Raw genomic sequence first — 287,601 nt, 5'->3', positions numbered from 1 at the left:
CCTCCCTGCCCTCAGCTGGATCTCATAGTAACAGGAGATGCTCACAACAGAGGCCCCACATCTCAACACCATCACACTGGCCATTGAGTTCAACACTTGAATTTTATTTTATTTTTTTTTCTTTTTATTCATATGTGCATACAAGGCTTGGTTCATTTCTCCCCCCTGCTCCCACCCCCTCCCTTACCACCCACTCCGCCCCTCCCTCCCCCCACCCCTTCAATCCCCAGCAGAAACTATTTTGCCCTTATTTCTAATTTTGTTGTAGAGAGAGTATAAGCAATAATAGGAAGGAACAAGGGGTTTTTTGGTTGAGATAAGGATAGCTATACAGGGAGTTGACTCACATTGATTTCCTGTGCGTGGGTGTTACCTTCTAGGTTAATTCTTTTTGATCTCACCTTTTCTCTAGTTCCTGGTCCCCTTTTCCTATTGGCCTCAGTTGCTTTTAAGGTATCTGCTTTAGTTTCTCTGTGTTGAGGGCAACAAATGCTAGCTAATTTTTTAGGTGTCTTACCTATCCTCACCCCTCCCTTGTGTGCTCTCGCTTTTATCATGTGCTCAAAGTCCAATCCCATTGTTGTGTTTGCCCTTGATCTAATGTCCACATATGAGGGAGAACATACGATTTTTGGTCTTTTGGGCCAGGCTAACCTCACTCAGAATGATGTTCTCCAATTCCATCCATTTACCAGCGAATGATAACATTTTGTTCTTCTTCATGGCTGCATAAAATTCCATTGTGTATAGATACCACATTTTCTTAATCCATTCATCAGTGCTGGGGCATCTTGGCTGTTTCCACAACTTGGCTGTTGTGAATAGTGCCGCAATAAACATGGGTGTGCAGGTGCCTCTGGAGTAACCTGTGTCACATTCTTTTGGGTATATCCCCAAGAGTGGTATTGCTGGATCAAATGGTAGATCAATGTCTAGCTTTTTAAGTAGCCTCCAAATTTTTTTCCAGAGTGGTTGTATTAGTTTACATTCCCACCAGCAGTGTAAGAGGGTTCCTTTTTCCCCACATCCTCGCCAACACCTGTTGTTGGTGGTCAACACTTGAATTTTAGAAGTGTTGACCGCAGCTGTCCCTGTGTCCCCAGGATGGTACTCAAACTCCCCCATGCACCAGTGCAGGACCTTTGCTCTCAAAGGACATCAGCATTGAGCCAAGCCCATTTCCTGCCACATCCTGTCTGCAACTCGCTCCACACTCCAGCCAGCCCAAAAAGACCCTTTGTATCCTCCACCTTGAGAAACGGCACTTTCCCCTCACAGAAGGTGATTCCCCTCCACTTGTTCAGCTGGGGGCTCTTCTTCGAAGCTTCTCCAGCCCCGGATTTAATCTCTCCCTCCCCTCCCATCTCTCAGTGCTCACAGCACAGTAAGTCGCTTCCAGGCACTGAGCACCTACTTCTCCTTAACACCCTCTGGAGAAAACAGTTCTTACCCTTTTTTTGAAAAGAGGGAAGATAAATACATAGAGGTGCTACATAGGCTACGGTCACACAGCTGCTAAAGGATCCGGGATTCAAACCCAGTTCTCTCTTCTTAGTTCCTCTCTGTAGGCCAGTGTTTCTGAAAATCTCCTAGACTTTGGCTCCCCATACCAAATACGTTTTCTATTACAACCACTTCACCTACTTACCAAAGTTCCCAAGCACAGTCTCTATTACCCTTTCTGCTTTCAGTACACTCTGGTCTTTTCTATTCTATGTTGTTTACTTAAAAGCTGGCTGTGAGCCACTCAGTTGATTTCATGACCCACCAATGGGCGGACTCCCAGTTCTAAAACGCTGCTTGCGTGGATTACTGGCTCCTGCTCTCGAGGGCCTCATGCAGACTAGCCCACAGTAGGTGTCTCATGAGTCCCCAAGTCTGACTTCTTAGTCAGGGCTCTGCCCTGACCTTGGGAATTAACTGATCTCCTGAAGCCCAAAGACAAGTACCCTAGGGCCCCAGTAGCCCCCATGGGGAATCCATTCCTCCCAGCAGAAGCTTCCAGATAAAATGTTGGGAACTGACCCCGTCCAGAGAACACCGTTGAGCAGGAGGCTCTAGTCAACACATGGTACAAGGCCCTCTGCTCCTATGGTGGTGTCAGAGACCTGCTGCGGTAGTCATGCAGCCCTGGCCTAGCGACAGTGGGAGTGCTGAGAGACAGGTGCAGACACAAGCGCCATCAGCTTCCTCATCCCCCCATGGGCGGTGGCACATGCCAGCCAGGCGGTGACAAGCAGGTACGTTTCATCAGCCCTGGATTTCACCTTCTGACTAAACAAAGCCTGAGCTCACTCAGAAGATGAATGCTAAATTTAGCTCTCAACTCTGGGAAACTGGTGCATTTGCCCCCAGCGCCCGCAGCAAAGCAGGCTGTGAGGTCGGTCGCTGCTCCATTTCTCCCACTCTTAGGTCTGTCCTGAAGCCCAGGAGTCCCGCTGACTCACCCAGACCTGCAGGCTGGCAAGAAGGTGCTGGAATGCCCCTCCTTTGCCGTGCTGCTGGGGAAGGTACCCAGGAAACCTTCAAAGATCTCAGTTCCCAAGGCCTGACCCTGACCCTGACCCCCACTGGCTCCACTGGCCTGCCTCTGCAGCTCCCTCACTTCCCCTCCACAGACCAAGCTTAGTCCTGGCCAGCTTGATGTGGGGAGCCTCCAGCCTCCATCCTACTCCATCTCATCCTCTCAGGCTGAGGGGGTGTCCCAGGCTTGGGTACCGAGATCCCTTCTCAGCCATCAGCTCTAAAAGCTTTTCTTGCAAGCATGAGCAAAACTGAATTACAGACTGGACTCCTGGGTCTTTGAATCATCCCCCTTAACCCTCACAAAAGCCCTGTGAGGCACACACTATGGTGAACCCATTTTCCACTGTGGCAAACTGAGGCTTGCCTCTGTAAGGTTCACTAACCAGCTGGGTCAGGGCAGTATCAGCTTGTTTTTAACAGATCCACTCCACACACCTTTGTGCCCAGGGACCCCTCCTAACCTGGGGCCTGGAACTTTGCCCAGCTGTTGGTATTGCTGACCTCCCACCACCTGTGAGATGGAGCCTGGGCTGGGATGAGACTCTACAGCTAAAGTCTCTTGCTATGTGGGCCTGGGAAAGTTCGATAGCTTCTCTGAGGCTCAGTTTCCCCACCTGTGGAAAAAGGATGGCTTTGCAAACCTGGCTAAGCTGATCTCCCCTCCCAGAATTCTCTTCCCTATACTTTTCTCATTGGATGGGCTACATGAAACATTCGAGGAAGAGCAGAAGTGAAGCTGGCAGCCATTCTGTGCTCACGTAAGTTGTTGCTTCCCTTCTGTCTTAGCTCTTTGGGGTAGGACCTGCCAACTATTCTACCTCACCCCTCGGTGCCCCTTCAGCTTCCTGGACTTCTGGGCCAGGTCTGTGTGTTCAGCCCCATAACAGGGTGCTAGATCCTTCTGCAGGACACCCGTGCCATCGAGGTTGACAGCAGCAGGAGTCACATAGCTTTCGGTTCATCCCTACGACTTCCAACTAAGGTGACTGTCTCATCCAAACTGGGAACTTTCCCAATTTTAAAACAGTAAGTCTTGGCCAGGCACTGGTGGCTCACACCTGTAATCCTAGCAGGCAGAGATCATGTTTCATTGCCTCCTGGGCTGGTGGAGTGGCTCAAGGTATAGGCCCTGAGTTCAAACCTCAGTACAGCAAAAAAAAAAAAATCAAATCTTTTAAAAACAATTTTATTAGTATTCGATAATTATACAGGGGGTTTAGTTGTGACATTCCCGTATGTATACATATTGTACCTGTTTGGTTCATCCCCTCCATTATTCTCCCTCTTCTCCCACTCCCCTTCATGAAATGACTTTCACAGGTTTCAATGTTCCATATTCATATGTGTATAGACAGTACCTCAACCATACTCACCCTTTTTACCCTCTTCATTTACCCTCCCCCTCCCATTAATGCCTTCCCGTTAACTGACCAGTTTTACATTCCTGTCCTTCATTACTTAAGGGTCTGTTCATTGCTTGGCAGGGTTTTTGTCTTGGCATTTTACCTGTAAAATGAGGGGGTCAGTCTAACCCCCTCTATTACTCTTCCTTCTGTTCCCAAAACACTGTAAGTCTTGAATCTCAGGAACCCCTGTGGTCCTGAGAAAACAGGATGTGGACTTGGTCACTTGGTTCCAGGTGGTGCTTGTGGAGTCTAGCTGGTTCTTGCTCTCTACCCTCCATCCAACTCCCTTCCCAACTACCTGCTCAACATCAGATGCAAAGAAACAGCTTCACAGAGGTGAGGCAGTTCAGACAGTCCCACACCATGAAGGTCAGACCCCTGCAACAAAGCTCAGGTAGGTAGGTAGATGATAGATAGATAGATACATAGGTACATAAATAGATAGGTGGGTGGGTGGATGGATGGATGGATGGATAGATAGAGAAATAGATAGAAGGTGATAGAATAGATAAGAGAGTTGATAGAAGGTAGATAGATGGATATAGACAGATGAGATAGTTACCAGGTGAATTGAGCTATACACACAAGATGGCCACACTTCACTGCTTACAACCCAACAAAACATTAAATTTGAAAGTATTGTATAGTAAAATATATAATATCTAATTCCCATCAATTCACTGTATGACCTATGTAACTCCTGTGGACTACAGTGACCACATCCACAAAATGGGTAAGTCTTACTGGAGATCAGGGAACCGATCCATATGAGCCCTTTGTCCCCAAATTCTCTGGATGTTTGTTTTGAACAAACAAGAGGATGGAAGGAGCTCCCAGAAAAGGCCTGTGCCCAAGCCCTTCTCACCCCAGGGGAGGACGGAGGAAAATGCCCAGCATGCAGCCCACTGTGCACCAGGCTCCACACCAGCTGCCTCATCTACACCATCTCAATCCCCCCCCCCACAGGATAATGCACATATATGGATCAACCACTAAGAATGACAGATACGGATCAACTTGACATTGTGTATTTTTACTCATTTGCATTTTCTAATTTTCACCCTATTTCTACAGCAAAATAAACCACTGAACTTAAAAATCGACAAATATGCATTTGTCAAAGAAGCAATTTTTCTTTGTGTTCAGAATTCAGGAATCAGTTGAGCATAATCCTAAATAGCCCCAAATCAATGCACCTGCTATATCATCAGGGACTGTAATTGTCCCAACTGCCACGTGTTTGATTTCAACTTTGATTAACTGAAAACAGGCTTGGTTGGAGGCAGGGAGAGACTGTCAGGAGGCTTCTGCAGTGGGAAGCAGTAAAAGCGCTACTGGACCCTGTTGCTATAGCAACAGCACAGCAAAGCTATTTAGTTGTTAACTCCTGAGAGAAAAGGCAAGACAAAAATGCATGTGAAGTTAGAGTACAATTTGAACTGTGGATATTTAACCTCTGTCTCCCCAGCACTCCTGGGAGTAACCGGCTACTTGTAATTATGCCCCTTAATCGCTATGCCAGATTCGAAGTAGCCAGAGTGCAGTTATTTCTGGATGATCCCTAGAGTGGGACTTTGAAGTCGCACTGTGAATTCTCTGGGGACTTCATTAAAATGCATGCTTAGGATTTGCACACAGGTCTGGAGTGGAGGCCAAGAGGTTGCATTTCTGAACCATTCCCAAGCAATGGTGGGCTACAGGCCCACAGACCACACTTGGAGTAGCAAAGCCCTAACTCACACCATTAAACCTTTACGAAGGAAGCAATCAAACTCCTTCACAAAGAAGTTCTGCTGTAGCCTGCAGACCCAGGACAGTGCCCGATACAGAGGTGTGCAGGGGGAGGGGAAGAGGCCCAATGAATGAAGAGGTGATTAGATCCATTCGAAGGCTTATATTGATCATACTAACTGAAAAGTAATAAATGCCATGATAACACCAGGAGAGAGTAATTCGTCCTTCCCCTCTGGCTTCTCGTCACCTTTAACAGGTCTTTCTTGTTTCATTTTTTTTCTTCCAGATTTCTTGTTAATATATATCCTTTTTCCTGGAAGAAATAGAGCACGCCATAGGTGTTACTCAATGTCTCTTGGTTTGTTTCCCTTAATACCTATATTCTATATCGGAGATTGCTGTGGTCTGAATGTTTGTGACTCCCAAGATTCAAATGTTGAAACCTACCCTCCACAAGTGGTGGTGTTAAGAATATAAATGGTACATCTGGGAAATGATTGAGTTATGACAGCTCTGCCCACCTGTATGGGACTCGTGCTCTTATAAAAGATGCCAGAGGGGGCCTGCTAATTCTTTTGCCCTTCTACCATCTGAGGACACATAAAAGGAACCATTTCTGGGAAACGGCCCCTCACCAGACCCTGAATCTGCTGGCCCCTTCATCATGGACTTCCCAGCCTCCAGAACTCTGAGCAATATTCCATTGTTTATTAATTACCCAGCTCAAGTCTTTTGTTACACAGTCAGAAATTGACTGAGATACTTGTTCCATATCTGCACATACACAATTTATTTTGTTCCTTTAATCAGCTATGTAGTAGTCTGATCCAAATACATATAATCATTTCCCTTTTACTAGACATTTCCAGCCTTGTAAGTCTTCCTATTTCAAGTCATGCTGTCATAAACACCCTTGTGTTTGTGCACATGAAAGTATATGCTGGATAAATTCTTAGATGTGGAATAGCTGAATCAAAGAGTGTGTTGTGTGTCTGTGCTTTGTCGTTGTTGCTTTGCAATACTAGGGATTGAACCCAAGGTCTCACACTTGCTAGGCAAAGGCTTTATCACTTGAACACTGTTTTGGGTTTTGTTTTTGGGACAGGGTCTCACTAATTTTGCCTGGGCTGGCCTTGAACTCAAGATCCTCATGCCTCTACTTCTTGATTCGCTGGGGTGTCTGTGCGAGCATGGGGCCAGGTACTGTTTAATTACCCACTGAAAAAGGTGCACCAAATTTATGTCCTCATCTATACTTCCTTCACACTATCAATTTTTAAATCTAATTGTACAAAGTAAAGGGTTTCATTGTGACATTTGCAAACACACATAAAATGTATTTGACTATATTATCCCCGCCACTATCTTTTCTTATTATCCTTTCCCCCTCCTCTTGTCCCCTTCTACTTCAGTTGTCCCTCTTTATGTTCATGTTCCCCCCTCCCGCATTCCACGAGAAAGAACATGTGATGCTTGTCTTTATGGGACCAGCTCATTTCACTTAACATAAGGTCTCCAATTCCAACCACTTTCCTGCAAATGACATCATTTCATTCTTCTTTATGGCTGAATAAAACTCCATTGTGTATCTATATCACTTTTTGGGGGAGGGAGAGGTACTGGGGCTTGAACTCAGGGCCTACACCTTGAAACATTCCACCAGCCCTACTTTCGTGATGGTTTTTTTCGAGATAGGATCTTTTGAACAATTTGTCTGGGTTGGCTTCGAACCGTGATCCTACTGATCCCTGCCTCCTGAGTAGCTAAGATTACAGGTGTCAGCCACATTTTCTTATCCATTCATCCACTGAATTCCATTACCTGTCAATTGGGAGCTTTCTTTTCTTTCCTTTCCTTTTCTTTTGTTTTTGTTTTTGTTTTTGTTGGTGGCACTGGGGTTTGAACTCAGAGTCTCATGCTCACAAAGCAGGTATTCTGCACTTGAGCCACACCTTCAGTCCTACCTGACAATTGTGAATAGTGTAGCAATAAACATGGGTTGCAGGTATCTCCATAGTAAGCTGGCTGTCGTTCTTTTGGTTCTATTCCCAGATGTGTTGTTGCTGGATCATACAGAAGTTTTATTTTGAATTTTTTGAGAAACTTTTATGCTGATTTCCATAGTGCTGGACTAATTCATATCCCCATCAGCAATGCATAAGGGTTTCCTTTTCCCCACATCCTCACCAACATTGGTTGGTTTTTGTATTCTTGATGAGAGCCATTCTGCCTGGAGTAGATGGAATCTCAGTGTAGTCCTAATTTGCATTTTCCTGTTGGCTAAGGCTGAATTTATTGGCTGTTTTTTACTTCTTCATTTGAAAAGTGTCTGTTCAGGTCCATTGCCCGTTTATTGATTGCATTATTTGCTCTTTAGTTATTTAATTTTGTTCTTTATATATTCTAGGTATGAATCCCCTGTCAGGTGAATACCTGGCAAAGATTTTTCCCGTTCTGTAGGCTGTCTCTTCACTCTATTGATTGTTTCCTGTGCCGCTGACTTTCTTAACTGAAAGTGAGATTGAGCATCTTTTCACGTGTCCCAGTGGCATCACATTAACTAAAAGTGTCATTTTATTCAGGAAACTCATTGATTTTGTGTATTGACTTGAGAATCAGTCAATATACAACTGACTGAATTCTCTTACTGTTGCTAATAGCTTTTCTGGCCAATTCGTTGGGTTTTATAGTTACACAAGCATGGCATGGGTAAATAGCAATTTTGACTTTTTCTTTACAATTTTTATTCTTTTCCTTAAATGTATGGCAGTAAAAAACATCTCTCTTATCAAAATTTAAGTAGACAGTTTAGTATTGTTAACTAAAAGTACAATGTTGTACGATGGATCTCTAGAATGTTTTCATCTTGCATGAATGACTTTTTTTTTTTTTTTTGCAGTACTGGGGTTTGAACTCAGGGCCTCCTGCTTGCTAGACAGGTGCTCTTACCACTTGAGCCACTTCACCAGTCCTTTTTTTTTTTGTTTGTATTGAGTATTTTCGTAATAGGGTCTCACGAACTATTTGCCTGGGCTGACTTTGAACCATGATTCTTGTAATCTCTGCCTCCTGAGTAGCTGGGATTACAGGTGTGAGCCACCGTGCTGCACCATGACTGAGTCTTTATGTCAATAGAACACCAGCTCCCTACTTACCCCTCCATCCAGCCTCTGGCAACCACCATCCTACTTCCTGCTTCTATGGGTCTAACTTCTTTAGACACCTCATGTAAGTGGAATCATTCGGTAGTCACCCTCTTGTGACTGGCTTGTTTCCCTCAGAATGGTGCTCTCTGGGTTCATCTGTGTTCTCACATTTGGCAAGATTTCCTTTTTAAGGCAGAATACTATTCCAGTGTGTGTATTACCATATTTTCTTTATCATTCGTTCATCAGTGGACATTTAGATTGCTTCCGCACATACGTTGGCTTATAATTTATGTACTGCTCTTCTATTATTTGTTAGTACTGTGGAAAAATGATCAGAAAACAATGAAAGTGGGCTTCCTTATCTTGTTCCTGATTTTAACAGTGTTAGGTTTTCATCATAAAGAATAATGCTGACTTTTACTTTGAAATCAATTTTTGCTTTATTAATGGAAAGTCTGCCTTATTAAGATTTTCCTTATTCCTATTCATTCAACATTTCACAAGAATGATAATAAATGAAGTCTAAGAAAACATGTCCTAGTGTTGAACCAGCTTCCACTCCTGGAACAAGCCCCACTTGGTTATGGTCCTGTCTTTCTTTTAATGTGCAATGGATTTCCATTTGCTATTATTTTTTTTAAGACTTTGTCTTGATCTTCACAAGTGAAGTTCATCCCGGTTATTTTTTTTATGCTTGACTGAATTTGAAATCCATATCACACTGGCTTAAAGCAAAATGTGTGATGTTCCTTTTGTAGTTCCCAAGTGCAATTTGAGGACTTGTGCGATTCTCTTTTCTTCAAATTCAATCGCATACAGTTTTCTGTGAAAATAAAAGGGACATAAGGTCATAAACGCCCAGCGATGGGAAAATGGTTACATTTATTTAGAATCTAGTACTACACTGCTGTTTAATAGTCTCAGCAGGCGCTTTGCAGCGAGAAACAAGGTAGCAGCTCTTTGGGATTTTCTCAATTTATTTGATGATAAATGGAATAAAGATGGTTTATCTCATCAAGTTGGGTTAAGTTTTTATATATAACAATTTTTGAAACTTACATTTTCCTAGAAAGTAATCATATTTTCTCCAATTATTTGCATAGGAATAAGTCAAGTGTTCTCTTAAAAGTCACTTAAAGTCTTCTGTATCCACGATGACTTTTCCATTCTCGTTTCAAACTCCATGTATTAGCGCTTTCTCCCTGTGCGTCTTGTGTGTGTTAGCTCGGGATTCACCTCCATCACTATGTGAGGCACATTTTTATTGTCATGTACCCAGCTTCAGATTGATGTTCCAGGCTCTGTTTTCTGAGAGTTTTGTTCTCATTTTATAAACCCTCCTGTTTTGTTTTTATTTCATTTTCATTTTGCTACTGTTCTGGATTCTTGAGTTGTAATAATTATTTTCTCCCCCTCATGTTTAGTAATTGCTAATGTTTCAATGTTTGTGTCCCCCAAAAATTTATATGTTGAAATCCTCACTCCCAAGGTGAGATAGGAGGGAGACCTTTGGGAGAAGATTGGTCATGAGGTAGCACCCCTATGAGTGGGATTAGTGATCTTATGAAAGAGGCCCCAGGGAGACTCTTAGCCCCAGAAGTGACCAGGAAACAGCTCTCACTGTTCCATGCACCAGGACTGTGAGAAATAACTTCCTGTGGTTTGAAAGCTTCCAGTCTATGGCAGTTTGTTATAGCAACCTGAATGGATTAGGACAGTAATGTAAGGGTATGAGCACAGCTTTCGCCAGGTCCTCCAGAGATGTGCTGTCCACTAGTCACATGTGGCTATTTAAATTTGAATTATAGTTAATTAAAATGAGATCAAACCAAAAATTCAGTTTCTTAGTCAAAGTAGGTGCTTCTAATGACTCAATACCCATATGTAGCTCTACATCACAGATGTAGAACCTTATCTTCTATTGGACCTCAAATTTACAGAATAAGATAGCCATACTGGGTCAAACTTCTACAAAAACCCAACTCAAACTCATGTAAGCCCTAAATGAGGGACAGCTGCCTTTAGCACAGCAGAATCTGCTTCACGTCTCTCCATATTTTAATGCTGTTTGTTTTGGCTTCCTCCAGAGTTCCTTCTCCCTTTCGCAGCCCTCTTTCTCTCTGTTTGAATTTTCTCTGCTCAGCTTAGCAATGTGTGTCACAGCAGTTAAAACCTCCACCTACAAAGTCAGACTTCCTGGATAGGAATCCTTGTTCCATCATGAGTGTAAGCAATGTTTTACTCAACCTCTCCACGTTTCATTATCCCCACTTGCAAAATATCATCCCATAGAGGTGTCACATAGATTGAGATATGACACACGCAACATTTAAACAGTGCCTGGCACAGGTACGTGTGCAACGAACTCTAATTGTTATAATAACAAGTCACTTCCTCTCCATGTGTGGGTTATATTGCCACTGGCAGCTACAGGCTCAAGTCATCCAAACCTAGTATTCCTAATAGAAAAGAGACACCTTCTCTGTGAGCTGGAAAATCTGAGCTAAGACTCTCTGATTAACCCAATTTGGGTCAATCTCTGTGGCCCAATTCATTGATTACTCTTGACTGTCCAGGCCTAGGTCACGTGAGCCACTTCTGTGGACAAAATAAGATTAGTCATTGACTAACAACCACATCAAAGCAACCAAGTTTCAGGCAGGAATGCTCTTTCAAGCAAAAACTTAGCTACTTGTAACAGAGAACGGACATAGAGAATTGGGCTGAGTCGTTAGAAACTATAGCAATCACACCTGCTCTCTTTCACCTTTTGGGTACCCACACCTGTAGGTGGGCAAGCACACACAGTCACACTTCTTCCCATGCATATAATATTTAAACACCCACCTAACAAAATGCAGCTATCCTACATACATCAAAAATACATAAACACCTGTAAAAGAAGATAATCCGATGTTGCCCATGCCAACTGGAGCCAGCTCATCTCCATGGTCCAGCATCCAGCAAGATGTCCCAAAACAACCAGTGGAGGGGAATTGGGCAGAACAGTGAGGCTGGGGCTGCTGTTTCTGGCACTGCTTCTACCTTTTCAGACTTATTCAAACCAAACAGATGCCATGGCACTTCTAAGTGTCTCCTTGATGAATACCTCTTGCTGCCCCAAATCCAGCTAATGCCAGCACCAGGGCAGGTTGCAGTGCCCTGCAGTCAACAGCTTGTCTCCTGTGGTCTTTCTCTCTCTTCTACATCTCTGCAGTTAGAGACTCAGGCCAAGAAACATCTCTACTTCCCCATCTTCTAAGCACAACACAAATGGAACTAGAAGTACAACCTAACAAGGAAGAAATGGCTCTGTATGAATCAACTAATTCCACACCTTATTTTATTGACACAGAAAACATTGAGAATTCCAAATTTGATTGGTTTGAAGGATGTGTGAAGAGTTTGACACCGGATGAATGTCAATATTGAATCAACGGGAGTTTCACATACAAAATGAAGAAAGCATCCAAAATCGAGATTCAATTTCCTCCGATGTGACTTAAGAGAGTTGGACACTTAAAACTCTACCTTGAAAACAGGAATGGAGGGCTGGCAGAGTGGCTCAAATGATAGAGCACCTGCCTAGCAAGCAGGAGGCCCTGAGTTCAAACCCCAATACTGCCCCCCCCAAAAAAGAAAGAAAACAGGAGTGGATTTTTATCTAGTGATAAGGATGGGCTATGGAATGGAGATTCCATTTTCATTTGATCCATTAAATCTACAAGGCCCCAAAACAGGTAATATGAAAAGCTTCTGTGATTCTATTTATATGTACATTAGAAAGAACTACCGGGTGTCATAAATCTTCAGTGGATTGTTTCAGCAGTACTAATTTAATGCCAAGATACTCTAGATAAAGTTTCACATTGTTAAGCTGTCTCTGTTCTCTTGGGAACTGAACTCTTATTTTTCCTCTGTGGCTTTGGATTTGACATTACATTTGACCTTTTATGTAGTAATTGACATGTATGAGGCAATGATGGATTAGAACCCACCCCCAATCTAAGTCATAAATAAATCTTATCCTTACAAAGCCAAGTGGCAGGTATTTCTCATCACCTGCTTTCATTCAACAGCAGCCTTAGGTTCGTTTAGCTAAACTCATTCCCTAGACTACAAGTGCTCTGACCTCAACTCCCTCCAAAATGCTGCCTTTTATTTCTGCTTAGGTTGTATACTCATCACAATTTAGATCATAGTCTGTTTTGAAGTAAAAATTACAAATATTGAAAGTAGAATGGAAAATCTGTGAAGGAACCAAGACTAAATCAAGCACTTAGGAAGTGAAAATTGAAGCTACCTTGCATTAAATTTGCAAAGTTTTTTATGCTCTTTCTGTAAATACGTTTTTTATTCTGTGGATCAGAATAGCCACATTTAAAACACTATCTGCTATCAGTTAATATTTTTAGATAGTTAGAACCTGGTCCTAAGCATAAAGTGGTCTTGATTCTGCACTAAATCTTATACAACAAGCTTGATACACAGAAACCTTTTAAAAAACAGACATTCCTCACAAAAATCTTCTGTTCTCATGGTCACACTCGTGCCTATGTGTTCTGGTATCTAATAAGGCCACAGCACTCTTGATAACCAGAGTTGTTGTCTTCCATCTTAAGAAACCACACAGAAGAAGCTGATCCCACAGATCTGGAGCTACTCTGTGTGTGTACATGAACATGGTCCACTTTGCTTCATACCTGAATGTTACACAGCTATTTGGATTGTATTTGCTTTGTGTATTTATGCTTTGAGTCATCATAACTTCTCATGGAATTGATTGCATTGAACACAAACTATGAAGAACAGAAATAAATGGCTGAAAGAGCAAAAAAAGACAACCCCAAAGCTATATCTAGCTCCAAGTTCAGGACCCCCAAGTGTTGTACATTCTGTCAGTCATCTGAGGTTGGCTCCTATGGTCACGTGACCTCTGACTAGCTCAGGCATTTAACCACTCCAAAAACACCCAGTAAACAATGGTGCAGAGACAGTAGTATTCACACACACACACATTGAGACAAAAGAACAAGCATGGTCTCTGATCAACAGTGTACCCAAGGAAGATAAACACTCCATCATAGAATGAATTTCCTGATCAGTGTCTATGGATGTCCCAAATTTTGCACACTGAGGAAATCTCCCTTGTCTATTTCTTTTCTTGACAATGAATCAGGGAGGCTTTAAGAGACATTCTCTTTCTGGGGGATATACTCCCTGGAAGCCTGTTTCCTGTTGTATCACTAAACTAACAGGGGTTTCCTGTTAATGATCCCCTTGGTATCACTAAGGGGGTTGCTTTGGGATTTGGGTAATCACAGACCCAGTTTTCTGGTTTGGGAGTATTAAATCACACCACTCCTTTAAAATTCTGGTCTTTTACCAGAAAATTGTTTTCTGGTGTCTCCTTTGAGCTGGACTTCTTACAACAGAAATCCTGCCAGGTTATGGTCCTTGAACCCAAATCCCTCTCTGATGTCATTAGTATTATTTCAAAATAATCCTTCCAGAAAGCTGGGGCTGAATGGATCTGGTGTAGATACACTTTGGGTGCATTTTCATATTGAATCTGAACTTCTAATTTTTTTTTTTTTAAAGAACAGCCTGATTTAAATACACTTGAAAATAATACAATGAAACCATTTTCTAAGATATCCAAACCTTAGTTCCTTCAGAATCCCATGCAGGCAGAAAAGCCCACCCACTCTGCAGAAGTTCAATGGGGAATAAAGACCTACTTTTTGTACAATATGACTGATAGGCACAATCATAATTATATTGTCAGACATTTCTGCCATTATAATTCAGAGTCGAAGTTAGCTAGCACTCTGAAAACTAAATGAGTATATCCCAGTTGGGAGTCCTGTCTCTAAACCAGAGCTGAAACTTCATTCATATCTAGAAGAGACCAGTTTCCCTATCCCTTAATCAGATAAGGGGGTGTGTACAGAATACATAAATAAGGTCGTAAGTACTTATATTTAAGCACAGTTCTGTTGGGTGGATATGTCTCATCTGACAGAGTACTTTAGCAGTTCTCTGATTCTGTTGATCAGCACAGGCCATGTAATGGTCAAGATTCCTGGCTGCAGCAACAGAGACTGAGTCGAACTGATTAAGCAGTTTAGAAATTCATTAAAGGAGAGTGTGTTGCTCTCTGAGCCACTGGGAGAGCTAAGGCTTGAGTCTGGGATTTCTAGATCAAAGTTCAAAACCACACCACACCATTGTCCAGCTGATGAAACCTCCTGGTTCTACCTCACCTCACAGACACTGTCCCTCACAGCCAGATGCTTTAACAGTGCCTACATCAGCAACAGGACTTCCACTCAGAGCCTCCTCCTGTGCTCCTTTCTTTCAAAATAAGATCTCAGATAGATGAGCCTGGTTAGGAGAAACAAGGTCGTGTACCTGCGTGCTAGACACCAAACAAGCTAGAGAAACGACTTTCCAAGCCCTCCCTCAGAAAGAAGATGGAATCTCTAAAGCTAGACTTTCTCTAAAAGTAGCTAAACGTGGCTCAGACATCCACAAAATGTGCTCAACACCCATTTCCGTTGTCTGACTTCATTTTTCAGCTCAGAAATCCACATTTATCTCTTTGAATTAGTTAACTGTCAAAATTGCCTGTCTTCAGGAATTGTAGACACCACACGGGGAAATGCAAGGGGACCAAGAAATGTCTCTCTACCTTTCCCCCCAAATTATTATCTTGATCCTAAAGATACTATTGTTGAATGAATCCATGATAAGCAAATTCTGCTTAGATGGATTCTTATAAAGTGACAATGGGACCTCCCTTCCAGGCAGAGAATTATGAGGCTTTTCTTGACATTCCCCACTACTGACTGTGTGTGTACATCTGGTATACCCAATTGGTTATTCTCAGGGTTATCAGTCACCTGATGTAGGATGTGCTGCTTCTGATTAAATGAAGTCCCTTAATAACTGCCTTTTTTGTGCCTTCTTCCCCCTCTGAATATCTAGAATGGCAGTCTAGTATCAATCTTGATGCCCTGCTTGATTCAATGAATTGAGTTTTCTTTAGCGTCTGAACTGATCTCACGCATTCACTGAGGTGGTGACAGGTGTCTTACCAAGACTTTCCTGTTGGGTGCCAGTAGCTCATGCCTGTAATCCTAGCTACTCAGGAGGCAGAGATCAGGAGGATCACAGTTCAAAGCCAAGCTGGGCAAATAGTTCAGAAGACCCTATCTCGAAAAAAACCATCACTAAAAAAAAGGGGTTTGCAGAGTGGCTCAAGGTGAAGGCCCTGAGATCAAGCCCCAGTACCACAAAAAAAAAGACTTTCCTTAGAGACCCTCCTTGGGAGTCAGGGGAACATTATCTCACATCCCATTCCACCTGACTACCAGCACCCCCACTCCGAAAGTACATTAAGTTATGGAGGATAATGGAGAACATTTGTCAATCCTCCTACAGAGATAGGATTCAATATGAAAGAACGATGTTACTTGAAAAGGAGTGGGTCTTCATTTGCATACCAGGATCCCTGGAGGCTCTTCTGGAGTGTTCTGATCCATATTTGATATGTAGGTTGAAAGAAAACAGACCAGATTCTGATTGCTAACTCCCCCTCCTCAGACCACAGACATATGACAAGGAGAAATTAAGTGATTGATCATGTATATTAGTGATCTGAACCACACAAATCTCTTTCTTCCTTGTCTTTTACATCCTTAAAATTAATTTAAAAACAAACAGTTAGTAAAAGCAGCCATCTCCTACTTTTCTCTTCCCACCTCCATATTTTTTAGCTGATATGGTATCTATCTCCCTATCACAAAATATCCCACTTCTGCCACTAGTTCTTGATTTATCAATTTATTGCAAGATTGACTTTTTGCAGTATTGAACGAGGGTGTTACCTCTAAAATTACCCCCTTCGTCCCACCCCTCCCCAATTTCCCAGTACTACTATAGCACTTATTAGCACGGTATCTCCTGTTCCATCAAACACTTTACCCTTTCCAAGGTGAGAGGCTTAGGAAACCCCACTTCCCTTTAGCTACTTCTCCTTACCCTTCAGTTTCCTGAACCTCAAGCCCTTGTTATCCTTCACTCACTCCTTTGCTTTCCTGCAATATGTTCTCAAATCACTTTCCTGAAAACATGGATGCAGGAAGAAACATTTCAGAGTCCTGGAATGCCTAAAAATATCTTATTTCTACTTCCTAATTTCAGTTTGATTGGGTATAGAAGTCTAGGTTACAAATTTTTCCCTTGACCACAGCAACAGATCACAACAAATTGAATGTGGAAGCAGAAAAATGAGACTTTATTCTTTCTGTCTTCCACAAACTGAAAAGATTTCAAAAAATGTTATTTTTCATCAAAATATTAATGTTAACATGTAATAGGTTTGTTAGTTTTTTAGACAGATTAGTAACTTTTTTTTATTTATTTATTTTGGTAGTACTGGGATTTGAACTCCAGACCTTGTGCTTTCTAGCCAGGTACTCTACCACTTGAGCCATGTTCCTCAGTTCTTTTTGTTTTAGTTATTTTTCAAATAGGTCTTGCATTTTTAATCCCAGGCTGACTGGGATCACAGTCTCCTGTTTATGTTTCCTGCATAGCTAGGATGACAGGCACACGCTCCCACACCTAGCTTTATTGGTTAAGATGGGAAGGTCTCCTGAATTTTTTTGCCTGGGCTGGCCTCCAACAGCAATCCTCCAGATCTCCACTTCCCAAGTAGGTGGGATTATAGGTATGAGCTACCACCCCTGGCCTACGATAGCATTCCTATCGTCTAAGTGCTTTTTTTCTCCCTAGCCATTGTGGGCACCCTATCCACAGCTAATGAATGTACCTTCTAGAGTCTGTATGGATACTAATTAGAGGTGTTTTATTTCTCACGTTCACTTTGTTCCCCCAAATTACCCATTTTTTCAGAGTCTTTTTTTTTTCCAGTTGATTTGCTCTCTCTTCCTTACTAGGAGACTTCTTCAACTGATTAATGATTCTTAGTTTCTCTTCATATGCCAGAGTGAAACAAGAAGCAAGTTGAGGTCTATGCTGGTAAATGGCCTCATTAGCTTAGAGCAACAAGCAGGGAAGCAGTTGGTGAGCTAAAAGGATGACGCCTAATATCCAGATGGGGTGTTCTTGGCTCAGGACCACCCAATGTCTTTAGCAAGAAGCCTCCTAGTGTATTTGGTTTTGCCCTACAGAACAAACTCCTAGGTGTGTGTGCCCCCTCCATGAGGCTGGAAAATGGAGATTCAATCACTGTAACTAAAGCTACTCACCCCTGGCAACCCAGCCACTCCCTCCTAAGCCCTCCTCCACCCTCCTCTGCACCCTGGGAGGGTGGCATTTGTACCCTCAAGCTCCAGGAGACCCATACTACCAGGAGGGGGCACTCTAGCAGATGCTGGCTCTCTACATTAAAAACAAGCTTGCTTCAAGCAGCTTCTGACAGTGTATTGACTTCTCAAAAGAAAGCAGTACTCCCTCTGGACATAATTTCTTCTCTTGATCCCATTCTCCTCCTCCTCCTCCTCCCTCCTTCTTTCTTCTCCAAGCTGTCACTGGCCAAGACCACCCAATGTCATCTGTTTTATCCTTTTCCAGGCCTTCAGAGATTATTCCAAATTACCAACTCCAACTACAGCTGACTGTGGTCCTCGTGTCCATCAGGGAGCATCATTGACCATCACAACGGCTTCCTTGTAATTACCCAAACCTAAGATTTTATTATATTCTGAGCGTGCTCCTGCCATATGGCTTTGAAAGACAAGTCATTTCTCAGAAGAAAGGGTAGTTTAAGGAATGTGGATATTTCAAATTCTCTGCAGTGCAATAGCTTTCAGAAGGTTTTTGGCTTCCTGCTGAGAGTTTCTGACAACTTACATCTGCTTGGATTTATGTTCAAAACATCTCCACTGGCCTCTCCTCGGCTTTGGGGTCTGGACCAGGCTCTGCCATTAGCCCACGAGCACTTGTATGTCTGCTGGCAAAGCTTTTGTGTGCAGAAATCTCAAATGCCTGTGATTCTGGCTAGAGTTGTTATTAAATTCAATTTGATCCTTTCACATTTACTCAAATTTAAATTCCAGCAGAATGGAGTTGGATCCCTGCTTCTGGAATCCCTCACACGCTCCTCCCTGCCTTTTGTCTGAATGCCCGAAGCTAGGGACAGCTTGGTTCTCAATATATCCTTTGGACACAAGCCTCTTTGGCTGACGTTCCTGGTCCCGTGTGTGACTGTCAGTCTGTCTAGTGCCACACATTGTCATGCTTCCCAAAGACAGAGACGAAATGCCCCCACTTGAGTAAGTAGAAAACTTGGGGAGCCTGAAACATAAGACTCTGTTGATGAAGGGTTTTGTTTAAAGATTTAAGATAATTCTGGATAGTGTTGTAATGTGAAAAGTCTCCATTTGAACCTTCAGAGGGGTGCAGAGGCCAACCAAGAAGCTGTGATTTTCAAGGTTAGAAACACAAAATTTCTTTTGAAGTTTTGAAAAGATAGTGCTAAATGCCAAACAGAGGAAAAAGGAAAAGCGTGTTAGCCTCCCTTGCTGAAGGCTCTGTGAACCAAGCAGGGTGTCCTGCTGAAGGCTCAGGAGGGAACCAGTAGCTATGCAGCTGCCACTATAATGGCTCTTGCAATCTAAGAGAAAGCAAGGAGGGAAGAAATAGAGGCAAGGAAGAGAAAGAAAAATATTAGCGGGTGATAAACTGTGCAATGAATTAAAATAGGGTGATTGCACAGCAAGCAAGTATAACCCAATCATTTGCATGGTCAGGGAAGGTGTGAGCCACAGGAGGGAACTTAGTCATACTAAGTCCATGTCTTCCTGACACGCATGGGAGGTCTCCAACAACTGGTATTGGTTGATTCTGTGATATGTGTGTTGGCACCATTTCACAGATGAAGAGATGAGGACATAGAAAGTTTAAAATAACTTACCTGTGGTCACCCAGTGCTATCATTTAGATCTGGAACTTCTCCCCAGAAGTTAAAGACTTGGTTCCCAGCATTCAGGGACCGAGAAGGTGGTGGACCAAGAAGGTGAGAACTAACAGGGTGGTGGAACCTTTAAGAGGTGAGGACAGGGGGAGGTCTCAGGTCATTTAGGGTATGTCCTCGAAGGGGATTTTAGGAATACAGCCCCTTCCTTTTGCTGGCTTTTGTATCCTGGCCATGAGGTGAGCAGCTTGGCTATACATCTACTCCCAACATCGTGTGCTGCTTTACCACAGGCCCAAAAGTAACAGGGTCAATCAGCCATGACCTAAAACCTCCAAAACTGAGACAAAATAAGGTATTCAATTTATTGAATAGCTTAGTTCAGGTGTTTTGCATGGTCTTAGAGTCCCAACATATAAACTGAGTGTGAAAACATCAACTGATTTTTTTTTCTGAAAAAAATCCTACAGTATTATTTGGTAAACAGTTCTGCACCTCCCTAGGCTGATGGGGGAGGGGACCACTTCCAGGATTTTTCTAAACCAGGCCACACCTTCTTCAGTGCATCTTCAATGGGGGCCCTTGGGCACAGTCTCCTCCTCCCTCTGTGATCCCCAGAGAACTTCTCTCCACGCTTTGCACAAAACCTCCTTACAAGAGCCTCTGGCAGGGCTGTTTTAAAACATTTGGTTTGGGTGGGTGTTGAAAAAATCCAATTAAAACAAAATCTCCTGCCAGCCCAGAAAACCTCTCTTTAAAGGTAGAGAAAGAGAAACAAAACCATCTTATTATGGAATAAACATTAAACCAGAACACGATAAGCATCTCAGGCAGTTCTCCAAGAGATCGCTAAGGCAGGAAGAAATGTCACCCTTTCACATGGGCAAAGCAGGTCCAGCGGTTCCACTCGTGCTCTCCAGATCAACGATAACCAGCCCTCAGGTAAGAGGACTTGGGCACCTCTGTCACACAAAGTTCACTTCAATTCACTAGGTAGTTAGAGTGACCACCTGTGTTTGCTAATGGCTCAGTCTGAAGGGAAAATAAACTTCTCTATCTTTATGACAGCAGGAAAGTTTTTCTCCTTTCAGGCTCCTCTCTGTGGAAACTGGGAGAGATGACATGACATTTTGTTCTTTGGTGACTACATTTCAAGCGATGGTTCCCAGGTCCTTAAGAAAGAGTCTCATATGCTCGTGGCTCACAAGCTGGTAAGGGACTATTTCCTTTTTTGAAAAACTTGCATATGTTTCTTCTGGACATGGTAGCCCATACCTGTAATCCCAGCTACTTTGGAAGGAAAGATCTGGAAGGTCTTGGTTCTAGGCCAGCCTGGGCAAAAAGTCAGTGAGAGACCCCCATCTTAACCAAGAACCCAAGTGTAGTAACTCACACCTGAAATCCCAGCTATATGGGAAGCATAGGTAGGAGGATCGTGGTCTGAGGCCAGTCCCTGGCAAAAATATAAGACCCTACCTGAAAAATAACTAAAGCAAAAATGAGCAGGGGCATGGATTGAGTGGTAGAGCTCCTGCCTAGCAAGCTCAAGGCCCTGAGTTCTAAACCCCAGTACTGCCAAATAAATAAATGATTTTAAATAAGATGTATATACATTTCAAAGAAATGGGAACAGAACTTAAAATTACAAGTTTTTTTCTCTCGTTTTTATGTTTGCTCTTCCACAAGCATAAGGAAACTATTGGCAAATTTTATTTTTAAATGATCTTTTAAAAAAAAATAAATTGTGAAGTGCTTCTACGTGGGGCGAGGGGAGGTAAAATTTCTTAAAGACAAGACTTGAAGAGAAAGAAAGTCTCAAATCTTGGTGATTAAAGTCACTTTATGCAAAATGGTTTGCACATTTTTAAGTCGCTTCAAAAGTCAGCAATTGCGCAACCAACAGCAGTTGCCATGGTAGCAAAAGTTAGTGTTATTCTAATCCACTTGGTGATGGATTGGCTGGAGGTGCTGCGGAACCCAGGAAGCCATGTTCTTTGTGTGGAGTTCTTAGTTTTTGCTCCATGTTACAGGCAAGGAACAGGATGAGCATATCATGCAGAAATGAGAGTGTAAACATGGGGCATAAACACCACGTGAGGACTGAGCAGCCAGAGTCAGAGATCAGAGAAACTTAGAAAATTAGAAATACTTGTGTTCTTCCCTACCAGCCAGTCCTTACTGAGAATTGAGGTAGGGCTGGGATGGAGTGGCCATTGTGTGCTGTGCAGAAATCCAGCGATGTAAATTTACCACCCCCAGTCCCCCAGTGACTCACATTGTCCCCAAGATATGGACAAGGAAGGGAGCCATAGGGAAGCAAAAGCATAGGATAGGGTCCAAGGTCATGGAATTGGTGGCAGAGTCAGGAATGGATCTAGGGTCACAGTTTCAAAGCGGGAGGAATTGGCTGTATAGCTCTGAAAAGGAAAACAGAGAGGGAATATTTTTGCAGGAAGGGGTTGTCATAAAATAAGTGTCCTCAGTGAATTTCGGCTCCAGTTATCCAAAAAGAGACAACAAGGAGAGAACGCAGCTGGCTAGGCAGGTGTTTCTCTAGACTGTGGGTCCTAGGATGGGGAGGTGGTATGCCTGCTTGTGGGAACTCCACTCAGTAGAACAGCGCTGGACACATCAGAAGTCCTCAGGCAAAAAATGGCTGCATGAGCATTGAGTTCTCAAGCCAAGGCTGAGGTTACTTTAGCCACAGGCATTTAGCCAAAGGGACCATGACATGACTGGCTGTTCTAGCAGCCATAGGAGCCTCCGGCCAGCCAGGTATCAAGGCAGGGCCCAGAAACCATCGCCAGCTTTGGCAAAGTCCCTTCTTTTCCAAAGCTGGAGAGCCAGATCTTCTGAAGATCAGGGTCAAATGCAGAGCCCATGCAGATCACAAAAGCACTGGCTGTGGTGGTGTGCTGGGCAGGTCCTTGCTGTGACTGCTGGCCATTGCTCGCTCTCTGGGGCTTCCTTCAGCCTTCAGGGCATAAGCAGGACAGAACAGGGTACTGTGGTGTCAACACACCTGGAAACAGCAGGAATTGGGGTACAAAACCTCCAACTTCTCTTCTGCTCTAGTGAGACGACTCTAAGGCAGACCGCACATCCCTCGAGAGTCCCCAGCAGGGTTGTGCACCAGTTTTCCACTGAGCCCCTGCTGCTTAAGACTCCATGACGGCTTCCATCCTCATTCTCTCTCCCTTCTCCATTCCCCCTTGTGGCTCCTAAAACCATCTTCCAATAAGCCACTTGCCCATAAATTCTAGTGCCAGAGCCTCTACTGGGAGAAGCCTTTCCGAGACATCAATATAATGACAGTCTTTGCCTGCTAGACCACAGAGGACAAGAGGAGCCAAACCTAGCAGGTGAGCAGAGCTTCGAGCTCACAGAACACTTCTGGTGTCTGCTGATGGAAGCCTTCCTCACCTGGGAACCAGGACTTCAGAGTCAACAGAAACAGTGTCCCAGACAAGCAAGCCCAACTGTCTTAAGTGTGTCACAGGGAGCACAGTAAGAGGGACCAAGTGTACTTCCCCATTTCTTTACTACACAGACCTGTGTGTTCTAGCTACTGGCAACACAGGTGACTCACCAGTTTAGTGTAACTTACTAGGTGCAGCCTAGAGCTGGCACCCCAATGTGCAGGATGTGGTTCCAGAGCTAAGCCTTCAGCAGCTCTTCACCATGGAGCTAGGCTGCCTCCTTCCGGTGGATGAGGGGTATGGGACAATCTGTGCCATTGTGACCTCTCCCTTTTCCATGACATGGGTCCCTCCACTGAGGTTGTGTTTACTCAGAATACCACACAGTCACTTTGTGTCCACGGATGGGAGGGTTGGCAGAGACACCATGACCAGAGAAAGCAAAGCCATAGATTCAAGAATTTAAAAACTAAGAATGAAGTGGCACCCTTTAAGAGAGGAAGGGTCAGATGCAATCAACCTGCCACTATACCTATATTGTTGAGGGTTTTTATTGTTAAGAGTTTTTATTATGAACAGATGTTGAATTTTGTCAATGGTTTTTTTTCTCCATTTATTGAGATGATAATATGATTTTTGTCCTTCATTTTGTTCAGATGGCATGCCACATTTATTAATTCATGTACGTTGAGCCCTCCTTACATCCCTGGGATAAATCTCATTTGATCATGATGAAGAATCTTCTTAAAAGCTGTTGAAGCCAGTTTGCTAGTGATTTTTACATCTGTGCTCATCAAGGATATTGACCTGTAGCTTTCTTGTCTGTGCTATCCTTGTCTGGCTCTGATAATTCTGGCCTCATAAAATGAATTTAGGAGTGTTTCTTCAATTCTTTGGAAGAGCTGAGAAGGACTGGTACTATTCTTTAAGTGTTTAGTAGACTTCAGCAGGGAAGCTGAAGGGTCCTTGGTTTTTCTTTTTATTACTGATTCAACCTCCTTCTTTGTTATTGGTCTGTTCAGATTTTCTGTTTCCTCCTGATTTAGTCTTGGAGGGATGTTCCTAGGTTCCGTTTCTTCTAGGTTATTCAATTTGTTGGTGACTGATTGCTCATGATTCTTTGTATTTCTGTGGTATCTGTTGTAATGCCTCCTCTTTCTGGCTTTGAGTCTTCTCTCTTTTTTTCTTTATTACTTAAAGATTTATCTATCTTATCTTTTTAAAGATTAACTTTAGTTTGTTGATTTTTCTATTGTTTTTCTAGTCTCTTTTGTTTCTTTCTGTGCTGGTCTTTTGTTATTTCCTCCCTTGTGTGAAGTTTGTGATTATTTTGTTCTCCTTTGAGTTCCTTGAGGTGTTAGGTTGTTTATTTGAGCTCTTCTGTTTTGCTGTAGGCATTCATTGCTCTAAGCTTCCCTGTTACCCTGCTTTTGCTGTATTCCATAAATTTTGGTATTCTGTGTTTCCATTTTGTTTGTCCAATATGTAAGATATTTTTAATTTCCCTTATAATTTCTTATTTGATCCATTGTTTCCTCAAGAGTGCGTTTTTAATTTTTCACATATTTGTGAGTTCTCCCAAACTATTGATTTCTACTTCCGTGCCATTTTGGTCAGAAAATATATTTGATATTTCAATTTCCTTAAATTTACTAACATTGGTTTTATGGCCCAACATATGATCTCTACTGTCAGTGTTCTGTGTGCACTTGAGAAGAATGTGTATTCTGTTGCTGTTGGATGGAATGTTCTATAAATATCTATCTGGTCCATTTAGTTTAAAGTGTAGTTCATTTTTCCTTATTAATTTTATATCTAGTTGGTCTATCCAATGTTGAAAGTGAGGTATTAACTGTATGCTAATTGTACAAACCTTAGAAGATTTTACTGTGAGTTTGTTTTTAACATTTTTCCCTCACAGGGAATGTACTGAGTCCTCAGGAAACAATTTATTTCTAAAATGATTTGGTCTGTTTTCAAAGTCACAGTATTAGCAGTTGGAGTTTTTAGACATTTTCATTATGAAAATGAAGAGAAAATATAACAAATCTAAATTCAGCTTTATAAATCAGTGTGCATACTGAATTTTTTCACCCAATGAAGGCATGAGAACATGCACATATTTGTGAATAAAAAGAAGAACATTTGTTTTTATCAGGTCTGCAGGGAACAGGAACAGGAATGTTTGGTACATGTTATTTAACATAGCCAGGGTTGGAGGCCATCTGGGCATCCCTCCCTGCAGAATTAAGAGATGAAATATGGAGAGCAGGCTTCCTGGAGTACAGTACAGAGTCATGGTCAATAGACTTGATGCTCATTTAGCAGTGTGGGTAAAGCTTAGAAACACGGTGTGAGCAAAGAGAAGCAAAGAACAATGGGATTTACACCATAGTACCAACAAAAGTTAAAAATGCATACGTTCGAAACAGCACATTTAGAAGAAGACATACAAACAAAACAATACACAATAAATATAAAAGAATGGCCTCCAATGGGGAAGAGGGTAATGAGAAGAAGAAATGGGGATAAAGGGGGAATTTTTAAAAGACTGTTTTATACTTTTCCATTTCTTTTTCTGTTATGTCTACTTCATATTTAAATTGTAATTTTCCCCTTCTAAATCAGGAAAAAGCCTCCCACCCACAATATTCTAAGGAGAAAAAAATGAATATTCACCATCTAACTTTTGAAATTGACATTTATTTTGTGATTCAATAAGAAAAGGTGGTGGGAATAAATAACCTAACTAGGGAATTTCATCATAAAATTGGGAAAACAAATTAGGTTTATTAATAAAATTTGAACTAGGTATTTTCATTAGCTTGATGAGTTTATTTGCTTGGTAATCTTAATTTGGATGGAGAGAAATTTTAATTAGTGCCTTTGCTTATTTTTATGGGAATTGAATTCTTTTTCTCTGTAGTTTAGGGTGTGCTCACACCACTGGATACAAATCCATCGTTCAGATATGACATTTTCATTTGGTGATGATTTTTGCACACAAAGAATAATGCAGCTTATTAAGAAGTCCTGTAGGATGACTAATGTCTAACACTGTTTCCTGCCTCTGCTGTTGAATGGTCTTGGGATTTCAGCTGCATCTGAGGCAGGACCCTAGTTCAACTGACCACCCTGACTAAATAGGTCTTGCAGCTCAGAGCTTGGGGGAGGGCTCTTGACCTGGTCTACTACTTGGGGCTCCTTATAGCCTTCCTGGGCCATCCCCAGAGAGTTAAGCATTCCATTGTTTCTTTTGGATTAGAAATCAGAAACTCCACAGTCAGGAAGGGGACTATGCCACACCCCTCAATGAAGCTCACAGTGGCACTGGTGGACAGCTGTGCTGGGCAACACCATCAAGTGTGCTGGTAGAGAGCTCAGGGGGAATTCCCTTCCAAAGGGGAGGTACATACCTCTCTGCACCTCGACCTGGAACCAGAGAGGCAGCACCCATTGCTGTAACTCCTCCAACTATTGGGTGTCTCGGGGACACAGCTCCTCTCCTTACAGAGGAAAGAGGGGTAATATCAGCACACTCGAAGCAGTAGCTATAAAGGGCTCCTGACATGTCAGTGTGCTAGGCAAGGAATGCTATTTCAGTTATCCATTGTTATAAAATTTATTAGCTTAAATAAGAACCTGAGATTCTGATGGTTGAGAATGCAGACAGGGCCCAGTGGGGTGGTTCTTCTGTTCATGTTCTGTCCCTCTACTGCATTCAGCTGGTGACTGAGCCAAGTTGGAAGGTCTAAGAAAGCTTCATTCACATGTCTGATGGCTAAGTACACCATATAGCTAATCTGACCACATGTTCTCTTCATGTGATCTCTCTCCAGTGGGAGGGCAAGACTTCCTGACAGTGTGGCAGCTGGAATGCAAGAAGAGGAAGCCCGACGTGCAAGCACTTGTCTACTCTGTACATTCTGACTGTGCAGTATTTGTTAGTGTCCCCTGGGCAAAAGAAAATTAATTACACAGCCAAGTTTTAGTCAGTGCAGAAAGAGCCTACGCAAGGTGTGAAGACTGTAAGCATGGTTCTGCAGCATCCACCAAATAGTCTACCAAGTCTTTTTTGATTTGTTTCATTTTGCTTTTGTGTGGCACTGAGGATTGAACTTGGGGCCTTGGACTAGACTAGCAAGCCACTTGAACCATGCCTCCACCCTTTTCAGCTTTAGTGCTTTTTTTTCAGATAGGGTCTCACACTTTTTGCCTGAATGGGCCTTGAACCACAATTCTATGCCTACCACATAGCTAGGATTATAGGTGTGTACCACTGTGCCAAGCTAAGTTTTTTGTTGTTTTTGAAACAGGGTCTCACTATATAGCCCATGCTGGCCTCAAAATCACAATCTTCCTGCCTCTGCCTCCCAAGTACTGGAATTATTACCCAAAGTTTTCATTACAGTTCTTGCAGCCAGAAGAAACACTGCTGGTTGGAAGAGGCAAAGACAACCCAGGAATGTAAGCAAAGTGAATCACTTGTTGCCCTGGAAAATGTGGGGTTTTGTCACCTGTTAAAGAGCCAAATGAGGCCAGGGGCTCCGTGACAGTCGGCATCAGGGCCTCTCCAGCCTGGGCCATCACAGTAGGAAGATTCTAGAACTGAGAGCCAGGGAATGAAGAGGTCCCAACAATTCTAAAAAGGAATGTCAATCAGGCAGGAGTCCTGTGAGCTTAGGGTGGAATCCAAGTCACAGAGTAGGACGTGAGAGCATGAACATCCCAGGTCCTACGCCGGGCACGGTTCATACCAACTGCCAGGATCCCTGACAGACCTGGGCTCCTTTCATGGCTTCCCTTCACACTTCCCAATTCCCCCATCAGGGACAGTTGGGACCACCTCCCAAACAAGCCGCTTATATTCAAATCAGGCCTGGAGGTCTGCTTCTGAGGAGGCCCAGGGTAAGATATGCAAGGGCTTGAACCACTCATGACCTCAGGGTTGAGTCTCAGCCTGGCAGTCCAATCTGAGCAGTGACACCATGGTGTGAACCTGACATTGCAGGCATGGCCTTGAGCCCCAGCTCTGCAGCTCACTGATTCTGTGGAGCTCTTGTTTCCAAAGAAGGCCACCAACACCCCAGCCACCCCCGTGCCGGTGCCACACTTCTCTTCAAGAAGGGATCTGTTTCCTGTCTCCAGGACAGGAGTCACCCTTGGATATATCTGACCATGTGCCCTGGAAAACAAAAGTGCTATTTGAGAACTTCTGAGCTTAGACCCTAAAAAGCCAGTAGTGTCCACTCTTGGAAGCCCACCTGCTGAAGAGACCAGGGCCATAGAGAGAGGGGCCCAGTTGGCACTGGCCCTGCCCCCCTCCCTGGTGGAGGGGGTGGGCAAGGAGGGCTTTCAAGAGGTCCAGGTACAGATGCAAGGACAGAGGGCAACTCATAGAGACAACTCCCTGTACATCTGGGAATAGGAGCCAGGCATTTCACTGCTTGGGCACAAAGTCACACAGCCATCCAAAAGCACACGTTGTGCACTGCAGCACTAAGCATTTGCCTGGGCATGTGGCACTCTGTGGGCTGCATTGGAAACAGGCTGCGCAGTGTCAAGTCTGTCCCAGAGGCCCTCCCTGAGTCACCGTGCCCTGGCCTCTCTTCTGCCACAGCATCCAGTGCCCCCAACTCCCTCCACCTACCGCCCCACCCAGTCTGGCACAGCAGGACCCGAAAAACCCCCTCCTCCTGAGTGTGGCTCTCCTGAGGGTGCTTGTACCCCATACCCTCTGGGAGTCACTGCTTATCCTCACACACCCCATCACAGGGTTGAGAAGTGGACTCATGGTCTACTCTCCACCATGTGACCCAGGACCAGGATGGACCCTCATTATGCCCAGCATCTAGCCTAATGACTGGGGCACCCCAGACATGGGATGAACCTCTGCCTCTCCGCAGCCCCCTCATCCCTACAGCCAGGTTTTCCAAAGGGCTGAGCAGTCCCTGATAGTAAGAAGCCCTTCTGTCAGACAGGCCTTAAAGAGAGGGGTCCAATCACCAAGACAAGTAGTAGGATAGGCCCTAGCTTAGAGACCTTTCCACTCAGATCCACCATGTACAGTGGTTCAGGTTGTTTACTGCACAAAGACATCTACCAGGACAAGAGGGGCCTGAAATTCAGCCAGCTCTCCACTTCCCAAACCCTTTGGCCTTGCACAATGTTGCATTTACCCATAGGAGCACCTATTTCTTACTTACACGCAAGTACCTTACAGGATAACTGTGGCCCCTGTCCACGGTCACCTATCACAGGGCTTCCTAGGCAGACCAAAGCCCCAGGGGAACCAGAGCCCAACCCCAGAGTCCCTGCGGAAAGGGCAGACTCAGTGCAGAGAAAGCGCCATTTGTCACAGCTCTGCTGCCTGTTTACCTGGTTCTGTCTTCTGGAAAGTACACAAAGATAACTCACCTCACCTGCAGTGTACACATGCACGTGTTCACATTGAGTCAGGAGGGAAAATGATAAATTGTGAACATTATTGATTCCATGGGCCAGTATAAAAAAGGCCTCTGAGCAAGATGAAGTCATATAAAAAGTCGGTGCACAGAAGCACCCATCTCAGGACCACCATGGTCGGTAAAGGCTGTCACGCAAACACAGCCATGAGCGTAAGAAAATCTTGTATATATGTCCCTTCATTCAGTTGATCAAACGCTCTTCCAATATTGGTGACTGTTGACCATGATGACCCATACCTGACCCCTGTCATCACAGAGCTCACATTCCAGTGGGAGAGAGAATTTTAAAACTACCAGTAAACTATCAAAGAACAAGATGTCTTCAGATTGTAACGCATGTGATGAGAGCAGCAAACATGGCACTGGGGAGAGCTATTAACAGGGTGGCCAGAGGAGGCACAGGCCACAGAACAAAAAAGAGCTGGTCATATAAAGGAAGGCCAAGGAGGCCGAGGTGGGAATAGCAGAAGTCCTGTGCAAAGATCCTGGGGCAAGAAAAAGAAGGTGAAAACATACCATTTATTCCAAGCTATACTTCAGAGCACTGCTCCACCTCGTTTCCCTCCTTGTCACCAATAGAGTTTGCTTCTCCTGCTGCCCACACCCTAAGGAACCCCGCCTCAACAAGGGCTATGCAGGAAGCCTCAGGTTAGATTGTTCACCCAAGTGCTGGGTGCAAATTCAGCCAAGTCCTGGCCCAGGCACTGGACCCATTCAGGTCTGAAAGAGTAGTTTCAATCAGCCCCAATTCCTGAAGGTGAGGCTAGGTAACCATCATTTCCATCTTAATAAGCAAATGGCTGACTTTTGACCTCTGGGATTCCAATGACCCACTACCTAGGCCAGAGCCCTAAGGTCTCCCCCTCTGGGTGATGGAGCATATGATGCCTGGTGGGCTCTGTCATTTTCTTGCATCCCCACCCCATGAAGCATGACTGTTTGAGTCAATAACCCCCAAGCCAGGAAGCCAAAGAAATGGATGGGAACACATAGCTCTGGACGATGTGCTGTGACTTTCATTCCTCCTTCCTTTCTTCATTCAATAGTCATTATTGACACCTGCTATGTGTCAAGCCCTGTGCACTCCATACTGAGAGGCTGTGGAAGAGTCAGAGTTCAGCTGTGGTTTCCCTTCACCCTGGGCTGCCTCTCACCTGCAGAGGCCAGGCCCACCTCCTCCAGCCCAGACTGCACCCTCCTCCAGGGGCAGCTACACCACTGCTTGGCAGGGTGCCAGGCATCATTCTAAGCCCAACTCTAAACCAGAGGGACATGGTTTTCAGGGAACTTCACGTCTATGGCAAATCAGCCCACAGAGAATTAAGGGATCCCTCCATGAGGATGTGGGCTTCCCGGGAGAAGTGCAAGGGATTCTGGGCGGGTCGTGCACAGTGTCCAACAGGCATGAGCACATACGGACTTCACGTTCCCACATGGCATTAATAAATGGAAAAATGTAACGAGCAGAAACAAAAAAGGGGGACCCAGGTCTGCACGGTTAGCTTCACTCCCCACCCCCAACACACACACAAACCTCAGCTTCCTGCTTGGCAAGACAGAGTGTGGCTGTGGGGAAATGACTCTATCTTGAGATTTGGCACCTGGCTTCTGAGTCTGGTGTCAGCTTCCCTCACTGCATCACCCCATCTCCTCTAGCATCCTCTCTCGGCCTCAGTTTCTCTAGCTATGAAATGGGGTGATAGCTCCTCAACAGGATTTTAAGAGAATCAAACAAGAAACACTTACTAAACGGCATAGCATGCAGAACTGTTGTTCATCCTCCCACCAGCTCCCATCACCACGACAGTCATGTTCCTCTCTTGTCATTATCAGTTCTCTCTGAAACTCCTGGAGCTTGTCGCCCCATTATCCCATGGACAGCTGATGCACCCAGCCCCCCCCCTTTTTATTAATGTGCCCCTCACAAAGGATGCAATTTCCGCCTGAGCTCCAATCTCCTGTCCTTTTGTTCAATTCCAGTTTGACAGCATGTTGCAAGTGTCTGTGTGACACTGTCGACAACCAAAATAGCAATCCATCTTCAGCTACCCTGGATACAGCTTGTCACTGTCTTCAGGAGACAGACTTGGTGATGGGCTCGCTCAGAATTCTTTCTAGTAAAGGAAGAAGTTGCAGAAGCAAGACGCCAAGTCCCTTCATCCAGATGTGTGACAGAAGGTGGCATTTTAATCAGCTGAGGGACAAGTGGCTCGTCCTCTCCCCCAGGCTGGAGAGCTGTGCCCTGTGTATGTTGATATCACACCCGAGCTTCTTTGGCTTAGAGTACTACGCTAAGCTACTGTCATTTTATTTTATTTTATTTACTTTATTTTGTGAGACTTTATTTTTCACCATGTACCCCAGGCTGGCCTAGAACCTGCAACTCTCCTGCCTCCGCTTCCCAAGTGCTGGGATTACAGGTGTGCACCACCACACCCAGCTTCTGCTATTGATTAAAGTCTGCACAGCTAGGCCCTGATCTGGACTGCACATCCTACACCATTACTTCTTACAACCACTCTGCAAATTAGAGGCTTTGTGTCCATTTTAGGGATGAGAACACTGAGGCTGCAGGGAGAGTTAGGTATCTGTCTTGCAGCCAGAGGACTAGGGACTGCACACAGGTGTGTGGCTGCCACAGTTCAAGCTCTGCCCATGGCACCACATTGTCTCTGCCTCAGTCAGGAACATTTTCCTTTCCTGCCTTGTGTTAATGGCCTCTGCTATCCTTGGTTCCTCTGTGCTGGTGGCTTCCCAGAATCCCCATCTGTGGGCTACTGAGCAGGGGCCTGGGGTCCTGGTGGGCACAGAAGTGCCTGACCACTTTCTCCCATAAACGCACCCAAGTATCTCGGAGCCCTTGTGTCCCACCCCTGTGCCTATGTTTGACTCCCACTTCTCAGTCAGACCTTAGCCCTGTGGATCAAAAAGAGCCCCAAGCTGGAGTCTGCCCTTGACCTCCTGCTGACTGCAGGCCACTCACCATCCAATCGGCCTACAGTTCTGATTGCCCCACCCTCAGAATGGTACTACCGCCTACCAAGTGCTCTGCCAGAAGCGAGCACCCCAGGACCAGTGGTGTGTGAAAGACCTGTCCCCTATCTTGCCAGCCCAGGATGCAGAGAGAAGACTGCAGCCCAGAGGAGGGCTGGGTCCCACTCCAGAGCCCACATCACACGGCTTCTGTATCTGGAACTCCATTTACAGAAGATAAAAAAGTGCTGGGGTCCTGTGACCAGTCAAATGTACAGGTTTTCACACCAGGAAAAAGCGACCCCCTTCTCAGGCACACCTAGCTCCACACCAGGGCAAGGCAGATTTCAGATCCCACCTCCTCTTCAGCTCAGCACTCTTGTGCAATGAAGCCCATGAACAACTGTACGTGAGGACCCTGCATGACCACTGAAATTATTCACTCAACTGTCTGCTTCTTCCACCAGACTTGGGTTTTCTGAGGGCCAGAGTCCTGGTTCATCAGTCTGTATAACTTCCCCATCCTCGCGAAGAGTCTGGCACAGAAGGACTCTTTGAAACCTGTTGAATGAACCTCTGTCTGCAACCTCATGACTTCCTCTTGTGTGTTTGCACTTAAGCGACTTGCCTGTATACTGCTCGGTTTCCTTTGGGTTGTCACAAGTCTCCTGCACCTCAGTGTACCCCTCTGCAGCATGGGAGTACTAGCCTGCATGCCATCCTCCTCCAGGGAGTCATCTCCTTGGAGAAGGATCTGAGCTGTTGCTGGGGTTTTACCGATGTGGTCCCCACTGTTTTCCACAAACTCATGTGTCTGAGCTGCTGTCTCCTGGGCTGTGCGTCGCTGGCTGGCTGGAGTTATTCTGGGCATTTCTTCAAGTGTCACGGGTAACTGAACTCCCCAGTGACAAGGTGGCAGACGCACTTACACCGTGCAGCTCCTGAAAACTACTAATGATGCTGTGTGAGGAGGAAGACAAGAACATGCAGCATTTGGTCTTCTCTTTAAGGCATAAATGTCTGAAAATGAGAAATTTTTAGGAGCCAGCCCACCCCCCACCCCCATGAAACATTTAGTGCTGTTACATAAGATGCATGGAAGCCATCAGGTCAGGGCAGAGCTGCCACAGGGTCAGGAGGTGGGACCTGGACCCCAGACTCAGGGCAGTTCCTGAGAGCCCCTCTCCCCATGGGTGTATGTACTGGGGGTCACTGACAGCACGGCCAGTTCACCATGAAGTGGTGAGTGTCAAGTGTGCTTTGCCCATTTGTCCATCACTCTACTAAACTAAGAACACAGTGCAAAGCCTGGCGTGATGGTGCATGTCTATAATCCCAGCTACTCGAGAAGGAGAGGTAGGAAGATTGCAGTTCAAGGACTAGCCTGGCAAAAAAAGCGAGAGACCTTATCTAAAAAATAAACAAAAAGCAAAAGGACTAGAGGTATGACTCAGTGGTAGAGCAAGTTCAAGGCCCTATGTTCAATTTCCAGTACAGGAGGAAGAGGAGGAGGAGGAAGAGGAGGAGGAGAGTGGGCCAGAATTGCAGGGATGAATTTGAATGTGGCTTTATGATGGTATGGACTCCTCTGAAAGAGACACTGCAGGCAACAAAATGGAAAGAACTGTGCCTTTCTCTCCTGAGAAGCACCAGGAGCTGTCCCAAAGGAGAGATGACAGGCTTTTCTTTGCTGAAGCCAAGGCCCTGGCCTGTCTCGGAGGGGCAGGAGTTCTGCGGTAGGCAGGAGGGGGCTCAAGCAATGGGGAGACACAGGTTTCCCAGAGACAGAGACGGGGGAGGTGGGCTGTGCTGGCACAAGCCAATAACCTGTTCCCAGGGCCTAATTCACAGTGGGTGATGATTCTGTATGTGGATAATTTCACCACAGTCAAGTTCAAACTACCAAGTATACATCCCTGAGCAGGAAGTCAGGAAGAGATACTCACAGCAGACTCTGGGGAGCCAGCAAAGGAGGTTGTAGAGCACTGACCTGGGAGCAGACACTTACTCCACTCATGGTATCAGAGACACAGGACCTTGGATGGGGTCGTCCTCCCACGCCAGGAACTGAAACCCAAGTTCCCATGCCTGGTGAGCTGCCACAGAAGATTTGAGAGCCTGGCATGGCCTCAAGACAGAGACACCGTCTTGGAAATCCTTGGAATGAATCACTTGGATGTGAGTGGGAGGCACCAACAGTGACCATGTGGGGCTGAAGGGCACAGACTCTGCTGAAGGTTGGGGACCACAGAAACCTTGCCCGCCCTCAGGAGGAGGTGCTCCAGCAGTGACTCAGCCATGGTGTTTGGAAGCTTACAGCCACATTTAATATGATTTACAGAAATAAAATTCTGGGGCTGGTAGAGTGGCTCAAGTGGTAGAGCACCTGCCTAGCAGGTGCGAGGCCCTGAGTTCAAACCCCAGTGCCACCAAAAAATAAAATGCTGGACTGGATGTTGCACATGACCATTAGGGTGAAAACTCCTCACTCTGCCAAGCAATGGCTGGGTCCTTCTGGTTTCTAGGAGGAAAAATGAAACAAGGATTTCCATGACTGTTGTGCCCAACTGAGTGTGGCATAAGCCACAAGAAGGAATGACAGCACAGGAAAGAAGACAGCCATGCACTTCTATGGTATCAGATTTGCAAAAAGCTTTCATGGACAAGGTTCCCTGTCATCCTCTTCGTGACCCTGTCATGTGGCTCATGGACCCATTTCACAGGTATGGATAGCAAGGGTCACAAAGGTGTAAGACTGTTACCTTGGGCGGAATATCCCTGTGTTCTTTGGGTACAACATCTAAGATTAAGACACTGTCCCAGCTGATGTTGTAGAGCACCTGCCTAGCAAGTGTGAAGCCCTGAGTTCAAATCCAGTACCACCGAAACTGAAGGAGGAAGAAGGAGGGAGGAGGAGGAGGAGGTGGAGGAGAAGGAGAAGGAGAAGAGAAGAAGAAGGAGGAAGAAGAGGAGGAGGAAAAAGAGGAGAAGAAGAAGAGCAGGAGGAAGAAGAGGAGGAGGAAAAGAAAGAGGAGGAGGAGGAGGAAAAAGAAGAGGACAAGAAGAAGAGGAGGAGGAGACACTGCCCCAGGCACAGCAGAAGAACCAGGAAGAGCAGGAAGACAGCAGGAATGATTTAGTAGTGAAGTGAACTGCACCTCAGACGGGAGGCAGACAGTTTGGAAAGGACCCACTGCCCTGAAGTTGTCAGGACTTGGGGGCGGTGGGTTTACTAAGTGGTACAAAACTGAGGTGGTCCCTTCTCAGATTATTTGGTGACTGTGCAGGAGGAAGGAGGGAAGAGGAGGAGGGGGAGGAGGAGAAGGAAATCATACATGCTTTGGTGAAGTTGACGGCAGGCACCTGCGCACTTGGCCTTTCCCAGCTTAGGGCTGCCAGTAGATCACATCGCAGTCATTACTCCCTTCGTGTGCAGCTTTCATACGGAAAGTGTGCTAGGCACTAGACAAAGACATAGGGGGTTATCTTGTTGGCCCAGAGGGTGGGCCTTCTGGGGTTTTAGGATTCCACTTCTGAGAAGGAGGAATAGAATCTTGTGTGGGGCATTTCTTCATTCCTGCTCACACCTGGCTGCCTGTGCTCACAAGACCTTGTGGTCCCTCAGTGTAAGAGCCAGGACTCTCCCTCCTGTCTTGTCTGCCATGCACAGTGTCCTGTCCCCTGTGCAGTGCCCAACTCCTCCTGTTGAGGCTCCTGCAGTCTCTGATCAGAAGATTCCCAAGTTATCTGCATCCGACATGGAAGGATCCAAGCAAGACATGTGAATGTAGTAAGGGAGCTAATAGAGTTTATTAAAGGTTAGGGGGAAAGTTACAAATAGCCCCAATGGGGCAGGGGTGAGGCAGAAGCAGGGAGAGAGCTCTTCCTATTTCCAGCTGCTTTTAAAACCTGTACTAACCTATGGGAGGGGAAAACTGGGGCGATTCTTGATCACCAATAGTTGAGTGGGGAGGGGTCTGGGTGGTCCCTGGGTTAAGATGGTGGTTGGAGTTGTCCCCAGGCTAGGGTGTGAATAATGGGCACATATTTGCAACTGAAAAGAAAGCTCAGAGAAAGAAAAATTTTCAGTCCGAAATACAATAGTTAGGCATATGTGTTATCCTACCTCGTTCCCAGGTTTCCCAGAACTGTCCCAATTTTTTAGCACTGATAGTCTTGCAGCCTGGGAAAACCCTTAGTCCAGGCATGAAAATAGAAAGCGCATGCTTGGATGAGCAGGAACAGGGGGCCACCCTATCGCTCTGAACCGCACTGTGGAGCTCCGAAGAGGGAGAGATCATTAGGCCAGGACAGTTGAAGTCAAGGAAGGGGGTGTGGAGGCAGCCACTAAGGCTGAGGATCTAGAGACATGGGGGAGAGGGAAAAGAGGGCCAAGAGTGGGGCACAAAAAGTGATGTGAACTCAGAGCGGGGTCCACGGCTGGGGCTCTACCTGGGTGCAGGAACTGCAGTGTACCTCACCTGAGCGTTCAGGAAGCAACAAGGGCTCAGCATTATAGGGTAGTTTAAGAGACCAGGATACGGTCAGAGATATCTGATTCCCTCCCCAGTATTCATTTTCCACATTTTCCTTGGTGATGAAATCCCATTTTGGACAGCAATGTCTGCAGCTAAGGAATTACTGCCAGCATCTCTCTCTCTCTCTCCCAATGGCCAATAAGGTCACTGGAGCTTTCTAGATAGATTTCTAAGAAATCTCCTTATTTAAAAAAAAAAAAAAAAAAAAAAAGCAGAAAGTCAAGTAATGCCTCTTTGCTCCTGAACTTGACTGTGATGGGTAGAATGCCAGCAGCCATCTTGTGACCTGAAGCTGGAAAAGAAAATAACCATCCCCTTATTTTGCTGGTGGGTACTCACCAAACTGTCCTTTAGGTTCCCAGACCCAACACTTATTTAGATATTTAGGTCACTGGCATAAATTCTCTGGTGCTGGCAGCCAAATATAATTCCAACCAGGGAACAGTTAGAGCAAAGGTACTGAGGCAGTGTGTGAGAAGCACACAGCTTTGGAGAATATTTGCTTTCTCCCCCAGGGCTGAGCTTTGTTCCTTGGGATGTTAACTTTCTTTTAAGATTTCTTCCCCTGCTGTCACTCCTAAGCCTCTTCCTGGAGGCTCACAATGGTGTAGCCTTCTTTCCCTAGGAATCTTCCATCTGTCTCCAGCCCTTCACTCAGTCAGTCAATGACACCAATGACCTCAGAGAATATATGTGCAGAAAAGGAAAACAAAAGAGTCAATCTTGGCTTTTGAGTTACAAGATAGAGTTTTGGAACTCATGGTGAAGACCTTATTTTGGAAGAAAAAGAAAAAAGCTTTCTGAATTTCCAAAGCTTGAGTACCCTACATCACTGTGAAATTTAAGAACACCAGCAACAAAAGACAGCCCGAAGCTTCCAAGGAGCCAAAAGAGAAGACAAACACAAGAGAGAGAACCTGGCTCTGAGCCCTCCTCAGTAAATTACCAGAAACAGCAGAACAATGGGAAAATCCCTCTGAACCTAATCAACTGAGAGGAAAGAAGACGGAAGGCATTTTCAGACCCCAAAAGTCTCTAACATTCTGTCTCCCACGCACCCTTTCTTGGGAGCAAGTGTAAAACAAGAGAAGGCACAGGATCCAGAAAGCAAGGCCCCAGAGCTGGGGCGCCATGAAGGGAAGATTCAGAAGAACAGACACGGTGGGCCCGAAGAGCAACCAGGAGGAGATGGGCAAAAGCAAACCCGCCGCCACAGGTGCATAGAAAGCAGGCAAATGTCAAGAAGGCCAGCAGTAACTCCAGGACCAAAGGTGGGAGAGGATGGAGGAGGGGCAGGGGACTCTGCTCACCAGGAAACAATATCTGCGTACCTAAAAATGACTTAGAACAAACTAATAACTAATACAACTAATAAATTGACCAAAATGGTGAGAAACTGAGGCACACTAAAAATAAGGAAAGATGCCACGAGCACTTCAGACCTCAGCCCAATGCTACAAAAAGCCTTGGGGTGATTCCACCTTCTGTTATCCCTCAGATACAAACATGAATATTGATAACATCCTCACCCACCCAGGACCACCCAAACTCGTCCCCACTCATCGATTTTTGGTGCTCAGGAACCACCCAGGTTTTTCCTCTCCCACAAGTCATCTGTAGTTTAAAAGAGCTTTGAACAGAGAGCGCTCTCTCTCTCTTCTCCCTGCTTCTCTGATCCACCTGGCCAGGTGGATACACCATTACTCTTTGCAATACCTTTTCCTAACCTTTAATAAGTTCTGCTACCTCCCTTACTACATCGCTTGTTCTGCCTGGATTCCTCCACGTGAAACCCAAAGAATTTGGAAATCTCACCTGAGACCACACGAGCCTACAACAAAACTATGGTGGGCGAGGGTTAGAAGTGGAGGATTGTAGGACAGTTAAGTTCACATCTAGGAGGACAAACATAGCCCGATAGTGTCTGTCACTAATAAAGAAGACAGCATCTTATATATAACCATCCTGTTTAGAGACATGGCAAATACAAGACAGAGAATCCAGAGGGCTTGAGGAGTTGGTTCTGGGGGAATGGGATTTTGGATATGGGGAAAAGAGGAGAGTAACATTTTTAACTACACACATGTATTAAGTCATGAAGTATAAATGCTAGCTTTGAAAACCATAATTTAAAAGTAACATCGAGGCAGGCTAGCAACAGGGAAAAGAACCCACCACGGGACACCCTTCTCGTAAGCAAACAGATATCCCCGTGCTAGATTTTTTTTCACGACTGCCCCAGCACCACCCTGAGCCTCACGACTTAGAAATTGGGCTTAAAAAGAGATCAAGACTCTGTGCCACCTGGCAGAGTCCACTGCTTCCCTTACCGTGCTTTCCTCTTACTCTTTCTTCCTTTTCTTTCAATAAAGTTTTACTAGCGTTTTGCTATCTGTGTCTCTGTTCAGGTGACAAAAGAACTTGGGATCTTCTGAACTAGTGTTTTAGACAACTCAGCCCATTAAAAACGTGAACACTTAAACGTGTCCCACAATGAATTTTAACACACTGGAAAGCAGCAATAAACTTTCCCTGTATTTGTTTTTAATAATTAAAAAGTTTTAAATTTATAAAATAAAATTTTGATCAATTGTTCACAGCCAAGGCCCTAAAAGTACAAACAATAGATTTCGAAAACATTTATGATAAGTCAGTTGTCTCTAGGACACTTAGGTTCTAACTTTTCATTTTAAAATAATTACCCTTCACTAGTCACCCCGAGGTTACATCTTGCTATCACTCTTGTGCAACGGCAAAACCAGGAGACTGACATTGGTGTGGCATGTGTGCGGATCTTTGGAGACTTGTCATATGTAGTTTAGTGTGGTCACCACAGTGCTGACGTAGAGATAGGTTCCATCACTCAGGATCTCCCCTACGACCCCACCTCCTAAGCCCTGGCCACCACTGGTGTGTCCTTCACACCAAATCTTTTGACGTTTTTTCAGCATGGTACAAATGGGATCACCTAGCACTCTGAGCACCAGCCTTCTGAGGCTGGCTCATTTTGCTCAGCAGAGTGGCCTTGGGCATATCCAGGTTTCCCCCACATATCAATAGTTCGCTCATTTTTATGGTGTGGACGTATCACAGAGAGCTTAAAGGACATTCTGGTTGCTTCCAGGTTTATGACAACTGTACTAAAGCTATCTTTTGGTATTTGTGTGGTCGTAAGTTTTCATTTCTCTGCAATAAATGTCCAGGACTATGATTGCTAGGACTTATCGTAAGCAAGTTTGGTTTTAGTAAGCAAGTCTTACAGTAAGTAAGCTTAATTTTGCAAGAAACTGACCCATTTTTCTCCCAGAGCGGTTTTACAATTTTTCATTTCCATCTGCAATAAATGAAATATCCACTTTCTCCACACCCTTGCCCGAGTTTGACATTGTCAACTTTTCTTTATTTACTCATTCATTCATCCATTCATTTATTTATTTCCATTCTAATAGGTATGAAGAGACACCTCGTGTGTTTATTGCTACTATCTAGAGGTACAATTAATTTTTATGTCTTTAGCTCGTGTCTGGCAACCTCGCTGAACTCGTCGTCCTAGGATTTTTTCCTTTGTAGACTACTTGGGATTTTTCTACATAGATTATCACGCCACCTGAAGATGCTGCAGTTTAATTGTTCCTTCCCATCCAGATGTCTTTATTTCCATTTCTTTCCTTATGAGCTAATAGGACTTCCAATACCATGTTGAATTATTTGAAGAATTAATTAGTTCTACATAACCTCTTTTAGAAAACAAAGAAACGTTTCTCAATTCATTTTATGAAACCAATATTACCCTGACAGCAAAATCAGATAAATAAGTTTAAAAATAAAAACTACAGACAGTATCATTCATGAGTACAGATTTTTTAAATCCTTAATAAAACAGTGACAAACAGAATTCAGTAATCCATAAGAAGGACAAGACCTTTTTACACACCATGACCAAGCAGGGTTTCTCCAATGGCACAAGGTTGGTTCAATATTCAGTTAATCAGCCATACTAACAATTCAACACATTAGCAGTCCATCATATTACAGGGTAAGAGGAAAAAATAACTTTTTAATATCTAATATTAAATTTTTAATAGCTGATGCAGAGAAAGCAGTTGACAAAATGCAACACTTTTTCATCTCATAACAAAATCTCTCAGAAAACTAAGAATTCAAAGGGCCTTCTTCTACTTGATAAAGAAAATCTATTTTAGAAAATATCACTGACATCATACTAAAAAGTGAAACCTGAATTCTTTTCTCCCAAGACTGAGAACAAGGCAAGAACAAGCACCCTCCCCACTATCACTCAACATAGTACATGTTTTGCATATTTTTTCTATTGCACAATCCCTGTGCTTGAAGATGGAAAAAAATTAGATGGCGATCAGGTGATTAGCAGATGAACTAAGTCCCCAAGAAGGAGCCCAGTTCTACCACTGCTGGGTGTGGCCCTGTGGAAACGGAAGTGGCAGAAACCCTCTGTCCAGCATGGCAATTTAGAGGGAGATCACACAGCAGAAGAGGCCTGAGCCTCATTCCTCACGAGGAGCTCAGAAAGGCACCCCCTCTCCTGGAGCTAGGGCAGCAGAGTGCAGCTGACCTCTTCGGGTGTCTAGACAATGGTTCAAGGAAGATTCCAAATTCTCCAGCTCCCCAGTAAGTGGGATGAAGAGGGACATGGAAAGCCAAATGTTCCCCACACTTAACAGCTGAGAGAAAGCAGTATCTGAAAAGCTCTGCAAGTCAGGGCACAGCAATGACCTCGTGTACAGGTGACTAAGGACCAAAAAGGGCAAGAGCACCTCAGTCTATCCAAAAGGCCATCCCCAATGGCCGCATCAAATGCCCCCACTCTTGGGTGCTTGGTCTTCTGCAGTTTACCACCATCCAGAATCTAGACACAACATTAAAGAAAGGGAAAGTGAAGCCCTGAATAAATTGAAAACATCAACTCATTAGATTTACTGTCTGCCTCCCATCAGAATGGGGCTCAAAAACAGAAAGGAAGCTCAATTATGGGGAAATACATTATTGCTGTACATAAGTTTAAGACCTGATTGATTGTAGGATCATTGCGCTCATTTGAATGTAAATTCGCCACTGTTGCTTGGTAATCTGATATGACTGATAAAGAAACCTAGACAAGCCAAGCATGGTGGCTCACACCTGTAATCCCAGCTACTTGGAAGATAAATATTGGGAGGATCACAGCTCAAGCTCAGTTTAGGAAAAAAGTTCATGAAACCCTATCTCAACCAATAAGCCAGGCATGGTAGTGTACTCCTATGATCCCAGACACATGGAAGGCTGTAGGTAGGAAGATTGAGGCCCAGGCCAGGCTGGCAAAAATGTGAGACCCCACCTGGAAAATAACTAAAGAAAAAAACGGCTGGGGACATGGCTCAAGTAGTAGAGCGCCTGCCTAGCAAGCATGAGGCCCTGAGTTCAATATTGTAGCACAAAGAGGGGGAGAAGGAGAGAGCGAGAGAGAGAGAAAAGAAACCTAGAGAGAGAGCTCAGTTGTGAAACATGGACATCCTATGACCACTTATGGGGTGAGTGGAAGGAGGATGACAGGTAGACCGTGGCACAAGGATGGACCCCTTAAATTCCCAATATACCAAGACACTTAGGAATTGAATCCCTGGGGTCCATAAAGCTTGGAGGAAAGTGTCCCTAGAGGGAGCACAAAGCTCCCATCTGCCACCCTTTCCTAACCCAGCTCTCAGAAGCATTCAGTCTCAGGCCCCGAAAGAGAAAGGCCACATGCAGAATTCTTACCAGAATTTGAAGGGTTTGATGCAAAGCCTTTTCATGTCCTGCCGTTGTGACTGGTTAAAGATCAAGATGTCCTGAGGTTCAGGCAAACATCAGCACACCACAGCCAACAAAAACTCCCTGACAGACTCAGCCTTCTTCCCTGACAGACAGCAGATGGCGGCCAGTGACCTGGAAAAAAAAAATACAGTGTCCCCAAAGCTCACATCTTGATACAGCTCTGGGTTCTGCACTCAGGTTCTTCCAAACTATGGTCGCTCATATGCTTCTGCAATATCTGTCAACAAAGAACAGGACAAAGCACCCCAGGGCAAGACTCTGCTCCCTCCCCAGGAATCATCCCACCAGATGTCATGTCCACCAGATGTGGGGAAGGGACTCAATAGGGCAGCCAGCAGCACTTGGCAATGACCTTCTGCGGACAACTTCAAGGTGCCACACATGGGTAAGCTGTTCCCATGAGTCACTTTCTCTCCCTGAGCTTAGATTTCTTCATCTGTCAAAGGGGGCTCGCAGAGACAGGGACCTCTTCCAAAGGAGCACTCAACCTCACTCAATACACAGCAAGCCCAGAAGGCAAAGGCATTCAGGCCACTTCCTTCTGGGCACTCACAGGGGTCTTTCAAGTGCAAGAAACACCAGCTGGCTTAGGCAGAAAGGGGGAATTCCCTGGCTGGCTAATTTGCATGAAAGGTGGATTTCAGGAACAGCTGGATCCAGGTACTTGAGCAATCCCATCAAGACCTTGGCTCTGATTGGTCTGGCTTGGGTCACATGACCATTCTGATCCATTCACTAAGGCAGAGAGGTGTAGTGCTCTGGTTGGTCAGGCCTGGAGCTGGGTGGAGATGTTTTTCATCTGACCCATATGAAAAGAGAAGCCTAGGAGAAAGCTAAGCGCTTTTACCAAAATAAGCAAGAAAAAGAAAAACAAGCTTACCTTTGCTCTCCCAGAAGATGGATTCCCCAGTCTATAGCTCTGCCATCTTTGACTTTCGGAGTCCTGTGGCCACTGTGGCGCCTGCATCCCCCGGAGAGAGGTCCCAGGTAGAGTAGATGATTTGGTGAGCCCTGTTGTCCCTTCACGCAAAGAGGACACTTACTCAGCTGCCTCTCTGCCCACAACACCAGCCCTACAGCAGGCCCAGGAAGGTGAGGGGCCACAGAGCAGACGTGAAGCAGCATCAGAGAGATCAGACACTCAGCTTCACTATGAGCCCCTCCTCCCCCACACCAAGGTGCCTACACCTGGCAATTTTATCCCTGAGGCCTGGCACCTTCAGCTCTGGCCACAGTGCCACCACCCTGTGCACCTCCAAGTCCGTTCCACAGTGCATATGGCTTTCCTAGGCTCCTAGACCAAAACCACTGGGAGCCTGGCCCCTGGGCAGTGGGGTTCTCCCCAGCAGGACCTGTGTTCAGTGGGTCTATTTGTGGGTGATGCTGATCCACTCATCACCTGCTCCTGGTTCCAGGAAGCTGATCTTTAAAAAAAGTTTTTATCAGTGTGTGATAGTTGTGCAGGGACTTCCGTTGTGACATGTGCATATATATACCCCAGTTTAGTTCACCCCTCCATTGTTCTAACTCTTCCTCCTCCCTCTTCTCAAAATGACTTCAACCGTCTCAACGTTCCATACTCATACATGTGTAGAAAATACATCCACCCTAGTCACCCTCCTTTGCCCTCTTCATTTACCTCCCCGTCCCACTGCGACCCTCCTCTCAACATCACCTGTTTCACATTCCTGTCCTCCATTGTTTAAGCGTCTGCTCAATGCTCAGTGTGGTTTTTGCCTTGGTATTTTACAGGTAAATGTATTGTACTTTAATAGTCTATCTGCCTCTGTTACTCTTCCTTATCCTTTTCCCCATCCCATATTCACCAGCTTTCAGTGTTTTATTCCTGCACAGATGTGACATATTTCAATTTTATTCACCCTATCATTCTTTGCTTCTTTTTCTCCTCCCTCGGTCTCCTCTAACAGTCCCACTTTTGGAAGCATGCTCTGCATTTGTCTGTCTATCATCTAATCTATCGTCTATCTCTCTATCATCTAGCTATCTGTGATAATGCTTGCATTTGTATTTGGATCTGTCTTCACATGTGAGAGAAAACACGCAACCTTTGTCTTTCTGAACCTGGCTAACTTTCCTTAACAGGATGCTCTTCAGTTCCTTCCATTTACCTGCAAATGTCAAAATAAGAAGCAAATCTTCATGGGCTTCACAGCAGGCCCCCTGGCCTGCCACCTTCGCATCAGGTCTGCCCAGCGGGAGGCGCCTGCAGGAGATCCAGACAGGGAGAAGTTGGAATATTGATTCCTCCCGTTCTCACCTGCCAGGCCCCCCGTAGTGAAGGTTATAGCTCCTGTCAGATGCCCCTCTCCACAGCTCTCTCTCTTTGGGATGAGTAACCTTCAAGCTTAGTGTGGTGGCAGCCCCCACTGTCACTAGCTCTTGGATACTGCAACTGTCCTGTGGCTTTCCTCACTCTGACATGCCTCCGTAAGAAATCCTGTCATTAACCATTCCCCTCCATCTAAGATGCCTACAGAGCCCTTCCTAATCCAGGGCGCACATATGTGACCCTCCCGCTTCCCCAAGCCAGAATGCAGAGTTTTTCCTGAACATCAGGACTGAGGGGGACCTGCTCTTGGGACTTTAAAGCTTGGTGCATTGGAGGAGCACTCATCTGATATGTCAGCACTTAACAATGAGACTTTGCCATCAGGAGGCAGAATGGGAGCTGTCCAGATGAGAAAGCAGAAACACAGAGTTACTAAGTGAGCTGCAGGAAAAAGGCTACCGTGATGACTGAGAGGGAAGGGTGTGGCAGGCACAAGGAACAGCATGTGCAAACACTAGAGGCATCCGTGGACTGCAAGAGCCAGGGATTCTCAGGAAGCTCGGCAGGCACCCAGCAGAGCGTGCAGGGCAGGAAGGATGAGCTGGTGAGTTTACACTTCATCATCTTAAGTGAAGTTAGGTTCAGAAGGCCAAAAGGTGCATGTTTTCTCTCATATGTGGAATACAGACCTAATGCAAATACAGCAATATTATGAAAAACAGGTCACATATGAGAAAGGGAGGATAAAAGAAGGAAGTTAAGAAGGTGAATATGTTTAGTGTACTTTCTATACAAGATGAATAGAGAATTTCTAACCCTGTTGAAATTACCATAAGAGGGTAACTAAGGTAGAAAGGAGAAAAATAGAGGAGATGAACCAATTCGAGTTATAATACATATATACATGAAAATGTCACAAGGAATCTCCCTGTGTAGCTATCTTAAACAAACATAAATGTCATTTTTAATTTTACAAAATCAGAGAACAGGAGGGCAGAACAGGTCCTGTCTGGGTGGTGGGGGTTGGTACCAGTGGGGCGGGGGAGGCGGGGAAAGGGTGGGAGGGGGATATGGTGCAAATGCTGTGTACCCATGTATGTAAATGGAAAAATGAGACCTGTTGAAACTGCTCCAGGAATAGGGGGAGGACGGATAAAGGGGAATGATGGAGGGGTGAATTCAACTAATACATTTGATATAATATAAGCACGTTTGTAAATGCCACAAAATACCCTAAGCACAACAAATAAATAATAAATAATCCTAATTAAAAAAAAAAAACAGAGTGAGTGGAAGTCCCCAGGGGCTGTAAGCAGGAGTTAGTGTCCTTAGGTCCAGAGAGAAGCCAGAGCACAGGGAGGAGGCCAGCAAAGAGGCTGTTGGAATAAAGAAATCAAGAGACACTCAAGGGATGGGATGCCTGAAACTTGGGGCCCCTTGGCAGTGGGTGAGCGGGGCCTTTTTCTGAGACCCAAAGAGGCCATGTGGTCATGTGATTTGCAGAAGAAGGTCTTCTGACCCCAGTCAGGACCAGGAAGTACATTTTCCTGCTGCACCTAAATTACAGGTGATCTGAGCCTGCAGGTAATCTGCGTTCCAATCAATTCCTGCCCAAGAACTGCCTACCTAAGGATGGCAAAATCCAGCACCACCCAGCCCTTCTCTATATGAGACAATTTGCACAGTCTTGCTTACCTCCAGGGAGTATGGACATCCTTCCCAGCAAAGGAGGTTAGATTTTGTCTGACACTCAGGTGAGATTTGAGCACTCAGTCTGCTGCCTTTCTGTTCCTGGTATCCATGGTAAGGCAATGCCTTTGGCGCACACAGCGTGGGATTTTCTTGACTTCTGAAGCATAGTGAGCTTTTTAGAGAGTTCTGCCATGAGACAAGACTCTGGTCTCAAGAGAATAAGTGGGATGAGTTTCAGGTTTCAGAGCCTTAAAATGAACCCACAATCGGTTCCTGGAGAAGAGGAACTCCTCAGAGCTGGCACTGAGACTGCCGAACCTGAGCCGGGATTTCCCAGGGGAGGCAACCTCAGAAAAAGGCTGGAAAGCCCTGATCTAGGGTCTGGAACCATGAGGGGGAAAACGAGCAGCCACTTGAAGAACTGTGAGGCGGGGGCAGATTTGACCCAGTGCGTCAGAGGCAGACCCAACGTGTTTGAGGATCACTCGGGAATGGGACTAGGGCAATATTCAAGCGTGACACATCTGTGTGCCCAGCTATGGAGAGTACAAAAAAATACAGAGACCAGGAAAGTGAGGCAGAGTTGGGGACCGCAGTACGAACTTTAAAACCTCTGCAGATGGAAAGTGATGCTCTCACTCTTGGTTCTGTAGGTTCATGAAAACTGTGTGGTATACAAAGCCACAAAAATTCAACCCCAACCAACACATATAAGTGTGTGACTTAGTTTCCAAATTTCCCCAAGGCACATGACTAGGGTACACTTCCCACCACCCTCTGTAATTTTAAGTGGCCAACTGGCTAATTCTCACCAACAGAATGCGTGCCACTCTGAGATGGGAGCTCCCATAGGGAGGATGCAAGGGTCACCTCCATGCTCTTCCCCTCCCAAGGTTAGAATCTGCCTGGGTAATATGCAGATCTGAACAGGGCCAGACAGGAGAACAGAACCACAGTAGGCAGAGCCTAGATCCCTGAAATCACGGTGTAGAGAGCCTTTCATTAATACCCTGAACTGCTCATAAACAAATGTACTTTCACTGACCTTTAGTTCTAAACTTTTGGATTCTTTTGTTACGGAGGTCAGTCTATGCCAGCTGACTTGGGGGGTTGTCTCCAGTGCATTTAGGTTCTGACAAAAGACCCTGTTTGTGCCCCTATGGTCAAGGAGTTGGCCAAATATAAGAGGATCAAAAGGATGGGACATTCTGAGAAGTTATTAATCAACTGACTTTCCACATTGGGTAGCTCAATTCAAGTAAGAAACCCCTCATGGATTATTTTTTCTTTAACTTAAAATATTGAAATCAGCCTAATGATAACAGATTGCTTTTTTAAAGAATTTTTTTTTTTTTTTTGGTGGCAGCACTGGAGTTTGAACTCAGGATGTTCAAACACTTGAACCCAGATGTTCAAACATTTGAACGATACCTCTGGACCTTTTGCTCTGAATATTTTGAAGATGGGGTTTCACGATAGATCTGCAATCGTCCTATGGCTTCCTGTCATAGCTGGGATGATAGGCACACACCACCATATCCACCTTTTTTCTATTGAGATGGGGTCTCTCTCACCAACTTTTTTTTCCCCCTAGGCTGTCCTGGAACCAGAATCCTCCCAAGTTCATCTTCCCAAGTACCTAGGATTACAGGTGTGAGCCACAGGCATGCAACTTGGATTCTATTTCTTGAAAGTCTCTTTCATTTTGCACTCTGCCACAAACATAGACCCACAGATTCAGTCTACAGTAAGATTCTTGAAAAATAGCTGGTCTCAGACCAGATTTCTTTCAGAACAATCTCTTTTCTAAGACACCCTAGAACTCTCCAGAGCTATGGCACTGTGAGCATTAATTCAGTGCAGATTTGCCTAATTCTTTTAAGCATTTCTCGAAAGTCTTTAAAAGTCTCAAAAACTCCTTGCATGCCCCTGTCTTATTTCTTTACTATAGCAACTTTTTATTTTAAAAAGTAGAAAATGCAGACAAGAAAAAGGAAGAATATTGAATGTAAATTAGAAGCACATATGCCTACCTCTCCTTCCACTCCCCCAACATGACTCAAAAGATCAGATTAGCCGGGCCTGATTCCAATGAAGGGGGTGGCAAATCTTGACTTATTTTCCATATTATTTCATGCTTATAAGTCAACTGTAGCTCTCTATATGTAGCAAAATTTGATCCAAAGAGAAAAGATTGGAGAGGCCAGAATGGCAGACTAAGTTCTCGGGGTCCTGGATTCTAGTGCTAGTCAGCCATGAACTTTCTTGAGTATGTCACTCATCGATCAAAAGATGAGAAGTTTGGGCTGAATTATTCCTGAGTTTCCTACCAACTCTGAATGCATTAGGGTCCAGGAGGAAGCAGACAGAACCCTCACACTGGTAATTTGAGAGGAGGTTGGCCTGGGAGCGGGGACGACATGACCATAATCTCCCTGGAACTGGCACCCCCCTAGACCTGGGCAGCAAGGGCAGGAAGCAGTTACTGAAACCTAGGGACAGTGCTGTGGGGAGAGGGTCCCAGGCAGGAAAAATGTGGCCCCAACCTCACTCCCCTCCTTCCCTCCAGGAAAACACTGCACTTGGATGAAACCAGAAGCCCTTAATCCAGTTAAGACAGGGACTGTGACATCCCAACCACAAGGCAGGATAGGGAAGAGCACTGGGCAGGCCTAGAGTGGCAAGTAGGATCTGCCCAGCTGGTGAATGCCCCGTTACTGCCCTCTATCCATTGTGCCCACGGAGGACACACTGGGAGCCAAATGTATGCATGGCTCACTCATCTGTGATATTGTGCTCCCCACCCTGGATGGGCTGGGAAGCCTCCTCCCCCGGTTCACTAGAAGGCACAGCATAATGTGAATGCAGAGGCGAAATCATAGTCCAGGATCTGCTGCTATGACAGAAGACCCGAGGCTGGGGAATTTAGAAACCATGGAGATTTCTTTGGCTCACGGTTTTGGAGACTGGGAAGACCGAAAGCATGGAGGCAAAGTCGGGTGAGATCTTTGTGCCAGTGATAACATGACAGGAGGGCAAGCAAAGGCATGAGGCAGAGAGAAAAAGTGATGTGGAACTTGTCTTTTGTATCAGGAGCCCACGTAGGATAGCTGCATTAACCATTCAATAAGACAGGACCCTCCTGATCCAGGTGTCCCACAAAAGGACCCACCTCTCAAGACTGTTATAACAACAACTCAGTTTCAGCCAAAGATTTGGAGAGGGCATTGAAGTCCTAGCTGGAGTGAGCTGGAGACAAGGCGGCCTGACTCTGGTGAACTGGAGGTTGGGGCACATGGGCCCCAGGTGTCCTTTTGGCTTCCCACAGGCCCTTTAGGTTTGCTTCCTGGTCTGCTACTGAGCTCCAGGTTTTAGCAAGTCTCTGGGCTGTACTGGGTTGGAAGCGCATCAGGCTTCCCCCAGTCAAATGCATCTCTGCTGCCAGAAGTCCTGAACTACACCACCAGATCGCTGTTAAGATTTGCCCCTCAAGAACTGCAATTTATTAAACTGAGCCATGGGATAAATGTCAAATTCTAGACCCTGTGAACAGAGTGCATCTTCTTTCCCACACTCCCAGGCACAGTCACCAAGATGATCAGATATAAAATGCAGCCAAAACAACAATGCAGAATTAACATACACCACATTCACTGTGCTCAGTGCAACGGAACTAGAACGAAATCCATAAAGCTCTCAGTGGAACTTTGATAACTAGTCACCTGAAGAATAACTTAGACTGGGTGTGGTGGATCACACCCGTGGTCCTAGCTACTTGGAAGAGGTAGGTAGGAGGATCCAAGTCCAAGGTCAGCCTTGGCAAAAATCCAAGGCACTATCTGAAAATAGCCTATAGGAAAAAGGACAGTGGGTGTGGCTCAAGTGGAAAAAAGCCATGAGTCAAACCCTAGTACCACCAAAAAAATGAGTAAATCAATATCAGAACATCTTACTATCATGGTAATCAGAAATTTATACAACAGTCCCACTGGATCTGGACACAAATCTGTACTTATAAGAAAAGATGTAGTCTTTTAGAAACAAGAAAAAGTCAAGAAATAGTGACTTAAAAATAAATATACAAACAGCAATAGCTTCTTTTTATGCGAATAGTGTCCTTTTTCTTTTTTTCTTTTTTGGCAGTATTGGGGCCTTACACTTGCTAGGCAGGCGCTCTACCACTTGAGCCATGCCCAAGCCCCTTTTGTTTTAATTATTTTTTGAATAGGGCTTCATGCTTTTACCCAGCAGGGCTAGACTTCGATCTTTTTTATGCCTCCAGCATAGTTGGAATTATAGGTGTGCCACCATATCCATCTTATTGGTTTAGATGGAGTTCCATGAACTTTTTGCCAGGCTGGCTTCAAACCTCAGTCCTCCTGATATCTGCCTCCCAAGTAGCTAGGAGTACAGGAATGAGATGCCACACCTGGCTAATGTCCGTTAAAAAACAAAAAAAAAGTAACCCCAGCTACTCAGGAAGCTGAAGCAGGAGGATTTTGAGCCCACCTCAAAATACTAATTTAATTTAAAAGATTAAAAAATAAGAAAAAGATAATGCTTCATATAGTAACCATTAAACATAAAATATCCAAAAAGAAATGCAGAAGACACCTGTAAAGGAAATATAATATTTTAGTAAAAGATTAATGACAAAGAATTGGAGAGACATTGAATTTTCTTGACTAAGAAGACAAAACGTCAGTAAAGCATTAACTTTTCTAATAAATATTTTCAGTGTAATTCCAGCTAAAATCTCAACGAAACTTTTCTGGAACTTGACAAAATAAGAATAGGAACACTGGAAAATACAAATTTATGGAGATGTTTTTGCATGAGCAGATTTCAACATGAATAGTAAACAAGAGAAATTATACCATATGTCACACATATAAGAACACACGGACAGGACAATTAAACAAAAAGTAAAGTCTGGAGATAGTCCCAGGTGAGGACAAAAATTTTTTGCTTGATAAAGATTCTATTTCATATCGGTGGTAGAATATGAATTATTCAAACAAGTGATGTTGGGACAGCTTGCTAGCCATTGAGAAAAAGTAATGATAAAGTCTCACCCTACCTCACTCCTTTCTCAAAAGCAAATTCTCAATGAATTGAACTTATGAATGGAAAAAAAAGAAACTTTACAAACAGAAGAAGAAAATATGGGCAAATATGTTTTTGATCTTGAAGGAGCTGGCACTAGGAAAGGGATGTCTAAAATCAGAAACCTCGTAACGAGAAAGACTTGTCTGCATTCAAATTTTAAATTTGTTATAATCCATATAAAGACATGTACAGTATGTAGATATGGCAAGATGGGCTGAATGACAAGCAACGAAGTCACAGAAGCCAACCACAAAAAGACAAAAACTGTATGATTGCACTTCCCTGAGATGCTGAAAGAAGTCAAAATCATGGTGACAGAAAGTAGAATGGTGGCTGCCAAGGGCCGGGAGTTTCTGTTGAATGGGTGCACAGTTTCAATTTTGCAAGATAAAAATAGTTCGTGAGATTATGGCAATGGTTGTACAATTTAAGAATGTATTTAATAATACTGAACTGGATGGTTAAAATGTAAATTTTATGTTATGGGTATTGTGTGTGTGTGTGTGTGTGTGTGTGTGTATGTGTGTGTGGTACTGGGGTTTGAACTCAGGGCCTACACCTTGAGCCACTCCACCAGCCCTATTTTTGTGATAGGATTTTTTGAGATACAGTCTTGTGAACTATTTGCCCCGGCTGGCTTCAAACCACGATCCTCCTGATCTCTGCCTCCTGAGTAGCTAGGATTACAGGTGTCAGCCACCAGCACCCAGTGTTATGGGTATTTTATTAAAATGATAACAAAAAAGACAAGCAATAAAATGTGGAGAGTACTTGCACCATGCGTGATGGTCAGTCGGTGGTTATGTATCTAAGATATGAAATACTGATAAATCTATAATAAAAATATAAACATATCTGCATATTCAACAATAAACCAAAAATTCAAACAAGAAGGAACGCAATGGCTGTAAACATTCAGAAATTAATCAAATAAATTCATAAAACAAATGAAAATTAATACAAGAAAGAATACTTTTTCTCCCTTCAAAATGGACAAGTATTTAAGAGGTTGACAGAATCAATATCCAGGCTTGACAAGTGAATAGAGAAATTGACTTTTTCATCCACTGTTGGTGGCCACATTAAAAATAAGATCTCTCTGCTGGGTGCCAGTGGCTAAAGCCTGTAATTCCAGTTACTCAGGAGGCAGAAATCAGGAAAATCATGATTCAAAGCCAGCCAAGGCAAATAGTTCAAAAGACCCTATCTTGAAAAAAATCAATACAAAAACAGGGCTGGCAGAGTGGCTCAAGTGGTAGAGTCTGCCTAGCAAGAATGAGGCCCTGAGTTCAAGGCCCAGTACTGCCAAAAAATAATATAAAAGCTTTCTGGAAATTAAGTAAGGTATACCAGTGTTTAAAATGCACATTCCTTTAACCCAGAAATGACCCTTTGGGAAATTCGGCCCAAGACAGAGAAGTATACATACAAGTCAGTTAATTAAATTTGTAGTAATATGAAAAAATATCCTTGTATACTATTAAGGGAGAAAGATTGTGATTATAAAATAGCAGGCACTATAGAAACCCATTTGGTAAACATGCTTACATACAAAAACGGCAAAAAGATTATATTGCAGAAAGAAAATTCATGCAGGTGTTGTCTGTTTGCTTCCTATATTTTTTAACTATTTTTTTAACAAAGAATCTGCATCACATTTAAAATCAGATGCAATAATATTGCTATTTCTATTGGCTAGAAAGAAAAGGCGCAAACTCCTGGTGTCCATATTTGGGTGCCCAGGCAAAGCTGACTGATGGAGCCCAAAGATAAGGAGGAAACCCGAGGGCCAAAGCTTCCACAAAGCAAACATGATTTTTATGCCATATACTGAAAAACCTCATTTTTTAAAGCTATGTGGAAGCTACATTTTTCTGTTGGAACATGGTGCCAAAAGAATAAAGGGTCTCTAAACGTTATACACACACACACACACACACACACACACACACGTGTGTACACACACCACCACAGAAGTTCTCCCTAGCCAGGCGTAAAGTACAGTCAGAGCCAGGATGTTCAGCTCCAGAACACCTGAGCTGAGCTCCAACCCAAGCCTAATAGAAACTGCCATAAAGACATGGCCAGATCTTGGGTGACGTCAGAGATCTAACCCACCACAAATTCCTTAATTCTTCTTATTATTATTATTGTTGTTGTTGTAAATAAGCATTATTTACAGAGACCTCAGCCCATTGGGTCGGAAAGGGGAAAGGCAGCAAGTCAGCTCCTCTGGCAGGAGCCCTGGATGAGTAGTCAGAACACTTAGTCTCAGCTGCTTTCTGCAAAACTCTAAGGGACTCAGTTTCCCCATCTGTGAAATGGGGTCATTAACTCTCACCCAAAAGCCTTATTGGGAGGATGGAATGAAATAAGGCAAAGCCTAGATGCACTTATAATGGTCCTGTGCACATTCGTCTTCCATCCTTCCCTGAAAGGGGACTTGATCCTCAGGCCCAAAGAACAGTGCCCACTTCTGCTGCTGTGGTAAGGCATGCTTATCCCCTCTATGCCACCCCCCACCCAGCCCAAGCAGAGGGCAGCCTGGTAAACGCTGTCTTCTTACCCAGGGCCCCAAAATGCCTTCTAAGAACCTTCAACCCTGACTTGAATTGAAGCAAATGACTACAAAGAGACCAATCGCAGACCTTCTGCTAGTTTCTGCCTGTGGACACTGGAGAGAAAGTGGTACCCATGTACTTCAGACAGGAGTGATCAAAGTGCCAGGGCTGCCACCACCCTCTTCTCTGAACACAGAAAGCTTGCAACCAAAGCCAGCCACCCAGCATGGTCTGATCCACCAGGAATTCCCAAAACTCCAAGACTAGCAAAAATGGGTCCCTTAGCCCCTCCACTGCTGGAGGAGGGGAAGAAGGAGTCCATGGAAGGATTTTCTTCCTCAACCCAAGCAGTTCTTAAAAGTAGAGTGCCCAGATCCAACCTCAGTGGTTCTGACTTCCCTGACCTGGGGCCACATAAACAAAGATTTCTCCAGGTAATTCTAAAGTGTGCCAGGGTTGAGAGCCTCTGGTGCAGGCTCTACTCCTCTGCTGGCTGAAACTCCTGATCAATCTTATCCCTAGGCCCAGGGGAAGGTAGTTTTCCTCCAGCTACACTGAGGGACAGATGGAGAAGGAATTCTTGGACTGGCCTAAACTCCATAAGGCAGGGACTCTGTCTGCAGTGGCCCAGTCAGTAGAACGTGTGAGTGAGTGAAGGAAGGAAGGAATGAATGAATGAGCGCCATCTTTCTCCCTCTAAACCTTCCAAGTGTGATCTGCAGACCAACAGCGCAACTCCAGAAAGCTTATAGAAACGTAGATTCACAGAGCTTGCCCAGATCCACTGAATCAGTGTGTGCACTTAAACAAAATCCCTGGGAGATCTGTATGCAGTGACAGCGTCATTGATCCTCCAACTTTGCTGCACATATAAATTGCTCGTGAAAGTGTATTTGCATGAACCTACAGCCCAGGTTCAGAACCTGTCACATCCATCTCCATGCAGGCCCAACCTTGGCTCTGGCCCACCTGGGAGACCCTCTCTCTGACCATGCCGGTGCTTCTTAGAACAAACACCGATCTCCCTACCACTCAGGGACCACTGGATCAGCCTCAGCCTAGTTCACACTCACTTCCTAGCTGAGTGACCCTGAGGGAGTCACTCAGCCCCTCAATGCCATGTTTTCTCCATCTGTACAGTGGAGCTGATTGCAGAAAGAGCAACCTCCTGCAAAGTCTTGCATGCAGATGAAACTGATCAAAGGCACTTAGCAAGATGCTTCTTCCCTGACATTGTGGTGGCCTCTGTAAACGGGGTCCTAACAAGAGTTTAGGTAAAAGAAACCGAGATTCAGAACGTCAATCCTGGAAATTCTGCTTCCAGAAAAGACAAATGAAGCCAGGAGTGATGGCACGCTATAATCCCAGCACTCTGGAGACTGAGGTGAAAGGATGGGGAGCCACTCTGGGCTAAAACAGCAAGTTCACGGCCAGTCTGAATTACATAATACCCTGCCTCGAGGGGAAAAAGGCAAGAGAGAGTAAAGGTCGTCACGGAATAGGGTCCCTCTTGGGAAAATCAAGACTGCGGAAAAGACTTAACCATCTGCTCTCTTTCTTTTCATTATTTGTAAAGGAAAAAAGATCAATATCACAGGGGAAGCCAGGGTCATTGCGCCCAAGACAGGGATCATTTCAATTCCTCCGCAGCACGGCGTGTGTGTGTGTGTGTGTGTGTGTGTGTGTGTGTGTGTATGTGTGTGTTTCAGGGACCGGCACACGCAGGTTCTGCGCGGAAAGATGGTGTCCTTCCTTTCCCCCCCAGGACTGCGCGGGCGCCCGTCCCCGCTGCAAACTGGCCGGGCCAGCGAGGCTCCCGATCCAAGGGAGGCCGCTGCCCTCTGCGGCAGACGGTGGTGCGCGCTCCCCGCTCCAGCACCCGGCTCGCCCGGCAGCCCGCGCGCCCTCCCGGTGCAGCTTGCGGGCGCTGTGACGTTCTCCGATAAATGCCGTGTAACTGTGTAGGCGAATGGGAGCTAAAAATAAGAACGGAAAATCTATCATTAAGGTATCATTGCGCCAGCGCAGCTATTTGAAGGCTCCCATGGTCCCCGGCGCCTGCGTTTGAAGCCCGCCTTCAGGCTTTGGGGGGTATTTGCAGAAAACTCCCAGCAGCGGCTCTCCAGGCAGACCTTAGGGCGCAGAGGGTGGTGCCGGTAATTATGGTAACGCTCAAAATAAGCGTTCACCTCCCCCTTCCACATCTCACTCCCTGCATTGTCCTCAGGTCGCTGGAGAAGCCGCCAGGAATGGGGCTGGACACCGAAATGAATGTGACCGGCAGAATATGCAGACACTAGGACAGGAGGTTCTATCAGATCTGTTCTTCCTCCACCTTCCTCCATCCACCTTATATTAGAAAAATAAAGTACCGGGAGGAGCCTTGAGAGGGGAAATGACAACTGGGACTTAACCCTAGGTCTACAGTGCGCCGCGGTAGGGCGCAAAGTCGCAAACTCCCGGGATGGAGAGCCGCCGGGGTTCCACTGGGTTAAACGAAAATTGATCTGATGTGCTTTTGTAACACCCGAGGGGAGAAGGGGATGCCAGGGGGTAGCGCAGGGCTTGTGTGCGTGCGTGCGTGTGTGTGTCCGAGGAGGGGGAGGAGACGCCAAGGTGCAGCCTGCGCGCGGCTCTGCGCCTCGGCGGGGCTGGCTGCGTGCGTGTGTCCCTGTCCGCGCTGCTGAAACGGGCTCTTCGAGGGATCGGCGTCACATGACTCCGCCTGCCCCTCGCCAGCGCACAGATCACCAGTCCCTCAGTTTGCCCCGCGCCTGGGGAGGGTCGGGCGGCATCTCCCCAGCCCCGGGACTCTGCAGAGCAAAGAAGAGGTTCCAGAGGGGAATGGTCCATCTACATTCAAGAGACCTCCGCTCAGCATCAGACCCCAGAGTGTAGATATTGGGGGGGGAGGGGAGAACGAGAGAGCGAGCGCCAGAGAGAGGCGGCGCGCGCGGACTGGGGGCTGCTGGGTGCCGCGCGGAGAAGATGTAAGCGCGTGGGGTCTCGCTGGCCTCCGAGCACCATGCAGAAGGGGATCCGGCTGAACGATGGCCACGTCGCGTCCCTGGGACTGCTGGCGCGAAAGGACGGCACGCGCAAAGGCTACCTGAGCAAGCGGAGTTCGGACAACACAAAATGGCAAACCAAGTGGTTCGCGCTGCTGCAGAACCTGCTCTTCTACTTCGAGAGCGACTCGAGCTCTCGGCCCTCGGGGCTCTACCTGCTGGAGGGCTGCGTCTGCGACCGCGCGCCCTCCCCGAAGCCGGCGCTGTCCGCCAAGGAGCCGCTGGAGAAACAGGTGAGGCGAGCGCCGCATCCTGACCTACCCGCGCCCCGGTGCGGCCCTCCGGGTTCAGGGCCTTCCACCCTCCATGGTGACTGAACTTTGGTCCTTCTACTCTAAGCACCCTGGGCGCTCTGGGCGCTGACAGTGGGAGGGAAGGGTTGAACCAAGGCGGAAGGGTGACCCTGCGGCGGGCAGCGGGGGCAGGGACTGCGGGCAGAGAGTACAAGTGGGCCGCGGCTGCCCTTGCTGGATGAGACGCGTGAGAAGCGGGGACAGAGGAACTGAGACTTGGAAATGCAGAGGGAGTTGGGGGATCAAAGGGCCGGGCTGAGATGATGAATCTGGACCCACGTCCAGCCAAAAATGCTGCTCCCATCCATCCCAGCCCCCAGCCCTGATAGCCCCAATCGCCTGCCCCAGGCGGGGGACGTGTGATTCCCCGGGTTTAGGCATGGGAAGGGCGAGACAGAGGCGTCCGAGCTTCGCCTGCCCGGGCCTCCCGAAGCAAAGACCGAGCTGTGCTAGCTCCGTCGAGTTGGGTTTCTGCGGGGCCTCGGGGGTCGTTCGGTGCGATTGAGCGGTGGTGCGCTCCCTGGCCAGAGCAACAAACCCCGGGGTTTCAAAGACCTCTGGATGCGCTGGGGCCAGGGCCAGGGCCAGGGCTGCTGCGGAGGCAGCGGGACAAGTGGGCGCTTCTGTCCTCCCCCGCCCCCGGCGCGGCTACCGCCGCAGTCGCGCTATAGCGCTGCGCTCGCGTTGCCTGAGCTGCCAAGGCTAAAAGGGGCCAGGCCTGGATCTGCTGGGGTCTGGGAGGATGGGAGTGCGCCTTTGGCGGGGAGGGAGGAGAGACCCTGCAGCCACCGAATGGGAACACTTGAGCCAGCTAGAAAGAGCAATCTTCAAGCTTAAGGCACTCTCCAAAGGCATCTGGTCCCCCTGTCCCTAAGAAGAGAAAGTAAAAGGGGATCCTAAAATGTCACCACTGGGAGGGACCTGACATCCATGAGTCCCCCACCAATTGGTTATTGCCTAGATGGGGACACTGAGGCCCAGAGGGAAATATTCTTTTGCCTAGGGTCATAGCAGTAGTGAAGGCCACCCCAAGGCTCTAAGGCAACCAACCCAGATCTCAAAAGCCATTGCTGCCTGCAGAGTGGTGGCTGAAATAAAAGCATCGCTGGAAGTCCCCTCTTAACCACCAGGACAGAGATCTGAGCTCACTCTTCACAACACATCTTTTCTTTTCTTGCCCTCAGCCCATGGGTGTTAAGAGGACCATTTCTGGGGTCTGGAGTGTGGGTACAGTTTTTGAAGATGAGTCTCTGGGGATGATCAACCAGACTGAGCTCCCCACAAGGCAGGTGGGGCTTCCAGATGGCAAAGCACTGGCAAAGAGCAGGTGGCTCATAGCCCAAAAGGAGCCTCCTTGCACACACCTGGGGAAGCTAGACTGAGGCTCTCAGCTCTAGGTAGCCACAGCACACCTGTATCTAGCAGTGGCTTGCAGTCCCAGTCCTAGCCCCAGCCAGGGCCTACCTCCTCTCAGCTCCCTACAGCAGAGCCCAGAGCTGAGCTCCAGGGCTGGAGAGGAGTAGTGAAACTAAGGTGGCATAGTTTCACAGGCTCTGTTCTCAGCCCCCTGGCGATGAAGATCAGCAGGCCTGAGACTGAAGCTATGCTGTATGATTTCAGTTAGCATGCAAAAGTTCTCCAAACCTACATTTGAGATAATAATAAAATACAAAATAGAGATAATAATACTGAGCTTTCTAGGGTTTTGAGAATGCTAAATTAAATAATGTGGATGAAAGGATGCTCACAATACAATTTAGTGGAATCGAGGTAAGTCTTAACTGAATTTGGATCATACCCATTTGGACAGGGTTATTTAGGTCACCAGATGTTAAAGCTGGAAGACTCTTAGAGATTATTCAGCCTGTTTTACAGATGACAAAACTGAGGACAAGAGAAGGGAAGCAAGTTACCCAATGTCACATGAGTGTGGCAGAATCAGAAATAGAATTCACCCAGTATCTAAGAATTCCTGAAAATAAGATCCCACATTGGTTCCAAATCATCCAACCCTTCACTCAGTATTGAATCAGGCTAGCAGTGGATCATGGGAGAAATAGGAGTACAAGCCAGTCGACAACAAGCACAAATGTTCTGAGCCATTTCAGAACACAACCTGTCAGGGGTGCTCAGGTGTGTTCCTGTGGCTCAGGTATAGCCCTCTTGGCAGGACAGAAGAGAGTGGGATTGGAGCAGCAGAAGATGGGTGTTGCCCAACTACAGTGAATTTTTGTTAAAGACGCCTGCTGTGTGCCATTCAACTGTACAGCAAGTTTGGAATATGTAGGAAACTACATCCCACATGTATAAAAAAAACCATAATTTTCCTCAAAACCTTTGAGTGAAAGTGATGGCCACAGTAGCGGTTCCATGTTTCTCTTTGACTTGAGTGTCCCGTGGTGTACATAGAGTTCAGTGTGAGAGGCTCTAGGCCTCTCTGTGACCAGGATTGGGCCCCAAGAAGCCTTGACCTCAAACCTGCTGGGCGTGTGGAGGAGCACTAAGTTCATAGACTCAAAGAAGCTGTCAGCGTCACAGCATTAGCTGGTAACTGGTGAACACTTAGTTTTAATAGGGTGTCTTTTTATCCAGGTCCAAACAGGCAGCTCTGTCCTTGAAGGACCAAGGTTTCTGAGGCACAGAGACCACCTCTTGGCTGAGAGCCCCACAAAGGTAGTGACAAGATCAAGGCCAGACACACGATAGTTGCACAGGAATTGTTTATGGAGCTGGACCTGATATATCACGTGTTAATTCCATGCTTCATGCCCTGAGGACTAACTGGGTACTGAGCCCTGTTCTGGGCCCCAGGCCTAAGCAGTTGATGGTCACAGGTGCTGGACCCCCTGGGAGGATGAGCACAGATAAGGGAGAACTCCTCACACTGGGAAGATGCTTTGATCCCCATTACACAGGGTACTCTGAGGACCCAGACACAGAGCACCAGATCCACACTAGCAGGTGCAGTCACACCTGGCTGCATGCCACTGGTCTGATGCAGCCCCACAGTCTGGGACTCTGGCTTAGGATTCCAGGGTCTCATGAAGCCAGAGAGGCACAGCTGTGCCTTCATTCCCCTTGGCAACTAACTGCAAGGCACCCTCCTGACTGGGGCCGGCTTGCTCTGCCCTAACCTCCTCTCCTCCCGATCCTGCAGCCCACACACCACAGCCCAAGTGGGTGGACTTAGAGTCTGGGCTCAGCTTTCCTAAAAGTTGACCTGGTGCTCCATTACCTGTTCTGCAATGAAGTTGTCCACACTGGCTTTTCCAAGAGCCCTGAAATAAAGCAGCTAGTCCCAGCTTCTCAGTAAGGGTCCCTGCCAGACCAACCCTAGCACTTCTCCTACTTTTCCCCAAAAGTGACAGGTCAAAGTGTAGATGTCAGACTCCTCCTGGGTCACTTAGGACAGAGGGACACAGGCAGATGTCTTCAGCCAGTGCCTCAGAGCCTGAAGTGAGCAGAGGTTCCAGTAGCTGGGGCATCTCAGACCCCCTTGTCCACCAGGTTGGTTCCCTTTCCTGGAGACACAACAAAGCCCTACTCCAGGTCCTCATTTAGAAAATGTATTACTGGTTGGCCCAGCAGATTCAGATCCACAAGGTTGTGAGTGCACCCATTTTACAGATGAGGGGACTGTCTCTTTAGTGGCCATCCAGCATGGCAGAGGCAGAAATGAGCTTCATCTGACTTTCTTCCTCTGCAGCTATGCTGGTGTCACCAAAGCACGTGCTCCCAGAGCTGGAGCACATTCAATCCCTCTGCCAGTCAGGAAAATGCAAACCCAAATCTGGGCAAGTGAGGTTGCAGCACCCCTCACACTCAGAACCCTGGGACGCAGGCAAACTGAGGATGCCAATAGCTCATATTGGAGGGCTTGCACTTATGGGAAACTGGCAGGGCGATGCCATGGTTCCAACAGGAATGGGGCCCAGGACTCTCTGTGGTGGGGTGGGGAGCTCAGGACTCACTGTGGCGGGGTGGGGATTGCTTCTTTCCCCATTCCATCCCCCAACTCCCTGATTATGCCTTGAATGGGACAAAAGGACTCACTCCCTGCCCCATGCGTGGTGACTGTGGGGTGAGGGTTGGGAACAGATAAAACATAGCTCAAGCTAAAATCTCACTGTCGTTGACTCATGCAGTGCACAGTTTGGCTCCCAATGGGCCAGGTACAGAGAAGAGAACTTCATGGTCCTCTCAAAGCACTCACTGCTGAGTGGGGCACTCTCCCTAGAGGGTCACCCCATAGTAACCTAGTGCAGAAAATGCTCCCTCCCACACCCCCACTCTACCCCTCTTTAGTTAGGAACTTGGGAGTCCTGCTCAATTTATTGAATATCATCAGCCTTATCCCACCATCCCAGGTGCACTCCAGGAAGCATGCTGCCAGAGTGCTCTTTTATTATTGTTATCATATAATTTTTTTAGATTTTTTTTATTGACACACAACAACACATAATATTTGTGCATATTTACAAGGTACAATGTGATGCTTTGATTCATATATACATTGGATAGTGCTCAAGGCAGTGTAATCGGCCTATCCATTGCCTTAAACTTTTATCTTTTCTTTCTGATGAGTGCGTTCAAATTCCTCTCTTCTCCCACCACTGCCTAGATGACCACTTAAGATACAGCCAGCTGACCTGTCTGGCCCAGCCCAACCCCACCACCTTCTTCTTCTTCCCCTCCCTGCTCAGGCCACAGCTAAGGCCTCCTCTTAAGACCTCCTCTGACTGGGGTGATCGCTTAAGACCTCTTCTGACTGGGTGATCTCCAGTGACCTTGGGATGGCTAGCCCCTTTTTCTCTTTTAGGTGTTAGTCTAAAAGTCACCTCCCCAAAGGGAAACCTTCCCTCCCCCTGTCCCAAGAGCCAGCATAGCCCCAGCTCCTGCATCATAGAGGTAATCACAGTCCATGATCACTCCCTGTTCTCAGTTGCTCATTTCAAGATGGTCCTCTCCCTCCCTACCCCCCTGCCAAGAACCAAGCACCAGGAGAGCAGGAGGCATCTGTAGAAGAAATGCATCAGGAGCTGATATAACCAAGAGTCCAAGTGACAAGTCTGGAGTCAAAGAAGGAAGGAAGGGAGCGAGGGAGAGAAAGAGAGAGGAAGAAAGAAGGGAAGGAAGGAGGAAGGGGCAGAATTGTAACAGACTATATCAAGACATCCTCACAGAGAGAATTGGTGGGACCCATGGTTCCACCTGATATGGCAGAGGAGATGTTGGAATGAGCCCCACCCTAAGGTCACCAGGCAGGTGCACAATACCAGCATAGGAAAAAGTCAGAGGTGGAGCACGCTTGGGGCCATGAAAGATGACAAGTTCCATCTCAGAGGTCAAGTTTGAGATGCTGAGGGAGAAAGGAGCTTATGACTCCAGGTGTGATGAAGATGCATATTGCAAAAGATGAAGTCCATGAGGAGAGGAGAGTGGACATATGTGGCGGCGGGCGGCGGGGGGAACCCAATAAAAGGCCACATTCAGATTCTTCTTTCTTTTTTTTTTTTTTTTTGTTGGCACTGGGGTTTGAACACCGGGCCTCACACTTGCTAGGCAGGCATCTTACCACTTGAGCCATTCCTCCAGTCCTTTTTTGTGAGGGTTTTTTTCAAGATAGGGTCTTGTGAACTATTTGCCAGGATCTGGCTTTAAACTGTGATCCTCCTGATCTTTGCCTCCTGAGTAGCTAGGATTACAGGCGTGAGCCACCGGGCACCAGGCACAATCAGATTCTTGACAGATAGCTGCCCTGTTGCCCAGGTCCCTGGGAATGAGGTGATGTGACAGCCAGGTGCACAGCAGGGGACATGCAGGCTGCAGAGGACAGTGCCAGCTGGGCAGAGACTCTTGTGGTCCCTTGGGGTCCTGCGTTACTCTTCCACAACCTGGTCTGCCTTGTCTGCCTTTGTTTCTCCAAGAGCAGCTAGCAGTGGAAAGAGGAACTTCTGCCTCATCCATGCACAAGTTTCACGTTCTAAACACTGCCAGGCAGGTCCTGCCATGCCGGCCTCACTGGGTGGGACAGGAAGCACAGAAGACTGGCTGTCACTGCAGACAGGTGGTTTAAGTCCCAAATCTATGATTTTCCTGCCTCATTCTGAGAAGCCCTGGGTACTGCACTTGCACATCCATCAGAGTGGGTCCATTTTTTAACTAGACTTCCACAGAAGAGTTCAATTTTATTAACACCTTTAAAAGTTTTGCTCTTTAACACAAGTCATTGCTAAATGCCTTTCAGCTCAGACATGCCATGAATGGAGACTAAAATGTATGTAATTTTGTAGCAGGATCCTTTAAAACATTAGACCCAAAACACTGAATACTAATGATGAATCGCATTTATCAAACACCTACTGTGTGCCAGGCACCAGAGTACATGTTTTCCATATGGCACTTCCCTTAATTATCCCAACAACCCTGTGAGGTTACCACTGTGAACCCATTTTCAAGATGACAAAATCGAAGTTCAAAGACTTTAAGTAACGTGTTCAGCGTTGCAGAGCAGGTATGTGAAGAAGCTGACTCTCCAACTCAAGCTCTTCAGTGACAAACACAGCTGGTGGACGAGTGCTTTCTATCCTCTGCCAAGATGGATGGAGGAGAAAAAAGAATTTAAGAGCAATGGAAGCATGTCACCACTGTTTCCGTGACTTTTGTGAAGGTGGCTTTTGTTTCTGCTTGAGTGGGAACCTTGCAACTCCAAAATCCCATGACCAAGGGAGGCATCCACACCCCACAGTCCAGTTTCTCTGGAATCTGTGGGAGCCTGGAGCTGGTGCCCAAACACACAGCCAAGAACAGACTCAGCCCCCTGATGTTTATGCAGGAGCATCGGTGACGCGTGGACTTGACAGGGGCCCAGAGCACTGCCAACGCCCAAATGTTTCCGTGAGGGCGACTGTCGTGCAGGGAGCAGCTGGGCGCCTTGGACACCCCCACACTCCATCCCCACTCAGAGAAGAACGCACAGCCTTGATTTCCAGCCTCCACCCTCCTTCCTGAGGGGTTCCTCAGCCTCTGAGGGGGAGGCAGCATGAGGGATTTCCAGACCTGGGTTCTCAGACCCTAGTTTAGGAAAGGCTTTGAGTTCCCTGTGCCTCAGTTTCCCCATTGCTGTGTTAAACTGGGTGCTGTGTGGAAATCCCTGGCAATGCATAGTAGGTGTCACCAGCACATTGTAGCTTCAGCTTTCACCTTTGGGACCACAAAACTGCTCCTAGGTGAAGCAGTGGCCCAAGTCGCCTGCCAGGTCACTCTGGCAGGTGAAATGAGTCAACACCAGGCCCTGACCCTGCAAAGGAAGATAGGTTGGAACTAGCTCAACAAACCTGTGAACCCCTGAAAAAGTCCAAGCAAATGTGCCCCTGAGAAATGAATGTGATGGTTTCAGGAGACACTTTTGTCCTTAGCAACCACCACATCATCAGACACCACCAATCAGCTCTCTCATCCAGGCCCTCCGCCCCTCTCTTCCTGCACCACTCAGGTCCAGGCTGCCATCATCGTCTCTCATAGGGACTCATAGCTAGCGGCATCCTCACTGGTCAAGGCCAGCTGGGTTATGCTGCAGTGACAACCAGCTCCAGATCACCGCTGACACAACTAAGGCTTGTTTCTTGCTCATGTTTGTGTCCCAGGCAGGCTGGCAGGAGGGTGCCACTCATGGTAATGGATCAGGGACACAGGCTGCAGGAGGCTCTGTCCTGACACCAGCCTCCACAGTCACCTCAGCCAAGGTGGCGGATCAGTCTTTACCTATCAAAGCTTCCAGCCAGAAGGGGTTTACTCTGGACAGAGTTCACTGGACAAGGCTTCGATCCTATCAGAGGAGGCAGGAAAGAGCAGACCTGCCATGTACCTGAATGCAGAGTGCTGGAAATCCTCATGATATCTGCTCTGTCCCTATACGCACTGGCCTCCATTCCACTCTTCTTTCCGGCCCTAACTACCCTTCTGAAGGGCAGAGCTGATCATCGAAGACACAGAGCAGCCGAAAAAAATGGCAGAGGACACTTGTGTTGGGTTTCATGAGGAGGCAGGGTACATAAGGCTAGCTGTGCTCACGTTTCAAGAAGCAGCATCCTCGCCCAGCCTCCCCTCCTTTCATTAAGCTCAGTGACAGTCATCCTTCACTAAGTGCCCCAGAAACATTGTGGCCACTGAGTTTCCCAGAGATTAACAAGGAAGGAGATTTTTTTAAAGGCTGAATTGTCCACCCTGTGACTGTCAGCATTCCATTGCTGGCATTGATAGCTTTCACTCAACAGAGACTTATCAGTACCTCCTCAGAGCCACACCCACACCCGCCTGGATGGGCAAAAGTTAGGCCTTGCCCTGGAAAAGTTCACCATCCAGGGAGGGGACAGGTGAAAACAGACAGTGACAAACAGAGCAATCACAGTGGGCACAAAGGAGAGCCCGGTGGATGACTGTGGGAATCCAGCACCCAGAGTGGGGGCCAAGAAGGCTCCACAAAGAAAGGGACAGGTCAGGCAGGGAGTAGAGGCTGCAGGGAGGCCAAGGCCACCCAGAAGCCTATGTGCGCACTGCAGAGGTTGGACTGGACCTCCCCCGGCACAGTTGGTATCATAGCAGGACTCAAAATGGGATGGAGTGGCTCCACCTGTGTATCAGGAAGATCCCTGCAGGGTGGGAGGGAAAACCCATCAGAAGTGGGAGGCTTCTGGATTTGGGGAGCACTAAAGGGCCTCCTCACTCCTACTCCAGCCCTGTGACACGCTTCTGAAGCTTGTGCTTTAGTTCTGTGACACCAAAACTTCTCCTAGCTCCAGTGTCCTCAGTTCTGTGTCCCGCACATTCAAGGGCTGCCCACAGCCTGGGCTGGGGGCAATGGTGGGGAGTGTTGGGTACACCTCTTGGGGAAATGCCAAGTGTTGCCTGTACACCTCTTTACCCAGCAAAGCCCATGGTTAGCATTCCAGGTGACCACCATGGTAACCCTGAGGTGACATAGGGGAGACATAATTCTCACTGGGCAGACAAAGCTCTGATCGATGGAGGTGGCCCTCCCAACAATACCCACCCAGAGTGTGTCCTGTGCCAAGCACTGAGCCACTGCTGCTGAGCCCCAAAGCCAGAACTCGAACCAGGCCTCCCTGTTGCAGGTCACTGAACATTCCAGCCCATTGTTAAATTGGACAATTTGTGTTTTAAAGACTAGATCTGACCAGCCCTTCAGGAATAAGGCAACTTCTTTTTCCTGAAAAATGAGGTAATTATTTTTTAAAAGGTACCACCTAATTAAACTTTGATTTTCTTAAAATTGGAAAATCTAACTCAGTCGTAACAAAAGCCTTTCAGGACTAGTGTTAGAAAAACAGACAGGGTGTGGTGATACTTGCCTGCAATCCCAGCAAGTCAGGAGGTAGAGGTAGGAGGATCATAGCCTGAGGCCAGCTGGGGTGACTTTAGTGAAACCTTACCTAAAAACATACTAAAGAAAAAAGGGCTTTGGCATGGCTCAATGGTAGAGCACCTGCCTAGCAAGTGCAAGCCCTGAGTACAAACCTCAACACCACCAAATTTAAAAAAAAAAACAGCTTTAGAAGAGGGAATGAGTGACTGCTCAGCAACCTTAGCTGGTATCCCAAAAATCTGTCTAGAAATTCGGGAAAACCTAACTGAGATGGACTTCTCCTCTGCCTGACTACAAGGGTCAGATATAATCAACTTTGCCTCTTGGACTCTTATGCAGACTCAAGACATTAATGAAATGGTTTGGAAGAACTGGTTGTAGGCAGTATTCTCTGTTTTAGCCCCAGCGTCCCCTTGTCCTGGCCTGCTGCCCTTCCACCCCTCTTCTCCCTCAATGGACCTTCCCTGTCCTCTGGCCACACCAGCTGCCACCCAGGATCACTTCACCTCTGGTCAGATCTGCAGGGTGTGGGGAACTGAGAGGGGGAGGGGGTAGATTTCAGGAAGAAAGCCAGTACTGTGTGGACAAGGGTGAGGAGAGGTGAATGATTACATAAGAGCTTCCTGGTAGCCTGGGCAAGCAAGGAAACAGGGTTGTCATGGACACACACTGCCTCCTGAATGGAACAAGAGCAAGTGTACTTGTGTCCTAGCGGCTTGTTTAACAGGGACCAGCAGGGAGAGGATGCTGATCTGAGGGCAGACTCACTGCCTGTCGTCTCTGTTGGCTCTCAGTGAAGACCACACTCAGAAGGCTGAGTGATAGGGTCTGCAGGAAGAGTGTCTTGGTGACCAGACAGATGAGCTCGAAGCCTGGATAATGCATGGCCAGCCAGACACTCACAAATAGCCACTAAGTTCTAAGTTTTAGAATGAGTACCTCCTTCCCATTGCTCAATTTTCCACACATATGAGAGCATGCAAGGTGCTTCCTCCCACCCTAATTCCAAGCCCCTTCCCCAAAGGGGCCCATGGGTACCGGCTTCTTATGTATTCATATGCAAATGCGTGCCCATTTGTACGCATGTGTACAGGACTGTCATCCCAATTGCAATACCTTACCAATGCTCTTCTGCACCTTGGTTTCCTCACTACACAGTGCTAGTATTAGTGTACTCTATTAATTGACCTCAGTCTTTTTCATAGCTGCGTAGTAGACCATTGTGTGGGTATGCTGTGGTTTTTATAGACAGTCTCCTCTTGAAGGATATTTGGGTAATTTTAAAGTCTTTTACTATTAAAAAACAGAGCTGCAGTTAATAAATACCCATGTGCATAGGTCATTGCTGACAGGGTTATTGACAGAAGTTAAAGGTTAGGCACAGTCAGAGTCGGGTTTATGCCTTCATGCAGCAAGTATCAGTAGGAAGGTGAAGAGCAGGCTGGCTGAGGTCCAGTGAGAAGTGGAAAGGTGTCCACACAGGATCAGCCAAGTGTGACAGCCACCAGGACCCATCCCATCTGTGGCCCTTGCTCTTACACTGTGGAGTCTTGCACTGGATCATTCGACATACAACAGAACATTCAGCAGGCTAAGGCTTGGCTACTGCACTGACGGTCCAGGCCTTGGGTGCTGCACAGCCTGGTTCAAGGCTGGTTCTGAGAGGACCGGGCTGTCACAGGACTCTGGAGCTCTGGCATGGCAGTTACTCCCCTTAGTTCCCTCCTTACTCTCAGTGGACCAGGCAGAGCGGGCAGGAGAGCAGCCAGGATGGTATATAGGAGGTCAGTCCCATGCTGGTTGCAGACCAAAGACACACCTGACTCGGGCCTCATAGGAGACCAGGAATCCAGACAAGGACTTGGGACAGCTTGAGGACAAAACAGGTGTCGGGGCAGGGGAGGGCTAAACAAGACCCTAGGAGACTCAGACTTGAGAACTCAGGAGCAGAGGCTGGGCAGAAAGAAGCTGCTAGGAGCTAAGAGGTCATGGGTGGCTCCTGACCCAGTGTGAAGCCACATCAGGTGAGGGTGGCATGGGTGGGCGGGGCAGATCTGTTTCCTGGACTGGTGTGGGAGCACCAGGGGACTCAGAGGGACCATTATTTCCATCCATCGGGCTCTTTGGGAATTGTCATGCCTGATAAAATCACCACCCCCTCTGTGCTCTAAGTGTGAGGTCAGTGCAGCCACAGCTGGAAGGAACTAGGGCCAGGCCAATGAGCAAGCTCTGCAGAGCCAGAGGACAGGGTGGCTCCTGGGGTGGGAAGTAGGAAAGGCACTGGAGGACATGGGGAATGGGAGCCTGGGGGATGTCCCTGCATTGAGGAAAGGAAGATGAGGGATGGACTCTGGGTGAGAGCACATGGTGGAACCTAGTAAGGAGTGTCTAGAAGTGAAGGTGTCCATCCCCTCCCAGGCCCGGCCTCAGCCCCTCCCCTTGGAGGAGGCAATGAGCAGAGGCCAGATTGGGAATGGATGGACTGGGCTGCTTACCCAGCCAGATCGGAGGCGTGAGTGACGGTGAGGATGGGAGAAGCCACAAAGTCCAGAGATTTTAAAGGGGAAGAACAGGTGGAACATGGTGACCAGTTGGATAGAGACAACAAGAAACAAATAGAAGCTGAAAATGATGCAAAGAAGACCCAAAAATGCAAATTCATAATAACCTGCCAATCTTGGCACAGCCCATCAGGCTGGACCGTGTGCTACATGTGTACATGTGTATACGTACACACGTGCTTGAATGCACACGTTTGCTGTTTCCCAGTAACTCCCCTTGGTAGATCCATTAGCTCCGTGACCTTGTGAGTGATTCAGGTGCCTTAGGAAGCATTATTGATCCAGCCTGCAATGAGCCAGGTGTCTCCACAACCTTGTCTGTTTCAACCACCCTGACAGGTGGGTTTTGTGAGAGGAAGCTGTCCATAGAAGTGAAGAGCTGAGTTGGACACTCCAAGGCTAAATAATAAATTTGAATCCAGGTCTGAGAAGGCTAAGACCTGCACATGCCACACAGGGCCCCAGAATGGACTCTCCAGAACACTGGCGTTACAGAATTTTGATACATCTTTCCAAAAATGGAAACAAAAGGGCTCCTTGTTTGCAGGACTGCTCGGTGTCAGCCTGCTCACCCTGAAGAGGCAATCTCTCTCCATGAAAAGCTCATCCCTTCACCCAATCCAACCAGCTCTCCTCACAATGCCTGAGGGGCAAATTCAATGCCACCTGCTTTGTGGCTTTGGCTATTAGCCAACAAATTAATAAGATGCGTTTGGTCATTGTTCAGCAAACAAGAGCTGTTACGTACCAAGGCGTGGTGCCAACTTGACTTCATAGTCAAGAATCAATTCTCTGAAAGGAATGAGAGCCCACTCAAAGCCACCTAAGCAAAAGGGAGGACTCTGCTAATAATGGCAGCAGTAATTAATGGAACCCATGCAGAACATCTGGGTCTCCACAACGTGGACCAGGACCCACCTCTGCCTTTGCTCCACCACTACAGTGATATCGTCTCCTCTACACATTCTGACACCTGTTTCCTTCCTTGTCCCTGCACTTGCACTTGGAGTTCAGTACACACAAGTCATCACTGTCATCTTCTGTGTCACGATTCCAGATTCCAGGTGTGTTCCCACGGTGGCTCCAAGGTGGCTGCCTCCAAGACTGTGCGTGTCCAAGAGGGCTGAGAGGCAGGTGCCTAAGCCATGCTTCTTCCTTAGGGGTCTCAGCACTGGGTGACTGTGGGGCCTTCAAAGGTGCCCAGTACCAGTGTCCACAGCCCTCCCCCACCACTGGGTGGGTCCTGGTGTCTGTGTTTCTTTAAGTCCCCAGATGTCACTAATATGCAGTCTGGATGGAAATGTCCTTCATAGTACAAAGATAACCAGAAGGTCATTAGGTCTCAGGTAAAGGGTAGTTTGATGAGAAGGGCAGAGCTATGGCAGCATGCCTGAGCCATGGTGAAGGACATAGCTAAGAGCAGATCGGGAGGGATGCCTTTTTGGGAAGGCTCACATTGTGACGTGTTTGTTGTCACTGACGAATGAGCTTCGGCTGGGGGCTGAGTACATAGTGGTCAACTGAATGAATCCTCATTCATTAATGAATCATTATGAATCATTGGGTAGAGCGGGAAAGGTGGGAGAGCCTGACTTTTCATTACTTGTATCACGGTGTATGGTTGTGAGGAACCCAGGGCTCAGAGAGAAGAGACTATCTAGTCCCTCAGCCCCAGCTCTACTCACTGCTACCCACTCCACGTGTCCCTGTTTGCTCAGGACTGTTTTAGCAATAAGAATGCCATGACCCCAGGAAACTCCTCTGCCCTGAGCATCCCAGGGACAACCTGCCATTCCTTACCTGCCAGTGGTTGTCCAGAGTGCTGTGTTCTATGGCAGTGCCACAGGGCCTGCCAGTCCGCTGGGAGAGGGGGCAGACCAGGTGAGGCTAAGCACATGGAGCCCAAGCCTGGTCCTAAGAGGATTTCCATAGTGGAAGTTTCTTTTGATACTAGAGCCAGGGAGCAAAGGAATAAGACTTTTCCTGAGACAGGAGGGAAACAGATCCAGCCCCACTGATTCTGGGTGTCACCTGCAATGTGGAGGGAAGTGGGGAGCAGAGAGCTGAGGAATGGGTGGAGAGGAAGGGAGATAGGCACAGAGAGAAACAGAAAGAACAGAGAAGGGGACATGATGCTTTTTCAGGCTCAAAGAACCAAGAGCTGGGTTCTTTCCAGAACTTTAGCTCATCCAAACCATAGGGCCCCGCTCCCATAAAAGGTGCAGTGACGGAGGACAGCCTTGTCCTAGAACGGTGAAAGCCCGGCTGAGAGCCAAGCGTCAATATGAAGCACATCCAGGCCACTGCCCGATGCCCTCAACTTTTCTCCCTGTGGGGACAGTGTGAGCCTGACCTGAGGGGAGGCTGCCCTCTTGGGGTTGGGTATTCCAGAGGATGGGAGGGGTTTGGGGCCATCCCTCGGGAAGGGCACACCCTGGTCTGTGACACACTCCTGTGCACATGTAACCCATGAGTTAGGCACATTGCACATGTTTCTTTGATGTTGCCCCAAACTTTACCCAAATTTCTAGAATGAATCAGGGCCTGGAAGATTATCATGTTTTTACCCAAGCCCACAGCAGAACATAGCAGCCAAGAGACCGCCTGTTTTGAATTAGGCTCAGCTGTGCTGTTCAATTAAAGCTGCCAGGGAGAACAATTATAAAGATATTAACAAAATAAAAAGTATTTCAATTGGCCCTCAGCTGTCACGAAAAGAAGGGACTCTTCTAATGCCCTGTGTTCAGCAGAAAGTGTCATGGAACCTTATGCCCAGATTCCCAGCTAGCTCATCGTGTCAATGACGGCATTCATCTGATAATACAAGACCCCACGTTTTTGCTGTCATCCAAAACACAGGAATATCAACTGTCACCACGTCCCTCCTCCCCTTTTTTTTTCCAGCTCCACACAAAAATGAAGGCATTTTGTCCTTGTTAGTTCTGCCCCAGCTAACGCCACTCCCCAGTTGGTCCAAACTGGGCCACAAAACTGGATTATTCCGACCCTAAGACTGATGTGTTCTCCATCTCAAAAGTGCCAGAAAATTAATAGGGCACCTAAGACTATCACAGACACAGACCCAAATGTGACCTCAGCAGTGTGATCACCAGGCATTTCCCACCAGAAGCGCAGCCATTGTCCCCAGCCAGGAACCACATGGATCTGTTCTGCAAAGTGGGGAGGTGGCTTCCACTGTGCTCAGGATGCCAGTGACAACTCATGGTGGGGACTCTTCTATCTGGAGTAGTCATGGCCCAAGAGCCTCACATGAATGCCACGGGTTACAATGGAGGAATCTAGGTGGTATCTTATGTGGACTTTTATTTAAAAGTCTTATAGCATTTGTGAATGCTTGAACTTCCCACGATAAAACGGTGGCAGGAAAGGAGGAGGTAGTAAAGGTCAAGGCTCTCTCAGCCTGGGCATCTCCAGGGCTCAGTAAGAGGCAGTAGACATCCCTTCACTATCCCTTTTCCCCAAAAATCTTTGTCCTCCCTTACTTTTAGTCTCAGAGCATTCATAATTTTTGTTGTTCTCACACATTCATGCACACAAAAAAATTCCCAGGCTGGCAGAGTGGCTCAAGCATGAAGCCCTGAGTTCAAACCCCAGTACCACCAAAAAAAACAAAAAAATCCCCTTCCAGTCTAATAGCAGAATCTGCTTCACCAAAACTTTGCCTGATCCCCACATCCTGGCTGAGGAAGGAAAGAGGTTGGTACAGAGAAAATCCTGTCACCCACAGTGCCACCCCCAGGCTCTGGGTTACTTGGGGTGAGTCTGCCTTGGTGCTAGGAAAAAAAAAAAAAAAAACATGTCTACTTGGCTGACCCCAGGACACAGGGCCACACCTGGGCCCTCAGGCCACATTGTTGCTGCCTTGACAAAAGAGAAGGCTGAACCAGAAACCTGCCTTAGCCTCTGAGGGCTGTGGGAAGGATCGGAAATGACCTAAGCTCTGTCCAGAATTGCAGGGAAAGACCGAGGATACATTGTACTCTCTTACTCATCTCTCGTACATGGTCTCCAGATGGACGGACAGATGGAAGGATGCATAGATACACACATACATACGTACAACATACAGGTTTCTGCGTACTTGTGTGAGTGTATGCTAGCTACATAAAGATTGTAGGGTTCAGGAAGAGCTTAGAACACAACTCATCCATTTCACAGATGAGTAAACTGAGGGTGACAAGGAAAGACTTGCCTAAAGCCACACTCTAGGCCAACTGCTGAACTGAAACTAGTCCAGACTCCATTTCCAGGGCTCTTTGTCTACCCAGGAAGCCATTTTCCCCCAGTCATCTTGGGAGCGCTTGCCCATGACTGAAGAGAGCAATGGATGTGATGGGAGTTCCCTGGCCTAGGAGCCAAGAAGCTGTGGTCCCTGGACTCCAATCCTGGACTTGCCCACACCTCCCTCCAGGGCTCAGCCCCCTCTGGGAAATGGGGTCCCTTGGGACGCACAGAGCACACCGTCATTCTGCCAGGCAGATGGTGGTCCCCACCAGACCACAGTGGCCTCCCCTTTCCAGGCACTCATTTTCCATGAGGACCTTCTGCACGTGGGCCTGGGGATCTGACATTTTCATTCAGCCTCTTCCAATTCAACCTTCTTGCTCCTTAGCATCTTCGGCAGCCTGGAAGCCACCCTTGGCCCCTGTCTGTGTAAACTTCGCTCCTTCCCAGAAGTGCTTTGTCTCCATGTCTTTGTACCCATGTTGAGCTCTTGCTCTCTCTCCCTCCTTCTTTCCCTCCCTCCTTCTTTCCCTCCTCTCTCCCATCTCTCTCTCTCTTTCCACTAGTCCCACAACTCCTATGAATCCCACGCAGAGCAAAATCTCCTTTATTGGGCTGCCCAAAGTCAGAGTTGCTGGGTTTAAGTTTCTTTTCCCTTAGCAAAAACTTTCTACTAGTCAGTCAAGCAACGTAGTTGTATAACCCAGATGTCAGGGAAGCAAACTGTTCTTGGGTCATTTAAGGACCCAAGACAACCACGGCTACCTTGGGAAGCCACATCACCACTAGGCAAGAGGTGTTCCAGGTCTCAGCTCCATTTACGCTGTTTTTGGCTGGCAACATTGGAAAAACCACCATGTCCTATCCTCCCACTTCCCCAGTAAATGGGGAGGATGCTCTTAACCCCTAGGAAAGGGTGCCTCTGGCGACTGGCACCTGAGGACCCAGCATGTACTTGGGCACAGTGCGTCCTCTGATCTCCTCTCCCTTAAGACCAAGGTCCCCAACGCCCAGGACTGCACAGCCTTTGGCCCCAGCCCTGAAGACTTTCTGGACGTCCCCCAGAGTCCAACCTAGCACCCTGAGCCTTCTTGCTTCGAGATGCAGGGAGACTTCCAGGTCATAGTCACACCTGCTCCCAAGTCCCCATGCACCAGCCAGCCATTTTTCACCTGAACTTTCAACATGCCAGTCACCCAGGGTCTAGAAACTGTCTCCAGGAGGACAGCAGAGACAGAACATTTGCTTGGAGCTTGTGGCCTACCTACAGCAGTGGTGGCAGGGATAGAGCAAGGCCACACAGAGGACAAATATGGCCAGATGGATGGACGAACTGGCAAAGAAGGCTCTGGAAGCCAGCAGCCAGCTTTCTACAGCCGCCCCCAAAGCCCCATTGCTGGTTTGAGGGGAGACAGCCGAGCATCATCACCCAGCTGGCTGGGTTCAGGCCTGGGGTCTTCCTGGCTGGTTTCTTCATGGTTAGATTTCCAACAGGGGTGAGGATGCAGGGGCCATGGCACTCAAGGGTGACAGGAGCCATTTGCTTCTCCACTAGGCAGGACTCCAGCTTCCAGGAGTCAGGGGCCCATCACTCCCTTTTGTGATGGACTAGGCTCGGGGCTGCCAACAGCCCAGGCCTCCCCAGGGAAGACCAGTTGGAAGCAGAGTAAGTCTATTGGGGGCCACAATGGCCCCATCCAGCTCTGGGACAGCCCCTTGGGACACTGAGGGGACCCAGCAAGCACCGTGTCTGTGTGTAGCTGAAGAGCTTTGTTTCTGAGTTAGGACCCAGTCTCACCTCCTACCAGCTCCTTAAGGTAGGGTCCCTACATTTTTCATCCCAGTGCCAAGCCCAGGGTCAGGGTAGGCTCCCAGGAAGGTGAGCCATTCTGTTTCCTTTGCTCTCTACCCGGGTGACCTTAAGCAAGTGGTTCAAGTTCTCTGAGCATCCAGCTCATCAGCTGTAAAGCAGATCATTCCTGCACCACTTGGTGGATATGGGACAAAATCAGGATCCAGGGAGATGATGTTTGTGTGATCCTCAGAGATGGGGAAGGTGTGTGGCAGTCACCTGCATCTCTGGTTTTAACAAGGGCAGTGCCCACCGGCGCTTTCCGAATTCAGTTATTTGAGGCTGTGGCTGACATTTCATTCTTTAGCCCCAGTTACCTGTTTCCTAGGAAACAAGGAACAACATTGACTCTGCAACAAGTCTCTCTCTCTCTCTCTCTCTCTCTCTCTCTCTCTCTCTCTCTCTCACATACACACACACACAACTCTCTCTCTCTCTCTCACACACACACATACACACACACACTAGCAGCACCTAGAATGGCAATTAACAAAAGCACAGTAAATGCAGCAGAAGTTAAATCGGTTTATAGACCCTACCTTGTGCTACTGCCTTCCCACTGCCTGGACACAGGGGTGGAGGGACAAGCACCTTCTCTGGCACAGCACCACACTGTGCCCGGCCCTTGGCGCACTCTCCAAATGGAAGGTCCGAGGCCCTCTCTGCACCCCATCTCTGCCTTTTCCCTCCTGGGAGGCACCCACAGGTGGCCCAGCACTTGACTGTCTACCCTCCCTCTGACTAACCTTCTCCAGCTTCCCTCTCCACCTGCGGCTGTCCTACACAGCCCCACACTCCCACATTGTCCCCGAAAATCTTCCCATTGTCCCACCAATGGACCCAAGGCTATGGTACCTCACCCACTCATGTGCTCAAACCAGAAACCTGGGAGCTATCTTCACCATTCTTCTCCCACCCCCTCCCTGAACTCAGCAGATCCTGATCCTTCTATCTGTCTGTACTGTATGGCTCTCCTCCTCCCCACCAGGCCCTGGGCTGTACAGATGCCACCCACAGTCTTCCAGTCACCTGAAATAGAACTAGCTATGTCCCAACTTCCGGGAAGCCCTCCACGATTTCTCTGAGCTAAATCAGTGGGTGGCTTTCTCTGTGCCCCACGGCTCTTTTTTTATTACCTCCAGTACAATAGTGATCTCGCTGCATTAATTATAGCAAACGCTTACACGGTGCTTTCTAAGTGCCAAGCGTTGTTCAGAGAGCTTTTATGGGTATTTAACTCAAATAACAATGCTGCAGATGTGTGGCCGTTGTCTGGCTCTTCCACTTCCCTGTGACCTCAGGGGGACTAGCCTCACGGCTGACTCAGCTCTAAGTCAGTCACCTGCACCCCAATCCAGAGGTGGACTTGCCTAGAGACTGGGTTCTGGGGACCCACTGCTCTAACTCCAGGATCTAGAAGAGCACCCAGGAAGCTTGCAGGGAGTGAATTAAAGACATGCTGCATTGAATTGGTGTCTAATTCCCAGAGGGGGTGTTTCTTGGTGCACTTTCCCGTCCTTCCCTCCAGCCTGCCTGATGTTTTAAACCAGCTTTTTTTTTTTTTTCTTTTGTAATTTGTTAGCAAGTAGGACTTTATGGGTTTGGCTTCATCTTAAGCATAGTTTTGTTACATTGTACAAAAGCCTTTTTATTCAACAATTTTATACTGCTAAATAGAGTGGCATTCCCGTGATCACAAATGGTGCACTTGTACCTGGCTGAGGCGGCAAGCACTTATCAAAACAGCCAGACTGACAGCAGTTAAGTGCTGCTGGTTCCATGGACACACTGGTAACTGGAGACGTCTTCTTCTTGGTACAGCATTACTTCACCGTGAACTTCACCCATGAGAACCAGAAGGCTTTGGAGCTGAGGACAGAGGATGCGAAGGACTGTGACGAGTGGGTAGCAGCGATAGCTCATGCCAGGTATGTCTCACCCCATCCAACAGTCCAGGCGAGAGGCCAAACTAAGTTCTCGGTTCTTCTGCAAACCCAAGCCCCATGAAGAGGAGGGTGGGAAAGGGAGACAGGAGGGAGCATGGATGGATGCTGGAAGAGGCATCTCTTGGCAGGGTTCAGCCTTAGGGCGTGGGCCTAAAGGATGTATCTACCTTCTGGGATATGCTTCCTGGATGCTCAGGGAATGAGAGGCATTGCAGCCTCCTGCTATGCCCCGTACTAATCCCTTTTTCAATGTCAGGGGAACCAAGTGTAATCTGGTTTGATCAGAGGGTTTTATGGCTGGCAAAGTCTAAGACTTCAGGGTTCTAACCCGGATGCAGCCACTAATTCACTGTGTGACCATGAATTAGTTCTGTCTTCTCTCCAGACCTTGGTTTTCTCAGCTAGGTGCTGAAATTCCCTTCACCTCCCTGAACGTTTGCACTCAGGGCTCCTAGACCTGCTCCTCTCTCCACCTCAGCAGTCTGTGTCCCTCTCTGAGGGAGATGCACTGGGCCAGGAGGAGAGAAAAGCCAGGTGACAACATGGGAAAGAGAAAATAGGAGATCCAAGCAGAATCGAGTCCTTTTTTGGACGCTGGGAAATTGATGGATCTGTGGGTTGGAATGTGACCCCAGAACTCACAATGCCCTGGCAGATGGGGCAGCAGCACCCAGACTCAACCCCTGGGCAGTTGATCTTTCTGGCTCAGCAGATAATGGGAAGTTACTGTGTCTGCCTGCCTATAAAATGTGAGCCCCTGTGGGCAAGGATCGGTTGCAATTCTTTGCATTTCCAGTGACAGATGAAAGCAGAGAAAAAGTGCTCAGTACACATGAGTTGAAAGAAGGCAAAGATGAACGGGTGGATGGAGGTTGGCTGCTAGGCTGAGTGTTAAGTTTATATATGGAAGATGAATAAACAATGAATGGACGAGTGTTGCAAGTACATATGGGATGAATGGATGGAGGAAGGGAGAGATGGATGGATGGATGAGTTGGCTGATTGATCGATCGATCCCAGGGCCTTTTCTTGAGCTTTGAACTACTTAGTTGACCAGAAGCCTTTATCACGACCCTTTGACTGTGACCCTGAGACCTGGCCATTTCTGTTTCTGTCCTCAAGAAGCCTCCAGTCTTAGCTGTGGACACCAGGTTGTCACAGATGAGCCAGTAGAGCAGGCCCTGCCCATGTCAGACAGAGACATCACAACCTGGTTGGAAAGACATTAGACAGATATGCAGGTAGCTCTGGAGCATCAGGGCTGTGTGGAGTACAAAGCACTGTGAATGAGAGACATTGGTTCCATTTGCAGGGAGTGGGGGATTCTGGGGAAGGTGGAAATAGGGTAACATTTGGCCTGAATAGAGGATTAGAGAGTAGATTGAATGTATTTCCATGACACCGCCCAAAAATCCTTTTATTTAAAGTACTGATATAGGAAAGATAATTCCAAGAATAATAAAGAGACAATGTTTTAGAGTCAGAAAGTATATGAGAAAGGATAGCCAGCTGGTATCAGGCCATAACTGTTCTCAAATAACCTGCTGAGATGCTTGACCTTCTATGAACAGTGGGTTCACACCAAGGGTTTTACACCAGGGGAGTAACATAACAGAGCTATGACTTGAGTGAGGAAGAACCCAGATTCAGGGAGAGCAATTGGACCTCAGTCAACCCCGTATCAAAGTAGAACCAAAACCAGGGTTGTGGTAAAGGTCAAAACATTCCATTTGAAGATCAAATTAAATTATTTACATGAGGGGACCCTGTAAGTATTGAAGCATTATAGAATTCTAATTTATTATGCAATCTCGTAATGAAGACTACATCGATTTAGAATTAATACAAAAATGATCTAGAGATGATGAAATACCAATGTCTATATTGCAGAATATCTAAAATGATTAAGACCAGTGGTGTAAAATGTTGGCGAGGGGATGAAGCTATCACAACACTTCACAGTGCTGGAGGGTGTGCGAAACAGCACAACCAATTTGGAAATTGTCAGGCAGGTTTTTTTAAGTTAAATATACATCTAGACTATTACCCAGAAATTCCACTTCTTGGTATTTACCCAAGAGAAATTAGAAATGGCCACAAAAACTCTCATATGCAAATATCTTTAACAGCTTTGTGCACAGTCGTCCAAAAACTAGAAATAGCCACAGTGACTATCAACCGGCAAATGTATAAACAAGCTTATTACATCTGTGCAATGGAATATTGCTGAGGAATAAAAAAGAATCAACTATAATTATACACGATGAGATGGGTAAGTTTTAAAATGAATATGCTGAGTGAACATAGCAAAAAATACACACTATAGATTCCAGTTGTGTGAAATTCTGGACCAAGAAAAACTAGCCAGGGGTGACAGAAATCAGCTGCTTCTGGGGCAGGAACTGAGTGGAAAAGGAGCACAAGAGGGGGATGGAAATTTTCTTTATCTTGATTAGGGCTTATGCATTTATCAAAGTTGATCAAACTGTGCCATTTAGATCTGTGCTTTCCATGGTATGTATATTAAACCCCCAATTTTAAAAATGAATGATGTATTAGAGAGAAATGTTTTAATTTTCTATTGCTGCCTAACAAATTACCAAAGCCTCAGCAGCTTGAAACAACATCCTTTTATTGCCTCACAGTTGCTCGGGTCAGAAGTCCAGACTCAGCTGGGGTCTCTGCCCAGGAGGGGCCATATAAATTATGAGCTGTATTCAACCTCAGCCTCACTGTGTGTGTGTGTGTGTGTGTGTGTGTAACAGCTGGCCCTCTGCCACAGCCATATTGAGTATCAAGTATTTTTACATATTCCCAATTTAGTTTTTATTTTCATATATTCAATAGATACAGTCTATCTACAAAAATAAGCACTGTAGTGTACTAACACCATGGAGAAACACAATATTTTCTCCTACTGTATCACATGCTAGTATTGTGGGATGCCTCTGTGGTATGTGCGTACAGCAGTCAATGAAATGGAACAGCCACCGTGCTTCAAGGTCTACATCTCAGTGAGGCGGTCTAGGTGCCCAGCCAGACCACAGTGGGGTCCATCTCCAGCTTTGACACTGACCAGCTGTTGCGTGGGACAGTTGTTCTTTCATGATCCCTGAGTTCCCTTCTAGCTCTGAGAGTCTGGAACTCAGGGACCATGAAAGCCCTCTGAGTCTCAAGGCAACTATTATTTGTGAGCCCGTTTCATACTTCCAAAATACAACGGTGGGACAGGGTTCGTGTTCCCATGCCAAAAGGGAGAAATGAGGGAATAGAAAAGAGAGAGGGACTCAAACACTGGTGGGTCACGCCTGTACTCCTAGCTACTCAGGAGGCAGAGATCAGGGGATCGAGGTTCAAAACCAGCCTAGGCAAATAGTTTGCAAGACCCTATCTCAAAAAACCCTTCACAAAAATAGGGCTGGTGGAATGACTCATGGTGAAGGCCCTGAGTTCAAGCCCCAGCACTGCACAAAAAAAGAAAAGAGAGATGGGACCAAAGCAAGACCAAAAGACAGCAGGTCAAACATTAAGTCCTATAGTTCCAGGTCTGGTACCTGGGACACAGGGTGGCATGATATGAAGTCTAAAGGGCTTGGGCAGCCCCACCCCTCTAGCCTTGCTGGCTGCAGCTCACACGTCCTCTTTTCTGGGCTGATGCTGCTCACTGTCTACAGTTTTCCTCAGCAGATCGTGTTCCACATTCTTGACATCTCCAACATCCTCATGTCTCCATCACAGCTTTAGCTTCACTCTCACAGTTTCACGCATCTCCTCTCAGGAGCTGCCTACAGGGATTTTGACCTTGCCACACATTGCTGGGCCTCCCAGGCCTTCCTTTGAAATCTGGGTGGAAACCTCCCATACCCTGCAACTCTTGCATTCTGCACGCCTGTAAAACCAGCATCATGTGGATGACACCAAGGTCTTTCCACACCTTGAGCGGTAACTAGATTTCCTTGGACCACAGCTGCAGTGGTCTCTGAGTGTCTGGATGACTCAATGTGAAGAAGCACTTCCCCTAGGCTTCCGTGTGCCAGCAGGACACCCTGGAGTTCTAGTCTCAAAGCAGAATCTTTCAAATTAATTTACATCTCTACAGCTTTGAGCCTTAGATGGATAGAATCTAGCCAAATTCCTGAGATGCCCTCAAAACATCTTTCATATTGTTCCAATGCAAAACTCTTGACTTCTTTCTAATGACATTAAATCTCTTTAGTAACCACACTTTCCTTGGCCCCAACTTTACACAACTTTATTTTCTGGTGCAACTACAAGTTTTGACAATCTTTCTGCTGTTTTTTGTTCATGATTCTCACTATAAGCCTGTGTAAAGGCAGCCAGTAATACCCAGGCCACTGCCAGGCTGCCTTCAAATTTCCTCCACTAGATTAATTAGCCCATTACCTCTAAATTCAACCTCGTGCAAAGTCTCAGGGCATAGACAGGTTCTCTGCCAGACGTAACATGAATAGCCCCTCATCCCGTTCCCAACAGGGTCCTCCTAAGCACAGCTTTTACTGTCCACAGTCCTATCAGCATTCTGGCCTTCTGAGTTCTCACCACAGCGCTCTACTCACAGCAGCTTTTCTAGAATCTCTAAACCTTCCCAAGCTCCTCCCACAAACCAGCTGCAAAGGTCTCTGAACCACATGGTCAGGTACTTGTGACAGTTTTCTGTATTAGCTTTTCCTACTGTGACAAAATACCTAAGACAAACAACTTAAGGGAGGCAAGATTTATTTTGGCTCAGTTTTAGAGATTTCTGTCCACACACCCATGGTAAGGCAGAACGTCACAGCAGCAGGAGTGTGTAGCTACTTGGTTAATGGCAGCCAGGAAGCAGAGAGGAAACAGGAAGTGTCTGGGAACAAGGTGTACCCTTCAAAGGCACGCCCCAGTGACCTACTTCCTCCAACCAGGCCCTATCTCCTAGTTACTGCCACCTCCCAATAATGCCACCAAATTATACACCATTTGTGGAACCAATTGATTTGATCAGAGCCCTCATGAGCCAATCACTTCCCCAAAACCCATCAACTGGGGACCAAATCATTAGCACATGAGCCTTCTGAGGAACATTTCAGATTCAAACCATAATGGGGAAGAAGAAAGAAGGAGGGGAAGGAAAGGAAGAGGGGAAGGGGAAAGGGAAGTGCAGGAAAAGGATGAAGGGGAAGGAAGCATGCAGACCATCTGCACATAGGACTGCTCTTTGAAGCACTAGGGTGTGTGCCATTAGTAAGACCAGACTGTGAAAACAGACTCCTTGCTCTCAGCAGAATTTGATTTGCAAGTAAAGATGGTTACATCTCTTGGGAAGATGGAAAAATTTTAAAACCCGGTATTCATTTTCATAAGAGAAGCACCAAAACCATCGTTTTAATCAGATAGTATGTGGTTTGAAGAATTATCTTATAACCTGTTACTTATCAGTAAAGGGTGGTGGTGAACAAGAACAGAGATCGGCTTTCTGGAACAGAGTGTTTCTCCAGGTTCCTTCTCAGGCCCATGGCTTTGCCTTTGCTCCAGCTGTTCTGAACCTGGACAGCCACCAGCCCTGCTTTGCCACACCCTCTCAATCCCAGGTTACAGCTGCAGCCAGCCCCCTCCTCTTGAAGGCTCCTCTGGCATCATAGGGTCAGGATTGGCTGAAGTTGCCCTGTCCCTAGCCACCACCTTGGTACAACCCTTCCACCACAGCCTCCTGGAGCCCTTGCCCCCAACCAGGTTTGTAGGGAAGTTGTCATTGTCCCTTTTTTGCCTTGAGAGTCACAGGGGCTTAGTGAGCTTATGTGACAGCTGCCTGAGTCTGTGGCAAAGACCCACCTCCCTGACCTGGCCCTTGGACACTGACTAGCCATATTCAGAGCTGGCAGTCACGTGGGAAAGTGCCATGCTGAAGTACCTTGGCAAGTAGGAGGTCATGGGTGTTCCCCAGAGAGGGAGCAGCAGCTCCTGCGTGGGTGCTGCGTGGGTGCCAGGCTACCAGGGGAAGGAAGAGCACAAGTAGGGTCACTGCGTGAGGCTACTCATTGGACACACCGCACTGCAAAGGTGGGAGAGACCTTTGTCACTGTGACAAATTCCTGAGAGAACAACTTGAAAGGAGGAAGGGCTTACTTTGGCTCACAGTTCCAGAGGTTTCAGTCCATAGTCCTTTGGCTCCATTACTTCTGCCTGTGGTAAGGCAGAATGTCACAGCAGGAAGCATGGTGGAACACAGTAGACAGGAAGTGGAGAGGATGCCTGAACTCACTGGTTTCCTGCTTCTATCCCTTTTGTTCCATCTGGACCCTAGCCTATGGGATGGTGCTGGCCACATTCAGGGCAGGACTTCTGCCCCTTAGTTAATGCTCTCTGGAAACCCCTATGAGACCACCCTGAGACGTGCTTTACTAATCTCCTGGGTGCTTCTCAATCCAGTCAAGCAGACAGATGAACCATCACAGCAGGCTTAGTTAGGGTAATGTAGGGGCAGCCTCTGCTTATCCTCTGGGGTGCTCTCTGATCTGGCACCACCTAGCTACCCAGCCCCATTACCAATTACCCCCAACACAAACTTTCCACCCAAGGCTGCCCTCCATGGGTTTGTGCTCAAAGACTAGGGTTGGAGTCAGAAGCCTGGGTTCCAACTTGGGTGTGGGCCTCCTCCTCCAGGAAGTGTTCCCTAGTTAAAAGTCTTTGTCACTGGCCCCACCTCAGTCCTACAGCACTAACAACCTGTGACTCACCATTTGGCACTCAGATATCCCCAAACAGTGAACCAAATGTGCCTGCCTCTCCTCTGTGTATCCCTCGGGGGCCAACACATCCACCCCCAGTCACCTTTCTATACAACAAATGTTCACTGAGCTCCTCGAGTGCCAGACACTTAGTTAGGTATAGACATGGCCCCTGTCCTCCATCCATGTGGCCACTGCTAGGGCAATAGAAGGCTGTGCTGAAGAAACACCCCATGCAGGCTGGAGCCACCAGGAAAGGCTTCCTGGAGGTCGTACTTCACTTGGGATCCAAAGCTAGCATAGGAAAGGGCATGGAGCTAACCCAGGGAAGAAGGAGGGAGGAAGCAGATTTTGTTTTTTTCCTTTGGCGGTACTGGGATTTGAACTCAGGGCCTTGAGCCACTCCACCAGCCCTTTTCTGTGAGGGGTTTTTTCAAGATAGGTTCTCACAGACTGTTTGCCCAGGCTGGCTTTGAACTGCAATCCTGATCTCTGCCTCCTGAGTAACTAGGATTAGGATTTCAGGTGTGAGCCACTGGCACCGTAGCTTGGGGAAGCGGATTTTAAGCTAAAGATCTACCTGTGGAAAGCCCAAGAGTGTGCGTGTGTGTGTGTGTGTGTGTGTGTGTGTGTGTGTGTGCGTGTGTAAGAAAGAAAAAGAGAGAGCACTAGACGGGTATAATGGCCAAGGTCAGAGTGAGAGATGGGTGTGCAAGAGGTTAGAGCAACTGCCTGGAGACAATGGAGGTGGCATCTTCCCAGCCTTTTCCCTCCATCCACAGCTACAGGACCCTGGCCACTGAGCATGAAGCACTGATGCAGAAGTACCTGCACCTGCTACAGATCGTGGAGACAGAGAAGACAGTGGCTAAGCAGCTTCGGCAGCAGATCGAGGACGGGGACATCGAGATCGAGCGGCTAAAGGCAGAGGTGACTGCAGGCTGGGGGCTCCGGGGGATGGCCAGGGTCCCTGCTCCAGACCAATGCCCCAAACCCCAAGCTCCTGTGGGATGGGAGCACATGATGGATGGGGTTGGTGGTATTTGGCTTCCTGCCTCTGAGCTGAAAGTGTGGTGACAGAGTAGGGGGACCCTGCAGTCAGACCAGGTTCGATCCCGCCTCTGTCACTGACCTAGGGCCACCTGAGCACGTTCTCGACTTCCCAGTGTCTCAGTGACTTCACTGTAAAACACTTTGCTAGACTGTAAGGATCCCACTGGTCCAGCATCCCCATTGTCAGTCCCGCACTCTACAGGCACAGGTCGCTAGTAGATTATGAGTGTGATCCCTTCCCTGTGCCTACCTCAGAGGTCACCAGGCAATGGACTTCCTGGAGCCTGGCCACTCACAGAGTGGTCCACAAAGTAGCAGCAGCCCCCTTACCACAGCTCACTAGACTGCAGAGGTTCAGCCTACCGAGATCGCCCCAGCCAGAATCGGGTCACCATATCCCAGGTGATCTGTTTACATCACACTTGGGAAATGCCCTCACCAGTGCTCCACCCACTGCAGAGTGACACGATTGCCTCTCGCCCCTCACCTCACAGCCTGCTGAGAACCATCCAGACACATCACACAAAGACTGTAGACTGCAGCTGAGTTGGAGGGGGTGGAATAAAAACACAGATCCTGTAATCACTCAGCTACACAATGTACAGGTCCTCATGGTCAGGATCAAGGAAGTCAGTCTCCTCTTCCCACACAGCCTGCCACCCTAAACCCTAGTCAGGTTTAGGGTTGGCAGGCTTCACCCTCCACTCTCCAGGCTTCCTAAACTTCCCTGTCAGTACCTAGATTGGGGTTTGCAAGAGGTCCCTGCCAAGTCATCCACCTTATACACCAGGTGCTGCCAGCCAAGGGCAGTGATGGCTGTCACCTTACCCTAAGATGCCATTGGGTGTTCAATAGACCCCACCCTGCCTCTAAAACAAGGCTCCTCAATGAGTAGAATGAGTTTCTCCCAGCTGTCTTACCAGTGGTCATCCAGGCAGAGAGTAGCAGAGATCTTGAAACCCAGGATGCCGGGGTGTGGGAAGTAGGCAGCCAGGATCCTACCCAGGGAGGGAAGAGAGCAGTGAGAGATGGAAAAACATGTCCCCAAGGCACCAAGTGTTCCACCCAGAAAACACAGTTCAAAGAGGAAATTGTTAAGAACTTCCAGGTGACCTCCACAGAGCTGGAAACTCCCAGCACAGGGCTTGCCTCCCACACTGGTGGAATTAACTCTATCTAGAATGTTCCAGAACCCAGAGTCACTAGTCCACCTTGTCCTACAACAACTCAGGAGTCACATCAGTCTGAAACTTCATGCTCAACAAAAATGGCAGATTCCACCTACCTCTGGCCCTGCACCAGGTACCTTCAGACACACTTCCTTTCTCAAGCCCCACAACTATCCCGCCTGATAAGATCAGTCACCACATTTCACACAAGGAACCCAGGCTCAAAGAGCTCAAGTCACCTGCCCAAGCTCACACCAGTGGGAAGTGACAGAGCTGGGACTGGAATCCACTGTCCTGTCTGTTTGCCAGTCTTTCCAATGTGCTCAGAGCCTCTTTCCCCAGGACTCCCAGAGCCCAGCTCAGGGCAGTCCCCTCTCCAACCTACCTGGCTCATTCTGGAATCCATCCCACTCTGGAAAGGACCTGGGATCCATGGAAGCCCCGTAAGGGATCAGGGGAGAAGCATAGCCTCCATTACTAGCTTTGTGACCGAGAGTGTCCAATATCATTCATTCATTCACTCACAGACCTCACCCTCTTCCCCAGGCCCCTCCTCTGCAGTCACCCTGACACCAGCCAGCACTCCAAGGTTGGGCACCACCCCAACTCCTGACCTTTGCACCTGCTGAAACTTCTGATTAGCGTGCCCTGAACACTCCTGCATTTCTCACTTGACCAAATCCCACCGATGTTAAAAACCTCCTCATTGGGGTTCCTAGCCCCAAGTGTGTTTTCTGACATCTGCTTCCACGACCTTCCTATACCGCTTGCCACACTAGACAGGCAACCTGTGTTCCTGTTCCTCCACTGGCCTGGCAGGCACCCTGTGAGGACACCACAGTGTCTTTGTCACTCTTCCTTCTGTGGGGCCTGTTGTAGGTACCCCACAGAGGCTCGATGGGTGAGAGGCACCAAGAACATGGAGGTTGTGGCCTTTCCAGTCTGAATATGACAGAATGTGGTGAGGGTCATGACCTAGTCATGGTGTGAGCCTGAGTCAGGAATCAGACGTTTAACATGGCCATGAAAGGTTTCAGGGGCTTGCAGGCCAGAGAAGGCACAAATGCTGAGGGCAGAGCCTCCCCCATGGGACCGGGGAGCAGGAAGCAGGTTGGTCAGAAGTGAGCAAGTGTGAGTGTGTGCATGTGTGCACATGTGTCAAAGTGACAGCAAAGGTCCATTCGGTGGGAATTTGGAGCGATGCTTCTGATTGACTGCACTGCCCACCAGGGAAAAGATGCTTTTAAAGAGGACTGAAAGAAAGACTAGCCTCGTAAAGCTTTCGAGCTGAAGTGCTCTCTCTCTCTTACACACACACACACACACTTACACGCACCTTACCAGCCAAAGGACACCAGTGGCTCTACATAGGCTCCAGGAAGGTAGAATCAGAGCTCTTCCTAGGAAACAGGTATCAGGGAGGCAGGAGGCTGAGAAGCCAGGTAAGTGATCAGTGACCGCAGTGATGAAGATCAAGGGTGTTAGAATGTCAGAGCCCCAAGGAGGAAGGCAGTGAGGTCCGCAGACAGGAAGAGACTTACCAAATTACTCACCTCCATTGCTGGTTCTCTAGGCTCAGATCTCAGTCTTTTCCTGCCCACCACAACTTTCTCTTTTCCCCTGAGGAGACAGGTTTGATGACCAGGTGCATGTTAGCAGTGACAGTGTCCACACGAGGGCCCCAAGCTCTCGGGTCTACCAGTCATCTGAGGCCAAATGGAATTGGTCAAGTCCTGTCCAATATATCAGTGAGGATTTCCAGGGGGCTGCAAAGCCCTGGTCACCTCTTGCCTTCCAACTCTCCTCTCCTGATTTGTGACATCATTTCCTACAGCAGCTGTATTCACTGTCTTTACGCCTCCTTACACCTAGGGTGGCCACAACCTGCATCTGTCAGGATGGACTAGGTTGCCACAATAACAAACAACCTCCGCCCCCAGGTTCAAACTGCAGAGGTGAGCTAGAGGTGTGGCTCAAATGGTAGAGTGTCTGCCCAGCAAGTACGAAGCCCTGAGTTCGAACCCCAGTACTGCCAAGCAGTAAAGGTGGGTGTCTCACGCACACTGTGCATCCATTGTGGGTCCTTCTGCAGACCCTGTCCTACAGAATCCTTACTTAGAGTGAGGGACACAGGACACAGGGGCTTCCACCATCAGGAAATTCACCCATCTCCAGTCCTTTCACTCAGGGGAAAGGAGCAGAACAAATAGCACATCTGCTCACATTTCATCAGACAAAGCCAGTCACACGACCGACCGTGCCCACCTTTAAGGGACCTCAGAAATGTGATCCTGCTGTGTGCAAGCCTTCACGGTGGCTCCTTCCAGCCGAGTCCAGTGACCCAGTCTGTTGTGTGTAACAGACTTTCTGAGTCATATAAGAAAATTTCACTGCAAGATAGATCCTCGTGTGACCAGCCTTACCTGCCAAGCTGATTTCTCCCAACATCCTCCTTTCACGCTGACCACACTCCCACACACCATTTTTGTTATCACCATTCATAGACTTTCACCCTGCCACCAGGAATGTGCGAGAGCTGGCTTCTAGCAGCTTGCAAGAGCCAGATGTTACACTTTCGAGAATTTTGCAAGCTGGTTATTAGACCAGGCAGGAGCACTTACACCATGGGAACTGGCCCATGCTGCTAGTCAAGAGTTTTCCTTCCAGGACACTGGGCATTAGGCATTTCCCATTAAAATTACCTGCCATTGTTTTTGTGATCAGACACGAGATCTGCAGGGCCTAAATGAAAGTGAATTTCAAGACAGCAAAGCATTGGTCCCTTTTCAAGGCTAGGGTTCTGTGAGACTACGCAAGCCACTCTTCCATGAAGCCATCTGTCTCTTCTCCCTCTGTCCCTCCTGTCCTTTTGAACTCACCCTACCCACTCTTCACAGGTCACAGAAGACTTGCCCAAACAGCCATAACTTTATTAGGCAAAACAGTCCTGGATCGCCTCTTCCCTCCCATCTAAGCAGGCCTAACAGGCCTGGTCAAGGCTCCCCCGAGCACCCAGCTAAAACAAAGGGAACACGGACTTCTGGGAAGAGTTCTCTCTGCCCCAGAATGCTGTTTGCCACTGTTACATTTTTTCCTAACTATTTTCTCCTATTTATGATTGAAGTAAATTTGAGAGCTGAGACAGGCCCCAAGGACAGGATAACATTTTATTGGCATGAAAGTACTCAGACTCCTACAAGGTTGATTCTAGAGGGAACTGCGGAGTTCTTGTCTTTAAGGTTTAAAATAAAAGCATCCTTGGAATCGGCTTTGCAAACAAACTTCGATACGGAACCCAATATACAAGTAAGTAAAGGAACAACTGCTCTGGGGAAAGGTGGTCTTGACCCCTTCCCAGCCTGCATTGCCCTCACTAGGGCCCACTCTCCTTACTAGGCCCTGCCTCCTGTCTCCCTTCCTACCATCCTCCCAACCCCAAGGACTTGCTGCCTGATACAAGATACTCTGTGTCTTTATTCCCATTATTTCTTCCATAGACCAGCCTCCCATAGACCACCTTTTCTACTCCTATTCATCCTTCAAAACCTGTTCTAGAAAGCCCTTGCTACTTCCAAGGTGAGGCCCTCCTGCAGTAGTGTGTAGATGTCTGAGTCTCTTCTTAGGCAGGGAACACCTCCAGGGAAGGGATCTGACTTATTCACCTCCAGCCCTGTGTCCCCAGTGCCCGTTATAGGGCCCAACCTAAACGCTCCACCGGGATGGTTTTGATAGGGTTGGCGTGAAGGAGACAGAATCAGGCTCCTATTGGACTTGGAAGAGACCAGAAGGAAGCAAGAAGAAAGCTGTTGGGAAACCCAGAAATGCAGGGGCCTTTAATAAAGCCTTGGTTGCTAACAGAAAGAAACAAAACCGGATTAATTCCATCACGAGTGCTGCTCTGACTGCACTCACTCTGGATTAAAGTTTCTACCTCTAGAGAGGCAGCTGGGGTGGGGTCGTGGTGGGGGGAGAACTGAGGCATGCACAGTGCCCAAAGGCCTGGAGGGTTTGCCCAGTGGGGAAAAGGAGTGGCGCATGAAGGCGGATGGACAGCTGGGACCCAGGCTCTGTGCCAAGTGAGGAGTCCTGCAGCCAGGCTGGGAATAGGCCAAAGCCAAAGGTCCAGTTCCCCAGGGATGTCATTGACAAGGGTTACCCGAGCAGGACCTGCATGTCAACTAAACTAAATCCATCTTCAGAAGGGGCTTCTAGGGTCAGAGCAAGGCGGCCACCATGAGCCCAGTAAGCTGGGACCCCCACTATGGTACCCACACTGCTCCTGGCAGGGACAGACCACGGCCTGACACTTTGGCAGGGTTGCCAGGCCAGGCCCCAACTCTCTGAAGCTGTGATCCCCCTCCCCCAGGGCCACCAGCACAGCCCAAACTGTGGCACAGTGCCTGACCTAACAGTGTCTGTTTTCTGCCCTGGTCCTTGCTAAGTAGATGTCCTGGAAGGTCATTGTCTGAGAAGAACACCATCGGTTTTAAATACAGACTTCACCCAGCCCCCAACACACACACACACACACATCAGCATCCTAAAGAGAAAAGGGGTGTGATGTGCAGATCCCAAAGCTGGCAAAGAAAGAAAGCTGGAGGTGATGACATCAGTCCAAGGTGAAGGTGTTGACCTGGCATGTGCTTATCTCTGAGCTCACCAATGGCGCACGCACGCGTGTGTGTGCGTGTGTGCGTGTGTGCATGTGTGTGTGTCTTCATTTCAATGTGCAAATGTTCTCATAGGATTGAAGGAAGAGTGGGAGAGGCGAGGAGGAAGAAGAGGAAGAACAGAACAGCCCATCTTCATGTGGAACAACTCCGATAGATATTTTCAGCCACTCTCCAAGCACAGGCTGGGGTAATTTTAGCAACCAGGGAGTGGAGAGAGGGCCACGGCTCCGTTTTGCTTTCAAAGTGCTCAACTGGCTCAGTTTTGAGAGCCCATTCATCCTGCAGTCCAGCAAGTGGCCTTGAGGGGACACAGCCACGTGTTCTGAAGAGGGAGCGCATGGCCTTGCAGCCACATCTGTGGAATCCCATGAGAGTCTGTCTTTAGACCTGTGGGGCCCCAGTGGCTGCCGTGTGTTTCTTTGATTAAGGATTTTGTAGCTGCTGCCACTTATTTGTGCTGTCAATGAGACCATGTCTTGTGGCCCACTCTGTGCTAGGCACCAGGAGCACAGTAATGAATGACACAGCTCCACCTGCTCTCCCATGAATCTCCCATGGCAAAGCTTGTTATTCCAGCATCCTAACGGGAAAGTCCACAGTACCGTGGGAGCCCAAGCACATGTCACTCACCAGAGACTCAGGGAATCCAGAGGGACTGGAATGAGCTCCACCCGGGTGGACACACTGCTGGCCTGGGAACCTGGGAAGTCCGAGAGCCCTGGTTACAGTGCAGCTTGAGGTGCTCTGCCCTTGGGCACCAGCCCTTGGTTCTGTTCTCCAGCTACATTGACTTCTGTGATCCCAAAATTAGATTTGGGGACAACTCGAATATCCATTCCAAGGGCTACCCCAGTTTTGTAGGGCCAGCAGTTTGTTCTGAAAAGGGCTTTCATTTGGGGAAACCCCAGGGTGTCTGCCCAGGGAGGGGATAGTTACACCAAAAGGGCCACACCCCCAGTCACCCACCACTCCAATCTGATTTATACCCAGGCATCATTTTGCTTGAAATGTGAAGAGATGACCCAAATATCCAACAGATAAATGATAAATAAAATGTCATCTGTACATACAATGGAATATGATACAGCCTTAAAAAAGGAAGAAAATCCTGACACAGGCAACAGTGTGGATGAACTCAGAAGATGTTACACCAAGTGAAATAAGCCAGACCAAAAAAGACAAATACCTATGCTTCCACAGATGTGAGGTCTTCATATAAAATTCACAGACGCACAAAGTGGAATGGGTGTTGCCAGGGTCTGGGGGAGGGGACTTATAGCTTAGTACACACAGAGTTTCAATTTGTAAAGATGAAAAAGTTCTGGAGGTGGACAACAGTGATCTGAACCTTATGAATGTACTGAACAACACCAAACTAGATTTAAGTGATTGACAAAGGCTGGGTATGGTGATACATACCTGTAATCCCAGCACTCTGGAGGCTGAAGCAGGAGAATCAGGAGTTCAAAAACCAGCTTGGACTATAGAGCAAAACCCTGTCTCAATAAATAAATAATTAATAGATAAAGGGACCAATGGTTTGGGGAATACCTGAATCATAGATTCAGGCCAAATCCTACAACCCCAAGAGCAGAGGGTCTTATCAAGGTCACCCTGATGACCTCAAGCCAAGGGGGCCTGGACCCCAATGCAGGGCTCTCTATCTTACTTACAGATGACTGTGGCCTGTGTAGTTCCATGACCCAGATGCACGGCACAAGGGTCACACACTGCAGCACCACTGGCTTGTGTGGCAGACTCGACTGCCACCATCAGCTGGTGCCCCTCTCGGCCAGCTGCTGACCTGTGTTTCTGTTACAGATCGCATCCCTGCTCAAGGACAATGAGCGCATCCAGTCCACCCAGACTGTCACCCCCAATGACGAAGACAGTGACATCAAGAAAATTAAAAAGGTCTGTACCATCTTTCTAGCTGGCCTCTTCAGAAAGCCAGCCCAGGGTTGTGAGCGCCTCTAGGGTGGGTCACCCACCCACTCACTTCAGTTTCAAAGATAGACTGATAGCCCCTTAGCCCTGAGTGATACCTTTCCTCCTGGGTCTCTCTGTGATCTAGGGTCGAACAGCTCCATTTCGTAGATAAGAAAACTGAGGCTCGATTAGAGGAAGGAGAAGGTGGGAGAGGACCGAAACCAAGGCCTCAGAGTCTCTGTTGAGATCTTGCATCCTTTCCAAGACCCTCATGGCACCTCTTCCTGGTCACTTCCTTGCTGACCCCACTGTCATACACACACCACCTTGCATAACCGCCAAGTCCCTAGGGGAGCTCAGCCTGGAGCCTGGCCTTCAGAAGACCTCACAGTCTGCCCCTCTACTTCGACCCTGTTAGAGTCCGCAAGGGGCAGACATCTCAGGAGTGCCAGGGATCTGTCCAGTGACCAGGGCAGTGACAACACCATCAGCCACCCTGTGGCAGCATTGCACGGGTCAGAGGGCTGCTGTGTTTGCCACTTGCCCGACTCAAGGCAGGAGAGCTCGCCTTACCCTAAAGATACAAATGAAAGCAAAGCACCCTATTTGTTGAAAACGCAGAAGGACCCAATGCCACCCAAACCAAAAAGCACTAAAGTGTCTCACAGGCCAAGTGCAGCCTTCCAGTGTCTGTCTGTCTGTCTGTCTGTGTGTCTATGTGACTCTCAGCCCACAGAGTGTGGGGTTTTTTCTTCTTTGTATTTGTCACGAGTACTTTAAAAGCTAAACACTTCAACAAAAATCTGGATTTCTGCTTTTTTCAAAAATAGAAATTGTTAACATTCATTAAGCACTCTCTACGTGCCAGACACTATTCTGGGAGTGTGTGCAGATTAGGTGGTTCCTCACTAAAACCCTCTGAGATTTATTCTTATCTGCATTTCACATTTGGGGAAGCTGAGACACAGATCGGCCAAGTAATGTTCCTGAGCTGACACAGCTAAGTATTTGCAAAGCGACACTCAGACCCTAGCCACCAGCTCCAGAGAACACCAGGACATGACACCTTGTGGAAAAGCAGATCTAGCAGCCCTGGGCTACAAACACACACAGACAGCAGGCAGGGACATCTCAGCAGCCTTCTCTGCTGTGGACCCAAGCACCTCAGCCCGCCTCTCCTTTGAGCAGTTTTTCTGGTTAGGGCACACACTCAGGACAACTGAAATCCACCTCCCATCATTCTTACTCTCTCTTCTCCCTCCTGGAGCCTCAGAGACCTAAAGTCCCTCCCTCTTCAGCAAACGCTTTCTGTCTTCAGAGATAGTTCCAGACTCAGTAAAGACTGTCTCCACAGTACATGGCCCCAACAGGCAAGTCTGCTGTCCCTGGCCACTGAGAACACCCAGCCCACTGCCCTGTGTCCCCTCCCTGTGAGGACCGCGAGCTTGCACACAGCCTAGCAGCAGCTATGGTAGGGGATTAGGTGACCTTTAGTTGGAAGCCTGTGCCGTTTAAAACAACTGTGTGTGTGTCCATGTGAGCCACAGGACACTCACACAGCCCAGCTCCAAAGCCACCACGTCAAGCATCCACGCTCCTGTCCCCTGAGGCAGGAGCAAGGCTCCAGGCAGTGCTGGGGCTCAAAAGCCACTGACGAGGCCCCCAGCATGAGATGAAGGCATTCACCATGTTCTGTTCAATTTGATAATCACCCTCTCTCCAGATGAGCCGTAATTAAAACCTCTGAGCTTTCAGGCAAGACATTAGACAAGACAAGACACAACTGTGCCGAGCACAGCCTGGCAGCCCTCAGGCCACCTCCCATATGGAGGCTTGGGGCCACAAGTTTTCCCTCCTTCAGCAAGTACTTCTAAAGCAACACCCCCCCCCTTCCCCCCCTCCCGCCCCGATCTCGTAGAAATGCAGAGGTCTGGGGCAGGACCCAAGCATCTGCCTTTGCAAGAAGCTCTCCAGAGATGCTGGCCCTGTGTGTGGTGCAGCCATCGTCTGTTTAGCCCAATTTTACACGTGGGCAATTGGCTCAGAGAGGCCAACCGACTTGCTCAGCCAGGCCTGGTCAGTGTCTGAGCTCTTCTCCCTCCACGCCCCACACAGGACATGGCAAAGCCTTGGTCCCTGCCCTGGTGGCACTCAAGGCCTGGAAGCACAAGAGTGACTGAGACTAACGGGAGCCTCTCCCGCTGGTGTCCACGTGCAGGTGCAGAGCTTCCTGCGGGGCTGGCTGTGCCGGAGAAAGTGGAAGACCATCATCCAGGACTACATCCGCTCACCCCATGCGGACAGCATGCGCAAGAGGAACCAGGTGGTGTTCAGCATGCTGGAGGCTGAGGCTGAGTACGTGCAGCAGCTGCACATCCTCGTCAACAACTTCCTGCGTCCACTACGTATGGCCGCCAGCTCCAAGAAGCCTCCCATCACACACGACGATGTTAGCAGCATCTTCCTGAACAGGTGAGCAGCCCTGAGGCTCAGTCAGGGCAGGGAGAAGACGACTAACAAGCACAGTGGCTGCAGGTGCTAACCTAAACTTTGACACAAGCTCTCATCTAGTTCCCACCAGGTGCAGATGGGGAAAGTGAGGCCCAGGGAGGAAAGACATGGCCCAAGATCACTGGGATGGAAGACACCAGACCCAAGAATCTGGGGCTTGGGCAGGAGTACAGAGGCCTACATAGTCTGTGTTTAAACTAGTAGCTCTCAATCAGGGCAGTTTTGTCCCCCAGGGGACACTTTGCAGTGACATTTTTGATTGTCACACCTTGGGGAGGTAGCTACAGACACCTAATGAATAAAGGCCAGGGAGACTACTAATCATCCTATAATGCACAAGACAGGACCGAACGACAAAGAATTATCCCACCCAAAATGGCAATAGCCTCAAGTTGAGAAATTCTACTTTCAGTATTTAAGAGTTATAAATTGTCTTGGTCCATTTTGTGTTGCTATAACAAAATGTCCGAGTACCTTATTTAAAAAAAAAAAAAAAAGATAGATGGAGATGTAGCTCAGTGGTTGAATGCTTACCTAACATGTACAAGGCCCTTAGTTCATTACTCAACATTGCCAAAAAGAAAAAAATCAAACTTAAATAAAAGTTTATTTTATGATTTTAGAGGCCTAAGGGCATACCACCAGCATTGACTTCTTGTGGCCATGGCCTCACCTAGCAGGAGCATGTGCCAGACATGTCACATGGTGACCAAGAAAGCAAGAGACCTTTTATTTCAACCTACTCTTGTGGGCATAACCCACTCCTGAGAGACCTAACTCACTCTGTGACACCAGCATTAATCCCTTCCCCAGGGCATTCATGGCTCAATTTACTTTCCCCTAGGTCCCTCCCCTTAGAGGTCCCACCACCTTTCAATACTGCCACACTGTGGACCAGACTTTAACCTATGTGTTGGCAGGGACAAGCCACATCAAACCCTAGCCTGAATCAACTTTCAGCAAGTTAGATAAAATATATCTTATTGTAGCCAGGCACTGTTGGCTCACACTCATAATCCTAGCTACTCAGGAGGCAGAGATCAGGAGGATCAAGGTTTGAAGCCAGCCCAGGAAAATAGTGCTCGAGACCTGATCTTGAAAAACTCATGATTGAAAGGGCTCAAGGTATAGGCCCTGAGTTCAAACTGCAGTCCCGCAAAAAAAAAAAAAAAAAAAGTCCTATTCTGTCTTGATTCTGTCGCAGCGACCTGGAGGCCAGGTTCATGGTTGGAATTCCTAGCCTCTTTGGAGGCCTACTCTGGGTCACGAGCCCCCTACTCACAAAAGCAGTCCATTTTCTGATGGTGGCTGTGCACATCCTCATGGGGTTTGTAGCACTTCAGCAGACTGAACTGACCACTGCCTTGGTTTTAGGAAATGGTGTAAATGAGCTTGTCAGTGGCTGATAAAATTGTGTAAGCAAGATAAAAGCAAGGGAAATTAACACATGTAAACAGGGCTATTTACAAATGCTTCTCATCCAGGAATTAAAATAAATCAGTTTATTCCCCTACATGTTCATTCAGCTTCATTTCTTTTAAATTTTTCATCACTTGGTCATTTCACTATTCCTAACTGGTCCTATATCCAGGCCCTCTGCATGGGTACTTGGGACCTGGGTCACCTTCCCTGTGCTCATCTCTTTCACCCACCCTGCAAGGGTGGCACAGCAAGTTTGAGGAGCCTGGGGTACACGCTTGGGAGATGGATCCAAAGCTGGTTAAGGCCCAGGTGAGAGTGGGCTGAAGAGGCTAGAAGTCATAAGAGTAAACAGATCTGATGGCTCTGGATGTGGATGACATGTCAGGATCAGGGGACAGAAAGACAGAGACAGAGAAAAGTAGACAGAAGGAGGGAAACAGCTTTTGGTCTCTTGAGCCCTCCTAGAAACTGAATCATTGGGCCTCATACGGTTGCTTTGTAATATACATGTTGAGCACAATTTTTAAATATGAAATACTTTAATGCATTTGCTAAACAAAGAAAATGAACATCATCTTTTTATGAAATCAGGTAACACATTCCTCACAGAAAGTCCATTTGCATTGGCTCTTTTAGATTTAGTGACCTGGAATTTGACTGAAAAATGTAAAAAATGTGTCCCTTCTTAAGGAAACCCTGGGCAGCTCATCTGGGTTTACAAATTCTCTAACGTGAGCCCTTCTGTAGATCTGGCTGGACATCTGGCTCCGTGGTGGAGCATGTGCCTGACACGCACAGGGACCTGGGTTCCATCCCCAGAAAAAGAGTGTCCATGTCAGCTCACAAAAGTTGTTTGAAAGTTGTTTAGAAAAGAAAAAAGAAACACAACAGGATCTTACACTTTTATCTTTTAAGAACTGAATGGATCAGGTTGGATGCCTCTGTCTGAGAACAAGCGGGAGAAAAGAAAGGGGACTTTTGCCTTCTCATGAAGCTATTTTCAACAGTGACCCTAAAAGAAAACAGAAAAATAGGGCTCACTAATCCATCATCAAGGCAGTGGTTAGATTTCCTCCAGTCTGTTTTACCCTTCCTGTTGTCAGTATGCACCAGTCTGTAGATGGAGACCAGAGATGATTAAAAATGGAAGGAAAACTTCCAACCAGCAGCCTCACCCATGCCAGGGGCACTCAACCCATTCAGCAAACAAGGCGAGGGACCCACAATGCCCAGCTGTATGTCCACAAATGAGATGAGATGAGCCATGTGGACCCTGTCCCCCGGGTCAGATCACTGAGCAACGTGGGACCCAGTTGAGACAAGTGCCCCAAGGAGGCTCTCTGGAGGAGGTGGTGTCTGAGCTCGATCTTAAAGGACACGAGGGAGGAAAGAACTTTCCTGGTAGAAAGAATAGCATGTGCAAAGGCCCAAAGACAAGAACGGAACTCAATCATGGAGGCAGGAAGGAGCCATCAGACATTTCAGGCTAAGAATGTCCTAATTGGGTCTGTTTCAGGAAGCTCTGCCTTGCTGCCTTGTGGAGGGGAGCTAAAGGGAGAGATGGAGGCTAAAAGGCCCACAAGGAGGCTAGTGGGAATGGAGAGTCCCAGATCCTAGCAAGCACGTCCTATGCCCACTGTCCTATCCTGCCATCCAGAAGCAATCTGAGTCTGTGCACACTTCCGGGAGCCTTGGAGGGTACCAGCTAGCTAAAGGCTCAGAGAACTGAGGAGGAAGTGTCAAAGAGCAGGGTACTCCAAGTGTAAGACCTTGTCAGAGCATTGAAAAGGGCCCTTTAGTTACAGTTCACTAAGACATTTAGCTCCCGCTGGGTGACTCTGTGGATGTGACTCTCCTTGAGGCCCCCCAAGCAGTGCCCACACCTCCTAGAACAGGACTCGGCTGAATCTTCCCAGCCTTGAGCTGGGAAGCTCATTATAAACCCCCATCTCCCAGGCAGCCTCTCCTTTCAGGCCTGGAGCACTGCTGTCTTGCTAAGCAGCCTCTCCAAGCTGCCCGGGCTGGGCTTGAGTTTTAGGGGCAGATAGACTTAGGACAGGGGCCTTGTCTGCAGAGAAGCTCTGCATAGAGGTGTCCAGGCTTCCCTTCCCTACAATCGGTCCAGAGCTATTGCCCATCTTAGCAATCCATTTACTCCAGTAAAAACAGAGAGGTCTGATAAAGTCTCAAGACCTCCAACACATGGCCTCTTGGAGGCACCAGAAAAGAAGTCAGGAATGCCACTTCCAGGTATCACCTGCCTAATTCCAGTATTCAAGGACAAATGAGAGTTTGTGTAACGCATTAAGCTCATTGTATTACACCCTTCAGGAATGAAGTTCTTGAGGGGACATTATCAACTCAGTTTAGAAAACAGCATTACTCTCCTGTGACAACCAGGCACATGTATCATGAGAAAAGAAAGCAACAGATGTGCCTCTCATGAGCACAGATGTAAAATCTTATCAGGTTGAATCCAGCAATGTATAAAATCCAAGTAGGATTCATTTCAGGAATGCAAGGCTGGTTCAACATTGAAAATTAATCAATGCAATTTTCTGTATTGTCTTACTAGAGTTATCCCCCACCCCAGTGTTCACAGAGGAGTGGTTCCAGGACCCCTGTGGATACAGAATCCACAGATGCTGTAGAATACATAATACCATATAAATGTTTTTTAGGAAATAACGATACAAAACTGTTTGTATGTCTTCAGTACGTGCAGTGCCACCCGTTGGCCTGGGTCCTCTGGCTCTCTCTTCCAAGCCCATCTCTGCCCCTTTTGTAGCCTTCATCACACTTAAACAATGACTTCCTCTGTGTCATCCCTCACTAGACCATAAGCCTAAATGTGGGTGGGGACAGAACCATAGCTGCACACTGCTCAATTCATGGGGCACCATTCATGTAAGTCAGCAATTTGTTTCTGCAAAGGGCCAGATGGTAAATATTTTAGATTTTGTTGTCCATGTGGTCCCTGTGGCGACTAAGGAATCATAGGTAATCCATAAACAAATGGGTATGACTGTGTTCTGATAAAATTTTACTTATGCACACAAAAATGTGAGTTTCATATCATTTTCACAATTCGCAAAATATTCTTTTGCATTTTTTCCAACCATTTATAAGGATAAAAATCTTTCTAAGCTCTCAGGTCATCCAGAACCAAGGGAATGCTGGATTTGGCCCATGGGCCAACATTGATCACGGACTAGGCTGTGAATGGTGCCAATTAGAGCTGGGCACTTGTCAGCCTCGATGGAGTCCTGTTTCTGTCACTGCTGCCATCAGACATAGGGAGACCAGAGTCTGACAGAGAGTAGGTGTTTGAGAGACAAATGAAGCACTCATTCTATAAGACTTACTACATGTTCCACCATCAAAGGTCACAGGGATTTAGGAAGGCTGCGTGTCGTGTTCCCCTTAGAGAGTGATAATGCACTTCGCATGTTAAAAGAATAGATCATTTCTGCTTAAACTGATATGGAACCAAAGAAAAATGGAAAGATTCCAATTCTTACTCCTTACTCAATTTTTTTAAAAAAGTACATTTGCAGGTATACAAGCTCTTTCTCTCTTATGAAGGACCCATGCCAATGAGGCAGGAAAAACCTGACAAGTACAAAGGGCAGAAATAAAAGCAGGGTGGTAGAAGGGGCGTGGGGAAGAGGGGTGATGCATAAGACAGACTGAGACAGTCACTGTAGGGCATTGAAGGCCAACTTAAGGCCACTCTACAGGACTGACTTAGGTTTTCAAAAGATGAGTCTGCTGTGTGGAGAACGGACACACCAGAGGCTGCAGTGGAAGAAAGCCAACAAGACATCCATTGTGAGGTCCAGGCAGAGATGGTAAGGGCGGTCAATAGAGTGCAGAGAGCAGAATCCACAGTGAATGGAGGGCTGGAGGGAGAGGGGCCAGTGACCCCCCAGGCTGTGCTCAAAGGACAGCCAGGTGGGGCTGCCAGTGGAGATGAGAAGCCAGGAAAGGAGGAGCAGCCCTACAGGGTAGGTCAGAGGTCAGAATTACTGCTGTGAGTCTAGATTGTTTTAAAAAAAAAAAAAAAACACCCAAGTCAGTAGCTTTTGCCTTAACATAGTACAGAAAAAAAAAAAAGAAAAGAAAAAAGAAAGAAAGAAAGAAAATATAACACAACAAAGAGAAACAAGAACACAGATTGTAGGAATAAACACAAGACCCGAGTGACGTCAAACAGCAGAGACATACCAGTATAGAAAGATCTGTATCAAAAGATGTCCTCTCACCCAAAATATTCTGCACATTCAATATAATTCTAATCAGAGTATAGCCTAGCAAAGTGATTGAAAGTTCAAGGGATGGGATAATAGATACAAGCAGCTAATGGAGTCTTGACAAAGGAACAGCAATGAAAGAAACATTCCCTGCCTGTAATTAAAATGTATTACATGGGAGGAGGGGGAATAAAGGAGACTGGTGGAAGGGGTGAATTCAAGTATGATATATTTGATATATCGTAAGAACTTTTGTAAATGTCACAATGTACCCCCAGCACCACAATAAAAAATAAATATATTGCAAGCATACAGGGATGAAAACAGCCTGAGACTAGTACCAGAAGAGACCAGGAGATGACCAAGGTCAAATACAAAGTCCAGACTCAGATCTAAAAATGGTGATAATTTAGGAAATCCCTGACATATATGAGTGAGGCAATTGGCTACCCAAAGGGGCAGGTGACTTGTATATTCCTTATTCTCATCAGACAGACACCAAAGTCAATGCTAACTGATGCTAACATCTAAAAATGAAGCAGTAAAATAAAATACCAGTGACTATGGATGTGGTATAGGAGTGGGGAAAGGCTTGGCACCGAAACAGAGGCAAAAATAAAATTGTGTACCTTACAGGCAAAACAAAAAATCTTCACACTGCCAGACACAAAACCTGTGCGCAGACACACAAGCAAAAGTGTCTACTGGGCAACTGTGCTTGATACAGAGAAATGTTTAAAATACTGAAAGAAGATTCTTTCTTTTGGTGGTACTTGGGTTTGAACTCAGGGCCTCACACTTGCTAGGCAGGTGCCCTAACAATTGAGTCACTCCACCAGCCCTTTTTTGTGTTGGGTGTTTTTCAAGGTAAGGTCTCCTGAACTATTTGCTGACTTTGAACCTCGATCCTCCTGATCTCTGCCTCCTGAGTAGCTAGGATTACAGGTGTGAGCCACTGACGCCCACTTTGAGAAAAAATATTAAATGGACATGATCAAGCAATTCCTAAAAAAGAAATTGAGTGATAAATACATAGAAAAAAATGTTCAGCCAACTCAGTAATGATTTTTTAAAGCAAACTGAGTCTAGATGAGATTTTTTTTTCAGTACTGGGGATTGAACCCAGGGTCTTGTCCCAAGGTAATCTATTTTCTTGCTGCATGCTACCCATCCAGTAAGAAACAGTCTTTCTGAATAGTAAGATTACAGGTGAGGTTCTCAAAGTTTACACTTTAAAAACGGAAGGTTCACCCACTATAGGTATATTTTTGAGTTTTTTGTTTTGTTTTGTTTTTTGTTTTGCAGTACTGGGGCTTGAACTCAGGGCCTACACCTTGAGCCACTCCACCAGCCCTTTTTTTACAGTGGGTTTCTTCGAGATAGGGTCCCTCAAACTATTTGCCTGGGCTGATTTGAACCTTGATCCTCCTGATCTCTGCCTCCTGAGTAATTAGGATTACAGGCATGAGCCACCCACGCCCAGCTTTTTGGGGTTTTTTTTGTGCTTTGATGTTACTGCATTTTCCTAGATGGAAAGTTTGTGGCAAGCCTGGGTGGAGCAAGTCTACCAGAGCCATTTTTCCAACACTGTGGGCTTACCTTGTATGTCTGTGTCACATTTTGGTCATTCTTGCAATGTTTCGTATCTTTTATGCTGATCGTAATCAGTGATCTTTGATGTCACTATTTTAAAGTATTTGAATCATGCTTACACAAACCCCTAAGTTCAAACCCCAGTCCCATCAAAAAAACAAAAAAGATGGTGAACTTAACTGATAAATATTCTGAGTATTCTGACCACACCACCAAGTGACCATTGCCCTGCTTCTCACCTTCTCCTTGGGCCTTCCTGTGTCCTAACACACAATACTGAAATCCCATCCATTAAAAACCCTACAGAGGTCCCTAAGTGTGCAAGGAAAGGCAAAAGTCGTACATCTCCCATTTTGAATCAAAAGCTAGAAATGATTACTTAAGTGAGGAAGGCAGGTCAGAAGTTGAGGTAGCCCAAAAATAAGCCTCTTTTGCCAAACAGCAAAGTTTTGGATGCAAAGGGAAAGTTCCAGTAGGAGGTTAAAGTGCTGTTATCACAAACACACAGAAAACAAGAAAGCCATCAGCCTTACTTGCAGGGAGGTCGTCCAACTGGTCTGGAGGGGAGATCGAAGCAGCCACCTTCTTCCCTTAGGCCCAAGCCCCTTCCAGAGCAAGGCCTTAGCTCTGTTCAATCTATGACATCAGAGGGAGGTAAGGAGCTAGAGGAGGTTGGGTGGGCAGGTTTAAGGAAGGAGGCTCCTCTGTTACATGACAGTGCAGAGAAGCAGCAGACGCTGATGGAGAAGCTGCAGCCAGAAGACCTGGCTCGGATAACTGAGAACGCCACACTCAACAACAGATCTCCAGTGGAGGTGATACAGCCTCCTACTGGCAGGAGATGCCAGCTAAGAGAAGTCAATGCCTGGCTGACCGGGGCTACCGTCGATGCTCCAAGAGGAAGCTCTTTACCATTCTGCAAATGCCAGGGCTTTAGGAATTATACTCAATCTACTGTGCACGTGCTCTGAAAGTGGAGCCTCAGAACCCTGGATGGTGACATGGCTGTTTACAACAGAGATTGCTAAATATGTAAGTCCACTGCCCAGAAGAAAAGAAAGACTCCTTTCAAAATATGACTGCTGGACTGGGCATGATGACGCATGCCTGTAATCCCAGCTATGTGGAGACATAGGTAGCAGAATCACAGTCCAAGGATGGCCAAGGCAAAAAGCAGAAGACCCTGTCTGAAAAACAGCTGAGGGAAGAGTGCCTGCCCAGCAAGCGCAAGGCCCTGAGCTCAAACTCCAGTATACATAACTGCTGATTGACGATGTACCAGGGGCCCTGATGGACAGGTACAATGTGATTGATGTTGTCATGCCTGCCAACACAGCAGCCCATGCATCAGGAGTAATTCTGACTTTCAAATCTTACTATTTAAGAAATCTATTTGGCAAGGCTCTAGCTACCTTAGGAAGTGATTTCTCTGATGGAGCTGAACAAAGTCAACTGAAGGCTCAGCCTTCTGGATGCCAGAGAAAAACATCCATGATTCATGGGAGGAGGTCAGCTACCAACAATCACAGGAGATAGTGAAAAGTTGGATCCACCTCTCGTGGAGGACTTTGAGGGGTTCAGGTTTGCACAGAAGACATCGCTGCAGAATTGGTAGACACAGCCGGTGAACTAGAAGTGGAACCTGAACTTGGCTGACTTCCTACAATTCCAAGAGAAAGATGAGCGGTTGGTTCTCAAGGATTGGCAAGGAACATGACTCTTTCAGATGGAATCCACTCCCAGAGACGGTGCTGGAAACAGCGCTGAAATGACAAGCAAAGATTTTAGCAAACTTGGTTGCTAAAGCAGCTGCAGGCTTGAGGCGACAGACTCCAATTTTGAAAGGAGTTCCACTGCGGCTAAAATGACCTGAAACCGGTATTGCCACATGCTACAGAGAACGCTTCCATGAAAGGAAGTGTCAATTGAGTGCCCAACTTCATTGTTATCTTATTTTCAGTTGCCACGACCGTCCCAGCCCAATGCAACCACCACCTGATCTGTCAGCAGCCGTCAAAGTCAAGGCCAGACCCTCCCCCGCAAGACTGGTTCATTGAAGGCTCAGGTGATGGTGATGGTTAGCATCTTTTAGCAATAAAGTACTTTTCAATTAGGATGTGCACATTTTTAAGACACCAACAGACCACAGTCTAACAGAAACATAACTTTTTTTTTTTTTGGCAGTGCTGGGGCTTGAACTCAGGGCCTGCACCTTGAGCACTCCCCTAGCCCTTTTTGTGTGATGGGTTTTTTCAAGATAGGGTATCGTAAACTGTTTGCCCAGGGCTGGCTTCGAACTGTGATCCCCCTGATCTCTGCCTCCTGAGTAGCTAGGATGACAGGCGTGAGCCACCAGTGCCCAGCAAAACATAACTTTTATACGCACTGAGAAACTAAAAATATTCACGTTGGGTGCAGAGTGGCTCAAGTGGTAGTGTGCCTTCCCAGAAAACATGAGACCCTGAATTCAAATCCTAATACCAAAAGAAATTTTCATGGGACTCAATTTATTGGCATATTTGCGTTTTTGTGGCCTGGAGCCGAACCTGCAATGTCTCCAGGGAATGCTGGTGTGTTTTCATAGCTGAGGTTTATGACGTTCCTACTTTGCCGCTGTCCAAGCCTGTGCAATGTTGAGGCTTCAGAAGGTTCATTTTCTCCCTGGCGTAGCCCGAACAGTTGTCTGCAAAGCTGCCTGGGAATGGCTCCCCTGCGTCTGGTTGCAGTGGTGCTCAGGATTTTTTTCTAGAAGGATCTAGATCTTATATATGGTTCATCAAGAAGCCGTGAAAGTCTCCTGGGCCCCTGCCACCTGCCTCAGGCCAAGTTTCTTGCTTCGGTGCGTTCTCATGTGTCCTGGGTCTGTCTCTGCATACATGTCTCACATGTGCACACGCAGTTCTTTTGTTGTTGTTGTTACTGTTTTGCTGGGTGGGAGCACACTGTGGCATTTACAGACGTTCTTACAACGTATCACACTTGAATTCACTCCTCCACCATCCTCCTTTATCCCCCTCCCCCATTCCTGGAGCAGTTTCAACAGGTCTCATTTTTCCGTTTTCACACCTGTATGCACAGCATTTGCACCATATCCCCCTCCCACCCTTTCCCCACCTCCTCCCCCTCCCACTGGTACCAACCCCCACCACCCACAGGACCTGTTCTGCCCTCCTGTTCTCTGATTTTGCTTGTTTAAGATAGCTACACAGGGAGTTTCCTTGTGACATTTCCATGTGTGTATGTATTTTAACCCGAAATGGCTCACCCCTCAGTCCCCTTCTTGTGGTAATTCAATAGGTTTAAAAATTCTATATTCATTCTTGTTTAGAAAGGACATCAACCTTATTCACCTTCTTAACTTCTTTCATTTACCCTCCATCTCTTGTATGTGACCTTCCTCTCTGCGTGATCTGTTTTTCACAGTATTGCTGTATTTATATTAGGTCTGTAGTCCACACATGAGAGAAAACGTGCAGCCTTTGGCCTTCTGAGCCTGGCTAACTCCAGTTAAGATGATGTTCTCCAGTTCCATCCATTTACTTGCAAATGATAAGATTTCATTCTTCTTCATAACCGAGTAAAATTCCATTGTGTATAAATGCCACATTTTCTTAATCCACTCGTCAGTAGTGGGACATCTTGGCTGTTTCCATAGCTTGGCTATTGTGAATAGCACTGCAATAAACATGGGTGTGCAGGTGCCTTTGATGTAAGCTGAGTCACATTCCTTCAGGTATATTCCTAGGAGTGGGATTGCTGGATCATATGGCAAATCTATGTTTAGTTTTTTAAGAAGACTCCATATTGTTTTCCAGAGTGGTTGCACTAGCTTACATTCCCACCAGCAGTGTTTGAGGGTTCTTCCCCCCGACTCCACTGCATCCGCACCAACATTGGTGATGGTGCTGTTCTTGATGGCAGCCATTCTAACAGGAGTGAGGTGGAATCTTAATGTGGTTTTGATTTGCATTCCTTTATCAGCCACAGTTATTGAAATCAGTACTTGTTTATCCATTGTGCAAACTGGCACAAGGGCCACTCAGAACACTGGACAGAAACCTGCCTCACCAGGGGGCATCCATGTGTTGCCCTGCCTGCAGGATGCTTTCTCTTGAGGCTTTAGGGAGATGACAGACAAGTCACAATAACGACAGGACCCCCACTCAGAAGTGAGAATGCAGGAAGTTTTTCAGTTCCACCTGTTTTCCATTTTAACACAATTGAGTTGCTGGCTTTGTCCCGTAGCCTGGAGGTGTGCTCTCCCTCCCCCTCCTCCTCTGCCCCTTCCTTCTTCCCCTCCCCCTCCTCTCTCTCTTGTCCCCCTCCCCCCCTCCCCAACCTATACCTCAACCTCTTCTAAGCTCACCAGTGTCTTACCTCTCAGGGTCCCTGGGTCTCCCACAGCCTCCTACCCCTGTGTGCAGCTCAAGGATGCCTCTGTGATGGAAAAGGGGGATTGCCCTCAGACTAGAAACTGCCGGGAAGGGGAGGCATCAGGACTGCTCCCCAGTGTGGAAAATAGCAGCGCTGGAGAGCACAGAGAAGGGAGACAGCAGAGTGTAGACCCCAGAAATTGTGTCAAAGAAAGAGAGGGAGCAGGAAGAGGGACAGACCGCCCAAGGCCGTCCCTCACTCCCTGTCTGAGCCCAATCCATAAGTGCAGTGCACTACAAGTTTCCCAGATATGTTGGGGAAATCCCAGGTCTGCAGGTGGTAGGAGTTGCAGCTGGCCCAGCTGGGAGCCATGAGCAGAAGGAGGAGGGAGACTAGTGGGAAGGAAGGCTGTGCTCACAGGCAGTCCTGGGAGAGGAAGTGTCTGGCCTGTGCTCTGGGGCCAGCTGCTTGAGGAGCAGTGTGCAGGGAAGGGGGCAGGGAGGGGGCCAAGGGCAACAGAATGCCTGGACAGGCCCAGGGTCCATTCCCAGCCAGCGCTAAGTCACCAATGCCATGTTCCCAAGGTGTGTTGAGTGATGACAGAGCTCAGCAAACAGAGAAACTGTGGCTCTTTTTGCTTCTCTGATTTTGATTCCCAAAAGGGGACAGTTATGTGACAGAGGGAAGCCAGCATCTGTCAAGTGTTGATGACGCACCTGAGCAGCCCCATTGCTTGGAAGAGTTTCCTTGGTTCACCTTCCTGTCTTACACAGGGGACCTGGGGTTTAGGGACATTAAACACCTTGCTCAAGGTGACACAGTTGGGAAGGGGCAAAAAGCAGATTTGAGCCCCATTCTCCGTGGGTCCCCACCCTGCCTCTTTCACTCCAGCCACAGCTATTACTCCAGAGCCCCAGGTCCCTCCACACATCTCAGGGGCCCCCCAGCAGGTGGGGCGTGAGGTGGCCACAGCAGCTGCCCACCTCTGTTGTCCACATGGACATGTGACTCTGTGCACAGAAAAGCCCCTGCTTGGTGTCCCCATCTTGAAATGCTGGGTAACTTTTTACCAAGGGTCCCTCATTCTCCATCATCTCCTGATGTGTTTACAGAATCTATCACAGGGAAGGTTGGCTGCTGTGAGTCTCAAGGAGGGGCAGCCGCTGCCTCTCCCCCAGGCCCCTCAGCACGACTGGGGGTGGGGAGAAGGGTGCCCTCTGGAAGCACCTCGGTGGGAGCTTACCCTGTGCTTTCTCTTCCAGCGAAACCATCATGTTTTTGCATCAGATCTTTTACCAAGGCCTCAAGGCTCGTATCTCCAGCTGGCCCACGCTGGTCCTGGGTGAGTGACCAGCCCTGGAAGACACTCCAGCACAGTCCCTCCCCAGGTGCCCCCTCGAGGCCGGGGACAATTCTGTCCCTCCATATCCTCACACCCTGGCACCTTCTAAACCCACAGAATCCCTTGGAGGGGGCACGAGAGAAAGACAAGCTGTCAAAAGCTGTATTTCTAGGAGGAAGAGATATATTTTTAGTTCCTTATCCATATTTCCCTCTTTAAAAAGAATGTACACATTCTTTTCAAATGTACACATTTGAAAGCCCAAAAAAGTAGAAAACAGTTAAAAATATCACTGCTTCCCAAAGATAACCACTACAAACACTGGTATGTTCCCTTCCAGTTTTCCTCTATGCATAGATTTTGAGGGGTTTTTATCCCATTTTACATAATTGCACACATACCAAATTATAGTTTGAGTCTTGCTGTATGTGTTGTTTTGATTTTCTTAAATTATAGCAGAAGCGTTTTCCCATGCCAGAAGTTTTTTGATGGCCATATAATGCTCCAGTGCCCCCAGAATGTTACCATCATCCAAACATCTGACTCTCACTGAAATAATCATCCCTTGTCAGATGTGGTGGCTCACGCCTATAATCCCAGCTTCTCAGGAAATGAAGAGCAGCAGGACCGTGGTTCAAGGCCACCCTCGGGCAAAAAAGTTAGCAAAACCCACATCTCAACAACCACCAGGCATGGTGGTGCGTGCCTGTCACCCCAGCTACACAGGAGGCATGTGTATGCTGGGGCTGAGGCCAGCCCCCAGCATAAAAGCAAGACCATATCTAAAAGATAACTAAAGCAAAAAAGGGCTTGGGGTGTGGTTCAGAGAATAGAGCCCCTGCCTTGCAAGTACAAGGCCCTGAATTCAAACTCTGTACTGCCAAAAAAGGAAGGAAAGGGAAGGGAAGGAAAAAGGGGAGGGGAGGAGAGGGGAGGAGAGGGGAGGGGAGGGAATCAGAGGCCCTTTCCTTGGATGGAATTCCAAATGTAGAATTCCTAGAACAAAAGCATGTTTAAAGGCTCTGGTGTCACCCCTACTGTCCCCTTGCTGTCCGAGGCCCAGGTGCCAGGCAGGAGGCACAGCCGTTCTCCTGCACCATGCCCAAGGCTTTCATTTTGTTTTGTTTTCACTTTCTCAATTTGGTGGGTAAAGGCAAGTGTTGGTGTAACCTCCACTATGGGAACAAGGAACCCAGCTCAGGGCCCGGGAAGGGCTAGCTGAGGCTGCAAGTTCTCAGCCCCTGAGCCCGGCCAGACACACACAGCTCTCAGAGCTCCTCCACCCTCCTGCACAGGCTTCCCAGGGAAGTGGCGTCTTCTTGTGTTTCTCCAGTTGAAGACTCTGCTCTTCTCCAGGGTTAAAATAAGAATTATCCCTAGTTGCACGGGGTCACTGTCCCCCGGGGACAGAGTGCCAATGGCAGGGAACGCGGGTTTTTCCTTCTAAATAGGGTTTGTAGGAAGGAAGGGATTTCCCACTGCTCCATCCCATCCCATCATATGTTCTACGGCAGGTTTGGGGAGACTGGTTGGAGTTTGGGGGGCTTGAAGGGCAGAATCTATTACCAGGAGGTGACAGAGTAAGCCAGAAGGCAACCCACCTGATGAACTGAAAGGTCAGAACTGGGAGGTCCAGGATAAGAACAGATGGACAGACATAGTAGAGAGACCATGGGAGAGGTCCTGGAATGAGGGAGTCAGGGTACCCAGTTCCTGTCCAGCTGAAAGAGAAGGGCCGTGGAAGCGGGGGGCTCTTGGTGAGCACCATCAGCAGTGACAGTGAAGATGGGTGAGGACGCTGGACAGGTGGAGCAAGGAGCTGGACTGCCATGCAGAAGTGTCCTGAATTAGGACAGGGGCCAGCCACACCCCACCCAAACCCATTCTAGGATGGGCTGTGACCTGCACAAAAGGAAAGGCAGCTTCCTTCAGGCGAGGTGGTCCCAGCTGAGAATCAGGCCATCAGCAGTTCCAGCCAGTGGGAGAATGAGCACCTGCAGTGTGTATACTCCATGTCCCCTCTGTGACCATCCAGTCACAGAGTCCACATACATGGGCCCCATCTGTGACTCTAATGTCCCAATGTAGAGCCCACCTCTTTGGTCCTGGGGAGGCAGAGGTAGCACAGGGATATCTCTGGGGTGTGGATTTGAACCCAGGCCCCACCTCTCTGGATGGGGCTGGTGTGCCCCACTGACCCGGCCCTCCTTGCAGCCGACCTGTTTGACATCCTGCTACCCATGCTAAACATCTACCAGGAGTTCGTCCGCAACCACCAGTACAGCCTGCAGATCCTGGCCCACTGCAAGCAGAACCGAGACTTTGACAAGCTGCTGAAGCAGTACGAAGCCAAGCCTGACTGCGAGGAGAGGACGCTAGAGACCTTCCTCACCTACCCCATGTTTCAGGTGCCACCCAGACACCTGCAGGAGGGCTGCAATGTGTGGCATGGGAGGCCCAGTTGGGAGGGCACGGTCTTTAGCACATACCCTAGATCTGGCTGCTTGGGGGCCAGTGCAGGACAAGCGGACCACCAAGGGACCTGGCCACTTGGACAGTAGGGGAGACCATGGGGCAGCTCCTGCAGGGAGTCCTTTCCCTCCTGGCTTCTAACCAGAGCAGGGCTCAGACCAAGAATGAGCATCACAGCCTGCTGCCCTCTCCACCAGCGGGGAAGTGCACTGGGCTCAGGAACCCTTTTTGCCTCTTTGTCTCTCTCCATCCTTCTCCATTGCCTCTTGGCACCTCTCTCACTTGTCACCATCTTGCTCCTACCCCATCCCTCCTCTGCTCCCTTTCTCCACTATCTTTCCATCCCCTGCTATCTCTCTGTCTCTGTACCTCCCTGTCCCCTTGCCTCTCTCCTGCTGCTCACAGATCCCCAGGTACATCCTGACACTCCACGAGCTCCTGGCCCACACGCCCCATGAGCACGTGGAGCGCAACAGCCTGGACTATGCCAAGTCCAAACTGGAGGAGCTGTCCAGGTGAGCCCCTGCCTTCATTGGACCCCCACAGTGAGTGGGTGGGGGGGGGCTGAAGATGCAGGTGGGGACATGAGGGAAGGCACAGCTTACCCCACCTCAAAGTCTCCTGGTGTGTCCTAAGGGTTTATAGCTAAGCCTGGAGAGGAGCAGCAAGAGTGGGGATGGAAAGGGTTGGGTGCACTTCCTAGAACAGATGGGGGTCTGAGGAAGGGCCCTGGGCACTCTTGTGGGCCCATCTCCCAGGAGAAGGAGGTCCCCAGGGGCTCCTGTGGACTCATCTCCTTTCTTCCAGTATCAATGTACAAAACCTGTGGTGATGGAGCCCCAGACAGGACCCAGGTGACAGGCCCTCTTGTGTCCAAGGCTCCCTTCCACAGCAGGTGGTGACAGTGAGTGGAGAAGCCCTGGCCTGTTTGGTTTCAGAGGCTGGAATGCTCTAGTCCAGGCCCCTCACTGGCCCTCTCAGCCCCTGGAGTCCAGTGGGGATGTTGCTCTGCCGGGCAGAAGCAGAGGGGCCAGGGCAAGGGGAGGGGGACTTCAACACCCCAGCCAGCAGGTAACAGCACTCAGCACAGGGTGGTGACTGGGGAGGCTGGGAAGAGGTCCAGGTTCTGGATGTAGCTTGATGGTGGAATCAATTGAGTAAATGTGGGGGTGGGGAGGAAGCTTGGAGTTTAAGGCAAATCCAGAACCATTAGCTGACTCAGAGGATGTCAGGTTTCCCTGGGGAACTTGAGATGTGGATTACACGTCCAAGTGAAGATGAAGAGGCATGGGGCATCTGAGTCTACAGTTGAGGATGAGAGGCATTCTGCTGTCAGCAGTTTAGAGATGGCATTTAAAGTCCCACAGCCAGTGAGGTCACCACGAGAGGGAGTTTAACAGAAAAACTCAAAAACCAAGGGCTGAGGCTGGGGGCTCCACAATGTAGGTGCCAAGAGGTAAAAGGGGCCTGGTGATCAAGAATGGGGTGCCAGTGAGACCACGGGCCTGGTGATCAAGAACGGGGTGCCAGTGAGACCATGGCAGTGGATCAGTAGTGCTTGGGGGCCTACACAGCCTGCTGAGGTCACCAAAGGGCAGCCAAGCAGGCCATGGCTCCCAGCTGGGCAGAGGGAGGGCCAGCCTGCATCAGGCAGTGGTGTCTGGGCATGACTGCAGCCTGTCCTGGGCCCTGCTCTCCAGGGGAGACTGTCTGGGACTCCCATGGCAAGGGAGGCTCCATCTGTGCAAACAACTGTGCAGGAGCCACAAGAAGCCAAGGTATTTGCTGTAAAAGCCTGACAGCCTTCCCCCCAGAACCCTGGGTGTGCCCCCTGCCTTTTCTTTCACCCAACCACCTGTACCTAGGCCCAATATCTCTAGACCCTGAGCCCAGGGCTTCTGGCACACAGGAGTGTTTTCTATTGCTATGACAACAGCCCTTCTCCCCCTCACTCTCCCACAAGGGAAACACCTGACAGGGTAGAAAGCCTTCCTCCTGTGCTCACTGATAACTCATCACTTCCAGGGCCCCAGAATCCTTCCCAGAGCGCCCCAGCTATGTGGGTCCCCAACACAAATCCCAGCTTGGGGCAGACCTTATCTGCCAACTACAGTTTACACATAGCAACCAGTGTTGCCACTTGGGGTCATCCTTACTGTTTACTGAATCCAGCCTCGCTAGCAAAGCCCACCTTCCTTAGAGAAGGGGTGCTCATTTCCACCCCTGCTTCCAAACAGGAATCTGTCTCTAGGGAACTGGTCTGGATCAGACTGGTTTGGGCTTCCAGGAAGAGAATTGCTGGGGATAAAAGGGGGAAACTGAGGTTCCTAAAGAAGAGACCTGGCCAGATGCCCCAGCCCTAAACCAAAAAAAAAAAAAAAAAAACTTATAACATGCCTGTAAACCAAGGATAACAGTGTTCACAACCCTTTATTTAGCACCCATGTGCAAGCACCAAGCTGGCTCAATTTTCACCCCTAACATTCCACAGAGCTCTCTCCTCCCCAAAATTACTCACTGCTTTCCTAAGAATCCTGGAAGCCCACCAAGGCAAACTCCCACCCTTTCCCCACCAAAGCTATTTTTAAAAAGCAGTTCAATGGCACCATCTCCTGGACAACAGAGGTGTTGCAGAAGTCAGAAAGAAAAAAATCAGTAATATTCAGATTCCCCTCCCAGAAGGGCCAGAGCCTAGAAAAGGCTTTTCCCTGAGCCAGTTAGATTGCCAGGTGCTCCAAAAAATAAGCCATTCCAGTGCCCAACCAACATTAAAGAGACAGCCATGTAAAGATCTGGGAGAAAGCAAGTGCAAAGGCCCTGAGATAGGAACAAACTTTGTTCTGTGCTTGGGAATAAATCCAGTAGTGGGGTGAAGGGCAACCTAATGAACAAAGGATGTCCCCTGTACGGCCACCTTTGTATGGATGCTGAGGCTGGACCTACTCTCCCTGCTGTACTTGGTTCAGACTTCGAAATGGGACAGACCTGCTTCCTGGCTGCTGTACTTCCATATCCCTTGTTCTAGCTCCTTGGAAGGATAAAACTAAATGATATCTATGCACTTGGCATCTATGATTTGCTACCAGATATCATCTGATATCTGTGCACACAGCAGGCTCTCAGTAGATGCACACCCCCTCCCCCTTCATGACTACCTGAGCATTCTGGGGGCCAGCATTTCTTCTTAGGGCTGGCCAGAGAGCCAGTGTTCTCCCCTCCTGGGGAAGTGACTGAGTTACTTCCTGTTCCCACAGGATAATGCACGATGAAGTGAGTGAGACGGAAAACATCCGGAAAAACCTGGCCATTGAGCGGATGATCATTGAAGGCTGTGAGATCCTCCTGGACACCAGCCAGACCTTCGTGAGACAAGGTACGCGGTGTCCGCACCCCACGGGGCCTGCGGCGACGGTGGCTGTGCTCAGGACTTTACCACTTGGCTTGGTTCTGCCTGCCAGACCTGCCACTGTGGTTGCAGAGTGTTCCGGACTGTTAGCGGATGCCACAGCTACATGTGGCTTTTGGGATTTATATTACTGCTTTTCATAGCTTCCCTCTGTCCAGAGGGAAGCAAAGTTCCACCCAGATGGCCTTGACTTTCCTCTTGTAAACACTAACACGGCCTTTTTGGGGAGAGAGGAGGAGGAGGAGAGATAACAACTGGTCCAGTGATGGCAGGCGTTTTCAATATCCCACAGGAGGGACTCTGGCCCCTCCCTCTGTCCTTTGCCCAACATGGGTAGACCAAGTTCACGCAGTTCTCAGAAGTCTAAACACCTCTAGCCCCAGCTTACCTGGGAGTGGGGTATAGGAGATTTGGCCCATCAGCTCCAGCTCGGGGACATCAGAGCTGCACTGTGCTTGAAGGTCCCCTCATCTGGCTTCCATGTTCTGGGAAAAATTCAGCTTTAGCTTGTCTGCTCCAGAGGTGACATCTGCCTCCAAATGGCCCTCCAATGCCCCATCTACCCAGCACTGGGGCTCTGTGACTGGGAAAACCTTGCCCGAGGCCCCCACTGGTCCAGATAGCTGCCTGTGGCCCCTCCTGCCCTTGGAAAAGGACTGGTGTCCTTGGATATGTAAGCCCAGTCCCCATATGTGATCCATAGGCCCTGCCCCAGGCCCACCTGTGATACCCTGAGCCCAGAGCCAGCCTTGCCTGTTTCCTTGTCCCCCTGAGCTACACAAGGGCCAGAAGACCCTCACTTTAGCCCTCACTGAAGGAAAGTCCAAGCAGCTGTGGCTTAGAAGTGGCCTGGTGCGACCCCTCCTGTGGTGGGCGGTGTCATCACAGACCAGGAACCTGCCCCATCTTGACAGCCAGAACATTTCCATCTCTGCAGGCCAGACAGGGGACCTGGCCAGGCCTGTCTTGTTTGTCAGTCATGCAGCCACCATAACCCCAGCCCTGTCTGATGGTGCCAGGCCTCCATGGGACTCCAGACTCACCCAGAGAATGGAGCTGGACCTGCCTTCCAGAAGCCCACCATGCAGGCAGAGGGGAGAGAAAGGAAGGGAAGGGTTCCAGGTGGACATCCCAGATGCAGGAGGCCTAGCACAGTGTGGAGAGAGGCAGCGAGGGTTTTCCCATGGGGTCTGAATGCACCAAGGGGACTTCACAGTGTAGGGAAGTGAAGCGAGGGCTTTCCAGGCTGAGGAATGGAACTGGCCTAATGTGACCTGGAACAAGGTTTGTTGCAGAGGGAGAAAGACTGCTGAGAGAGGAGCCAGGAGGTACCTGAATCCTGAGGACAGCGAGGCCAGTGGGGAAGAAAGCCCAGTGGCCTGTCAGGGGTGGAAGGATCAGAGTAGGGACAGGCCACCTTGCTGAGATCAAGCTCTTTCTGGTTCTGCAACCAGGATTGATTGGTGATGTCTGCCTTGGCTGCAAGTGGCAGTAGGTGTGTATTTCCCTGCTTGTCCAGCTCCTGCCACTCCCAGGCCCTGCCCTTAAGGTCCCTTTGCTTACCAAGGCTCTGGCACCAGGCTGTGAGGCCAAGGACCCTGCTCAAACTCCTCTTAGTCTCCCCACTCCCCCAACCCCACACCTGCTCTGAGGCAGGGCCTGCAGGAGCATCCAAGGCCAGGTGTTGTCAGGACCTGGGACTGCCTGTCCCACTACCTCTGCCACCACCCTCAACCTTCCAGCCAGATCAGAGGCAGCCCTCTTCCTGGGAGCCAGGCTCAGGATCTCCTCCATCCTCAGGCTCCCTCATCCAGGTACCCATGTCAGAAAAGGGCAAGATCACCAGGGGGCGCCTGGGGTCCCTGTCCCTCAAGAAAGAGGGTGAGCGACAGTGCTTCCTGTTCTCCAAGCACCTCATCATCTGTACCAGAGGCTCTGGAGGGAAACTTCACCTGACCAAGGTAAGGGTGCTGGACAGACTTGGGGACAAGGGCCACTAGCCACCAACCTGACCACAGCGCTTGTGATTGACCCTGATGGTGGGAGGAGGAGAGGGAGGAGGAGAGCAAGGGAATCAGAGACATGAGATGTACACACACCGCACGCATGCACGCGCACGCCCTGAGTCACCTGAGTGTGGACATGAGCAGGTCAGCGGCTGATCCTCCACTGAAGAATCATGGGAAATAGGAGGGGGATCAAGGCTCCAAGATTTCCACAGATAGACCAGCACGGTGGGGCCACCCGGCCACTAAAAGGCACAAGTGAGTGTAGATGAGCGTGTGTGGTGTGTGTATGTGGTATGGAGGTGTATTGTGTGTTTTGAGTGTAACTGTGTTGTAGAGGCATTGTAGATGTGTGGTGTGTGTGTGTCTATACGTGTGTATTGTGTGTGCATGTGTGTATGTCTGTACATATGTGTGTTGTATGTGTATGTGTGTGTAAGTGCGTTATATGTGTATACGTATGCTGTGTGTGTTGTGTGTGTATATGTGTTATATATGTGTGTGTTGTGTGTGTGTATGTGTTATATATGTGTGTGTTGTATGTGTGTTGTGTGTGCACATCTGTGTGAGTGTGTGTGGGGTGTGTTGGGGACAGGGTGCAGGTATACATGTGTGTCTGTTTATATGTGTTGTGTATGTGTGTGTGTTGGGCTCTGGATGTTGTGTACATGTTGTGTGTATATGTGTGTGTACACGTGTGTATGTGTGCATGTATGCATGCTGGAGACAGGGATCACTGCGGGATCACACCCAGTGAGGGCCAGAGCAGCCCCCAGAACTTTTCATCTCCAACCAAAAATTGCTCAGTCAGACCATGCCAGTGCCTTTTCAGACCCCACTCCTCCTCACAGCAGTGCTGCCCTGGGTCAGATGACCTTAGGCTACTGAGGGCTCACCAGGGCCTGCCCTCAGGACCCCAAAGCACACCCTCAACTGCATGGCTCATCCCAGAGGGCAGGTAGAGAGATGAAGAAGCTTTTCAGAGCCCTCATGGACCCCAGGGCCTTTGCTCCTGCTGCCCCTTCAGTTGCACAGCCTCTCTCCCCCAGCAGACCTTCACACCCTTCTGGGGATGCTCAGAGGCCACCTCTGCCAACAGCCCATGGCTCACGCAGGATCTACTGCTCCCCAACATTGCACACAGCTCTTGGCTCATCCTGTTTTTTAGAAGTCAGGATCTGGCCCTGGAGAAATTCTTGCCCTGTCTACACTTCATCTGTCAAACAGGACAACCGTCCTCATGGAGGCTCTGCAGAGGGAGACTGCACTGCGCTAGCAGTGGCCATGAACTTGCTCTGCTACGTGTGAAGACCTTGTCCCTCTGCGCCTCGGTCTCCCCTGACACCATATCCATCCTGTGACGATCAGGCTTTCAGTCTCAAACATGCTGCAGCCAGGAACGAACAGAAGGTGCCTGTAATTAAGTCAAAGCATCAGAGAACCCAGTCTTCAGGCTCCTGGATGGCCAGCCCGAAGCCTCCTGTCGCGACTGGATGAGCCACGGCTTCAGGGAGTTAACATGTCAACAGATTAGCTGGTTGGCTGCACAGTGGGAAATTAATTTACAAATATCGAATACTCCAGATCCAGCCAGATCGCATACCAAGGAACACTTATTATTTGTCAGCTCTGGAACTCCTCTCTGCAGGTGTTGGTCCAGGCGGGATCTGTCCCCAGCAGGCAGGGCCAGCAGGACAGGTTGACCAGACCCCTGCAGGCAACTTCCTGCTCTGCAAGTCTGAAAGCCCATGTCTGTATACCATTTAGTTTTATTTTATTTGCGGGTGTTTTTGTCTTTTGTGTTTGTTTGTTTGTTTTTTAGTTTTAAAAGATCAACATGCTAGTAAAAACCACAGCCGGCCATGTACCAGGGGACCTCAGACAAGTCATGTGACCTCACCACATCTTAGTGCACACATTTTATCTTGCAGAATGTGTAGGAAAATACCTACTTCCCAGAATGCCATGAGGATTAAATGAGGGAGTCCTGATGTCTGGCACATTATAGGCGCTCAATACGTAGCAGTCATTGTCACTCTTAATTCTGTGATAATGAAGTTGTAATAGCGAGCCCTTGTGTGATCATTTCTGTGGGCCAGGCACTGTCCCAAACACTTTATGTATATTCAACTCCTAGAACTAAGGCAGATACTATTGCTTTCCACAGCCACAGTTTAGAAGTGAGACAGAGCCAACACGTGTCACACCTGGGATTTGAACCCAGGCAGTCTGGCTCTAGTCTCTGTTCTTAATGACTGTACTCAGTTGCCTCCAACAGCCATAAGCTAAAATTGAAATCACTTCTCTTTAAACATGGCAAGTGGAAAAGGATGCCCCGAGTCCATTCTGAAGGGAGCAGACTGAAAGGACCCCAGGCATTGCTTGGGCACCAAGGGAGAGAATGTCAAGGTTGTTCAATGGCTCCCAAGATCACCAAGCCCACTGAAGTGATGTCACAGAGCAAGGTTAAGGCCCAGCAAGTCCTGCGAGCCGACCACGAAAGAGCTAAGCAAGAAGCAGGCACCGGGGTTAGGGAATCCAGTTTGGTGTTCTGTTCTCTCCACCTGCCTGCTCTTATAAGCATTTTCACATTGGCCACGTGGCCAGCTCTGTTTTCTTGCCAGGTATTGCTTACCTGTTGCTATGTAACAAATTACCCCCAAATGGAGTGGCCTAAAACCAACCTTTGCTCCCTCAAGTTGCAGTGGTGAGGTCCAGAGTGACTTACCCAGTGGTCTTGGCTTGCATCTCCCATATTTGTAGTCACCATGTCAGCTGGGTTACACTGCTCTGAAGGCTTGACCAGGCCAGCAATCCTTTTCCAAGATGACAGACTCATCTGGCTGTGAGCTGGAGGCTTTCCCCCACAACACAGTAGTAGCTCCCCCAGAAGAGCTGACCCAAGAGACAGCGAGAGAGCAAAGTTCTACGCCATCAATTTTGTCTTATTATTTAACTGGGCATGAGTCTCTAAGCCCATTGCACACCTAAGGGCAAGGCAATTGGGCCTCAGCCATGGAAGGAGTGTCAGAGAATCCGTGAACACGGCTTACACCACCACAAGCTCTCTTATCCCTCACCATGATATAAAGGGTCGTCCCGAGCAAGAGGTGCTCACACACAGTCAAGGATAGAAGCCACTTTTCTGGATATTCCTGTTAATTGGAAATGAGTTGCTGGCCTCGGGTTGGGACAGTCCTTAAAAGGCTGTCTCTGGATGCCATAAGCTGGCCAGGTGACTTGGGCAAGACACTCAACCTCCTGAATTCATTTCTTCATGTGTAAAATGAAAATAGCAACACCTACGATGGGTTCACAAAACTGGCCTCTCATTCCTTGTTGATGACGTAAAGGGGTTGGCCTAGAACATAGGGTTTTCAAGCTCCTATAGATTTCGGGCCATGAGGTGATGTTCGGAGATGCTGTGGGGACAGGAGAGGAGGGCAAGCAGGACAGACGGTGCCCCCTCTTCCCACAGCCTGACCTCATCCTTCATAGGGACGGTCTCCCTGGGACAGTCTCATTTCTCATAGCATGGGGCCAAAGTCCTTCAACTGACCAAGCAAAATGTCCACTGGGGTGTTCTACACACACGCACACGCACACGCACACGCACACACATATGTGTGGATGCTCACAGTGAAGCCTGCCAGCCCTGACATTCTAGGACTCCTAGCTAGCACATCGACCCCTAGTTCAAGGTGGTGACTGCTGCTCTTTTTCAGAATGGAGTCATATCCCTTATTGACTGCACCTTGTTGGAGGACTCAGAAAGCACAGAGGAGGAAGGTGAGTGTGCAGGTGGCTTGCACATGCACTCACACAGATGCAGATGCTCATCCAGGACAGTCAGGGATCAACACTGGCTTTCTTTGGGGGGAGGAGTGGATACTGAAGTGTGGTAGCCCCTCGCCCAGATGCAGACATAGGAGAAAGCCTGCATCCACCTTCTTGGTTTCTTCCAGGCTCCCTGGCCAGTTGATGCTGTTAGGTTTAGGATCACAGGGCACAGCCCCGTGTGTTACACACACAAGTTCTCACCGGGCTGTATGCGTGGGCTTCAGAGAGGCACCTGCTCCTCTTTCTGTCCCCTAGTGGAAAAGTCTGTTTCTGCTGCTATAACAGAATAGCACAGGCTAGGAAATCTACAAACACTGGAAGTTTATTTGTCTCATGGTTTTGGACACTGGGTGGTGGGGGGCAGTTCGAGCTCAAGGAGCCCCATTTGGTGAGGTCTCTTTGGTGTTGCATGAAGAAGGTATCATACTGTGTGGGGACAAGAGAAGGGAACAGACCCATCCTTTATCAGGACCCTACTTCCACAATAATCAACCCACTCCCAAAATAATGGCATTAATCCATTCATAATGGCAGATCCCACATTACCTAGTCAACTCTCGACACTGTTGCATTAGTGATTATGTTCCCAGCACAAATAAGTGTCACTCACAGAAGGGATACAGGGCTGAGGGTCCTGAGAGAGAAGAACTGTCTCTCTCAGTGGGGTGCAGTGGCCTGAAAGGGACATGTGAATGAGACCTGGGCCAAGCAGGTGGGTGGGCTGAGTTTCTATGGGATTTCTCTCCCCAAGCATCAGAATTGGGGATAGGGTCATTTGGGGTTAGAAGGTAGGTCACTACTATCGTATCTCTCGATTAGGCCAAAGTTGGTCCTCATCTCCTTTTTTTGGTTGCGGGGGGAGCTATACTGGGATTTGAACTCAGCACCAGAAAGCCTAGGCTCAAGTGGAATTGTCAACTCCAAAGCTGCTTTCCTTCCTGGGCCCACGGAGGTGGGGACACAGCCCCAAGCACCCCCACCTGAAACATCCACCCAGACACCCCACGTTTCTGAAAAGCCAGCACGATCCCCAGTCACCACACAGAATGAGCCTCCTGTGCCCAGCAAGGAGTCCTAAAACTTCAGAACGAGCAGAGACGGAGACCTCAGCGACATGGATCCCTCTCTTCTTGTATAGGAAGATGTCTGAAGCCCAGAGGGGGAGGGTAATGCTCCAAGGTCACACAGCAGCGAGTGGCAGAGCAGCCAGAGCTGAAACAGACCATCCACAACTTTCCACCCCATTCAGTACATCCCAACTAATGTAGAAGCATTGAAAGAATCTTTAAACTCTGACCTTAGATTTTCCAATAAACAGTTCAAGGGTCTTATACACTTGAGGCCCTGGGTTTGATCCCTAGCACTGCAAAAAAAAAAGGAGGAGGAGAAAATAAATCTCAAGGAATTTTCGGGTTAAGAGCAGTAATAAAAACTACCTAGAATTTACTTTTGCTTTGGGGACTGTAACTAATCCAGTCAGCCCATAAAAGTTTAAGGCATCATCTGGGCACCCATGGCTCATGCCTGTAATCCCAGCTACTCAGGAGGCAGAGATCAGGAGGATCATGGTTCGAAGCCAGCACAGGCAAATAGTTGGTGAGACCCTATCTCAAAAAAATCCCTTCACAAAAAAGGGCTGGTGGAGTGGCTCAAGGTGTAGGCCATGAGTTCAAGCCCTAGTACTGCCAAAAAAAATTTTTTAAAGTCTAAGACATCAAATCTCTTCGCTGCTGCTGGCACTGCCTTGAGCATGCAGGTGTGCAGGCTGTAAGGTCAACAGGTCCTTGCCCTGGCTTACAGGCTGCCCTGCTGGGCGTCTTAGCTAGGTCCCCACTCAGGATCTCAGTTCCTCGTCAGCGCCATAGGGACAGAGCGTTGACTCCATGATCCTGGCTCTGAATTCTGGGTGGTCCCCGTGTGCTGTAAGCTGCTTCTACAAGCCAGACCTTCATTTTTGCATGTTTAAAATGGAAGCTCCCACCCTAGCTGACAACTAAGTGGTATGAGAATTCCAGAGGAAGGAAGTCTTCTGAAACAAGGAATAATTTAAACATAAAAATAATATCACACTGTCAAAGCTGAAGGGTTTTTAAGTAATTCTCAGCCAATATAATACAAAGTTTAGCATTACCAAAAAAATAAAAAATTTAAAAAAAAAATAAAATGGAAGCTCCCCACTTAGGAAATATGTATTCTGAAAGTAGCCACCAATGGTCTGGTTCCCTACCAAAGCAGAGCCTCCTCTGGTGGCTACGACAGGAACCAGTAAAATATCCTCCAATGCCACGGACGCCCTCACTCACTCTGCTAACTTCATGTTTTGCACTGGAAGCCAAAGGATCCAGCCAAGACATTGACCATTTGGATTTTAAGATTGGGGTGGAGCCCAAGGATTCCCCGCCCTTCACAGTCATCCTGGTGGCCTCATCCAGACAAGAGAAGGCAGCATGGACCAGTGACATCAGCCAGGTGAGCAGCTTCATCTGTTCCTGAAAGCAAGTGGTCCGTTAATGCCTAACTTGGTGGGGGACCTGGAGAGAAGAGTACAGCTGCATTTCTCTGCTAGAAAATACCAGAGATCTTAAGGTCCACCGCCCCAGCCCAAGCTGCTCAGCCAGCACACCCTGTTTGCAAAGTCCCCACCTTCAAAGTGTGGTCTGAGAGCCCCTCAAATTTGAGTCACCTGGAAAGATGATTTTAAACACTTCAGATTCCAGGCTCTTCTTCCTCCTCCTGAGACCTAGTGAGTCTTTTAGAATGTGTCCCAGGTCACTGGTGTGCACAAAAAAATGTCTGAGTACAACCAGCCAAGGATGTTGGACGCAGCAGAGGTGGGAAAGAGAGTCACAGCACTGAGATGATAGAGCACCTGTTCCAGGGAGCCAGAGCGGCCTCCTGAGGTCAAATCCAGGGTCAAAATGCAGGGGGGAAAGCTTCAGTTTGGGTCTTTGCCTGCTGCAGATTTTAGGGTCGTTCTCCATGTTTGCATCACTAACTGGGAATCACAGACTTCCCTGGCTATTGTCAGCAGACCCTAAGGGACTATGGCACCAGAAGTGCAAGGAGATGAGGCTGGAAAGAGGCTGTCGCCTGGGTTCAGGCCCCAGGAGGCCCAGGGCAACCCCATCCCTGCCAGCTCTCCTATAGAACCATCCTCTGCAGAGCAGAGTAGAATGTTGAGAGCAGCTGACAGTGGGAGAAGCGGCCCTACTGGTCAAGGGCTTGGGTGGCTCTGTGCCCATGGAACACTGGAAGAACAGAGCCTCCTCTGAACCAAAAGTGTCCCCCATCACTTGCTCCTTACCTCTGCCTATTTTCAGGCTTCCCTGACTGCCTGCTCTCCACCTGCCTTCCGGCCTACCTGCCCCTCTCACGCTCCCAGAAGAGCAAGGCAGGGTGCGATTATGCACAGAATGGGTCTGGTCTTTCTAGTCTTCCCCAAAAGTCCAGCATGCTCTGGAGAAAACTAGGGATCAGCCATTTCCCATCCCTACTAAGTTGTAGCCTCAAAAGCCTAGGCTGCTCTCCTGGAGAGGCCACAGGGCCTCTGCCTTCCTGACAATGTTGCTGATGCTACTGGGTGTGGGTTCCAAGCCCCCTCCCCTCAGGAGCAGCACTGGTTGCTTCCCCAGGCCCTCTGCTGCCTCCATAACACTCTGACCCCATGGTTAAGCAATCCTTATTCTGGAGTTACTAGTAGAACCAGTGCTAAAGACAATATCAAAGTGGTGAGTAGAGAAGTTAGGCTGAGAAGCACAAGCAACAGAAAGAAATGGCCCTCTGTGAGCCAGCTCCTTTGGGAGTCTGGCCTTGACCTGGAGGCTGGACCTGGGGGCAACCACCACCCACTGTGCCAGCCTCTCAGCTGCCCCTTCCCAGTCACCTTCGTACCAGATGCCCCAAACACCACAATCTAAAAGCCAGAAGATTCTGGGAGCACCTCAGAGATTCCCAAACCCTGAGCCAAGAGGGAACCTTTCATGGCAGAAATGTGAAGTTTGCAGGAGGGGCGATGAGGAGAAAAAGAGGTAGCACCTCCCGGATTGATGTATCTCTGTTTGGTGGGAGGGTGGGTGGGTGGCTGGGTGGATAGGTGGGTTGAGACTTTTTTTCAAAGAAATATTTGGATTTTGAGGGTGTTTTTTGGAGGCAGAGTAAATATTTTATCATCAGATCCCCCACTGGCAGGCACTTTGCCTTCCCAGACATCCCACCCCGTGAACTTGTAAGAAGCAAACCTCTCCACCATCATGGCGCTTACAGTACGCATGCTTGTGCAGGTGGCCAGGGATCTTGCAGCCCTGCTGGGCCAGCTTTCTAAAATGAGGCCAGGTCACCATGAAGCTGGCTTTGTCTTTAATGCCAGGCCTCAGAATGTCAACTCAGTCCTCCAGGATCACTCAGCTGGGACTTGAATTCTAGCCAAAGTCCAAAGGATGCTCTAAGTTGACCTTGCCCTTGCCCAGCCAGTGCCCTTGAAGCCTGAGGACCCTGTATCTGTGAAGCTAGGGCAGGTGACCCTCTCGGTTGACAGAGCTCCTGGTGGGTCTGGGTCCCAGAGCCAAGACCTCTGACCCTGGGTTCCCTCTGTTTGCAGTGTGTGGATAATATCCGGTGCAATGGGCTCATGATGAATGCATTTGAAGAAAATTCCAAAGTCACTGTGCCACAGATGATCAAGTAAGTGCCCTTAACCAGTCCTCACCAGGCTGCCTTCCAGAAACTGAGCCCACACAGGGATAGCAAGGACCCTGGGCCGGGCCAGCCCCCTAGGGCTTTGAAAGATTCAGGTGTCATCTTTTGGTGTTCTGGATGTTTGCTTTCTTGCTTGAATGATTGTTGAATGATTAGGTGATTGTTTGCCTTAGTTTTTGTGGTGGATTTTTTTGTATGTGTGGATTCTTTTTGTATTAGACTATTTAGGATATAATATTAGGAATGAAACTTCCTATACTTTTTCTTAAGTAACTATTTTCTTTCTCCTAATTACAAAGTGGATACTTTAAAACACAGAAAAACCAAATCACAGCCACAGGGTTACTGGGTGTATTTGCTCGATCCCCTGGGGAAGAAGGAGCTGGCGTCCCAATGGACACAGGGCCCCCTGGAACACACAACCTAATGTCCTCCCCTGGCCCTCCTTCCTGGCCCCACACTGCATCCTACTGACTCTCTGCCTCCATTCCAACCTCTGAACCCCAAGCCTGCTGGTGTCACCAAGTACACACCAGGACCCAACTCCTTGGCTGGTCTGTGTGACCACAGTTTCTCTGCTACTTCAAGTGCATGCCCTGGGGGGATGCACACAGCAGTCTTAGTGTCTGGAAGATTCTAGACCTCCTTTATTCACAACTGCCTCCAAGATGAGGGCAGGTCTGAGTGAGGAAGCATGTGGTGAACCTACTGTGCGTCAGAGGCCAGCCTAAACAGCTCACTTCCACCAAGTCTTTTAAGCCTCTGCAGGGTGGACAAAGCATGGTCACAGCCACATGGTTGAACAGCCAAAGGGAGTAGGGCTAGACTTGAAGGCAACAGCCCCGCTCCCCAGCCCAGCTCTGCTCATGCCACAGACATATCGCTTACTTTTTCTGAGCTTGGCTTTCTCATTTTGTAAGTGGTCATGATCTTACCTTCCTGCCTGCCTCCTGGCTTTGTGTGACACAAATAAAAATGAAAATAAATGCCATAAATAAATAAAATAAAAATCACATGAATTAAATGTATTAATTACCATTAAGTGTACCTTGCATACCTATATGCTTTATACATTTAATTGCATTTGAGACAGTACAAGTGAGTATATGAAACAAAGATAAAGTGAAAGAAAATGTCAAATTTTAAACTATGATGGTGATAAAGTGACTAGAATAAGATGACACCTATGAGGACCTGTCTACAAGGGTACCTGGCCTCCCTCTCAGGAGTAGCCATGGGCAATGACTTCCGCTTGGGAGGACATCAAGGAAGCAGATGAGCAAGTGTGACCTCTGCCCTTGCTAAGGTTACAAGTCAGTGATCAAAAGAAATGCATGCAAAGGTCATTATGAAACACTGAGCACAAGATAGATTCTGTGCCGTGCTCCCCCAGCCCTGAGGGTCCAGGGGACAAGTGTCTGACTCACTTGGCACAATTGAAGAAGGCTTTTTTGTGTGTGGTACTGGGATTTGAACTCAGAGCCTCCCACTTGCTAGGCTTGTTCTACCACTTGAGCCACTCAGCCAGCCCTTAAAGGGACCCAGAGTTGGCCTTAAAGGTCAGTTGGAATTTGTTAAATGATGGAGGAGGAAGGACATTCTGGGAAGAGGAACAGTGTGGATGTAGGCTCAGAGGCAGGAATGTGCATGGAGTGTTTGGGAAATGATAGATAGTCCCATGGAATGCAGGGTCCAGGGGAGTGCAGTGTGTCACCCAGGCAATAACCTTGAATTGCAGTCTCTTGGGATGCTACCAGACCAGCTATCCCAGAGACCTTGGAACAGAAAGTCTCAATACCAAATTAAGAGGCTTAACCACAGAGTCTAGTGAGTCCATTTTAAGCACACAGCAAGGAGCCAGGGGAAAGAGATGGAGTGGTGGTTTCAGATAGAGTGGACGCAGGTGGGAGGCATACCTGAATCCTGGCTACACAGGGGTCTCTTTTCCTGCTGTGTCAGCCTTCCCTGCTGATGGAGTGAAGGTGCAGGAACCAGAGTGGAAATTTGATCTGGTTTGAGTCTAACAGATGCAATCCCAGGTATGGGGGTTCTTATGCCTGGCCACAATTGCAGCTGTTTTTCAGTCTGACCAACAGCAATGCTTTTATCTGCATGTCTTGGGTAGAGGATACAAAGGAACAAAAAGGCTGTCACCAGTGGATGGATGGCTTAAGACCTCATGAATATTGACTATCCCATGTGCCTCATGAATATTAAGTGTAGCATAAATATTTGGTTCCCATTTGGATCTTCTGTCCTTTCCTCTGTTTGGTACATAGATGCTGTAGTTTATGTCTGTGACAACCATGTCTCATGAGCTGTTCATGCCTCATTTAAATTCATCTCTCCTCCTTGTTCCCCTTGTTTCTCTTATTTGTTTTTTTTTTAACAGCACAATTGAACATTCTCAAATATCACATCAATCCATGCTGAAAAATTGGGCTGGTGAGATGGCCAAGAGTCAAACTGTGGCAATATGGTGGGCAAGGAGCTGGTTTCATTCCTTAGGCCGCAGGGTTATAACCAGGGGAATTTGGGGCTCCAAATTTGGTGGAGCATAAGAAGAAAGATCTGACAGGAGAAAGGCCTTGGTACTGTAGCCTGAAACTTCCCTAGCTGTGCACCCCGATAGCCTCTGAGTTTCTGGCACAGTCCCCATGTTGGACATCCTGCTCTGTTCTCAGACTGTGAGACAAAAGCATCCAGATTTGGGGGTTTCAGCACAAAGAGACATTATGTTCCCCAGTGTATTTAAGTCCTCTCTCTGCTTCCTGGTGGACAGATGCTAGCAGGCAGGGTCTCAGGAAGGTTAGCCACCAGCATCCCAAGGGGCTGAGAAGACTCATTCCTCCTGCCAGGCTTGTGGGTGCTGACACCCGGCCCTAACATGTGGCCTCGAGGACAGAGACTAGGTGAGAGCGTCTTTGTAGACAAGCAGAAAGTGGCTCCTTTCCTACCAAGCCAAGGCTTCTTGTTGCTTCCGAGAGGCACACACTGAGAAGTGCTAGAGAGAACAGAGCTGAATTTATAGTGAGAAAATGTTCACATCAAAAGACACTTTCTAGCAGGGATGATAACTGTCTCCAACCTAGAGCCCTGGCAGGCATTACTAACGGATCACAGCCCTCTTTTCAGCTGAGCCTGGAAAGAATCGTGGGTACAACCATCTATTACCAGCCCCCCGATGTTAGCACGAACTGCCACTTTACAGACAGGGAAGCTGAAGTCCAGAGCGGGTTTATAGACTATTGGGATGGCCAGAGGTGCTACAACCAACAGTAAGCTCAGGGTTGGAACAGAGAAGAGGGAAGGGAGAGGGGTTTTCTCACTTCCTCTGCCCCCTCTGTTGGCAGGAATCCTTAGAACAGGTGCTGGAAGTAAACCTTCACCAGAGGGGTCCACTGATCACCACTGGGATGCCAGGCCTGTCCAGATGCTCAGAGATCCTTGATGTGTGAAATTGTATGCTTCCTCCAGATACGCATGCTATAGGACGCTTGGGGCAGCGTGAGGGATGGTTACTGAGTCCCTGCAGGTACCAGGGCAGGCGCAGCTCCTGAGCAGTGCAGCCTGGTGAGCCCTTTCCCTGTGCAGGCACTTCCTTCTGCCTGTCTGACCTTTCATGACTGCTTCTCCATAGCATCTCCCCTTGGAGACTTGTAGCAAACCAGCAGACACTGCTGCTTCCATTGTCTCTCACCTTGACCTCTTCTCCTTCTCCGAGTTCTGGGAGATTTTCTTAACTTCGTTCACTCTGACACTCACTTGGTTTTCTGGGTGTCCAATCTGCAGTTTTCTGCATGCAGTCGGGCCCTCCATTCATCAATCTTGTCTTTCAGGCCCCCAGACTATTCCCTCTTTGTGGGCATTTCTCACGATTCTCAAAATACCTTTTCCTGGATCTTGATGGAAGCATAAGCAGAAGTTTTCTAAAATGTTCTGTGTCTTGCAGCAAAGCTGACTTAGAAGGAAGCATCCATTTCTCCATATCGGACTTTTTGAACTGCAGTATCTTTATAGGCTCCATGTTTTCCCATATTTTTCTCATCCTAAAGAGAAATTCCCATCCCTGCTCACTGAAAGCACTTGATAAAGGTTGTTTATTGATGTACTACTAATATTTCAAATCCCAGGGACGTTGGCAAGAAAATTTCTTGGGGGTCGGGGGAGGCTGCGAGTTTCATGCATGCTAGGCTGGTGTTTTACACTGTTATATCCCCAGCCCCAAAGAAAGCTCTTTAGGGACCTGTGAAAAAGACAAGTCCATTCACTCAGTTCCTCTGAGCTCTGCGTGCACCTGTGGGTGGGGGATACCCTCTGCAGAGCCAGTGAACTTGGAGCTAATGTTTGTTTATCACCTGTGTGCCAGGAACTGTGCTCAGCCCCTTAAATCAGTTTGTTTCACTCTTGAGAAAGCCTTGTGAGGTAGGTCTTGTTATTCCCATTTCACAGATAAGGAGACTGAGCCCTGGAGAATAACACAGAAGAAACAAGGGTAGAGCTGGCATTGAATTTGTACATTCTGATTCCAATCCCTGTGTTCTTCCTGCTGCACCACATATGCTAAACTTGTTCTTGCCATGGCAACCTTCACGGGTTTCTTTAGATATTTTTTCCTTGTTACCCTATTAGGATAAGATTTTCAAGCTTACCTTTTCAGTAGCCATATATTTATTTATTTATTTATTTATTTATTCTTTTAGGGGGTATGTACTGGGGTTTGAACTCAGGGCCTTGCACTTGCTAGGCAGGAGCTCTGCCACTCCACCATCCTTGTTTTTGTGATTTTTTTTTTTTTTTTCAAGATCGTGTCTCATGAGCTATTTGTCCAGGCTGGCTTCAAACCGCAATCCTCCTGATCTCTGCCTCCTGATCAGCTAGGATTACAGGTGTAAGCCACCAGCGCCTGGCTCATTTATTTATTCTTTTAATGACATCCCACCGTAACACAAAGGCTCTACAGTAGCTACTAAATGCATGTAGAAACAACTAGATAAGACATAGCCATCAGTGTGTAAGGAATACAGGCCAAAAAAAAAGAAAAGAAAATTTAAGTGAGCATTGGATTTCATTCCAAGACTCTCAATTGTCAAAGCAAAAAGCAAAACCTGATTGCAAAGATTTGTGATATCCAGAAAGTAGAAAACCATGATTTCTCTCCAGTCATTACTTGAACTTAGGTAGATCCCACCCTACAGCCATTAAAATGCATCTAATGACTTAACCACCAGAGGGCGTCACATGATGCCACTGTGCCCAGAAGAAACTGCTAACCTTGAACCCACACACAGTGAAGACCTGAAGATGGTTAGACCGAGTTCCGCCCTCAGTTCCTCAGCCCCTTATGGTCTGGTTGACTACTCAAGACTCCTGTCCTCACATTCTGGCAGCCAGAAAGGATTGGGACTTACTGATTCCAGATCTGATTTGCAAAGTCCCAGAGAAGGACTTGGGTTGGACTTGGGTCGGCCCAACTGCAGGCAGTGATTACTGTGGCAGGGGGGAAAGACTTTGATAAGTGCACCCAGGACACTTGCCCACCCATGAGGGCGGCACCTTTGATCAAACACTAAAGTCCAGCTCACCCACTGCTGGCTAAAGACTGACCCTAATGTTCAATAAGCAGACAGGGTGGGGGCAAAGACAGGACTTCCTCCCTCTACACAGTCTAACGTGGTGGAAGTGTCATAAATTGCTGAGCAGTCCACCCACCTTGGCACATAGGCTAGAATTTCATAATGAACAGCCATTGCAAAACCAGTTTCATCCTTAGTGGTTCTTCAGAATTAAGGGGGAGGTGTCAGCAGGGCTGACCATGAGATCATGAGGCCATGAAATTTTAAAATGATTGCTAGTTGCGATAGCAAAACAAAGCAGCTTTCACACTTAAAAGAGAAAAAATTAGAGGCCAAGCATGGTGTCATGTACCCGTACTCCCAGCACTCAGGAGGCTGAGGCAGAAGAATTGAAACCAGCCTGGGCTATATGAAACAAGACTCAGGAAGGAAGGGAGGGAGGGAAGGAGGGAGGGAGAGAGAGTGAGAGAGAGAGAAAGAAGAAAGAAAGGAAGAAGGAAGGAAGGAAGAAAGGAAGGAAGGAAGGAAAGGGGAGATAAGGGAGGGGAGGGGAGAGGAGGGAGTAAGTAGACTCTTCGGGATCTAATTCAGTTATTAGTTGTTTCTGCTGACTCTAACTCATGGTGGCTTGATTCCTTGTGTGGTTCTTGATTTTGGATTATGAACTCATACCCAGCATGGATTTATCTATGAATGTCACCTAGCATGCATGGTTGAAAGGTGCCCTTCCAGAAAGGTTTTGTAATTATTTCCACAGGTGCCCCAGAGGCATTACTACCTGTGACCCTTTTTACGTACTCTTTGTCTGAGGCACCTAGATCACAAAAGCAGTGCATATTGTATTTTAAAACAATTGTAAAGACAAATTATCCTTATGGCAGCACATTGTGTTCCCAGAATCCAGGCTGAATCTGAAAGACTTGCCACCTCCTTTTGCTGGTGGGTGGGTTTCCTTAGGCCACCTTTCTCTAAGGGTGAAGCCTTTCACAGGTCCCAGCTTTACATGGCAGCCTCGTCCATGGGCCAGGCCTTGTCTTCCTTTCCACTCCTGTGAAAACCCTCAGCAGATGCCCTCAAGGCAGAAAAGGTGGCAACAGATTCAAATTGCTGTTGAAATTCTGGAAATTTCCTTCCTACCCTTGTTTTGCCCCTACTTAGTTTTTAGTTAAGTTAAATTTGAAGAAATTTTTCTATGAAATGAAATTTATCATTTTAAAGAGTACAATTCAATAGATTTCATTATATTTACTGTATTGTACAACCATCACTCACCATCATTATCTGATTCCAGATATTTCCATCACCCTGAAAAGAAACACCATACATATGAGCAGTCAGTTACAATACTGTTCCCCTGGAGTCTCCTGGCAACCAACAGTCTAACTTCTTTTTTTTTTTTTTATTCATATGTGCATACAAGGCTTGGGTCATTTCTCCCCCCTGCTCCTACCCCCTCCCTTACCACCCACCCCGCCCTCTCTCTCTCCCCCCCAACCCCCTCAATACCCGGCAGAAACTATTTTGCCCTTATCTCTAATTTTGTTGTAGAGAGAGTATAAGCAATAATAGGAAGGAACAAGGGGTTTTGCTGGTTGAGATAAGGATAGCTATACAGGGAGTTGACTCAGTCTAACTTCTGTATCTATAGATTTGTCAATTCTGGACATTTCCTATAAATACAATCCTAGCGTGCGTAGTCCTTTGCTCTTCCATCTTTCATATAGCATAACGTCTTCAAGGCTCATCCTCGTCTTAGCAGGTGTCAGCACCTCATTCCTTTCCATGGCTGTATGGTCGCAGCACATTTTACGAGTTCATTCATCAGCTGATGGACATTTGTGTGTTTCCACTACTGGACTATTGATAACACTGCTGTTACCATACATGTGCACGTTCTTTTTTGATGGGATTGGAGTTTGAATTTGCAAAGCAGACGCTCTACCAAGGTGAGCCACACCTCCAGTCCATTTTGCTCTGGTCATTTTGGAGATGGGAATCTCGTGAACTATCTGCCTGGGCTGGCCTCAAACCTCGATCTTTCTGATCTCAGTCTCCCAAGTAGCTAGTGTTATAGACGTGAGCCACCATCCCCCAACCATGTACATATTCTTAGGTGGACAGATTTCCTAGATGCCTCAAGAATTCAGCAACACATTGTTTTTAAGTCTGTTGAATTTTCCCAGTACTGCTAAGTGTTTTTACTGAAGGGATTTTTTGGGGGGAGTACTGGGGTTTGAAGTCAGGGCCTCGCACCTGCTAGGTGCGTCACCAGCACCATACTGAAGGCTTTTAGGATTCTGGGAGACGGATTGGCAACCCCTCCTCGGTGCCATCCTCTAAAGCTTCCCTCGCTCTCTTAGTAAACTCATCCTTGCCTATGGGTGAGACAGAGATGAGTCTTTGGTGACCCCAGCCCTCAGGGAGCTCACCCCCTGGTGGGGGAGACATCGTGGGCCCAGACAGCCTTAAACCACCCACATCAATTCTTCCTCCTTTCTCCCTCCCCAGGTCTGATGCCTCCTTGTATTGCGATGATGTGGACATTCGTTTCAGCAAAACCATGAACTCTTGCAAAGTGCTGCAGATCCGGTACGCCAGCGTGGAGCGGCTGCTGGAGCGACTGACCGACCTGCGTTTCCTGAGCATCGACTTCCTCAACACCTTCCTGCATTCCTACCGCGTCTTCACCACCGCCATTGTGGTCCTGGACAAACTCATCACCATCTACAAGAAACCCATCAGCGCCATCCCTGCCAGGTGGGTGAAGCTCACCCTCCTGGACCACAGACCTTCCAGGCCTGGGAGGGCTCTGGCAGAGGCGCTGTCCCAGGAGCCGGGGCAGGGGGGCTGTGGCCCGTACAGCTCACAGACCACAAAAGGAGTGCGTATTTGTATTTCAAAAACTGCTGTGAGGATGAAGAAAACATCCTCAAGGAGCTTCCTGCTCCCCTGTCCCTTCCCGTGAGGCTATAGCTCTGTATCAGCTTGCTTCGTCTCCATGGGGGGGAGAATCTGGGGGACACAGGTGGTTCTCTCCTCTTTGCTTTCACTGTCAGACTGGAAGAAATCACGTTACACTGAAAATGCATGGAGAGGCAAATGAGGAGCCAGAGGAGTTAGACTGAAGGAGGTGAAGAATGGCTAGGCGGGGAGACGGCTCAAAGGCCAGCTCAGGGTTTATTGTAGAGAAGTGGTCCTGCAGAGGGGGTGTCCAGCAAGAGAGCTGGGGCCCCCCAGCCACTTATAGACTGAGGGTAGATAAAGAAGGTGGGTGGAAAAGTCCCAGGAAAGTCATCAATGACCGTCTGGCCCTCCCAAGATAATAACTTATCAAGGGCTGGTCATTTCTTCTAGTTCAGGTGGAGAGTTTCTAGCAAATGGCTAAAGGTGGATGTTTATTTTTAGGGCCAGGTGGAGAGTTTCCAGTAAGCCACCTTCAAGGGGCAGGGGGTCCAGTTCTAATATAGCTTCCCTTTTGTTCACCCTAACACTCACCTTTTAGCTCCACTCTGGGAAGCACAGAGAAGGCAGAAAGGAAGCAGGAAAAGAAAAAAGGGAGGAAGCTTATTTCTGCTCTGCTTAGACCCATCCTACTTTAAGAAGAAAAGGGGGGCCCTTTTGGCATACTTGAGGGGTGCAACATAAGAAGGGCAGGCTGCCTTAGCCTTGGCTTCAAGGCCATCTACCGTCATTGCAGCTCAGGGCTGCCATGGGGGCAGCTGGGGCCCAGAAAAGCCAAGAGACTTTCTAAAAGTCCCCTGGAAGTCTAAAGCTGAGGAAGGACTTGACCCTAGGGCCCTGGTCTCAGGATTGCTGGTGGACCCCACTGAGTTTCCCACTCTCCCCAATGCAGGATTATATGTCAGGTCCCTCAAGTGCCATGGTGAGGACACTGGGATTAGAGTTGGAGGCATTAGATGAGTCTCTTCCATTTTCTCATTCACAAAGCCTCCCTCAGGACCGCTGTAAGGAGGAGGCAGAGCACAGCCCTCGTGTGGGGTGGGGGTTGCTTTTGCAGGTAGGGACCCTTAGCACCTCAGGTCAGATGCTGCTGCTGACCTGTGGGAGGCAGAGGACAGCACATCAGGTAGACCCACCCCTGCCACAAAAGCCCACGCCCCACCCAGACCAATGGGATCAAGACACTTGCGTGTTCAGACACTTGGTTCCAAGTTCTTTCATCCTGTGGCCCCAGGTTTGGGTGATCAGAAAATGAGGGAAGCCAGGCCCAGCTGGGCAGCCCTACACTGACCACTGTTTCATCCCTGTCCTCCCCAAAGGTCTCTGGAACTCCTATTCGCCAGCGGGCAAAACAACAAGCTTCTCTACGGTGAACCCCCCAAGTCCCCCCGTGCCACCCGCAAGTTCTCCTCGCCGCCACCCCTGTCCATCAGCACATCGTCACCCAGCCGCCGGCGGAAGCTTTCCCTGAATATCCCCATCATCACAGGCGGCAAGGCCCTGGACCTGGCCGCTCTGAGCTGCAGCTCCAACGGCTACACCAGCATGTACTCAGCCATGTCACCCTTCAGCAAGGCCACGCTGGACACCAGCAAGCTCTATGTGTCCAGCAGCTTCGCCAACAAGATTCCAGATGAGGGTGACATGACCCCAGAGAAGCCTGAGGAGCCCTTGGCTCTCAGCAAGCAGAGTGAGTGGATGAGACTTGGTGCCCCCATAGGCAGCAGGGTCCCGGGCACATCCTGGTGGGATGCCCAGATGCCAGGGTGTGGCAGGCAGAAGTCTCCAGAGCATCACCATATTTTAGTTGACTGTCAGCACCCGTCCTCAGCATCCTGTGCTCATCGAGGTCTACAGTGGACATACCTGGGCCAGGCCCCGATCAGGGTCCAGGAGACAAAAGGCCATCAGCTCCTGCTCTCACAGATTCACAGTCTGGCTGAGGGGCTAACAAGGCACAGAAACACGGACACCTGACATGTGTTATGCTCAAGGGGCATGTGGATTGGGCTGGGGGCACCTTCAGGAGAGTCAGAGAGTTGGAGGCTTCCCAGAGAACCCATTAGATCTAGATGTTTACAGGAAGGAAGGAGAACATTCTAGACAAAAGGAAGGGACAGAGGAGCATCGTGTGCTCAGGGAGCACACCTGGAACGCTGGGTGTAGGAGCAGCGGCTGGGGAGGCTGCTGGGGCAGACAAGTGTCTCCCTCTTAAAGAGCTTCTCCTGACCATTCTAGAAGGGTCCAGTTTCGTTCTGCCTTGGGTCAGAGCAGGCCATATCGTGGGGACCACCAGCATAGTCTTGGTTAGCGAGCATGAGCACATGGGTGTGTGCACGCACACACGCATCTACCTGCTTTGGTCAGATGTCCCAGACTTTGAAGATGATCTCTGAGTTGAGAAGAGGGAAGGCAGAGGGCAGCCTCAGCAAAGGCACAGGTGGGAAGGGGTAGAGATCCCATGTGGCTCTATCACCAAGTGACATTCCCTGTGGCACATACAACAAATGGGTGATATGCCTGATTTGCACAACTGAAAATGGATTACCAAGGTAATAGGCAACCAGAAAGCCCCAAATGCCATCCTACAGAGGCAATGTATAGGTCTCTTAGCAAGGGAGCAGGGAACACAGAATTCCATGTAGCAGAAACCTGCAGTGAGTCCACAGGACAGTCCTAAGAAGTCATCAGGTATCAGGCTTCTTAACTAGTGATCCAGAGCCCCAATCCTGTTTAACTGTGTGCTTCTGTGTGCATAAGTGTGTGTGAGAGTGTGTGTGTGTGTGTGTGTGTGTGTTTCTAAAGAGAAGAACTGTGACTTTCATCGGGTTTTCACAAAAGGCCAAGTGTAAGTGTACTCACTTTCTGGTTGGGGAAGCTAAGGCCCAGAGCTGTTAAGAATTCATGAACTCACCATGCAAGATGTGGACTTTTAAATAATTCGTCTATTTTCTCAAAGTGTGTAGACTACGAGTCTCTCCAAATCAGGGAGACTTTGAATTTATTTTTCAAACCAGAGGCATGGGACAAGAGATACAGAGCAGTACTGTTGTGAGCAAGTCAGTGAAGATAGTCACCCTGAGACAGTTCACTAGAAAGAGATAAAGAGAGGGGGGGAGGTGGACTGTTCGCCTAGCATGTGCAAGGCCTTGGGCTTGATCCCTGGCAGAGAGGGGAGACGGGGATGTAGCTCTGTCACTAGGAGGCTGTTCAGAGAAGAGGGGACTTCCCTTCTTCTCTTGAGTAGAGGAAAACTCTATTCAATCATCCAACCACCCACGGAGACTCCAGGAACTTGGATTAACAACAAAAAGAATTTTGAAGCAATCCAGGAAGGAGGCACACAAGGTCACAGGCCAGCAGAGATTTACTTCGTGTAGGAGGACAAAGCAGGGAGAAAGGAAAAGCCTACTCCTTCTGACAAGCTAAGGAGGGAGCTAGGGCTCAGAGGGTGGTCTTCACCCAGGGTTTTTATGTCCCCTAACTGGGCTGGGGGGTTCCAGTGTAAACCTGATCACCTGGGTGTATGACCTGACAACTTTCTGATTACCCTGCTGTGATGCTATGGAGACAACCGTCCGAGTTGGCTTTACAATCAAAGGCTCTTGTGACATGGGTGTGTGTTCTTTATTGTCCTTTTCTGGTATTCTTCCTGGTCACAGAGATACAAAAAAATAAAACCAGCACTTTCTATTCCCAGACCTAATTACTCACCTGGGGCATTGTATCTCATTTGACACCAAAAAGAGGAGAGTGATGGAAATTTCGGATGCAAGTCTTTTCATTCTTGAACAATTGATTCAATTCCTTGCTGTTCTAGTGATTTTTCAGTCCTATTCCTGGTTCTGTCTCAGCTCCTGGACTGGATTAATATTATCTTTATTTTGATACGTTTTCTAATTTCCCTGTCACGTTATCCTAACTATCCTACTTGAGATCAGTGGTAGAGTATTCACCTAGCATGTGCAAGGCCTTGGATTCTATCCCTGGTAGAGGGAGAGAGAGAGAGAAAGAGAGCGAGAAAGAGATCTTATACTCAAAGTGTGGTTCATGGACCCACCATTACCTGGAGCTTGTTAGGATGGCAGACTTTCCCTCTGCAGGCCCAGGGGTCCCTGAATCACATCGTGCATTCTAACCAGATCCTGGGATGTGTCCATTAAGGTTTGAGAAGCCCTGATCGAACAAAAGCCATCATGAAGATTCCCAATGGTCATTAGCCTGTGAAAGGTTCTGATAAGGCCTGTGACAAAGAAAGCGGTTAAACCCTCTTCATCTGGGATACCCCGACTACTCTGCTTTGCTTCCATAAATTATAGGTGTGAGTTCTCAAATCAGTGAACAGTTATTTCTTTTTCTCTTCTCCCAGGCTCGGAGGTCTCTGTGAGAGAAGAGTCAGATGTTGATCAAAACCAGAGTGATGATGGGGACACTGAGACATCACCAACTAAATCCCCAACAACACCAAAATCTGTCAAAAGCAAAAACTCTTCAGGTAAGTTCAGCAGTGTGCAACTGCAGGTGGATTCCTTGGCGGGAATTTCTCAGGCTGAGTGGGTGTTATCCCTTGTGCTTTACGAGTGGCTCCTCAGGACAGTGACTATCCTATTTCACAATCCCAGAGACAGTGGGTACCGAACATCGTCTGGATGGGTCCCACTCTTCAACTCAACGAAGCCACTGATGACCTCAAGCAGGACTGTGTTTAACCAGCCAACATGGGGGCAGGGCAGCCCAGCACCTAGGGCTTGCTCATGGGAGAGCTTGTTCACTCCTAGGACTCAGTGTTGTGGTCCAGTCATGGGTCTTTTCATCAACTCAACAGGCTCATAGAGGCCATTTTTTCAAATAAGGAAAATGGGGCTAGGGACTTGGCTCAGTGGTAGAGCTTGTGCAAGGCCCTGAGTTCGATCACCAGCACCACAAAAAGAAAAAAGTATTCTGAACACTGATGGCCCTGCCCTCTTAACATCTCAGACTCAGGATCTCCAGGGTCCCAGAGGAGCTGACCTGGTCTCTGTCCCCCATAAAGCACCACTCCACTGCCAGGAGAGCTCTGACACACTCCAAGGCAGGAGAGCCTCCAAGGACAGCTCCTTATGACTCATGCTGCCTCTCTAAACCCCCACTCCACATGCAGAGGGTAACCTGAATTTCAACTCCCCAGTCTTGCAGGCCTTGGAAAGAAAGCCAGGAAGTACAAGTCATGTGGCTTTAGAGAGAAACTGCCTTACCTGGGCACCCTGCAACTTCTCAGTTATATAGCCCCAGCCCCTGGAAAAGCCACCTTTCAGAAATAAGCTTTCAGTGTTTAAAGTAAATCTCTTGCAGGCTGGGGATATAGCTCAGTTAGTAGACCACTTGCCTAGTATGCACAAGGCCCTGGGTTCGAGTCCCAGCACCCATTCATTCCTCACCACTTAAAAACTGTGACTTTGTCCTGATAAATATAGACTTTTTCCAGAGACTTTTAAGATGAAGTTTAAGGGTTTCTGGAGTCACTTCCTGCTACTTTTACTAATAAAAAATTGTCATCCATAAGAAAAGAAATAATTGTACTCAGTTGTTCACTGAGACTCACACCTATAATTTATGGACGCAAAGCAGAGTAAGTTAGGGATATCTCGGATGAAGAGGGTTTAACAGCCTTCTTTGTCATAGGCCTTCTGTAGCTTTTCACCCAATACAAACTACTATCATCTATGTTTTCTCTTTTAATATTGATTGTCCACCTTTGGAAGTAGGTATTAGCCCTGCTACACAGAGGAGATTCCTGAGATTCAGAGAGGTTAAGTAGCTTACCCAAAGTTACACAGCCAGTGATAGGGGAGAACTTCAGCCCAAGAGCAGTGCTCTCTCCAACCCACCAAGCCCATGCCCAATTTGGTGTGAGTTGTGGGTGTCAGACTTTGGACAGTCTGTGTCAGTTCTGAGTATACCAAAAGGACAAGCGAACTCACAATTCTGTCCTCAAACCGGCCTGGGCCTAGCAGGGCCTGACAAATGATGGGGTTGAGAGCCACAGAGATGGAAGTGGGGGTTGGAGGCCTTCTTCAGAAACCGAGGGTGGCAGGGCCTTCCCTGCCCGGGGATGGGGATGTCACCACAAGATCCTTCCCAGACACTTTAGGGGGGCCCAGACCCACACACAACCCCCTGCACCCCTTGTCCTGCTGGTCTAGGTGATGCATGCCTGGTTTTGTACCAGCCTGAAGGGCCAGGCCCAGGGTCGGCTAAGGGTTGGTTCCTTCCTCTCCACAGAGTTCCCGCTCTTTTCCTACAACAACGGAGTCGTGATGACCTCTTGTCGTGAACTGGACAATAACCGCAGCGCCCTCTCAGCTGCCTCTGCCTTTGCCATAGCCACAGCTGGAGCCAACGAGGGCACCTCAAACAAGGAGAAATACCGCAGGATGTCCCTGGCTAGTGCAGGTATATGGTAGTTCTGCACACAGGTCCTCGGGCTCAGCCCCTCTGCGGGCCTGGCAAGGGTGACAGTCATGGATCAGGGACCTGCCCCATGATAGCTGGAACTCAGATCCTGCTAACAGCACCCCCTCGCACAGCTCCCTGCTCCAAATAGCTACACTCACTCAGGGACCCCAAGCTTCCCACGTCATTATTTGTACTTTTACCACCCCCCACACATATTTCCTCTTACGGAGGTGCTGGGACAGAGGCCCCATCTCTCTGCACCACCTGGTGCTCTGCGCACCCAGGTCCAAGCCCCATGCCTGGAGCCAGGGCCACCTTGTCAAGGGCACAACCTGCCCCGCACCCTTCCCCCCAGCTCCAGTCACCAGTGGAATAAAATCTGTGCCATGATGTCTGGCATACCTCAAGGACAGCCTTGTCTCCACCACAGCGCACCCACCCAGATACACCCTCCACTCCCCTCCATCCACTTTGAGCCTTGGCTACCCACCCTGCCCCCACACTCTTCCATTGCTCTTGTCCTGCCTGGAAGCCTTTCCGGCCAACCAGCCCCCTTTGCTATTTGACCAGCTTCCACTCGTCACAAGGTCCATTGCGTCTGAGCGCCTCTGGATGGCCACCCTCCCACCACCCCCTCCAAAAGTGCTATGATCCCAAAGCACTGTCTGGAGTAGGGCCAAAGAGCTTTGGCTTCAGGTGGCCTGTGTCATCCTGAAGATAGAGAGGTCTGGGTATTTCTGAACTGTCCACTGACAAGTCATGGCATCCATCTTATGGGTCAGAAATTAGTTATTAAATGTTTTATTCTAAGACTGGGCATGGTGGTTCACATCTATAATCCTAGCTCCTCAGGAGGTAACATAGGAGGATCAAGGTCCAAGGCTGGCCCCAACAAAAACACAAGCAAGACTATCTGAAAAAATTTAAAAATACTAAAAGCAAAAGGACTAGGAGCATGGCTCAAGTGGTAGAGCACTTGCCTAGCAAATGTACAGTCCTGAGTTCAAGTCCCAGTTCCACAAAAAAAAATTATTCTCCCCCTGCCTGGCAGCCTCAAGTTGCAGCCCTAGATAACTGATCTGGGAGTCAAATCCAAACTAGAGCAATCTCTGCTTTTTGTCCTCACGTGTCCTTTTTCCCTTCCGCCACTGGTGTCACCAGGGTTTCCTCCTGACCAGAGAAATGGGGACAAAGAGTTTGTGATCCGCAGAGCGGCCACCAACCGTGTGCTGAACGTGTTACGACACTGGGTCTCCAAGCACTCTCAGGTAGAGGGGAGCTCTCCCCTCTCCTCGCACCCCCAAACAGGCTCCCGGGCGGTGGGGGCGGGGGGGGGCAGGGGGAGGGGGGAGGCGGAGGGGGAGGGGAGAGTTCCTGTACAGGAACCAGTGGCTTGGAGTAAGGGATTGCTGACAGGGTGACAAGGGGGAGGGAGCCCAAAAGCCACCCCAGTGTCCCCAGAAGGACCTGCTCAGATCCCCTAGGAGAAAATTAGTAACAGTCAAGAGGCACAGTCCTCAGTCCCCCTCTCTTGGCAGGAGGGTTATGGGTAGGCTGTGCCTCCTGGGCCTGCACACAGAGGCTGAGGGATAGTCCTTGGTCTCTCCCCAAGTGCCTGGTCCCTCAGAGTCTCAAGGCCTTCCTGGTGCCCTGCCTCAGTCAGTGAGAAGGCCAGGAGGTAGGACAGCCACCATGGGCAGGAACACCAGCTCCTCCTCTGGCCAGGCCCAGCACTGCAGGGCAACTTGGAAACAGTAGCCAGACCCCCCCCATGCCATCTTCCCACAGGACTTTGAGACCAACGATGAGCTCAAATGCAAGGTGATCAGCTTCCTGGAGGAGGTCATGCACGACCCAGAGCTCCTGACCCAGGAGCGGAAGGCAGCAGCCAACATCATCAGGTAGGGACTCAGGGTGGCACATGCTGGTACAGGGAGGGCCCCTGTGTCACTAGTGCTGGCCAGAGGCCAGGCAGGAGAGCAGCCCCAGGCAGGATGTGTGTCAGGGTAGAGGTAAGCCTCTAGACGCCTGGGAACTGAGCACCCGACTTCCACAGCCAGGCTCGGAGTGGGTGGTCCATCTGTCCATCCTCCCTTCCTCCCCATCAGACCTTGAGCAACTTGAGGCAATGAGTGTGCAGCCTCTCCCCATGTATCCACAGGTGCTGACACCTGTCCAGCCCGTGCCATCCAGTGTGGTAGGCACAAGCAACATGAAGCTATTTAAATCTTAGTGAGCAAAAAATGAATAAAATTAAAATTGAGTTCCTCGGTCCTCTGTGCCACATGTGCCTAGTGGCTCCTGTGCTTTCCCATTTCCTTACTGTCATGATTTCTCCTGGACAGTGCTGGCTCAGGGAATGTCAGTTGGATTGAGCTCAGTTAAACTGTTTATCCCCAAACTTGCACCTGTTCCTGCTCCCCAGTCTGCCTTTCCAGGCAGAGGTCAGGACCCAGGCTGCCCCACGTCTGAGCCAGTGACTCACTGTTGAGCTATCCAGGACCTTTCTCTGAGCCTCCTTTTTCTCCCCTGTAAAATGGGTGAACAGTACTCACTTTGAGGGTGGAGTGAGCCTGGGTGAGATGGTGCGTGTGACTTCTGCAGGTTGCTCAGGTGTTAGGCATAGGCTCACCAGTCACCTCACCTACAGCTCTTGTCCGTTGGACTCAGACTGTCCTCCTCTCACAGCCAGCCTCTCCTCCTCACTTCCATCCACAACCCAACCCCCAGTCATTGTCTGTGTTACACCAGGTCCTGCTCAGGCAGGACCATGACCTGCCCACAACCCAAGTCTCCAGCCTCCTTCCCCCAACCAACCACTTTCCTACCCCAAGGCCTCAGGTATGGGGCCCATTGCTCCCCCAAGTTCACACTCCAAGAATCTCCTCAGGCCTCCCCCCAACCTTCATAACCTCCTCCCTGTTTGCACGCGCACACCCACACACGCTTGTGCACATGGGTATACAGGGGCACACAGCCAGGTCCTCCCTAGGAAGCCCAGGGGAGTGTGCTGAGCGCCTGATCACATTAACCCAAGGCACCCAGGATCTAGGAGCTGTTCTGAGCAAAAGAGCAGGCTTGGAGTGGAGTGGCCCTGCTTTGAGCTCCAGGACTGCTGCTGTCAGCTGTGGGCCTCAGATGAACCAGTTCTCAAAGCATCTGTTTCCTGTTTTGTCCCCTAATGAAGACAAATTGAAATCCCAGTTCCTGGTACCTTATTTGGAAATAGACTGTTGATACAAAGAAGCCATCAGGTTGGGCTCTAACCCAATATGACTAGTATGCCTGTAAGAAGGGGAGGTGTAAACACAAATACGCAGACACAGACAGACAGACAGACAGACAGACACACACACACACACACACACACACACACACACACAGAAGAAAGTTGATGCAGTCACAGGGAGAAAAATGGCCCCATGCCATTATGCATGGAGTGTAACTGTACACGCTGATGCCCGCTGCCAGGGCCAATCTGTAGGCAGAGTGCCACCCTCCAGCCCCAGAGCCCGCAGACCCCTGCCTGCTCCCCACACCATGCCCCCAGGCCTGGCTTTCAGCCCACGCCCAGCCTCTACCCCTCTGCCACCAGGATTCACAGACTGTGCCGCTATGTTCCATCACAGCAGGTGGAAGGCCCTTTGGCCTGACTTTGAGGATCCACCCTCACTTCCCCATGTCCAATTTTCCCCTCAACATAGTCCTGCCTCAGGCTCTTGGGCCACCAGTCTGCTGCCTCTGCTCCTCTGTGCCCCTCTAGTCAAGCCACGCCTGAGGGACATCCTGTCTAAGACCCTAGCACCTCCTGCCGGCTTTGGTCCTCCAGGCACCTGTCATTCCATGTGCACGTAGGATTGTCGGTTGTATGCCTAACCAAAGCCACAGAGACAAATCAGACACAGTCCTGAGTTCAAGGGTCCCCTGCCCAGGGTCTCTATGGGGCCAGGCCCATAGGCCGAAGTACATAGGAAGCCCAGAGGCTGAGGGAGTCCCAGGAGGGGACCTTACCCAGCCAGGAGGGCCGAGACCCTCAGGAATACATAGGTAAGGAAGAGAGGGGAAAGAGGCTCTGTGCAGAGGCCATGAATAAGGATCTTGAGGCATGGGGGGACTGCAGAGTGTCATGGCTGCCTGGGCTGCCCAAGAGGTTAATCTGACCTCACCTTCCCCCTTCTCCCTAGGACTCTGACCCAGGAGGACCCAGGAGACAACCAGATCACGCTGGAGGAGGTCACACAGATGGTGAGCAGGACCATCCTTCCCCTGCCTCACCCAGGTGGTCCTTCCTACCCTTCCCACCCCATGACCCACTAATTGTACACAGTACCACCTGCATCCATTTCCTGTGACTGCATGACAAAGAGCCACAAACTTGGTGGCTTCGAATGACAGAAATGGATTCGCTCACAGTTCTGGAGGCCAGAAATCTGAAATGAAGGTGTTAGCAGAGCCACGCACTCTCCAAAGGCTCTAGGGGAGTACCCCTCCTTGCCTCACCCAGTTTCTGGTAGCCCCAGGCACCCCTTGGCTGCATCACTCCGATCTCTGCCTCCATGGTCATGGGGCCATTTTTCTCCCTGTGACTGCATCAACTTCTTTCTGTGCGTGTGTGCATGTGTGTGTGTCTCTGTCTGTGCCTGCATATTTGTGTTTACACCTCCCCTTCTTACAGGCATACTAGTCATATTGGGTTAGAGCCCACCTGATGTCTTCTTTATATCAGCAGTCTATTTCCAGATAAGGTACCAGGACCTGGGATTTCAATATGTCTTCATTAGGTGACAAAACTTAACCCATAACACTACATCTCTTTTCTTCATCCATTGGCCCCATTACTGCCTTGTCCTATTCTTTCTCCCCGTCACATACCCGTGGAAGGAGGAGGGTACAATGATGGGGTGCCCTGTGTGCAGGCACTGTGTCTGACTCTTAAGGACTCCAGACACTCTCACCAATGATGCTGCAAGTTTGCATCACTACCGCATCTTACAGATGAGGGCCACCCACCCAAGAGAGGCTGTGCATGAGGAAGTGGCAGTGATGAGTGAGTGTCACACTCAGGTCTAGCTAACCCCAGCAAAACTCACTCCCTACCACACCGCCTCATCCGGAGGAGTCAGGATGGGTGCACTGGCTACCCAGAAACTTCAGGAGCCCAGAGGAAAGCTGTGCCCACCACAAGGAAGTTTGAGCTAACAGTGGCGTTGCACACAGTGGAAGGGAATGACAGTCATGTGTGCTTCCAGCACCTGACTAAGACCAGCTCTTCTTTCAGGTTAGCCACATGCATCCCCCAAGTACCATCGTGAGCTACACACGGTAGCCAGGGGAGCTCAAGATAGACTCACTCTCACCTCCCTAGTGCTGGAGTCTGTGCCATGCTGCTGAGCCCAGGCTGGGTGGGTGACCTCTGGTCTGTTACAGGTGGCCAGTGTGAGGACACAGGGCTCTGGGTCCTGAGCCCCAGATCCTCTTTCTCATTGACACCTCCCTCCTGACATATAAGTGGTGTCACCCACGGAGAGGCCCAGTGCCCTGCCCACACTCTGTCCCAGGTTGGCCCAGGGAGTTGCAGGGCTGATGGCCCCTGGATCCCACACATGCTTCTCAGGCAGGGAAGTTGGTGGTGTCTAGACAGGACACTGTTCATCCAGACTGACCCTCCGGCTGGAAGGCTGGATAAAGTATCCCCAGTGACTTCCCAAAGGGATAGACTGCCCTGTGTTTTTATTTCCCAGTAGGGACCCCACTAGAGTGTTTACCCCTCAAGAGTATGAGGGCCCCTTGTTCCTTCATGAACAGCCTAAGGCTCCTCCAGGAGCAAAGGCACTGAGCCTCCACCAGGCCCTGACATGGTCCCCAGAGCCTGTGAAGGGCAGACTCGGCAGGGAGGAACCATGACTTCAGCAAGGAGGAGAGAGCTGATTGCCAGGAGGTTTCTGACAAGCCTGGCAGAAGCTGCTGGCTCTGAGCTGGGCTTCCTGGGTCACTTTCTTTTCCAGACCACACCAAAAGGAAGCAAGAAGGTCTCCGTCCCTCCTCACCATCCCCACCTCACCTTCTCCTGGCCCCAAACCTCATGCAGGCCTCTGGGCCACTCAGCATCCAAGGCTACTGAGCCACACCCCAGCTTGACTCCCTGAACTCCCCCCTTGGTCCAGCCATCCTGGGCCCACCACTGGTCCTTGCCTGGTGACAGTATCTCAGAGCCTCTCTGCCCTCATCCCTGTATGCCCTCTGCCTTCCTAAGAACATATCATCCTTCCAGGCTCCTACATGTGGGCTTCTATTCCCTGCCTGGCGACTCTGCCTGCGACACACAGTAGAGCTGTTGTCCCACCCTGTCCCTGTCTATTCAGATGACAGCAGCCTGTGCCTGAGGTCCCTGAAGTCCAGTTGTGTTTTCAGGTCCATGAATTTCCACGGTGTAAGCAAGGCCTGGCAATGCAGACAGACTTCACTGTTTGCCTAGATCAGAGGGAAGGGAACACAGCTGGAGGAATGGCTGTCCCCTGGACGTGGGTGGGGTCCACTTGTCTTGTGGTTACTGCAGATGGGCCACTTGGGCTCTCAGCCAGCTGCAGGAACTTCTTGGCTGAGAGAAGTGAACATGAAAATGCGGAAGTCCCTAGTGGTGGGATGGGCCTCTCTCTGACTCCACACTGCCATCTGAGCTGCTCCCTTACCCCCGTGTGCCCCAGGGTGCAAGGGGTCCTTATTCCTGACTCATCCCTCAATGGACCCAGGCTCCTCCCAAGGCCAGCACAGCTGTTCCTTTCCCCTTCACCTCCCTCTTCCCCATCCCCTCCCCATCCAGCAGACCTTCTGTGAGACCCTCATGCCGGAGCACACTGGCTCCCCAAGCCCACCCCATCTCACCATATGTGTTTCCTGCCTAATGTTTGCTTGAGTACCAGGCGATGGACACCCTTAAGGTAGCAGCCACAGGTGATTCCCGGGGTCCAAGGTCATGGTAGCCGAGAACTGAGCCAGATGCCTGCTTCTGGGCACAGGACAGGAAGAATGTTGTCTCAAAAGCTTAGCACACCTAGGAGTCCACACCTGCTAGTGACTTTGAAAAGGAAATTGGTTTGGGGCCCAGACAGAACCTGAAGCAAGTGACCAGTCACAGCCTGGAGTCGTATGACCTGTGCTCCAGTCCCAGTTGGTCTGTTTCCGGCTGAGTGACTTGGATCCAGCATCCATACACTGGGGTAGAGGTGGCTTCCTACAGAGTGACTGCCAAAAGGGACAATCCTCTTCAAACATAGGCCACAAGCACACAGAGCACGGCACGCAGTGGGGTCCAGCTCCCTGATCACGCCCCACCCATCCACCCACCCACCTGAATCCAGCAGGCATTCCCTCAGCCATGTGACAGAAAGCCCCAAGGTGCCTGACACACCACTTTGCTCCCTCAGGCAGAAGGTGTGAAGGCAGAGCCCTTTGAAAACCACTCAGCCTTAGAGATCGCAGAACAGCTGACCCTGCTGGACCACCTGGTCTTCAAGAAGATTCCTTATGAGTAAGTGGGTGCAGACACCAGCCCCTTCATCTCCATCCAAGGCGCTTCAGTGTGACCCTGACATGTGGCAGTAGACTCCAGAGCTGCATGGACTCGCCTCGGTTCAGAACAAAAACTCCCAGGGTCCCCTTCCCACCCCAAGTTCTCTCTGGCCCATCAGCTGTACACACACTCTTCCAGAAGCATCTGTAACTCAGAGCTCTGCAGGTCTGAAAGAGTAGGTGTGCATGGATGTATGTGAAGGAGTGTGTACATGTCATGTGTGCACAAAACCCTTAGAGACAGACTTTGGGATCAGGTCTGGACTTTGATGAAGCCCCAAGGCCTGGTGCTGCCCGCCTGGCTGTAATCAGTCACCAGTATGCTACTTGGGTAATTCCATGCCCTCTTCCTTCGTCTGACAGTGTTCCAGCTTGGCACTTGGGAACACTGTTTAATGAGTGCACAGTGTTCCCTAAGTCATGGAGTGGCTTGCAGCTTATGGCCAATGCTGCACTAACATCCGTGTGTCCAAATATTTCTCTGAATTTCTAACTGATCCCAAGTCGTTCTAACTGATCCCAAGTAGTTTCCCTAAATTGGTGTCCCCAGATCTGAGGCTACCCGTCATCGTAGGGCTTTTGAGCTCTGCCTTCCAGAAGGGGAGACCAACACCTCACAGCCTTCATGCACAGCTGTGCCCTCACCTAAATGGTGAGTGTTGTGTTCTGGAAGCTGCCATGTCCCCAGGATGTAGAAGCAGCCATTATTCCTGGCACACCCCCTCAGGGAGGACAAAGCAGGATGTTTTCACGTGAAGTTGGCCTCCCCTGGCCATTTCTAACTGTGGAACTCCACCCAGGTGCTGCTCCAGATCACGTTCTAGCCAGGACCTCCCATGAGGTCCCTGGTGCTGGTATGGCTTGGCAGGCTCCTTTTACCTTTCATGCAGCCATTTTTTTTTTTTTTTTTTTGGTGACCTTAGGTCACCCCTGTTCTACAGACCAACCACTGAAAAATGACTAAAATATGAATTCTCTTTGCCAAAAAAACAAGCTCCATAACAAAACCTGAGGTGCCCACCCCACTTGGTGGTGGTTGGTGAGATGCCTTCCCAGACTTTCTTTCTACGAGGAAAGTTCTGTCATTATTTCCATTTTACAGATGAGGAGAGTGAGGCCCCAAAGCACAAAGGGCCTGCCTGAAAACACAGAAGATGCAAAGCAGAGCTGGGCTCGGGCCCGGGTTCCTTGCTCTGTAGGGCTCCCCACAGAAGTGACAACCTCACCAAGCAAGGTAATCAGGAAGTGGCGAAAGGACTGAGGCACCCTAACATCACCCACCTTTCCTTCCTGCAGGGAGTTCTTCGGACAGGGCTGGATGAAGCTGGAGAAGAATGAAAGGACTCCTTACATCATGAAAACCACCAAGCATTTCAATGACGTGAGTGCAAGCAGGCAGTGCCCTCTGCCCAGCTTGTCTCTGGCAGGACCCTCAAGGGGCTGAGTGGAAGTCAGGAACCAGCCCACACAGGTCCCCTCCAATGCCCTCACCCTCAGCCACATGACCCAGGGCAGGTGGTGTCACCGCAGTCTCAGTTTCTTCATCTGTGAAATGGGCTAACCATAGACCGGTCACATGCAGATGAACTGAGACCATCATTTAAAGATACTCAGCTGGTGGCTTATGGGGAGCCTCCCTCCCAACCAGGAGGGAAGTGAGGACCACAAGGAGTCATCCTAGGGCAGGTGTCATGGGGAGCCCACAGCAGAGGCTATAGAAAGGAAGGAAGGCCTATTTATTATGGGTCTTATTTTTAACCTCATCTCAGTGTTAGAAACAAGTGATATTAGGTTGTAAAACAGCAGACAATCCCTGTAGAATACGTACATTACCTAGAACCCTCTGGTCCTCCTGAAATGTTAGCTACAAGTTTCAACTACCCTGGAAATGATGTCCTAACTACCTCCTTGCCTTTCATGACGGGTGAGATGGCCCTCAGGAAGGCATTAAAGAGATAGGAGGGCTGGGCACTGGTGGGCCACGCCTATAATCCTAGCTACTCAGGAAACAGAGATCAGGAGGATCATGGTTCGAAACCAGCCCAGGAAAATAGACCCTATATTGAAAATACCCAACACAAAAACAGGGCTGGTAGAGTGTAGGCCTCAAGGTGTAGTCCGTGAGTTCAAACCTCAGTACCAAAAAATAAAATTAAAAACAGAGACAGGAGGCCCAGAGCTTCTGAGAGGATGGCTGGGTTTGAGCCAAGGGCTTGTGAGTGGCCCAGGCATCTGGCCATTCCAGCCCCTTCCTTCCAGAACCCCCTTCCACCACCGTTTTTCCTGGAGATGAACTGTTGAGATGGGACTGGACACCAAACCCGCAAAGTAGCCCCATGTGTGCACCATGAAAGGCCTGAGCTGACTCTGTTTAGGGCACTAAGTTCAGACAGGTGTATCACATATACTCAAATGCACACACATGCACACACACAGGAACACACAGCTCCCAGCAGCTCTTCTCAGGGAAACATGAGAGCAGCAGAGAATTGGGGGCCAGACAGGTCTCAGAATCTTCTGAGGCAAGACTCACACCTGCAGGGAGCTCGATGGTCTTTTAGGAAAGTAACCTCAGCCTGGTGCCGGTGGCTCACACCTGTAATTCTAGCTACTGGGAGGCTGAGATCGGGAGGACCACAGTAGGAGACCAGCCCAGACAAAATAACCAGGGAAAAATGGACTGGAGGTATGGCTCAAGAGGTAGACAGCCTGCTTTGCAAGCATGAAGTCCTGAGTTCAAAGCCCAGTTCCACCAAAAAAAGAAGAAGAAGAAAGAAGTAAAGTAGCTTCTAATGTTTTCCACAACTGCCTCTAACAGAGTTCCCACCTTGTGCCTAACACTGATAATCCCATTTAAAGCTCACACCAGCCCTAAGAGATGGAGGCTATTTTCACAGTTGAGTTCCTGAGAAGCCAACCCTTTAGAAGGGTCTCCTGACTAGTGTGTGACAGCGTGTGCCTTCCATGGCTGCACAGTGTGGTGATGCATGCCTGTAATCCTAGCACTGGGAGACAGAAGCAGGATGTGAGCTCCTGTTTCAGGCCAGCCTGGACTACATAGAGAAACCCTGTCTCAAAAAAACAAGAGCTGGGCATGTAGCTCAATGGCAGAGCACTTGCCTAGTATGGGCAAAGCCCTGGGTTCCATCCCCAGCACCAAAAAAATAAAATTCAATTGAAAATGAATAGATAAAGCCTCTTAGGGCTGGGGATGTGGCTTGGTGGTAGATTGCTTTCTAAGCATGTCTAAGGCCCCGGGATCAACTCCCAGCCTGGGAAGTAATTGCTCCAGCTCCAACCCTGGGACCCAGCCACTTGCAGCCTTGTGACACCCTGCAAACATGTGCGCTCGGCACCTTCATTCCTCTGAGTTGAATCACCAGCACCAGTGAAGAGCCTTTGATAGTGGGGGTATTAACACATGACTCCACTTGTCCTGACTGCCTGGCCAGGACCCCACATATCAACCTCAGCAAAGGATGGGCAAACACGCCCCATGTTGCAAAGCAGAGGAGAGAGGGGCCTCTGTGTTTCTGTAGTGAACACAGCACGGAATGGAGACCCCCATGTCCTCCCAGGATTACAGAAAACAACAGAGACCAGGCAAGGCCCCAGGAAACAGACCTGCCAGAGGCCTGAGTGTGACCACTCCTCAGCCACACTGTCCTCCCCCTCCCCAGTCCCAGGATGGAGTCAGTGCAGAATAAGGAACAGGAAGCAGTGGGCAGGCACATGGTAAGGGCTTCCTAGGAATCTCATTAGCCCCGTGATTCTCACTTTACAGAAAAAGAAACTGACGTTCAAGGAGGTTACGTGGCACTGCCCACATTATGGCAGAGAAGTTCCTGTTGAACCCACGCAGTCGGCCTCTGGAGGCTGCCCTCACACTTGGCATTTGGCCATCTCTGTTCAGATCCATGGTTTTTATTCAGAGACACACAATGTGTGCCCATGACAGTGACTGTCTTAGTTGCTTCCTGACACAGTTCGTTTGCTATTCCCTAGTCCTAGTCCTTTTGCCTCTAATGTCCTTATCCTACTGACAGGTACTGGCTAGGATCTCTGGTACTGGGGCCAGACGTAGGTGAGACAGGCGAGGTACCCGACATAAGGATCCCGGTCTCTACTGCACTTGCGTCCCAGTGTCCTGCTTGCCTTGTCCTTGTCCCAACCCTCTCCAGGGATAGAAATGGTGACAGTGTGTTCTTGCTTTTATTTTTTTATTTTATTTTATTTTCCAGTACTGGGATTTGAACTCAGGGCCTACACCTTGAGCTACTCCACCAGACCATTATTTTTTTTTTGTGATGGGTTTTTTCAAGATAGGGTCTCATGAACTATTTGCCTGGGCTGGCTTTGAACCGTGATCCTCCTGATCTCTGAGCAGCTAGCATTACAGGCGTGAACCACTGGTGCCTGGCTGTTCTTGCTTTTAAAGGGAATGCTTCTATGTAGGGTGGTGGGGGGTTTGTTAAAGCTTTAAAAATTCCTTTCTAAGCTGGGTGCCAGTGGCTCACGCCTGTAATCCTGGCTACTCGGGAGAGTAGCCTGGGCAAATAGTTCATGAGACCCTGTCTTGAAAATATACAACACATAAAAGGGCTGGTGGCATGGCTCAAGTGGTAGAGTGCCTGCCCTGAGTTCAAACCCCAATGCTGCCACACACACACACACATACACACAAAAATTTGTTTCTATTCTTACATCCTAATAGTTTTTACGTGAATGATTACTGACTTTTATCAATAATATATTTATGCAGCTGATAAGATGGTTACATAGTTTTTCTCCTTTAATCTATGGATGTAATAAATGACAGCTACACATCTTCTTTTCATCTTCAAAGATCCGTGAATCTCAGGGACAGACCCAGTGTGGTCACGGTGTGTAAGTGGATGGGAGTGTGAATTTTCTTTCTTATCTTGTCCATCTCTGGTGTTGGTATCAAGGTGATGCCAGCTCCATGGACTAAATCAGCAAGTATTTGATTTTTCTTTCTTCTCTGGAAAATTTGACCTCTTCCTTTCAATTAATATAACTTATGTAAAATTGTTTTGTTTTGCTTTGTTTTATGGCAGCACTGCAGATTGCACTCAAGGCCTTGCACTTGCTAGGTAGGTGCTCTACACTTGAGCCACACACACATCCCAGCCCTTTTTTGCTTTAGTTCTTTTTCAGATGGGGGTCTCACATTTTTGCCTAGAGCCAGCATCAGACAATGATCCTCCTACCTATGCCTCCTGCATAGTGGGGATTACAGGCATGTACCACAACATCCAACTTATTTGCCCAGGCTGGACTCAAACCAAGATCCTCCCAACTTCCACTTCCAGAGTAGTTGAGATTATAGGCATGCACCACCACACTCGGCTGTTAAAAGTATTTTTAAAACTATTTTTGCATTCAATAGAAAGATAGTGTAACTATTACTTCAATTTAACTAGAAGATACAATACATGCACTTTTTTTTGCATCAACATTCCCCTCCTGACTCTCTTAAATACTTGTCCATGCATAAGCAGGTTCATCAGTCCCTTATTCCTAAGGTCTATCCCTAAGAAATTGCTTTTGAGCAGGTTTCTTGATGGTAAAGTTTTATTGTTTTTATTCACTTGTAAACGTTCCTCTAACACCTTTACTTTTAAAATAACAAGTAATTTTTTTCACTTTTCATTTTAAAATAATTACAGATTTACAGGAAGTTGCAAGGAAATGAGCAGGGTGGTTGGTACTTCCTGTTGCCCCAGCTCCTAGCGATTCTATTCCCGGATGTCCAGCCCCAGTTTCCACCCCCCTGGCTACTCCAGAGCCAGCCTACGTTTGATTTGTCTGAGTGGATGTGACTGCTGGTCAGGTCACAAACTGCACATGGGAGACCAGCAATGCTGCTAAGTGTGTGTCCTGTCCAAGCAGGTTGCATGACGGGAGATTCCCTCAGAAATTGGGTCATCGTAACAACTCTTCCAGGAAAACTTCAGAATACCTTGTCAAGTTCCGGAGAGAATTCGCATCAGATGTCCAGTTAGATGACATTAGCCAGGTGCTGATGGCTCACGCTGTAATCCTAGCTACTGAGGAGGCAGAGATCAGGAGGATTGTGGTTTGAAGCCAGCCCTGGCAAAATAGTAAATGAGACCCTATCTTGAAAATACCCAACACAAACCAGGGCTGGAGGAGTGGCTCAAGTGGTAGAGTGCCTGCTTAGCAAGTGTGAGGCCCTGAGTTCAAACACCAGTTTTGAAAAAATTACATATTGACATTCCCATTTAGCAATTTGATCTCTTCCTCCATTACTCAAGCCTTTTACGTGCTTTGGTAACTTTTTCTTTCCATGCAACATCCTACATGGGTCTCCTTATTTAAATTCCAAGGTACTTTACAAATCTCCACTGTTACTTTGAAGATAAAATCTTTTTTTCATTGTATTTTTTTTGTTTGTTTTTCATTTTGCTTTGGTGTGTGTGTGTGGGTGTGTGTGTGTGTGTGTGCGTGATACTGTGGCTTGAACTCAGGCTCTACACCTTGAGCCACTCCACCAGCCCTTTTTTGTGGTGGGTTTTTTCAAGATAGGGTCTCACGAACTGTTTGCCCTGGCTGGCTTTTAACCACAATCCTCCTGATCTCTGCCTCCTGAGTAGCTAGGATTACAGGTACAGTACAGTGCCCAGCTCCAGTGTACTTTTTAATTGGTTTTGCTAATTTATAGGCAAACTTTTCAATTTTTGTACACTGAGTATTTGTTCCAATACTTTTTCCAGTTCATTCTTCTAGGATTCTTCAAACAAGCAACTGTATCTACAAATGATGCAGAACTGTCTTCTCTGCTTTACTTATTGCTCCTTTTTTTTGTCCTGTCTTATTGCATCGGCTTAAAGATCAGTAACTTGATTGCATCAGAAATCATCCGTAATGAGGACGTCAACGCTAGGGTGAGCGCCATCGAGAAGTGGGTGGCCGTGGCCGACATTTGCCGCTGCTTACACAACTACAACGCCGTGCTGGAGATCACCTCGTCCATGAACCGGAGCGCCATCTTCCGGCTCAAAAAAACGTGGCTCAAAGTCTCTAAGCAGGTGCGGGCAGGAGGCTGGCACTGCTGTTCTTGGGACTGGGCTAGGGTTGGGACAGGGAGACTAGAGGGCTGTCCACTGGGCATCTGTAGGTGGGCCCATACTACCAGGTAAACCATATCCAGATATCAGACCCATAGATGTGGCAGTGGGACCCATGGGAGTTTACTTCCCACTTAAGCAGTTAATACTCCCAGGCGGGTAGTGTGCGTGACTCTTGGTCTCCACACTCTTCTTCTTGGGTTGGGACAGCAGTGGTGGCTTCATGAGGCTCCTATCCCAGATCTGCAGGGTGGCCAAGGTGATGGTCAGGTGATCCCTCCCACAATTCTACCTTCACCAGCACTCTGGACACCAGTTACCTGGTCCCTGTCAACCATTGACTCATTAGTCATCTTAAATGTGAACTTGATCTTTGTTCATTCAGAACATGATTCTGAAAAACCATGAGGTGGATTCTTCTTCAGGAATAAAGTTCCCTGCACTAGGGTCAGAGGTGCCACTCCCCTTAAAGGAGGCCAAAAGGAGAGGCTTGGGCCACTTCCCTGGGGCACTTGGTGGGTGCCCCAAACTCCAGCCTGTATGTCTGCAGCAGGCTGGACAAGCACCACTATGGACAGACAAGCCTCCAGAGGCACCAATAACGTGACAGCAATGTCAATGACAGGACCTGGTGTCTCCAAGAACCCTGTCTCACCTGCACCACTCTGGATTTGCATACTCAGCCCCTCATTGTTCTGTTTGTCACCTGCTCCTCACTACCTTCCTCCTGCCCATGGTGACTCTACTCACCAAGCAGGCAGCAAGCCCACATGTCTTATTTAGACAAACTGCCCAACTCAGAAGAACCCTGGGACATCTCGACTGCCCAAACTCTGCCTTCTGGTCACTCCAGCCCCTGATTACACCAGGGCTGCAGGATGTTCAGCGACAGCCCTTGGCATCCCAATGAGGTTGGGCCTCTTGCTTCTTGGCACACAGAGGTGCCTGGGTCAGGGTGAGGACCACCGAAGGTACACTGTTGTTAGTGACTCCAGGAAAGAGCAAAGGCTGGGCGTATGGGATCTCAGGAAACATCTGGCCACACAAGGCACATGCTGTCACATGCTCCTGAAGTCAGGCTGAGTAAGGCTCTGCAGAACCTCCAAGAATCAGGCAGGGTTATTGGTGGCGGGGGAGGGGAGTGGGGGGGACCATCCCAGATCACTCTTTTTCCTCCCATCCTGTGCTGTGGGGTCTTCCAGACAGCCTCCACTTTCCTGCTGCACTAGAGGAGGGCTGGGATCCACACTGTGCGTTCCTTGGCCCACATCCTCCAGCATCGCCCTCCCCATGGAGTTGGGGGCAGCCACCTTGACTGCTCTGAAATCTTCCATTCTCTTCCAAAAGTCCAAATCTAGGGCAGTGAGTGGTCGGTCTCTGCCACCTGGTCTGTGCACTAAGCTCTCATTCAGAACCTGGGGCAGCTGGCCCAGTCCAAAAGTCAAAGATACCTCTGCCAGCCTCCGCCCTCTACAACACACTGGACCCAGCTGGCTTCTCCAGTCTTCTGTTTATGCAGTAGTTGTGCATCTGCACAGTGCCTGGCTACAAAGGCTTCTGGGAGTCCCTGGCCATGGCCCAGACAGCACCAGCCAGGGACAGTAGCCCATTAGCTCTCTACCAATATCCTGTGGCCACTTGTGACCCACCAAAACGGCCACATTGCCTCTGTAGTTCATTTTTATCAATTCCTCAACCGTGCCCAAAGCAGAAAAGGCATGACATGAAGCTAGTCCAGCCCTGCACGACAGTCAAGCAGTCAAGTTTGGTTGGGAACGTCTCATTCCTTCGTTCTGTTTCAGTGCCTCTCCCCATCCTCGTGGCAAACAATTACTATCTCTCAGGAAAGGATCTGAGGCTCCCCCATAAGATGACAGCCATGAGTGGCATGGCTTTGTGCGTGTCCTCTCCTGGGATGGTTGTATTTGTAGGAACAAATGCCTCTCTTTGACTAACAAATGTTTTGACCTCTTTGGAATGACACATTCTTGGCTACTAGACATCTTCCATTTGGTGAGCAGGGAGAGAAAGCATTTAGGAGGCTGTGTAAAACATTTTTCTTCCTGACACTGTCTTTGAAGAGTCTCTTTGCTTGCTCTCTGGTTTCAGTGACATATTTCAAGGCCCCACTTTCTCTTCTTGCTGATGTCCACCATCCAGAAAAAATGCCCAAGATCCTGGGGCCTGGTACCCCCAAAAGCATCAAAGGATAGAAGCTCCTGCCTGGCCAAAATGAGCTGCTTCAAGGTGGAACACACTTAAGCAGCAGCTGTTGCCTCCTAGGCACCTTCGACATAGTGTCCCAGCCAACTTCTAGATTCTTAAAGACCAGCAGTGGAAAGGAAGTCATTAACCCTTTTATAAATGAGGTAGCTGAGGACCCTGGAGGTACCTGAACTTCCCTCAGGTCTTGCAGAGAAAGGAGCACAGAGTCAGACCCAATGCAGCATTCTTCCCTGGAGCTCCAGCAGAGTGTGGCCGGTCATCTGGCAAACCCTTTGCCATGGGGTTCCTCTTCTCCATCCAGGTCTTTCCTTCTTTCCTGATCAGTTCATCTGCCATCCTTTTTCTTGATTCTTAAATCTGGGTGGTGTTCCCGGCACAACCAGGCAAAGGTGTAAGTTGGTCACGTCCATTGCCTGTAGCTCATGAAAAAGATCATGATAACGAGAACCGTCATTCCCGGCTCTGAACCAAGTAGGCTCCTTGGAGTCGCCCACCAAGTCCTTCTAATCCACTCGGGTCTCGGGATCTACAGTGTTTCAAGGGCCATAACACACTTAGGTTTCCCACACCACGCCAGTGTTCTGAGAGCTGTGTGTGAAGACCCAGGCCTGTCTTCTAAGGAGGTCAGGGGTGAGGCTGCCAGGCCCAAGAAGTCCCCAGCTTCGAAGCCAGAGGGCTGCATGTGGAAGTGTGGGCCGGAGCCGGGGCCTGGCTGTGTGCTGTGTGTTAGTAAGTGCTTCTCATTCCTTCTAGACTAAAGCTTTGATTGACAAGCTCCAAAAGCTTGTGTCATCAGAGGGCAGATTTAAGAATCTCAGAGAAGCTCTGAAAAAGTAAGTTGTACGTCACTCATCGCTGTTACGCTTTAAATTGTAGACCCCCCTTGCAGAGGCATCCGCATGCCGTGCTGGCCAGAGCCGTAGGTCTGTCTGTCTGTCTGTCCCTCTGTCTACCCACAAGACCCCTAGTCTTCCCAGCAGCAGGTCAGCTTTGCTCTCCCCTGTCCACCAGAGAAATCCCAGGGCTTGGTGGCATTTCCCATGAGAAGCACAGGAGTCCCCAGAAGCAGCACAGCTGTGGCAATGACAGTGGTGGTGATTGAATGCTTAATTCTCAAAAGCACCCTTTTTTTAAATTTCAATAATTCCACCACCAGGTTATGTCTTCAAGCCAATGTGTTGGTTTAAGGTGGTTGTCTTTCCTTTTTCTCTTGAGAATTAGTCATCAAAACAAGTGCATATTACAAATGGTAGCACCTTAGAATTAAAGAAATACAGTTTGGGGTTAGGCATAGTAATGCATGCCTATAGTCCCAGCTACTCAGGGGATGGAGGTAGGAGGATAATGGTCTGAGGCCAGCCCAGGCAATAACTCGAGACCCTATCTGAAAAACAAACTTAAAAGCAGAAGGACTAGGGCACAGCTGCCTAGCAAGTGTGACGCTCTGAATACAATCTTCAGTACCAAGAAAAGAAAATGAAATACAGTTTTACCCTTAACTGCGCTTACAGTTTGCAAAGTGCTTCCCTGGCTGTCGTGCATTTAACCCTGTCGATGCCGCCTAGGGGGTGAGTTTTTCAACGCAGCACTCTTGTCACTTTGGCCAGGATGGTTCTTTGCTGGGGAGGGATATCATGTGCCCTGTGGACCTCTTAGCAGCAGCACCCCTGGCCTGTTCACATGACATACTAATGGCACAGCTCCATGTGTGACAACCAGAGCAGACATTGTGAAACTGTCCTCTGAGATGCCCACCCTAAGGGAGCTCCTCCCAGGCTGTTCTTCCAGACAAAAGTAGTGGCTGTGCCAAGGACCTGTGGCCACAGCACTAGAGCTGGGACTTGGCTAGGGTAGCCTCCAAGGCCGAAGCTCTGCAGTCTGCCTTGGACAGCATCCCAGGGAATCCACAGGTTAGCCTGTTTGGACACCCTGTGACCACACTCATGAAATGTGGCCAGTCTGCTCCTCTCAGGCTTCTGCTCTCCCTTTTCTCCTTGCCTGGCTGGCTCCTCCCCTGACCTTGGAGATGCCCTAGGAGACCACTACGTGGGGCACTGGCTCCTTATGAAGCCCAGGGGTCCTCTCCTCCCTTTGCACAAGGGAATCTTGTGACCACTGCTGACAAGGGACCCACTGGAGATCACCAGCCCTGGGGCTGGGACAGGCAAAGTTTCCAGCCCTTGACAGTGGGTGTGACCCCTGCTCACCACCACCCCCCTCCCCTGCAAACCTTGTCTAACCCTCTTCTTGTTTCCTCCCCACCTACTTGGTCCGTCCTCCGCCAGCTCTGTGCACCATCGCCTTGACCATTTCCACTTTGTTTGTGTCCTCAGACAGCTGTTGCATCCACCTGTGCTGTCTGGCCAGCTCTCCTCCGCCCGGGCTCCCTGGAGCCTCTGTGGACTGTGCTTTTGGGGAGCTACCCCATCGTGCATTCTCCAACTGTCCGTCTGTCCCTGGCGCCACTCCATCTGCTCCTTCACATGGCTTCGTCTGCCACAGCCACCACAGCCACCTCACTGGCTCCATGACCCCATTCTGTCTGAATCCCCCTCCTGACTGTCTTCCCTCCTTCAGGCCACCCGTGGGTCTGTGTAAGTGTCTTCACCAGACCCCTCTGCTGCCTGTGGCACAGGGCAGGGTGACCTTCGGGTTTTCTGGGAGCTGAGACCTTTATGCAGGCCAGGTCTGGCCTTGAGGAGATGTAGGGTGTGACATGCAGAGGAAGTGGCCATGAGGACACCTGGGCAAGGCCGTCCTGCGCCCTGTCTCCTAAGGCTGTAAGGTTTTCTTGTATAGTGACGCATGAACCCTGGGGGCTATTTCACCAGGAAGGGGACAATAGACAGAAGAAATGAGGGAGCTGTCTGTGGCCACAGCTGGTGATCTTCCAGACACAGAGCCCTGTGACAGGGCTCACTGTGTGAGTCCTCAGCCCCAGTCACATGTCCTGGCATCTTTTTCAGCCGATCATGATGCACTCCAACCTTGTACCAGCACCTGGCTGCAGAATGGCCTCATTGCTTTTATAAGCCATGCCTTCATGCCAAATTCTATATCCCAGCCCCTACCCATGCTCTTAAATATCCCTTTGTCCACCTACAACACTTGCCATGTGTACCCACTCACCTCCCCACCCAAGCACTCCAAGAATGATCTCTCCCTTCTCGTCCTTAAACCTTCACCTTGCAAAACCCACAAGACTGTTGCCTCCTGTCAACCTCTCAGTGATCAGAACCTTCTCATAGCTCCAGGCAACACAAGTTTGGCCAGGAGCTGAATTTAATGGTAAAACTTGGCCCCTCGTTCTTTAGGTTAGATTCCAGCTTTGACTGCCCTGTTTGATCTCAGCCAAGCACACATTTGCATATCTGTATCTTTTATTTGAATAGGAAACCCTTGCTGTAGAGGAACACAGGGGACATGCTTTTATTGCCAGCTGTCCTCCTAAATTGAGGAAGGGAACAGCTCTGGAGGAGCGGGACAGCCAACTAACTGCCAGGCCAACCCTTTAACTGGGGTGCAAATCCCTTTATCCCTGTGGAGACCATGAGTCCAAAGTCTGAGTTCTGGATTTCCGAGAGTTGCAGAGGCTCCAAGAAGGCCCATTTTCCTGTTGCTATCTTGATTTTCTGCCTGTGACCCCATGGCAAAGCTTGGCCACCAGGACACGACAAGGTGTCCAAGTGGCAAAAAGCAAGATGGGCTTCTCCACCCCGTGCCACTTCATTTTCCTCTCCAAGTCTGAAAACTTAATTGTCCTGGCCCACATTCCAGAGCCTCGGAGCCTGATCCACAGGATCCAGCTCACAAGCCCAGGTACCAGTGCCCTCCATCTGCTACAGGCATCCAAGGGCCCTGAGGCCACCCCCTCAAATCAGCTCTGTTGGATAAGCCTGGTCAAGGGCACGGCTGGATCCCACCTGGGAGAGGCCTCAGTGCCAGCCTAGAAGGTTCAGGGCTAGCCAGTCTCTGGGAAGCTTGCCCTTGTGAGCCCCTGGCAGGCTTCCCTTCTCTGTCATATGCTCAGTGAGGTTCAGTCCCCAGGTAGGGGCTTTGGGGACCCATCACCAGTCCTCTGTCCCACTCTGGCAACCTCAGACATTTACCTACAGGCTGTGTGTGTGTGTGTGTGTGTGTGTGTGTGTCGGAGATTAAGAGTTGTAGCCACTCCAAGTCCCCTCACTATGAAGTGGTAAACAGAGACAGAGTTTCTTGCAAGTAATTAAATTGCAATCAATCCCTTTTCCACAAATGAATTATGAACCCCTATAAATACCTCAAAGAAATCTCCTGTGATCTTCATTTGTCTCTGGTCTGGGTAGTCAGAAAGAGATCCCGTAGGCTTCAAAGCCTGCTGAATCCTTCTTGTCACCCTTCAGTCAGCCAGGATTACCTGACTGCTGTCCTGCAGAGAAGAGGTAGTAGGTAAAGGGGAGCACACCCGCAGAACCTGCTGATCAACAGACTGTCACAGTCTCCCAACCCGAGTCACTTCTCAGATCTTTGGCTCACTCCCTGTCAGATGTATGAACCTGACCTCAAACTTGAGTATAATGGAAAGGAAATGAAAAAGCCACGTGTTGTGATGCATGCCTATAATCCCAGCATTCTGGAGGCTGAGACAGGAGAATTGAGAGTTCCAGGCCAGCCCAGACAAAAAATTAGCGAGACCCCCATCTCAAAGATGCACCTGCCATCCCAGCTAGAGATTGTGGTCCAGGCCATTCTGAGCAAAAAGTGAAACCCTATCTCCAAAAAACAGAGAAAAAGGGCTGGAGATGTGGCTTAAGTGGGAAAGCACCTGCCTAGCAAGCATGAATCCCTGAGTTCAAACTCTAGTACTGCCAAAAAAAAAAAGGAAACATGTAAACAACCATTGACTATTAACTATATAAAGTTCAGAAAGACCAGTGGCCACAATAAGCCTGACTTTTACTCTATCACAGCCCACAGTTAAGAATATATGGGGTTGGGGGTGAGTTCAGTGGGAAAGCACTAGCTTAGCTTTCACAAGGCCCGAATTTGAGCCCTAATACCACCCAAAATATGTATGTAGCCCAGGCTGGCCTTGAACTTGCAATCCTCCTGCCTCAGTCTATCAAGTGCTAGGATTACAGGTGTGCACCACACCTGGCCAACATCTACCTTTATTCCATGCAATGAACTCAGATATTTTCTGTTCTATTACACTATTTTTTTTAATCCAGTCTACACTCTCTAAGTTGATTTCAACACTCATGAACAGTCAAAACACTGTTAGAAAATCCTTCTGGCCTAGCATCATATCTGTGATCCCAGCACTCAGGACACTGAGGCAGGAGGATGAGAGTTTGAGGCCAACCTGGGCTACAAACTATCTCAAAAACTAAATTAAGCTGGGTGCTCACGCCTGTAATCCTAAATACTCAGGAGTCAGAGATCAGGAGGATTGCAGTTCAAAACCAGCATGGGCAAATAGTTCCTGAGACCCTATCTTGAAAAAATACCCAACACAAAAAAGAGCTGGTGGAGTGGCTCAAGTGGTAGAGAGCCTGCCTAGCAAGTATGAGGCCCTGAGTTCAAACCCCAGTACCACCCCCTCAAAAAAGAAAGCCCTCTGTCCACTGTTTCCCTGACCCCTAGTGTCCACCTCCTTCAGGACTTTGCCGTGCCATGTGCCAACTGTAGCTGGCACTTAATAGTCTCCTTTCATTCAGTTCCCTTATTCTTCAATGGAAAAACCAGCATGTAAGTGGTAAATACAAGGTTAGCATAAAAATATGGTAAAAGCAAAGCAATGTTATTCAATTCTGCCTTCTTGCAAGTAATTAAATTGCAAATCAATCCCTTTCTCACAGATGAATTATGAACCCCTATAAATACCTCAAAGAAATCTCCCCTGGTCTATTGTTGGCAAGATATTGGTGCTTGCCAACAATCCAGTTCTGAGAACAACTGCTATTTGTTTAAAAGACAAAAAAATGGGAAGAGGAGAAAGGACAGTGTTCAAGAAGCCTTGCTACCATCAGACAAGGCTCTTTTCTCTGGCATCGGTGCTATGGTAGATCCTGAGGATCAAAGAGAATCAGAGACCCTGGCCCAGGGTCACACCGCAGGCAAGTGAGGGGCAGATCCAGGTTTCCATTCTTGCTCTGCCATCTTCCCTGCCTCAGCTTCCTGGAGCATGGCAGGATTGTCAGGTGGCCACAGGGGACAAGTGAAATGGGCTGGAAATGAGAGTTGCCTGCATCTGCGTGCTGAGCTGAGAGGAGGCTGTGGAGCCCTGTCTGAGGAGTTACCTGAAGGATCTAAAAGGAGCCCTGCTGGCCCCTGTCAGCCCTTACCCAGCACCCTTCCAGGGCTCCTTAAAAGATGTCTTGGCGAAGGGACAGGAGGAGCCCCAGGTCAAAGCCACATATCACAGAGGCGTGGTCCATGCCTGAAAATGCAGACTCCAAGAGCTAGCCATCATGGGAACATCACCCCAACCCCTGCCCAGGAAAGCAATCTCACAGAGCTGCCAGGGTTTTCTGCTATGGCCTCTGTGCCCGGGGACACAGAGGACAGGTCTCAGGGAACAGAGGCAAGGGTGCTGCACGAGGTGACAGGTGGACTTGTTTGGGGCAGAGGTAGGATTTGTAGAGACCAAGGTGAGCAGGGGAGGGTGGGGGGTGGGTGGGGGGCTGGAGAGAGAGCCCAAGGGGGTAGAGAGGGTCTCCTGGCTCACCGAGGGACAAGACAGTTGATTGCCTATGAGAGAATCTCAGGCAGCACCATGTCACCCCACCACCCCAGCAGATGGTCCCTCAGGCCCAGCAGGTCATCCTAAGCCCAAATAAGCCCTGTCATTCTTGTAATGGCCTCTAGCCAAGTCTGCATGTGGGTGTTCTGTTCTTAGCAAAAGTTCTTTTTTTTAAATGAAAAACAAAAATTGTGAATACCATTTGTTTCCAAGTTGTGACCCGCCCTGTGTCCCTTACCTGGGGATGTACCTCACCGACCTGGCCTTCATCGAAGAAGGGACGCCTAATTACACGGAGGACGGCCTGGTCAATTTCTCCAAGATGAGGATGGTGCGTTCCCAGGGCAGGGGTGGGGGTGGGGGGCCATGGAAACCCTGACTCAACCTCCCACCATCCAGGCTCCATCCCTGGCACAGCCTGCTCCACACGGTGCCCCCCCCCACGCCCCGGGAGCCCAAGCCCAGCTTCTCCAGTGAGAACCATGGCTGTCATTAACTGCAATTAGCATCGGACAGACCCTGGGCCATGTGTCACCTGCCATGCTCCCTTAGTCCCTGTGTGAGAGGCAGGTACTCTTGAGGCTCAGTGAGGTCAGTGACTGGCTCAAGTCCACCCCACAAGTAAAGGGCAGACCACCTGGTCTAAGCCCTCACCTTATTCGTACTCATTCTTTCTTGTCCATACAAACACTCACTTTATGAGGTTATGCACCTCCTAAGAGAATTACTTTCAGATTTTCCCTTGAAGAATCCAGGACCTGGCAGGGGGCAGAGGAGACCTTTCCAGGCAAGAGAGGGACTTCTAGCCTTCTGCTTCCCCCAACACTCACACTTCAACCTGAGAGCCTCTTCATGCACCAGCTTTGTAAAATGGGCTTCCATATTTAGTAAAAAGTGTGTCTCTGAGCTGGGCATGGTGGTTTATGCCTGTAATCCTAACTACTCAGGAGGCAGAGGTAGAGAAGATCTCGGGGAAACAGCAAGACCCCATCACAACCAATGAAAAGCTGGGTGTGGTGGTACACACTTGTCATTCCAGCTACTGGGGAAGCAGAAATAGGAAAATGGGGTCCAGACAAGCCCAGGCATGAACTTGAGACTCTATGCAAAAAAATAACTAAAGCAAAATGGGCTGGGGGCGTGGCTCAAGTGGTAGAGCACCTGCCTGGCAAGCACAAGGCTCTGAGTTCAAACCCCAGCAACAAAAAGAAAAAAAAATGCATCCTCTGTCAAACCTAAACTGGACGCTGTCCTGGTGCCATCTGCGTGGGAGCCCTTGTGCATCGGGGCATATGCACAGCTGTGGGAGTCTTTTGTGTCACTGACTGAAGAGGTGTCCCTGTCAGTCACCACCTAATTACTTGTGGAGTCTTGACAGTGTCACCTTGAAGCAGGTTGCTAATGTATGGAAAACCAATAGACCTTCAGGAGGCAGCGGGACCTCGGACCTGCCATCAATGTCTTGCAAGGTGGGGGTGTCACTGGGAGAGCAGACTGTCCCCTAAAACTCTCCTGCCTCCCACAGATATCCCACATCATCCGAGAGATTCGCCAGTTTCAACAGACCGCCTACAAAATAGAGCACCAAGCAAAGGTAAGCGGATGGCACTTTTCTCCCTCCACTCCTGGACAGCACAGGTCCTTTTCCCTCCACAGCTGCCCGCTTTCCCCTTCTGAATCCTGTGGGCCCAATTCAAATGCCATCCTTGTCCCTGGTCAGAAATGAGCTGTCCCTTCTTCGAGTCAGGCCTGTGCTTATCTTGTGATCACGTGTGTGTGTGGGGGTGGGTGGGTGGGTTTTAATCCTGTCTGAAGCAAGGGACATAGAGTGCTCACATCTCATTAGGAAAGTATTATGCTCAGAAGTCACAAAAGTCACCAATTTTCCCCCGTTTCTTGAGCCTATGACAAGGGGCAAACAGGAGCAAACTTTTTATATTACACTGTAGCCTACCATTCATAGCTCAGCATCAGTCTTTTTTCCTTAAGAATGTATCTCGGGCCAGGCATAGTGGCACATACCTGCAATCCCAGCTACTCAGGAGGTAGAAGATCGCAGTTTGAGGCCAGCTCAGGCAAATGTGTGAGACCCCTGCCTTGTCTCTCACTCAGGTTCCATCACAGAAACAACAAATTTTGCAAAAAGAGTTCACTCCTAAGGCCACCAGGGATGTGGAGGCAGGAGAACAAGTCCCAAATCGGCTGCTCAAGGATTGGGCTTGGAGCTTTTTGTGGGCGGAGATGTGAGGAAAGGCCATTGGTTCAAACTTACCTACTGCCACTGCTGTGACCCACACATCAGAGGTGCCATCCATCCTGAGTCGTTGGCTTACACCTGTAATCCCAGCTACTCAGGAGGCAGCGATCAGGAAGACAGAGGTGCAAAGCCAGCCCAGGCAAAATAGTTCATGACACCCTACCTTGAGAAAAACCTGTCACAAAAAAGGGCTGGTCGAATGGCTCAAGATGTAGGCCCAAGTTCAAGCCCCAGTAACGCAAAAAAAAAAAAAAGCAAGTGGCGTCTAGAGGGTTGGTTCAGGCATTAGTTCACATCTTCCCTTGGTTTCACCTTTGTACCTGGACACAGGGAGGCTAGGAGTATGGGTCTTGTGACCTGTGGCACTGTGGTCTAGAGGAGTTTAGCTGGGGGTGGGGCCGGGCTCCTGGCAGGGCAGCTGGTGTGAGAGGGAAGAGCCACCTGAGAAGTGCTGGGGTCCCATGGCTGCAGAGGACAGGATCACGCCCTCCTATGCCAGGTGAGCTAAGGGACCCCTAGAAGGGTCAGGAACCCTGGGAAGCCTGGAAGGAAGTTATGCAATTGGATTAATTTGCATTTTAAAAGGTGGCAGGGCTGTGTGAAAAAATGGCTGGTACCTTACTCTCATGGCCATTCCAATCTTGTGTTGGTGGCTCCATTTTACAGTTTGAATCACTGAGATTTGCTAATCCAGGATCTCAGTCCTCAAACTGTTCTTGCTCAGCTCCATTCTCATTTGCCATCCAGTATCTTTGATTTTTCCCCCCAGTACTGGAGATTGAAAGCAGGGTGAGCACTCTACCAGTTGAGACATGCCCCCCCCAGCCATTTTGTTTGTAGTTCGGTTTTGAGACGTGTCTAACTTGGCCCAGGCTGGCCTTGACCTCTCAGGTCTCCTGCCTCTGCCTCCCAAGAAGCTGGGATTATAGACGTGAACCACCATGGCCAACTCCAATCAGCTTCTTAACCTTCTTGTTTGCAGTTCACAAAAACCTACCTTCAGACCCCACCCTAAAGCACACCAGAAAAGCAAGCTTTTACAATTTTTCCTTCTTCTGTCCTTTGCAATAAATTTGTCCCTTAAGAATTTGTCACTGGGCTGGGCACCGGTTGCTCATGCCTGTAATCCTAGCTACTCAAGAGGCAGAGATCAGGAGGCTCGAAGTTCAAAGCCACCCAGGGCAAATAGTTCAAGAGTTCCTATCTCAAAAAAAAGGAAAAAATAAAATAAAAATAAAAATTTATCTCCCAAAAAAAAAAAAAAGAGTTCCTATCTCAAAAAGAGCCTTCAAAAAAGAAAGGATTGGTGGAGTGACTCAGGTGTAGGCCCCGAGTTCAAACCCCAGTACTACCAAAAAAAAAAAAAAGTTGATAAGAAAAAGCATTTAACCTAGAGAAAGAGATATAAATGCCAGGGAAAGATCTAAAACAAGACCACTCACTAAGCAAAGCTATATGTGGAATTTTAAATGTCCTAGCCCTCCACATTTTTTTTTTAAAAGCAAAAGGTCAAGAGCAGTGCTTTGCTTATTTGTTTTGCAAGAAATGGTTTCCATTTCCTGTGCGTTCCATTTCCCTCTGAAATACTTGACTGATTTTATCCATTTTTTAAGGCTCCCTTGTCTCTTTTCTTAAGGCACTGTTGCTATGGCACTTTTCTATAACTTTTTCATTCCTGTGTACGGCAGCTTAAAATTGCAGTGATTGAGCATAATCCACACGTCCATATAAATTATTGAAATCCATTTGCACCCTGTAAGAATGGACTTAAAAGCACTGCTGGGCATGTGTTCTGAAAGTACATTGATTGCTCAAATATAAGGAAATGACCCAATGAACACGGTGTGGGAGGGGAAAGATGAAACAAAGCTAGTCAGATGTGAATAGTATCTGTTGTAATAAACATGTTAAAACAAAACAAAAACAAAAAAAAAGCAAAAGAGCTGGGGACATAGCAGTGTTAGAGCGCCTGCTTAGTGTGCACAAGGCCCTGGGTTTGATCACCAGCACCACAAAAAGAAAGAAAGAAAAAGATGAAATTAACTATTATGTAACATGATATATCCAAAAGACTGTCAATTCAACATATTAAAAAGTGACTGGGATAATTTTACACTCTTTTGTTCACATTAAATTTTCCAAAAATCCAGGGTGTATTTTGCACTTGGCATCTCAGTTCAGACAAGTCCTGTCTCCAGTGCCACCTGGGGCCAGTGGCTTTGGTATTGATAATATTTCTGTAAGGAAATAATATCTCCTGAGCCTTCGGGGCTGGGAAGGAGGGGAATCACTGTTTTGCATTATGAAGCGTTTAATACTAATTGACTTTTATCATTATGTAAAACATTACTTGAAAACAAGATATAGAATAATTTTAAAATAAGAAGAAATGAAAGTATGATGAGAGAGAATAGTCCTGGTGGTCTGGTGTGAGTTTGGGGGCTTGGCTGGGGAAGGATAAATGCAGTGATTTGAATAACAAGATTAAACTTGAATCCAGCAGCTTAAAACAGCCAGGGAGCTGGGCACAGCAGGTCAGTGAAGGGCCAGAATTCAGGACAGCTCTCTCAACCAGTTATAGCAGCAACCCAGACTGCTCAGCACCTCCAGACTTCCCCCCCACCCCAACCTCACCCTCTGTCACCCACACCCAGCCTGTCCCAAAGCCCATGAGCTCTCGCAGGAAAACCTGGGTTCAAATCCTGCCAGAGCATCTTACCAACTGTACTACCTTCTACAGATCACTTACCTGCCTCATCTGTAGAAAGATACAGTCTGGGACAGATCATTTTTGGTGATTAAATGTGGCAATCTTATAAAAGTACTCTATGAAAACACAGAGCTGTCTGATTGGAGGCACTGGGGCCTTGGGGCACACTTGACTGTCAATTCAGCAGGGTGCTTGATTCTGTGAATGGGTCACAGCTGAGTGGGGTGATTTGGAAGGTGTGGGTGAGGGGTCCATTGTGGCTGAAGCTATTTTATGTTTCCCACTGTAGCTAGGATGGCAGGTACACACCATCCCGCCAAGTTCCTGTTAAGATGGGGTCTCACTGGCCTGAAAATATAATCTTCCTGATCTCAGCCTTCTTCGTAGCTTGCGGTGACAGGTGTGGGCCACTGAACTCAGCCAATGGGTCTCATGAACTATCTGCCCCGGCTGGCCTCAAACCTCTATCCTCCTGATCTCAGCCTCCCAAGTAGGGAAGTGGTTTAAAGCAATGCGATTATGGATTATTTTTCTCCAAAAACTTATTTGATGTTGTCACTCCCTTCCTTCTATAATAAGAAATAATATTAAGACAAACTATTTACATGACTCAGCAGCTGTGTTCGTTTGTGTGTTCATCCAGCCTGGGAGCCACAGAGTTGCCACACAGACCACACAGGGGTAGTTCCAGAAAGCACTGTGGTCACATGACACCTGGAAAGTCTCAGAAATTACCAACAAGGTTTCAGGGTTTTCTCCTGTCTCCTGCCACCTTCAAAACTTCCCCCAGTCTCTCCCGTCCAGTGCAAATGATCACTGCTCTTCCAAATCCCTTGTTGTCAGCTTTCCAGGACTGGTGTTTGCGGCCAGGCTCCCGCTAAAGGAAAACTTCTTATGAAAATTGATCTTGACTGTGCTCATTACAGACAACACTAATCAGTGCTCTGGTGCCTCAATGGTCCGAGCTAAAACATTGTGTATTCTAGAAATGACTATTCACACCGAGCTACTAAAGGGCTATATTTCAGGGTTGGAAGTAGCTCAAGAGGTAGAGCAAGCACAAAGCCCTGAATTCAAACTCCAGTACCGCTAAAACTAAAAAGAAAAGAAAAAAGCTAAAAGACGACTTCACGTGGTCATAAATCATCCTGTCTCACCAGTAGGAATGGGTTAAGCCAGACTGTGACATCTGAAGTCATCTTCCTAAGGTGGCTTAGGTGAGCATGAGCTCTCAGTCACACATAATAATCATTTTAGAGACAGGCACGTAGTTCACACCTGTAATCCCAGCTACTCAGCTACTCAGGAAGCAGAGATCAGGGGATTGCAGTTTGAAGCCAGTCTGGGCAAATAATTCATGAGACCCTATTTTGAAAAAACCCATCACAGAAAAGGGCTGGTGGAGTGGCTCAAGGTGCAGGCCCCAAGTTCAAACCCAGGTACCACAAAAAAAAATAAATACAAATAAATAAAATAATTATTTCATCTTTGACAATCAATTAGTTGATCCTGACCTTAACAGTGGCAGAGAGAGTTAATGAATCAACACAGAAGCAACAGACTTGATTTTTCTCAAGCATCTATCAGAAGACTCAAACACATAAAAGAAGAAAAATATTTGTTCTCTCTGCTCTGGGCTTCTGCGGGTGGGGAGGCACATTTGGCTCCAAATAACATGACAAATAAATGAGCCTTGGATGCCTGCAAAGTTTCAGCTCTGCTCTCTGGTTACACAAATGGGCAAGAATTCAGCAAAGGGCTGGAAAGCAGGAGTGGGGAGGGGAAGGAGGAGAAGAAAGAAGAACTTGGTTCACAGGGTGATTCTTCCTGATGCGCCACTCTCACGTTCTGCCCAAAGTAAGAGGAGGCCCTTTCCTCAAGCAGCCTCAGCTCCTATTTGCCTCTCAGTTTCACTTTTTTTTTTTTCTTTTTTGGCAACACTGGGATTTGAACCCAGGGCCTCATGCTTGCTAGGCAGGTGCTCTTAATTCTCAAGCCACTGCACCAACTCTTTACTTTCTTCTCTTGGGACAAATATCTCACATATTACATAATCCTAATGTTTACAAACATATTCTTCCCAATATTTTTTTTGACAGTACTGGACATTGAAGTCAAGGCCTTCAGCTACCAGACAAGACCATTTAAGCTGTGTCCTCTCCAACATTTCATTAGGAAACTATTCACACAGACAGAAACATTGAAAGACTGGTGAACCACCCACCATTCAGATTCAATAATTGATCTTTTCTTCCATTTTCTTTTAATACACACCCAAAATCCAAAGAAACAGCAGCCAAGGGTAATTCCGACTCTATGTGGCTTAATATTACTCTTAAGACAATATAGGAAGTGGGCTGGTGGAATGGCTCAAGTGGTAGAGTGCCTGCCTAGCAAGCATGAGGCTCTGAGTTCAAATCCCAGTATCATTTAAAAAAAAAGACTCTATAAGGGCTGAGGATATAGTTCAGTACTTGAGTGGTAGAGCACTTACCTAGCATGTGCAAGGCCCTGGGTTCAAATCCCCAGTACTACAAAAAGTAATAAGAAGAAAAATTGCATTAAGACAAAACAGTACTGAATACATCTCTCATCTCATTGGATGCAAATCCTCCCTCCCCCCCCCACCCCGCACCACCCCGCATAAAAGTGTTTCAGTCCCAGGAGACCCAGGGTCCACAATCAGAGTGTTAGAGAGGTTTCCATGTCCTTGTCCCTTTTTCTCTTTTGTCAGGTAACCCAATACTTACTGGACCAATCTTTTGTGATGGATGAAGAAAGTCTTTATGAATCTTCTCTCCGGATAGAACCAAAACTCCCCACCTGAAGCTGTCCCCAGCCAGACCAGCTGCTCCCTGGACACATGCTATATGATAGTGTACATATTCGTTTGGTTTCTCTGGATTTTCTTCTTCAGTATGTGCTTCTCCAAGAATACAAATCCGTTCTTGTTCTTAGATTCCTGTAGAACCGGAATACCAATTTCTGCACCGTTTCCGACTCTGTCTCCTGGCCCCAGCCCTCCTGCGGTGTCCTCAGTCCCCTCCCAGACCCTCACTCCACTCGGAAAGGGAGACAGATCCCAGAAACCACCCAGACACGAGTCTTGGACTCCAGTCCTGTTTCATCCATCCCTCCCCAGCCCAGGTCCCTGGGTCAGCTCAGCCACCAGGGCCTCCTCCCAGCATGATCCATGTTCTTGTTATAACTGGGTAGGGGTAGGGTGGGGTGGGGTGGGGTGGGGTGGGGAAGGGGGGAAGCGGGAGGGGGAAGCCATACCTGCAAATCCGGTCATTGACAACTCTTCCCGCTGATGGTGATGCCAATTTCCAAAGCAGCTTTTCAGCCAAAATCGCAGGTCTCCACACACCCGGTCTGTCCCCCGGTAACCCAGCAGGAGGGGAGTCCTCGCCTGAGATCCACAACCCTAGCATCAACGCTGCCCTTCAGCCACACATCGCTCCTTGCTCTAGGATTATTACCAGACAGCATGAAAAAGCAGTCTCAATGCAAGCGGACAAGGTCCTAGAACGGCCCGAGGAAAACAGAGTCACACACTAGGTAGAGGCGACTTTGCAGACTGCTGCCCAGCATGCACTGGAAGTCGGGAACACACAAAAAAATGGCACTTTTCCTCTTCAAGCCGCCTGATGGTCACTACAAGCTTACGTTGAGATGCTCTAAGTCTGTATACCTTGTGATAACTCGTACCACACTATAGAATTAGGAAATCAATAACCAAGTGTTTTTATTGCATATACTGTAGTCCTGTCTAAATGCCTTCTAGCAGGAATATAGTACCGTAGTGCTTATTCTGTGAATATTACCATGTATTTTTTACATTGTACAGTGTAGAGAACACAGGTTCACTCAGAAGTGGCAGGCATGCACCACTACCACAGACAGACAACTTTTGCTGTAAGCAATACCTAGCGGTATGAGAATTCTATTTCATAGTCCTAAAATATTTCAACTTACAGCTTGTTTGGAAAAAAGAAAAAGAAATTTCCATTTTTGTAAAAATATATGTTTCCTGATTACCTCTTGCTAATAAATCTATTCTATCTCAGGGTGAACAGTGAGTTTTGATGGGTTTTCATTCATTTATTCAAGGACTAGCGATGACCACCTGCAGATCCAGGGTGACCAGTTAGCATCACTAATTTGGAGGACCAACAGGCTGTGTGTTACTATTGCACCAGAAACAAACCACTCCAAAACTTGATGGCTTAAAACCATTCTGATTACTTTTCACAGTCCTGTGCATGGACTGGACCCAATTGGCAGCTCTTGCTTGGGATCTCTCAAAAGGCTACAGGGGGCACAACAGCTGGGGCTGGAATTATCTGAAGGCTCCACTGGACCTGTCCAAGATGGTGGCCTGGGGCTGCTCTGAGGTCATTAGCAGAAGCACCAGCACATGACCTATTCATGACTTCTCACAGTGTGGTCACAGGTCCCAAGAAGGACCACTCCAAAGACTCAGGCAGAAGCACAAAGCTTCCTGGCTGGATCTTACTAGCCTCAGGTCTGAGTCCCATAATGTCAGACTCATTGTGTTGGCCAAGCACAAGGGGAAGGGAATTAAGTGCTTCTTAATGGGAAGAGGGACAAAATATGTGTGGCTACCTTTAAGTGGCTAGAGAAACAGACTACTTGACCCACACAGTCACAGGCTGGTGCCTTGGGACACCAAAGAAGAAGGGGGTTAGAAAAAGTCTCATTGAGATGTGAAGAGGTTGTGAGATGGGTAAGGAAGATTTTCTAGGCAGAAAAGTTGGGAAGGGTACACCAGGCAAAGGGATCTATGCTGAAGTGTACAAGAAGGTACATATTTGGGGACTGAGGACATGAGCATACAGGGTGTATAAGTTTTGGGGCTAAGAGATGAATAAGGTAGAAGAAACCAAGTCACAGGAGGTCTGGAGGGTAGGATTCCCAAATAGGGGGGGCCACCCCAGGAACAGGACTAGCCAAGGCCAGGTGTTACAGGAATCTCAGCTGAGATACAGGACACTGAGGCAGTTCAGCAGGAAGCAACATTTTATTGTGCTGACACAGACTCAGCAGACTCGTGTCCAAAGGCTGAGCACGAGAACAAAGGGGTCTCACCTTATAAACCCTGCAAAAAGTTTACAGAAGCAAACAGCAAAGCTCAACCCACATATGGCTGCATGTGACTTCATTGGCTATTTCATTTCCCCAGTGCTATATGACCTTCATGTTTCAATTCTTTACATTTTCTCTCTCTGCTTTGCCATCCCTTCCCCCGATCTCATCAGAACACACCCTGTCTGTTTCTTTTCTGGCCCTCCTCCCTGCTACACAGGGAGATGCTGTGTGGCTACAGAGAGGGCCACCAAGGATGGCAGAGGAAGATGAGCAGAGGAAGGGTCTGAGCACTGTTCCTCAACTCCATCCCCCCACAACAGGCAGCCCATGAGCCCTTCAGTGAGAGTCCTGGCCACCGTCTACCCAGATGTCTTCTCTCTGTCACCATGTGGGGTAGGCCAGACAACCATCCTCAGTCACAGGCATGAGGCCCTTTGCAAGACGTGACCCACTTCTGGAGCTTCCTAAAGTCACCGTCGCTGGGGCCCCACAGCCAGCTGACTCCATAGCTGCTCTCCCATTTCCTTCAGGCACTTTTTCATCCTCACCCCCTTGCTACTGGGGCCTGAGGGGAGAACAGACTGGAGAGAGAAGGATCTGGGGTCGGGGGAGGCCTGGTTTTAGATAGGTGGCAGTTAGACATAAGCAGTGGCCACAAGAAGAAAAAATCATTGTAATTCAACTTCCCAACTCCACTAACCTCTATTTAAGATCAGCAGAGCCAGGGGCTATCACAGGATTCTTTGAAGTCAGCCACGACCCTAAAGCTTACTTCACTCTTTACCCACAACTAATGCACACCCTAAACAACAACGAGGTCTGGAGCAGGGAAGTTTTTGTTTTTTTTTTAACAAGTAAATTAAAAAAAAAAAAAAACCAAACCTTCAAGTTAAATACAGCAAAGTTTACAAATTTCAAACAGAAATCTTTTATCAATTAGAGCAGGAACTAGCAGATTACATAACATCTCTCTTAACAAGACAATGACCCAAACCCAGGAAATCACTCCAGAGGCCAATATTTATTGAGTTTCTCAATAAATATTCCAACCTTAAATCCTGACCCCATTGAGGTGATCCACTTTCAGTGTGTTGAAAGGGTGTTCCTTTCCTAAGAAATTTTACTGTTACTTTTAGTATAATTCTTGTGTCTTGCTTGAATTCTCCTGTCGGGCATAAGAACCAAGAGAATTATCAAGCCTATTTTTCCGGTAACCCTCCCCCAAGTCCCCTTCTTCTTGGGTCCCAGGAAAGGAGGCAGAAACCATGCCCACATAAACCTGGGACGGAGATCTTGTGCCCCATGCCTAGGCAGTGAGCTGACCCCAAGGCTGCCAAGTGGGCACCACATCTGTATTTCTTCACTGGATCTGTCAAAAGGTGAAATCACAACAATTCAGTTTAAAGATCTTGACTGGCTTGATTTTCAGTCCTAAAGCCAGGCATATTTCATCTCATAAAACAGAATGAGTGTTCCAAATAGCTCAACAGAGGTTGGTTTTATCGACAGAAAAGGGCTGAGCAAGAAAAACCAAAGAACAAAAGGCAGATTGGTCATCTCAAAGTTCCTTTGTTTGTGAAGTGTGGATAGGAAGACAGAATAGAAAATAACTGCTTGTTAACTTCGGGTTACCTTTTATTGTGTGAGGCTTGGGGCACAGGGGGCCTGTGTTTATTGGGCCAACTGACACTGGCCTATTTGAGAAATTCAGTGGTTCTCTCTCATTTCTCCTGGTTTCTTGGAAGGTGAGATAAACAGCTCACTTTGGGTTTGGTGATATAAAACTTTACATGAGTGACTCAGATTTGCATTTTAGTCTGTGCTGTTGAGGCCCAGCTCAGGAGCCTACTCCAAAACAATGGCCTCTGTAATTGTTATTTAATGATTCATTATAGAAGGCAGCATCGTGTAGCTATTAAAAACTCTAGATCAGTGCCTGGACAAGGTGGCTCACACTTGTAATCCCAGCTACTCGGGAAGTGAAGGTAGGAAGATTGAGGTCCATGCCTGACAAGCAAAAAATGCAAGGGCCTATCTCAAAAACACTATAAGCAAAAGGACTAGGGTCAAGTGGCAAGTGGGAGGCCCTGAGTTCTAATCCCAGTACTGAGAAAAGAAAAATAAACCATCTAGGTTGGTGATTATCAATAGGGGTGGTTTTGCCTCACAGAGGAGCCACCTCACACAGAGTCAACTTCACTGCTTAGCCATATGACCTTAGACAAGTTGTGAAGCTGAAACCAGAGTTTTGGACCCAAGGCCCAGACTCCTAAGATTCCATATGCCAGGCCTGGCCACCCGCCCATAAACGCCAAATAAAGAGACATGGTGAAGGCAGAGAAAGGAGGTTGATTATATGGCTTGGGCCATGCCATAGGAAGAGGCATAGTAAGCACTCAGCTCATCCTCAGCCATCTTTGGGGTATAGACAGGAGCTATAGGTTTAAGCAGACAAAAGAGCTGGGGACAGGGGACAAAGGTACACATAAACAGTGCCAGACACAGGTGTGGTCTGGTTGACCATTATCTCAGTCTGGGGAGTTCCGGATTCCAGGGAGAAGTTCTGGAGTTGTTATCTGGACTGATTGTCAACTGGCAGATGGTCCATCCTGAGGAAGGTCTACTGTTAGGTGTGCCATGAAGATGTTATCATCTGTTTTTCCTGTTCTTTCTTGATTCCAAGGTGGTTGTAAAGTGACTGCAAAGAGAATGGCTCAGAGCAAAGATAAAAATGGAGGACAGATGCCATGCTTTTCCCTTGCTATTGGTTAATTCATGGGTACAAGAGGAAGGCAGTGCTTTTGACAAAAAGCAGGTTAAGTACCTCTTACGGAACCACCCTGTGCTTTCATTTCCCCGTCTGTAAGGGGGAACAAGGACAGTAGCTGCCTTGCAAGGTTACTGTGTGGGCTAACTGAGCTACAACAGATAAGGTGATTGGCACGTGCCTAGGGTTTGATAGTCATCAGCTGCTGTTCTTTCATAAACTACTTCAAGAACACTTTGTAGCAGACCCACTCTAGGCCCAGCTGTCTTCAGAATGAGCAAAGCAAACAAGGTCCCTGCCTCATGAGGCCTACATTCTAAAGGGGGGGTGGCAAGTACTTAGATGCAGCTTTCCTAAGACTCCTCACCTGGGCCCACCAGGTAACTAAAAGCAGGAGAAAAGCCGGGCATCCCTGCCTCCATTTGGGCATCTGTCTCTTTGGCTCTGAGTTTCAGGAAAGACAGGTCTGATCAATAGCATCTTTATGAGGAGGACCGAAACTACTCCCAAGGACACAAACAGTAGAGCTCACGGGACAGATCACACTCAGCCCCCAAGTGAGGACAGTTACCTGTTAGGATGAGGCTGTACCCTGGAGCAGGAGTAAAATCATGCCTTGGGAACCAGATTGCTCCCCTCAAGTGATGATGGCTTCCCCAGAACCCATGCAGAACCAGAACCAGAACACTTTGCCTGGGACTGCCCTGCCTCTGTTAACAGTGCTGATGCAGTCTGTGATCAGAAGATTTCCAAATTCTTTGTATCCCACCTGAAAGAATCCATGGCAGGACACGTGGGTATAAGTGGAGTTTATTAAAAGTTAGGGAAGGGAGATACAAAGGGTGCATGGTGGGTGCAGGTGGAATCTGCAGGCAGAGAGAGCTGCTGCTCTTCTCCAGGTGCTTTTAAAACTTACACTAACCTATGGGCAGGGAGGAACCAGGTGATCCCCATCCAGTAATCAATGAGTGGGGAGGGGCGTGGGTGGTTCCCTTCCAGGTGAGGGCAGTTCCTGAACCAAAGCACGGTTAATCTGAGATGCAATGTTTGTTTTTTTTTTTCTAAGAGTCCCTAATTTAGCCTGCCTCACCTCTGGCCCCCTACCTCAATTCTTCCTCTATTTAAACCTAAAGTCCATGTCTGTACTCCCTTCCCACACACCAGCATATTAATAAATCTTTCTCTGACCTTCACCTCTACTATCTTTTAATTGGCATTTTGGGGCAAGTGGCTGAAACCCCTAGAGTTGAGCCTCTGGCCTAGGACTCTGGTTACAGAGAAAGGGGACTGTGCAGAATCATAAGTACAGGGAGAACTACCAACAGGGGGATACTGAGGCTGGGACATCCTGGATTGCTACAGTTTGGGTTTTAAATGTCCCCCCAAAGGCCCATTTGTTAGCCTGGTTCCCCAGGGTGACAATGTTGGGAAGTGATGGAACATGAAGAGGTGGGGCCTAGTGGGAGGTCTTCAGGCAGCTGGGGGTGCACTCTTAAAGAGGATAGTGGGTCCCCAGCCCCTTCCCCTTCCTCTTTTTCACTTCCCCATTCATGACATGAGCGGTTTTGCTCCACCACAGGCTCCTGCCACAATGTACTGTACCACACGGATGTCAGTCATGCACTGAAGCCTCCAAAACTGTGAACCAAAATAAGCCTTCTCTTTAGAGTTGATTGTCTCAGGCGTTTGTTACAGTGACAGAAAGCTGACTAACACACAGTTGGTGCAAGACGCCCATTATTAAAGATCACCACTTACCCACATGCAGATAGCCAGTGCTCTGTTGGGGAAGGGAGCAGGAAATGCTCTGAGGCAAGGTATGAGATGTAAGAGACTTCCAAAATTCAGAAATAGAGATAAATGACATCTCCATACATTTTTTTTGTAATGTTTTTTTCCGGTATGGGGTTTGAACTTACGGCCTATACCTTGAAACACCCCTCCAACCCTATTTTTGTGATGGGTGTTTTCAGCATAGGGTCTCAAGAACTATTTCCCCAGGCTGGCTTCCGACCTTGATCCTCCTGATCTCTGACCCTTGAGTAGCAAGGATTACAGGCGTGAGCCACCAGTGCCCAGCCCATGCAATATTTCTAAAGGCCAAAATTCATATAAAAATCTCTGGTGAACAAAATGTCAAACTCGATGAAGACAGGATGAGTATTACTGGTGGTTTCCAGGGTCTCGGGCTCAGATATTGTTGACTTTGGGCTTGTTGAGACTTACCAGTGAGGTATGAAAAGCCTCCAGCTCAAGAAAGGAAACAGCACAGCTATAGATTGATGGACTGGTTCCTGGGGAGACAAGCAATGGTTTGGTTAGATTCTTTGTTTATTTGTGTCTGTATTTGGCTGGTTGGCTTGTTAATCCTGGCCCCAACTCTGTGAAGGACATTTTGAAGGTCAGGGCACAGGGAAAACTTTGCCTCTGATCCACTAGTGTCCTTTGGTGAAAATGAATTTCATGATGGCAAATGACGACACCCGTCAGCATCTGGCTGGCCCCTCCCCAAGCTCCTGGTTCCCACCCTATGTTTAATGATCCAGTGTCTGTGCCAATTGTGGCCCCAGGCTTTGCTGGCTGCCTGAAGAGGTAGGTCGTTATTGTCCTGGTAGTATGAAGGCACCACCCAGCATTTATTGAGTTCCTGTGCCCATATACCTAGGTAACAAGCAGCCAACCTGGTTCCTGACCTCAAACTCACAACCCAGCTGCCAGCTGATTTGAATAGCTCCCATATTTCCAGATCCTGGCCATACCTCCCTCCAAGCTCCAGTCCCTTAGCCTACTACCTAGACACTGTCTCAATTTTTTGTGTGTGTGGTGCTGGGGCTTGAACTCAGGGCCTTTACCTTGAGCCACTCCACCAGCCTTTTTTCTGTGATTGATATTTTCAAGATAGGGTCTCTCGAACTATTTCTCTGGGCTGGCTTTGAACCACTGATCCTCCTGATCTCTGCCTTCTGAGTAGCTAGGATTACAAGGGTGAGCCTCCAGCACCCGGCCGTTGTTTATTTGTTGTGTATTTGTTCATTTGTTTATTTATTATTACTTTTTAGTGGGACTGGGGTTTGAACTCAAGGCTTTGCATTTGCAAAGCAGGTGCCCTACCCCTTGACCCACACCTCCAGGCACTGTCTCAATTTGACAAATCACCCTACAGCCATCTCCAATTCACCTGATAGAACCACAACTGGGCCTCCGCAGCACTGCCACACAGTTGTGAAAGCCAAAAATCTGGAGGTCATCCAGACACTATCTTTCTCTACCTTCCTCCTTCCAAAAGGCCACCAGTCCAGAGAATGTTAACTCCTAATTATCTTTCCAGCTAAGTGGCAGCTGTTCACCGTCTCTGCTACCACCCTGGACCAGCAGATCACAAACGTTTTTTATCTACAAGAGCCCTCTATACTATGAAAAAAAAAAATGGAGGGGGTCAGTACTGGGATTTGAACTCAGGGCCTCCCACTTGCTAGACAGGCATTCTACCACTTGAGCCACTCTACCAGCTCATCTGAAAAATTATTGAGGCCCCCCTCCCAAAACCTTTTATTTGTGTGGCTTATACCTGAAATTGTATTACTGGTTGTTGTATTCAAAACAAACACTTAGGAAAAGTTTAAATAATTATTTATTAATGCATTTAAAAATAATTGTATTGGCAATTTCATTTTGGGTATATACCAAAAAGAATTGAAATCAGATACTGAAGAGATATTTGCACACCTACATTCATAGCAGCATTATTCACAATAGCCAAACGGTAGATGAATAAATAAACATGTGGTATAACCGTACAATGAAATATTATTCAGCCTTCAAAAGGAATAAAGTACTGATACATTAGAATTTGAGTGAACCTAGAAAACACCATGCTAAATGAAAAAAGCTGGACATAAAAGGTAAAATATTGTAATATTCCCTTTGTATGAAATGTCCAGAAGAGGCAAATCCATCAAGACAGAGATTAGTGGTTGCCAGTGAGGAGGAGCTGGGACCGAGCAGTGATGGGGTGTTCTTTTAGAGTGATGAAATGTTTTGAAACTACAGAGGAGTTGATGGTTGAACAGCATCAAGAATGCACTAAAACGGCTAATATCAAGTTATGTGATTTTTGCCTCAATAAAAAAATGAAAGTCCAGCATTGTGGTACATGCCTGTAGCCTCAGCTTCTTGGGGGACTAAGGTAGAAGATCACTTGAGCCCAGGAGTTGGGGACTGTCCTGCACCATGCTGGTCGGCATGTCAGTTCGTGACCTCCAGGATCACGGGACCACCAGATTGCCCAAGGAGAGGGTGAAATGGCCCAGGTTGGAAACCAAGCAGGTCAAAACTCCTGTGCTGAGAAAGAGAGAGAAAGACTGAATGGAACTGTCTGATTAATAGAATATACTTAGAAATAATTTAGGTCAGTTAATGGGATAACTCTGACCTATATGTTTTAAAATGGTTAGCTGAATGTTCTATGAATGTCACTAGATTTTTGAAAAAGAAGGGAAATAAAAAGAGAGACGGATCAGAGGAGGTGACTCAAACAGGTCCTTGGGGTGAGGATGTAACTCATGACCTAGAAACAGACAAGGCCCTGTCTCACTGCCAGGAAGGGGAATTGGTAATAGAATGTTTGCCTAGCAGTCACAAGACCATGGGTTCTATCCCCTGCACCACAAAAAAATAAAACAAAAACAGATCCTCAAAGAACAGAAACCAGAGTTTCTGGTGGGAAGGTGGGAGGCAGAGGGGACCAGGGGCCCAGATAAGTCAGGGCAAGAATGTTGGGCTGAGTGGGAACGCAGGGAGGAGGCAGGGAGAGGAGCTAGGCAGGTACGCAGGTGGAAGGGTCTGCAGCTGAGTGGTGGGGCCTGGCACAGGGTGTGACTGGCTGGCCCAGGAAGATGTCACAGGTACCACCCCATGGAGCAGGCTCCCTTCAGGCCCAGCTTGATTCCATTTTCCTGCAGTCAAACCCTTATCAGGCCTTATCATAGCATCTGCAATGATGTTTATTTATTGCACAATTATTACCCACACTCATACCAAGTGACTCATGACCTAGAAACAGACAAGGCCCTTTCTCACTGCCAGGAAGGGGAGTTGGTAATATTTGGCTCATTTGGGCAGGTCCTTTCCAGTCACTCCTCAGCTGGGCTAGGGCTTCCCCATGCCACCAGCAGCCTCTTTTTCTTTGTTCCTGCGGAGCCTTGCACCCACCCAGGACCCCATGCACCTGGAGAGACTTCATGGGAAGTGAGTGCTGCGTCTCTAAACCTCAATCATCCAGGACTCAAAGCCCATCAGATGTTATGTTCAGTGTCACAAGCCTTTGCCCTCTGATACAGAAGACACAGGGACAGTGACTGCTGCTTCTGGTGGTAGGTCGCCAGTGTGCCAGGCTCAGTGTTTGAGCCTGCACTGGTGTCCATTCCATGGGGATGACATGGACAGTGCCATTCTGCCAAGCACTGCAAACTAGCTAAAAATCCATCCGCCCTCCAGGAAAGCCTGCAAAGTTGACAGAGTTAAATATGAGTGGGTGGTGTACATTATTAACTGAGGAGGACGAAGGTCAACCGTGTGGAATTTGAATTAGGGTGAGGAGGGTGTGGCTGAGGGGGACAAGGAGTACCAGGGATGTTGGACCTGGGGCTGTGCCCAGGACAGGAAGCAATGGTACTGGACATTCCAGGCAGAATAGAGATATATTGTAGAGGGTTTTAAATGCCAGACAAAGGAGTGTAGGTGACAAGAATTTGTGAGTAACAAGAGATTGGAGTTCCTGAAAAGGAAACCAGGGGCAGATGTGCTCTGGGCTCCAGAACTGCCTCCCCCAGATGCAGGAGTGAGGTCAACACAGCCAGGACAGCGCTTCCCCTGCATGGGCGGAGCGGGGCTTGCAGAAAACCTCAGAACATGGTGCTTTGTCATAGGCTAGGACTAGGGGAGAGTAACCAAAATAAATCATGTTTTAATTTTTTTTTTAATTTTATGCTCCAGACCCACTTTGAACAAAGTGTCACATTTTAAAATAAAGATAATATCTCGCATAGCATAGCTTCTCTGCTTCCACCCAATCCTGGTTGCAATGGGGGACCAGGCTCTGGGCTTCTCCACAGGTCTCCACACGACTGGGCTGTGTGTACAAGCTCTTCAGAGTGTGGCCAAGAGGTGGGACCCTCCATGTCCCTTGGCTCCCCAGGGGACACACAGTGCCTTCTTGTACAATCAGAGAACATTTTTTTGGTGGAGTTTCTCTGACCCACAACAAGGGAAGTAACCAAAGTGGCTAAACAGGACAACCCGGTCAACAATGAACTAACAAGAGGACCAAGATGACATCACAATCCAACCAAGGCTGCCTCGATGGTTGAACTTTGTCAAACAGACTCACACCTGTTGAATAAAAACTACAGGAAGCCATTGCTTTGGACTAAGCTCCTGCACACCAGGCTACAAAGCAAAATGGAGTCACTCACACTAAAGTTCACCAAGCTCAAACTAAGCTGTTCATCTGGCCTTCTGAGAAATAGGGTTAGAGAGAGAACAGTCAAATTTCCCAAACAGGCCAGTTTCATTTTACAAAGTCCCCTCTGTCTTAATCCCCACCCCCCTACACCCACACACACACAAAAAAAAGGAAGCTGAAAGTAAGGTGATGCTGACCAATCAATGATTTTTCTATTGTTCTGTTCCCCTATCCCCCTCCTTGCAAGGAAAGTAACTTTGAAATAACTGCTCCAAATAAAGGAAATGCAAATTAAAACCACGCTAAGATTCCACCTCACCCCTGTTAGAATAGCCATCATCAGCAACACCACCAACAACAGGTGTTGGCGAGGATGCGGGGGAAAAAGGAACCCTCAACCCTCTTACACTGTTGGTAGGAATGTAGACTAGTACAACCACTCTGGAAAAAAATTTGGAGGCTACTTAAAAAGCTAGACATCGATCTACCATTTGATCCAGTAATACCACTCTTGGGGATATACCCAAAAGACTGTGACACAGGTTACTCCAGAGGCACCTGCACACCCATGTTTATTGCGGCACTATTCACAATAGCCAAGTTATGGAAACAGCCAAGATGCCCCACTACTGATGAATTGATTAAGAAAATGTGGTATCTATACACAATGGAATTTTATGCAGCCATGAAGAAGAACGAAATGTTATCATTCGCTGGTAAATGGATGGAACTGGAGAACATCATTCTGAGTGAGGTTAGCCTGACCCAAAAGACCAAAAATCGTATGTTCTCCCTCATATGTGGACATTAGATCAAGGGCAAACACAACAATGGGATTGGACTTTGAGCACATGATAAAAGTGAGAGCACACAAGGGAGGGGTGAGGATAGGTAAGACACCTAAAAAACTAGCTAGCATTTGTTGCCCTTAACGCAGAGAAACTAAAGCAGATACCTTAAAGCAACTGAGGCCAATAGGAAAAGGGGACCAGGAACTAGAGAAAAGGTTAAATCAAAAAGAATTAACCTAGAAGGTAACACCCACGCACAGGAAATCAATGTGAGTCAATGCCCTGTATAGCTATCCTTATCTCAACCAAAAAACCCTTGTTCCTTCCTATTATTGCTTATACTCTCTCTTCAACAAAATTAGAGATAAGGGCAAAATAGTTTCTGCTGGGTATGGAGGGGGGGAGAGGGAGGGGGCGGAGTGGGTGGTAAGGGAGGGGGTGGGGGCAGGGGGGAGAAATGAACCAAGCCTTGTATGCACATATGAATAATAAAAGAAAAATGAAAAAAAATAAAATAAAATAAAACCACTTTTGCTTCCATGAAAAAAAAAAAAAAAAGAAAGAACTGCTCCACTTTTTGGTTTTTTGGTTCTGCTCTTATAGCCCTTCAGCCAGTCACAGCATTTTTTTTTAATGGAATGGAGGGCTGCCTAACTCTAGAATTAAAAATACAGCCAGTTAAAATCTTTAAGTTGTTGTAATTTTGTCATTTAAAACCTATCTCTCCCTCAATCCAGTCATCCCTCCTTCTGTCCATTCACCCATATGTGAGTCATATTGCAATCACTCAACCAGTTAACCAACTCTCTAGCTACCTAGGATGTAAACTCAGCACATGGGTGCGGTAAGAACGCAGAGGGGCCCACATTTGGATGAGTCCCCATTTGGGCGCCATGTTCAAGATCGTGCTATATGCATTTTATATGTCAATATAACCATCTTGGAAGGCAAAGACACTTGCTCCTTTTACAGACAAGGAAACTGAGACCAACTGAGGGCAGACCACTGCCCACTGAGGGCTTAGGTCACATCTGCGCTAAACAGTGATCCCCAACTCACCAGGCCAGTGCCTTCCACACCTTACCTCCCCAGGGCCTTGACCTTCTGGAATGATCTACAAACATAGGTCACCATGGAACCAGCACAGGGGCAGTTCTGGGGCATGAGGTCCAATATGCAGGGCCCTGAGTCCTGCCAGAAGGCATAAGGGTGAGGCACTCCCAGCCCACCTGGCGGGTTGGACATCTGCAGTGGGGGGAACACCTTCATCCCGAGGCCAGGGACTTACTTTCCAAATAGTAACCATGCAGGGTCACTTGTAAGACATTTGCCTCAAAGCACAGGTAGGATGGTCACATCCAGGTGCTGGTTCATATATCAAAAAGGATCTGCTTTATCAGAAAGTACAGATGGTCCTCTACTTTCATAGGTTGAAAATATCCTAAGTCAAGACTGAATTTAATGCACCTAACCTACTGAACATCATAGCTCAGCCTAGCCTGCCCTAAATGTGCTGAGAACCACTTATATTTGCCTGTGGTTGGGCAATATCACCAACCACAAAGCCTATTTCATAACACAGCATTCAATAACTTGTGCCGCGCATGGACTACAGTGCCCTATAGAGGGCCAGCTGTTTCCCCTCATGAGTCAGTGGCTGACTGGGAGCTTCAGTCTTCCCACCTCCACCATCAACACAACAGCACTGAAGACTGCCAACCCAGGAAAGGATGAAAATTCAAAATCAGGGCCCAAAGCAGCAGCTCAGGCCTGTAGTCCTCACTACTTGGAAGGCAGAGATTCAGAGGAATGCAACCACAACAACAACAAAAAAGTTCTTGACACTCCATCTCAACCAATGGCTGGCCACAGAGGTGCATACCTCTCATCCCAGCTACTCTGGAAAGCACAAATAGATCACTGTCCATGCAGCCTTGGACATAAACGGAGACCCTATCTCAAAAATAACCAACACAGGCTGGTGGAGTGTCTGAAGTGGTAGCACACTTGCCTAGCAAACATAGGCCCTGAGTTCAAACTCTAGTACTGTCAAAAAAAATAAAAGTAAGTGGGTGCCAGTGACTCACGCCTGTAATCCTAACTACTGGGGAAGCTGAGATCAGGAGGATCTTGGTCAAGGCCTGACGTGAGCTTTTTCTTGCTCCCTTGTTGGAGCGAGCTTTCTCTCGCTTCTGGTTATTACTGAACCTAACTGGGGGCAACTGGAGATGCAGAAAAGACACAGGATAGACAGACAGACAGAAAGTTGGGGCCAGGTGTGTTGGGCACTCGGGTGCAGATGCACAACTGCCTCACTGCTTTTTTTAATCTCTATTAATCTCTTCTCTTTACTCTCCTTTTCTCTATCTTTATTCTTTAAGGTCTTACTCCTTTACAATTCCTTAAAACCTTGCTTCTAAAGTCTTTCCTTAAAGCCTTGCTTTTAAAGTCTTCTTTTCTGCTCTTTAAAGTCTCTTTCCCTACACTCACCTCTGTCCCATGTTTTCTTTAGCATAATCTCTCTTAAAGTCTTTGCCCCCAGACTTGTACTGTCCCATGTTCTCTTTAGCTTTTCTAAAGCCTATGTATAAAGTTCTCGGTATAGACTTTCTATCAACTCCTCTTTAGCAATTCCCCTTTAGCAATTTCCCTTCAGCAATTCTTTTCCCTTCCTAAAGCCTCCCACATAAAAAGCCAAAAGCACAAAAGCCTCAAGCAAAAGCCAGAAGCAAAAAACCCCAAAGCAAAAAGCCTGTGTACTCCTTCAGTGAGTCTTTTATATCCAGTGGTAAACAGGGTGGAGCAGCGGTTCTGGTGGAGGGCATGACATTGTAACAGGAGAAACCTGCATTCCTGCTTCTCTGAACATAAGCAACTTAGGAGAAGCAGCTGTTCTGCATTTTCCTCTTCTGTGGCCAGGGCTGTGCCAATCTCAGCCTACAGAAACATCTTAGGAAAAACAGTTGAGCTGCATCTCACCTTGCTTATGTCCAGTTCTCATAATCCAGTCTCCACAAAGGCCAGTCAGGGCAAATAGTTTATAAGATTCCCATCTTCAAAGCACAATGGGCTGGAGGTGTGGCTCAAGCAGTAGAGTGCCTGCTTTGTAAGAGCTAAAGCCCCAAGTTCAAACCCCATTCCCACCAAAAAATAATAAACAGTAAATAAATAAGTAATAACCAACACAAAATGGGCTGGTGGCATGGCTCAAGTGGTAGCACATCTAGTAAGCATACACCCTAAGTTCAACCCCCAGAAATGCCAATTTTTTTTAAATTCAAAATTCCTACTGATTGCTCATAGCCTTCCCACCACCATAAAGTTGAAAAATTTTAAATCCAGCCAGTGTAAGTGGGGACCATCTAGGCTGTGAAGCTTCTGTGGAGCTGACCACTGATGCCTGCACACTCAGTGTGATAGTGCTGCACTGACCCCATGAGCGATGGGAAGTTGTCCTGAGGCTCTTGATGCACATTTCTGAGCCTGATGCAGCTCCTCTATTCAGACACAAGGGTCAAATCTTACATGACTTCAGGAATCTGCAACCCCAGGTGCCTGAGAGGCAGGATCTGGGCTGAGAACTTTTGAGAAGGGAGAGCATGAAAGAGGCCAAGACAGGAGGAACTCCAGTTTGACATGGCAAGACCCTGCCTCAAACAAATAAAAACAAGCTTTGGGCTGCAGTAGAAGCTATAGCAGCACAGCAGTAGGTCCAAGCTGGGTTCAGCCTCCCTCCACACCACCTGGGAACGTTTCCTTTCCCGTTTCCCCATACGTCCTCCGTTTCCCCATATTCTGTAAAATGCAGTCAAGACCGTGCCATTTTGCAAGGGTAGTGATGCAAGTGAGGGACCTGGCCCTGCGGTGCGCGACCTGGGTCAGGGCCATCCAAGGCAATCGCAGCAGCAGAGTTCCTTACTTTGAAGTGTGTGTTGTCCTGTTTCGGTCACATGCAGACCCTTATGTATCAGCTTCCTCCTTCAGATTTGCGACATACAGAAAGTGTCCCTGTAGGTACCGGTGTGACGTGCCCGACAGACCAATGCGTGTCGGAGACGAGTGGTCGGTACAGCCCGCACAGACTGTCTACTTCCCCTAGCTGTTAGTTCACTCCTAGCCGAGGGACAGCCAGGGAGATGTGGTTTATAAGGACGGAGGACGGGGGCTCTGGAGGTGGGGACTGGCAGGGGGCTGGAGAAGTCAGGCTGAGGGCCATCCTGTCATCGGTGCCAGGCGGTCCCCGCCAGAAGGGTCCAAGAAGTCCTTCCTTCCAGAGAAAAGAAGGGGAGCGCTGTGGCCAGGGTTGGGGGAGAGGCGGGCGTAAGCAGGGGTGGGAAAGCGGCGGCAGGGACGTCCGGCGAGTCGGCTCCTGGACTTTGTAAGAGGTGCAGAGCCGCCCCGCCCCCGCCTAGCCACGCCCTCCCTCTTAGCCACGCCCCTAGCCTCGCGTCCGCCCCTAGCCACACCTCCCTCGTGGCCACACCCCCTAGTGGCCACACCTTCCTCGTGGCCACACCTCCCTCGTGGCCGCGCCCCTCCCGCACCCGGACCGCGGCTCCCGCCGCTACCTCCGCCCGTCCCGAGCCAGTGCCGCGCCGCCGCCGCCGCCGCCGCGATGTGGGCTGTGCTGCCGCTGCTCTGCGCCGGAGCTTGGCTTCTGGGCGCCCCGGCCCGCGCCACCGTCGAGCTGTCCGTGAACTCTCTAGGTATGTCCGGGGTCGGGAGAGCTTGGGGGTGCTGGCACTGTGGGGTTGGGAGGAACCGGGTAAGGGTTCCCCAGGGCCCGGGCCCGGGGGCGATGCGTGCTGAGATGGAGGTCTGGGGCGGTCGACTTCATGATGGACTGGGTGTCCAGGGTCCCACTTGTCCACATGGCGCCAGAGCGTAGAGTACCAAAAAGTTCCCAGCCCCTTCTGCCCTACGCCCTCCAATTAAGACAACTGGGACACAGAGGACAGACTCTGGTCAGCTCCTGCTATGGGCGAGCAGGGTGCCTTGGGGGTTTTCCGTAGAATATTGGGACAGTGACTCCTTGTGCAACAGCCCTAAGGAGCACACTGGAACCGCAGGAGTTTCAACAGACCTGCAGTAGGTTCGCGTCCCGTGATGCGAACTCCAGAGCTCCGCTGCGGGTCAGGTGATGGGCCGGTCCTGCACGCCATGGTCCCAGCCTCAGCCCGCAGGCTCTGAGCACGCAGGACCATCTGCCCCCTTCACTCTGGGCACAGAGAGGAGTAGCCACGATCAGCCTGGGGACGGGCAGAGCTGACTGAGGCTGAGTCTTGCCTGGTCAGACTCTTGCCTCTTTCCTTCCCTGGGCTCCAGGTTAGTCCGGATTAAAACCCAGCTGCCCCCAGGCCTGGGCTTTGCTTTACTTTGGCACCCAGCCTGCGTGGAGGAGGCTGGCGCAGAAAAGCTGCCTTAACTCAAAGCAGGGCTTAGCAGACTTCTCTGAAAAACCAGCTAGTAAATATTTTGGCTTTGTGGGCCACTTGATCTTTGTAGCAACTATTTAACTCTGTCTTTGTAGGAGGAAAGCAGCCACAGACGGTATGCAAATGAACAAACGGATTTTTTTTTCTAATAGATGTTTATTTATGGACACTGAAATTTGAATTTCAAGTGATTTTCAGGTGCTACAAGATATTTCTATTTTCCCCCACCCCCAGTTGTTTAAAAGTATAAAATGCCTCTGGAAGTCCCTGGGTATAAAAACAAGTGGCAGGCTGTGGTTTCCTGATCTCTTGCTGTAAATCCTGTCCAGGAAGGTACATAACCATAATTCTTTAAAAAGTCATAATTGGGCTGGAACAGATCTGTTTGAGGTTGAGGCATGGATCAAGCAGACCTGCTGCCTTTTCTTCACTGACCTCCTAAGAAGTAGTAGTCCTGGGGTTTTCACACCTTCTTGTTGCTCTGGAAACCCCCCAGAGACACACAGGTCAGTTCTGAACTCCATCCTGCTGCAAACCCTGGTCCTAAATTGAGGTCTGGCTTCTCTGAAGGTGTCAGCTGCAGCAAGCCCTTAACCAAAATTTGGAATCCCCTGAAATGCTACTCCATAAGTATGTTGACGAAGGAGGCATTTTTCCCCCAGCTTGGTTTCTGGAACAGATCTGGGACCCACAGGGAGACCCTAAGTGCTGAACAGCAGTAGTGATCTTCACACTGTGGTGTGGGTCTCTGAAGAACAGGCACACATTACCATGATACCAGCACAGATGGTATTAGGAAATCTAATTCCAGACCCTTAAAACTGAAAGTGTCTGAAGTCAGGAGGGACCCTTGCCTCTCATTCATCCCGAGCCTGACCCCTTGGATGTAAAAACATCCCTGGCAAGCTAACATAAAAGTAAATGTTGACAAATCCTTCCATCTGGTGTTCTCCCTTCCTCAAGGAAACTGAAATTGATGGAGGAAGACGCCCCTCACCCCCAGCTATCAGTGGATGAATCTTAGAAACACTATTGAGTGATAGAGTACTTTGTGATTTGGAACATAGGAAGGAGTGAAAAGAATTGAGCAAAGCCCAGCATAGTGGTGGACATCTACAATCCCAGCATTCAGGAGATGGAGGCAGAAGGATCCTGAGTTCAAGGCCAGACTGAGCTACATAGTGAGATGTTGTCCCAAAAAAAAGGAGTTGAATGACGAATGACATTTCTCTAAAAAACTGTCTTCTAGACTAGGTACAGTGTATCTGTGTTCCATCTACTCGGAAGACAGAGATCTGGAAGATGAAGTCCGAGCCCAGCTCAGGCAAAAAGTTCAAGAGAACCCATCTCAACCTACAAAAAGCTGAGTGTGGAGGCACAAACCTGTCATCCTAGCTAGGTGGAAAGCATAAAAAGGAGGCTGGCAGTCTAGTCAAACCAGGCAGGAATTGAGACTGTGTTCAAAGAGTAAGTAAAGCCAAAAGGGCTGGAGACATGGCTCAGATGGCAGAGCACCTTCCTAGCAGGCTCAGGGCCCTGAGTTCAAACCCCAGCACTGCCAGAAAGGAAAAAAGCCTTCTATTTTCAGCTGTCTGTTTAAGCAAGATTTCTCAGCCCCTTGACCTTAAAAAAAAAAAAACAAAACCATAATTAATGTTGCCCTTTGCCTCAACTAAACAATAGGTAATGTTCTTTCATGAATATATAAATCCATGAGGGTGGGAGCCAGTGAAGTCCTGTTTATCACATTGGGAGGCATTTCCAATGAAATTTTATATTTTAGATTGAACAATTACTTTTCATGGCTGGGGGTGTAGCTGCATAGTAGAGTGCTTGCCTACCCAACCCCCCAAAAAAGAAAGACAGTTTCCTTTCATAATGTATAATATATTTGAAACGTTTTAATCAGTTGGGGGTGCTCATAATAATTATAATGGTATTCAATCCAGAATAAAGTTTTTATGATCTTCAAGAAGTAAAAATAATTTAAATCGATATGTTTTGTTGTTGCAAAAAGGAGTATAAACTGATCGATTATAAAAAAAAAATGCTCCCATAGATTAAAATTCTGTAGAGTGGAGAGATAGATGTTTAAGGAGAAAAAGAAACTGTAAAATACTCAACTCTCGTTGTTGATTTTTTTTTGGCAGCTCTGGTATTTGAACTTAGGGTCTCATGCTTGCTAGGCAGGCGCTCTGCCACTTGAGCCACTCTGCCAGCCATAAAACATTCAACTCGTACAGAAGAGTTTACTCGTGCCACTGTGGTAGATATGAAATTATGATAGCATTTAGACTACATTGGCTAGCTTTAAGAATAATATGAAAAGCTGGGTGCCGGTGGCGCACACCTATAATCCTAGCTACTCAGGGGACAGAGATCAGGAGGATCTCAGTTCAGCATTTTTTTTTTTTTTTGGCAGGACTGGGGCTTGAACTCAGGGCCTCACACTTGCTAGGCAGGCACACTATCACTTGAGCCACTCCACCAGCCCAGGATCGCAATTCAAAGCCAGCCAGGGTAAATAGTTCATGAGACCCTGTCTTGAAAAAAAACCCTCACAAAAATAGAGCTGGTGAAGTAATTCAAGGTGAAGGCCCTGAGTTCAAGTCCCAGTACAACCAAAAAAAAAAAAAAAGAATGACAGTCTTATTTTAAATGTCAGTGTTTACAATAAGTTGGAATACATCCTTTGCAATTATTTAAAATGAAATGAAATTTTTATTTTAAAATGAAAATTTTATTTAAAATGAAAATTTTAGCTAGTGTGCAAGGGCGTATAGTAGGAATTCACAAACAACAGGCCTGCTAGAACACAATTATACCCATTTACTTCCTACCGACTGTGGCCTCTTTTAAGATACAAAGATGAAAGCAGTGTGGCAGAAGCCCTAGAGATTACAAAGGTCAAGATATTTACTATTGCTGGGCATGGTTGTATATGCCTATAATCTCAGCACTCAGGAGACTGAAGCAGGATGATCATGACTTCCAGGCCAGCCTGCACTATTAGGTGAGATCCTGCTTCAAAAAACAAAAGCAAAATATACTTACTTTGTGTCCCCTTTTGAGAAAATATTTGCTGACCCTGGGGGTATATGGGTTTTTAGTTCACTTCTTATTGAAATATAACACCATTTAAAGAAAAGCACAGATCATTCAATATGAGTTTCACAGTTGAAGCATACTCATGCTGGGCTCAGTGGCTCACGCCTGTAATCCCAGCTAGTCAGGAGGCAGAGATCAGGAGGATGGAAGTTTGAAGCCAGCAGGGGCAAACAGTTTGCAAGCCCCTATCTCAAAAATACCCAACACATAGGCTGGTGGAATGACTCAAGTGGTGGGTATGGCGCCTGCCTAGCAAGCACGAGGCCCTGAGTTCAAACCCCAGTACAACAACAACAAAAAAAAAAAAAAAAATATATATATATATATATATATATATCTCCACCACAAAACAGGGCTGGCAGAGTGGCTCAAGCGGCAGAGTGCCCGCCTAGCAGGTGTGAGACTCAGTTCAAAAACCCCAGTACCACCAAAAAAAAAAAAAAAAAAGAAACATACTCATGTAATCTGCACCCCAATAAAACAATAGAACATTTCCAGCATTGCAAAAGTTCTCTCCAAGCACTGCTGGAAATAACCACTATCCTGACTTCTAACACTGGAGATTTTATCCTTTGGGTGGGGCTGAGAAAGGTAGAGCGTGTGTTTATTAATACTCACAAGGTCTTGGGTTCAACACCCAGCACCAAAAAAAAAAAAAGTATAGTTTTGGGGTACAAGGCAGAAAGAGTTTGGGTTCCTCTTTGCACTCAGTGTTAGGTAACATCATCTCTGGTATTTTAAATTAAGCCTGATTTTCTAAAATGCCATCGCTAATGAGTCCTACCTGACTTTAGACTCAACACTCAGACCTAATTTTTCTTTCTTTTTTTTTTTTTCACAGAGAAGTTTCACTTTAAGTCATGGATGGCACAGGTCAGTGCCCAACTTCTTCTTTTTCAGTTTTCTCATTTCACAAAGTTTCCTGTTACTGAGTAGGAAGCCTTAAGTTCAAACCCCAGGACTGCCAAAAAAAAAAAATTTCCAGTTATTAAATCAAACTGTACCAGATTTGAGATAATGAAGAGGTATTGGCCAAACTCGACCCACCCCAGATTCAAATTGGCCAAACACTAGGAAAGACTCAGTTAAGTAAAAACCTTCCAAATTGTGACTGGAGGCCTTGCTAGCCTTAGAGTTTATTTCCATATTTTGTATTCAAAGCACCTGGTACAGTAGCTGCAAAGACAACTGGGGAAGCCCAGGGTATGCACTTTTGAAAAATGGTGGTCATGAACTTGGCTGAGTTATCATGATGAACCCAGGGCCCTCGGATTCTTAGCTGACTCTCAGGCAGCTGTGTGATCTTCATTCTGGCTACAGGTCCCTGCAGGCAGGGATTCACTTTCTAATTTCCCAAAATTACAAAGAGACCCAGAACAGTGTCCCACCCATCAACCCAGACTTGTCCTGCAAATCATGGCAAAAAGAAAACCTCCATCCCTCCTCTCTAAAAACAAAACAAAAAAAGCCTCCCCTCAGGTGAGCTGCATCCTGTTTGCATGACTTACTGCAGATGTGTTTTGTTTCAGCACCGAAAGACTTACAGCTCGGAGGAGTACCCCCACAGGCTACAGATGTTTGTCAGCAACTGGAGGAAGATTAATGCCCACAATGAAAGGAACCACACATTCAAAAGTACCATGGGGACAGGGACGCCTTCCTGCAGGCTTCTCAGAAGGAATGGGAGGGCACGCCTTCAATCTAGAAAGAGATCAATTAGCAACAAAGGCCGATGGAAGGGCCCAGGCAGGGTCCAGGGGTGTGGAGAGCAGAGACACAGACTCTGAGGCTGTTCCTGGCTGGCCTCTGATGGTGGCTTTGCTGTGGGATGCAGGATTGTAAATTTAGGACAGTGCTAGGTGGTTGTGAAGTATATAAAGAGACCATAGAAGCCCCTCTCCTGTTCCTGCCATCCAAGGAGCCACGCTACCTGCTGGGCTCTGTCTTTTGATCACTGTGGGCCCAGTGCCTCTCAGAGACTGCTCTGTACTCTGGGAACATCCACCATCATTTCTGGTTTGTGTCAGTACACACACACACACACACAAAACATGTTATTGAGGACTCAGAAGTGATGGCCATTCAGCTAAGTCAACACTCTGAGCAACAAGCAGAAGCTGGAAGGAAAGTTAGGTTTGAGGCTCATTTCTGCCTAGTGCTAACATGTGACCTTGGGGTCACAGGTTAACATGGGCTGTAAGTGGAGCTAACACTGTCCTCCTCACTGGGCCACTGTGGTACAGGTGGGAAGGCGCTTGCACAGGTGTAGTGGTTCTTTACCTGGGTGGCCATCAGACTCACCAGTGTGGAATGTAAAACAATAGCTCCCAGGCCCCACCCCAGACCAGCTGCATCCATCAGCATCTTGGGGCACAGCCCAGACATTTGTACTGCTGAAAAGACTCCCAGGCATTTCCAAAGCACAGCAAGGGTTGACATTGGTATATTGAATCATATTAAATTAAAATATTTAAAGGAGCCAAGTTACAGCAGCTATAGATAGAGCACAGGTGGATAAGAGGTTTTATTATTTTTTCTCTTTCTTTCTTAGTGATTCACTAAGTTCCTCTATTTCCTTTTTTTTTTTTTCTCCTTTTCTTTTGCAGTGGCACTGAACCAGTTTTCAGACATGAGCTTTGCTGAGATAAAGCGCAAATATCTCTGGTCAGAGCCTCAGGTAGATATAATTCATTGCACCCAAGTCTGTATCCTTTCACTTAAATCTTTGGAATAAGTTTTGAGCTTCATTGCATCCAGCCAGATTCAGTCCTATCCCACTCATGCTAGGGGTGTCCCCAGATTCTTTGGAGGAAGCAGCAGGGGTTCCCTCAATCCAGGATGCTGGCTTTAGCAGTGTGAACCCCTGATTTAAGATTAACCAGATAAAATACAGGTGCCCAGTCAAAACTGAATTTCAAATAAACAGCATAATGTTTTAGTGTAAGTATATTCTCAATATTATACAGGATGCCCTTATACTACATTTCACTAACTTCGATAAATAAAATACATTCATTTATCTGAAACTCAAATTCAACAACATGAACCATATTTTTACTGCTAAATGTGGCTACCCTTTCCTGTCTCCCCCAGCCTGGCTCCCAAGGGAATGTGTCATTTAGCATTTGGGACCTATAGACAGGGGAGTGACAGTTCTGACACTCATTCTCATTTCCCCCTGGTGGTTTTTTCCTTTTTTTTTTTTTTCCTTGGCCAAGAGATGTCTTTGTTCTTTTTTCCTGAAAATAATTTATTTGGTTGTTCCAGAATTGCTCAGCCACCAAAAGTAACTACCTTCGAGGTAGTGGTCCCTACCCAACCTCTGTGGACTGGCGGAAAAAAGGAAAATTTGTCTCACCTGTGAAAAATCAGGTATGCATGGGCTCCCCAAACTTTCTTCTCATAACAGCCATGTTCTCAGATAAGATACCAGGATGGAAAACCCAAAAAGCTCCACAGAACCCCCGCCAGTATGCCCCCAACTCTACTTCTGCTTACTGTCTCTCTAGCTCTCTTCCTTGGCAAGGCCAAGGAGCGCATTACGTCCTCAAGGTCCAGCTGCTCTGCGGATGGACAAGTTCCTCTTATTGGGTTAAAGTTTACTTCCAGCCCCTCCACCACCACTACCATACGCCCAGTTTCCCCATGGGCCCCACATCTCTCCTGTGGAATCACTCAAACATGTTCCCAGTCCCCAGCAGAGACTGGACACTGGGACCCCATTCCTGCCTCCCTCAAATCTCCAATCCCTCATCCACTCCTCAGGGTACCAGGCTACTGCCCTGTCCCCGGCTGGCAGCCTTTCTTGGGTGGTTGCAGGTGGTCAGTGGGTGGAATGTAGCCCACCATTTCCCACATGTGCACTATGTCCTCTCCCTGGGGCACAGCACCCCTGTAGGGCACAGTGAACTTGGCCAGGTTGAGGACCCTGCCTTCCCCACACTTGCTAGGAGATCTTGGCACATTCTCTCTTCCAGAACCTGGACCCCAAGCCCTGACGTTCCCTCTTCCTGTGGTGGTCCCTCCCTCTCATGGCAGTGCAGTGGCCCTCTTCAGAAAGATGCTGACTCTCAGGCCAGGCACCAGGGGCTCACGCCTATAATCCTAGTTACTCAGGAGGCAGAGATCAGGAGGATCGCAGTTCAAAGCCAGCTCGGACAAATAGGTCACAAGACCCTATCTTGAAAATACCCAACACATAAAAGGACTCAAGGTCAAGTTATAGGCCCTAAATTCAAACCCTAGCACTGCACAAAAAAAAAGAAGAAAGAAAGACGATGCTGACTCTTCATTCTAGAAAAAAACAAGGTCAAGGTTTCCTTCCTGAAAACGCTTGACTTTCCACTGAAACTCTCCATAAGAAAATTTTTTTCCCTTTCCCAAAAAAAAATCACATGACACAGCTCATGTCCTCCCAGGCTTGTCACGTTCTACATGTCTAAACCAGCCCAGAAGCCTAAACAAATCTCCACTCCCAGCAGAGGTGCTGTGGGCACAGACAAAAAAAAAAGAAGTGCTGTAGACAGATGCCTTCGCCCCAACGCCAAGGCGTTCTGTAGACCCTCTGAGAATCTCATGACAGTTCAAAGTCACAAGTATTCATCGTGGAAACCCAAGCCTACTCACCACTTGGACAGGTGGGCAGGGAAGCTCCTCCTAGAATGTTTCAGTTCTCCTATTAAGGAATCCCAGGCCACCAAGCATAACTGAGCAGCCAGGGTGAGAACAAGGTTGTTCCTCCCAAGGTGTGTGTGTCATCTTATGGGGGCCACTATGTGGTTACAGACAGCAGCCATGGTATCCAGGGTTAGCTCTGCAGCTCCCTTGAGGGTATGTCACTTTACGGAGGGGAAAACTGAGAGGGAAGGTGGCTTACTCAAGGTTCAAGATAAGCAAGTGACAGAGAGGACTGAAAACCAGGTCTCTGCCATGTGTGATGGTGCACACCTGTAATCCCAGCACCAAGAGGCTAACACAGGAAGATTGTGAGTTCAAGGCCAGCCTGGGCTATATAGTGAGATCCTGACTCAAAAAACCAAAAAAGCTGGTCTCTGCTTCAAGTCCAAGCCTAGCTCTGCCTCCTTCTGCAGTGAGCATGGGCACCCCAATATGACCTCTTTGATGGTCTTGAGGTCCCTCCCACCAGGTCTTCCCTTCCTGCTGAGGGAAGAATTTAAGAGGAAGAGACTAGAGGAGGAAGTCATGTGAAGGCTGTTTCTAGGCAGACAAGCCATCAGGGCCAAACGGGAGTATGATGTGGACAGGAGGAGTTTAAAAGACATTTCTGAAGTAGAATTTCTGGAAGACAGAACCAGCAAGGAGAGGGAAAGAGACAAGGATGAGCCCGAAAGAAAAATTTAAACAGCAGGAACATTGATGAGCTCACTGGATAACTGCTTGATAGCCATGAAGAAAGGTTTCGCTGGCAGGGTGGCTCAAATGGTAGAGGGCCTGCCTAGCAAGCATGAGGCCCTAAGTTCAAACTCCCATGCAGCCAAAAAAAAAAAAACGAAATAAATAGGTTTCCAGGAGGAACCCAACTGTCCAGGTGACACATGCCAGTGTCAGAACCACTGCTGCGGCTATGCACCAGTGGTTCATGCCTATAATCCTAGCTACTTGGGAGGCTGAGATTGGGAGCATCTCAGTTCAAGGCCAGCCAAGGCAAATAGTTCACGAGACCCCATCACCAAAATAACTAGAGCAAAATGGACTGGAGGTGTGGCTCGAGTGGTAGAGCGCCTGCTTTGCAAGCACAAAGACCTGAGTTCAAACTCCAGTCCCACCAAAAAAACAAGCAACCGCTCCTCCACAGCCTCAGTTGCCTTGTGTGTAACACAGGGAGGAGCCTCCAGAGACTTGTGAAGCTCGAAATGCACAAACCTGCAAAAGGCAAAGGCACTCAGGGAGCAGGGGTTCCCACAGTGGGTGGAGGAGGGCAGGAATCAAGGGCTATCTCTTGGTGATCCAGTTTCTGACATCCTCCGCCCTGCATGACTTCTTTAGGGTACCTGTGGCAGCTGTTGGACTTTTTCCACCACGGGGGCCCTGGAGTCTGCGGTGGCCATTGCCACTGGGAAGTTGCTGTCTTTGGTAAGAAGTCAGCCCTGGGCCACCTCCTACCAGGGATGCCCCAGGCCTGGGCCTTCAGCAGGAATCTAAACAGAAGCTTTTCCCAGAAATGACCCAGGGGCTCCTTCCTGGACAGATCTGGGGGTCCTCTCATTCCTGGGGGCTCAGGAAAGCAGAGCCCGCCCGGGAGACACCCCCTATGGAATATGCCCCTTCCCAAGCTGCCTTGATTGTTTTTATGGAGGGAAAAGCCAGGACCTATGTATCCATCCCCTGATTCCCAAGAGTGAAGGGTGATGGGCTGTGAAAGAAACTGTGCCAAGCCTTCTCTCTCTGTGTGGGGAAGAGAGAGAGCGAGGGCCCGGGTTGAGGAAGTGGGGGGGGGTGGTCTCTGGGTAGTCCTGTGCCTCCCTTCAGCATACACCACCTGAGACCCCATGATCTGCACTGTGTGTCTGCCTACAGGGAAGCTTCTGCCCAAGCAGTGCCCACTGGCACCTTCTGACCTGCCTGCTAGGCTTTGGGGTAGCTCCTTAGTCCCTCTCAACCTGTGCAGGTCACTAGGCTGGACTTCAGGACACACAGACAGCCCTGCGCCTGGGGAGCTGGGGAGCTGGTCATCTTGACACAGTGTCCTTCAGGCCGCTGATATGCCAGGACCTTGATAGTCCCTTGCCTTTAGCTCACTGCATTTGTGTCCCTCCCTTAGGCCGAGCAGCAGCTGGTGGACTGCGCTCAGAACTTCAACAATCATGGCTGTGAAGGGTATGTCCCCGATGGGGAGGCGGGGAGCAGAACTCCTTCTCATCCCTCCTGATTGCTCTGTCTCGTCTATCAGGTCTAACCACAGACACAGACATAACCCTGTCCACACAAGCAAATCATGCCCATCAGCTGGAAGGGAAAGTCGCCACACGTGGCCAGAACGGGGCAGAGCTGGGATCTTTGCCCAGGCCTGTGTCCTTCTGAAATCCATCCTCCTTCCACAACGTCACCCGGCTCTCTGCCCTCAGTGTGGTTGGTCTCACAGCCTCCAAAGCCTCTGAGCGAGTGCTCAAAGGACTTCAGAGTGAGAAATACAATATGGCCTCACCCTCCAAACCGAGGTGCACACAGACAGTTCTTCAAAGGCCCCCAGCTCACTGGCCCCGACAGGATCCTTTGTGAGCTCCTCCGTGGCAGTCGGTCTTCGCACAGTGCTGTAACTCAGCTGGGCCCGCTTCCTGGCCCATTCTTGAAACAGGCTTTTAAGCCAGGACCCTGTGGTCCTCTAGGGCCTCTCTCAGCCCTGACTTCTGTACCTGTGATGCACCCCTCTCCAGGCCACCCACCGCCCTCATTCTCCTCCTCTGTGGGAATACCTCGTGCACCGCCTGCTCAGCCAACAGCAAGACCTACAGACTTAGGGAAGTCCCATCCTGCCCTCAGGACCCACCGTCATGCTCACTCTCCCTCAGTTTGGCCTCTTTCCTCTAGCCAAGCTCACACCATCCAAAGCTAGACTCTGCCCACTGGGCACACTGGAGTCCCACCATTTTTCCAGAGTCTGTTTGCTTTGGTTTCCATGTTTCATTCACTCACCAGGTCCCCTGAGACCTGCTGTGTGTCTAGGCACAGGGAATCCAGCACCCAGCAAAACTCCCGGAGCTGCTGTTCAGCCAAGTCAGATAGGCCATGAGCAAGCATGTCATAGGTCAGGTGGGTGACGCAGTCTGTGGAGAGGACAAAGCAGGGATTGGGGTGGGGACTGCTGAGCACTGGTGAGGCTTTGTTTACTCTGTCTGGGAGGTGGCACCTTTGGAACCAAAGCCTGACTCCAGCCATCTGGCTGGGACATGGTGTTCGGCCCCGTTGATTCTCAGGAAATAACAGCATCCACCACCTGGGGCTGATTTGAGGGGTGTGTGTCTGTGGAGTACCTGCCCATGGGGCTGCCCACTCCTCCTGACAGGGGCCTGGCTTCTGGGGGCCTTTGTCCCACGGAGCACATGTGACTCATCCTCAGACTCCAGTGGCCTGAGTTTGCTGACATATATCCTGAGAGCTGGCCTCTCAGAGACCTCCTCTGCCCCAGGCAGGACCCCCATGAGCCAGGCCAGGGCAAGATCCGGCCCTGAGACCTTTCCGCTGTCTACGGGGCCAGCTCCAGGCAGGCTCACCTGTGTGTGCTTCTTGCAGGGGTCTTCCCAGCCAGGCCTTCGAGTACATCCTGTACAATAAGGGGATCATGGGAGAGGACACCTACCCCTACAAGGCCAAGGTAATTCTGCCCAGCCTCAGCTCTGTCTCCTACACCACCTCCCTGCTCCCCTTCTCCTGGCATTCAGAATTACCTGAGCCCTCTGCCTTCATGGGGAACCTCTCATTGCCCCCATTCCCCTGGCACCATCTCTCCTTCCTGAGCATCCTTATCCTCAGGACCTCCCACCTCACCCCAGTCTCCCCTCTTTCTTCCTGGCTCCCTCATGTCCTCTCTACTGACCATGATGCTCTCTCAGGCCCACTTTCATACTGCCCAAGGCCTGCTGAGTGTGCCAGAAACTTCCTGTCCAGCAGTGTGGCCCAGCTTGGCCACAGCCAAGCCCTCATCTCTATCCAGGCCTGTAGCATTTTCCCACTCTGAACAGCTGCACTGACCTCAGAACCTGTGGTCACTGAGGGTCCTATCAGGAGGCAACGCCCTTACCCAGGCTCTCACCCCAGGCAGCCTGCGGGCTATCACAAACTTTGTATAGGCTCCCTTGGTCTCCTCGGACCCTGGCCTCACTTCATCACAGGACACTGAGTTGGCCTCTTGTGGGCCTCTCAGACCCAGCTGTGGCTGCACACCTGCCTTGCTCAGAGCTCCCTGAAGACTCCTGGGGCCTGCCCCATGCTGCCCATGCCGGTCTTTCCCATCTTATCTCCTGTGCACTACCCTCACAAACCTTGTGCTCAGGCCCTTTGCTTGCTGGATCCCAGACACCAGGTCCTTCCCCCCCGCCCCGGTCCAGTCCTGTGACCTATCTTTGTGCCTGCCTCTGGGTCAGCACTGCTTCCTACACCAACCATCCCATCCTCTCCCTGCCATGCAGGCTCTGACTCAGCCCCCATTTCTGAGTTGGCTTTGCCTGGCTCGGGCCCCTCCCTAGGCACCCACCAAGCACTGTGTGTGCCCACCTCTGCCAGAGCCAGCACGGGACCATCTCCAGACTCTGAGCTCCCCAAGGACAAGGATGCCTCTAATACTCTCCAAAGTGACCCTGTCTCCAAGGTCCTGCTGCATGTAGTTTCTGCTTAGAAAATGCTGTCAAACTGCATGGGGAGGCTGAGGTCTCAGCCTTGGGCCAAGTGTCCCTCACCTGTGTTCCATGCCCTTTGTGGCCCTGAACAGGAAGGTAACTGCAAGTTCCAGCCCCAGAAGGCCATTGCATTTGTCAAGGACGTCGTCAACATCACACTCGTGAGTACTGGATCCTTCTCTTGGCTGGGGAGTGTGTTCTGTTGGGGAGGTCTGTATTCGTGGTGGTCAGGTGGCCAGGGGGCCCAGGAGGCCAGGGGGCCCAGGAGGCCAGCCTTTCCTGCAACACATCACTGTGACCGAGGAGTATGGGTTATCATTAATTCTCATGCACCCACAGCGTGGTGGGAGATGGGAGGGAAATCACAGACTAGCAAGGGATGCTCTGGTTCTGAACTCCACATCTGCACAAGGCTTCATGCTTGAGGTTCTGTTCCTTGTCTGCAAAGTGCAGATGATAATCACCATCCTGCAGAAGAGGGAGTCAGCATGTGGGTGAGGCCAAGGAGGAGCGTGGATGTGCATTAGTCAGGATAAGCTAGGTTCTGCTGCAGCAACAACCATCCCCAAATCTGAAGGGCACACGACAAAGTGTGTCTCATCCCTGCAACCTGTCCATGGCTTGGGCAAGGCTAATTGTATTCTGTGTCATTGGCCTCTCTTAGGACCCAGGCTGAGGGAAAAAGAGTGGTAAATTAGGCCAAAAAACGAGTTATAGTCACAACTCACCTCAAGTGGATGGGGAAGAGTGCACGAGAATGTGAGTGACGTCCTCGTGGCTCTGGTGTGCGTTGTGCAGTCTGGCAGAATTGTATAGGCAGTGCACTCCACAGGTGTGGGCAGGTGAGAGCACGAGGCGAGAGGGGGAGTGCCCATGAAGGTGCAGGTCACAGACATGCCGTCCTAATGACAGCAACTGCTGTGTAATTGAAGTCAGGCCAAGCTCTGTGCTGTAATAATAGTTTGAGTTTATGGAGTGTTTACAGGTGTTGTACCACTTGACTCGAATTATCTCCTTTGGACTCAAAATAGCCCTAGGAGACAAGTGCCATTGTTGCCTTCATTTTATAGATGAGGAAACAGGCTCAGTGTGGGTAAGTGATGTGCCCAAGGCCACAGAGCTAGGAGGTGGAGGCTGGATCTGAACTGAGATCATTGCCTCCACCTGCAGCCCACACCCTGTAGTAGCTGTGTTACACCTTCAGAAAAGAGCCAATTTCTTTGACACCCCCTCCAAGGCTGACATCCTGGGCCGCTGTATTCCACTGAGAGAAGTGAATAAGAGCTCGGAAGTATCCCTTTTGCCTGGTCCCCAAGAGACCCTTATCAGGGACACCTGCAGGACCTAAAGAGCAGGCCAGACCAGGCATTCAGTCCTCTCTGGCAGGGCAAGATGGCTGGAAATGGTGCTGGCCCTCCCGTTCTCAGATCCACCTGACTCATCTGGGCTCACAAGTCCTCTACCAGTAACAGAATGGAACTGTTTGCCTTGCAAGTGGCTGGCTGTTCACTTGTTGCAGCTGTGTCTCTGCCCACCCCTCCTGAAGAGAGACTGAGGGAGGCTGGGTGCCTCATCCCCTCCTACACAAAGCCACCCTGACCCCACACACTCACACACACACACACACACACACTCAGAAGGCCCACAGCCCTCAGCTGGGTCTTATCTGTTTGTGGATTTATAAGCCCTGTGTTCTGCAATATAAATTAGCCTCATGGGTGTGGAGAGTCCTGGGGGCAGGGATGGGTGTCACATCCATTGGCCTCAGTGAACAATCGTGAGTGACTGAGTGAGTCCATGCTATGCCCTGTATGAGAATATGGGGGAAGCGGAGGGGAGAGCCAGACAGACCCCGCCAGCAAAGGAAGCAGCGAGAGGCCCTAAGGAAGCCTAATGGTTTGATAGGAAGGATTGTTCGCCAGATGAAAGACCCCAAGGATCCTGGCGACCCACACAGGCAGCAGGGCCTGCATACCAGTGCTCAAAGCCCAACCCCAGGTTCTGCTGGGCAGAGAGGTCCGCACCACCCCCTGCCCCACCCGGTGGCTGCCTTTTGGTCTGTTCCTCCCTCCTGACTTCTGCATGTCTCTGGACCTCTAGCCCTTTGTTGGGGCAAAGGACTACATTTTCAACGTGAGGCAGGGAGGTGATGGCCATGCGTGTCTATCAACCCATCTGTCCACAGAATGAGGAGGAGGCAATGGTAGAGGCTGTGGCCCTGTACAACCCTGTGAGCTTTGCCTTTGAGGTGACTGACGACTTTATGATGTATAAAAGCGGGGTCTACTCCAGGTAAGTTAGGGTCCCTGGAGCCGGTGGGCAGGGGAGGTAAGTGGGCCTCTTCACACCCAGCACATAGCCCTCAGGCTCAGCCCAGATTTCTTCTGTGCACTGGGCATTTTACACATCCCCTCAGTCCTCCAGCACACTGAGGGTGAGGACCATGTCTGTCTCAGAGAAGAAGAGAGAAGGCCAAAAGGGATGCAGCAGGCCCTGATCAAGTGGCTATTCAGAGCTAGGACCAAACTCTGAGCCCAGATCTCTGACCTCCTCTATGGAGGGGCTGCCTTCAGCCGGCCACCAGTGGCTCACACCTATAATCCTAGCTACTCAGGATTTGCCAAGCCAAATAATTCAAGAAACCCTATCTCGAAAAAAAGCCATCATAAAAAATAGGACTGGTGGAGTGGCTCAAGGTGTAAGCCCTGAGTTCAAACCCCCAGTACCACAAAAAAAAAAAAAACTGTCCTGTAACAGAAAAAGTAACACTCAGGCAGCAGAATCCTTCACTGGAGGGTTCACTACAGGCTTCTTCAGGGAAACAGAGCTCCTTAGCAACTTTGGTTTTGGTTTTGGTTTGTTTTGTGTGTGTGTGCGTGTGTGTTTTCAGTGCTGGGGATCAAACCAAGGGTCCCATGCATGCTAGGCAAGTGCTCATAGCCACCTGATCTCTGTCACATGAAGCCCTATCCTCCCTCTCCCAGGTCCACTTGTCCCTGTAAATAGTCACCATCCCTACTGAGGCATGAGGGGGAGGCCAGAGCCATGGGAGGACTTTCTTCGTGACATGCCTCCCACCCCAGCCCACCATTGCCCTCTCCTCCAGCTGCCTCCTCACTGGCCTGTCCTTGGGCCACTCTCCCTCCTCGTACAAACTGACCCATCCACTTAGAGCCAGAGTCTCCCTCCTGAGACACACCAGTGCCTCTCCATTGCCTAGTGTCTCAGCTTGGCTGGGGGACCCTGGTGAAGTATCCCTGCTTCTCCATGCTCATCTGCCATCAAACCTCCCTCCCTGTCTCCTATTCCATCCTGCAGCCAACATGGCTGCATGTCCCCTGCCTCCTCAAGTAAGCCTTTGTCTCCCACCTTGTTGGATTGTGGCCCCCTCTTGGGGCTCCTGTCATACGTTCACAGTCCTCAGCCCACAGCATAGAGGCAGCCTCTTTTTTGTTGGGGAGGGAGGTGTGGATTGGGAAGGTTGGCAATACTGGGGTTTGAACTCAGGATCTTGTGATTGCTAAGCAGGTACTCATCACTTGAGCCACTCCACCAGCCTTTTTTTCTAATGGGCTTTTCAAGATAGGATCTCAATAACTATTTGCCCAGGCTGGCTTCGAACCTCAATCCTAGGATTTACAGGCATGAGCCACTGGCACCAGGCAAGGCAGCCTCTTTGCCCATCTGCCCACTTCCTAAGGACAGGAGCAGAGGTGCCCACTGCTCATATCCTGGCACATACCTGGAATTGAGTTCTATGTCAGCCATATTCACACATGGGCTTTTTGACTTCATGGAATTTCCTCATGGAAGCTAGTTCACTATCCTAAATGGAAAACGTACATAGTTGCCATAAAAATGAGGTAATCTAAAATCAGTGCATCGTGACAAAAGAATGTGGTGTTGAATTCAAGCCAGACACTGCTGTGTGCAGAAGGAACAATAGGAGGGCTGCTCTCCTGGTTGGAAAGGAAGGTCAGAACATATCCACTGTGGAGAAGGGCCAGTACCACATGGAGACTGCACGAACAGAAGGACCTTGTCCTCTCACACTGTGACTGACAGACAGCAAACTCCCAGCCGCCCCAAGTGTGGGGCTTTCCCATCCCAGCAGCCCTAAAGTACTGGAAGACCCTTTGTTGGGTGTGACTGGCTCCTTGCCTCTGTCCTTCCCACATTATCAACCTTTCTATTTTGTTTCCAGTACTTCCTGTCATAAAACTCCAGACAAAGTAAACCATGCAGTCCTGGCTGTTGGCTATGGAGAAGACAAGGGGATTCCCTACTGGATCGTGAAAAACTCCTGGGGTCCCCAGTGGGGAAAGGACGGGTAAGCAGCTTCCAGGCCCCATGGCATGGGTGCATGTTGCTTGGGTCTGGAAGCCCCAGGGGCATCCAGCAAGAGCCCACTGCCACGTTCAGGCAGTGTGGTACCATGGGAAGTTACGGGGGAGCTGGTGGGAAAGTACCAGGAAGGTCACTGGGTGGGAAAATGTTCCCTGTGGGCCACCAAGGAAGATAAATCGTGGTTAAGTCACTCATCGGCTCAACTGTCCTTGGCGCCCACCCAGAGGTAAAGATTAACAAATATCCCTTTGTCGGCCTTTGGGGTTGGGCTAGCAGTTTCCAGTGAACCGCCTGTGCGGGGTGGGGGTCTGACCCTAACATGGCTGTCCTTACTGTTCACCCCAATACTCAGCACCTTGCTGGGATGAAACCAACCTTGGGGAGGGCCCAACTTTGCGAAATCAAGGTGACAAATTTACCCCTCATCATGGCAGCCTCTCTCTCCTGTGAGGAAAAAAGGCTGGAATCAGGAGACCTGGTTATTTATGTGTGTGTGTGTGTGTGTGTGTGTGTGTGTGTGTGTGTGTGTGTGTGTGTGTTGGTGACTTTAGCTCTCTCCTAAAAAGGACAATTTCTATTGTCACCTCGGGGGGTCCTAGTGGTAATTAGGTAGCTATGTGAGGTCAGGGTTAGAAGGGAGACTCAGTCAATTATGCTGAGAAGTGGGACATGGATAGATAAGAAAGTTTACTTGGTGGCCAAGGAGAGGAAGGGAGAAATTATTCACAATCAGGTCAGTAATTTCCTGATAGACAAATAATCTGTTCTGTGAATAAATTCAGAGACCCTAATCCCTGGAGTCAGGTCTTGTGAGAAGCAGACTATCTCCATATTCTCTCTCTCTTTTGTGGTACTGGGGTTTGAACTCAGAGCCCCAGACTTGCTAGGTAGACACTCCAGCAGCCCTAGAACGTTCCAGAAAGGTCTGTGGTGAGGATGCTGCCAGCCGGGCCTCCCCCTCGTCTCTCTGCCCAGGTACTTCCTCATAGAGCGTGGGAAGAACATGTGTGGCCTGGCCGCCTGCGCCTCCTACCCCATCCCTCTGGTGTGAGCCACGACGCAGGGACAGCTGGTTGTTGGAAGAGAGGGACTGGTGGCCTAGGCAGCGCGGTAGAAATCCTGTCATGGAGGGAATTGTGGGGAGATCGACCCAGGGGTCCCTCACCTTCTACCCTCACTGCTGTTCTAAGCCTGGAAACCAAAGACAAGGAGGACAAAGAGTTCCACCAGCACTGAGCCCACCCACATCTTCTGATGTGACCACTGTCACCAGCCATGTGCCTTATGTGTGGTTTTTAACTGACTCCAACCCACATGGACCAAAAGTACTCTTTCTTTCAGAGGGACCACTTTCACAGAGAGAGTGATCTGGACTATGTTTTCTGTGGCCTTTATTCAATAAACATTCAGTGACCCCTGCCTGGGCCAGGCCTGGTTCAGGGGCAGCACCAGACATGACTGGGACTGAGATTCCTTCTCCCAGGAGGGAGCTGTCAAGGGCTGTCCCCATCTCTGACCAGGAAGATGGTGTGGGTGCTCATGCCAGTGTCCACCAGGTGGGGGACCCAGAGGAAGAGCTGCCTTAGAGATTCTGACTGTCCCAAAGGTTGGGGGGAGGGTAGAATAAACCATCCAGGGCTACCCTGAAAGCCTGTGCCCTCCTCAGGCTCAGTTTCCCACTTTCCTCAGACTCTGACCCTCCACCTAGGGTGCCATCGCTTCCTCCCCAAGCCCTACCTTGAACGTGCCTGGTGCTCCTGCTCTCACCACACCATCCCTCTCCCCTTCCCTTCCACCAAGCTGATCTGCAGGCCTCTGGCCCTAGCGACACATCCGTACAGCAGTGGTAGCCCTGCCCTTCTCCTGCAGTTCACAGACTCGCCTAAGAGAAATAGAAGAGAAGACACGGAAGCTCTCATGTTATTTGGGTCTCCTGAAGAGCTAAAGGCTTGAGCTTATTTGGGGAAAAAAAAATGTTCACGTCAAAACTTAGCAAATGCAAGTGTGGTCAAGAAGATTCTAGTAACACCAGGTACCACAACTATGCGTCAAGACAAAAAAGCGATCATCTTAATCGAATTAGTAGTAACTGGGTAAAATTCTGTTACAGTTTTTTATAAAAGCCAATATGACGTGAAAGCACAATTTCTTTATATGATAAAGACTCCCAAATGAATGGTAGTGGGATAAAAGGAGTCTCTTTAAAGGCAGATCCATGACGAGCAAGCCTGATGGTGCCACTGTTGCTTAGTGTAAATCCAGAAAGTCTGGCCACAGCTTGCCTAGCATGCAGGAGGTCCTAGGTTCAATCCCCAGCAACACATACACACACAACTTAGAACTAATGACGGAGTTCAAAAAGTGGCTGATTACCAAATATAGATAGAAAAAACTCTAAAACACTTTTTTTGTGGGACTGGGGTTTGAACTCAGGACAAAGCAGGCACTCTACCACTTGAGCCACACCTCCAATCCATTTTGCTCTACTTATTCTGGAGATAGGGTCTCTCAAACTATTTGCCGTGGCTGGCCTCAAACCACAATCCTTCTGCTCTCAGACTCCCAGGTAGCTAGGATTTCAGGAGTGAGTCACTGGTGCCCAGCAAAAAATATAAAACTCTTAATACTTGAAAGAAAAATATTTTAAACTGTACAGCAACAAAACTAGTAGCTAGGATTAACTATAAAAAAAACCTACCAAAAAATGAATTCTAAATTATTAAAAAGTATAAGGAAAGACAAATTCAGAGGCATACCATGTTCTTGAATGGGAAGATCAACATTAATAACTTCGTTCTTGCCAGAAATATAGAGCTGAGCGTGGTGATTCACACCTGTAATCCCAGCTATTTGGAAGGAGGAGATCAGGGTGATCATGGTTTGAGGCCAGACCAGGCAAAAAGTGGGATCCCATCTCAACACAAAAAAGCTGGGTGTGGTGGTACAGATTTATAATCCCAGCTAGGCAGTAGGCATAGGCAGTCCAAGGCCTGCAGGACAAAGACCCTATCCAAAAATAACCTAAACCTAAAGGGCCTGGATACATGGCTCAAGTGGTAGAGTGCTTGCCTAACTTAAGCATGACGCCCTAAATTCAAACCCCCGTGCCACTAAAAGTAAAAAAGAAAGAAAAGAAAAATGCAAGTTTGGTATATTTCCAACTAAAATCTCAAAAATTCAGGTGTGCTGGCACAGACATGGAACCCCAGCTACTCAGGAATTGAAGGCAAAAGGATCATGAATTTGAGGACAGCCCAGCAGAGTTAATGAGACCCTGTCTCAAAAACAAAATAAACCAGGCACCAGTGGCTCTTGCCTAATCCTAATCCCAGCTCCTCAGGAGGCAGAGATCAGGAGGATCTCGGTTCAAAGCTAGCCTGGACAAATAGTCTGTGAGACCCTATCTCAAAAAAACCCCTCACAAAAATAGGGCTGGTGGAGTGGCTCAAGGTGTAGCCCCTGAGTTCAAGCCCCAGTACCATTTAAAAAGAGCTGGAGGTGTAGCTCAAGTGGTAGTCCTTGGGTTCAATCTGCAGCACCACAAAAAAATTTTTAAATGTAATAAAAACATAAAGATTTTTCATTCTACCTGGGGAAAAGACCAAGGCGTTAAGGTTTCAATAAATGAGTAATGAGAATGGATTTTTTTTTACATTAAACTACAAAAAAAAAAGTCAACCCTTAAAAGCAGTGTACCAATTAAATATAGATTAATCACCCAGAGTCTAGAAAATGATAGTTCAATGCATCAGTAGAGGAAACATTGATTTTTACTATTTGGTAAGTAAATACAAATTTGCTAGGGAAGTGAGCCGCTATTTAGAGAAAGTTTAACCCAGTCCTTCACCCAAACCTGTCTTTAACTCTTGCTTTAGAACAGTTTCAGATTTAAGCCGGGTACTGTGGCTCACTGTTGTAATCCGAGCTACTAAGGAGGCAGAGATCAGGAGGATCACGGTTCAAAGCCAGCCCTGGGCAAATAGTTCGAGAGACCTTATCTCAAAAAAAACCCATCACAAAAAAATGGCTGGTGGGGTGGCTCAAGGTGAAGGCCCTGAGTTCAAACCCCAATACCACAAAAAAAAACCTTCCCCAGAGGGCTTTAGAGGCCCAGCAGAGATCGTGGGCTGGGACAGGACACAGACCTGGACTTCATAGCAACTGCTGTCCTCCCTACAAGCCCAAGCACGTCCACTGCCCTCAGCCCGGACAGTGATGACCTCTTACATGGAGGGTGTGAGAGCCCATTCCCTCCCTTCTGTCCAGTTCCCCAAGCCCTGCAGAAGCTGTGTGTGAGTCCCCTCCAGGGCCAGGAGCAGGCTGGGGTGTTGTTGACACTGAGTTCTTGGCATTACTGCCATTTCACGGGCAAAATGGCGTGTGCTTTGGGAGCATCTAAAGAGAACAGCAGACAGAGTGACATCCATCTGGGATGAATAAATTCCAAATGTGCTTGGACGCCAAGGATCCAGTGGAGAGCCTGGTAGAGAGCAGGTGCGATTCACTCTCAGTCACCATCTCTTGATGCTGCTCATGACAGGCTATGCCAGCCTCCAAGGATATGAGGTTCAGAGGCACACATCTTTGGCACCACTGCGGGGGAAAAATAATAAAGTTTAAAAAGAAAGCAGTTGAAGTCCAAAGGTTAAATATCAAAGACATCACAAGAAAACTAGAGCAATATCTCTTATCAAGACAGATGTGGAAATCCTCTGTAAAACAGCAGCAAGGCACACCCAGCAAGGTATGAAATGACTTTCCATACACCATGACAAGTGGGGGTTATTCCTGGAATGAAATCTGGTTCAACATACGTAAATCAGCCAGTAATATGTCATGTTTAATAAAAAGAATAAAAACTGATCGTCTCAACAGGTGCAAAGAAAGCACTGGAAAAAAATCAAACACGTGGGTTGGGGACGTGACTCAGTGGCAGAGTCACTAGCATGCACAAGTCTCAGTGCTGAAAAAAAAAATCCAACCCCTTCATGATAAAATCACTCAACAAATTAGGAATAGAGGGGAACTCTATCAACCCGATAAAGGGCACATGAAGAACCAGATAGCCAGGCACCAGTGACTCACGCCTGTCATCCTAGCTACTTGGGAGGCTGAGATCAGGGAGATGGCTGTTTGAGGTCAGCCTGGGCAAATAGTTTGCGCGATCCCCATCTCCAAAAGAAATAGAGCAAAGTGGACTGGAAGTGTGGCTCAGGCAGTAGAGCACCTGCTTTGCAATGTGGGGAGCCCTGAGTTCAAATCCCAATTCCACCCAAAAAAAAAAAAAACCTCACAGCTAATATCATATCCAATTTTGAAAACTGAATGCTCTCCCCTTAAATCCACTCTGTGCTTCTGTTCAACACTGTCCAGCAGGTTCCAGCCTGGGCGATTAAGCAGGAAAAAGGCATATGAAGAAGCATCCAGGTTGAAAGAAGTAAAACTATTTCTGTGTGCAGATGGCTTCTTGTACATAGAAACTGTAAGGAATACACTCTTTCCACCTCCTCTCTCTCTCTCTCTCTCTCTCTCTCTCTCTCTCTCTCTCTCTCTCTCTCGTATACAGACACACCCACTCACACACAGAGTTATTAGAGCTGATAACAAAAGAAAGAAAGGACTTCATTAAAATTAAGATTTTTGTGCATCAAAGAGCACTGTAATAAAGTGCAAAAACCACCCACAGAATGGGAGAAAGTGTAGAATCCAGAATATATAAAGAACTCCTACATCTCAACAATCTCAACAATTAACAAAATACTGGACTGGGAATGTAGCTCAGGGGTAAGAGTACTTACCTAAATCCCAGCACCCAGCACCAAAAAGGTGCTAGGAGTAGGGGAATGGACAGGTTGGTGTTTTTGTGTTTGTTTGGTTGGTTTGTATTGCTTTGTTTGTGGAACAGGGCTTCATGCTGTAAAACAGCCACTTTACCACTTGAGCTACACCGCCAGTCCATTTTACTCGGGTCATTTTGGAGATGAGGTCTCATGAACTACCTGGAAACCACGATCTTCTGTATCTCAGTTTCTCAAGTAGCTAGGATTACAGGCGTGAGCAACTAGCACCCAGCTGAATCAGCCTTTTAAAATCCCTCCCTAGTCTGGTTTTGTTCCTAGAGCAGGCAGTGTCACATTTATAGAAGCTGGTTGTGTGTTACTAGGCTTATCATACAAACAAAATGTCAAAAATATTCAGAAAAGCCATGCAATAAAAGCCAGCCAAGAAACTAAAGGCCAAGATCACTCTGCACTTGCAAGGGACTGAATTTGAAAGCTAGAAAGCTAGCTTCCCTCCCACCATTTTTGTTCATTTGTTTGTTTTTGGGTTTTTTGGTGATACTAGGGTTTGAACTCAGGGCACTGTGTTTGCTAGGCAGGTTCTCTCTACCACTTGAGCCACACCCCCAGCTCTCCTTTCCATGGTCTTTAAAAGTTATTCTGCTTTTATTTTGTATTTCAGGGAGTTCGCCTTTAAGAACTGTTTACAAATATTCGAGGGCCAGCATTGTGGCACAAGCCTGTAATTAATCCCAGCTAGGGAGGTAGAGATCTGAAATACTGTGCTTCAAAGGTAGGCAGGGCAAAAAGGTAGTGAGAACCCATCTCAACAAATGAGTCAGGCATGGTTGTACACACTTGTGATCCCAGCTACATGGGAAGCATAGGTAAGAGGACTTGGTCTGAGGCTGGCCCCTGGCAAAAATACAAGACTGTATTTTGAAAAATCACTTAAAAAGCAAAAAAGGGCTGGGGCCATGGCTCAATTGGTAAAGCATCTGCCTACCAGTTACAAGGCCCTGAGTTCAAACCCCAGTACCACAACTAAAACAAAACAAAAAAAAAAGAATGTATCTGACTGGCCAATACAAGAAGTACCCTACTGTTCTTTCTCCTGATTTTAGGCACTAACAGGTCATTTTAGTCACAAAATGGTCCACTTTGTCCTGGAATATTTTATTAACAGTCTTATCATTCCTGTGGTAGATTTAAGTTAGCCTCAAGTCATTTGACATTCTTCTCACCGAATAGTTTGTCCTCTAGCTTGCATTTCAACAAGCTTTGTGACTTCTTTGACGAGTTTTTTAAAAAATAGCACTTTTGTTTGATGCAGAGGCCCACATCTGTTGCCTGGCTACTCAGCAGGCTGAGGCAGGAAGATCATTTGAGCCATGAGTTCAAGGCCAGCCTGGGCTACATAGCAAGACTCCCTCCCCCAACTCAAAAATAAATTAAAGAGCACTTTCAAGCCTAACCTTTCCTGTCACTGGAACCCTATGTATGAAACTCAACTACCCTAAGGCTGCATGTCACTGAATAAGAGGCTCTGGAGGGTGGGATAAGGTGCTGTGTGGGCGAAGGGCACAGAGGAGCTCAGAAGAACCAGAGGAAGGAGCACAGAAGCAGCCCTGGAAGCTGACCTCCAGCTCCAGCCATGACTCCAAATGCATCAACCAAGCCTGTCCTGACTTCATGACTCAAAGATGTGAACAAAATAAAATAGTTGTTTTAAGCTACAAAGTTGTGTTAGTGCTGAAGATAACCAGGGTACTGTGCACCGATGTTCATCGCAGCCCTATTCACAACAGCCAAGCTCTGCAACAACCCAGGTGCCCTACAACTGGTGAATGGATCAAGAAATTGTGGTGTGCTGTTGGTGGGAATGTAAACTAGTACAACCACTCTGCAAAAAAATTTGGAGGCTACTTAAAAAGCTAGACATTGATCTACCATATGATACCCCAGCAATACCACTCTTGGGGATATACCCAAAAGACTGACACAGGTTACTCCAGAGGCACCTGCACACCCATGTTTATTGCGGCACTATTCACAATAGCCAAGTTATGGAAACAGCCAAGATGCCCCACCACTGACGAATGGATTAAGAAAATGTGGTATTTATACACAATGGAATTCTATGCAGCCATGAAGAAGAACGAAATGTTATCATTCGCTGGTAAATGGATGGAATTGGAGAACATCATTCTGAGTGAGGTTAGCCTGGCCCAAAAGACCAAAAATCGTATGTTCTCCCTCATATGTGGACATTAGATCAAGGGCAAACACAACAATGGGATTGGACTTTGAGCACATGATAAAAGCGAGAGCACACAAGGGAGGGGTGAGGATAGGTAAGACACCTAAAAAACTAGCTAGCATTTGTTGCCCTTAACGCAGAGAAACTAAAGCAGATACCTTAAAGCAACTGAGGCCAATAGGAAAAGGGGACCAGGAACTAGAGAAAAGGTTAGATCAAAAAGAATTAACCTAGAAGGTAACACACACGCACAGGAAATCAATGTGAGTCAACTCCCTGTATAGCTATCCTTATCTCAACCAAAAAACCCTTGTTCCTTCCTGTTATTGCTTATACTCTCTCTACAACAAAATTAGAAATAAGGGCAAAATAGTTTCTGCTGGGTATTGAGGGGGTGGGGGAAAAGGGAGGGGGCGGAGTGGGTGGTAAGGGAGGGGGTGGGGGCAAGGGGGAGAAATGACCCAAGCCTTGTATGCACATATGAATAATAAAACAATAAAAAAAAGGCAGGACTTCTGCCTGGTCCTGTGCAATATCCTCAGGACAAGACTGTGCAATAGCCTCAGCAGACAAGACAGCCATTTGCTTTATTGTAGTCATTCCTCCATCTGCACAAAATAGATTTGCTAACTATGAATAGGAGACACTGCTGCTTCTCAACTTGGGTGATTCAACTCCCAAGAGGTAATTTATGAGTTATAAGAAGGAAGCCTAACACAAGCAAAAGCGATCTTTCTGACGGGCAATGGTACCTCTGAGAATGTCCCTGTCCCCCCAAAATGCAGACTGGAACCAACAGCAGATGCAGGCAGCCGATAGAAGAGCAAGCCACCAGCAAGTCTTGCCTCCAGGCTCCCTCAATGACTCTACTGACCCCTAGCGGCAGAACCTCACAAGAACCCTTGCTAGGAGAAATAGAATCCCAATCACAGTATGGCAGAGCAGGACGGCTGCGGTCCATCTGCTTCATGAGCAATCCAGTCCTCCCCTTCCCCCCACAGGATGTTCATCCATAACACCCTTCCAGATAACAGCAACTTATGCTGCAGTCCAGCAAGATGCAATTAGCCTTCATACAAATGAACATTCATCCTCCCCACCAAAAGAAAAGGCAGAAAGTGCCAACAGTCATTGCATTCTTCACTGTGCTGTATTAATCACTCCCAATTAAATAGTTACGTATTTGTTATTCTCTCATAAAGTAGAAAATACAAGCCAGGTACCTGTGGCTCATGCCTGTAATCCTAGCTTCTTGAGAGACTGAACTTAAGATTGAAGTTCGAAGCCAGTCCAGGCAAATAGTTTATGAGACCCCCATCTCCAAGATAACCAGAGCAAAATGGACTGGAGATGTGGCTTGAGTGGTAGAACTGTGAGGCACCTGTAATACCAGCACTTGAGAGGCTAAGTCAGGAGGATCAAGAGTTCCAGGCTTGCTTGGGATGCATAGCAGACCCTATCCACATAATTCCACCCCCCCAAAAAAAACAGAAAAATTTAAAATACCCCAAGTTGCTATAATTCTCATTTCCATACTTGGTCACAAAGGCATAGCTGACATTTATTTCTTCTGCCTATTCATGTTTGCTTTGTGTGTGCCCAGCACCTCAGCTGTTTTTGTTTTTGCTTTTTCACCAATGACCTCAGAAATCATTCCTGAAGGATCTAAATCCTCACTGGCCTTGTGGTCTCAGTCTCTGTAGTTTGTTAAATGTTACCTAGGACAAGATTCCTCTGGGTTCCAGGCACAGCCATCCCGGTCCCCACTGTGTGGCAGCACAGGTTTCTTTAGTAATCAGAGCCAATCTTCTGAGCCAGTACAACTCTCTTCTTTAGCCATGGGCTCAGAGGAATGGCAATCTCACTCCAATTCAGTGGAATTACTATATTCTCTGCAGGGATTACTTCTGCTTAGGAACCAAGCCCTCCATATGAGGGTGAAACCAGAATTTTGGACCCAAGGCCCAAACTCTTGAGATTCCATATATCAGGCCTGGCCACCTGCCCCTATACCCCAAATAAAGAGCCGTGGTGAAGGCAGAGAAAGGTTTATTACACAGCTCGGGACGTGCTGTGGGAAGAGGCAGAGTAAGGACTCAGCTCATCTTCAGCCATCTTCGGGGTACAGACGTGAACTAAAGGTTTAAGTAGAAAAAAGAGAGTCCACGGGCTCGGAAGTAGTTGGGGTTGGCCAGGAGCATTACAGACAGGAAAGGCAGCTTCACGTCCAGACATCTAGAATACAGATCTATTCCAGTAAGGATGAACTAGTGGAAGAGTCCAAAGTCCCCTGTCGCCAGGTGGCTGGCTTGTAACCTCAGGAAATAGTGCCATTCCAGGAGTTGGTAAACCCTGTAATCAGTAATGGCAAGCCGTCAAGTGTGCAGGTTACCATTAGCACTCCACAACTTAGGAGTCAGAAACAATGACATTAACATGGCTCCCAAACCTGCAGTTTGGGGACAGGACATCTATCCATTGGCACCAGCTGGAAGGGCTCAAAGGCTGGGAGTTACAATCACGGGAAGGCTCACCCACAAGTCTGTAGTGATGAGACCTCAGCTGGAGTCCTGGTGACCTGAGATAACACATGGCCTCATCTATCATGGATGCCCTTTGGGGAACTTTAATATGAGGAACAAGTATCTTTAATCTGAATCTAATGAGGCCCATCTTAACTCTTCCCCAGAAACCATGAGATCTGGAAAGTTTGCCCAGCCATGAAATACTTCCCAAGTGAGCAGCAAACATTGTGACAAAACCACACAAGAGCAAAATACCAAAGGATTTTAATGCAACGATAAAAAATGTGATATAGTTTCAGTCTAACCCTGCAGCTAACCTTTAAGGAACAGAATATGCCTGTATAGTTTGGTTCTAAGAACATCTGTAATTATCTGAAATGGCATTTTCTCCCTTTGGTGTGAGGCTAGATTTCTTCGTGTACTTTCACTGGAAATGTACTGCAAGAGATTGAATACAAGGCAGATGTAAGAATGAGTTGGCTTTTTGCAAAATGTAGAACAATGCCATTTTTTTGAAGTTTTCTTTGAAGTATAACTTTTAACTAGAAATATACCATTTATGGTAAAAACATCCAATGCTTTTTGGGGTGTGGTTTTTTTCCTGGCTGTCTTTATAGGTCTAGTATCTCCCCATCCAGCCTTACATCCCCTCTGTACAAAGCATCTTCATTTTGCTTTTCCTTCCTCCCATGAAGTCCTGTCTGCATGCTACCACAGCACTGAATGCTGTACTGGGGTCACGCTGCAGGCCTCTCCCTCCCTGCTCACTCCTCTCATTCTGAGCACTCCCTTGGCAAGTCTTTTTAGAGGGTTATTTATTTGTGGTACTAGAATGTGAATTCAGGACCTCACGCTTGCTAGGCAGGCGCTCTACCATTTGAGCCACTTCACCAGCCTTTTTGTGATGGGTTTTTTTGAGCTAAGGTCTCTCAAACTATTTGCCCGGAGCTGGCTTTGAACCTCGATCCTCCTGATCTCTGCCTCCTGAGTAGCTAGGATTACAGACATGAGCCACCGGCGCCCAGCTAGTGGGTTTTCTTAGAGTTTATTTTACTTCTAAGTCTAGGAAAAAATATACTGTGGAGATGTAAAAAGCTCTGGGCATCTCAGTGAGAAAATATTAGGGAAAACTGTCTTATAATTTGATGCATTTAACGTTGTACTAAAAAAAAAACACACAAGTACGAATTCCAGGGTCAGAGCATACTTTTTAAACAGTTTTAACTTTCTCGACTTCATTTCCAGTGAGCCTAGTATCAGTATATATAATCCATGCAAAGAAAAGCTTTTGGAAGTCCTCAAGGATTTCAAAAGTATACAGCGTATTCTCAGAACAAAATAAGAACTTCAGGCTTACTCAAAAGTGGCAGCCGTAGGCCAGGCAACACTATATTTCCTTAGGCTAGACTATCTCATCTTATTATTTATTCTTCTTGTTCTGTGTCCCTTTATTTAAAAAAAAAATGTTTTCTTGGATTAATTTGTGCAAATCCAAGCAAATTAATGAGCATTTGCTTGATAGTTAAACTTGTTTTCTTAATATCTATTTTTGGTTCTAGGGATCAAATCCAGCACCTTACTCATGCAAAGCACACATCTACCTACCACTGAGCTCCCTCCCAGCCCAAGCCTGTTCTTCTTTGAGTGGTCACCCTGCGCTCCAGTGCGTGCTTTCTTGATTACTTTCCTCCTGGACAATGAAAGACGTTCATGTCACAAACATCATGGAAATTAACTCAACACAACAGTATTACAGGCTTGTCCGGTCCACACTAACTTAGCCACATACTTCTCACGATTCCCTTCTTTATGCATCTCTCACCCTCTGTACAAAATAGCAAATTTTGCAACACATTTTTCCAGCTTTATCTGAAAGTGTTGTATTTCTTCAAGGATTTTACAGAGCTTTTGAAAATTGAAGTTCTTTTCTTTCAACTCTTGTCTCCAGCCTAGGCTATTTGCACTGTGAGTTTTAAATCTTTTGAATTGGGGTGCTTTTAAAATTGTCTTTAGGTTTTCATAACTGCAGTGGGTTTTGTCATGCTTGAGGACTTCAGTTTTTATGCCTGAGATTCTCGCCCCAGCCATGCAAGGTAGCAATGTCAATTCCTGCACCATTCTCTTCAGCTTCTCTTCTACAGTATCTTAAAGACATTAGTCCTTAGCTTTTTTTTATTTTCCACCTGCATGTCTCCCCCTCATGGTGCACATTTTGCCCCAACCTATCTTCCAAAAGCTCTTTAGCTTGGCTTGATCTGTTACACCTGTTGAGTTACTATTTCAGCTGTGCCAATTGCTTCAGTTAGTTTTGAGACTTAAATTACCAATCATCTTTAAATATAGATAGCAAAGTCTTATGTCTTTGTAACAGCAATGTCTGAATGACTTTCCTTCAAGAATAACTTAGGACTTTGTGGTTGATTAAAGTTAATTGGATCCAATAGCCTATATCCTGAGTTCATTTCTCAAATCAGCTTCTCTCATGCCTTTTCTACATCATGTAGATTTTTCTCACCTACCTAGTTAGTTGCTGGATATTTTATTTGTGAAATTTGAGGAAATAACTAAACCTGGTTTATCCCTAGGATAAACTTTTTGTGGTTCCAATTTCTTAGCAGGCCTCAGACTCTAATCCACGTCCTTTGGCCCAAGATTGTCAAAAGCACCACTCAGGCCAGGCACCAGTGACTCACACTTGTAATCCCAGCTACTCAAGAGGCAGACATTAGGATCATGGTTCGAAGTCAGCCTGGGCAAATAGTTCGAGAGAGCCTATCTTGAAAAAATCCTTCACAAAAAATGGCTTGTAGAGTGGTTCAAGGTGTTCAAACTAGTACCCTGAGTTCAAACTAGTACCGAAAAAAAAAAAAAAACACACCACTCAGCCTCAGTTCCCCCTTGACCTTGGCAAACACTTGGCAAGTTAAAAGCAGCACTGAAGTAGGCTGTAGGCTACATCCCTGGATTTGGTCTGTTCAAACTTCGTCTTCGCAGCTTTCCAGTGCTTTCATGCTTAACGTTTAAGTCCATCTTCTTGCCTCACGTTTTCCTATTTTCTCTTTAAAGGATCCTTTGGGTGTAATATTCCTACATTACTAGGTAAAACTGGAGTTTTCAGCTTTTTTGATCTCTTTTCTGCTTATATGCGCACGCACACTCAATAGGTTAGACTTCATCTTACATTTCCAGGTACTGTGTTAATCTACGTGGTCTGTTAATGTGTCCATGTTAATATCCAGACTTTTATTTTTTTGGGTGGTACAGGAGTTCCAACTCTGGGCCTCACACTTGCTAGGCAGCCACTCTGCCACTTCAACTACTCTGCCAGGCCATACTTGCCAGTCCAGACTTTTAAAGACGCATGTGTAACCCTGGAAAATATGGTGATTTATTTCATGTAGTACTACTGTTCTCCATCTTGCTTTTTCAACACACAAAAGCAAACTTGATGCCAAAAAAAAAAAAAAAAAACCAAAAAACCACAGCTGGCTGAACAAGCAGAGTGATGTGAAGACAGGAGATGCTATCTTAAGCTTTAGAATTTGGACTTCAACCTCACGTGACCCAAACACTACTAAATGGGAGTTAGAGCTTTAAAGGAGCTGCATCATTTTAATCTAGGTAACAATTAAAACACATACTCCACATAGAGATGAGAGGTGCAGATGGAAAAGCAATGCTTTGGATAACCCACAGCACTGAGAACGGAAATGGATGCGTGTGGCTGAGCAGCAGCGGGTGGCCTTTAAACTTAGCTTTGCTACTTAGCTAAATGACCACAGGCCAGTTATTTAACCTATGTCCTTAGATTTCTATTTAAAATATACACAGCAAAAACTACAGCAGCTATTACTAACAAACACCCTGAGACAGTCACGGCAGTTTTTCAGGCTGTACAAGGTCATTCTCAGCAAAGGCCAAAAATCAGAGTACCTATTATGTAAACAAGGTACCAGTACATGAATATGTAATGTTAGATGCCAGGGATAGGTCAAGAAAGCTAAGTAACTACTTCACAGCTTCACATCATACCCCTAACAAAACTAAAACCTGCAACTCTTTCTCCACAAATATGTATAGCAAGTTTTATTTTGAGACAGGTATGTATAGCAAGATTTTTTTTGTTGAGATGGGGTCTCACTGCTGCCCATGCTGGCCTCAAAACTCAAGCGATCCTCCTGCCTCAGCCTTCCAAGTAGGCAGGACTAATAGCTCTACGAACTAAGATTATAAATGGTAATGAACTTTTTAAAACTATTTATAAATAGACCAGAACTTTAAACTGTAGTTCTAACAATGAGAGAGGAAAAGGCAGAATATTCATTTAAATTTACCCTCACCACCAGCAACGATTCTGCCTATCATTCCAGAAACCCTTCAAATAAATTGAGGAATGAAAGTCCCAGATGGTAGACTGAGATAGCTAATCTAAGAAAGTCTCACAGAGGCTCAAATTGAATTGGCTAAGATTAATAAACACTGTAAATGCAAACATCTGGAAATGAAAACCTAAGGTCCATTATTATTGATCTGATTTAATTTTTGGTAACTATCAAACATATTATATTGGTCTGTAACAATTCCAGTTACTCTTTACTACCACACAAGATATTCTGGAAACACATTAAAATTACTGGTAAGCCAGGAGCCAGTGGCTCACATCTGTAATCCTGCCTACTCAGGAGACAGAGATCAGGAGGATCGCAGCCCAGGCAAATAGTTCCAAAGACCCCATCTCGAAAATACCAGCTGAAAAAGAGCTGGCGGAGTGGCTCAAATGGCAGAGTGCCTGTCTAGCAAGACTGAGGCCCTGAGTTCAAACCAAAGTACTGCCAAAAAAAAAAACCCAAAACACTGCAGGACTGGCGGGCCTGGCTCAAGTGGTAGAGCACCTGCCTGGCAAGCACAAGGCCCTGAGTTCAAAGCCCAGTAAGACACTGCAGATTTATTATCAGGCAGCCCCATCAATGGTCTATTCTAAAGTTATATTTAAACAGTAGGGGAGAAGTACTTAATGAACAAAGAATTTGGGTTTTGTGAGTAATAACTGGCTAAGTTTCTATAAAGTACTATTTATAGCAACATTTCTCAAGGAGTCCAGAGATCCCCAGAGCACGAGATATTCCGTCATCAAGTTAAAGCCAATTCAAGTCATTACATGGACTTTTCCAAAGGTTGCATGTGTGACACTATCCCTCTGATGGCTCTGGACTCGTGTTCTTTAGTTTCAAATGCTTTACTTAGTTCAGATATTTAGTAAGTATCTAAGAAGTAACACATAAACCAAAGGTCTTTGGAGTCCTCAGTGATTGGTTTTGTTCTGGCATTACTGGAGCTTGAATGTAGGACTTTGTTACTTGCTAGGCAGGAGCTCCACCACTTTGTAGTTATTTTTCAGGTAGGGTTTTTCATTTTTGCCCAGGGTAGGCCTCAAACCACAGTTCTCCTACCTAATACCTCTGATTACTGATTGAGATATGATTGGGGCTGGCCTGGAACCATAGTCCTGAGTAGCTGGGCTCACCCTCCCCTCCTGTACTGCTAACTGCTCTTGCCATCTGAATGTTACTCCAGTGCTTGGCATTTTGACTGTTAATGAGTTATTTCTACTATTTGCATACCACTTTGGTATCTGTATTGGGGGTGGGGGGAAAACACTGCTCTTTACAAGTGTCGTATTACATATTGTTGGTTTCAGGTCAATGTTTCTAAAGCAAACACCTTAAATACAAACAATCACTGGTAGAAAAGAAGTTGCCACACAGGTAAAATGACCTTAAATGCTCAAAATTACTGAGAGTGGAAAAAACAGGGGCACCATATGAACTTCAAACTTTTTTAGCCAGGGATCAGCAAATTTCCAAAAATTGCTATGGATTAGAGATGGGTACTTCTCATTCCATAAAGACCAAACCAGGAAATTAAATATTTACCCGAAACTCAGTGGCTAATCCCAAGGAATACAGGACATACAAAGCCTTTCGTTAACACACCCACACAAGCACGCTGCTTTGAAATTTAAAGAAAAATTTTATTGAAGATCTGAAAAACAATTCCTAAAAGATTGACTTTTTCAGAAAACCGTAGCTACACAATGCATTGCATCTATCATGTTAAGACGTGCATTAGACACAAATACAAAAACCATGAAACAAGCCACCATTCTTCAACAATTTGAGCAAGATAAAATGCCTAAGGAACAACATGGATGACTTGCAAGGGATGGGGCTCTTTACTTTTAAGCACCATAAAAAAAAGAAAAAAAAAGAGCACAAATGGATGAGTGTGTTCAGTTATATACACTGAATTGAACCTTTGGCACTAGGAATCAGCGTTTTGTCATATAGCATTAACACGTATTATAAAAGTGCGTAGTGTCAAAGGAATAGAACCACCAGCATTCAAAAGCAGCTTTGTCAACTAGGCAATAAAACCCTCTACAGCATGTCTCGCTCTATTGTCCATCACTGAATACACTGGCAGCAACTCTGAAATGAAAAGTAAGAAAAAAAGGAGCAGTGAACCCCTTTTATTTTGTTTAAAATCAAACAAAACAAACATCAATTCTGTTACACACTAACATCTTCAAAGTACATCATTTGTACAAGAGAAGGACTAAGAACAAAACTGTGTTCACAGAGATCCAAACGCAAGTGACAGCGCGTTCACACAGCTTTCCGATGGTACTCGGGAGGGGCCACTTCGTAATCGCTGGCACTGAACAAAGTTGCAGAATTCTTTGCCAGGTACCTAAAAAGAAAGTATTATTCATTGTAAGTACTTTAAAAATCCTTATCTTGACACAAATTTCCTCCGAATTTTTGTATTTTTATATATATATAATATATAGACATGTGTATGGATACACACACTTTTCCTGAAACACGCCTCCTAGTAAAACCATGTAATCACAACCCATCAAGTAAAGTTATGGAGCAGACAGCCGTGCAGAAAAGGGGGAGCTCTAGTGCTGCCCTCCTAATCTACAAACACCAAACAGGTGTCTTGCTGGTGCCTGTGGCTCATGCCTGTAATCCTAGCAACATGGAAGACAGAGATCAGAAGGATTGTGAGTATAAGCCAGTCTGGGCAAATAGTTCTCGAGACCCTATCTTCAAAAACCCCAACACAAAAAAAAGGGCTGAAGGACTGACAAGAGCGAATCAAGTGGTAGAGTGCCTGCCTAGCAAGCATGAGGCCCTGAGTTCAAGCCCAGTATCACAAATACAAAAAATAAAAAATGCTCGAGTATGAACAATCCTTAAGAAGTAACTACTGTCCTATCATATACAACACTATTGTCCTAAAAGAATATTATGCTTTTTAAGCAATTGAGGCCAATAGGAAAAGGGGAACAGGTACTAGAGAAAAGTTTAGATCAAGAAGAATTAACCTAGAAGGTAACACCCACGCACAGGAAATCAATGTGAGTCAATGCCTTATATAGCTATCCTTATCTCAACCAGCAAAACCCCTTGTTCCTTCCTATTATTGCTTATACTCTCTCTACAACAAAATTAGAAATAAGGGCAAAATAGTTTCTGCCGGGTATTGAGGGGGAGGGAGAGGGAGGGAGCGGAATGAGTGGTAAGGTAGGGAGTGGGGGCAAGGGGGGGGAGAAATGACCCAAGCATTGTATGCACATATGAATTAAAAAAAAAAAAGAATATTATGCTTTTTAAACACTAGGGGCATGGCTCAACTCAAAATGTCTGCCTAGCAAGTGTGAGACCTTCAGTTCAAACCCTAGGACTGCCCACAAAAAGTTTTTAAATCCTTTGAAAACTGTTAAGCCTGTATACAGATTAAGTATATTTACAAGAAAACCTCAAATTTAAACTGGAAATTCACATGGCAAAATAAAGGGATCTGAAATATCAAATAGTAGGAGTGTACATGTGTCTATAGCAAGTGGAATGACAAGTGGTAGAGCACAACTGCCTGAGGCCTGCATAAGGCCTTGAGTTCAAACCCCAGGTTTTTTTTTGTTTTGGGGGGCAGGGTAGAGAAGAAATTGAGGTAGAGCAAAGGCCATAAGCCTGCTTAGATTCCCCAAGCTCATGCTGCACAGCTACAAAGTTTATTATATAATATATAATTATATAATATGTATATTATATAATTCCAGACTTTGGAAATCCCTATCTTTTCAAAAGACTGAAATGGTTTCGTTCTAAATGAATATTACAACATATTCTTCTAGTACAACTTGTTTTTCCTTCACTGACAGAACCAGAGCCATCACTCCTTGACAGTGTATTAAGATCTCATTCCCAGTGGCTGCTTGGTTGTTTAAAATTCTTCACTGTATAAAAATGCCCTCCAACAAGATGTAGACACCAGGATTTCCTTTTTCCAATTTCTTCAATCTTAAACTTAGCTAGCCTGAACAGATATTTTACTATTGTCAATCTCCTATGACCCATTCTTCAATGGTTTATCTTTTCCTTACATTTTTTTGGGGGGGGTCGGGGGGCACTCATGTAGCCTAGGCTGCCTCAGAAAGTTGCCATACTCCTGACTGAGCCTTCACAGGCACCCACTGCCATGTGCATATTAAAGATGTCAGCCCTCTAAGACACGCAGTAATAGTAAACCATAAATCATCCCGCTTTAAATTAATAATCTGGGATTTAAACACTCCATCATGTTCCCCATTACATGTGTAAGACTATCATTTGTGAGCTTCCCACTTATTCACACTTGTATCAATAACCATCTACTGACATCTGTACAAAGTATTACGATGTTCTAGTAATCATAGTGTCTGTCTCTCCTATACACTAGTTTTCAGCAGCCATATTAATTCATGTTTCAAATTTCAATCCTAATTAGACTTACTTGAGGAAATCGTGAAGATAATTCAGTAACAAAGCAAGGCTCTTCTCATCCAGTGGTGTATAGGCCAGCATGGCTCCAATTCGTACTATTTAATACAAAACAATTTCGAGAAGTTACATCGCAGGTAACACTCCAGCCATACACTTTAATAATGTGAGTACATGCAACCATTAGCCAATCCCCCTTCTAATTACATGATGTGAAGTAAAGCACCGGTGGCTCACTCCTGTAATCCCAGCAACTCAGGAGATAGAGATCAGGAGGATCTCGAAAAGTCCCATCACAAAAAAAAGGGCTGGTTTATGGAGAGGAAAACAGTGTATTGTTTTAAATGCCTAACTATTTGGATGCAATAAATCTGTGTAAAACTTAAAAAAAAAGGGGGGGGGCGGAGGTGGGAGCTGGTAGAGTGGCTCAAGGTGTAGACCCTGAGTTCAACCCCCCATACCACAAAAAAAAAAAAAAAAAAAAAATTACAGGATTTGAAAAACTCACTCCACCTCAAGTGGGAAAAAGCTTGCTTAACAAGCGTGAGTCCCTGAATTCAAACCACAGTACAACAGGGAGGAAAAAAAATTTAAAACTCGGTTCTTAAAGAGATTTTTGCATTTTAACCTTCCAGATAAAAGTTCAAATTGGAATGGAATTATACTTTAGAAAATAAATTTATTTTACCTCTTGCTCATTTAGGGAGGAGAAAAAACTCAATTATTAAAGACCAAAGAAAAAAGTAAAATCATGTTTTCTAAGTGTTGTATTACTGCTGAGCACCAGTGGCTCACCCCTGTAATTCCATCTACTCAGGAGCTATCAGGACGATCACAATTTGAAGCCAGCCCAGGCAAACAGTTCATGAGACCCCATCTCGAAATAAACCCTCACAAAAAAGGGCAGGCAGAGTGGCTCAAGGTGTAGGCCCTGAGTTCAAATCCCAGTACTAAAAAAAAAAATTTGTCTTACCAAATAATCTCAGTAGATGCGGCGCTCCATACACCTGGGACATGGGTGCATCGGGGTGATCAGCGAGAATTTCAGCGTACTGTGGTCTCTCAAATTTGTAGAGCAGCTGAGTGCCAAGCATTACATTGAAGTACTCTTTGATCCCAGCCACAACTTCATTAACAGCATACTCCCTGGTGAAGAAACAAAAATATGTATTTTCAAAATACTTCCTTTCTCACCAAGAAGATCTAAGGACATGAAGGTAAGCAATCAAAGGTTGAGTTAGTGACAATGCACGATTACCGTGACTTTTTTGTAAAGGAATTTAACAAGGGTCATGAGACCAATTTCAAAATTATGCTAAAGCAGGGCTTAGAAAACGATAGCCCTCTCAAAACAAGATTTCTATAATTGAAAAACAATAAATTTTCAAAAACGTTTTTCTTCACACCATTAGTTGTACAGGCAGGTCTCGCTGTGACGGTGCCATATTTGCCTACACCAAGCCTTGATTAGATTCACCCTCAAAAGGCAGAATTTAAATGACTGTGTTAAGTGCCTATATTAACAGTTTCAATTTTGCCAAAAATACTTGTACTTGGCCCTTTAGGAAAAAGCTTGCCAGCCAATCTCTGTCAGGTCAATAAAATCCTATTATGATAATTTCCAGGTACTAGTTGTTTCAGAGTAAGAGCATTTAAAGAAAGTATCTTCAGGTATATTTTAAAAGGGTGTATTCTTAGTGCCCGGCAGCGTCAAGAACGTGACAGTATGGGGATCTGAAGGCCGAGGCGGCTGGGTACCAGTGGCTCTGGGCTGATAAAAAACTGAGGCACAGAAAGTTTAAGTGACTTGTCCAAGGTACCATAGCATTTTTTCTTATAAGGTTCAGGAAACTATTAAGAACATGTCAGCAAATCAGCAAGATTTAGATCCAGATAGCACTACAGATATGGAAGTTGTTATTGATACTGAAGAACTTATTAAAGAATGTGAAGAAATACGGAAGGACTTGGAAAAATGCCAGAATAAATTGTCACTTATTGGAACTGAGACACTCACTAATTCAAATGCTCAGCTCTCATTAATTATGCAAATGAAATGTTTGACCGCTGAACTCAGTCAATGGCAGAAAGAAACACCTGAAATAACTCCTCTGACTGAAGATGTTCTGATAACATCAGGACAAGAAGAGTTTCAAAAATTGAGACATGATCTTGAAATGGTACTATCTACTATTCAGTCAAAGAATGAAAAGTCAAAGAAAGACTTATCAAGAGAGCAACAGTGGTTGGATGAACAGCAATACTGGAATCTCTTAATGTACTACATAGTGAATTGAAAAACCAGGTTGTTACATTTTCTGAATCAAGAATCTTTAATGAGCTGAAAGCTAAAATACTTAGTGTACAAGAATTTAAGAAGAAACTCTTGGTTTCTTTGGGTGAGTTTCTAGAAGACCATTTTCCTCTGCCTGATGGCAATGTTAAAAAGAAACAGAAAACCATTCAACAGTCAACTGTACAGCTGATAACCCTACATGAAATGATAATGATTCTTATAAATAGAATGTTTGATGTTCCACATGATCCTTTTGTCAAAATTAGTGATTCCTTTTGGCCACCTTATATTGAGCTGCTGCTGCGTAATGGAACTGCCTTGAGACATCCAGAAGATCCAACCCAAATAAGGTTAGAAGCCTTTCATTAGTAAAAGGACAGTCTCTCTTCACAAAGTGAAAAATCTTATCATCCAAGGATAAACTTGAGACTCTTTAATAAAGAATATTATTTCCAACCAAAAAAAAAAAAGGGTGTATTCTTACTTATTATCAGTGTTTCCTCTCGATTTCTTATAATTTGCATAATCCTCTAGAATGGAATCCACATTCTTCTTGGCAGGAAGATAAAACAGCTATGAAAACAAAAACAGGCTTGAATACAATCCTTTTTTTTTTTCCCCTTTTGGTGGGATTGGGGTTTGAACTCAGGGCTTCACACTTGCAAATCAGGCGCTCTACTGCTTGAGCCATACTTCCAGTCCAGGATTGTTTTGGAGATGGGGTCTCACGAATGCCCAAGCTGGCCTGGAACTGCAATCTCCAGATCTCAGCCTCCCAAGTAGCTGGATTACAGGCATGAGCCACCAGCACCCAGCCAAAAAATTCTCTTTAAAGAGAGAAACTAAAACTTACTTCAGTGGATAGAGGCTACTACAATGGACAGCACAGCTCTGAAACCAGCTGTTAGACACACCGTCTCTCTATAGAACATTCCACACTTGAAGGTGCCTTCATATTATCAAGTAATTATTCACTGTAAGCATTTGTGCCAACCCAGTCTGAAGCACTGCCAGGATTACCTCTTCTCCTTCAATAATGAGGCAGGTATTTTTTAAATTTTACTTTTAATTAGCATACAAATTAATTATAATTCCACACAAGCACACAGTACCCTTTGACCAAGTTCACCTGTCTTTTCCATTCCTCCCTCCCTCTTTTTTGAAGTATTTGGAGGGTCTCATGCTGTCTTCACGTGTGTACACGTAGCATGCTGCGATCCTCTTCATCCCTCAGTACCCTTTCCTTTCCCCTCCACATCGCCTCCATTTACGTTCATGTCCCATTCTCATCGCCATCCTTTCAGGTGTAGGTTTCATAAACGAGCTACAACATGTTTGGCCTTTTCAGCTTGGCTTATCTTAGTCAGCATGATCTTGAGGTAGGGGCTTTTCTCCCTTAAAGTGTAAATTAAAGCACAAAAGGGCTGAGAAACTTGTCCTAGCTCACAAACATTAAGTGAGCCACGGCTTAACTCCTACCAGCATGGCTCCGAAACTGACTGCATAAGCCTACAACCAAAGAAGTCCAGTCAGGATCCAAACTACAGACTAATGTGTCTCAAGTCTCCTGAGTGCCAGGCAGTCACTACTGTTATCTCTATTACCCCAGGCCTCACCTACACCACTTCTCTATCGGAATAAATTATTTCATTTGTCCTACAGTGCCTCATCCTGGATTTTGATAACTAACTCCTATGATGTTCATCTCCCTCTGCTACATATACCTACTTCTGTAAACAAGTTATTAGACCTAGGACCTTAATTAGACTTAGCTTCTTTAGCAAGTGGCATTTTGTGTTTTCTATTGTGGTCCACTTGCACAGACACATGTGGACATTTCACTTTCAGTGACAGGAAGGAAACACATGCTTCTCAAGTTAATTTTCTGGTCGAGTTCCTGACTCAGCATGCTGCCAAAGTGAGTTATCACCAATAGTTTAAATCATTATAAACAACAAAATTCATGTTATTCACTGTTCTATTCCTTTCCAGGTTATTCTTTCTTATCACTCATACCTTAAAAGTTCAGGGTGTCTTTGTGCTGAAAGCCTATCACCACAGCTTATCATCTGTCTATAGTGTTTTCAAGTTACCTGTTTTTGTCGGGTAATTAAGTCCCAGTCATCAACAAGCCATGGTTTTAGCTCTTCAGGAATCTTTACTTTAACTTCAACTCTGTTCATAAATGTTTCTTCCTAAATAGAAAAGGGAAAGGAATTAAAAATCTATCTTTTCTGCTTAATAAGGACCCTAAAACAGGCTTTTTTGACCTCTACAGACACTAAGTATAAATAAACTCTACTTAAGGTAGCCACTCATGCAGCTGGAACTGTCACTTAAAAAAATAATATCAAAAGATCATACAGGGAAGGAAGATAAAGGAGAAGGTAGAGGGGGTAAATTCAAGTATGATATATTTTACGAACTTTTGTAAAGGCCACAATGTACCCCCACCCAGTACAACAAAAAAATGAATAAAATTCAATGTGAAAAAGAAGAAAAAAAAAACATATGGCTAGGAAAAAAGAAAAAAAATTTTTTTTTTGGGTGGGACTGGATTTTGAATAAGGCTTCAAAATGGCAAAGCAGGCTATTGTTTGAACCATGCCTCCAGTCCATTTTGCTCTGGTTATTTTGTAGATGGGGATCTCCCCAAACTATTTTCCCAGGCTGGCTTTGAACCAGTATCCTGACCTCGGCCTCCCAAGTAACTGGAATTACAGGGGTGGGCCACCAGTGTGCAGCTAAGTCATGTTGGAATTTAATAATCCATTTATTAAAGAAAAGAATTTAGTCCTGTATGTGAGCAGAGAGCTTACATAACACCTGATAAATTGGAGATGAGGAAAATTTAAGCTATAGTTGAATTAAGGATCACGGACATGGTTGTACATTGTATGTAACTGAACTACTGGGAGGCAGATTACAGAGTTGAGGTTCAAGGGTAGCCCAAGCAAACAGATGCAAGACCCCATCTCTCTCAACAAAGAAGCCAAGTGTGGTGGTATAAGCCTGTAATCCCAGCAATTAGGGAGGCAATTGCAGTCTACCCCCAGCCCGATGCAAAAATGTGAGACCCTACTCAAAAATAAATTAAAGCAAAAAGGGCTGGGGAATGTCTCAAGTGGCAGAGTACCTGCCTAGCAAGCTTGAGGTCCTTGGTTCAAAGTACAGGGCCCCCTCACAAAAAGCACCCAAATATATCCTTTTACCTAAAAAAGTGAGAAATTTCAGTAGTTAACTACCAGAAATGCTTATGAGAAGCAAAGGTCTACGATTAGTCCTTGCTAGTATCTTACTAAAAATTTTAAAACGCTATTTAAAAACTTAAGAAAAAAACTACACATTCAGCCAGGAATGGTGGTGCTTGCCTATAATATCAGTGGGGGAAGGAGGCGGGGAACTGAAGCAGGAGGATGCTGTGTTTGAGGCCAGCCTGAACCCACACTGTAGAACTATCTCAAGAAAAAGAAAGAAAGAAAAGAAATACTCACATTTTCAACAGTCGGATCTACCCGGGCCCTTTTCTTTCGAGGAGGCTGAGGTGTCTCGCTGGTACTGCCACCATCGCCATTTCCAGGTGCTTTTATAAAAAAAGGGGTGGGGACAAGGTTGTGGAGTTTGACACAGTCTGTATCATTTGCCCATTATACAGATGTTACTTAAAGAACCATCTTCCTACCAAAAGTAAAAAATAAAGCTTTTGTGAGCAGCTCTGCCGCACATCTAGCACAGGCGACATTTACTAATACTGCCATCTTCCCTTTATTAAAAATGCTCTTTCCAGGGAAAGTCTAAGATTAAAGCAGATGAATTCTGGAAGAGGAAGGGGTCTAGTGGAAGGGCAGTCGAGAGAGGGTAATGGGGATGTTGTGTGTGAATATGACTCAAAGTACAGTATATGTGTATAAATACAATGAAAGCCATTATTATTTTGTACAAATAATGTATGCTTTAGAAAGAATGTAAACTAAGAACAAAGGAAAAAAGAAAAAGTATTTTTCTAAAAGAAAACTAAAGCAGATGGAAATTTCCCAAGTGGTTAAAAAAGATCCTCATAGCTAGGTACCCTCCACTATGTACACATCTACCAACAGGTATGAGCTGAAACTCAAAGCTGAGACTGTCAAAAACATGAACTTACTTCACTTCATGTGAGTGTGTAGAAGAGTGAATTTAAAATGTAAATGGTATAAAGGCAAATAAGTTAATTTGAAGAAAGTTAATAGTCTTACTTTTCTGTTTGTTCTTTTTTGTTTTCCTGAAAAAGGGAGAAGAGGAGAAAGAATTATTTTTTAGTAAAGCTGCCTATTTAATTCCCTTCTAGCTGGATTAAGTTCCCCAAGAACATTGCCTTTGTAAAATATAAAAGGACTGTAAGTTTTTTGGGTTTTTTTTTTTTTTTTTTTTTTTGCCATACTGGGGCTTGAACACAGGACCCTTTATTACCATTTGAGCCATGCCACCAGCCAGATTATAAACTTATGTGTTCCATCAAAAAGTTCAAGGTTTTTTCAATTATTTTAGCTTTGCACCCCAAAAACATTAATTTTGATTTTAGATTTGTCTATTTGGTAAGTATCAGTTATTCTACTCTGACACCATACACTACTTCTGTGTAGCTAAAAAGCCAATGTCTCCATCTAACTTATCTCTAAGAGCAGCTGAAGTCTAGTTGCATAGTACCAAATGAGAAATTACTAAGTTTTCTTTTTTATATAATCATTTCTAAAAAGCAAAATCGGAACAAAGAGAGCTTCTTACACTTCAACACTTTTCTGTTGCAGGCCAGACGTCTTCTTTCCTGGAGCAGCCCCTCTCATCTTCCCCTCCGCATATTGCTCTCTTCAAAATAATTTCAGGAAAGTTATCATAAAATATGCACTTATGTATGTGGAGAACAGATTGTGCCAACTTGACTCCACTTTGACTTTGCATTCAAACTGAGGTTCCCAGACCTATATGACCTATATACACATTCTGGTACCATGTTTTTAACAAGTGTGAGAAAACAGATTTACTACAAAATCAAGAAAATTCATGGAAGAAAACATAAGGCCTAAGATTTGGCTCTTATATAGCTATCAAAATTAAGGTCAACATGGATTTTGTCTCATATAATAAACTCTATTTCCATTTGTTTTGCAATTCATTTAATCCCATGATTTTCTTTTAATCTGATCCTATTTTATTATTTCATTTTTTTAAGTACACATTTCAGCTTTGAAATGGACCAGTCTTTCTAGGTCCTTTTTTCTTCAATGTGCTTTGAGAAATTAATAATAATTTGGGCACCTCTTTTTGTTTCCCTATTAACCGTGCCTTCCACAGAACCCAAGAAGTAAGACAGAATACATTTAGCAATGGCTCAGGGCCAACAGCAATTTCCAACACTCCGCTGTTTTCTTCCAAGCTCTAAGTAAGAGCAGACACAGTAACAGAACGCCATTTCCTTTCCCTATGACAGGCTTGCCTGTTTGATGCCAAAGCCATTTACACGGCAGCTGGTAAGTACCACAAAATATATGATCCCACTGTTCATTCCATGCCCAAGACACTCTCACTGTTCACGTCTCAAGACAAACTTACTGATTGGCCTTTTGAAGTTCTCGCTGCTTCTGCAGATTTGTGTCCACGTATTTGAGTACTCTGCTCTCCGGAACCCATTCATCCCAACTGAAAAAGAGAAGAGTTTAAATAGCATTCAAAAATACCTTCATTATAATTTAGACTCTCCTCTAATTAATTTTTAGAGATCCAAGAGGCAAGACTTTGGATTTCTCTGAAATAATTTCAACTGGCACTACAAATCCATTCTCAACTACAATGCAAGTCTGTTGTATAAAGAAGGAAAACTTAATTTTCAGAAGGAGCATTACAAATATACACGGCCAGAGTCCAAAAGCATTATTCAAATCATTTTTACAAATGGCCTAAGAATGACACTTAAAGTAAGAGTCCCTAAGCTAACTAGCCTTACAAATGAAAATAGTATCTTAAAATTTAATTGCCAATGATGAACCCCAATAAACTGACTTTTAAAAAATCTAACTGGCTAGTTAGATGTGTAATAGCCAAGGTACACAGCTCTGCCTTACTTTCATCACCTTGTAAAACAGGGATAACAAAAGCACTATTTCATAGGGTTGTAATGAGAACTAACTATGTAACACACTTGAGAATCCCCAACACATAAAGCAAACACTCAAGGTATGTCAGCAATATCCAGTCGGTGTGACAAAGTTTCTACATTAATGAATTATGGTGATTTACCAGACTACACCATTCTTTACCTTCATTTACTCACAAAGAAATACACTTAACTTCCAAGGCGGATTAGAAGGTTTTCTAAGCACTAATAAAAGAAGTTAGAATCATTCTATTAAAATATTGATAAGGTATCAAGGCGCTTTATAAAGCTCCTTCAAAGAAAGCTTTGTGCAGCTGTGTGTGGGTTTTCCCCTCCAAGAAGAAAACAAGACATTTCTTAGAGGCTACTGAATGCTTGAGCAAAGGGAGTCTTTTCTCCTGCTGATGGAGCTCCTCTAGTCACACAATTAGGTGTATTCTCAAAACAGTGTCTTTCGCTTACTGATTTCCCACCTCTGACCTCTTATAGAATATAGCCAAAAGGAAAACTAAAGAAATAAAAGCATTCCTCAACATGATCTCCTAGAGAAAACTTTAAAACATGCATTTACCTAGAGGTCAGGAGGGGGTGGTGTACTGAGGGAGCTCCTTCAGGAACAGGAAAAAGGGCTACAATATCCTCACGTGTCTTCAAAGTTTTTTCAGAGCGCCTGGGCCTCACAGCACTTCTGATACAGACAGCATAGTACAAAGTAATCTCAGTAACTAGAGTTGTGCAGAATTTAGCTTAAGCTTTAAGATTCATTTACAATGGAATATTTTAATGTTCGTGTCAACAAATTCCAATAAGGTTTTTGAAAATTTAGAAGTATCTCAGTATCTATTATGCTTTTGAAAAAAGGATATTAGCTAAAAGTATAAAATTCCAACTTGGGGACTGGGAATTTAATGTATGAGTTGTTAAAAAAATATATTGCTATATCTGTTTCAATTCTAAGTTAAAGAGAGCTAATTTTGAACTGCCAGTAGGTTCACTTCAGAACCTTACAAATCCCTTCCCCTTATGACACAAAACACATCTAACTAAAAGCACCTTCATGTAAAAAATCGAGTCATTCTAAGGTTTTTTTTTTTTGCATGTGTAAAGAGCTGAAAATTCTTGCTGAATCAAAAGGAAATGAAACAGACAGCATCCTTTGCTCTGAGGAATATCTACTCGGGAACAAACAGATGGCCACTCAAATTGTTTTATGTAAGTCAAGCACTTAAAAAATTTCAGAATTTCCAAAGGTTGCTTGTGACTAATTCTCAAAGTCACAATTGACGGGCAGAATATAAACAGCATTAAACAGAAGCACAACATACTTGCTAGGCGTTTGCAGAACCTCCCCCCTTTTCAAAATGGGTTTATCTAAAGGTTTCTCTAATATTTATCCTGAAGGTTGAGATGAGTGTTTTCAAAATTACATGTTTATAGACCAAGTCAACCACAAAAGACGTCTATGCTCTGTTAATTTTCTACATGACATCTGCAAAGGCAGTGATAAAAGCCTCTAATGGCTGTTGCCATTTGGCCTAATTTTCCCAAGGAGAAAACAAAATCCACACGAAACTACCACTTCCTTTTGATCTGAACTACAATACACCAAAGGAAAAAATACTTTTCCAAGTAACAAAGTCATAATATTTGGTATTTGCACATTCTGACAAGTTACAAAAGCCCTTAAAATCCAGTCTTTAAGCTATACATAGCGACATGTAATTTTATACAAAATATCTATTATATATGCGTTAATTGAGCACAAAAGCTGTATTCATATAACAACGTGAAATTCTGAAGCAACACGTTAAGTGTGCAAGAAGTGGGGGAGAGTAGGCCTATTCCACAAATTTGCCTTGTGTTTTTGACTTTCTATATATTGATTTATAAACTTTACCAATTATGCATAAATAAAATATTCTATTTCCTATAGAAAAGTTGAGATTTTTATTATAACACTCAATTTATCTGGATGTCAACAGTGTCAACATGTAAAATACAAGCCTAGTAATTATTCAAGATTGAAATCCTGTTTTATCTTTCCAATTTTTAATATTGAGACAAGGCTGAGATCTCTGGGAGCCACAAGATAAATTTTCCTGTTTCCTAGATATTAGAATCAACTATAATTCACAGCTTACTTCTAAAACATCAAAAGATATTCTAAAATATTCCCTATTTCTCAATATTTAAAATATAAGACTATGGAGTCGACTTTAAGTAATCGTAATTACTTATCATTATTAAAAATAGTTTATCATCAACAAAAAAAGAACATTCCCAAGTTATCAGAATATGCTTTTATGCATTTTAGATTTCCACCTTTCTACAACTGTACTAATGGAAGAAAGGTAGGATATTCCTTCTTAGCTAAAAACATTTTACCTGTAAAAAAAACCAATTTCCTAACAAGAAAATAAAATTAACCGTTTGGTCACCTGGATAAGGAACTCTTTGTAAAACAAGAACAAAGTCACAAGACCAATAAAAACATAACGGGGGGGAGGGGGAATCTTCCGTCCATTTGTAGCAACAGAGCACTCATCAAATCAGATAGCACCGCCCCAGAGCCTATCAGGTGACCCAGAGCTTTCTAAGTTATTGGAAAGCAACTCCTAAAATATTAGTTACTGGCAATGCTATCTTTGAAGGACTAAACATCAACATAACTAAAACTTCTCATAGTAAAAATCATAAGCCAATTACAGGCACCAAAAAGAAGGCCTGGGTACATTATTAAGTGAGTTATTTGTGGGTCACAGGGAGAAAGACCCACCAAAAAGACACTCCACTAGGCAATGGAAAATTGAATTCTGTAACTGAATTCTGCATCTGGCTAAACCATAGGCTGACAACCACATGAAATCACTTTCTGTGAACATGTTTCCAAACTATGGAAAATGAGTTTATAAATTCTTTTATTTCTGAGTCAATTTTTATCCTTTTCCTTTATGTACAAAAACCCAACTAGTTTTGGGCATAACTGATTCAAATAACACAATCACAGAGTTTGCTAGGGCAAAAAATTCAAGCTATCCTAAAACGTACCAAAATTATAATAAAGTATGGCTACCTGCCACTTATTATTCAACCAGGACAGCTGGTCGATTAAGTAACTATTCCAACACTATACTGGAACACAGAAATACTCCCAAGAATCAAGTGCATTTAAAAGAAAATGGCTGAGCACTCTTATTTCTAATACAGCTTCATCAAACTACAAATGGCTCACCCTTGCTTCACTATGTATATTTCTTTAAAAGTAAACAAAAACTGCTTTTAAACTGAATACTCACTTTTTATTCCAACCACTGTAATGTATGAAGTATTTCACTTGTTTGTCCTTTATGGCAACCTTTACGCACTGAAATAAAGACAAAAAAATTCACTTACAATTTTTTTTTTTTTTAAAGGGACACACAACCTGGATGATTTTAAGGGATCCAGTATTTCAAAGACTGTCTCCACACAAATTCTTCGGTGGCTGAAATGAACGAAACAAAATGTGACCCTACAAGGACACTAAGCTTTCACAGAACTTTTCTTTTCATGAGATTGGATTTGAACTCAGAGCTCCATGCTCACAAAGCAAGCACTCTACCACTTGAGTCACACCTCCAAGCCCATTTTGTGGCGGTCGTTTTGGAGATGGGGTCTCAAGAACTGTTTACCCCGGCTGGCCTCAAAAGGTTATGTTCTCGATCTCAGCCTGTTCTAAGATTACACCCAAGCCACTGCTGCCCTGATTCTTTTTGCTTTCAGCGTATTTTTCAATTTTTCATGCAGGATCTCACTTTTCCCCAGGCAGATATCAAGACGACAATTACACCTGTACTACCTGCATAGCGATGGACCCCCCACACCTGGCATGTTTGCTGACGTAGGGTCTCACTTTTTGCACAGGCTGGCCTGCTGATCTCTGCCGCCCAAACAGATGGGATACAGGCATGAGGGCTAGTCATTTTAACAGAACTTAAATCACAAACTGCAATTCAGACATAAAGGTCCAATAAAGCTGAAAACCATAGCATAAAAAGGTCACTCTAGCTGAGCACTGGTGGCTCACGCCTGTATACCACCTACTGAAGAGGCAGAGATCAGGAGGACCACAGTTTGAAGCCAGCTCCAGGCATATAGTTCATGAGGCCCTATCTCAAAAAAAAAAAAAAAAAAAAAACCATCAAAGAAAAAGGCTGGTGGAATGGCTCAGAGTGTAGGCCCTGAGTTCACACCCCAGTACCACAGAACAGGCAACCAAGTTACCGTACACTTTACTCAGGACAGTTAGTGAGTGCTGTGCTTTTTCTTTTTCACAGTACTGGGATTTTGAACTCAGAGTCTCACATATGCTAAGCAGGTACTCTACCACATAAGCCCGGGTACTTTTAAGATAGGGTCTACATGCTCCAGAATGGCCTTGAAATCATGACCCTGCTGCCTCAGCCTCTGCCTCAGCCTCCTGAGTTTAGGATTTTAAGTGTGGGTCACCATGCCGAGCCTATACCTGTGCTTTTACAAACTCTAAACAGGAGCTACATTGATTTCAAAAATAATTTCAGAGCTAGGGGAGTGGCTTAAGCGGTAGAGTGCCTGCCTGGGAAGCATAAGACCCTGAGTTCAAACCCTAGCACCACAAAAAAGGAATGTGCTGCTGGCATTTTCAGGGGGGCGGGGGGGAGGGGGAGAGTAGAAATATAATGGAGGAAATGAACTTGTTCATGGCATGCTAATGCTGGTATGGAATTATCACAAGGAAATACCCTCTTCCTTAATATATAACTCAAAAATTAAACAAAACTGATGGAGCAATCTAATCAGTGTACAACATAAGCCTAATCAGAACTGTTACTATGAATCCCCCCATAAGGAATATAACCTAATAAAAAAATCTTGTAATACAAATTTCAAGAAGTTCATCAGCTTATGAAAGGGAATATACACTTATTTGTTTCAGGAAATCAGTTCAAAAAGCTTTTCAAAGCAGTCAGACAAACCAAAACAAATCATTGGAGTAAAGTCATTATGACAAGTAAGGATTATCTGATTTTGGACTTAAAGGTGTTCATTGGAGGCAAACCAGAAGAATCACATAGGTTATTTCATAGCCAGTGTTTTGCTAAAAACACAGGCAGTTCAGAAGTCTGTCTAAAGTTTATACAACAAAAAACACTGGAGAACATAAATGATCAACAAGTCTCATAATTTAACAACTATAAACACCCACCTATGTATTCAAAATGAATGGTAAGAAAGGTTAGTCAGAACTGCCTGACACTTTATAATTATGCTAAGATTATTTTCACAGACACATAAACTATTCACCAGAAATGTGCACAAATTGTTTTCTGCTTGTGTGGTTTTTTTTTTTCTGACAGTGCTCGATCACTGAACTAGAGGTAGTGACTTGTCTAGCTTACTTAAAGCCCTAGTTTCAGGACACACACACACACACACACACTCTCACACTCACACTTGCCAGGTGGGAGGCAGAGGCAGGATGTTGTCAAGCTGGCAACCAGCCCAGACAAACACCCCTAAAGATCCTATCTTAAAAAAAAAAAAGGGGGGGAACAAAAGAGCAAGGGGCATGGACCAGTGGCAAAGCCCCTGCCCAGCATTTGGGAGGCCCTGGGTTCAACCCTCAGTACCACCCAAAAAAAGTACAGCCACGTCTTAAAATTATCTGATCTGAGCTGGGAATGCAGCTGAGTGGCAGCAAGCATGCTCAGCACAGCACACAGGCCCAGAGTTCAAGGCGCAGAACCTCCCCCCCATCACCCCCAAGCATCTGTGCTTTAAGTCATCAGAAGCAAATTACTAAAAACATTTTTTGACTTTTAAAATGCATTATCCAGGGCTGAGAGGATGACTCAAGTAGGACATAAGTTCAAAACCCCGTACTGTTTAAAAAAAAAAAAGAAATCCAACATAAACTATATTATCCAGGAGACCTGGGGTAACAGCTCTTGCTCAGCATACTTGAGGCCCTGGGGGTTTGATCGCAAATACTGCTTACCCCCACCCCCCAAGAAATCAAAGCATTATCTTTGGTTAACTTTAAAATCAGTTTTTGTAACTGAGCACACAAAATGTAACAGAGCAAAGAGAACCTGATCCTCAGGATGCAAAGTTGCCATTTAAATTAATTAAACAGAAAGTAAATGACAATGCATACTGATCTTATTTTATTTGCATATAAAGGTTATTTGGGAATGTTTTCTTCACAAATTACAAAATGCTATTTGTTCCCAACACAATCAACCTTCATCTTCATCATGTATCAAATGCTACTTCCAACTAACAGGCTCAGTTAAGAAACTTCAAAGGAGGGCTGGAGGCATGGCTCAAGCTGTAGAGTCTCTGTCTAGCAACTGTGAAGCCCTAAATTCAAACCCAAGTACCACAAAAAAGGAAGAAAAAAGAAATGTCAGGCTGGGCACCAGTGGCTCAGGCTTATAATCCTGGCTACTCAGGAGGCAGAGATTAGGAGGATCAAGTCAGCCCTAGGAAAACAGTTCATGAGACCCTATCTCAAAAAAAAAAAAAAAAAAAAAAAAAAAAAACCTACTGAAATTTGACATTAAAAAGTCATATTTAACTTGTAGTTCTGAACAATTTCTCAAAAGAAAGCAGATTTCATACCTTTGCTTCGTAAAGAAGAGGTCCATGAAAGCACAGCACTCGTTCACCTGTGAGTAAAAAAAATACTGCATTAAGATTAATTACAATTTATACAAAGATTCACATCTAAGAGCGATCACACTTGTATTACAGTATTTCTCACAAAAGTAGGAAAAATAAAGGCTACACATGGAGCAACACTTTAAAACAAACTTCACCATATTCTACAAGCACTGTAATCTACTGTTAGGTACCTACGGGTAAGATTGGCTGGTTTGTTCTAACCAGACTATCAGGAATATATATATATTTTTTGGCAGTACTGAGGACTGAACCCAAAACCTTGTTGTACATACTAGGCAAACACTTACCCACTGAGCTACATCCTCAGACCCTGGATATACAACTTTTTTAATGTTCTCTTTATGTTTTTTTTCCCCCACCCCTCTCTAAATTTAGCCACTTGTATCTCTGCTTCCAAGGTTTTACTGAGTAAAATATTCAGCACATTACAATTTCAACATGTGCCAGGCACCTGTGACTCATGCCTATAATCCTAGCTTCTCAGGAGGCACAAAACAGGAGGATCGCAGCTTGAAGCCAACTGGGGCATAATAGTTCAGGAGACCCTATCTTGAAAAAAACTGTCCCAAAAAAAGGGCTAGTGGAGTGGAGGAAGGTGTAGGCCTAAGTTCAAACCCCAGTACCACCAAAAAAAACCCAACATGCATCAGAGACGGGTGGATTTTTTTGTTATCCTATCTGTGTTCATTCCTCAACATTCTTCTTAGGTGCTAGGTTGCTTTAACGCACAACAGACAAAAAAAAAATACCCTAACCTTTGGAACTTATACCCTAAGAAACCATTAGGACTTGCAAAACCAAGTAAAATCTCATGGCCTAGAATAAACACGGAAGCCATCTTTGCTCACCAAACAAATCAGAGAGGCAATTCTTGGCAACACTCAAAGTGCACTTGATTGTGTAGAAATAGATCTCACATTATTTTTGTTGAACACACCCTAAGGCAACCAAAGAATTCAACAAGGTCAGCTCTTTCAGCTAGAAAACAACCTACTAACCCAATTCTGAAGAAACAACAGGGCAACATGTATTTCAGCTTTCAAAAAATTTTTAGCATAATTTTCAAGACTGACCACAACTTATAGATGTGCCTCAACTTGAAAGTTTTCACAGCAAATCTGAATATACATTTCTCAACATATTTACCTGGTTTGTGTGCCCAACTGTGCCAAGCGCTGTCAAATTAATAAGGGACACTGATTGTAAGGAAATAGGTTTGTACAATTTCTTGTATTTCACATTGTAACTTTCTTCCATATGCAAAAAGGAAGGCTACTTGGGAGAGTCACAGGGAAAGCAGGGTCCAGACAGTGGAAATAACTTGTACAAAATCACAGAAGTGTGAGATAGATGTTGTAACAGAAAATATTTCAGCAGTTCACTACAACTGCAACACAGGAAAATAGTGTGAAAACAATACAGTAAAAGTCACAAATCACGGAATATCATCTATGTGCTGTTATAATGTCTGGTCTTTGTCCAGGACGGGATTCTCAAATCTTTTGAGTTTTTAAAACTACTTATTTCCAGAGCTCACCAGGGATCTGTATTAACTAGAATCCCCAAACGAGCCAGTAACTTTTAAATTGAAGTTCTTTATAAAAGGCTTGTGCAGTTCCACTTTAAAAGGTCACTGGGCCTATGGAACACTTGAATAAAGGTGGAGGTTGAAAACTGACCCAAGACTTTTTTTGATAGTGCAGGGGTTAATAGCCAAGTGTGTGAACTAGTCTATTCTGCTGATGGACAGTAGCACAATTTATCAGTTCTGTCTCCTAATTTCAATGTCCAGGAGCACATCCCAGGTACAGCAGACCCTTGGTATCCAAGGGATATGGTTCCAAGGAGACCACTATTAAGGAAAAACCGAGCCTGCTCGGGACACATAGCTCAGTACTGTACTGTGGATGTTTTATTCATTTTCTTCCCATGATGCTGGCCAACTTCCACTGAAGCCTTTCAAACAGAACTAAAATTTTCACTCAATCACTTAAATTAAGCACATTAACTTTGGGCACCGCTTACTTTTTGGGAGGCATATCTTCACAAAATAAAGGGCAGAGAAACACTCAGTAGATAAAGATAACATCATTTAAACACAACTGATAACTCAGAACTAAGAGCTCCTCCACATCAACTGAGTTGAGTAATATGTATGGGGATCTTAAATTTTTGTTTCTGAAATTTATTTATTGACTGCTCTTGGTCAACACTGCATGCAATAAATTCCCAAATAAGGTGGACTTACTGCAATCTGAAAATGGCCTACTCTTGCTACCCAGCCTAGTTTTGTGTTGGATTACAGACAAGTGCCACCACTCCAAGCACCTGGACTGAAATTCTCCCCCCGCCCCACAATCAAGTCTCAAAGCAGTGGTCTGAGAATTCTTAATTCAACCATTACAGCTATTCTACAGTGTTTCAAGAGTTGTAGCTAGCATGAGATGTTCTCTGAACATCTCATAAATATTAGAAGATATTAGAAGATGGTCATACACTTTAGTTTTGAAAGTGGAGTAGTAAACACATCTGGAAAACAACGGTAAGTGCAAGACACCTTTGTTTTGCACTTACAAAAGAGGCACCTTTGTTTCTACTCTTCTCCAATTATGCAACTAAACTTGTACACCAGAATCCACGTTACCATTATCCCTCACCCTCCTCTACCAGCCTCCTAGCTCAGAACTAACATGCTTCCTCCAAAAGTCATTCTCGACTGTTCCTGTCAAGCAAGGACTGCGTTTTTTGTGCCTTGGCAAACTGGTGAAGCCTATGGGCCTCTCAGTTGGGAGTTATGTAATCTTTTCAATGCCACCTTTTAGTTCTGGTGGTGCTGGAGAACCCGCGTGTGCTAGGCACGGGGTTCTAACACTTAAGCCGAGTCTGCTTTACTTATCTTCTGTAAGCTTTTGCTTTGAGCTTCCCACAGAGCTCAATGAGCTCAAATAAGGGTGGCAAATGAGGGCCAATAGGACCAGCTATTGGTTGAGATGGGGTCACGCTAAATTTTGCTAACTTTCTGCGCGAGGTTGGCTAGGATTAAGAAGTGAGCCGCGGTGCGCAGCTTAAATACCACTTTTTACAATTTTTTAAATTTTTTTCGTGGGACTGGGGTTTAAGACTCAGCTTCACGCTTGCAAAGCAGGCGCGCTACCGCTTGAGCCACACCTTCAGTCCATTTTGCTACGGTTATTTTGGTAATGGGGTCTGGCAAACTATTTGCCCAGGCTGGCCCCCAACCGCGAACCTCCCGATCACAGTCCCCAAGTAAACAGGATTACAGGCCTCGGGCTCTCTTCCTACTTGACGCAATAAACAAGATTTCACCGCTGATGTAATAACTACTGGAATTTTTGAATGGCCATAAATAGCTTCGTGTATCTTCGCTAGGATATGAAAAGACACTAATACGTCTCTAAGATTTTTGTTGGGAAGAGTGTTTACACTGAAAAATTGAAAAACAGTTCAGTAACTTAATTAAAAACACTTCCCTCCTTTAAGTTCACAGACCCTCCAAGCTCTATCGACTGGCTGTCGATTAAGAACACTAAAACACCTTGTAAAATAACGAATCGTATAGGAAGCAGAGCCGTAGCTGCTTCAAAAAACACCGCTAAAAGCCGCTTAAATATACCAAAGTTACAATATACATAGGTTTCGGGTTTATGACGCTAAAGCAATTCTCCCACGCATTAAATTTTAAACATCCTGGACCTGGAGCTTATGATAACTAACATGTACATCTGTAGCAATTAAAGGGAGTTTTACTACCTCTCTTAGTGTACAATGAAACCTCCGCCTAAGAAGATGCGTCGTGTTCCATCATTAGCGATCAAGAGCCAATGATAACTTTAAAATCACTGTTGATCAAATACTAGACCTGCCGTACTTAAAATCTGAGGTCAGGGCCTTGGGCTCGTAAGCGGAAGCGCCCTAACGTTTCACGAAGGTCGTTTTAATTTACATTTCAGGAGCAACCGCTCGGCGCGGGCGCGCGCTCGTTATCCCAACATCTTGGCAAAACGACGCCTTCGGGCATCACCAGGCGGATGAAAACGCGAAACGCTCCTCCAGCTCATGCTTTTTTTTTTTTTTTTTTTTTTTTTTCCCCGTCGGTCCCCACCCATCCCTCCGAGGTTAGCGTAGGCAAGGCCACCCGCGGCCGCGGTGCGAGGGGGCGCTGCATCTGCCCCGAAGCCGCGGCTGCACACGGAGCTCCGGCACCGGCGGCCATCTTGCCGCGGCCATTTTACAACGCAGTTCTCCCGCCCCGGGGCGCAAAGCCCATCCCCCACCCCCACCCCCACCCCCTCGGCAGCTCGGCGTCTCCACCTAACGTGGCGACAGCCGGTGGGAGAATCTAGGAACCCCCCGACTGCCTGGCCGCAGCCCACCATGCCGGGAGCCGCAGGCCAGCGCCCCAAACGGCCCCCGCAGCTCCCCTCCCCCATGCCACATCACTTCCCCTCGCCGCCATCGCACCCCCGCCGCCTCCCTACTTGCTCTGCTCCCTCAGAACAATAACAAACATGCACCGAGGCGCTGCCACGCGCCGGCCGCTCCCTCTCCCACTCCAACCCCGAGTGCGGCTTTCGTTTCACCGAGCGCCGTCTCCACACGACGCACTGAAATGGCCCTGGGCAAGGCGCTTCCCCTGCACAAAGCAATGTCCGCCGCCCTCTCGGGGCGCAGCCCGCGCCGCCCCCGGCCCCCAAACCTCAACCATTCCCAGCCCACCTCCCTCCCCTGCGCCGTTAGGTGCCTTCTCCCGAGGGCGCACACTCACCCTCCTGGAATTTAGGCTTCGGGTCCTGCTTGGGCGCCATTTATAAGTGATTCGCCGCCTCCTCCTTCTCCCACCACCCCCGACTACCGCCCCCTACTCTCTACCCCACCCAACTCCGCGTCAGACGCGCCGTCAAGCACAGCCCGCTCTACATCCTGGGCCCGATTTGCCAGCGCCCGCCGACCTCACAGCAGCGCAACCCGCGCAGCCGCCGCGCCAGCCAACGGCCGCCCGCCGCGCCCGCGCGCCTGCGCCCGCCCTGCCCCGGAGCATGCCGGGATTGGTAGTTCCGCTGAGGCGCAGCCCCCCCCCCCGGCCCTTTAAAGCCTAGATTTGATTTTCTGGGGTGTCAAGGAGGGGTTGGACAGGGATGGGAGGATGGGAAAGGCCCTTGCAAAACTAAGATCGAGCTAAAAAAAGAAAGAAAGAAGGAAAGAAGGCCGTCAAGGTGTGGATGCTGGAGTGGCCTGAAGGCGCTGCCTCTGCAGCCTAGGTTCAAGGGCATCCCAGGACGGCCTGAGGCGGTGGGAAAGGGGTCCATCTGGAAGTTCCCTAGGTTAGAAAGCCGTCGCCGAGTTCGTGGGCCTCCACTCTCCCACCCCCGGTCCACACGTGGGTGGTGAGAATAATGGCGGAGTGGACTTCGCTGCCCGCCTTTTCGCGCCCTTCCGCCATCTCTTCTGAATGCACACAGACGGAGCAAGCTCGTCTTCGCATCCTCAGCTCGGGCTGCTGCACGTCAAGGGCCCTTTCCTCTCCCTGCTTCGTGAGAGCTGCAGGTGTCCCTGCGGCGGTGCATGACCGTGAACTTGAGATGGGCCCTCAGAGCCTCTGCCCGGTGGTCAGGCCCTCCCACCGCAGCTCCCGGCCCAAACTCCCTGCACAAACTTAGTCTCGATGGCTTTCCTAAGCTTCCCTTGAGCTGGCTTTGCCCGCACTTACTCCCCAGGCCCATCTCCATTGGCCTGACGCAATTTCTCCTTAGATAACACAAGCCCTTCCCTGGCCAAATAACCCCACAAAGAGCCTTCCTCCCTGCAGTTGAATGTAAGCCAGCTAGCTACTCCTTAGGGTAGCAGTTCAGAAAGGGACAAGGGCTGTCACCAAAACTATGCTTTTTTTTTTTCCTTTTTTTGGTATTGGAGTTTGAACTCAGGGCCTACCCTTTGAGCCACTCCACCAGCTCTTTAATGTGTTGGGTGTTTTTGAGATAGGGTCTCACAAACTGTGCCCTGACTGGCTTTGTGTTATGATCCTCCAGATTTCTGAGGAGCTAGGATTACAGGCATGGGCCACTGGCACCTGGCTATGCTGTTTTAAAACAAGATTTCCTATAAAATACTTAGGTGCGTTTTAATTCAAAACTAAAAAAATGAAGACACCTCCATGCCTCATCTGTGCAGTTCTTCCCACAAAGATGACTACTATGGTTGGTATCCTTAGAGTGTTTTTATCCTAGAGCCCTCTATGTGTGATTTCTGCATCATACACACACGTGTGTGTGTGTGTGTGTGTGTGTGTATGCATATATATATTGTCTCAATGTTTTCTTTACACAGGTAATATTTGAATATTTAGATTGTTTATGATACAATTCAGATATCATTTCATTTCACTCCTTTTACCTCACCACTAGTTGGCATTTCATTTTTCTCTACCCTCTTTCTATGCTTTCTTTTACCATAAGTGGACTGGGTATATTGTTCTGTGTCTTCTTTTTTAACTTAATGACATGGCTTAGAGAGCACTCAAAGTATAGGTCTATCTCACTTTTTTTTTTAACTAGGGTTTGAATTCAGGGCCTTTCACTTGCTAGGCAGGTGCTCTACCACTTGATACACGGCTCCAACCCTTATGTCATATTTTTAATAAGACTTGACTGCTATCATATAAATCACTTATTCAACCTTACTTCTATTGCTATACATTTAGGTTCCTTTCAGTTTTTCACTATTAGAACCCATGACCAGCTGGAGGCATGGCTCAAGTGGTACAGTGCCTGCTTTGCAAGCACCAAGCCCTGAGTTCAAACCCCAGTCTCACCCAAAAAAGAAACCTATGTCTTTGAACATAAATCTGTGTGCATATAGCTGATACTTTTTAGGACCCAAGATGTAGAATTACTAGGAAGATTTCATCATTTTACATTAAACCAGCAATTTAAGAGAAGCCCTAGTCAGGCACCAGTGGCTCACATCTGTAATTCTACAGGTTTGGGAGGTTGAGATCAGGAGGATTGGAATTAGAAGCCAGCCCAGGCAAATGGTTTACAAGACCCCATCTCCAAAATAACCATAGCAAAATTGACTGGAGGTGTGGTCCAAGTAGTAGAGTGCCTGCTTTGAAAGCATCGAGCCCTGAGTTCAAATCCCAGTCCCACCAAAAAGAGAGAGAGAAGGCCTGTTTCCCCATATTCTTACCACACATGGTATTAGTTTCTCAGAACTGGTTGTACAATAAAAGGAAGTCATCTTATACAAGAGAAGCCAGGCATGAGAGCGTATCCTTTATCAACAGGTCAGAAACCAGGATAGTACTTAGCTGGGACAAGGGCATTGGCAGGGAAGGGGCACTAAGGAACTTCAAGGTGCTAGAAACATTCTGTGTCAGCCAGGCATTGGTGGCTCATGTCTGTAATCCCAGCTACTCAGGCCGCAGAGGTCAGAAGGATAGCATTCGAAGCCACCCTGGGCGAAATAGTTCATGAGACCTTATCTTTAAAAAAACCCATCACAAAAAAGTGCTGGTAGAGTGGCTCAAGTGATACAAATGCCTGCCTAGAAGGGTAAGGCCCTGAATTCAAACCCCCTACCACCAAAAAAAAAAAAAAAAAAGCAAGAAAGAAACAGTCTCTGTTTTGATCTACATCTTTTTCTTATGTGGTAACATGTCAAAATTCATCAAGCTATATACTTATGAATAATGTACTTCCCCATAGCTATATTATATATATGTATGAAGAAAAATATTTTAAAGTCACTTTTTGAATATTTTACTGCGAAAAATTTCAAACATGCAAAAAAGTAAAGAGAATAATAACGTATCACCTCCGTTAAATAACTATGAACATTTGTTCGTGTTTGCATAATGATCGTGTGTCCTGTGCATGCGTGTGTGTGCAAATAAACCATGACCCTTCATGCCTGCTTTCTTTAATATGTGCTCCCAAACTGATGATTCTACATACCAGTACCACAATCATATACAGCACAGTAACACTGATTCCCTAAAATCATACAGTATATCCATGCCAAATTTTCTCACTTGTTCCTCAAAATAGTTTTATCCTTGTGTGATTGTTTTTACAAAACAAGATCCATTAAAAGACAATGGGATTTTGGATGGTAAATCTCTTAAGTCTTTTTAAATTAGATCAGAAGTTCTTAACCTAGAAGTCTGTGAATGCAATTCACAGGATCCAAGAACTTGGACAGGGGAAACATAGCATCTTTATTTTCTCCTAACTGTTGTGCTGAGGTTTGAACCCAGGATCTACACCTTGAGCCACTTCGGCCAGCTCTTTTTTTTGTGTTGAGTGTTTTTGAGATAGGGTCTCTGGAACTATTTGCCTGGGCTGGCTTCAAACCTTGATCCTCCTGAACTCTTCCTCCTGAGTAGCTAGGATTATAGACATGAGCAACAGGCTCCCTGCTCTCCTAACTCTTAACTGATATTTAGCATTTCCTTCTACTGAAGGTAGGAAATGACAATAGTTATCAGCACCTATGGATTCGATGCCAGGCAAAATTAAAGTTCATGCAGATACCATGAAAGTATCATTTACATTCATCACTACTCTGAAATGACTGTAGTTAGTAGACTGCCTGCTAGATCCTGTTACTTAATGCATCAATAGCAAGGCAAGTGCCTATTTTTAAATATTTTAATAGCTGTATTTCAATATAATTGTTTTCTTTTATAATCTTACATATTTTATGTTATGCACTTAAAAACATTCTGAGGAAAGAGTCAATTGACTTCTTTGCCACTAGAACTGGAAAGTGGCCTGTGACAAACACAGTCCACCCATGCATATACCCTTTCTTAGTAGTGGTGTTAATACGTGATCATGGCATTCACTTCCGGAATAGCCTGAGCCTTTTGAATGCCTACCACTCTGAATTTGATTGCTTATATATGATGTTACTTAACTGGTTTCCCTTTCCCTTGTATTTTCTATAAATGTAAAGTTAGGTCTAAAGTATCCATTGATCTAAGTTGACTGTCTTTGGCAAGAACATAGATAGATGATAGATAGATAGATAGATAGATATAGATTTTTTGGATGGGGCTGGAGTTTGCACTCAGGGCTTCATGCTTGCAAAGCAGGCATTCACAAAACAGGCGTTGCGGGGAGGAGGATAAAGGAGAATGATAGAGGGGGTTGAATTTAACTATGACATAAGAACTTTTGTAAATGTCACAATGTACCTACAATACAACAATAATATGATTTAAAAAAAAAAAAAAAGCAAGCTCTCTACCACTTGAGCCACACCTCCAGTCCTGGCATACCCACCATTCAATTTCTACAGTTATTATATGCAGGCCACCTTGTTTCGTTGGTACCCTTCATTCTTCCTCCACAAGAAACAGATAACATACATTCCACCTATCATGTCTATTTAATTCATTTACAATTAGATATGTACCTCTAAAAGTTAAGTCATTTTTACACAGTCCCGTTATTACATGAAAAGAAAATATTTCCTTTATATCTAATTTAAGTATCCAATCAGTGTTTAGATTCCCTCATGGTCTCAGACATGTTCTTTTGTGATTGGTTGAAATCAGCATCCAAACAATGTTCACACATTTGAATCAACCAAGATGTGTCTGTCTGTCTCTTTTTTTCTTGCCATTTACTTGTTGCCATTTATTGAACCAGAAAGAATTAGCACATTTTCTTAAAATGTTTGATTTATAGATTAATTAAACATAATGTTTTCAAATATGAGTTCCATGGAAGAATAAAATGTGTTCGATTTGGCATTTCTTGGCATTTTTAGTACAAATGGAAATAAATCGTTAATCCACAAATCATCAACCAACAGTAAGAAGAAAATGTGCTTTGAGTTAAGTTTTTAAAAGATACTACTTCAGAGCTGTGCATGATGGTTCACTCTTGTAGTCCCAGCACTTGGGAGGTTGAGACAGAAGGATCTTGAGGTGGAGGCCAGGCTGACCCTATCTAAAGAAAAGAAAAGAAAAATGAGATTTGATACTAACTTCCCCACTTGGGGCCACTTAGAGCCACATCAAAACAAACTATTCCTTTTCACAAAGCTTCTTGGAGAATAAAGACAATGACTACTTTACATAAGGTAGAACAGAATAAATTTGAAATCACAATCACTCCCAACCAGAATGCTGATTTGTTCCTCTCTGGCACTTGCATCACAAAGTACCACAAGCTGGGCGGCTTACCTAGCAGAACTGTACGGTGTTAGTTCTGGGCTAGAAATCCCAGGTAAAGGTGTTGAGAGCCATGAAGAAGAAACGGGTCCCCGCCTCTCCCCTAGCTTCTGATGGTTTGCTGACAGTCCTCTGTGGTTCCTTTATTTGCAGAAACATCACCTCAGCCTCTGCCTTGATGTTCCCTGTGGGTGTGTAGCTGTTTGTCTTTGACCCGATTTCCCTCCTTTCAGGAGGACCCCAGTCACACTGGATGAGACACCTACATCAGTATGGCTTCATCTGCAGCAACAGAATTTCCTGTTGAAATTCTTCCTAGAATTTCTAGGTGACTAGAAAGGTCACCTTCTAGTACTGAACTTGGGGGGCGGGAAGGGGATGTAATTCAACCTATGGCACTGACCTGTATTAAACAGATGTAGGAGCCAGGCACAGGTGGCTCACGCCTGTAATCCTAGCTACTCAGGAGGCAGAGATCAGGAGGATTGAGGTTTGACGCCAACCCAGGCAAACAGTGTGTGAGACCCTATCTCAAAAAACCCTCCCCAGAAGTCGGACTGGTGGAGTGGCTCAAAGTGTAAACTCTGAGTTAAAATCCCAGTACTGCAAAAAATATATAAATGTACAATGTTTCATTGACTGCTTATCAATGTGCTGGTTCTCTCTTCTTTGACCTGGTTTGCTTCTCTGAAAAAATTCCACATTACTTCTCATAACTGCTCATCTGAAATAATGAGAGTAGTTGGGAAGTCTTCATTTTGTTGTTGTTTGTTTATTTTTTGAGACAGGGTCTCCAGGCTGGCCTCGAGCTCCTGATGCTCCTGCCTTGCCTCCCCGGGATTACAGGCATGGGCCACCAGCCCTGGCCTCATCTTCACTTGTGATGCTGAAATTTTCTTCCAAGGTCTGAAATCATTATTTCAAATTGATAAGATACTAACATATGGTAATTGCGAAGAATGTTTGAGAATCGTTGGGAATGACTGAAAAGATTTAAGGACAAGGAAAGCCCACAAAAGCAAAGTTTTGCTCAAAGAAAGTGAACTCTTTTAGGAAAACATGAAGGAGAGGAGAATTATTTGTTTGAGATACTAAAAGGACTGAATCAAAAACTTGCCATTTGAATCACTGACTTAAAAAAAGCAAAATAAAAGTCTATTCACAGAAACTCCCTCAATAGCTCATCACTAACACAATCTCACAGAATTTAAAATGTAACAGTAGGACTGGAGGTGTGGCTCAAGTGGTAGGACGCCTGCTTGACTCCCTAAGTTCAAACCCCAGTCCAACCAAGAAAATAAAATAAAGCCGAGCATGAAGTAAAAAATAAGTATTTCACATTTTGACAGAGATCACTCTGGCAATGCTTATGAATTTTACGATGTCGTTAATTGTGGTGTCTTAGCTCCATTGGCATCCCTCTGCCCTTCAAATAGACCACAGAGTAGCAAATATTTTCTACCCTTGATAGAATTTTCCTGTATTTATGGGAGGAAACTTTCTAGTTTCATTGTTCCTTTTTTTTCAAACTCTGCATTAACGAGTTTTGTTTTGTTTTGTTTTTTTTGTACTGTGTAGTTTGAAAATAAGGAACTCTGAGCTAAATTCAGTTGTAGCTGAACTGAAAGTGAGCAATGATTGAGAGCTGGCAAAGCAAAACCATAGCCGCCCAACGTGGGGCTCGAACCCACGACCCTGGGATTAAGAGTCCCATGCTCTACCGACTGAGCTAGCCGGGCCGTCAAGACTTTCTCCTTTTCCAGTTCTTCTCAAAGGAGAAGGATGGCTGTAATTGGTTCGAAGGATGACATTATGCAGTAAGGGAGGAATCCGTCCTTAACCTTTTTTGGTAAAGTTTTGCACGATTCTCAACATTGCATTTTGTTTGTTTCCGAGCGCGAACCTCCGCGGTTTAATAAAATGTGCACGCCGCCCTCTAGCGACCCGCGCCCTCCGATAGGTGCGGCTGGCGGGACCTCGGCCAGCTCCGAGGACGCAGCTCCCTGCGGACGATCGGAACCCGGGGACCCGCCCGGACCCCCTTACAAATGACCGGAACCGGGGGACCCGGCCTAACCCCTGCAAACGATCCGAACCGGAGAACCCGCCCGGACCCCTTACAAAGGATCGGAACCGGGGGACCCGCCCTGACCTCCTGCAAATGATTGGAACCGCAGGCCCAGCTCTCTCGCCCCACCGTGCGACTTTGAGAGTTGGGGGATTTTTCCTTGGCGGGACGGTGGTCCACCTAAACCATGCTGCCTTGGTCCCAGAAGATGAAAAAGCTAAAGGAGTCTCAGAAATTAATTGCAAATAACATATATAGAATTTGCGCGCGCAGAAAACTGAAAAGTGAAAACATGTATCCTATGATCTGATGCAGAAGCTCAGTGTGAGAAAGCACCATTATTCCAAGCCCTTCCCCAGGAAAGCTGGAAAAAGAAAAGGTGTGTTCGGCTTTTCCAGTACCAACTGTTTTTCTCAGTAATCAGTAGTCTCAGAGGGAGAGGGAGAGCTCGACTTTGTAAGAAAAAAAAATGCCATGTACGTTTGAAAAAAAGCAACTTTTTAAACTCTCTAAACAAGGACCATGGGTTGTGATTAGGCCTTGATATTTACACTTGATATTAACACTTGGCAGAAACTGGGTATTGACACAGAACACAGGTAAAAGGGACACAAACAGGTTACTGGTGGCAAGGAGCAGGTCTGACTTTACAATGGATCAGGCTGGTACCACCTGAATCCAGAGTTAATGTGAGTCTTGCTAGGAGTTTACGAATCCCTAACAAGGTGATGTGTCTTCTTGCATTTTTATTAATTACACATTAAGCTCTTAGTTACCAAAATCAATGGTGGTATTTATCCTAGCCAAAAATGTTTTATTTGGATCCATTAGCCTTTAAAATCTCAATTCCAGTTTATAGGAAATGACAGAGAGATAGAAAATTGTGATGAGGAAACAGTAACAAAATCAGAAAGTGGTTGAATGACCTGCTGCTATCAATAAGAGAGTTTTGTTTGTTTGTGGATGGTTATTTTATTTGTTTTTTGTTTTGTTTAGGAATCAAACCCAGAACCCCTTGCATGGTAGACAAGTGCTCTATCACTGAGTTGCAGCCAAGAGCCAGTATTTTACTTTTATTTACTTCATTTTAAAGTAGGACTGGAGTGTGAACTCACTCAGGGCTTCATGCAGGCTGTCTACTGCTTGAGTCACACCTCCAGCCCCCAATATTGTATTTTTAAAAATGATTTCTGCTGTATTAAAAAGAAACACAAGAACCGTAATACTCAAGTACACTAGGTGATCCTGAATTGGATATTATTCTGGAGAATCTGAATATCTTTTGAGTAGATGAAATGAAGATTTACTGTAATGGGAAATCGGAAATGTGTGATTAAAAAAAAACAGGTTGCAAACTAGAAGTGGGTGGTGCACACCTATAACCCAGCACTGGCCTCCAAAGGCTGAAGCAGGAAGATCATAAATTCATGGACTGCCTGGGCAATATAGTGAGCTCCTGTCTCAAAAAAGAAAAAAAATAGCTGATTGTAGAATAAAATGTCTCTCACTTTTGTAAAAAGAAGGTCATGCATGTTTCAAGGAATTGGTGATTGGCACATGGATGATGGGATGTAAAAATTTTACTATTTCCAATTTTCTAAAATACATCTAATAATGTAATGTAATAATAAAAGGATTTTTTTTAGTAGTAGAAAAAGAAAAAATAAAGTAAAATGACAATAGGACTTTGAAATGAGGCCAACAATTTAGGCTTATACAAACAAGACCCAGAAGTACAGGCACATCTTATGTATAAATGGACTCCAAATCTGATCCTAGCAATCCAGGCAAAAAAAAAAGGAAAGCTGACCATTTATACAGTTCATAATGTCCTTAGAACTGAAACTAAACTAACTCCTTGGGTACCAAGGCCAAAAAGAGGCATCTATACAGATCCTGTCATTCAGAACAAGTCTTATTGTAATACTCAGATTCCTGTCCTTTGGAATCCTCCGTGTATGTGTGCCCATGGGGGCTCCAGTGGATCCCTCTGCCTCTCACCACCTCACCTCACCCCTGCATTTCCTTTCCCACTCAGTTCACCTCTGTGTATCAGAAAAGAGAGCGAAGCCGGGGTCTAGACCCGTCTGAAACACAAAAACACTTGAAATGGCAGGAAGGTAATTTCCTCCAAAGGAAATGTGCTATCTTGGGCTGTCACCATGGAGATGTCTGAGATGCAATTCATGAAGACCTTGGGCTCCTGCCTCCTTCCCTCCTCCCCCTTGAAGTAATAGCCACAGCTAAAACAGACTCCTTAGTGATCTGGCGGGGCCTTCTCTAGCCTGCCCAGTCTGATATTTCCCTCAAAACTCTCCAAGGCTGTCCACTGCCTCAGGGTGAAGTGCCAAGATCAAACTCCTTTTTGAGGCCTAGCGGGTCTTGCCTAGTCTGGTTTCAGTCTAGCTCTCCTGGCCTCACCATTGCCAACTCCTGCCCACACTGGATGTTTCAGCCACACTGAGCTGCTGAGAAGAGCAAAACCATGTATTTTGATACTGGAGTTTTGAACTCAGGGCTTCACACTCACAAAGCAAGCACCCTACCACTTGAGCCACATCTCCAGTTCATTTTGCTTTTAGTCTCTTGAACTGTTTGCCTGGGCTGGTCTCGAACCTCAGTCCTCAGATCTCAGCCTCCTAAGTAGCTAGGATGACAGGTGTGAGTCACCAGCATCCAGCTAAAGCCATGCATATTTAAGCTTCCAGTAAGTCAAATGCCTTTCTGCCTTAGTTTGGGATGCTTGCCTCTCCACCAGGAGGCACGCCCTACAGGGAACTTTACTTCCTACCTGGATGGTGAATGTGTGCTCCTGTGCGCCCATGGTCCACTGTACTCCCTTCTGACTCAGCCCTATTCTCCCCTGCCATGATACAGAGAAAACACACCCCAAGATACTGGCCTAAGACCACCTACACTCTGATCCCACCAGGTCACTCATTAAGTCATCCAACATTGAAAACTGCTGCTTCCTTGCAGCAGAGTAGTGGGGACTGGGTGTATGGATACAAGTGGTGGGCGCTGCCTGGCACTCCAAGCATGGCTTGCCCACAATCTAGGAGTGTGGCTAGACAAGGATCTTGCTTTCCACCCATGGTGGGTGCCCATTAAATGAGGGGCCATGGGCCCTTCTCCAAGTATCTCATTGTCAACAGTACTGGTTCAGTCTGTGATCAGAAAACTTCCAAATTCTTTGACCAGCATGGAAGAATTCGTGGCAGGACACGTGGGTATAAATGGAATTTATTAAAAGAATCTACGCTAACCTAAGGGAAGGGGAGAACCAGGTGATTCCCATGCAGTAATCAATGAGTGGGGAGGGGCGTGGGTGGTTCCCCTCCAGGTGAGGGTGGTTCCTGAGCCAAGGCATGGTTAATCTAAGATATAATATTTTTCCATGAGTGCTGAACTTTCCCTAATTTAGCCTACCTCATCATCACAGCAAGGAGGTAGATTCTTGGTCTCATAAGCTCTGATTGCAAGGGAGGGGGCAGCAAAGTGGAATCCATGGGGTGGGGACAAGATAGCAGCAAGGAGAGGCCACACGGCTGCCATGCTGGCTTGGATAGCTGTAATCAAAAGGACAGTGTTTCTCAGGATGCAGAGAAATTGGGACCCTATATACCCTTGTAAGGATGTCAATGGTGTAACTGGAGAGTGGTCATGCAGTTCCTCAAAAGGTTATATGTACACGGAGTTACCATGACACCCAGCACTTCCGTTCCTAGATACACACCCAAATGAAGTGAAAATGTGTATCCACACAAAAACTTGCACACAGATGTTCACAGGAGCACTATTCATAATGGCCAAAGGAACAAATAAACCAAATGTCCACCGACTGATAATAGGTAATAAAATGTTCTATAATCTTATAATCTGTATAGCCATAAAAGGATTGAAATGCTACCACATGTTAGGGAATGGATGACCCTTAAAAATATTATGTTCAGTGAAAAAAAAGCCAGTCACCAAGACCATAACTTACATGAGTCCATTGATATGAAATGTATAGAATAGGTGGATCCACAGAGACAGAAGGTAGTGTAATGGTTGCCAGGGGTTTTTTGGGAATGGTGAAAATACTCTAAAATTAGTGGTGATGATTGTATACGTATATTTTTATATGTGTATACTAAAACCCACTGAGATTTGCAGTTTAAAGGGACTTCTTTTGTGGTGTTGTAAAGGTGCGTAAACTGCTTTTGCTGAAAAGCACCAACTCCTTACTCCTTACTCAGGAGAAAAGCACGGCCCCTGTCCATTTTGTATCTGTCTTTGCTTGAGCCATTCTCTTTGCAGTCTCTTTGCAATCACCTTGGATTCCAGGAAGGACAGAACTGATAACATCTTCCTGACAAGGAACTGAAACTGCCCCTAAGGAACAGCGGAGACTTGCAACACAGACCACCCCTCCAAATGAGGACAATTACCTATAATGATGAGGGTGCACCCTGGAGCAGGAGCAATCATGTCTTGGGAACCAGATTGCTCCCCTCAAGTGATGGCAGTGATAACATCTTCTTTGGAACCCCTCTGGGAATGCTTGCACTGAGATAATGGTCAACTGGAACACACCTGGGACTGGGACTGTTTAACTATGCATCTTTGTCCCCTGCCCCTAGTTCTTTTGTCTACTTAAAGTTCATGTCTGTACCCTGAAGGTGGCTGGGATGTGCTGAGTGCTTCCTCTGCCTCATGTCCCTAAGCAGTGTGATAAACCTCCTTTCTCTCCCTTCACCATGCCTTTTTATTTGGGGTTTAGGGGTGGGTGGCCGAACCTCACATATGGAATCTCAGAAGCTTGGGCCTCAGGCCCCAAAACTCTGGTTTCAGTGTGTAAATTATATTGTGAAGGTTTTGTTTTGTTTTGTTGGCTTTTTGTTCTGCTTTGTTTTGAGACAGGGTCTCAGTGTGTTGCCCAGACTGGTAAAGTCCTCAGCTTCCCCTGTAACTGGGACTGTAGACAGGTACCACTACATCTAGCTATGTCTGGTGTTTATTTGTTTGTTTTGTGTTCTTGGGGATTGAACCTAGGGCCTGGTGCTTGCTAGACAAACACTCTACCACTTGAGCCCTATATCTGTTATTTTAAAAGGAAGGGGAAAAGTCAAAACAAGTTTAGAGGAGATTAGATATATCCTAAATATTTAAGTTGCAAGATAAATGTGTGCTTTTTGCAATTTGTCCCTGTGTTTAACAATAGAATATACAACTTCATTTGAAGAAAAGGTCAAATGTCCACAGTCTAAATGTATAAAATGTCCTGTGGGGTGTAAGCCCTGGAGTAGCTGGGTCTCCTGGCAGAGCCTGTGCAAGCTGGGTTCCAGTCCCCACTCTGCCCTCCATCTGCTCTGTGGGTCCAGGCATATGGAGCCCCGATAATTCATTTCCATGAGCAAAAGACCAATACGCCAGGACCCTACAGGACTGTCCCTCCTCTGTCCATCCTGTACCTCCTTGACCCTCCCTGAGATAGCTGACAGAGCCCAGGCTGGGCTCCCACGCCTTCCCACAGGCTCCAAACAGCATTCCTTCAGGTTAAAAGGACAGAAAGGAAATGGTGAGTCTGTAGCTCACAATACTGCCATTGTGCCTGGCACAAAATTGTCATTCAGCTCGGTCTCCACTCCCCAGCTCTGAAAGGGCTGGGAAGCAGGCTCCAGAATGCTGTGGAAGCCAGCCAAACACATTGAGCTAGCATTTAACAATCCTAGCAGCTTTTTGTGGGAGCCTCCCCTCTGTAAAGGCCCCAAAAGAGCCTCAGCTGGTTAGATAACCTGTCCAGTCCCACACAGCTACCAGGTAGCAGAGCTGGGCTTCACACACAGTCCTGGGTTCCTTCAAAGCCTCCAATTGCTCATTCCACACTTGGTACACATGTATGTAGTTTTGTCCCTCTTGTCACTTTCCATTTCCTAGAAAGTTCTTGAGCAATCCTGGGAAGAAGGCAGTGTTGTCATCATCAGAAGGATGAGGACATGGAGGCACAGAGTGGTTAAGTTACTTGCTCAAGGCTACACAGCTAAAGATCAGCAGAACTGACACTTGAGCACAACAGTCTACATCCATGCTCTACCTATGTTCCGCCATTATGTCCTAGGCAAGTGACAAGATCTTTTTTTTTTTTTTTTATAAACTTAGGTTTGACTCAGGGCTTGAGCCACTTCACCTGTGATGGGTTTTCTGTGATGGGTTTTTCGAGATAGGGTCTTGCAAACTATTTGCCCAGGCTGGCTTTGAACTTTGATCCTCCTGATCTTTGCCTCTTGAGTAGCTAGTAGGCGGGAGCCATAGGCACCTGGCCAAGTGACAAGATCTTGAAGTGACCTTTTGTATTGTGAGTATTAGGAAGCATTTTCTGACCTGAGTAGAGTTGTGGGGGCTCTGGTGTGCAGGTCTGCTGTTGATTGAGCTAGAAGGATGGATGGACAAGTGAAGGGCCAGACAGGCCTGGGAGGCTGGCCAACGTCTGACCTAAAGGGAAGCCTGCTGGGCAGAGGATGGACCTCTGACTTTATTTAGAAAGGAACCAGAAATCTGGATGTTAAGTAAAAGATCGCGACTTTAATCTTGCTATCTAATTGTTTTTCTTTTTTTCACTGAGGCATTTTACTTGTACAAATGTTTCACATCCCTAGAAAAAGAAACCCAGAATTTTCCCTCCTGTGTGTTTTTGTCTTGCATCTTCATGGTCTGTGGTGCCAGCTGTGGTTGTCACTACAATGAAGACACACTGATGGGCCGGCAGCCGATTATTCCACCATTTTTCCAGATCTCTGAGCTGCATGTCAAACCTGGGGCTGATGGCTCCTCACTTGCTTAACCTGCCTGTGAGATCACAATGGTTTTCCCAGCTCTGTGACCCTCAATGACTTCAAATTCGCCAATGTAGCCATGCTTCATTGTCACAGTTAGAAGCCAGACTATAGCTTTTATGCCCAGCCTCACAGGGACCTGGCGTTTGCCTCTCTCTGCAGCACTGTCAATGCTCCAGAGAGCGTGAGCCAGGGCGTCCGTGCTCACCACTGTGGTGGCATGGAAACATGGCAGAAAGAGGACAGGAGGGTGCTCAAACTGCTTTTGCTGAAAAGCACTAACTCCTTCTTGTATCCCTGAATTAACTAATAGCAAGGGGAAAACATGGCTCTGTCCTCCATTTTGTATCTGTCCTTGCTCTGAGCCATTCTCTTTGCAGACACTTTGAAACCACCTTGGATGATTGCAAATCACCTTGGAAGGACAGAACTGATAACATCTTCCTGACAAGGGACAGAAACTACACCCAACAGTAGACCTTCCTCAGGATGGACCACCTGCCAGTTGACAATGAATCTAGGTATCAACTCCAGAACCTCTCCTGAGATAATGGTCAACCAGAACACACCTGGGACTGGGACTGTTTAACTATGCATACCTTTGTCCCCTGTCCCCAGTTCTTTGTCTGCTTAAACCTGTAATTCATGTCTGCCCTCCAAAGATGGCTGAAAATGGGCTGAGTGCTTTCTCTGCCTCTTCCCACGGCATGTCCTGAGCTGTGTAATAAAACTCCTTTCTCTTCTTTTACCATGCCTCTATTTGGCATTTTTTGGTGGAGGGTCGGACCTGGCATATGGAATCTTAGGAGTTTAGGCCTTAGGTCCAAAATTCCAGTTTCAGTACAGTACAGTACAGTGCCAGCTGAACGTCCATGGGTCACTCATAACCTGCAGGCTACCAGTCTTCAGCCTCTGGAGCAGAGTGGGTATAAGTCAGCAACTGAAGTTCCCAAGCTTGGTTCAATGGTGGGGACAGGCCTCCTTGGCCTCTGTCACCCCAAGCCTGGTGGAGATCAGCTGAGGTCTGAGGCCACTGTCCTAGGCCTGAAATGCACCCCATCTTTCCACCGAAGACATCTCCTTCTGGGGTGGTCTGTGGCCAGAGATGCCCAGTCATGAGGGGATCAGCACGTGGTGTGGTGAGTCCCAACCTGGCTGCCCGGCTCCATGGAAACAGCAACTGTGCTCTGCCTCTCAGGGGCTGCACTGAGCAGGGAGGGGCTGCCACACACAGTGCCCTGGGCCCCATGGCAGAAGTCCTGACATTCTGGGAGGCAGGTGGCTTGCGTGTATGTTTACATTTGGGAAGCTAACTCATTTCATGAAGCCTTACAGCTAAAAGTCACCCAGTTACTCAGTTTTACTCAGAAATACGCTGGGAGCCAGTGGCTCACGCCTGTAATTCTATCTCCTTAGGAGGCAGAGATCAGAAGGATTACAGTTCACAGCCAGCTCGGGCAAATAGTTCACAAGACCCTGTCTTGAAAATACCCAACACAAAACAGGGCTGGTAGATATGGCTCACATGGTAGAGTGCCTGCCTAGCAAGTGTGAGGCCCTGAGTTCAAACTCAGTGCTGCCAAAAAAAAAAAGAAGAGGAAATACATCCCAGGGGTCATTTAAAAACCTCTAAGACTCGAACTAATGTTCCTAGCAGCATGATTCACCAAGTGAAAACAACCCAAGTGTCCATCAACAGAGGAATGGATAAACAAAATATGCTGTATACACACAATGGAATATTATTCAGCCTTGAAAAGAGATGTCATTTTGATACAACATGGGAACCTTAAAATTATGCTAAGTGAAACAAGCCAAACACAGTACAAATATTATAAAGATTATATGATTCCATTTATATTAGGCACCTAGAAGAAACAAATGCACAGACAGAAAATGGAATAGAGGTCACCAGGGGCTAGGATAAGGGGGGCAGGGAGAGGTATCATCTCAGGGTACAGAGTTTTGGTTGGGGCCTGGGGGCATCACTCAACTGGTAGAGTGCTTGCTTAGCACGCATGAGGTCCTGAGTTCACATTCCAGTAATGCAAAAACAAAAATAAAAAATAGAGGTTTGGTTGGTAATAACAAAAAAATTGTATAACAGACAGTAGTAATGATTACACAAAACCATCAGTGCATGTAGTATCACTGAATTATATACTTACAAATGGTTTAAATGACAAATACTATGTTATGTATATTTTATCATAATAAAGGGATCTGAAGCCCTCAGGACTCTTATTGAAGTAGCCACCCCAAAATCTTATCTAACATACTAACATTTTAGTTGGGTGTTATAGCATATACCTGCAATCCCAGCTACTCAGGAAGTGAAGGTAGGAGGATCATGATCTCAGACCAGGTTTAGTAAAAGTGCAAGACCCTATTTGTGTATTCTTTTTTTTTTTTTTTTCTTTTTTCTTTTTGCAGGTCTGGGGCTTGAACTCAGGGTTTCGCACTTGCAACGCAGGTGCTCTATCACTTGAACCATGCCTCCAGCCCACTCATTGACAGTTCGTGTGTTCTTTTTATATTTTTCTTTTGCAAGACCAGTCGAAGAACAAGCCAAATGGCAAAAGGACTAGTGCTTTGAGTAATAGACTACTTGCCTAGCAAGTGTGAGGTCCTGAGTTTATTCCCAGTGTGACCAAACAAGAAAAAACTGAATCAGCACATTAACATTTTAGAAAACAGAGTTGAGGAAAGCAAGGAACTGGCTCTGATACAAACGCAGATCGAGCTCAGGTCGTTCCATTCAGGGAAGTGCTAGCTGGGTGCGAGTGACAGGGTCACTCTCAGGACAGCTGCTTTGGTCATGTTCTCTTTCTTGATCTGGTGCTAGTTACGCGGGCATGCTTTATACTTCGATTCTATGGGCTTACAGGCATGGCTCAAGTGGTAGAGCACCTGTCTAGCAAGTGAGGCCCTGAGTTCAAACCCCAGTACTGCCACAAAACAAAAGTTTCTCAAAAAAATCCATATGACCCACTGATCATACCTGCAGCTCACTGCCTACTGCTCAGTGGTAGAGCACTTGCCCAGCACGTGCGAGGACGTGGGTTCAGTCCCCAGCACTGCAAAAACAAAAGCAAAACAAAATGGCCAGGCAAATTAGAAAAAGAAAAAATGACTTGGGCGCCAGTGGCTCATGCCTGTAATCCTAGCTACTAAGGAGGCTGAGATCAAGAGGATCGAGGTTCAAAGCCAGCCCAGGAAAATAGTTCTCAAGACTGTATCTCAAAAAAGGGTCTGGTGGAGTAGGTCAAGATGTAGGCCCTGAGTTCAAGCCCCAGTACTGGGAAAAAAAAAAAAAAAAACTCTATAAAAACTAAAAGAAAAACTAGCCAGGCACTGGTGGCTCATGTCTGTAATCTTCGTGACTTAGGATCCAAGTTTGAAGCCAGCCCCCGGCAGTACTTTGTGAGACCCTATCTAGATAATACCTATCACAAAAAAGGGGTTGGCAGAGTGGAGTGATCAAGCAAAAAAGCCTAGCAAGCATGAGGCCCTGAGTTCAAACCCCAGGACCACCAAAAAAAAAGTAGCAAGAGAGTAGCAAGACAGACTACTTACAAGGAATCAACAATTAAAACATCAGGATCTGGGTATGGTGAGGTCTGCCTGTAATACCAACACTCAGTAGGCTGAATTAAGAGGATAATGCGTTCTAGGCCAGCCTGGGGTATATGAGGAGATCCTGCCTCAAAAAACAAACACAAATAAATATATATATAGAGAGAGAGGAAACCAAAGACAATGATAACGCATAAAGTCAGATAGAAATGTGTTCAACTGAATGATGGAGGGGTGAATTCAAGTATGATATATTTGATATATTGTAAGAGTTTTTGAAATGCCGTAGTGTACCCCCACCCAGCACAACGGCAACAACAAAAGACCATCACTGGGTTAAATTAAAAAAAAAAAATCAAGCCATATAATGTTAATAGTCACAAAAAAAAAAGAAAAGATACAAGCCTGGCTAATACTCAGCAGAAGAAAGCTGGCAGATCGCACACAAGTAGCAAAGCTTAGGTTTACTGACAGTGGAGCTGATCCGCGCTCTGTCAGGGCTGGAATTAAAGACTGAAGCTGGAGGCGGGGAGAAGGCTTGAAAGGGGCGGTCCCTCTTGATTGACAGCTTTGATTGACAGGAGGATGCTCTAACTCATTTTTGACGCACATGTCCCTCCCTACCCATAATGCACTGTTATAATCACATGCAGGAAATGCAGCCCATATGTATGAAGCTTTAAGTGGGGTGGGGCGTCGCAAAAGGTCATATGAGGACAGGGTCCCCAGCCCTCTTTTATCATGCGGTATGGGCTATTGAGTTAACCACAAAAAGGGGCTCCAGGGACAATATGATGCACGGATGACACGCGCAGGAATTTCAGGTGCTCAGGGTTCTTGAGCCCGCTCTGAGAATGAAAGCACAGGAAGACTCCAGCAGCAGAGGTCGGAAAGATTTTATTTGTAGAGAAGAGAAAAGAAAGACTGCATGGTGGGGAATGCAGGGGGACCTGGGAAACCCGTGGTCCCGTGGGTCAGGGTGGGGATTGGGTTTTATCGCTTTTTTCTTTGTGTATTGCCTGAGGGTGGAGACGTCTTTCAGATGCAGACTAGGCTTTCCCTAGGGAGGAGAAGTGTCTCCTTGACCTCTTGTGGTCTGTCCTTCAAGTCCCCCCTCTCAGTGACCGCCCTAACTGATGTTAGGAATAGGGACGTTGAAGTCTATTTAGTAACTGCTTCCTGCTGGCAGGGGGCGATGGAGGAGCCCTCAGCATCAGGGCTGATCACCAGAGGGGTTGTCCAGGGGACCGCTGTAGTAGATCATTTTCATCCCCATCAGAGGCATTTGTAGTTTGATGGATTCTAGGCAAGAAGAAACAAATTTGAAAAGTAAGTTTAAAATGCAAGGCCCAAACACAAGCAAGAAAATAATGGCAACTATAGGCCCCAGAAAGGGTAGGAATCAAGTCCTGGAGGGGAGCCAGGACTTTGTTTGGTCCCACACCTGTGTAGAAACCTGAGTCTCAAGAGATTGCTCCTGGAGCCATTTAGCCTGTTGGAGAACGAAATCTGCAGGTTCCTCTACAATGCCTGAGGTGTTTATATATATGTAACAGGAAGTATTGGCCATGGCACATACCCCTCCTTGTTTAGCCAAAAGAAAATCTAGGGCCAGGTGGTGGTCCATGACCATACAGGCAGGGGACGACAAAGACCTTTGCATAGCCTTAATGGCAAGGCCTACCTGGTCTGAGGTGCCCCTCTACTACTTTGGTTAGGTTTTTTTGCAGTTATATGATTGGCAATCGCCCCATAGCTGATTCCAGCAAGGGCTGCAACTAATGCTGTTCTCCCTAAAACTATTAGAGTAACCTCTCTTTTGTCTCTATGGGAAGTTGTTCCTGATCGCTAGCATTTCCCTTTCTTTCCAAATGGCTGCATGAGCATGCAGGATCAGGAAGGCATGCTTAGAGTCTGTATAGATGTTGACTCTCTGTTATTTTGAATCTTAGGGCTTCTATTAGGGCCACTAATTCTGCCAACTGAGCACTTGTATTAGGAGGAAGAGGACCTGATTTGAGTATGCCAAATTCTGTTACAATTGCAAACTCTGCATGTCTGGCACCATTTTTGACAAAGGAACTGCCATCAGGGTATAATTTCAGATCTCTTTTTTTTTTAAGATCCGATCAGTTAAGACAGGTCGGGCAAAATAATTTTCCATAAGTACCTCCTCACATGAATGTTCAGGATTTCCCTCTGCCTCTGACAGAAGGGATGCAGGATTTAGGCACTGACAGGTCCTTAAAGTTATTTCTGTCCCTCCCAGAAGCTGGGCCTTGTATTTAAGTAGACAGCTGTCAGATAGCCAAAGTTCTCCTTTAGAGTTTAAAATTCCCCCTAGGTCGTGTGGGGTATAAACCTTTACGGGGTGGTTTAGGATAAGTTTTTGAGCTTCAAGCACTAGAAGGCTTACTGCGGTCCTTGCTCTAAGGCATCTTGGCCATCCCTTGGCTACCTGATCTAACTCTTTGCTTAAGTAGCCTACTGTGGGGAGTGATGTCCCCGAGCTGAGTCACCACACCCAAGGCCAGTCCTCCCTTTTCATAGACATATAATTGAAACTTGTCTTGTACTGGGAGACCCAAGGCTGGAGCTGTCATAAGGGCCTTTTTTAACAAGTGGAATGTATTTTCTGACTTGTCATCCCACTCAATAAAGGGCTGGGTATCCTTCTGTGCTTCCTTAAGGATTTTATATAAGGGCCTGGCTAGGTCTGCGTATCCCAGGATCCAAATTCTACAGTATCCAGTGACACCCAAAAAGGCCCTCAATTGCTTTAGAGTTTTAGGTAGAGGAAACATCAGGATTGGACCAATTCTGTCTTCTCCTAGAGCCCTCATTTCTTTCTCCAGGACAAGACCTAAATATGTAACCCTAGTTGGACACAATTGGGTTTTTTCTTTAGAGATTTTATAACCTCTGTCTGCTAAGAAGTTTAGTAAGGACTCAGTGGCTCGTGAAATGACAGGCTCAGTTGGTCCACAGAGCAGGAGGTCATCTCCATATTGTAGCAGAGTAGCTTGTGGATATCGCCACTCTGCCAAGTCTTGGGTTAGAGCCAACCCAAAGAGGTGGGGGTCTCTGAATCCCTAGGGGAGGACAGTCCAGATGACCTGTCCAGACTTTCTTGTGGGGTCCTCAAAGGCAAAGATAGGTTACTTTTAGGATGTAAGGGAATGCATTGTCCTTTAAGTCCAGGACAGAGTAGTAAGCAGTGCCTGGAGGTATTTGGGCTAAAAGCATATAGGGATTTGGAACTACAGGGTGGAGAGGCACTACTGCTTCATTGGTCAGGCAGAGATCCTGGACTAGCCTCCATTTGTTAGGTCCCTTCCTGACACCGGGAATAGGAGTATTATATGGGCTGGAGCATTCTATTAGCAGACCCTGTGTCTTTAAGTCTTCGATTATGGGAATTAGCCCCTCCTTAACTTCTGGCTTTAAAGGATATTGTTTTTGATGGGGAAACCAGGAGGGATCCTTGAGATGAATTAGGACTGGGACTGCTGTTTGTGCCCGTTCCACAGTATGTCCATCTATGCACACCTTGTTCTCTATCTACTTGTTCCTCTATTAGGAGCAAGCAAAAGTACTCTCCTGGGGGTAAAAGGAGCTGTACCCCCAGTTTAGATAGAAGGTCTTGCCCTAGCAGAGAAGTAGGGGTGTCTGGGACAATTAAAAAGGAGTGACAGAAATGGAAATCTCCCCAGGAGCAGGCTAAAGGCTGAGTGAAATAACGTTCTAGGGGCTGGCCTGATATGCCCCAAACAGTAATTTCCTTGGAGAACCTGGGTCCAGGGGAGAAAGGAATAGCTGAGATGCTGGCTCCAGTATTGTTAAGGAGGCTGACCTTGTTCTTTTCAATCATGAGTAAAACCTGGGGCTCCTCCACTTTTACGGTGGTTACAGGAGCCTGTATGGGAGGTCCCAGAACCCGTCATTGGGTGGTGGGCTCTGGCCTTGGTTCCCCTGGGAACTGAGGACAGTGTGCCTTCCAATGTTTTCCCCGACAAATGGGGCAGGGTCCCGGAGGTAGCTTTCTCCGGGGGCACTCCCTCCTAAAATGGCCTGCCTGTCCACATCAAAAGCATGTCCTCGGGTTTGGACTCTGCCCCAGGGAAGCCTCTCTGAGCACTGTGATCTGAGCCTCCTGCCATTTATTCTTTTTCTTTTCCTTCTCCAGGTCCTACTTTTCTTTTTCTAAGTCCCTATTATAGTATACAGACATGGCTACATGGACCAATTGGTCTAGATCTCTGCTCCCTTCAGCCACCAGTTTTTGAAGATTTTTATGGCTATCTGGGGCTGTGTTAGAAATTTATCTTTTAGGACTATTTCCTCTTCCTGTAACTCTGGTACAATGTTGGTATGCTTTTGTAAAGCATCCTTAAGTCTCTGTATGAAAGCTACTGTGGTTTCTAAGGGTCCTTGCTGTACAGCCACGACTTGGGAGTAATTAAGAGGTTTTACCTTGATTCTCCTTAGACCCTCAAGAATGCAGTGGATGAAATGGTTAGAACTCCATTCATCCTTGTCATTTTTAGGGTTTCACTTAGGGTCACACCTAAGTACTGCCTGATCTCCTATTAGAATTGGGAATTGAGGTTCCCTTTTAGGTATCCAATATCTTTGTCTTTCTTCTCCCTCCCCCTCCTCCTCCTGTGAGGGCCCAGACTGAGACAGGCCTGTAGGGCGGCTTCTATCTAAGTGATAATTGTCTGCAGCTGTGACTGCCTGATCTCGTACCTGCTGTTTCTCCAGAGAAGTGAGGGTCTGAGATAGCAATAGCATTACATCTTTCCAACTCATTTCAAAGTTTTGGCTGACTTCTCTGAATGCCTGGATGCAGTGATCTGGGTTTTCTGTGTAATTTCCTAAATGCTTTTTTATTTCTTTAAGTTCACTCACTCTAAAAGGAATGTGAGTCCTATCCCCTCCAGGAATTAACTGGAGGGGTTAGTGTCCTGTGGGATGACATCTAGTGTGAGGTAGCTGGATAAGGGGGAAGAAGGGGAGCTGATGGAGCATCAGATGGGTTCTTTGGTTCCTCAAGGGAGTTTGGGTTTTTTAGTTTTGCAAAGGATTATCATGGTCTAGTTATCTAGCCTGCATTTGTTCAGCCATTCTGTGTGGTTTCTTAGGAAAAAGAAAAGTTGAATATATCATTCCACTTTCCCTCCTTTTTACAGAACATATCTAATTGACGAATGGTATTATAATTAATGCTCCCTCCTTCGGGCCATCTTTCCTCATCTCTCAGAGGATACTGTAGCCAAGTCCAGGTGCAGTAAAACTTGAGTCACTTTTGCTGAAGACTTTCTGAATCAAGATCTTTCCAGTGTTTTAATAAGCAGGCAAGGGGGATCCTTCCTGGATCCTTGAGGCTTCATTCCCGTCTAAAAAGGGAAACAAGGGAAAATTGGTCACCTTAACAGAGGTTTCTCCTTTTACCTAGGCGTCCCCAGGTGAGGAGAAACTCTATGTGGGAGAGGGTGTCCCGCTCTCCCAGTGCTGTCCTGCTGCTGCCACCTGTGGCTAAGGTCATGGAAGATGTTTAGGTTTTCTGGTTGCAGGCCCCCCACCCTCAAAAGCCCCTGACCCATTTCCAATCTATTTATTTTGGCTTGCCTGTTTGCCCTGCGTCCCAGGTACCTGGCTCTCTTCTACCAGCTGAAGGCTTATAATTAAAAATAACTCTATCAAAGTAACCAAGAGGGCTTGCATGACCAGAGGGTGGACCCCTGCAGAGGCATGGGTGGGGACTCCTGATGAAGTAGGCTTTTGTACCCCTATATATCCTGTGAGGCATATATTTTCTATGAAAAGAGAATGAGTGTCTGAAGACTTTTGCTGTGGTAGGGGCAAAAACAGAGAAGACTATGAGGTCTCTGCCTTTTAACTGTTTTTTTTTTCCTTTTCCTGAGGGCAGGCTGCGGAACCTGTTTAACCAGATGACCTGATGCTTGACAAAGACAGTTAAGCCTAAGTTAGAGTGTAGCACTTTCTGATATCTGTCACAGGGGAGGGGGATGTAGGGATCTCTCCTAGACTTGCTGAAGAAGGAAGCCCACTGCTGTTTAGAACAAAGCAGGGAAGCTACTCATCCTGAACTACTTGGGAAAGAGGAAGGAGAAACTGAGGGTTGGGAGAAAAGAGAGTTTTCAGGCTCAGCTCACGAGGGATTATTGGTCATTCCTGCTGTCCAGGTCGATCCTGCCTGAGGGCAATACTGGAACACTGGAATCGAGGGGTGACCTCCACTCTCAGGCCACAAGAACTATGAAGGAAGCGTAAGAGATCTGATTGTTTGCCTCGGACATGGCTGGAGGGGTCCAGGACAGCTGCCTTTGGAGCCTCAGGGTAGGTCAGAAAGTTGCCTAGTTGCATCTCCAGCCTTTGGGTGACCCTGGGGAGTGCCCCATCCAGAACTTATAGCTTGACGAGAAACTTTCCTTTCCACCAGCTGTTTTCAGACCTCCTCTTAAGTGGGTCAGATCTTCAAAGAGAGACAGAGTTTAAGGAATGGGGAAAAAAAGCCTCAGCGCACTGAAGTTCAGCTTCACCCATGTAGCATTGGCAGTCCAGTACAAGCCCCCAGCCAGCCCCTGAGTTCTCTTGGGTTGCCTGCCTTACAGTTGTAATGGGCTTGGGAGGGAGAAACCCTCCTTAATGAAAGAGAGAAAGAGAGAGAGAGAGAGAGAGAGAGAAGTTTGGCTTGAGAGGTCCACCATAGCTAGGCCATGGTAGGGGGCTCTCCTGGAGAGCAGACTCTATTGGAGTGCCAGATGGCCACAGTCACATTCCTAGGCAGCATTTCTCAGTTTGGCACAACCTATACCAACCTCAGGTGAAGACTTGTCCCTTCGTGGTCACCAAATATGATGCACAGATGACACATGCAGGAATTTCAGGTGCTCAGGGTTCTTGAGCCCGCTCTGAGAATGAATGCATAGGGAGACTCCAGCAGCAGAGGTTGGAAAGATTTTATCTGTAGAGAAGAGAAAAGAAAGACTGCATGGTGGGGAATGCAGGGGGACCCGGAAACCGGTGGTCCCATGGGTCAGGATGGGGATTGGGTTTTATGGCGTTTTTTTGTGTATTGCCTGAGGGTGGAGATGTCTTTCAGATGCAGACAGGCGTTGCCTGGGAAGAAGTGTCTCCTTGACCTCCTGCAGTCTGTCCTTCAATTCCAAACCAGATGTCTCCTGAAGGGGGCGTGTATTAGATGGGACTTTTATGACATTTTCTCACCTCTTGAACAAACTGTACTTGCCCCATTAATACCAGGAAGAAAAGAAAAGCAGTGTAAGAAATGAAATGATGAGGTATCAGGGATGCAGTGATGAGAAAGACTTGATGTCATCCCAAAAGCCCTTGAAAATGGTGGAGGAGACTGCAGTATATACATACATTTTGGAAAAGCACAAAGAACTCAAAGGCAGAATGTGGCAGAGACACCTAGTTTAGATTAGCAATCAGGGAAGACCTGTTTGAAGACTTGGAGATGGTCAGCTGGGGCAAAGGATGGGGGCAGAGTGTTCAGGAGAGATAGAACCAACTCAAGCCTGCAAGCTTCCAATGTGAGTCAGACAGGCAAGAATAAGGGAAAGTTTGGGACTCTTACAACATATAAAACTGAATTCCAGGTTGAACATTCCTCTTTCTCTGAGCCTTCTTCTTTTCAATTGCAAATGTGTGTAGGTTATGCACACCCTAGCTCAGCAACAACTCAATCCACCCTCACCTGACCCAGGACCTCCTATGCCCCTCCCCACTTATCAATTATTGGTTGAGAATCACCAGGTTCTTCCCTTCCCATAAGTTAGCATAAGCTTTAAAAGCACCCGAAAAGCAAAGACTCTCTCTCTGCTTCCAGCTTTCACCTGGTCCCACCATGCCCCCTTTTGTAATTCCCTTCCCTAACTTGTAATAAATTCCATTTACACCCACGTGTCCTCCCATGGATTCTTTGGGACACAAAGAACTTGGAAATCTTCAACCAGAGACTACACCATTGCTGTCAACATGAGGAGAATGGATCATTGAAAGAAGATGGGAAAAAAAGACTGGTGTGGCTGCCACCAGAGAGCCAGGATGATGACAGAAACAGACACCAACATCCCAACATCTGTCTTTTGCTCTTCTGCAAGTTGAGAGTTCAACCTTTTTATTTGGACCCAAGGCAAGGAGTTCAAAGCAGTGAGTTTACATGAGAGCTCATCCTACCTGCACCAGGAATACCAGAGCCTCTGCATGGCTCTCCTGTCCAAACCATCCTTGCCACCAGGACCACAAGCATCCTGGGCTCATGGCTGTCTGCCCCAGTCACTCCTGCAGGAACCTCAATATCAGGCTGGGCAGCCTTGGTCAGCAGGCCAGATTTTTTTTTTTTTTTTTTGTCTTTTCTTTTTTGGTGCTGGGATCAAACCAGATTGTTTTGATAAAAGCAATCTTGGCTTCTTTCAGGAGGCAGTTAAGTTGGAAGAGAAGGCTAAAATCACCATCACTGTCAGTAACCTCTCCATATATCAATTCACTAAACAAGCATTTGTTAAATGCCACATTTATTTACTTATTTATTTATTTATTATTTTTAGTATAGGCAAGAAGTTTATTAAGAAAAAGAACAAAGCTCCCATGTGAGGCAGAGAGGGGTCCCAAACAGGGTCCCCTTAGTTATTATTTATTTATTTATTTATTAATTTACTGGTGGCATGGAGTTTGAACTCAGGGCCTCATGCTTGCTAGACAAGCACTCTTACTGCTTGAGCCATTCTGTCAGCTGCCACATTTATAAATGCCTACTGTCCCTAGCATAGTGCAAAGTATAGGAACCCAGCCTCAAAGAATTAAGACCAAAATACAGCTTGGGAGACCACCTATGTATCTCACAGATGGGGAGTCAGAGGCCCAGAGAGGAAAAGGCCTTTCTTATGTCACACAGCAAATGAGGGGCAGACTTGACACCCAGGCCAGTGGCCTTTCCACCAGCCCAGGTCCCTCCATCCATTCCATCTCCACTTGCTCATGGCCAGCCTCCCCCACTGCAGGATTCTTGCAGCTCTGAATACAGAAGAATTGAGCATCTTTCTGAAGTCCAGATCTGTTCTGATCATTTCAAACAGCAGGCTATGAGCTGGGTGTCAGTGGCTCATGTCTATAGTCCCAGCTACATGGGAGGCAGAGATCAGGAGGATCGCAGTTCAAAGCCAGCCCCGGCAAATAATTCATGAGATCCTATTTGGAAAATACCCAACATAAAACAGGGCTGGTGGAGTGGCTCAAGTGGTAGAGTACCTGCCGAGCAAGTGTGAGGCCCTGAGTTCAAACCACAGTACTGCCCCTCACCAAAAAAAGGCTCAAGAGAAAAGCTCTGTATGGAAACACACAAATATTTTAGCAGCAGAACTGAACTCTGGATCTGCAGGGGCAAAATCTTAGTTCCCATCAAGGTGAATCCCAGCCTCTTCACTACTCCCTGGCTGACTCCCCCAGTCCTCGGAAGAAGGGACAGGACGGACCCACAGCCAGCAGGGGCCAGGTATGACAGTTCCTTTTATCAAGTGCTCACTGTGTGTCAGGCACAGTGCCAGGCAGTCTTCAGTCATTTCTCCTTCCCTTCCCACAGCAACTCAACAAGGCTGTTCCTAGAATCTTCCATTCGCACATGAGGAAACCAAGACCAGAGATATGCAGGAGTCACTCAAGGTCACGTGGAGAGTTAGAACAGAGCCGGCTGGACCTCTCGAAACTGCAAAACCAAAAGACATGCCAGTGCGTTGCTAAACAGAGTCTCCAAAGACTATGTTACATGGATCCTGGTATTTATCAAAAGAAATGTTTATAGTGACCAAGTTAAACAGTCCCAAGAGAGTGTTTAAAATTGTGTTTGGTGCACATAGAGCAAAGTAGTAAAGGTCTGGCCGAGCTGCAGCCAGGGGGAGCTGCCTACAGCAGGGCAGGGGCTGGCACCCATCTTCCTTTCAGGCCAGGCCAAGCCCTTGGTCCTGGTGGGTCTTATGAGAGAGAAATGTGGGCCTCAGAGACTCCTCCCTTTCTTTCCACTCTTTCGAAAACCTGTCCGGAGGCATTACAGCCAGGGAGGAGAACTATAACCCACAGGGGTTGGGTGAAAACCATTAGGGCCGGTCAGGGACTGTCTCAGGTTTAGCACTCAGTGGTTTGGGTGCCAGGCAAACTAGATAGCTGGTCACTCTACATCCTGGGGTGTGGGACTGCCTTCCTCCTAGGGCCCTGAGAAGAGCAAGCTGTAACATTGCTCCCTGCAAGACTTAGGGCTTCCCTCTCCAGACCTCAATTTCCCATCTCCAACACAGCGTCATTGCCTAGGAACTCCAAAGGACCTCTGGCTCACACATTCCACAGTGTATGCATCTGTGTCTTGCTGATCTGATCAATGGCATTTTCCTCCCCTGCTCAGGCTGCTGCCTGCCCTGGGACATCACTGAGAAATCCCGTGGGACAACTGGATCCCTGCAGGAGTGACTTCCCCAACACACATGCACAAACGTACACACAAACACATAGAAACACATAACACACACGCACACACAAACACACAGAGAGACACACAGACAGGCTCACACACAGGCACACAAACACACAGACATGCACACACAGAGAGGCACACAAACACACAGACATGCACACACAGAGAGACACACAAACACACACAACATGCACAAATACACCTACACACAGACACATAGATACAAATGAACACACACACACAGAAACACACTCAAACACAACACAGATACACATACAAACACACATACATAAATGCACACAGACACACATGAGACACACACACAATGCACACACAGATACACAAACACATACAGATACACAACAGAGATACACATACACACAAACACACACAGGCACATGAACACACACAGAGACATACAAACAGAAACACATGAACACAGCAAGAAATACACAGACACAAACACACATATACACAGAGAGACACACACAGACACACACATGAACATACATATATACACACAAATGCACAACATACACAGAGATACACACATGAACACACACAAGCACATGCATACACACACAAACACAAAAACACACACAGTCTTTCATACACAAACTCACAAATATACACACAAATACAAACACACACGTACCAAACACACATAGACACACAGACACACAAGCACAGATATACACACACAAACACATAAACAAATGCACCGACACAAACATACACCAATACACACAGACAAAAACATACACCCACAAGCACACAGATACACACAAACATCCACAGACACAAACACACCCACATACACACAAACACAGCTCCCACTATTTTTTCCATTCTCAAGTGTATCTCTTAGGAGATGATTATTCAACTTAAGCACAACAGAAGGACATTTAAATTCAGCCCACTCCCCCCAGGGGAATTAAGAATTGGTTGACAGATCCCTGTTTACTTGACATTTCAATCAGGGAGTGAAGAGCAGAGAACTGAACGTGGACAGGTCAAGAGTCAGGGCCATGCATTTCCATTTCAGCCAGGAATCTTCTGACACCCAGGGCACTGCAGGCCGGAGGCCATCATGGAGGAGACACAAATAGAACAGAGAAGCACTGTACCTGCTTCAAGAAGCTTCTGCTCAGCCCAGGAAGGGGAGTCAGACCCGCCAGGGACAGAACCACGCAGCACCCTGTGGCGGGTCCCCTCAGGGGCCTCAGGAAGTGGAAGGAAATCCAGACAAATGAAGGATGGATGGCATGATTTGTCCACACAAGTCTGCCATGTCTGGGGGCCTGAAACGTTTTTCCCAGTCAGGCCCAGGTCACTATTTAGCTCAGTGCTTAAAAAGCAGTAGCAATCTCAGTTCGAGGCCAGTCCCAGCAAATAGTTCATGAGACCCCATCTCCAAAACAACCAGAGGTGTGGCTCAGGTGGTAGACCACCTGCTTTGTAAGCACCGAAGCCCTGAGTTCAAACCCCAGTCCCACCCATTCCCCCCAAAAGAGGTAGCAAGGCATGCTTTGAGGTAAAGGGGTTCAGGATGCTGAGTTTGAGGACTGCCAGGGCAACTGAGCAACATAGTACAGAATAAGCACAGGGCCATCGGGGCACAAGAAATGCCCATCTTGCTGGGCAGGGGGATGGCACGTCAGACAGATGCCACAGCACGCATGGACTTGCTGAGGGTACAGGCATGGAGGGGCATCGAGGAACAGGCCAGAGAAGGCTGGAGCAGAAGCTGTGTACCAGAGGCCATGATGGAGGCTAAGGACTCCGGACCTTGTCTTGCAAGTTCACGCTTTTCACACTGAGTTCCCTACAGTGCTGTGCAGGGCAGATCTGGAGCCATTTCCAAGAGTCACTTGCGGATGGGGGAGTGTCATCATTTTTGGGATACAATAAACATGGATCCACATCCATACTGTTATAGAGCCAACTACAAATTGGATGAATTTTGAAGACAAAACTAAAAATTTAGCCAGGTATAGAAGTGTGCACCTGTAGTCCCAGTTATTCAGGAAGGAGAGTCCAGGAGTTCAGGGCAGCCTGGGCAACACTCGGAGGAACTGTCTCCTTAAACAGGCAAACAAAAAAGCAAAGGAATAAAAGGGAATAGACACATTTTAAAAAGACAAAAGTAGCAAACCCTGAGCCATCTCCACATTCACTTGTATCATTTCCATCTTGATTAACTCTGCTGTGACATCTTGCATTGTTGGGGACCTGAGATCATGTGCTGACTGTTGCCTGATGAGCTGTTTGCCACTTCTTTACTTGGAGCCTCAGTTTGCTGTTCCATGAAATGGGAACACAAGTGAACATGAAAACCAAAGTGCTCAGCCAGCTGGCATGCTCCATAGGAGCTTGGATTTCAGCAGCAGTCTTCTGGATCCCAGGGCAGACTTTGAAAGACCCAGCTCAGGCTAAGAAATGGGGCTAGAGACCAAAGACCACATGGTACCCAGGCAAACTGGAGAGTGACAGTATAAAGAGCAGTGGTTGCTCATTCATCAAACATTCATTGAGCGCTTACTGTATACACAGTGTAAGCAAGAATCAGACAAGGACTTGAACAGTTCACAATATTCATTACTATGCTGTACAGGCAGGGCATGGGGGAGGGGAGGGCTTGGTTGGCCAGGATCGTAGAGAGCTGAGAGCCTTGAAAGAGAGAAGACCAAGGGCCTGGGGGACACACTGGAGTGGGGTGCAAAGTAGAAAAACAAGGGTGCCATGGAGAGCAGACTGGGCTCCTGGAGTTCCAACACCTGGAAGTTTCCATGGAGGAGCTGGGAGTGAGATGGAATACAAGGGAGACTCCACTACCATTCCATCCTAAGGGAAAAAGACAAAGGTGGCCAGGAACCCCCAAGCCAGCCAGGCTGTGTGACCCAGGGCACACGCTCAAGGAGGTGTGCTGCCCTCTGGAGGGAAGAATTCAGCCCAGAGAGCTTGCCAGGCCAAGTCCTCTGGGGCCCAGTGGCCACCAGGGGCAGCGGGTCACCTCTGCCAGCTGAAGAGCTCTTTCAGCAACACCCCCGCCCTGCTCATAGGCAAGGCGTCATGATGGCTTTACACCTTCACCCACTTGGAGGGGCTTCAGGAGTCTGAGGGTCTGCCTCTCACAGGCCACCTCCCCCACAGGACACTGAAGGGACTGCAATGAATGACAGTATCAGATATGCTTGTACCTGATACAGGCCACTGCTTCTCACCCTCCTCCCCTTTCCACAGCATCCAAGGCCACCCCAAGCCTCCACTCACTCATTCAGAGCACCCAGCTCCTCGGTCACCCAGGATATAAATAGGTTCTCATTTGGCCTCTTAGAGCACCTGGTGGATGAGCCTATAGCAATTCAGAGCGGTGGTTTGGAATACCTGCTGCCTTCCACACTGTGTGAGCACTGGTGATTTCCTAACTGCTCTGAGCCTGTTTCTTCTGTGCAGCATAGATAATGCCATGTGTCTGAAAACTCTTTGTAAGGCTCAAACTTATGGAAAGTGCTGTGCCTGCCTCATTGTTATGTGTGCAATAAATGCCAGCCCATCGTTCTCCCTGCTCTGCAAGATTTGGACTTGGTTTTTCCTTCAGAGCTCCCATTTATTCTGCACTTCTGGGCATGCGTTTCCTTTGTGTTCCTCTTCTCTATTCTCGCTGACTATTCGCTCTCCCAGCTTACCTGTCTGGACAGTCTTCCCAGTGTCCCCAGGGCCTTGGGTCCTCTCCACTACCCTTCAGTGCTGGAGTTGGGACTGAGCTGAACACATCCTTCTGGCTGTCTTTCTGTACTGCAGGGAAGTGCCTCAGGAGCACTGGTTCTATCCAGGACTCCCAGCCTGTATGTTTGATCTTCCTCCTGGGATCCACAGACAAGACTGGTGTTTTTATGACAAGAGGCTGTAACAGTTCACCCTGTCCTCAAGGAAGGAAGCAATCCACAAGAACCAAGTTCATCCTGGTGCAAGTCTCACTCCTAGCTACTCAGGAGGTAGAGATCAGGAGGATTGCCATTCAAAGCCAGTCCAGGCAAATAGTTCATGATACCCTATCTTGAAAACACCCATCACACAAACAGGGCTGGTGGAGTGGTTCAAGGTGTAGGCCCTGAGTTCAAGCCCCAGCCTGCAAAAAAAAAAAAAAAAAAGAACTGCATGCAATGAACAGTGATGCTTTACAGAAGGTCAGCTGTGTGGTAAGAAATGACCCACAGCAACTAGCATGTGGAGAGGAGAGCAATCAGAAAAGATTGCAGAGGGGTAAAGATTAATCAGGGGTCTGGAAAATACACAAAGGTTTCTCACCCCCCCTCATTTTACAGATGAGGAAACTGAGGCTCAGAGAAGCCAAGTGACTCATTTGAGGTCACAGGTCAGAGCAGAGGCTTGTGACCATGCTGCCCAGACCTGCCATCTCCCATGTGGTGTTTGTGAGGTCACTGGTGTAACTCAGGGCCTTGAGTCACTCTACCAGCTCTGTTACTTTTTTGTGTTGGGTTTTTTTGAGATAGGGTCTCATGAACAATTTCCCCAGGCTGGCTCCTGATTTCTGCCTCCTGAGTAGCTAGGATTACAGGCATGAGTCACTGGCACCTGGCCTTTTGTGTGTGTGTGTGTGTGTGTTGGGGACCAAACCCAGGGCCTTGATAATGCAAAGGAACCACTCTATTACTCAGCTACACTCCACCCTGGCAATATTTTTAATTTAATTTAAATTTTATTTTTTTAGTGGGACTGGAATTTGAATCCAGGGCTTCCCACTTGCATAGCAGGTACTCTACTGCTTGAGCCATGCCTCTAGTCCATTTCTCTCTGGCTATATTGGAGATGGGGTCTTGGGAACTATTTGCCCAGGCTAGCCTCAAACCATGATCCTCCTGATCTCAGTCTCCCAAGTAGTTAGAATTACAGGCATGACCATCGGTGTCCAGCCTGGCAATTCTTTAACAGAATGATTTTAGAAGTGACCATTGCTTGGGGGTTCTATTTAATAACCTCTTACTTCTGATTCAGAGTGCTTGGAGCTCTCAGACAGCCCTAGCATTTTCGAGAGGGAGAAGTGACAACCTGCTCTTAGTCCTTAGGGCTGGCTCTACTTCAGGGGATGGGACTCAGGAAGACGGCAGAAAGCCCAGTAGAGACCACTTCTTCCCACAAAACACATTCTTCTGCACACAAGGGAGAAATGAGAGCAAGTGACTCATTTTTTAAAGAACATAAAAAACAAAGTTTGGAAATACCTATGAACCACTATTCACTACTTTTCAAATAATAATAATTATTATTATTTTTTGTTGTTGATGGTACTGGGGTTTGAACTTGGGGTCTAGTGCTTGCTAGGCAGGTATTCTACTACTTGAGTCATGCCTCCAGCCCCCTAAATTATTTTCTTTTTAAGTGGACAAGCACTACAAAGAACTAAGATTCTAGCTGGGCGCTGGTGGCTCACACCTGTAATCCTAGCTACTTAGGAGACAGAGATCAAAGACAGCATGGTTCAAAGCCATGCTGTTTGAGAGACCCTATCTTGAAAACACCCATCACAATAAAAGGGCTGGTGGAGTGGCTCAAGGTGTAGGCCCTGAGTTCAAGCCCCAGTACCACACCCACATCCCACACACACACACACACAAACTAAGATTCTTCCGTTTTGGATACTTTATTTATTTACTTACTTATTTTGGGGATACTTTAAAGGAATAATATTACCATGCACACCAAGAGGCCCGGGCACTCTAATGCCACCAGCTGCAAGCTATGGAAATGGCTCCACTTTCAGGGATGACAGATCTGCAGATAGTTCGGTCCTTCATGGGCTCCTTGCTTGGACACTAGGCATGGAGGATGAGTTTTTTCCCTTCTGCATTCAAGCATCAAGAATTTCTCCATTGGAAGTCTCAGGCATGGACTTTATGAGGTCTTCACAAGGATGCAAATATGGGTTCTGACCTCTGGCCACCTGATATCCCTATATGATGTGTGCTGAGAATGTGGGATGGTGGCTTTGCATTTATGAGATCAGGTGTTGCCTACCAGAAAAGAGCCTTAAGTCAGTTGGCCTTAGATTTACCTTTGGGTGCATCTGGGGAGCCGAGGAGAGCATACTGGCTATTCAGGCTAAATTGCCCCATGTCAGTTACAGGGTCTGTAGGGCAAAAACCATTGCTGAAATCACCACACACACATACACCCCAGATGCATTAATTCTGTCTCCAAGTCTTCGTAATGGAACAGCCAATCTGCTACTATACCTCATGAGGCTGGGATGCTGGTACTTGGGAAAGATGTCACAACTATGTTTTGAAATTTACTTCCCATGACTTCTCTCCCACTCTCCTAGTTCTTCATCTGTGGTCACCTGGGGCCTTGGTGGTCCCCTCCCTCTTCAAGATGCCAGACTCTAGGCCTTTTCAAGAGATTCCTAGCACTCTCAGAGACATCACACCCTTAGGGTTCAGTCAAATTTCAGGGATCTGGAGAAGACATGTGACAGGCAGATTTTAAAGATAAAAGCTCAGAAATCTTGCACCATCAAGGGCTCTTCCAGCCCAGTGTTCGTCCACGCTAGGTTTCCAGACATGGCCAGACTTCTCCCTTGCAGCACCCTGTAAATTTACAGGGAATGGTAAAACAGGAGCCAGGATTGTTAAGGGTGATGAATGAAGTGCACCCTGTTTGCAGAGCTGTGCCAGGAGGATAAAGCGCTAGACCCTGACAGGTCCCCAGAGTTTGTCTAATCCCCACCACTTCTTCTAGGAATGAGGAAACTGACGTCAGGGAGGAAGGGACTCACCCTGGGTCACACAGAAGGTCAGTAGCTAATTCTCAATCTTAACTAATCTCCACCTGGCCAACCTGTACCCCTCTTCGAGACCCCAGAATATCCGTACTGAAGTCTACTGCGTCTTCACCCCAATCCCAAATGGCCCCATCCGGTTGATATTGACGCAGCAACAGGTGCCCTCATTGAGTGGTGCGCTTGTGCCAGCTCAGGCCTGATTGGGGAGCACTGGCTCTGGGGCGCGGCTGACAGAGCCAGCTTGGAGGTGGATCCTGTGCGTGGCCCGGCCACACAGCTCCTGCAGGCCCTGGCGGAAGTCGGGACGCAGCAGGCAGCACAGCAGCGGGTTGAGGCAGCTGTTGGAGCGCGCCAGGCAGATGGAGACTCTGAGCCAGGAAGTATGTGCGGTCCCAGGGCATGCGGTCAGCTCGATCAACACCCCGCCACCCCCCCCCCCCAGGAGCGTGAGCGCCTGGTGGGGAAGCCAGCAGACCACAAAGACCAGCAGCGCGCGGGCCAAGGAACGCCATCTAGGCCGCACTCGCGACTGCCAGCCTGCGCGCCGGCGTTGCAGTAAGCGCCTCAGCCAGCAGGTGCCCAGCGTGGCCAGCGGCAGCACGAAGGCGACAGCGATCTTTTGCAGGTCAGTCGGGGCCGCCGTCGCGGAAGCGCAGCAAGCACAAATGCTCACCCCACCACGCAGGGCGGTGAGCGTGGTGGCCAGGACGGCGGTGACCCAGAGCAAGGAGCGCACGCCGCTGGCCCACGGGGCGCCACGACGACCCGGGTGCAGCGCGCCGGCCACTGTGCAATGGCGCGCCACGCTCATGGCGCTCAGGAAGAAGCTGCTGGTGTACGTGTCGAGCACCGCGATCGTAAGCACCACATTGCACATGGCGCCTCTCGCACCGTGTCCACCGCACACAAGGGCAGCGTCAGCACGAACTGCAGGTCGGCAGCTGCCAGCCTGAAGAGGAAGCAACTGAGCAGCGAGTGGCGGCGTCGCTGCTGAGACTGCACCAGGACCAGGTGGCCCACCAGTCCCACCCACAGCGACAGGGCCACATAGGCGCCTGTGATCAGCGCCCGCAGCGCAGCGCCGCGCCGGCTCCTGCCACCCACTCCAGGGCATCGGGACTGCGAGGACCCCAGGCCTGGCCACCGCTCTCCGATCCGTTGCCTACGGAGCTATTTGGGGGCAGCCCCGTCCACACATCTTCCGGCCAACTCAAGGGGAGCACTGCCCCGACGGCGCGGACCAGGCGACAGCTGCCCTTTGTGGACGCCATCGCCGTAGGTGGGAACGCAGAGATCCACCCGGTGGCCGGTAACCGTTCGCGGGTTACAGAGAACTAGGGGGTCTGTGGCGCTTCGCTGGAGCATCTTTTAAGAATTGGGGGCCCCCTCCGCCCCCGCCGGCGATTGGCCGGCTGCACCCATGGCACCGCCCCAAGAGTCAAGTGGTATTTCCATTAGTTGTGTCTTCACCCTGATTTTGCTGGATCTGGATCCTTCGGCCAGGGCACTGAGACTTGGTGACCGAGAAGCCTCTGAGACGCACCCTGGCGCAGGGTCTTGGCTGCGGCTCCCGTCTGAGGTCGCAGACCTAGCATCATTGCGCCTCCCGCACAGCTCTGGTACCTCTGGAGGCAGTGCGTCCGGCCACCTCCTTTGTCGCCTGAGGATAGCCAATGTGAGACGGGGGAGGGTCGCCCAAATCAGGACAGCAGAGCCCTGCAGCCCCTCTAGCCTCCAACCCTGCATCCAGGTACCACCTTCTGGCGATAAAGGCATTTCTCCTCCCCTGCTCTAGCCAGGGTACCCCTCATAACACCTCCCATTTAATTCAGTTCGCCAAGTATCCGCGACCTGTTTCCCAAGGTCAGCAGGCCTGCCTGCACCTGGGGGACTAACAGGCGATCAGTCAGGGAAGGAGACATCCCAGCAGGGCTTAAAAAACCAGTGTTAATGAGGCCCCCGGGGTGGGGAGGGGAGGCTAGCAAACTATAATGAGCTTGCATGGAGGAGAGGCCTAAAGCCAGAGATATCCTGGAAGGCTTCTCAGAGGAGGTGGCTTTTTAGATGATACCCATACTCCCTCTGCCTAGCATTCCAGTGTTTTCCCCTACCACTTAGAATAGGATCCAGATTTCCTGCACTGGCCCACAAACTCTCAAGACAGAGACTGTCAATCAATAAATAGATCCCCTAATTCAGAGGTCTGGGGTAGGATATAAGCTTTGGAATTTTTAAAGGGGCCTGAATATGTGCCAGGGTTGACCCTCAGCCTCCCTACACACCTCCTACCACTCTGAACCTCACTCTCTTTCCTGTAGATACTGTTCCTTTTTCAGACACACCAATCCCCACCCTGCCTCAAGGCCTTTACCTTCCCTGTTTCTGCCAGACATGCCTTTTGCACATTACGATGAAGCTGGCTCCTTCTCAGCACTGGGTTCAAATGCTGCCTCTTCTTCTACCTCCTCTACCTCCCCCAGTATTTATTGCATCCTTCTGCACCGGGTGCGGCAGTGCCCACAGAATGCATCTTCTGCTGGGGACAAAGCTAAGTGAAGTGAGTGAAAATAGGGGAGGTGCAAGAAATAAAACAGGCTAAGGAGACAGGGAATGGGGGAGGGACTTAAAAAGGGGGGGTGTCTAGGGACAGGAAGTGACTACAGTCCCTTTAATGTTGAGACTGCTGTCCATCGGGCTAATGCATTGACCTTCCCCATCTGTAAAGGACAATAATAACCCCTTCCCAGGGACAGGAGAGAGTTAGCCAGCCTAATGAGGGAAAGCCTCAGATTGGTGCCTGGCTCGGGCCTTTCTCTTCCTGCTCTTCCTCCTCTATCTTCTTTTTCCTATTATTATTTTTTATTTGTTTGTTTTTGTTTTTGAGCAAGGTCTTTGTTGCCCAGGTTGGCCTGGAACTTGCAATCCTCATGCCTCAGCCTCCTGAACACTGGGATTACAGATGTGACCACCACGTTTTCCTATTATGGTGAGGCTAGTGTGACGCCCTGTTTTGTTTTGCTGGAGGCCCTCTCTGGGCCTTCCCTTTGGTGTACAGTCCCTCCTGGCTTTAGTGTGTGACCCTTCCTCCTTCCTTTCTCTGTGACATGCTGCCAGGAGCTGGGAATTGGTTCCCAGAGGGCAAGTCCTCCAAAATGTCTCTTTGATCGGTCACCACAGCCAGACACTCTGCATCATACCCAGACCTCTGTCTCCAGTGCCCAGGAGACAGGGAATCTGCAATAAGTGATGTTCTCTGCCCCGTGGTCAGAAAAGAGGACATTAACTAAATGCCCTGGCTCTAAACTGGGCAGGGCTTGAATGAGCTGTTTCTTTCTAATAGAAAATTTACAGAATTAGAACATGCTTTCACAGAGCCGCCCTCCGGTGGGGCCTGGGGCCTGGGAACTTTTCTTCCTCCAGTGGGAGGTGTCACTCAGCATCAGATGGCCTGAGTTCTGGTCTCTGCCCCAGTCACTAACTCACTGTGTAAAATCAAGAGACTCCCCTCTCTGCTCTTGGTTTTCTCATTTGGCAAATGGTGTGCAAGTTTCCCTCTAGCTCTCACAGCCTAGGAGTGCTCTGCACATGTCTTGTTTTCATTTGCTCATGGATGATTTGTGGGGTGTCTCAGCCCAGGATCTCTTCTCCCCTCAGTGGCCCGAGGGGAACCCCTGGAGGACCCCCAGTAACATCTTAGTTCACTTAGAAAATAATCCTTTCCAGGTGTCTGTGGCTCAAGCCTGTAATCCTAGCTACTCAGGAGGATTGTGTTTCAAAGCCAGCCCTGGGAAAATAGTTAGTGAGATCTTATGTCGAAAAGACCCAACACACAAAAAAAAGGGCTGGTGGAGTGGCTCACCATCACTGCCTAGCAAGTGTGAAGCTCTACCACCAAAAAAAAAAAAAAAAAAGAAAGAAAGAAAGCAATCCTCACTCCTTACCTGATCTGGCCCTGCTCACCCACTCAACCTCATCTGGTGGCCTTAAAACCCTTACCCTCACCCCTGCACTGGGCTCCACTAATGCTGGCCTCTGTTATCCCTCCATCAGATCAAGATTTTTCCTGCCTCAGGACCTTTGCACTTGCCAGCCTCTGCAGTTGGAATGCTTTCCTCCAGTTCACCTCAAAATTGACTCTTTCTTACCCTTCAGGTCTCAGATCAAATGCCTCCTCCTTGGAAAAGCCCTCTTTGACTATCCTATTGTATTACCAGACCCTCAGCCCCCAGCCAAAAGTCTCACTCTCATCACCTAGAATATTTTTTTTTATTTATTCTTTTGCAGTGCTGGGGATCGAACTCAGAGCCTTGCACCTGCTGCACTGAGCTGCATCCCATTCCTATTTTTAACTTTTGAATGAATTGTAATGTCCATCCATCCATGCCCACATATCATAAATCTAATTTATTGATAAATTTTCACAGATCAATCATACCCATGTCTACATGAGGAAACAGAACAAAAGAACATCTGAAGAGGCCCCTCTTGTCCCTGTGTTAGGGGCATGGTGGAGTCTGTGATCAGAAGACTTCCAAATTCTTTGTGTCCCTCTTGGAAGAATGCATGGCAGGACACGTGGGTATAAATGGAGTTTATTAAAAGCTAGGGAAGGGAAAACAAAAGGGGGCATGGTGGGCACAGGTGGAATCTGAAGGCAGAGAGTGTGCTTCTCTTCTCCAGGTGTTTTAAAACCTACACTCTAGGGGAAGGGAAGAACCAGGTGATTCCCATCCAATAATCAGTGAGTGGGGAGGGAGAGGCCAGATGAGGGCGGTGCAAGCCGTCCCTAAGCCAGGTGTGGGCAATCAATACACACACAGTATTAAGTTATGTATTTTATGAGTCCCAAGCTTGCCCTAACTCTACCCTGCCTGACCTGTAGCCCTTCCCCTCCTCCTGGGATAACTACTACCTTCACTTCTAGCGGCAGAGTAATTTGGCCTAGAGTCTGTGCCCTGTGTTCCCTGCGTATGGACCGGAAGCTTGTTCTGGCCCCAGTGTGCTGCTGCTGTTTCTCTTGGTTTTATTCTTAGCACTTGTCACAGTCAGAATCTGTGCATTTGTAGGCCTAGGTTTTTGCGTCCCTCCACTAGAAAGTTAGTCCCATGAAAGTCAGAGCTGGGCCTGTCCTGCTCCCCCAGGTGCTCAGTGAACCTGCAGGCCACAGATCATTCCATGCCTGGTTAGGCAGGCATTGTGATGGAGACTCAGCTGGTCCCCCCAGGAGCTCAGATGGGGAGAGTCTGAACAGGCCACATGGGAAGAGCAGGAACCGTGGGAGGCAAGAGCTCAAAGCTGGGCTGTGAGCACATATTGTAGGTGCGGGTCCTGATTATGGAGAGAGAGGGGAGCCCAGTCTGGACTCCCAGGAAGGTCAGAGCTAGAAGGGTGCTGGGAAGAAGACTCAAAAAGGCAGATGGGCCTAGGGAGTGTCGCAGTTAGGACGGTTGGAGCCAGAGGAGGTGACAGCACAGAGGCTAGTTGTTGAGACGCCTTCTGGACGGTATCTCCCTCTCCTGGGCTGAGCTCTACCGCAGGCCTGAGTAACCACCAGGCTCTTTGCAAGTACCTTCTCCTCCAGCCCCTGCGACCACAGGGTGAGGCAGGAAATAACCCTGGGTCACAAGGGGAAATTGAGGTTCATAGAGAGGACTTGCCCCAAGTCCTGCTGAACCAGGAATTGAACCAAGTCTCCCCTCTGGAGAACCTATCCAGTTTCCCTGAAAGACTCTGATGACAGACAACTGTCCCAAGGTCTGCAGGCAGAGGGGTTTGCCCAAGAGGAAGTGGTGATTGGTGAGAAGGGGTCACAGTTAGGGGTGTATTTATTTTTCTTAAAAAAAAAGTCTCTTTGGTGTTATTACTACTGTGAACATTTAACACTTCCACAAATAGTTTTGTACAAATTATGTGGTCAGGGCTGGTTTTTCCCTTGGGAATAATTTCCCTTCTGTGAGGTTACAGGTGACCATGTCAAAGGACACTGTATCACTTTGGCTCCTCGCTGCACCGCTCATTCTCCCTCCAATTCCCTTTTCCCCTCCCCAGTTTGGGTCACCCAACCCCTTGCTTTGCTGCACTAGGAGGATCACAGAAACATCGGGGCAATGTTCCCAGAAACCCTGGAGGACACAGAGGAAGTGCGGGGGTCAGAAGGGAACGGAAGCAGGGCTGGCTCAGGCGCCCTCTTCAAATTGCACCCCTCCTCCTGCAGAGTGTGTGTGTGTGTGTGTGTGTGTGTGTGTGTGCGCGCGCACGCGCGTTCGCACACGTGTGCATTTGATGGGCTAGGACAGAGTCAGCAAATTTTCAGCATAGATGTCTGTATACAATCTGGCTCTTTTAAATCATAACCATGCATTGTTTTATGGACAGCAAACTAAATAGCAAAAGAACAAAAACCTTTGCACATTTGCTAAGTGAGAAATGCTGCGTGGTTGCTTAGATCTGCATTCCTTTTCCTTTCTGGCGGGAATGTGCATTTCACAAATGTTTCCGCGCCATCTGTATTTTCTCTAAACGCTTGGCGTCTGCTGCCAGGGAACAGTTTAATGGTTGTGAGCCTGGCACCTGCAGGCTCACAGATCCTCCTTCAAGGTCTGACTCTGCCAGATCCTAGCAAGTGAACTAACCCCTGGAGGTGGTTTGTTCATTTGCCTATGAATTGGAGATAGTAATTGCTTACATTACAGAGTTACTGGA

The 287,601-nt window shown here is 47.1% G+C and overlaps 4 protein-coding genes, 2 long non-coding RNA genes, 1 other non-coding gene and 1 pseudogene across 16 annotated transcripts; 3 read left to right on the top strand and 5 right to left on the bottom strand.

Moving 5' to 3' along the window:
- Positions 1–57,266: 57,266 nt before the first annotated feature.
- On the top strand, positions 57,267–171,977 carry Rasgrf1 (Ras protein specific guanine nucleotide releasing factor 1). Its single transcript, XM_074061632.1, has 27 exons — positions 57,267–57,939; positions 77,864–77,970; positions 85,493–85,640; positions 93,427–93,519; positions 95,753–96,006; positions 108,950–109,029; positions 111,244–111,437; positions 111,907–112,016; positions 114,756–114,874; positions 116,708–116,868; positions 120,639–120,702; positions 123,086–123,222; positions 125,351–125,433; positions 133,533–133,781; positions 135,305–135,675; positions 138,355–138,480; positions 140,247–140,417; positions 141,582–141,688; positions 142,209–142,321; positions 144,605–144,665; positions 147,845–147,948; positions 149,286–149,370; positions 154,865–155,062; positions 158,081–158,160; positions 164,265–164,382; positions 165,577–165,645; positions 171,753–171,977. Exons 1-27 carry the CDS (start codon positions 57,664–57,666, stop codon positions 171,843–171,845), a joined length of 3,771 nt encoding a protein of 1,256 aa, XP_073917733.1. The 5' UTR covers positions 57,267–57,663; the 3' UTR covers positions 171,846–171,977.
- Positions 77,656–87,505, bottom strand: LOC141419204 (uncharacterized). The gene is made up of 3 exons (XR_012443867.1): positions 87,318–87,505; positions 86,684–86,761; positions 77,656–77,911 (listed from the first exon to the last, which is right to left on the bottom strand). It is a non-coding gene; the product is annotated as an uncharacterized lncRNA (long non-coding RNA).
- Positions 137,292–188,557, bottom strand: LOC109697211 (uncharacterized). 7 transcript variants are annotated; one of them, XR_012443865.1, is made up of 7 exons: positions 188,071–188,551; positions 179,124–179,191; positions 172,298–177,666; positions 171,769–171,980; positions 171,513–171,549; positions 161,607–161,735; positions 137,292–138,161 (listed from the first exon to the last, which is right to left on the bottom strand). It is a non-coding gene; the product is annotated as an uncharacterized lncRNA (long non-coding RNA). The 7 variants fall into 7 exon arrangements; XR_012443866.1 differs by lacking the exon at positions 137,292–138,161 and adding an exon at positions 169,754–169,895 and having other exon boundaries at positions 155,056–161,735; XR_012443861.1 differs by lacking the exon at positions 137,292–138,161 and adding an exon at positions 155,056–158,583.
- A 126-nt stretch (positions 188,558–188,683) lies between these two features.
- On the top strand, positions 188,684–207,845 carry Ctsh (cathepsin H). Of its 2 annotated transcripts, none has more exons than XM_020180671.2 (12): positions 188,684–188,857; positions 193,536–193,567; positions 194,224–194,329; positions 195,301–195,371; positions 195,962–196,066; positions 198,701–198,787; positions 199,476–199,531; positions 200,945–201,026; positions 202,140–202,208; positions 204,233–204,339; positions 206,252–206,377; positions 207,265–207,389. In XM_020180671.2, exons 1-12 carry the CDS (start codon positions 188,767–188,769, stop codon positions 207,326–207,328), a joined length of 996 nt encoding a protein of 331 aa, XP_020036260.1. In that variant the 5' UTR covers positions 188,684–188,766; the 3' UTR covers positions 207,329–207,389. The 2 variants fall into 2 exon arrangements, with proteins under 2 accessions (XP_020036260.1, XP_020036259.1); XM_020180670.2 differs by having other exon boundaries at positions 188,688–188,857; positions 207,370–207,845.
- Positions 207,846–222,969: 15,124 nt separating this feature from the next.
- Positions 222,970–245,851, bottom strand: Morf4l1 (mortality factor 4 like 1). 3 transcript variants are annotated; one of them, XM_074061944.1, is made up of 13 exons: positions 245,705–245,851; positions 240,856–240,902; positions 237,510–237,577; positions 234,785–234,898; positions 233,673–233,759; positions 232,848–232,928; positions 232,319–232,344; positions 231,578–231,666; positions 230,177–230,278; positions 228,568–228,656; positions 226,761–226,933; positions 225,801–225,885; positions 222,970–223,709 (listed from the first exon to the last, which is right to left on the bottom strand). In XM_074061944.1, exons 1-13 carry the CDS (start codon positions 245,742–245,744, stop codon positions 223,625–223,627), a joined length of 1,086 nt encoding a protein of 361 aa, XP_073918045.1. In that variant the 5' UTR covers positions 245,745–245,851; the 3' UTR covers positions 222,970–223,624. The 3 variants fall into 3 exon arrangements, with proteins under 3 accessions (XP_073918045.1, XP_020036253.1, XP_020036254.1); XM_020180664.2 differs by having other exon boundaries at positions 234,785–234,901; positions 245,705–245,850; XM_020180665.2 differs by lacking the exon at positions 234,785–234,898 and having other exon boundaries at positions 245,705–245,848.
- LOC109697207 (centromere protein K pseudogene) lies at positions 227,489–228,522 on the top strand (annotated as a pseudogene).
- A 6,934-nt stretch (positions 245,852–252,785) lies between the features above and the next one.
- Positions 252,786–252,858, bottom strand: Trnak-cuu (transfer RNA lysine (anticodon CUU)). The gene has a single exon. It is a non-coding gene; the product is annotated as a tRNA-Lys (tRNA).
- Positions 252,859–259,824: 6,966 nt separating this feature from the next.
- LOC109697209 (small ribosomal subunit protein uS8-like) lies at positions 259,825–280,231 on the bottom strand. The gene is given in 3 exon segments (XM_074062094.1): positions 259,825–260,027; positions 260,030–260,215; positions 280,171–280,231. Coding segments are annotated over 3 exon segments (450 nt in total).
- Between the last annotated feature and the right edge of the window lie 7,370 nt (positions 280,232–287,601).

Source organism: Castor canadensis, chromosome 19 (genome assembly GCF_047511655.1).
Source record: "Castor canadensis chromosome 19, mCasCan1.hap1v2, whole genome shotgun sequence".
Taxonomy (NCBI): domain Eukaryota; kingdom Metazoa; phylum Chordata; class Mammalia; order Rodentia; family Castoridae; genus Castor; species Castor canadensis.
The sequence above is the reverse complement of the archived record's forward strand: the minus strand, read 5'-3'. Positions and strand labels throughout refer to the sequence as shown.

Bases quoted from the DNA above. Each gene is read 5' to 3' on its own strand.
- Rasgrf1 (XM_074061632.1), top strand. From the start codon at position 57,664: ATGCAGAAGGGGATCCGGCTGAACGATGGCCACGTCGCGTCCCTGGGA. The intron at 123,223-125,350 runs GTGAGCAGCTTC...CTCTGTTTGCAG, and splicing joins GGACCAGTGACATCAGCCAG to TGTGTGGATAATATCCGGTG. The intron at 142,322-144,604 runs GTAGGGACTCAG...CCTTCTCCCTAG, and splicing joins GCAGCAGCCAACATCATCAG to GACTCTGACCCAGGAGGACC.
- Ctsh (XM_020180670.2), top strand. From the start codon at position 188,767: ATGTGGGCTGTGCTGCCGCTGCTCTGCGCCGGAGCTTGGCTTCTGGGC. The intron at 193,568-194,223 runs GTCAGTGCCCAA...GTTTTGTTTCAG, and splicing joins TTAAGTCATGGATGGCACAG to CACCGAAAGACTTACAGCTC. The intron at 206,378-207,369 runs GTAAGCAGCTTC...CTCTCTGCCCAG, and splicing joins CCCCAGTGGGGAAAGGACGG to GTACTTCCTCATAGAGCGTG.
- Morf4l1 (XM_020180664.2), bottom strand. From the start codon at position 245,744: ATGGCGCCCAAGCAGGACCCGAAGCCTAAATTCCAGGAGG. The intron at 237,578-240,855 runs GTATGAAATCTG...TCTTTATTTCAG, and splicing joins CTCTTCTTTACGAAGCAAAG to TGCGTAAAGGTTGCCATAAA. The intron at 223,710-225,800 runs GTAAGTCTAATT...CTTTCTTTTTAG, and splicing joins TATCTTCACGATTTCCTCAA to GTACCTGGCAAAGAATTCTG.